The sequence below is a fragment of the Balaenoptera physalus genome (genome assembly GCF_965194825.1).
Source record: "Balaenoptera physalus genome assembly, chromosome: 1".
Taxonomy (NCBI): domain Eukaryota; kingdom Metazoa; phylum Chordata; class Mammalia; order Artiodactyla; family Balaenopteridae; genus Balaenoptera; species Balaenoptera physalus.
Window position 1 is genome coordinate 61,834,736 of NC_138882.1, and position 288,358 is coordinate 62,123,093.

General features: G+C 38.0%; 2 protein-coding genes across 8 annotated transcripts; both read right to left on the bottom strand.

Moving 5' to 3' along the window:
• Nucleotides 1–30,592: 30,592 nt before the first annotated feature.
• On the bottom strand, nt 30,593–103,229 carry PRRX1 (paired related homeobox 1). 2 transcript variants are annotated; one of them, XM_082438925.1, is made up of 5 exons: nt 101,571–103,214; nt 48,127–48,302; nt 43,517–43,698; nt 39,650–39,721; nt 30,593–33,938 (listed from the first exon to the last, which is right to left on the bottom strand). In XM_082438925.1, exons 1-4 carry the CDS (start codon nt 101,809–101,811, stop codon nt 39,667–39,669), a joined length of 654 nt encoding a protein of 217 aa, XP_082295051.1. In that variant the 5' UTR covers nt 101,812–103,214; the 3' UTR covers nt 30,593–33,938; nt 39,650–39,666. The 2 variants fall into 2 exon arrangements, with proteins under 2 accessions (XP_082295051.1, XP_082295050.1); XM_082438924.1 differs by lacking the exon at nt 39,650–39,721 and having other exon boundaries at nt 101,571–103,229.
• Nucleotides 103,230–113,345: 10,116 nt separating this feature from the next.
• GORAB (golgin, RAB6 interacting) lies at nt 113,346–201,435 on the bottom strand. 6 transcript variants are annotated; one of them, XM_082438401.1, is made up of 5 exons: nt 201,082–201,435; nt 191,787–192,138; nt 189,440–189,541; nt 186,928–187,068; nt 113,346–130,278 (listed from the first exon to the last, which is right to left on the bottom strand). In XM_082438401.1, the coding sequence occupies exons 1-5, from the start codon at nt 201,371–201,373 to the stop codon at nt 130,275–130,277; spliced, it is 891 nt and encodes a 296-aa protein (XP_082294527.1). In that variant the 5' UTR covers nt 201,374–201,435; the 3' UTR covers nt 113,346–130,274. The 6 variants fall into 6 exon arrangements, with proteins under 6 accessions (XP_082294527.1, XP_082294526.1, XP_082294523.1 ...); XM_082438400.1 differs by lacking the exon at nt 113,346–130,278 and adding an exon at nt 171,711–171,829; XM_082438397.1 differs by lacking the exon at nt 113,346–130,278 and adding an exon at nt 175,205–180,428.
• Between the last annotated feature and the right edge of the window lie 86,923 nt (nt 201,436–288,358).

Genomic DNA, 288,358 nt, shown 5'->3' on the forward strand with positions numbered 1-288,358 from the left:
ATTTCCACACCCTAAAATCTTGCAGTTATGGATTATAATGTCTAAGTGAATAAGGACAATATCACTGTTCAGGAAACCCAGCATTCTCAGTCTTATACAGGCCAGAGGAAGTCTGAGCGTAGGCTAGTCGGAATATATGCCTGAGATCATCAAACTTATTGTTATATAATATTATTACTGACAGCAGTTCAATATAGTACATTCAAGCATCTCCCTCAACCCCTGTAGGCCAACATGAGTTTAGTCCAGGTATGTTCCTGAACTCAGTACAGTGGGATCAGTACAAGGTTCAATTGCTCTGATGTCTCCAGGAGCCCAACTAACAGGACCTTTGACTGGTTGTAGGGCTTATCCCCTATACCCATATAGGTATAATGCCTGTTATCTCCCTTCCTTAAAATGTTGAAATATCTTCCTGAGCCTACTCTTCTGGAATACTGTCTGCTGTCTATGAATTTCAAAAATGGCCTATAATGTTTTCCCCATTATATTTCTTTTGCTAATGATATAGCATTTAATTAATTTACAATGAAAAGGTAGTTTATATGAGTTCTTTGATATTTAAAATCTATCTTATATTATCAATATGTATAAAGATGAAGCTTGTAAATTGTCTTGTTCAACTCTTCTATAAGCTTTCTAATTTTCAGTCTTTATCATTTACTGAGAGAAGTATGTTAAAATTTCCAATTGGTATTGTGAATTTCTAAATTACTTTTTGTAATTCTGTCAATGTATGAATTATAAATTTTAAGGCTGTGTCATTAAATGTTGTTAAGTGTTATTTTACATTGTTAAGTTTTCATGTTGTTCTCTGACCATGATGTGATGATTCTCCCTATCCCTAATCGTGCTCTTGGCCTCAAAGTCTGTATTATCTGTCATTAATATGTATACACCAGGTTTTTTGGCCTAGTACTCAACTGATTTATATTTTCTTCAAAATTCCATCCTAGTGTTTTGTGCATCGCTTGTCAACAGCGTATTTGCAGTATATTTTTAATCCCACCTGACCATCAGCAATTTATATGGTGTTGGGCTGATATGGGGAAGGAGGTTCATTTTTTCCCTGGGAGGGCAGGGGCTGAGTTAGGTACATAGTGATAGAGACAGCAGGGGCACTTGGGAGAAAGCCCCAGACTTCATTTTTTTGAAGCTTGAAGAAGGACAATTTTGTAATCATTCTTAGGCATCCACGGTGACTGCTGTTTTCCTCACTGACACAAAAATAGTTAACTTCAAGAAAACTCTTTGAAAACTCACCTGGAGACAAGAATGGAAAGTTTGGAGCTCAGGAGGAATAGGGAGTGCTGTCCAGGATGAGACAAGTTGTTCACAGCTAACCGGCATCAAACACTCCATTCCTGACAAAAAGGGGCATTGCACAGACAAGAAGCAGTAGGGAATGGGGATGGAAGCAAAATACTTTGGGAACTTTGTCTTCACTCAAAAGTTAGCTCTGTGCACTGCTACTTTGGGGCTGGGCTATTTTGTGTTACAAAAGAGAAAAAAGAAATTCATCGGAACTCACTCACTGTTCTGTAGAATTTCCAAAGGGGTGGGGAAAAGAGGCTTCTAAACTTTGAGTTTCATTTTTGTACCCAAAGGAGGTGGGGGAAGCCAACTTCAATTTTAAGAGTAGCTAGACAACAGGAGAAACGTCTTGCATATACTTCTGGGAAAAGTAGGGCAGTCACACACATTCTATACACTCCCTCCTTTCCTTTCCATGTTTTTCCTTCTCTCATTGGTTACCACACTTCTCTCATCTTTGAATTCCTTCTGCTATGTTGCCACACAGAGAGTCTGGGCCTCCTAACCTACAAATCATGACTCTCTCCGTTGAATCTGAGCTGTCCCTTGGAAGTATGGAAGAAAAAGGAAATCTACAATGTGATTCAAGTAGTATGTTAATCCTTCATGTGTGTTGCCTTGTTTAATCCCTCCACCAACCAATGGTGTAGGTATCATTTTACAAACAAAGAGAAAAGGCTCATAGGGGATAAATAACTTTCCAAGATTACACTGAAAATAAGTTAGTAGAGACTGGAAACAAGGTCCATGCTTTTCCCATTACATCATGTTATCCCCTAAAATTCCCCTCTGTAGAGTTCCCATCAGTGTTTGCTATTCTGCAACAGGATTCCCATACCACACACACATACTTCTCCACTGCCCCCATCACATACATCAAAACCATGCCCTATGCTTTCAACACCATGCAGGAGTTATAATGGCTAATAATAACTTCAAGGTATGGGTTACTTCATACAGCCCAGATAATGGGAGACTCCTGGAAACCCAAACAGTAAAGGCAGAAATTTAGGTTTACAGTAAAAAACCAAGGAAAATATTTTTGATATAAATCTTTAAGGTGCATTGCCTCTTCCATGCCTAGAAGCTTGATTGGGTGAGATAACTTCTATGTAGGATTTTTTAAAAACTCTTCTTAAAAATGTATTATAGCATCTTTCCTCCCTTCTTGGCTAGAGCAAAGTCTAGGATTACACAAACACACCCACCACAATCTTGCATGTCCCCCTACTGAGGTTGTAAGATATACATGCCCATTATTTTTTCCCACATTTAACAAATTTTGAAATATAATAAGCACAGAAAAGTACAGAGATCAGTATCTTGAACATACTGTGCTTGCCACCCAGCTTTTGTCAAACTTTAATATCTGTCATATTTGCATCTCATATTTTTTTCAACATTTTTATTGGAGTATAATTGCTCTACAATGGTTCATTAGCTTCTGCTGTATAACCAAGTGAATCAGCCAAACGTATACACATCCCCAAATCCCCTCCCTCTTGTGTCTCCCTCTCACCCTCCCTAACCCACCCCTCTACCTGGTCACAAAGCACAGAGCTGGGAAAACACACAGCGTGCCTCAGGCTGTTGCAACGTCACACCGGCCTCTGCTGCCTCAGGCTCACTCCGCATTCGGTACCCCGCCCACCCCCCCGGCCTGTGTGAGCCAGAGCCCCCAAATCAGCTGCTCCTTTAACCCCGTCAAGTCTGAGTGAAGAACAGAAGGCCTCAGGCGACCTACACACAGAGGCAGGGCCAAATACAAAGCTGAACCCCAGGAGCTGTGCGAACAAGGAAGAGAAAGGGAAATTTCTCCCAGCAGCCTCAGGAGCAGCGGATTGAATCTCCACAATAAACTTGATGTACCCTGCATCAGTGGAATACCTGAATAGACAACAAATCATCCCAAAATTGAGGGAGTGGACTTTGAGAGCAATGAAATATATATATATTTTTCTTTTTTCTTTTTTGTGAGTGGGTATCTGTATGCTTCTTTGTGTGATTTTGTCTCTATAGCTTTGTTTTAACCATTTGTCCTAGGGTTCCGTCTGTCCGTTTCTTTTGTTGTTTTTTGCTTGTTTGTTTGTTTTAGTATAGTTTTTAGCACTTGTTATCATTCGTGGATTGGTTTTTTGGTTTGGTTGCTCTGTTCTTTTTTCCTTTTTTTTTTATTACTTTTTAATTTTTTATCTTTTCAATAATTACATTTTACTATTTTATTTTAATAACTTTATTTTATTTTATTTTATTTCTTAGTTTCTTTCTTTTTTTCTCCTTTTCTTCTGAACCATGTGGCGGACAGGGTCTTGGTGCTCTGGCCAGGTGTCAGGCCTGTGTCTCTGGGGTGGGAGAGCTGAGTTCAGGACATTGGTTTACCAGAGACCTCAGGGCTCCACGTAGTGTCAAATGGCAAAAGCACTCCTAGAGATCTCCATCTAAACGCCAAGACCCAGCTCCACTCAATGACCAGCAAGCAACAGTGATGGACACCCTATGCCAAACAACTAGCAAGACAGGAACACAGCCACACCCATTAGCAGAGAGGCTGCCTAAAATCATATTAAGGTCACAGACACCCCAAAACACACCACCAGAAACTGTCCTGCCCACCAGAAAGACAAGATCCAGCCTCATCCACCAGAACACAGGCACCAGTCCCCTCCACCAGGAAGCCTACACAACCCACTGAAGCAGCCTTAGCCACTGGGGGCAGACACAAAAAACAACAGGAACTAAGAACCTGCAGCCTGAGAAAAGGAGACCCCAAACACAGTAAGTTAAGCAAAATGAGAAGACAGAGAAACACACAGCAGATGAAAGAGCAAGGTAAAAACCCACCAGACCAAACAAATGAAGAGGAAATAGGCAGTCTACCTGGAAAGGAATTCAGAGTAATGACAGTAAAGATGATCCAAAATCTTGGAAACAGAATGGAGAAAACACAAGAAACGTTTAACAAGGACCAAGAAGAACTAAAGAGCAACTAAACAATGATAAACAACACAATAAATGAAATTAAAAATACTCTAGAAGGGATCAATAGCACAATAACTGAGGCAGAAGAACGGATAAGTGACCTGGAAGATAAAATAGTGGAAATAACTACTGCAGAGCAGAATAAAGAAAAAAGAATGAAAAGAACTGACGACAGTCTCAGAGACCTCTGGGACAAAATAAAGGGCACCAACATTCGAATTAGAGGGGTCCCAAAAGAAGAATAGAAAAAGAAAGGGACTGAGAAAATATTTGAAGAGATTATACTAGAAAACTTACCTATTATGGAAAAGGAAATAATCAAGTCCAGGAAGCACAGAGATTCCCATACAGGATAAATCCAAGGAGAAACACGCCAAGACACATATTAATCAAACTATCAAAAATTAAATACAGGGCTTCCCGGGTGGCGCAGTGGTTGAGAATCCACCTGCCAATGCAGGGGACACAGGTTCGAACCCTGATCTGGGAAGATACCACATGCCGCGGAGCGGCTGGGCACATAAGCCACAACTACTGAGCCTGCGCATCTGGAGCCTGCGCTCTGCAACAAGAGAGGCCGTGATAGTGAGAGGCCCACACACCGTGATGAAGAGTGGCCCCCACTTGCCGCAACTAGAGAAAGCCCTCACCCAGAAACGAAGACCCAACACAGCCATAAATAAATAAATAAATAAATAAATAAATAAATAAATAAAAATTAAAATGTAGATTTCTTTAAAAAAAATTAAATACAAAGAAAAATATTAAAAGCAGCAAGGGAAAAGCAACAAATAACATACAAGGGAATCCCCATAAAGTTAACAGCTGATCTTTCAGCAGAAACTCTGCAAGCCAGAAGGGAGTGGCAGCACATATTTAAAGTGATGAAAGGGAAAAACCTAAAACCAAGATTACTCTACCCAGCAAGAATCCCATTCAGATTAGACAGAGAAATTACTATCTTTACAGACAAGTGAAAGCTAAGAGAATTCGGCACCACAAAGCCAGGTTTAGAAAAACTGCTAAAGAAACTTCTCTAGGTGGGAAACACGAGAAGAAAAAGACTCACAAAACAAACCCAAAACAATTAAGAAAACGGTAATAGGAACATACATATTGATAATTACCTTAAATGTAAATGGATTAAATGCTCCAACCAAAAGACGTAGACTGGCTGAATGGATACAAAAACAAGGCCCATATATATGTTGTCTACAAGACCCCACTTCAGACCTAGGGACACATACAGACTGAAAGTAAGGGGATAGAAAAATATATTCCGTGCAAATGGAAATCAAAAGAAAGCTGGAGTAGCAATTCTCATATCAGACAAAATAGACTTTAAAATAAAGAATATTACAAGAGACAAACCAGTACACTGCATAATGATCAAGGGATCAATCCCAAAAGAAGATATAACAATTCTAAATATTTATGCACCCAACATAGGAGCACCTCAGTAAATAAGGTAAATGCTAACAGCTATAAAAGGGGAAATTGACAATAACAAAATCATAGTAGGGGACTTTAAAACCCCACTTTCACCAATGGACAGATCATCCAAACAGAACATTAATAAGGAAACACAAAGTTAAATGGCACATTAAAAAAGATGACTTAATTGATATTTATAAGACATTCCATCCAAAAACAACAGAATACACTTTCTTCTCAAGTGCTCATGGAACATTCTCCAGGATAGATCATATCGTGGGTAAAAAACCAAGCCTTGGTAAATTTAAGAAAATTGAAATCGTATCAAGTATATTTTCTGACCACAACGCTAGACTAGATATCAATTGCAGGAAAATAATCTGTAAAAATACAAACACATGGAGGCTAAACAACACATTATTTAACAACCAAGACATCACTGAGGAAATCAAAGAGGAAATCAAAAAATACTTAGAAACAAATGACAATGAAAACACGATGAACCAAAACCTATGGGATGCAGCAAAAGCAGTTCTAAGAGGGAAGTTTATAGCAATACAATCCTACCTCAAGAAACAAGAAACACCTCAAATAAATAACATAATGTTACACCTAAAGCAATTACAGAAAGAAGAACAAAAAAACCCCAAAGTAAGCAGAAGGGAAAAAATCATAAAGATCAGAGCAGAAATAAATGAAAAAGAAATGAAGGAAACAAGAGCAAAGATCAATAAAACTAAAAGCTGGTTCTTTGAGAAGATAAACAAAATTGATAAAACATCAGCCAGACTCATGAAGAAAAAAAGGGAGAAGACTGAAATCAATAGGATTAGAAGTGAAAAAGGAGAAATAACAACTGACCCTGCAGAAATACAAAGGATCAGAGAGACTACTACAAGCAACCATATGCCAATAATATGGAAAACCTGGAAGAAATGGACAAATTCTTAGAAAAGCACAACCTTCCGAGACTGAATCAGGAAGTAATAGAAAATAATAAACAGACCAAAAACAAGCACTGAAATTGAATCTGTGTTTAAAAATCTTCCAACAAACAAAAGCCCAGGACCAGCTGGCTTCACAGGCAAATTGTATCAAACATTAAGAGAAGAGCTAACACCTATCCTTCTCAAACTCCGCCAAAATATAGCAGAGGGAGGAACACTCCCAATCTCATTCTATGAGGACACCATCACCCAATACCAAAACCAGACAAAGATGTCACAAAGAAAGAAGACTAGAGGTCAATATCACTGATGAACATAGATGCAAAAATCCTCAACAAAATACTAGCAAACAGAATCCAACAGCACATTAAAAGGATCATACACCGTGATCAAATGGGATTTATCCCAGGAATGCAAGGATTCTTCAATATATTATTCAATAAATCAATGTGATACCCCATATTAGCAAATTGAAGAATAAAAACCATATGATCATCTAAAAAAGATGCAGAAAAAGCTTTTGACAAAATTCAACACCCATTTATGATAAAAACCCTAGAGAAAGTAGGCATAGAGGGAACTTACCTCAACATAATAAAGGCCATATATTACAAACCCACAGACAACATTGTTCTCAATGGCGAAAAACTGAAACCATTTCCACTAAGATCAGGAGCAAGACAAGGTTGCCTACTCTCACCACTATTATTCAACATAGTTTTGGAAGTTTTAGGCACAGCAATTGGAGAAGAAAAAGAAATAAAAGTAATCCAAATCGGAAAAGAAGAAGTTAAGCTGTCACTGTTTGCAGAGGACATGATATTATCCATAGAGAATCCTAAAGATGCTACCAGAAAACTACTAGACTTAATCAGTGAATTTAGTAAAGCAGCTGGATACAAAATTAACTAACAGAAATCTCTTGCATTCCTATACACTAATGATGAAAAATCTGAAAGAGAAATTCAGGAAACACTCCCATTTACCAATGCAACAAAAAGAATAAAATACCTAGGAATAATACTACCTAAGGAGACAAAACACCTGCATGCAGAAAATTATAAGACACTGATGAAAGAAATTAAAGATGATACAAACAGATGGAGAGATATACCATGTCCTTGTTTTAGAAGAATCAACATTGTGAAAATGACTCTACTACCCAAAGCAATCTACAGATTCAATGCAATCCCTATCAAACTACCAATGGCATTTTCAGAGAAGTAGAACAAAAAATTTCACAATTTGTATAGAAACACAAAAGACCCCGAATAGCCAAAGCAATCTTGAGAAAGAAAAACGGAGCTGGAGGAATCAGAATCCATGACTTCATACAATACTACAAAGCTACAGTAATCAAGACAGTATGGTAGAGGCACAAAAACAGAAATATAGATCAATGGAACAGAATAGAAAACCCAGGGATAAACCCACACACATATGGTCACCTTATTTTTGACAAAGGAAGCAAGAATATACAATGGAGAAAAGACAGCCTCTTCAATAATTGGTACTGGGAAAACTGCACAGCTACATGTAAAAGAATAAAATTAGAACACTCCCTAACACCATAAAAAAAAATAAACTCAAAATGGATTAAAGACCTAAATGTAAGGCCAGACACTATAAAACTCTTAGAGGAAAACATAGGCAGAACACTCTATGACATAAATCACAGCAACATCCTTTTTGACCTACCTCCTAGAGAAAGGGAAATAAAAACAAAGATAAACAAATGGGACCTAATGAAACTTAAAAGCTTTTGCACAGCAAAGGAAGACATAAACAAGACTAAAAGACAGCCCTCAGAATGGGAGAAAATATTTGCTGATGAAACAACTGACAAAGGATTAATCTCCAAAAAATACAAGCAGCTCATGCAGCTCAATATCAAAAACACAAACAACCCAATCCAAAAATGGGCAGAAGACCTAAATAGACATTTCTCCAAAGATATACAGATAGCCAACAAACACATGAAAGAATGCTCAACATCACTGATCATTAGAGAAATGCAAATCAAAACTACAATGAGGTATCACCTCACACCAGTCACAATGGCCATCATCAAAAAATCTACAAACAATAAATGCTGGAGGGGGTGTGGAGAAAAGGGAACACTCTTGCACTGCTAGTGGGAATGTAAATTGATACAGCCACTATGGAGAACAGTATGGAGGTTACTTAAAAACTAAAAATAGAACTACCATACGACCCAGCAATCCCACTACTGGGCATATACCCTGAGAAAACCATAATTCAAAAAGAGTCATGTGCCACAATGTTCATTGCAGCTCTATTTACAATAGCCAGGACATGGAAGCAACCTAAGTGTCCATCGACAGATGAATGGACAAAGAAGATGTGGCACATATATACAATTACACACAAATTACTCAGCCATAAAAAGAAAAGAAATTGAATTATTTGTAGTGAGTTGGATGGACATAGAGTCTGTCATACAGAGTGAAGTCAGAAAGAGAAAAACAAATACTATATGCTAACATATACATAAGGAATCTAAAAAAAAAAAATGCTTACGAAGAACCTAAGGTCAGGACAGGAATAAAGTTGGAGATGTAGAGAATGGACTTGAAGACAGGGTGAGGGGCAAGGGTAAGCTGAGACGAAGTGAGAGAGTCGCCTGGACTTATATATGCTACCAAATGTAAAATATATAGCTAGTGGGAAGCAGCCGCATAGCACAAGGAGATCAGCTCGGTGTTTTGTGACCACCTAGAGAGGCGGGATAGGGAGGGTAGGAGGGAGACACAAGAGGAAGGAGACATGGGGATACATCTTTATGCATAGCTGATTCACTTTGTTATAAAGCAGAAACTAACACACCATTGTAAAGTAATTATACTTCAATAAAGATGTTAAAAAAAAAAAAAGCAGCCAGCTGATCTCCCTGTGCTCTGCAGCTGCTTCCCACCTGTGATCCATTCTATATTTGGTAGTGTATATATGTCCATGCCACTCTCTCACCTCATCCCAGCCCAACCGTCTCCCTCCCCATGTCCTCAAGTCCACTCTCCACCTCTGCGTCTTTATTCCTCTCCTGCCCCTAGGTTCTTCAGGACATTTTTTTTTTTTTTTTTAGATACCATATACATGGGTTAGCACACAATATTTGTTTTTCTTTTTCTCACTTCATTCTGTATGACACACTCTAGGTCCATCCACCTCACTACAAATAACTCAATTTCGTTTCTTTCTATGGCTGAGTAATATTCCATTGTATATATGTGCCACATCTTCTTTATCCATTCATCTGTCGATGGACACTTAGGTTGCTTCCATGTCCTGGCTATTGTAAGTAGTGCTGCAATGAGCATTGTGGTACATGTCTCTTTTTGAATTATGGTTTTCTCAGGGTATATGCCCAGTAGTGGGATTGCTGGGTCATATGGTAGTTCTATTTTTAGTTTTTAAGTAACCTCCATACTGTTCTCCATAGTGGCTGTATCAATTTACATTCCCACCAACAATTCAAGAGGGTTCCCTTTTCTCCACACCCCCTCCAGCATTTATTGTTTGTAGATTTTTTGATGATGGCCATTGTGACTGGTGTGAGGTGATACCTCATTGTCATTTTGATTTGCATTTCTCTAATGATTTGTGAAGTTGAGCATCCTTTCATGTGTTTGTTGACAATCTGTATATCTTCTTTGGAGAAATGTCTATTTAGGTCTTCTGCCCATTTTTTGAATAGGTTGTTTGTTTTTTGATATTGAGCAGCATGAGCTCCTTGTATATTTTGGAGATTAATGATTTGTCCAATGATTCGTTTGCAAATATTTTCTCCCATTCTGAGGGTTGTCTTTTAGTCTTGGTTATAGTTTCCGTGCTGTGCAAAAGCTTTTAAGCTTCATTAGGTCCCATTTGTTTATTTTTGTTTTTATTTCCCTTGCTCTAGTAGGTGGGTCAAAAAAGATGTTGCTGTGATTTATGTCATAGAGTGTTCAGCCAATGTTTTACTCTAAGAGATTTTTTTTAAATATTTTTATTGGAGTATAATCACTTTACAATGGTGTTAGTTTCTGCTTTATAACAAAGTGAATCAGCTCTACATATACGTATATCCCCATATCTCCTCCCTCTTGCGTGTACTTCCCACCCTCCCTATCCCACCCCTGTAGGTGGTCACAAAGCACTGAGCTGATCTCCCTGTGCTATGTGGCTGCTTCCCAATAGCAATCTATTTTACATTTGTTAGCATATATAAGTCCAGGCCACTCTCTCACTTCGTCCCAGCTTACCCTTACCCCTCCCCATATCCTCAAGTCCATTCTCTACATAGGCGTTTTTATTCCTATCCTGCCCCTAGGTTCTTCAGAACTTTTTTTTTTTATAGATTCCATATATATGTGTTAGCATATGGTATTTGTTTTTCTCTTTCTGACTTACTTCACTCTGTATGACAGACTCTAGGTCCATCCACCTCACTACAAATAACTCAATTTCATTCCTTTTTATGGCTGAGTAATATTCCATTGTATATATGTGCCACATCTTTATTCATTCACCTGTCGATGGACACTTAGGTTGCTTCCATGTCCTGGCTATTGTAAATAGAGCTGCAATGAATATTTTGGTACATGACTCTTTTTGAATTATGGTTTTCTCAGGGTATATGCCCAGTAGTGGGATTGCTGGGTCGTATGGTAGTTCTATTTTTAGTTTTTAAGTAACCTCCATACTGTTCTCCATAGTGGCTGTATCAATTTACATTCCCACTAGCAGTGCAAGAGTGTTCCCTTTTCTCCACAGCCCCTCCAGCATTTATTGTTTGTAGATTTTTTGATGATGGCCATTGTGACGGGTGTGAGGTGATACCTCATTTTAGTTTTGATTTGCATTTCTCTAATGATTAGTTATGTGGAGCATTCTTTCATGTGTTTCTTGGGAATCTGTATATCTCCTTTGGAGAAATGTCTATTTTGGTATTCTGCCCATTTTTGGATTGGATTATTTATTATTTTATATTGAGCTCCATGAGTTGTTTGTATATTTTGGAGATTAATCCTTTGTCTTTTGTTTCATTTGCAAATATTTTCTCCCATTCTGAGGGTTGTCTTTTAGTCTTCTTTATGGTTTCCTTTGCTGTGCAAAAGCTTTCAAGTTTCATTAGGTACCACTGGTTTATTTTTGTTTTTATTTCCCTTTCTCTAGGAGGTGGGTCAAACAGGATCTTGCTGTTATTTATGTCATAGAGTGTTCTGCCTATGTTTTCCTCTAAGAGTTTTATAATGTCTGGCCTTACATTTAGGTGTTTCATCCATTTTGCATTTATTTTTGTGTATAGTGTTAGGGAGTGTTCTAATTTCATTCTTTTACATGTAGCTATCCAGTTTTCCCAGCTCCACTTACTGGAGAGGCTGTCTGTCCTCCATTGTATATTCTTGCCTCCTTTTTCAAAAATAAGGTGACCATATGAGCGTGGGTTTATCCCTGTGCTTTCTTCCTTGTTCCATTGATCTATATTTCTGTTTTTGTGCCTGTACCATACTGTCTTGATTACTGTAGCTTTGTAGTATAGTCTGAAGTCAGGGAGCCTGATTCCTACAGCTCCATTTTTCTTTCTCAAGATTGCTTTGGCCTTTCGAGATCTTTTGTGTTTCTATACAAATTGTGAAATTTTTGGTTCTAGTTCTGTGAAAAATGCCATTGGTAGTTTGATAGGGAATGCATTGAATCTGTAGATTGCTTTGGGCAGTAGAGTCATTTTCACAATGTTGATTCTTCTAAAACAAGGACATGGTATATCTCTCCATCTGTTTGTATCATCTTTAATTTCTTTCATCAGTGTCTTATAATTTTCTGCATGCAGGTGTTTTGTCTCCTTAGGTAGGTTTATTCCTTGGTATTTTATTCTTTTTGTTGCAACGATACATATGAGTCTGTCCTGAATTTCTCTTTCAGATTTTTCATCATTAGTGTATAGGAATGCAAGAGATTTCTGTGCATTAATTTTGTATCCTGCTACTTTACCAAATTCATTGTTAAAGACTAGTAGTTTTCTGGTAGCATCTTTAGGATTCTCTATGTATAGTATCATGTCATCTGCAAACAGTGACAGCTTAACTTCTTCTTTTCCGATTTGGATTACTTTTATTTCTTTTTCTTCTCTGATTGCTGTGGCTAAAACTTCCAAAACTATGTTGAATAATAGTGGTGAGAGTGGGCAACATTGTCTTGTTCCTGATCTTAGTGGCAATGGTTTTAGTTTTTCACCATTGAGAATGATGTTGGCTGTTGGTTTGTCATATATGGTCTTTATCATGTTGAGGTAAGTTCCCTCTATGCCTACTTTCTCTAGGGTTTTTATCATAAATGGGTGTTGAATTTTGTCAAAAGCTTTTTCTGCATCTATTGAGATGATCATATGGTTTTTATCCTTCAATTTGTTAATTTGATGTATCACATTGATTGATTTGCATATATTCAAGAATCCTTGTATTCCTGGGATAAACCCCACTTGATCAGGGTGTATGATCCTTTTAATGTCCTGTTGTATCCTGTTTGCTAGTATTTTGTTGAGGATTTTTGCGTCAATGTTCATCGGTGATATTGACCTCTAGTTTTCTTTCTTTGTGACATCTTTGTCTGGTTTTAGTATCAGGGTGCTGGTGTCCTCGTAGAATGAAATTGGGAGTGTTCCTCCCTCTGCTATATTTTGGAAGAGTTTGAGAAGGATAGGTGTTAACTCTTCTCTAAATGTTTGATAGAATTCGCCTGCAAAGGCATCTGGTCCTGGGCTTTCGTATGTTGGAAGACTTTTTTTTTTTTAAACATCTTTATTGAAGTATAATTGCTTCACAATGGTGTGTTAGTTTCTGCTTTATAACAAAGTGAATCAGCTATACATATACATATATCCCCATATCTCCTCCCTCCCAAATCTCCCTCCCTCCCACCCTCCCCATGTTGGAAGACTTTTAATCACAGTTTCCATTTCAGTGCTTGTGATTTTTCTGTTTATATTTTCTATTTCTTCCTGGTTCAGTCTCGGTAGGTTGTGCTTTTCAAAGAATTTGTCCATTTCCTCCAGGTTGTCCATTTTATTGGCATATAGTTGCTTGTAGTAATCTCTCATGATCCTTTGTATTTCTGCAGTGTCAGTTGTTACTTCTCCTTTTACATTTCTAATTCTATTGATTTGAGTCTTCTCCCTTTTTTTCTTGATGAGTCTGGCTAATGGTTTATCAATTTTGTTTATCTTCCCAAAGAACCAGCTTTTAATTTTATTGATCTTTGCTATCGTTTCCTTCATTTCTTTTTCATTGATTTCTGATCTGATCTTAATGATTTCTTCCCTTCTATTAACTTTGGGTTTGTTTTTGTTCTTCCTTCCCTAATTGCTTAGGTGTAAGTTTAGGTGGTTCATTTGAGATTTTTCTTGTTTCCTGAGGTAAGATTTTATTGCTATAAACTTCCGTCTTAAAATGGCTTTTGCTGCATCCCATAGGTTTTGGGTCATCATGTTTTCATTGTCATTTGTTTCTAGGTATTTTTTGATTGCCTCTTTGATTTCTTCAGTAATCTCTTGGTTATTTAGTAGTGTATTGTTTAGTCTCCATGTGTTTGTATTTTTTACAGATTTTTTCCTGTAATTCATATCTAGTCTTATAGCATTGTGGTTAGAAAAGATACTTGATACTATTTCAACTTTCTTAAATTTACCAAGGCTTGATTTGTGACCCAAGATATGATCTATCCTGGAGAATGTTCCATGAACACTTGAGAAGAAAGTGTATTCTGTTATGTTGGATGGAGTATTCTATAAATATCAATTAAGTCCATCTTGTTTAATGTGTCAGTTAAAGCTTATGTTTCCTTATGTATTTTCATTTTAGATGATCTGTCCATTGCTGAAAGAAGAAAGTCCCCTGCTATGATTGTGTTACTGTCGATTTCCCCTTTTATGGTTGTTAACATTTGCCTTATGTATTGAGGTGCTCCTATTTTGGGTGCATATATATTTACAATTTTTATATCTTCTTGGATTGATCACTTGATAATTATGTAGTGTCCTTCTTTGTTTCTTGTAATAGTCTTTGTGTTAAAGTCTATTTTGTCTGATATGAGAATTGCTGCTCCAGCTTTCTTTTGATTTCCTTTTGCATGGAATATCTGTTTTCATCCCCTCACTTTCAGTCTGTATATGTCCCTAGGTCTGAAGTTGGTCTCTTGTAGACAGCATATATACGGTCTTTTTTTTGTACACATTCAGCCAGTCTATGTGTCTTGGTTGGAGCATTTAATCTATTTACATTTAATGTAATTATCGATATGTATGTTCTTATTACCATTTTCTTAATTGTTGGGTTTGTTATTGTAGGTCTTTTCCTTGTCTTGTGTTTCCTGCCTAGAGAAGTACCTTTAGCATTTGTTGTAAACCTGGTTTGGTGGTGCTGAATTCTCTTAGCTTTCACTTGTCTGTAAAAATTGTAATTTCTCTGTCGAATCTGAATGAGATCATTGCTGGGTAGTGTAATCTTGGTTGTAGGTTTTTCCCTTTCATCACTTTATTTTTTTTATTTATTTATTTTTTAAACATCTTTATTGAAGTATAATTGCTTTACAATGGTGTGTTTGTTTCTGCTTTATAACAAAGTGAATCAGTTATACATATACATATATTCCCATATCTCTTCCCTCTTGCATCTCCCTCCCTCACACCCTCCCTATCCCACCTCTCTGGTGGTCAAAAATCACCGAGCTGATCTCCCTATGCTATGCGGCTACTTCCCACTAGCTATCTATTTTACATTTGGTAGTGTATATATGTCCATGACACTCTCTCACCCTGTCACATCTCACCCTTCCCCCTCCCCATATCCTCAAGTCCATTCTCTAGTAGGTCTGTGTCTTTATTCCCATCTTGCCACTAGGTTCTTCATGACCTTTTTTTTTTTTCCTTAGATTCCATATATATGTGTTAGCATACTGTATTTGTTTTTCTCTTTCTGACTTACTTCACTCGTATGACAGACTCTAACTCCATCCACCTCATTACAAATACCTCCATTTCATTTCTTTTTATGGCTGAGTAATATTCCATTGTATATATGTGCCACATCTTCTTTATCCATTCATCCGATGATGGACACTTAGGTTGCTTCCATGTCCTGGCTATTGTAAATAGAGCTGCAATGAACATTTTGGTACATGACACTTTTTGAATTATGGTTTTCTCAGGGTATATGCCCAGTAGTGGGATTGCTGGGTCATATGCTAGTTCTATATTTAGTTTTTTAAGGAACCTCCATACTGTTCTCCATAGTGGCTGTATCAATTTACATTCCCACCAACAGTGCAAGAGTGTTCCGATTTCTCCACACCCTCTCCAGCATTTATTGTTTCTAGATTTTTTGATGATGGCCATTCTGACCGGTGTGAGATGATACCTCATTGTAGTTTTGATTTGCATTTCTCTAATGATTAATGATGTTGAGCATTCTTTCATGTGTCTGTTGGCCATCTGTATATCTTCTTTGGAGAAATGTCTATTTAGGTCTTCTGCCCATTTTTGGATTGTGTTGTTTGTTTTTTTGTTATTGAGCTGCATGAGCTGCTTGTAAATCTTGGAGATTAATCCTTTGTCAGTTGCTTCATTTGCAAATATTTTCTCCCATTCTGAGGGTTGTCTTTTGGTTTTGTTTATGGTTTCCTTTGCTGTGCAAAAGCTTTTAAGTTTCATTAGGTCCCATTTGTTTATCTTTGTTTTTATTTCCCTTTCTCTAGGGGCTGGGTTAAAAAGGATGTTGCTGTGATTTATGTCATAGAGTGTTTTGCCTATGTTTTCCTCTAAGAGTTTGATAGTGTCTGGCCTTACACTTAGGTCTTTAATCCATTTTGAGTTTATTTTTGTGTATGGTGTCAGAGAGTGTTCTAATTTCATACTTTTACATATACCTGTCCAATTTTCCCAGCACCACTTATTGAAGAGGCTGTCCTTTCTCTACTGTATATGCTTTCCTCATTTATCAAAGATAAGGTGACCATATGTGCGTGGGTTTATCTCTGGGCTTTCTATCCTGTTCCATTGATCTATAGTTCTGTTTTTGTGCCAGTACCAAACTGTCTTGTTTACTGTAGCTTTGTAATATAGTCTGAAGTCAGGGAGCCTGATTCCTCCAGCTCCATTTTTTGTTATCAAGATTGCTTTGGCTATTCGGGGTCTTTTGTGTCTCCATACAAATTGTGAAATTTTTTGTTCTAGTTCTGTGAAAAATGCCAGTGGTAGTTTGATAGGGATTGCATTGAATCTGTAGATTGCTTTGGGTAGTACAGTCATTTTCACAATGTTGATTCTTCCAATCCAAAAACATGGTATATCTCTCCTTCTATTTGTATCATCTTTAATTTCTTTCATCTGTGTCCTATAATTTTCTGCATACAGGTCTTTTGTCTCCTTAAGTAGGTTTATTCCTAGATATTTTATTCTTTTTGTTGCAATGGTAAACGGGAGTGTTTTCTTAATTTCACTTTCAGATTTTTCATCCTTAGTGTATAGGAATGCAAGAGATTTCTGTGCATTAATTTTGTATCGTGCTACTTTACCAAATTCATTGATTAGCTCTAGTAGTTTTCTGGTAGCATCTTTAGGATTCTCTATGTATAGTATCATGTCATCTGCAAACAGTGACAGCTTTACTTCTTCTTTTCCGATTTGGATTCCTTTTATTTCTTTGTCTTCTCTGATTGCTGTGGCTAACACTTCCAAAACTATGTTGAATAATAGTGGTGAGAGTGGGCAACCTTGTCTTGTTCCTGATCTTAGTGGAAATGGTTTCAGTTTTTCACCATTGAAGACAATGTTGGCTGTGGGTTTGTCATATATGGCCTTTATTATGTTGAGGAAAGTTCCCTCTATGCCTACTTTCTGCAGGGCTTTTATCATAAATGGGTGTTGAATTTTGTCACAAGCTTTCTCTGCATCTATTGAGATGATCATATGGTTTTTCTCTTTCAATTTTTTAATATGATGTATCATGTTGATTGATTTGCGTATATTGAAGAATCCATGCATTCCTGGAATAAACCCCATTTGATCACAGTGTATGATCCTTTTAATGTGCTGTTGGATTCTGTTTGCTAGTATTTTGTTGAGGATTTTTGCATTTATGTTCATCAGTGATATTGGCCTGTAGTTTTCTTTCTTTGTGACATCTTTGTCTGGTTTTGGTATCAGGGTGATGGTGGCCTCGTAGAATGAGTTGGGGACTGTTCCTCCCTCTGTAATATTTTGGAAGAGTTTGAGAAGGATAGGTGTTAGCTCTTCTCTAAATGTTTGATTGAATTTGCCTGTGAAGCCGTCTGCTCCTGGGCTTTTGTTTGTTGGAAGATTTTTAATCACAGTTTCAATTTCAGTGCTTGTGATTGGTCTGTTCATATTTTCTATTTCTTCCTGGTTCAGTCTCGGCAGGTTGTGCATTTCTAAGAATCTGTCCATTTCTGCCAGGTTGTCCATTTTATTGGCATAGAGTTGCTTGCAGTAATCTCTCATGATCGTTTGTATTTCTGCAGTGTCAGTGGTTACTTCTCCTTTTTCATTTCTAATTCTATTGATATGAGTCTTCTCCCTTTTTCTTTTGATGAGTCTGGCTAATTGTTTATCAATTTTGTTTATCTTCTCGAAAAACCAGCTTTTAGTTTCATTGGTTTTTGCTGTTGTTTCCTTCATTTCTTTTTCATTTATTTCTGATCTGATCTTTATGATTTCTTTCCTTCTGCTAGCTTTGGGGTTTTTTTGCTCTTCTTTCTCTAATTGCTTTAGGTGCAAGTTTAGGTTGTTTATTCGAGATGTTTCCTGTTTCTTGAGGTAGGCTTGTATTGCTATAAACTTCCCTCTTAGCACTGCTTTTGCTGCGTCCCATAGGTTTTGGGTCGTCGTATCTCCATTGTCATTTCTTTCTAGGTATTTTTTGATTTCCCCTTTGATTTCTTCAGTGATCACTTTGTTATTAAGTAGTGTATTGTGTAGCCTCCATGTATTTGTATTTTTTACAGATCTTTTCCTGTAATTAATATGTAGTCTCATAGCATTGTGGTCAGAAAAGATACTTGATACGATTTCAATTTTCTTAAATTTACCAAGGTTTGATTTGTGACCCAAGATATGATCTATCCTGGAGAATGTTCCATGAGCACTTGAGAAAAATATGTATTCTGTTGTTTTTGGGTGGAATGTCCTATAAATATCAATTAAGCCCATGTTGTTTAATGTATCATTTAAAACTTGTGTTTCCTTATTTATTTTCATTTTGGATGATCTGTCCATTGGTGAAAGTGGGGTGTTAAAGTCCCCTACTATGATTGTGTTACTGTCGATTTCCCCTTTTATGGCTGTTAGTATTTGCCTTATGGATTGAGGTGCTCCTATGTTGGGTGCATAAATATTTACAATTGTTATACCTTCCTCTTGGATCGATCCCTTGATCATTATATAGTGTCCTTCTTTGTCTCTTGTAATAATCTTTATTTTAAAGTCTATTTTGTCTGATATGAGAATTGCTACTCCAGCTTTCTTTTGATTTCCATTTGCATGGAATATATTTTTCCATCCCCTCACTTTCAGTCTGTATGTGTCTCTAGGTCTGAAGTGGGTCTCTTGTAGACAGCATATATATGGGTCTTGTTTTTGTATCCATTCAGCCAGTCTGTGTCTTTTGGTGGGAGCATTTAATCCATTTACATTTAAGGTAATTATCGATATGTATGTTCCTATTCCTATTTTCTTAAATATTTTGGGTTTGTTATTGTAGGTGTTTTCCTTCTCTTGTGTTTCTTGTCTAGAGAAGTTCCTTTAGCATTTGTTGTAAAGCTGGTTTGGTGGTGCTGAACTCTCTCAGCTTTTGCTTGTCTGTAAAGGTTTTAATTTCTCCATCAAATCTGAATGAGATCCTTGCTGGGTAGAGTAACTTTGGTTGTAGGTTTTTCTCCTTCATCACTTTAAGTATATCCTGACACTCCCTTCTGGCTTGCAGAGTTTCTGCTGAAAGATCAGCTGTTAACCTTATGGGGATTCCCTTGTGTGTTATTTGTTGTTTTTCCCTTGCTGCTTTTAATATGTTTTCTTTATATTTAATTTTTGATAGTTTGATTAATATGTGTCTTGGCATGTTTCTCCTTGGATTTATCCTGTATGGGACTCTCTGTGCTTCCAGAACTTGATTAACTATTTCCTTTCCCATATTAGGGAAGTTTTCAACTATAATCTCTTCAAATATTTTCTCAGTCCCTTTCTTTTTCTCTTCTTCTTCTGGGACCCCTATAATTCGAATGTTGGTGCATTTAATGTTGTCCCAGAGGTCTCTGAGACTGTCCTCAGTTCTTTTCATTCTTTTTTCTTTATTCTGCTCTGCAGTAGTTATTTCCACTATTTTATCTTCCAGGTCACTTATCCGTTCTTCTGCCTCAGTTATTCTGCTATTGATCCCGTCTAGAGCATTTTTAATTTCATTTATTGTGTTTTTCATCATTTCTTCGTTCCTCTTTAGTTCTTCTACGTCCTTTTTAAATGTTTCTTGCATTTTGTCTATTCTATTTCCAAGATTTTGGATCATCTTTACTATCATTATTCTGAATTATTTTCCAGGTAGACTACTGCCTATTTCCTCTTCATTTGTTAGGTCTGGTGTGTTTTGACCCTGCTCCTTCACCTGCTGTGTGTTTTTTTGTCTTCTCATTTTGCTTATCTTACTGTGTTTGGGGTCTCCTTTTCACAGGCTGCAGGTTCGTAGTTCCTGTTGTTTTTGCTATCTGTCCCCAGTGGCTAAGGTTCATTCAGTGGGTTGTGTAGGCTTCCTGGTGGAGGGGACTAGTGCCTGTGTTCTGGTGGATGAGGTTGGATCTTGTCTTTCTGGTGGGCACGTCCATGCCTGGTGGTGTGTTTTGGGGTGTTTGTGGCCTTATTATCATTTTAGGCAGCCTCTCTGCTAATGGATGGGGCTGTGTTCCTGTCTTGCTAGTTGTTTGGCATAGGGTGTCCAGCATTGTAGCTTGCTGGTCGTTGAATGAAGCTGGGTCTTGATGTTGAGATGGAGATCTCTGAGAGATTTTTGCCATTTGGTATTACGTGGAGATGGGAGATCTCTTGTGGACCAGTGTCCTGAAGTTGGCTCTCCCACCTCAGAGGCACAGCCCTGATGCCTGGGTGGAGCACCAAGAGCCTTTCATCCACACGGCTCAGAATAAAAGGGAGAAAATAATAGAAAGAAAGAAAGAGGATAAAATAAAATAAAATAAAGCTATTATAATAAAAAATAAGAAAAAAATTAAGAATAAATTTATTAAGAAAAATTTTTTTTTAATTTTTAAAAATAGATTTATTAATTTTTTAAAATAAAAAATATGAAAAAACTTATTAAAATTTTTTTAATTTCTAAAAATAGAAAATAAGGAAAAAATTATTAAGAAAACATTTATTAGGAAAAAAAATGTTTTAAGTAAAAGTAAAAAAAAAAACAAAAAAAACAAAACGGACGGACCTAACCCTAGGACTAATGGTGAAAGCAAAGCTGTACAGACAAAATCTCACCCAGAAGCATACACATATACACTCAGAAAAAAAGGAAAAGGGGAAAAATTAATATATCCTGCTCCCAAAGTCCACCTCCTGAATTTGGGATGATTCATTGTCTATTCAGGTATTCAACAGATGCAGGCACATCAAGTTGTTTGTGGAGCTTTAATCCGCTGCTTCTGAGGCTGCTGGGAGAGATTTCCCTTTCTCTTCTTTGTTTGTACAGCTCCCAGGGTTCAGCTTTGGATTTGGACCTGCCTCTGCATGTAGGTCGCCTGAGGGCGTCTGTTCCCCGCCCAGACAGGACGGGGTTAAAGGAGCAGCTGCTTCAGGGGCTCTGGCTCACTCAGACCGGGGGGAGGGAAGGGTACGGATGTGGGGCGAGCCTGCGGCGGCAGAGGCCAGCATGACATTGCAGCAGCCTGAGGTGCGCTGTGCGTTCTCCTGGGGAAATCATCCCCGGATCACGGGAGCCTGGCAGTGGCGGGCTGCACCGGCTCCCAGGAGGTGCGGTGTGGAGAGTGACCTGTGCTCGCACACAGGCTTTTTGGTGGCGGCAGCAGCAGCCTTAGCATCTCGCGCCCGCCTCTGTGGTCCGCGCTGATAACCGCGGCTCACACCCGTCTCTGGAGTTCGTTTAGGCGGCGCTCTGAATCCCCTCTCCTTGCGCACTGCGAAACAAAGAGGCAAGAAAAAGTCTCTTGCCTGTTTGGCAGCTGCAGACTTTTTCTTGGGCTCCCTCCCGGCTAGCTGTGGTGCGCTAACCCCTTCAGGCTGTGTTCACGCCACCAACCCCAGTCCTCTCCCTGCGATCCGACCGAATCCGAGCCTCAGCTCCCAGCCCCGCCCGCCCCGGCGGGGGAGCAGACAAGCCTCTCAGGCTGCTGAGTGCTGCTCGGCGCTGAGCCTCTGTGCGGGAATCTCTCCATTTTTCCCTCTGCGCCCCTGTTGCTGTGGGATCCGCGCTGATAACCGCGGCTCGCACCCGTCTCTGGAGTTCGTTTAGGCGGCGCTCTGAATCCCCTCTCCTTGCGCGCCGCGAAACAAAGAGGCAAGAAAAAGTCTCTTGCCTCTTCGGCAGCTGCAGACTTTCTCCCGGACTCCCTCCCGGCCAGCTGTGGTGCACTAACCCCTTCAGGCTGTGTTCACGCCACCAACCACAGTCCTCTCCCTGCGATCCGACCGAAGCCCGAGCCTCAGCTCCCAGCCCCCGCTTGCCCCGGCGGCTGAGCAGACAAGCCTCTCGGGCTGGTGAGTGTTGCTCGGCGCCGATCCTCCGTGCGGGAATCTCTCCGCTTTGCCCTCCGCACCCCTGTGGCTGCGCTCTCCTCCGTGGCTCTGAAGCTTCCCCCCTCCACCACCCGCAGTCTCTGCCCACAAAGGGGCTTCCTAGTGCGTGGAAATCTTTCCTCCTTCACGGCTCCCTCCCACTGGTGCAGGTCCCTTCGCTATTCTTTTGTCTCTGTTATTTCTTTTTTCTTTTGCCCTACCCAAGTACATGGGGAGTTTCTTGCCTTTTGGGAGGTCTGACGTCTTCTGCCAGCATTCAGTAGGTGTTCTGTAGGAGCAGTTCCACGTGTAGATGTATTTCTACTGTATCTGTGGGAAGGAAGGTGATCTCCGCGTCTTACTCTTCCGCCATCTTGCCCAGACCTCCATCACTTTAAACATGTCCTACCACTCCCTTCTGGCTTGCAGAGTTTCTGCTGAAAGATCAGTTGTTAACCTTATGGGGATTCCCTTGTATGTTATTTGTTGTTTTTCCCTTGCTGCTTTTAATGTTTTTTCTTTTTACTTAATTTTTGATAGTTTGATTAATATGTGTCTTGGTGTGTTTCTCCTCGGATATATCCTGTATGGGACTCTCTGTGCTTCCTGGACTTGAATGACTATATCTTTTCCCATATTAAAGAAGTTTTCAAGTATAATCTTTTCAAATATTTTCTCAGTCCCTTTCTTTTTCTCTTCTTCTGGGACCCCTATAATTTGAATGTTGGTGTGTTTAATGTTGTCCCAGAGTTTTCTGAGGCTGTCCTCAATTCTTTTCATTCTTTTTTCTTTATTCTGCTCTGTGGTAGTTATTTCCATTATTTTATCTTTTAGGTCACTTATCCATTCTTCTGCCTCAGTTATTCTGCTATTGATTCCTTCTAGAGAATTTTTAATTTAGTTTATTGTGTTATTCATCATTGTTTGTTTGCACTTTAGTTCTTCTAGGTCCTTGTTAAACGTTTCTTGTATTTTCTCCATTCTATTTCCAGTATTTGGGATTATCTTTGCTGTGATTACTCTGAATTCTTTTTCAGGTAGACTACCTATTTCCTCTTCATTTGTTTGGTCTGGTGGGTTTTTCCTTGTTCCTTCATCTGCTGTGTATTTCTCTGTCTTCTCATTTTGCTTAACTTACTGTGTTTGGCGTCTCCTTTTCGCAGGCTGCTGGTTCGTAGTTCCTGTCGTTTTTGGTGTTTGCCCCCAGTGGGTAAGTTTGGTTCAGTGGGTTGTGTAGGCTTCCTGTTGGAGGGGACTGGTGCCTGTGTTCTGGTGGATAAGACTGGATCTTGTCTTTGTGGTGGGCAGGACTGCATCTGGTGATGTGGTTTGGGGTGTCTGTGAACTTAGTATGATTTTAGGCAGCCTCTCTGCTAATGGGTGGGTTTGTGTTCCTGTCTTGCTAGTTGTTTGGCATAGGGTGTCCAGCACTGGAGCTCGCTGGTCGTTGAGTGGAGCTGGGTCTTAGCATTGAGACAGAGATCTCTGGGAGAGCTCTCGCCCATTGATATTATGTGGGGCTGGGAGGTCTCTGGTGGATAATGTCCTGAATTCAGCTCTCCCACCTCGGAGGCTCAGGCCTGCCAGCCGGCCAGAGCACCAAGACCCTGTCAGCCACATGGCTGGAGAAGGTGGGCTATGAGTTGGGTGTCAGCCATTGCCCTGTTGTAGCTCTGTCCCAGCTGTCTCCAAATGTCACCCAGATACATTGTGTTATTCTACCATTCCTCAGAACTTGTACATGCCAGTCTAGGATTTGTAGATGTCCTCCTGATACTCTTCATTGAAATACCTTGCATTCATGGTGGTGAGAGATATGCTAATAATGTTGGTTCTCTTCAGTTCAGAGACTGGAACAGTTTGAGCCTTCATGTGGCCAAGTCAGGAACAGCAGGCCAACGGTCCCAAAGTGATAACATGTCAGATTCCAAGAAGACTTTCTGCAGTGCCTGAGCAGTATTCCCAAGCAGCCACTCTCCTCAGCTGCAGCACTCTGACCGGGGAACACAGTGGGACCCTCAAACAAGATTTTCTGTCAGCCCTAGAGTCTGAATGCCCACCCAGGCAAGGAGGTGAGGAGAGCGTCTCCTAGCCCCATCTCACCAGAAGAGCAGGCACCTTCATATTTTTTAAGAAATCAAGTAGTTCTGATTTACTTGAAGCACCCATTGTGCCCCTTCAAATCCTATGCCTTACCTCCTTACTCAGAAATTGCCTTTTCTGAAATAGTATTCTGAAATTGTTTTTCATTTCATCTTTTTATTTATTTATATGTATGTGTATTTTTACCACATGCATCTGTGTTTATAAACAATATGTGATTTTAGTGTGCATTTTTAAACTTTATATAAATAGTGTCATATATCCTTCTGCAACTTTTATTTTTTCTTCTCAAAGTTATGTTTCTGAGAGGTCCCCAAGTAGATATGTGTAGCCATTTCTCATTTATTCATTTTTTATTTCTGAATAATATTCCATTGTATGAATATATCACAGTTTGTTTATTCTCTCTTTGATGGACATTTTATTTGTTTCCAATATTTTATTATTGCAAACCGTGCTATAATGAACATTTCTGTTCAAATCTTTCTGTGCACATGTGTGAGTTTCTCTAGCTGTCCAGGATTGCTAGCCTTATTTTACCTCTGAGTAACTGAGTGACACTAAGCAAATAAATATGTGGCTCTAAGAAATAGTTTTCAGATGTCTTCAATTTGTAGATGACCTGGCTATCTTACTTTCAAGAATGCTGCCTTTTTATAACTAGAATAACATTTTGAGATATTTTCCAGGAACTCCAGAGTGTCCGGCACTAATTTATTGAAAGTGATATTTAGTGTACTCATTTACTACAATATTCAATTAATTAGGTATTATCCAAAGGGCACAAGATGCTATAAAACTATATATTATAATATTCAAATGTCCAGTATGGGAGAATAAGAATGTATGCTCATGGAAAACAGTAAGTCAATGACTTGCAAGGATCTTGAAATGCATGTGATATTGAAGGAAGGAAGAATGGAAAGGGAGGAGAAAAGGGGAGGAGGTATTAGGTTGGGCTGAGTTGCAGTTAACAAATAGACCTTGTCATGTAATGGACTGACAGAATAAAACTTTATTTCCCCACCATATAACACTCCAGAATGTTTCCAGTTCAGCGAGAGTTGCAGCGTTGCTTCCTGAAGTCACTTTTCCAAGTCCCAGGTTGACTGTTGCTTTACCATCCTTAAAATGTGGTTCCCAATGTTGATCAGAGGCTGTCATATCAGGCAGCCAGAGGGAAGAAGAGCAAGGGAAAGCATAGATGGGAGCTATGAGCCAGGACTGAAGTTGTCAAATACCGCTTCTCTCATTCCATTGTCTGAAAATTAGTCACAAGACCACACCTTACTGCAAGGGATGCTGGGGAATGAGACTTACCCATGTGCACAGAAAGAAGAGTAAATGGACTGTGTTGAAATGCTAGCTGTCTCTGCTACAAGAATGAGGAAAGGAATTGGTATGATTTTAACTGAAGTATTTGCAGCAAACATTTGCCAACATTAGTGACAAGAAAGAGTTAATACCAATTGAGATGGAAAGCAATTTATAGTCAAAAATGTTTCTCTCTCTTTCCTTGCTCGGGACAACCTGCTTGTGTTATTTTTATCTGCCTACATTTCATTTCCTTCTCTTTCATCTGGTAACAACAGGTCCCCAATACTCAATCCACATAGTTTTGTCGAGGAATAAATAGCAAAAGAGAATAGAGCTTCGTATTAGTCAGAGCCCCGCCCCCCCAAAAAAAAGCACAGATGGAGGTAATGGCTGACATGCAGGTAGTTTATTTGGAGAATGATCCCAGGGAGCAGGATTGAGGGGCTTAAGGAATAAAAAGGAAAAAAGGGAAACCAACACAAGTATCCATTATCAAGGTGGCCACCACTGCTATGGGGACTGATGTCCAATAATTGTATGCCTGAAAATGAAAGTGGGGAGCATTTATACATTGGTTTAGTTGATGTTCTGTCTACAAGACTTTGGAAATATGCTGGGGACTGAGTGTTTCAGTAGTGACTAGAGGTAGAAGTGAGGACAAGAGGAGTTCACTGGTGCTCAAGTGGTGCCTGAAAAAGGCAGACGCACCTGGTCTGGAGGCTCAGTACACCTCCACCCCCAGGGCACAATGATTGGGTCATGAGTGTGCATAAACCAAGCCAGGACATTAAAGTCCTCTCCCAGGATATTTATAACAAGAGCTGGTTTCTCAGATCTTTCTGCTAAAGCTGAAGTGATGTAAGTCTGCCTCTGCCAGCAGCCACTTTCCTTACTCCATGGAGAAAATTTGCCTGCAGAGATGAGAGACAGAGGGTTCTGGTGATGTCAGGTCTCTTCCAGAAGCTGAGCTTCTCAGAGCTACCCTGATTCCCATGGCTCCTCTTTTCTTCCTCTGGCCTACCTCCCATCCATCTAATAAACACCCTAATTATACTGCCTCAACCTAATTTCGGTTGGGTTTCTGCCACTTGCAACAGAAATGTACCTAACAATATAGAAATGGGTAAGTAAAAGAGGAGTGTCATTTATTATAGGCCCTCACATCTAGAACTCCATGACCTGAGGTATTCTGTGCAACCAGGAGGATCTCAACCCATTGCCAGATCTCCAAGACTCCCGAGGGTCAGACCATAGCAAACTCTGTGAACTGTAACAGAAATTTCCCCTTTTTAAGCAAAGTCAGAAAGTTTGAAACACAGTGGAAAGTACATGGGCTTAAGAGGAGCTAAAGCAATAACTGAAATCTCCCTTCTCAGCCCCTTCTCAAAGCTCTCTGCTGTTCTCTCTCCCCATAGACCTGATGTAAGGTATCAAACCCCAACCCATGTAAATCACAATAAATTGGGATGTTGGTTGATAGGGGGCAGATTAGCTCTGTTCAAAACTCTCCTGTCACCCTGTCCCAAGGAAGATTTGAAAGAAGCCTTCAAGCTGAAGTCCTACAGATGCACAGAACTCTGAGTCCTATTTCTAAGAGAAAAAAAAAAAAGTGGGGTCAGGATGGGTTCAGATTCAAAATTTATGACTCAAAAAGCTTTCTGGCACTGATTTCTAGTTAATGGAGTCTCCAGAAATTAAATCAAAAGGCAGCCAAGCCAGGTCTCTCATCCATGGGGATGCTAGAGCCATACCCAGGCAAGAGTACAAATGAAGGTCCGCATATTTACATCCACACACTTATATTATAAATCAGGCTAACAAACCGCTAAACAATTATGTTCCACTCTCCTCCATTAATGAATCCCTCCATAATGACCAGAAGAACCAGGTTCACATCCAGAATTCTCAGACTGTTTGCTTTGTAATTTCTTTCACAACATGGCAGTGTAGGAAAGGGCCAGGACCTAGCCCTCAGCCTGTGGCCTACCCACTTCCCTTCTCACCTCAGCCCCATCCCACACCAAAAGTAGACATGCGCACACAGGTGGCAACTGCAGCACACATATCCTAGGACAATCTACATACCCCATCCCCCAAAAACAGTGGTCCCAGGAAAAGAGGCCTATGGAAACGCTGAAAGCAGGTTCCAGATCATTCTGACAGGAAATTCCAAATCCCAAGTGCCTGAAGGATGGTCTACAATGAGTGGTGCAGATTCCAGGTGGGCACATCCATCTGGCCCCATAGACTATTTGCACAGTCAGAGGACTGCTAATGAGACCCAAAGCAGGGTGTGTGGACTTTGCCAGGTCTAAGGGTATGGGCCTCATTCCAGTGTCTGGGATCCCAAGGGCTACTCTGGTTCCAGCAGTATTTCTCTGGGTTCAGTGGGCAACCCTAGTGTCCTTTAAGTAAAGCTCTTTGTAATTTGAACTAGTGAGATAAGTTTCTGCCACCGAAAGGATCCTTAATTTTTATTTATTTATTTATTTATTTATTTATTTATTTATTTATTTATGGCTGTGTTGGGTCTTTGTTTCTGTGCGAGGGCTTTCTTTAGTTGCGGCAAGCAGGGCCACTCCTCATCGTGGTGCGCAGGCCTCTCACTATCGCGGCCTGTCTTGTTGCAGAGCACAGGCTCCAGACGCGCAGGCTCAGTAGCTGTGACTCACGGACCCAGCTGCTCTGCGGCATGTGGGATCTTCCCAGACCAGGGCTCGAACCCGTGTCCCCTGCATTGGCAGGCAGATTCTCAACCACTGTGCCACCAGGGAAGCCCCAGGATCCTTATTAATACACTTTCAATGCCAAAAGTCTCAAGCAAGTGGTCTATAGCCACTGCTTCCATTTTTTTAAAGCACTTCTTCTTACCATAACTTGCCAAAATGTACCTTCTTCTTTCAGCACTCTAGTACACTGTACTCTAGAAAATCACTAACCCAATGGCCTTTTCCCCACCTCCAGTTAGCTGGTCTGCTCTACAGCACTTGAGTATATTAAGCATTCCCTTCTTTTTGAAAACTTCTCTTTCCTTAACCCTGGGATAACAAACAAGCTGACCTTTCTCCTATTTCTCAAAAATCTCCTTGTAAATTGCTTTCAGTTAACTCTCTCCCTAATTGGAGATGTTCTTCAAAGTCCTGTCTTTCTCCCTGGGCTAAACTACTTCCAACAGCCACTTATTAAAATATTTATTTGAGTCACAATGACACTTTCTCTTCTCGAAGAACTTATTCACACTTGTAGCTCAAGGTGTCACCTCCTTAAAGATGAATCCCAAACTTCTATCATCCTTGACCTTGGTTCCAAGCCCTACTTCTTCACTTACTGGACACTTATATTTCAGTTTTTTGTTTTGTATTTTTGGCCATGCCACTCGGCATGTGGGATCTTAGTTCCCTGAGTAGGGACCAAACCCATGCCCCCTGCAGTGAAAGTGTAGAGTCTTAACCACTGGACTGCCAGGGAAGTCCCTACATTTCAGTTTTCAAATGGTACTATATAATACATCTAAAACTGCAATTATCTTCTCCTGTAATTGGGTCTTTCCCATTTTTGTTGATTTTTGTCAGTGATTCATCCCCCTAGTCCCCAGGTTTCAAATCAGGGTTGTCTTTGACTCCATTCTCTTTCTCCCATCATAAAGTCCTTGCAAGATATTTCTTATTCATCCTTTGTTTTTTGTTCCCCTTCTCTCTGTTCTGCTTCCAGTTTCTGTTCTGCGCTAGTTTATTCTTTTACCACAACAATCCTGCTAAAGAAGTATTTTTTGCATGGCATTTTTTTTTCCTGCTTTATAACTTTCAATGAATCTCTATGGCCTGAGGAAAAGTCCACACTCCTTTGTCTGACACATAATACCTTGCAAGATGAAGACTCAGCTTCAATCTTCAGTGTTTTCTTCTACTCCGCTTGAAAATAAACTCTCCATCCCATCTAGGCCCATCTTGCCGTGCTCCTGGAACAAATTCCTCATTCCCATATCCCTGCCTTCTTCCTTTCTTCTGCATACCACTCCCCCTACCTGAAAGTCATCACTTTCCCTTCTCCTGCCCAAATCCTTGCTGATGAAACTCAAGTCCCAGTTCCTCCGTGAAACCCTCTCCCATTCCAGTTCACAGTGTTTTCTTGCTTCCTCTTCTGAACTCCCATCTGCTCTATTTCTTTGACACATTAATTTATTGTCTTGAACTACTGCATAAATTTGTTCACACTGTAGTTGCCTTTTAAATCAGATTTTAATTTGTATGAAAAAACTCGATTCCTATTTAGTTTTTCTATCACGCCTCCACCAGTTACCACACACAATGCTATAACAATAGGTGCTTAAGAAATTTTACTTTGTTACTTCTTTTTTCTAAAAGAAAAGGCTGTGCTTTATATAAAATCTGTTTTGTCTAATGATATCTGTTATTGTGGATACTAAAGATGTGGATGAAAAATAGCAAAACTCTCCTAAAAGATCCACTTTACACTTATCCATTATACTAAAAAAGTCCCCTCTTTCTCCCACCATTTGTCTTTGTTTGTGAGAACAATAGATTATTTCCCTTTTTTAGAAAATATTATTACACTCTGATAGAAGTTCTCTTGTTCATAAATCCCTCTTACCTTCACTCTTTTCTGAGTGCAATCTTAGATCTTAGCAGATGTGTTTTTGAAGGTCAAAGAGAAAAGAACCAGCAGACTCAGCAAACATAGTAGTATCCTTCTTTCTTTTTATTGAAAAGGAATCATTTCTATTCTAGCGCAAACAATGTATATTTTACATCATAAAGCAAGATATAATTTACATATTACATTTCTTATGAGATCTTTATACCCTAAATGTCATTCCCTTTTTTATCCGGTCACTTCTTCCTGCTTGATTTAACCTGCCAAGTACCCTACAAATCAGCGCCTTGTTTGGGGGGGGGGGACTGGGGACACAGACAGATAGTTTGTATGTATTCATCTGTTATCTGGGTATAGATGATAAGGAACAGGGATATGCCTTTGAATTTTGTGTCCCTGAGGCCCTCTGTTGACACCTGGTTTAGGAGCCAGAAGGCTACTCCTCCAAATCACATATCAAACTTCTATTTTTTAAATCAATAACGAATGAACAAAATTGAGTGCTTGTACCCTGTGTACATTTCTCCATCAGATGCTTACATAATAGATGTCTGTGGTATTGATTCACTAGCAATAAAAGCTCCTGTGGTGGACAGCACTGGTTACTCTATGATATTTCTGGACAGCACTTGCTCAGGTGTTGGGTAAAATTGCCTAATTTCATCCAGCACTGGGGTTATGGGTTCAGGCTTTTCTCTTCATCACTGGAAATGAATGTCAGGATGCAAGTTTCAAATGACCTTGTTTTACATGATCCTCTATCTCTTTACTCCCTCTTCTAAGATTTCCCCCTTTTTAGCAAAACCTTTTCACGTATGATGTCTCTTCCCTGTACTATATAACCCAAATCCTCTTTTAGCTGTTCTCCCCAAACTCCAAAAGTTCACCAATTACTTGGACTGCACTCATTTCACAAAGAATGTTTTAATCTGTTAGGATACACTGTTCCTTTGAAACTTGATAATCTGCAGCAGCTAGTGGGACAAAAGAATTAGTTGAAGAATACTTTAGGAAGCAAGTAATGTGTGTTGTTCAGCCAGCCTACATAAACCATTCAGTAAGAAATGTTTTAATAGTATGTTAAAAGAAGAGGGAATCAGCTGATGAAAGCAAAACGCATAAGATGGGCTTCCTTCTTAATAAAAGAAGTTCAGAATCAATATAGGAAATACATTTTCAGATTGGTGGCTGTTTGACTGAAAAAATACCACCATTAGCTTAATCTGATACGCCAGGGAAAATAACAAATCTGTACTGAAAGTGCATCTTAAATCCCAAATCCTTGCCTGTCACTCAGAGTTGGCATATTTGGCCAAAATCAGTCTAAACCTTTTCAAATTACTGATTAAAATTATTAGAAATCCAAGTTGGTCAGGATGAAAACATAAGTCAAAGATATGTCTATTCTGTGTGTCTTAAATTATTCTTTGGTCAAATGATGTGGTTTTTTGAGAGGTCTGCAAATATAAACCTATTTCTCATTTCCAAATACAAGGTTATAAGTATTTACAGCAAGGTAGCATTTCCTTGCTAGAAAACAAGGCTTCTGGGTACAGCAGCCTTCTATTAACATGGTATACTTTTATATTCCCTTTCCTCCCATGGCTACAAAGCGCTGGACATAGAGAGAATACAGGAAAGAATGAAGAAGCAAATGATTAGAGCCTCACAACACCCCTGTGAGGTAGGTAAGTATTGTTAAACCCATTTTACATAAAAGGTAAACCAAGGCACAGCATGGTAACATGGTTTGGTCAAGTTTACCTGACAAGTTACAAAAGCACGGGTGGAAACAAAGAGAAAGAAACAAAGAAAAGGTCAGTCCTGGCTCCCAGCCCTAGACACGAAACTTTATTTCAATATATTAGAAGATAAAAATAGCCCACAATTGCCTTTTAAATTTTTAGAATTTAGATAAACCTTTAAGTATTCCACTTAAAGATGTATCTTTCAGATTTCTTTTGAGTGGAAAAAGGACAGATGACTAAACGGCTTTCCCTCTTCTAAGTGTAATTCCCGTGATAGATCAGAATGTATCAGCATTCCACCAGAGTTCAGGTGCCAAACTCAAGGACATTTTCATAGCCTCAAATAGTTTCTAATTTATTTAAAACCCTAATGTGAAAATTAGACCTGTTTTCAAACAGCTGCCCTATCAATTGCTCTGTGGCCGTAATGAGAATTTTGTGTAGAGAAAGAAAGGAAATGAGATCCCTAATAAAAAGTCTTATCACTGTAGAAATAAAGACACTGGTGATGGTGTGAAATTTGCTCTTTGTAGTGTTTGAGAAACTGCAAACTCAAGCTTGCAAGAATATTTTATATATATATAATATATAAATATATACAGTATATATATAAGTGTGCATCTGACTACCCTTAAGGCACCAAAGAGATATAGGCCATGCCATTCACAACTTAGTCTTTGTTTTCCTAGAGAAATGTCTCTCCCTCTCTCAAGTGAAAAATATGTCTTCTATCAAATAGCGTTATGACAGCAAATCATTCAAGAAACAACAAATATCTTTAACTTAGGATGGCTGATTGATTGGATAGGGGTGAAGGGTGGTAGTGATGGTAATATTATCCTCTATAGTTTAGAGCTTAAATCTAGAGCTTAGATCTAGAACTTAGAGCTTAGAATTAGCCAGACATAGCCAATCACACTGGATCAGACAGGCCAGTGACCAGATGTTGTATACAATTGCTTTTTCTTTCCAGTAGCTGATGGTACAAGCTTACCATGACCAACAGAGATGGAGACAATGAGAAAGGGAATTATGTCTGGCACAGATTCTTCAGAAAGACTTTGGTTTTTCAGAAGTTCCTAGAGCTTCTGTACAGAGAACTAGGAAGAAGGATAGTGTAAGACACTGAGGTTCAAACAGGTCAATGAGGAGACTATAGGCAATTATTCTGAATATATATACATATATGGTTTCTTTGGCTGCTGTAGATTCTTTTAAAACCCATACAATCATGGGGGTGGGTGGGCTGAACTTAACTGAAGAAGCTCAGAATATATCAAGCAAAGCATATGAATAGAAGGAAAAACAAAATTAACACACACAGAAACAAGTGGTGGTGGTATCCCAGAGGGAGGAGGAACATTTGTTAACTAATTTTCATTTTGCTCCTCTCCTGCTTTTCTCTGCCATGGTCCCAATAGTTTAGTTCTGTGTTTGTTTGTTTGTTTTTATTTTTTTCCAGCAGATGTAGAAATGACAGAGCAGGATAGGTGTCTTATGGTTTTTGATTTCTTCTTAGGCCTGTTTAATTATTTTTTTCCTCAGTTGACTGTTGGCACCTGGTTCCTCTGTAAACTATATTCCTTGGCCTTCAGTCTCAGGTTGGCAATGCTGTTGGCCATGTTGATGCCCTGTGCAGGGCTATTGTTGGCACATGTGGCAGAATAAGTAGCCATGGCGCTGTAGGGACAAAGGAGAGAGCAGGGAGAATAACAGGCATTAGTTTCATAAAGCTGCAAGTCTGTGCCCCAGATGGGTACAAGTCTCAGGATGGGGGCAGGCAGGGGCAGGTGGGTTGGACTACATGACCTCTGAGGTCCCTTACAGCCCCAGATTCCATTAGTCTAAGGCCCTTGGAAAAGGGTGGCAGTGTTTTGAAGGGCAGGGAAAAGCAGTGGAGCGTGGAACAAGACGAGGGGGAAAGTATTTTCTGTGTTGGATACAGTGAGTAATGATTTATTTCTGGGATGAGAGAAGAAAGCTGCTTATGGTGGATAACAGGTGTTTAATCAGTTGACCAGTTAAAACAGTGTTTAATCTTGTCCTGACTACATCACCAGCTTGTGGGAGTGAGGAGGAAGAGAAGGAGGCATTTGAATAAGGGGCATTTTTCATTCCTCATTCTAGGTAGCTGACATTAATCCTAACATATTTTAGATAATCACTGAATACCATATTAAATAGTGTACTTGGAGAACCAGTTAAATAATCTAAGATGACTTCTCTGCCTTTGTTGATCCACTGGTTGATAGTACCAAGCACTGCCAAATCAAGAGGTTTCCATTCCAATTGGCCTTGATTTTATAACTTACTCAAAAGTACTTGAGCAGCTTACACTGTCTTTTGGGTCAGTCTTATTTTGGAAATGTTTAAATCTCTTAGATAAACTAGCAAATGCTCCAGTTTCAGTATTCCTGACCTCAGAGGTAACTGTTTATGACTGTTCTTATTGCTGAGAAAAACCCAAAGTTGTTTTTCACTGTCAGAGACTGTATTTAAGACCTGGGAATACCACTGGGCAGAAATTTGTAATTGGTGGTTTTCCGTTAATTGTATCCATGAATTTCTTTTAAAGGAAAAGTAAAGGTTTCTTAGACTTGGATGCAAATTATCCATTACTTGATACTAAACAGCTATAAGGGAACTCATTTTAATTAAATGAAAATGTTCCTAGTTGTTTCTAAGATTAGCAAAATACCTTTCAACTGAGGGCTGGAATGAGATAGACTTATAAATGGAATGACATGTGCTCTTCTGGTGCCTGCATTCCTATGCAATTTTGTCAGCCACACAGGAGTTTGTGGTTCTGGGGATCAAGTGACAGACCAGAAAGAAAAAACTAAAGCTACTCTACAAATAGAGAGACTGTATCATTAATACTTATTTGGGACACCACATAGTCAAGATTTACAGTCAAGACTTAGAGTCAAGACTCACAAGAGCCTATTTCAGCTCAGTTACTAGCAATTAACCCAGGAAAATTGGGTTAAAAAGTATAATTAGGTCTTTCCAGAAATATAATCCTTAATTTAAGACCCTTATAACACTGGTATGTGTGTGAGTGTGAGTGTCTATGGTTGTGTCCTATGGCAGGGGGAAGACTCAGACGGGTTCCAAAATAACCCTACACTCTTCTATTTCATTGTTGTGTGTTTCACTCTTACTCATTTCTGGGTACATGATCTTAACTGTCTACACAAAATTAGATTTATCTATAGCACCCTGTACTTTTCCTTTTAGGACTTATTTTAATTCCTCATACTATAAACACCATAGATGAGATACCACATCTGCCTTGTTCACCACTGTGTCCCCAGGTAGAACTAACACCATATCTAGCACATATTTGGCATTCAAGAAAGTATTTAATGAATAGATAAGTAACTGACAAATATCTAGATATTGTATGATTAAACTGATTCCTGCTCAATATCAGTGATCTCTGTCATCCTGCTGTGAGTAATGATTTCTAAAAATATTTTACCAACATGCTTTTATTTTAAGGAACCAGTGCTTCCTGTTAACTTTGCTATCTTAATCGAATGTGCAAAATCAAAAGGGACATGACAAAAGCAAGACTGATGATTGCATATTCTTAATCCACCATAAATAGCTTTTAACAGGAAAAAATGAACAAATATTGATGCAGGTTAGACTTATAGAATAGACTATTACTTCTACTACTGTCTACCAAAAGACAAAGACAGAAAGAGTCCCAATTCATGTAGGTTTCAATTAGGAGTGAGATAAATAATCAGAACAATCTGTTAAAATGGGACAAGTTTTTTTCTTTGTTACAATATACCAAGAAGTCTCATTTATTTTCAAAACCCATATACATATTATCATTTAAGTTCTGTATGAATTACATGCCTACCAGAAATATATGCAAATCCATAAATCCCATACTCAAGAAATTTCTAGGGTATACTGAAATCTAAGATTTCAAAGAAATAAAAGATCTAAGTAGCTAAGAAAAAAGATAATTGGATTTGGGAAATGTACCTAAGTTATAGATTATGACATCAACCAAATCAGCCTTTCTCAGCCAGATTTCTGTGAGAGAATTCAGTCCTAAAGATGGTACATAGTACAATTTTAAATGCATAGGAGAGAAGCTGAGATTTTGAGTTATCTGTATTATTTAAGTACTGAGAATAAAATTAAATGGCTTCTGAAAACAGGAGGCTAAAACTTCATGAGAGAGCAGAAAGAAAAAAAAAAATTCTCTGATGGCCAACTGTAGATTGTCATGGAGTATTGTGCTTTTACGTATTTGGCCCAATTTCTTGGGGGATATGTTTTCCATCCTTTGAGATTCTGGACAAGCAAAGTCCTATTTAATAGAGATTCTCTCTTTTTGTGATGATCAAAGGTGTGGTCACTTTCCTTAGCAGACAAAGGGAATTAGAACCATGGAGAATTAGTTTACTGAAGATGATGTTCCTGTTTTCTAGAAATGTCTACTGTATTTGCGATTTCAATTTTATCTATTATATAACCATTTTGCTGCAGTTACTTCATAATTTGCTAGTATCATCTGGTTTTCTAGTCTGAAGACTTAGTATGGTAACACATATCTTGGAAATACTGAGATTCTCTAACGCAGGCCAGATGTTAATATCCCAGATGAGATGAATGTTGACCCACTTCCCATCTCAAAACCAAATTAATGAAATTAGAGTTATATTTTACACAGGAGATTGGATTTTCACTGAGACATTTTTCCTTAAATAGCAACCTGTGTTTGCAGAGTTGAGAACAGCACCCTTGTCTAATTGTACTGTGGTGCTGTTCTAAGGACACCACTGTGTTAGTGAGACCACGACAATGACTTATATGTAGCTCTCAAGTTAGAGGGATGCGAGAATAAAAAAGCAGTTGATATTAATGAATGAGTTTTGCAATATCCTATACGCTTGATAAGTGATAAGGTTTTCACTCTATAAACGTTTAGGAAAGCTATAAACTTTCAAAAATCGGTCTAACTTATTTCAGCATCGCATAGCCATAAGAAATAGGATAAAAGAACAGAGACCATCTTAATTCACAGCCTCTAAACAAACATTTAGAGTATGCAACTTTATAGGCGGAGACTGAAGTGATATTGTGTGCACACACTAAAGAAAACGAGTATGTTTTCCCTCCAGTAGTTCGACATGAATCTAGTTTCTCAACTTAAACTAAAACTGCCATTTAGGCAAGTAGGGACCAGTCCTTTGACATACCAGTAATAAGCAAGACGTGTTACAGGTCAGAAAAGACAAAATTAATCCAAGAGCAGCTTAGTCATGCTTTAAAAAGGCATTAGAAGTATGATGGAGAGGACCCACTTCCAAAAGTGACAACAGATGCAAGAGAGCCTTGAGTGGCTGTCAGTCTGAAAGATTGTTCATGACCACCTGTTTTCCATGTCGCCAAAACTTCTAAAGCTCTGTGTTAGGAAAAGAACGAGAACCCTGAAATGTTTTCTCACAAGACAGAAACCAATGAGGTTAATAAGCTGTTTTCAACCAAATTAATGGGGCCATTCGCACCATGTAAAATGACCTCTCCTTCCTAAACAGGATTAAGCTTCCTGGGCTAAAAAGATGAGGTTGAAACTAGGTCGTTTATTAAGCACATGATAACACCAAGAGCCTGCTTTCCAACACGTAGAGATCCTGTCCATTGGTCTTACCTTCTGCCTATTCCTCTAACAGGATGCAGACATGACATGAGTACTAAGACTGGGCTTATAGGGTTTGGCCAAAGCAATATTTCTATTTAGTTTTGAAGAATGTAAAGTTCTCTGTGTCTGTGACCAAGAAACGGCATTGCCGTGTACAGGGCATTGAGGAATTAGAGATGAAAAAGAAATACTTGTATCCCATCTGTTGATTCAGCAAATCTGCTCTGGGACTTGCACAGAGCTGACACATTTAAGTAAGCTTGAAATTTTTCTCTCTCCTTATTTGGAGATTCCTAACAGATGGAGCCCAGCCACAGACAGCAGAATGCTAACCACCAGCAGTGTTAGAGTTTTGTTTTCACTGGGGACAAATCATTTTTGATAATTTCAAACTACCTTGAGAGGTTGTCGTGAGGGATAATGTGTTAAAATGACTGCCAAACACCAAGGAAGTATGGAAAATACTATACATGGTATGGTTTTAAAGCCAGGAAACTTATGAACGTCTCCCCCTCTGCTTTCTAATCACCCAGAGTGCAAATCCCACAAATCACGAAACAATTGAGGAGAGCTGGGGGAAAAATACTACCTGACTCAGTTTTCAACTCTAACTTTGTTTTCTATTTGGCCCTTTTGGACAAATGATGACAAGCTATGGAAAATTTCACCCCAAAGACAGATCTGTCAGCCCAAGAAGTCTATGTGTCTTCCTGAGATCCTAAGGCTTCCCAGCTTGGGATTTTTCGAAAGGCTGTAGAGCTTGAGGTTTTCATGACTCTGTCTGTGACGTGTAGAGGTTGGAGATCATCTGTTTGGTTTGTTCTTTTGTCAATGCAAGAACAGCAGAGGTATACTTGCTTCATCTAAGAAAATTCAATATGAGTTTTCCTAGGGAAAATTTACTTTTAAAGAGAGACCGGATAAATTCTTTTGGAAGTGATCTTTTGTGATTTAAATAATCATTTCCAACTTCTGTTTTTAAAACTCAGAAGTTGATTTTTTTAAACGTACATTTAGCTCTTAAAGTGGACACATTTGGGCCATATTTCATTACTAAGCCTTCAGTTTGCACTGCATGTTCAGTGATGTTTCCACCATTCTAAACTTTTCTTTCTAGAAATGTTTTATATATGAAGACTTGCATCTTTCTGTTGTCTCAGTGATTTTTGTTTCTCTTTTTGAAATGCGCATTGCTTAACCGTAGGTTCCAAACGCCCCTGTGCGATATATAATAGGGAGACTATCACTAGCTCAAGCTTAGATACAAAGTTACATAAGAGATTCATGACCCAACTGGCCTGAAGAACAACAAGAGCCAGGACAAGAACATAGTTCTTCTGACCTCTGTCCCATCTCCTCTAAAACCTCACTATTCAAAGTATGTACCAAGTGTCAACAGCATGGGCATCACGTGGGAGCATGTTAGAGGTACATTTCCCAGGTCCTGCCCCAGACTTACTGAATCTCATTCTGCATCGTACCATGATTCCAGGTGATTCATACGCCCAGTAATCTTTGCAGAGCCCTGCTCTAGGCTATCAGACTACCCTTAACTCTATGGATGTCTTTTCTTGCAGCTTTGGTTTCCAATGGTGTTCACCACTTGAGGACCACACTGCTTTCATTTCTAGGACTGTTAAGCCCCACTTTCTTGAATATACTTAATTCCCATTTAAACCCTACCCCCAGCAGCCGCCCTCTTCCCCCTCTGACAAGTTACCTTTTCAGTGTCTTCCGTTAGAATCCGTTATGAAGCCCCTCGTGTAAACAACATCTTGGGAGGGACGAGGATCTATTTTTGAAAGTGTGAAAGGGAGAAATGAGCCAAATGCGTTCAGCAGATGTCAGGCAGCACCGTGACCACGATCAAATGAGGGGAGGAGGAGGAGAAGGTGGGGGGAGGGAAATTGTGGATAAGGATCGCTGGCCTCTCTTTCACTTGTCATTAGTTTTCTTTGAAGCCCAGCCCTCCCTCTGGAAATGGCACTCCAGACCAACACTGCAGAGCCAGGCCATTCTTTATCTATCTTTCATAGGAAGGGATGTCTCTGCAGAAAGGTTTCTTGACTACTTCATCTAAAACAACAGTCAAAAGTCCAGGACTTGGTAAATCACTGCTACCCGAGAGGCAAAGCAGTACAAGATAATGAGTCTTAATAACTCTAGTGCTTGTGTGTGCTTTCATTTGCATAAGGAAACAGTTCTGAGCTAAGCAGTGAGCATGTGTGCCAAAGACAAGCTTCTTTCAACTGTCTAGGGGTAGATAAAGAAGACACCTGCCAGGACAGTAGTGTCCTGTTAAGGAATGCTTTGTTCCTTCTGGTGACTCAGTTGCCTACCTGATATCATCACCTCTAACACCCTCGAGGGAATGAAGGAGGTCAGGACATGCTATAAATAGAGTGAACCATAAGTCTCAGTTTGCCAGGGACAATCCCAGTTTACGCCTGTTGTCCTAGTGTCATCATTAATAGCACTCCCCTTTTACTTCAAAAGTGTCCCAGTTTGGATGATAAATTACACAGCCACCAATCTAGATATAAAAGACACCCGGAAAAAAATATGTTGGCTGTTTCCCATCCCATAATTCTGACCATATGCACGCTATCTGCTTTGAGTCTTGGTTTCCTCCTCTCTTCTTCCACAGTTTGCTGTGGAAGTGAGCAAACTGTCCTCTCCGGCAAAACTGTCTGCTCCACTGTCCCTGGGTTGCATGACCAAGCTGCCTCTCTCATCCCAGGGGTTGCCCGCACACCCCAGAATGTGGACCTCAGTCACAGGCATGCTTCACAGATCTGAGGCAAACCCTGAATCAAACAGGCGTGTTTACGTAGTTTCCTAGTCTTTTACTATTTACTATTTTTAATATCGTGTAAGATTTAATTTGAATGAAAATATGGTTATGTGGCCTAATACTTTGGACAGAAACAGGGATCATGAGCCCTGGCTCTAATTCTGCTTGCTGAAGCCTTAAACTTGGGCAAGTGTTCGGTCTGTTCTTTGGAACCAGATCAAGGACAGAGCTGCCACACAGGAGCATCCAAGGATTAACCAAGAGAAATGCCTTTTAATGAATGTCACATGTGAGATAACTAATTTGACATAATAGCACCAACAGAAATAGCAAGTTAATTTTCCATAACACAAAAGGTCTATCATTTCCTTTGCTTTTCGTCACTTGGTTTTCTTTTATATTTCCTTAACAAGACTTATATTTCCTACCAAGCTTCAAAATGTGAAATCATAACGTATTTTGGTTCTAAACATAGCAGAAAAGTCGCCAAGAAACAAAATAGCTTTGTGCCACTTTTAGAAATTAATCAAAATATAAACACTTCAGTCAACATTGGGTCAAAAAACATTACTATTGATTAAATTACTGCTTAAACCATCATTTTTCTACTTAAATCTGGAGATTAATTTATTCTTCATACAGAATATGAACAATCAGATTCTATGAAATTTTTAATTAATTATTTTTTACAAACTCTGTGTCTAAGAGAGAAATGATATAAAAGTATACCATGAATTGAGTAAGAAGTACTAGGTTATATGATTTTTAAGTGAAAGGAGCAGAATACAAAATAGTATTTATACTAAGTCTATACTATATAAAATACTGAACCCTAATTGCAAAAATAAACACTAATTATCTCAAGATGGTGGAATTATGAGTGTTTTTTTTTAAAGTGTATCTAGTATTTCTACATAATCATTCAAATTAAAATAGAACACTTCCCCAAATAGCACACATAAATTGCATAATAATTTCAGTTAGATGCCCATATACATAGTATGTATAATGAAGGCACAGGATTTGAACTTCTGCTGAGGCCCAGGTAATCTAGCCATTAATTCAGGGAAGATTTCATCCCCACTCATGCAGTGTACTGCCCTCCGCCTCTCACTGGTAAGGACCACGTGACAGCCATCTGGGTTATTACAGCTGGTATGAAAACTTCCTCACTAGGATCCAGGAAGAAAAAGGAGCTGAACTTCCTGGTTGTGACCAAATTCAAACCAGAGACCTTGAAACATCAAGCTCTGATCCACATCCATTTCCCAAGCCATTTAATGAGCCTATGAACTATCAATATTTATCTGAAAAACAAAGCAGTCTTCCACTTATTTAAAATATTAAAGAATATATGATTTCACGATGGTCTTCAAAATATGTTTTTAGTAAATCCTATGGGAGAGGAGTCTAAATTTTAAATACGACACACAGATATGACTAATCTTTTGAAATCAGCAAAGCATACTATGTCTGAGAGCAACAGAAATTTCCAGTTTCCTATGCATAGAGTCTCCATGTACTAAGACCAAAGCAATTCAGGCTAATTTCACAATGGGGAATTTAAAAGAAATTTCCAAATGCATTTATGGTGTTTCTTTCAAGGAACTGATTTGGAACAGAGAGACTATTTAGGTGAGGTTTTTTGCTTTGATTAGAGTGATCAACTTTTGAAAGTATTTGCACTTCACTAATGTTGCATTTCACATCAGTAGCTCAGCATCAACTGGGAAATAATCTTATAATTAGTTTAAAAACCTCTCTTTAAACTTTTAATTAACCTTAGCAATAAAAAGGTAAACAGAAGCATAATAAATGAATTTGTAAATACTTCTTCCTCCACTGCAATCAGCCAGAGAACACATAGCCTTGATCTGGTTTCTAAGAATACTCAGGTTCAGGTTCAAATAAAGACACTTTAGACTGATGACAATGCATTAGGCACATGTTTCTCAGCTTCCCTCTGGCATTAATCTGTATTTTCTGGACAGCATAATAAATGGAGGTTAAAAGCCTTTCCAAGCCATTGAAATAATACTCTGTTATTTGCTTCCTTAATATTTTTCACCTTTTAAATATAAAAATTTAGTGTAAATTATACATTGTTTTTTATATATTTTTTTTTAAAAAACACACAAACTAACCCCTCAAAGAACTTCAGATAAGTAGACAAGAATTAGCAATAGATTAGGAAGGCATCTTGGATCATAAGGCATCCCCACCTACTAACAAAGAACTATGGCCATGAAAGTTATCTGAATGATCTTGGGTTTTTTCCCCTTCTCTCTCTCTCTCTCTCTCTCTCTCTCTCTCCTTCTTTTTTTCCTTCCTTACTTCCTTTCTTTTCATTCCAAATCAGTTTTATTGTGAAGTTTGCCTTTGGTCCTACACTTAGAGCCTTACATGTTAAATTCCTACTTGTGCATAATCAAACCAATCTATCAGATTTGGAAATGGAGTGAAGTTTTGTTCCAGAATGATTACAAGAGGGACTCTGGGCATAGCTTAATGATCTTTTCTTTTAGATTCTTCCCCATCTTTGAAACCTCTGCAAGAGTTCCTGAGTCCAAGAGGAGATTGCTGATGGCCTGCCCCTCTCTCTTCTGCCCCAAACCCTGCTCCTGGGGCAACTAGTAATCTCCTGTGAAAATCTGGGGATGTCAGCAAGTTGAATGTCTCTGAAGAGGTTAACCCAGTAAGAAATGTCAGCCAGCTGCACAAGCAGCTTTAAACGTGACCAACCGCTGAGAAACGTGTGGAAGTGGAGCAAGGGAGAGTGGGCCAGTCATTCACCTGTACGGAGAGGCCGTCCCCCAGGAGAGATAATCAGTGGGTCTCGGAGCAGGACGAGGTACGATGGGCTGCTCCACAGCAGTCACATCTCCTGAGTAGGATTTGAGGAGGGAAGCGTTTTTATTGGCCAGCATGGCTCTCTCATTCCTGCGGAATTTGGCTCTTCGGTTCTGAAACCACACCTGGAAGATTGTCGGGAGGAGAGAAGAGCATGAGGAGGGAGAGAAGAAACAAAGAAGAGGTTCCATGAATCAAGTCCTGGTTGATTTTTACCATGCAATACCTTCCCAAGGAAGATACAGGCTAAGTATGGAATTCTTCCCAGAACAACAGAAAACATGCCATAATCCTTCCCTGGTGGGCCATGTTCCAGGGCTGTTAAGGACAAAGACTATTAGAACAGGACCATGAGGTACTTCCAATAATCAAGCCACCAGAGATGGGATCCATGACTAACCCACATGACAGCAAAATACGGATTATAATCCCTGTTGTAATTGTAATAAAAAAAAAGAAAAATCTCGTTAGACTTCTGCACAGATACAATGGCATTTTAAAAGTTTTTTTCAAAATTCTTCAAAAGGCAAAAACTTCAACTGCTTTCATAATACTTATTGGATATGTAAAGAAAATTCTCCATCTTCCCAAAAGTAGACCCTGCGACAAGGATTTAAGGAGCAAATAGTTTATCTGGGAGGTGCAAGGAATATCAGTAAGAGAGGGAGGAAGTGACAGAAGAAAAGCAACCTCTAACTGTGCTACTGAACCAGCTTCCTCTGTGGGAACCCAGTCCTTAAGGGACTCTAAGGACGAATGCAGGGCACACACCTCCCACCGGAGGGGTGAGAGAATTGTGGATTTGTACACTTGCTCCTGTCAGTCATTGATTATAAATGTTCCAACACTTCTGGCATGGCTCCTGAAGTTCTAGAAAGAAACTTGTGAAACAGAAATGCAGATACTGAAAATTGGAAGTTGGCTGGAGTATATTTAATTGTAGGGTTCCAAGGAAATGGGCAGTACTGATATCATCGACTACAGCTAATAATAAACCTACCACTTATTAAGTGCTATTAGGGCTAGGAACTTATATAAGCATGTTACGTACATTATTTCTAGTTATCATGACAATTCCACAATTAGGTATTATTATTTCTATTTCAGAGTTGAGGAAACCGTTTCAATGAAATTAAGTAATCTGTTGAAGTTCTCACAAGTAATAAATGGCTGAGTTTTTGAGCTTAAGAACATCTGACTCATGATACTACAACTCTTCCAGACTGTTGTGGTATTTTATTCATTCATTTACTCATTCAAGAAGTCTCTGGCGATTGCGTTCTAGACCCTGGCCTAAATACCGGGAATGGAGAGGTGAGACTTATTCTCTGCTCGTAAGCAGCTCACAATCTATTAAAAGAAGATAGACATGTAAATTTGAAAAATTACAAGAATTTTAAGTGCAATTATGGAAAAGCATGACAAGGTGTGGGAGAAAGAAATCCTATGGTGCGGAGTGGGACAATTTCACAGTTCTAGTTGGTAACATTCACATAAAATACCACGTGATTGGTGCCCCATGGAAGACCAGGGTGCAAATCAGTAGAGGCAGAATCTTTTCTGGCTTCACTTCTTTTGTTTCTAATGTGTCCTTCATATTGCTATTAGAGTTATCATTTTAAATGCAAATATAATTGTATTAGGGCTTCGCTTTAGCTTTATATCATCCTCTGACTCTATATCACCCACAGATTAAAATCAAAATGTCTTACCATAGAACAAAGACTGTTCAAGAATTAGCTCATCGTCCACCAAGTCAGCCACATCCTGTATCACTTGAATCTCATGCACTGGCCCTTCATCATTTCCAATCCTACCTGGGCTTAAGACTCCCAAATATATTTGGTTATTCTCCCACCTACGTGTATTCACACTGAATGTTCTCTCTGCCTGCGATATTCTTCCCTTTTGTCCACATGCCAAAGACATGTTTCTTTAAGATTTAACTTTAATATCACCTTCTTTGTGAAATGTTGTAGTGGAAAGAACATAACTTTAAAGTCCAACAGAGTTGGATAAAAACACTGGCTCCATGACTTTAAAGGTTTGTCCTTGGATAGTTATTTAATTTCTCCGATCCTTTGTCTCCCAATCAAATGAAGATAATTATACCTACTCACAGGTTGTTGTGAGACTTGGCTCAGAATGGCTGCTTAATGTTCATGTATTCTCTTTTTCCCCAGGCAGATTTAATCATTCCCTCCTCTGGTCTATCACTAATTCTTGAACATTCCTTTACTGTAGGAATCATCTTACTCTATGATAACAGTATGATATGCACATCTGTCTTCTCTGCCCCCAGTCTGTAACATCTTTAAGGAGAGAGGTCAGTGTATTATTTATGCCCAGCAAACCAAAACCAGTTCCAAGCGAATAACAGATGCTCGATAAATATTTGAGGGAAAAAAGTGAATTTTGCAAAGATGATAAGATATGGCTTCCATCCAAGAGGCCTTCACTGTCTAGTTGGGGAAGTTGGCCCACATACAACTCAATATAATACATGTCATGTTGTGATAAAAGCCATAAATATAAAGAAGGCCAGAGTCAGAGGGAGTGGTTCACACTGGCAAAGGGTAAGACTTCATGGAGGAAGAATAAAGTCACGGAGGGAGAATTCTGTCCTGCTCACGTGGGAAATGTTCACAACTCTAAAAGACATTAGAACGTAGCAGCATGGAAAAGGTGGAAGATAGAATAGTTTCAGCATATAAGAAAGTCATTTGCTCATTGTTGTGATGGGGCCAAAATAGCTCTCAACCCAAAATTGTTCTTTCACATTTTTTTTTTAATTTCCAGCATTGCCCTGTCCAGGTTTCCTTATTTAAAATTCAGATCGCCATGGCAAAAATGGTACTTTCAGGAATTGTGGGTTATTGGCCTAAAATTATTTATTAGGCCACTGCAGGCCAAGCCTGGGGTATAAAACTTATGGGGTTTTGAAGGAGAGGAAGGGATTTAAGAGTAGAAACAGAGAACGCGTTTGGAGAGCTGTGGTGAGCAGCATGGGGGAAGAGGATGTGGGAAGGCAGACCTCCGAGTTCTGCTTTGGGCTGCAGGATGGAGAGAGCAGAACTGAGTTTGTGCCTGTGGACCACTCTCGTCTGAGCCCTGAGAGACCGCCACGCAGTAACATACGCATCCTCACGAATGCCTTCTCCTCACCTACCCTCGGGGGCACCACAGTGCCCAGGCAACTTTCCCCTTTTGTCAATGACATTTTTTTTTTCTCCTGGGGAACACTTCTAGGTGAAGTCCCTGTTTCCCATGGGGAAAACTCTTGAATGCTCTCTTCAGGCTGAAGGGACCTCTAGGACCCTCTCCCTCAACTCAACGAATGTCTCTCGTAGCATAGGGTACTAGATACAGTTCCTACCCTCCACGCCCTTCGAGTCTAGCTCAAGTCCCCATCAAGAGGGTTATTATTTGCAGAAAGAAACGCTTTAAGCCCAGACTGAACACAGATATGCAAACAATAATTCATTCGGGAAGACAAGACAGATTTGGCCCACAACCCCACTTTATCAAAAGAGCAGCCTACCACTGGCAATATGGAAAATAATAAAATCTGGACTCTCAGCAAAGATAGCAAAGCACTGCTTGAAAAAGCATTTAGCCAGAAGACTCTTATTTATTTAAAATTTACTGTAGTGCTTAAAATCATGAACTCTGAATCTGCATATCTGTCTTCAAATCCTAGTTCAGCCATTTCCTAGCTGTGTGACATTGGGGAAACTACTTTAACCTCTGAGTCTCAGTTCCCTCATCTGCAAGATGAATAATGTTATCCACCTCAGTGAATTGTTGTGAGGATTAGACAGGTTAGTTTATGTAACTACAAACACTAGTTGGCATATAAGGGCTCAACTAGTGTTAGTTATTATTATCATCATTATTATTCCTAATCACAGGTTGTATTATTTCTAGATGTCTGGCTTGTAGTTGATGTCTCATGGCATTCATATGAGAAACACATGCTATTCTCTTCCCCCTGTCTTACATGCCCTTACCCTTCTTTACTTCATAGAAACACAAAATCATCTATTTGAATGTGCTCTTAATGCAGTTCCTAAGGGCAAGGTCTTTGGTGTGTTCATTTCCCACTCCCATCCATGTCCATAATTGTGTGTATTTATAATACATTTCCTGAAGATTTGGATATTCCCAAAGTCTGGGGAAGAAAACTGAGATCGAGGACGGAGAGTTCATCTCTCCGGCCACCCTACAGCTCAAGTCGAAAGCTGGGACGTGGAGGAGGGAGGGTGCAGAGTCAAATGCTCCCATAGACAATGTTTATAACATGGATCTGGAAGAGTGAGAAACATTGGGAGGAATGAGACCTCTAGCAAGGCATTTTCTGCCCTACTGAAAGGCATTCACTGCAATTTTTAAAAATACTCTGCTGCCAAAAGAAACACAATTAGAAACTGATTCTGTTCTCATGCTGTCCATTTATAATTCTTTTTAGTATCAGCTCTGGTCTGAAACCTGCAAGTTGTGTTTTTCAACAGTCTTCAGAGATGTGCCTCTAAGGAGGGGAATACTCCGGTTACCTGCACTCTGGCCTCGGTGAGGTTCACCCGGCGGGCGAGGTCTTCTCGCACAAAAGCATCTGGGTAGTGTGTCCGCTCGAAGACACGCTCCAAAGCCTGCAGCTGGCTGCTGTTGAAGGTTGTCCTGTTCCTCCGCTGCTTTCTCTTTTTCTTTTCCTCTGAGTTCAGTTGATCATCTGGAATAGAAGAAATTGATGGTAAGGAGCTAAAAAGTCACGTTGGAGGTCCCGGTTTACACTTCTTTACTGTGTACCTACAGTGAGATTGTTTCCTTGGCTCACATGCTTATCAAAGTGCTATAGCCAAATGCCACTTTCAGTGTGCAAATGCAGGCATTGGTGCTATCAAGTTCATATGCCAAGAACCCGCAGCAGTTCTGATGCTTGGTCGTTGCTTCTAAATCTGGGACCAGACCTGAACTGTCAGAGGGATATTTTTTGTATGCTGAAAAAAAAAATTTTTTTTGAAGCCTGTTTTGTCAAAGAGGGCTAAAGGAAAATTTAACTCCTCTCCATAGTCTCTGGAGATGGGGGAAGGAGAGTAGATTGCTTTGTACCTCATTTGTCTTAGACAGTATTAGAAGGATCTCTGTTTTACCAATCATTTTCCTGGAAACAGCAAGTAACTCCCAACTGTATTTGCTCAAGGCTCCATGCTGTTGCTGAGGCAGGCTTCAGGGGCCTCGGCCTAGATCAGAGCTCGTGCTATAACACCATCAAAAGCTGACACTGACCCTCTAAGAACTCAAGAACAGTCCTGAAACATCTCTGAAACAGTTTCACTCCAGATTTGAGTTCTAAGGCTTTGAGCTCTTGGGAACCTTTGGAGAATCATCTCCCCATGTTTTCACCTGTCAAGATTCCTCCTTGGTTTTCTCTGAATGCCCCCAAAGGCACCCTGGCAAGCTGATCATCCAGGTTGCCCATGGCAGTCAGAGAGTAGTGTGCTCCTGTCCTGCCACCCTCCTTCAGCCCCGACAGGAATGATGGATGTGTGAAGCTGAGCGGAATACCAGTTGTGCTAACACCACCATCAAGCCCTCACCCTGACACCCAAGCCACTGCAGAGCCCGTGTAGCACTCAGAGATTTATAGCTCGAGCTGCTCAGGCCCAAGTCACATGCTCAGCCTGATGAACTGAACTCACACTTCTAATCACTTTCCCCACTCAGCTCAAAGAAAAATATGAGGAGTGAGAGTGAAGATGGAGAGAAAGAAGAGCATGGCCACTCGCTCCACATTCAACAGAAAGTAGCTCTCAGGCATTTTTTCCAACATGTAAAGTCTCCTGATCCTCTCTGACTATAAACACACAAAACACTCAAGAAAATTACTAGCATGAATTCTAATGCCCCAAGGAGAGTGACCCACCCCTGAGCTATAGTAGTATTATTACAAATTGAGGGCATGTTCCAGATTTGGGTGGGGATTCAAAGTGCAGCTTAAATCTAGGAGTTCCTAGCTCAGATCTCTCAGTGCCTAACTGAGGCCTCCAAGACCTTTTCATGAGAGACCCCTTCATGAGGGCTGCTTCATCAGTGATGCCCTTGGAGCTCAGAAGAGAGACTGCTCATTCCTTCCTGATAGTTAAAGTACCTAGATATAGTAAGTGCTTGTTGAATTTGTGTCCAGGGAAAATGTGAAACTTTTCCTGTCTTTAGAAAATTGTTTCTGTAGGAAAAAAAAAAAAAAAAAAAAACAGTATGATCTCAACCACATTCCTCCAGCTAAGAAGCTGCTGACACCCATTCTCTCAGCTTTATGGTTGTGTTCAGAGTTGACCACCTCTCTAGTTTCTTCCACTGTGGTACCTCAACTAGGAGCCCTGCTTTGAAGGCACTTTTGTGACACTCTCAATAAGAAGGTCAGATCAGTGGCATCTTGAGAATGGAGCCAATTTAATTATCATGATTTCTGGGATCTATCAACGCCTGGAATATTCCATCCAACAACCCTGATTTTACCACTATTTAGCTATTAGCAAAATTAGTTTACAATAATGTCAACACTAGAGTTCAAACACCTAGGATCATACATCTTTCAGCTGTTGCCTTGCACTTGTATGTTCCTTCCTATTTGAATATTTGAAGGCATTCCTGTTGCTCCCATTCTCTTTCTAAATCTTTTTACAGTTCTATGTCTTGCACTTCAGGTCTCTCTCAGTCATTCAGGCCTTTTGACAGCACCACACCTGTATTTCATGCTCCTATTAAACAGAAGTCTGCCAAAAATCTTTAGCTTCCATACCAACCCTAGACTGAGACCAATTAGACCCTAGGCTATTTTAATCATATAAAGGAAATCCCTTGTTAAGCCAATCCCATGATTTGTGTTCTTTCCTCAAAGAAAATGCTTTCTCAGGTATAACCACAAGTTATAAATCCTTTATGCTGTTTGGTAAGCCCATTTCTTCTTGTACTGCCAAACTATGATGGAGAACAAGAATTTTTTATGTTTTGTTGTTAGTACTACAACCTGCTGCATAGTCTCTCAGCAGTTCTTTGAAATCTTCCACTCTTCACTCAAATTCCACTGCTTGTCCCCCATAAACCACCAACTCCCCTGACATGGGAGCAAGGGAAATGGAGAATTATAGTTTATGACAGAGAATAAATAGCTATGATGACCTGAAATGATTCCAGCAAAAGTTTCCCAGTGAATGTTCTTGTTGTTTTTAACAAATGAAAACACCAGTCCAGATCATGTTGAAGGTGAGAAAAGACACACAAATAACAGGGGTCCAAGGAGTGTATCTGGCAAATGTCCTTCAGAGCACAAGTATAATAGAAAGAGACAGTGAGAGGGCAACAGAGACAGCTTGAGCGGCAGCCCTTCGGCTCGTCTGTCTTTGCTCACTAATCACCAACTATGAGCTCCCTGTTTCCCCCCAAGAACACAGAACAGGATCAGTACAATCTCATCAGCAGCAGGAGAGAAAATGTGAACATCGTACAGGTTTACAAATGTGGGGTATTTGAAACACCTGGGATAAGAACTGTTATCAGATTCTGAACTCTGGCTGAATACAGGGTAGAGAAAGTAGTGTATTTTTATCATTGCTGGACTATCATCTTTCTGGTAAAAACAGCTACTGTAAAGGTTGATTTTGAAAGATGCTGCCCAAGGATGCTGACAGCCAACTGGCCATCAGGAAATAGCTAATTCTTTGGTATTCTGAAATGGGTAGGGTTCACCAAACTGCAGGATAACCACAGGGTACATGGATACATTTTTATCAAAATCATGTTTCAAATCCAAGGTGTTTACAGATTCTATGGATGATTATGTATGTTATGAATGATTGAGTAAATTGTAAGTATGCAGTTACTGCCATGCTTTCTAATAAAAATAAGAAAAATGATCTTATTAGCAGGTTAATTTTCACTTGGATTCATGAGTCGTAAAATATTGGCACCACATGAAACCAGAGAAATTATCTAATTCAACCCTTTTATTTTACAGATGAGGTAAATGAGGCTTAGAAGAATGAAGTGATTTGCCTCAAATCACAATACAAGCTGTGACTGAGCCAGAGCTAGAAGCCAGGACTTCTTTTTTTTTTAATTTAAGGTATAGTTGATTTACAATGTTGTGTTAGTTTCAGGTGTACAGCGAAGTGATTCAGAGAGATATATATATATATATAAAAGAATATATATTTATTCTTTTTCAGATTCTTTTGCCTTATAGGTTATTACAAAATATTGAGTATAGTTCCCTGTGCTATACAGTAGGTCCTTGTTGGTTACCTATTTTATAGATAGTAGTGTGGAAGCCAGGACTTCTGATTCCACTCTACTTTTAAGTGCCAATGACAACATACACCCTGTGCAGGAGAGGGGCAATGACTCACCAGAGATATAAATAGAAAACCACTACCCCAGGAAAAAATTTTATGGGAAAGATAGGTTTATCCAAACTAGCTGTATAAAGAGGGTCTCAGGAACAGGGTCCACATGTATCACACACTGTTATTCCTGCCAGAAGAGCCATTAAAAAAATGCAACCATTCTCATCTAGGACAGCAACTTTGATCCAGATGTTCTTGGATTTCACTTTTCAAAGTCCTCTGTAAGTCCTTGCTTCATCAATTAAGTGTGTGCAGGGTTACTTTAGCAGAGTAGTAAACCCTCATCTTCCGTCTTCTCCTCACATTCATATTAGTGCTTCCCTTTCTTTCATTTTAGGACACAGTTCAAAACTCTGTCTCCTATGACACATCTTAATCCTACTTTCTCTATAAAACTTTGCTGATAATGCCAATCTATATTGATTTCTCCATATCTAAATTCCTAAACATATTTTAGTACATAATCAAATACTTTTTAAAAATTATGGTTCATTTCTTTTTTATGTAAATGTTTTGTCACCTCGCTGTGCTCAAGTATTCCTATATAAAAGACATAAGATCTTTTGATAGATTAAATGACAATAAAATTTGAAAAAGTTATAATAGTATTGTGGTATAGAAGTAGTCCCAAAAAATTAGAACCTTGGTGATTTACGTAAGGTTTTACGTAAGGGCTGAATAACTTCTGAATTCCAATGATTATTTTTAACAGTGCATAGTAAATAATTAGGTTAACATTATCTTTTGTCCCTGGATAATTTTACCTGTGGAGGAAAAAAATCTTTTTACCATGTTTCTTTTTCAAACAGGTTCACCACCAGATTTAGAGAGATGGGAGAAAGCTGGGTGGGTCTGACTCTTCTGTAAATGAAGGAGCTGGTCCTTCTTTTTTATTCCCTACAAGAAAAGCAGATCTAAGATAAATGAATGATTTCAACAAACAGGAACACGCAGGGGGGAGAGCTGCTAAAGAGAATGGTGTTTCCGATGGAACAGGATGTTAGAATACTTATCAAGCACTTCTTTAGGAAAGAAAGTCGTAAATTCTAGGGAGGAGACCCCTCACGCTTTCAAGTAGAAGTTAAAGAGAACAATAGCTCTGTCCTTGGCTCTAGCTTGAAATTCACTCTGAACTTCACTCGTGGCTGCTGAAGGTTCACTGAAGGGAGGGTGGAGAAGACAGGGAGGGGTGCCATCCTCAAGCCTGAGGAGCCCGCAGCACACCGCGGTCCCCCCACACTAAGGTTTGCACTCACTGTGCAGGCTCCAGTGTACTCCCAAAGGCCCTGACCCTCTCCTGCTCTGTACCTTGTGGGACCCTTGAGATTCCAAAATCAGTCAGCCAAATGTAATTTAAAGGTACAGCAAAAACATATTTTAGGAATAAAATCTGAAGGAAAAAAATGTGTTTCGTATGCCTGAGTCACATCAATTTGAGAAGAAATCTGATGCAAGAAGATAAAACGCCAGCTTCAGTAGCAGAAACCAACCACCACATCAAAGCTTGTCATCTGCCTTTTGGCTGAAAACATGGCAGGCGAGCGGATCTAAAAAGCAGGCTGCTGATCATTTTATGGGCATTGAAGAATGTTTTCAAAGGAACTTATATTGCACAACAACTACTTACTTTAATGGGATTTGTGTGGTTCAGGCCCTGTAACCTTTGGAAAATTGAAGGGAAGTATAATTGTAAAAGCCACTAAAAACTGTTTAGCGTTTATTGCAAGGCTTATGAAAAGCAGTGAGATACAGCTATGGCATTCATTTGAGCTTCTTTGGTTACACTAAGCTCCAATTGTAATTAGGACAGCATCCTTTTAATAAGTGCTCCGATAAATGGCACATAGGTCCTCACCGGGATGAGTGTAGACTGAGTTTAGCACATCCCACTGACCAAAGCCGAGTTCAGCAGCACATCTGCATCTTCTCGGCAGCATACCTCATATCCTCCACTGCTGAATCCCAGAAACTGTCAAGAGTGACCAGCTTTCAGCCAATACAAATGCCCAACTGTACAGCTATTACTCGCCTTAGGGTCATGGCTGCCAGAACCTGAGCTTTGCATCATGGTCTTTGATGAGTATATTTTTTCCTTTACTGTCAACTTGGCATAGACATGGTTTATTTTTGGTCAAGTATGAGTCCTAAACCTTAGAAAATAGCATTAAAACGCCTTAAACATTTGGGGGAATATATGTTCTTTGGAGAATAAAATGCTCTAAAAAGTCTGAAATAACGTTATTTTGAATGGTTTTCACCCAAAAGATGGATCAGTGGCTCTGTGTAAAGCTATAGTGGTTTCAAGCAGATACAGCTCAAAGTTGAGCTCTCTGAATATAACCAACTCTCATTTGAAATAGAAAATACTGGAGAATATGAGGTATCATAATACAGTTTGTACTGCTTTTCACTTCTTCATCTCACATATTTGCTTTCACCTCTGTAGGACCAATACATTTCCATACAGTCAAAAATATCAACACAATCCATATCATCTTATCTACTTTAACTCTCTTAAGACATTTTTCTGAAAGGATTCCTGACCAGAACCTTGAGGATATCCGATACAAAGCAAGCCTTCCGATGCAGCCCTATATTGGAACCCTAGCTTTCTTCTGGGACTATATTGACAATTTTCCCCATGCTATCATTTTTCCATGTGACTCTGGGTCTATTTTAGACTATAACTTCAGAGTACAAAGTTTACATGTGTATTTAATTGAAGCTCTTATCAATGCTCAGTGAATACAAATTAATAATCAGACATAAAATATTCATATATTGGAATTATTATCATAGGAGTTCAGTTACTGCACGAAATACCTTCCCTTCGATAAAGACATAAAATTCCAGCTTCAGATATGTAACCTACTCCCAATTCTCTACGGATGAATCACTTATTTACTCATTTTTCAATTCATTTCTGGATGTCTAAAATAGTGGAAAATGAGAATGTTTTACTCAGAGCCAACTACACTATAATCAGGAGGGAGTGCAGTGGAGTAGAGAGGAAAGTTCACTGGCTTGGCGATCAGAATGACCTGTGTTCTCCTATAGGCCCTGCTACTTTAATAGCTGTGTGGTCTTGAGTAAGACACTTCACTTCTCTGAGCCTCAATTTTCAAAACAGTAAAATGGAAGTAAGACTACCTACTTCCTAGGGTCACTTGAAAATATAATGAACACAGAGCAGGCAGATAGTCTGGCACATAGCAGTTGTTTTGTTAAGTGGTGGATTTTACAGCTACCACTGCTGCTGTAATTTCTTCTTGGAGGTGGATTGTCAAAACCACCGCTGGTCTTCCTTTTTTCTTCTGCTTACTGTTTGTTGGTATCTAACTATTCACTAAGATCTCTATCACAGCATAATTGGGGAGATAGTGAGAAAAACATTCAAATATGTTGATCTGGCTTAGTTAGGTTTGATGGAGAGCATAGTTGAGATCTAGGGAGCATGAAAAATGAGTAAAAACTTTATAAATTAAAAAGAACTGAAACATGACAATAGACCCAAAATTGCACATGGAAATCAGTGCAGTTTGGGTCACTTTTCTACTGCTAGTCAATTCCTGGCTTTCTAACAAGGCAATCAATTTTCCTTTCTCAACTAAAATTTTGAAAAGAAACTTTCAGAAAGCAGGCAGATTCTAAGACTCAAAGACAGTTAAGCAACCTGTTCCTTTAACAAGTAATCTCACTAGAAACAAGTTTTTAAAAAAAATACAGGAAAAAGGAAGAAGACAACCAAGGGCTAAAACCCAGGCTATGAAAATTCAATGATTTCGCAGCCTGTTTGCCTCGGGTTGACTAATTCGGTTGCCACATGTCTAAAAACACAAAAGTTGGGTCATACTACTCAATATTTATTCAGTGACTTTTTTTTTTCTAAATGTCTGAGCATTTTGGTGAATTCCAAAGGGATAAAAGAAACCAAGGAAAGCAAATTCTGGGAAAAGAGTGAGTTCTGATGGAGATTTTAAAAGCTTTCTAAACCTGCAGTATTCCAGGTGTGTGGTCCCCTTGGAAGCGCCGGGTACTTCAGTAGGATTACAAACAAAGCTCTAGAGGAGTTATAAGCTCCAGTCTTCTTTAGGTAGCATTTTCCCTTTGTAGTAAGACTTGTTGTTATTTTGTAAAAGACACAACATCTGTCTTAACATTAGCAGTGGAAATTGGTGTCTTCATGGGAGGCAACCACTATAAGTCATTTTTTTTTAATGATTAATTTTTCAGGTAATAAATTTTAATGTCCTCAAGAAAAATATGGTAAAAAAACACGTTTTTTTAAAAAAACAAACAAACAAACATAGCTGACAGCAGATAGTAATGAAGGAGATGTGCATGATTAATGAGTCAGCTCAGCTCTTGAAAGGACAGCAGTGGTGGAACAAGACTCTTTCACTTGGATAAAAAGACAATTATGAGGCTTGAACACTTAAGAATAGAAGCATGACTTGTATTTCCTTATGCTTTTTCATCTCAAGTTAAAAGGACAGATGCCTATAGCAGAGAAAGCCACAGAGAACAGAGAATTAGCTTTTCATCACAATAAAGATGGAGCCAAGGATAACTGTAACACTGTATAGAGTAAAGGAAGAGGGCTAAAGAGGAGATTAAAGCCCCTCTCAGGTGTTACTCTGGCCTCTGACATCAAACTAATATAAAGACTAAAATATGCCAAAATGGTCAACATAAGAAGCCTGGTATCTTTAAACAATGTTTAAGTGAAAGGAAATTAAAATTCTCTTTCAAGAATTAGGAAAGCCAAAGTGTAAACAGTGGTTTAAAGCTTGACATATTCTGAGAAATGTATCACACTGTAACGTCTCTGGATTTCAACTTTCTTATCTGTAAAATGGGGTTGCTTTATGACATAAACAATACATGTTTTTTAAAAATTATAACAACTAGGCATATACACATTTCCTTCTATTTTGCTTTCAATTCTGTTATGGAGCAATTGTGGAAATTGGCAATTAGGGCGTTAGATTGGCAATCAGGAGGTTCAGATCCTAATTCAGCAGGATTGCTGACCAAATATGTGATGTTTGGCCTTAGTGTTCTTACTGGAAAAATTATAGGTTGGACTAGGCAACTAAGATCTCTTTCAAATCCAGCACTGTGGGTTTTTAGGATTGTTTTTATGTTTTCAGTATCTAGCCCAATAGAAAACTTTTAATAATTGTTTGTTTAAGGCAATGAATGAACCATGTCCTTTGGTTTTTGTTGTTATGTTTTTGGTTTTGCTTTGTTTTTTCTTGTCTTTGTTTTGGAAAACCTTTGGCTAGATGACATATTGGATGAAGACTATTCTGTAATTACTCATGCCTGGAGGAAGCTGAAGTGACTGACCCATTCCTGTATGCCCAGAGTACTCTGCAGATATGTCTCCAAACTGAAATTAATGTGAATCTTTATTTTAAAAGAAATTAGTTCACCTATAATCACAGTCAAGAAAAGAGGAAACCTGAGAGGTTTCTAAGAAACAGTTATTCTAACATTTAAGTTTACTTAACAGAAATGAGAATAACTGTTATTTCTATTATTACTTCTACTAGCTTTGACCACCTAACTGTGGGTTGGGTGACAGTACACTTGCTGAAGACACTGTGTCAACTGCTTTAGACTAATCCCAAAACTGGTGCCACTAACAATGGTCACACTTATTCTTGACCTTCACATCCTGTCTCTATCACCTTATTCATTCATTTGAACAAATATTAAGTGTGCATCTACTACACACGAGGCAAGTAGGTGCTCTGAGAAATAGATAAATATTACATGTAGTCTACCTTCAAGGAACTTTATAGTTGATTTGGGAAATGAAGCCATGAGCACTTGAAAAGTAAAGTAAAAACAGAGAAAAGAGATTCCAGTAGATGTGGTGGCCATCAGAGCCAGTAATGGGCGAGGGAGGAGTACAGAGACACCAAAGCGGGTGGCAAGTAAGAAGACACAGTCAGCATGAGCCTCCCTCTGTCACGTGTGAAGTTTAGCATCCTTTTTTCAGCTGCATTATGACTTGTCATTCCATTCACCCCATTCTGGTTGTTCAGCTGATGATGGTGACAGATCACGCCTTCCTCATTTGTCATTCATACTCTTCTTTGACCTTGTCTGTCTTTGCCTAACCACACACACTAGGCCTTTCCCCTATCCACTGACTCTTTATACTGATGGCACCTTCTCCTCCTCCAAGTCTCAGTTAACCTCCATAGTTAACCTCCTCCTGTCAGCTTTCCATAGGGACCCTCTTTGATCACCAAGGAGAAGTAGCCTTCCTATAACTATTCCCCTTCCAGAATCGGAATGAACCATCTGCTTTGTAACTTATGACTATCTGTAATTATTGCTGTTGATTGGCTCACACACTAGAATATGAGTTTCATGGGGGGGCAGGAACCTTTTCTGACTTGTAACTGTAGTATCCCAGCCTCTAGCATTAGTGCCTGGCATACTTTAGGCTCTTTTCTTTGAATGACTAATGAATACGTTAACTGTGCTTGGTGAAAATGCCTATTCTGTACACCTGGTTGATTCATACTCAGCCACCAAACCTGACAGCCCTTTCAGGGATGAGTTTCTATAAAGTCTTGGCACAGAAACTTTCCTGTTATGAAGGGTTACTGCAATCTCTGCAAGGCACATAAATTCCAGGAGCATGCGTTATCCAGGTCTTTGATGCACTTTCTTTGTACACGACTTCGCATCAGTAATTATCACCCCAGTTAGAAGAGAGCCTTGAGGCAGGCGAATAAGTGTGTAGAACAGAGCCCTATACATCTCAGTAACACTCATTAAATGTTTGACTTTGGTAATGATGACACATTATGGAATTATTGAACATTTTAGTTGTGACCTGATACAGTTATTTCTGTTCCAAAAATATATATTTTTAGCTTTAGGTTGTGTTCTCTTCTAGTTAGTTATTTCTGTGTTTTCCGTTCCTTTTCACTGGTAAAGGAGCTTGGGCAAAAGCATGACTAATTCATTCGCCAACATACAAGAACATTACTGTCTGTCAACCACACCTAAACCTTAATTATATGGTGATTTCCTCTCCAGGGATATGTGACTTTTAACCGGTAAGAAAGCTGATGCACTAAGGTCATATGAGAGAAAAAAGGTTTTGGGCAAAGCACTCAAAAATCCATGTGGAATAATCTTATCCCACTGAATCATGTCCCCTGCTGTTGAACAGCCCTAAAGAACTCCTTGTTAGTAGGTGATTCTGTCTGCCTAGAGTGGAAACCTATGAGTAATCTATGTGTCACTGTGACTCATGTCATGGCCACCACTTCCAACTCCGCATCATCTGAAAGTTGGCAAGAAGACTTTATACTGCTCAACTCATAACAGGAAGAAACCAGGATGGAGGAAAGACCTAATAACAAGTTTTATTGATTAAAAAGAAGATAACTAGAAAAGGAGGATAACCAAGGGTAAGAACAATGGCTTTTTAGTCACCACCTAAATCATTCTCTTCTTTGACACCTGTTCCCAATGTGCATCCATTGCCAATACAGCCATTCTTCCTTCCCCATCCTTGCGTCTTTTTACAGATTTTCCCTACCTTTAGATTTTTTCCCAACCTTTAAGTTATTTTCAAGAAAGGACTTTGATAGCAATATGTTGAACCAAGAGGAAGGACAAACCAGGACAAACTAGTGTTTAATTCCACTACAAAACTCGTGTTTAATTCCACTACAAAACCATTCTTCAACTTTCATTTGCTGGCTTTCTTCTTATTTCTTCTCTATTCCTCTGCAACTTTGATAAAATGGCACAGGGTTTGACGATGTGGTTAGCTTACTGGGAAGGCAGCACCTTTAAAATAAAGCATCTTAGGAATAAACTGGAAGATTTTATGAACTCAGGTGACTCACAAAAAAAAACATAATATGCATCAGGTGTGTAGGTGGGAGAAGAGATTTTAGAAAATAAGATTTTATAAACATAATGTTTGCCATAAATTTGTTGAAGGAAGTGTGCATACAGTAACTGATCTGGGAAAGTGAGACCATCCTAAGCTGCAGTTTTACACTTTTTTATCTAGCCAAAGAGGGAGTTACCTACAAGGAAGTCAACTTCCTTCTTGCTATTCAGTTGTGTTTTGCAGACCCCTGCTGGGCTCCTTCACTTTGTTCTGTTTGGTTGTTTTCAAACTAAGGTTTTCCAGTAGTGGCCATACCTCCCTTGAGAGCATAATTAAACTTCTTTCTTTACTACAGGTCTGTCAGTTTGGAAGTAAAACTCCTTGGCTAGAGGATTATCATGATTTTCTTTCCTGGAGACTTCTAGTTTTAGCACCAGTCTCAGATCTTCCCAAAAGCCAAAAGGGCACTAACTTTGTTTGTCACTAAGCCTAGGTGGTCACCGAATGACATCAGTATAATTAACTTCTTGACTTGAGAGAGTCTAGTTTTATATCAGACTTTATCTCTAATTAGTCATAACCCCAGATCACATTTTCATGATAGTGATTTTATACCTTTCCCCAGCAATCCAATGTTTATGTCTTTTCATAGAATTGTATTATAAAGACAATTTTATATAATTGGTGGGGGCAGGGGTGGGGGAGCTACTCCAGTGGATTAAAAGTCAGACATCCTGGGTTCTTGACCTGTCTGGTACTAAAAATCATGTGTTTTTTTTTCCCAGTCATGTGATCTTAAGCATGTAACTTTGCCAAGCTGGGTTTCCATTTCTATTGTTATCAAATGTGGCATGTTATTAGATTTTTTAATATCTTTTCCTGATTTTAAATTATAAATTCTTCAAATACTTGTCCAATGAATAAATCTGTGCCCTCAAAGAGGTATATAGTAAAGAATAACATATTTACTTACTAATTATCTCCAATTTTGGAATCTATGATTAACTAGATATTATATAACTCCAAGGATACACAGTTTTGTAGTCAAATTTGCAGTGTTCTTGATGTTTTAAATAACATTACTGATGATCTTTGTGGATATCAGGGTTATTTCAGCATTGCATAGATGCTTATTTTCTTTTAGATAAACTTTAAAGAAAATGTTCAGATTTAGCAAGCATTCAAACAGTTGAGAAGAGAGCAAAGATGAAAAACCATTTTATAAAGTTCTGGAATTTTAAAATAATCTGACATTTAGAAGTGGGGGACATATTTTTTATAAAAAGTCTGTGTGCATGTGCATGTGTGTGGGGGTGTGTGTCTGCATGAGTGTGTGTGTGACTCAGCTCAGAGAATCCTGGGTTGAACTGCAACAGTGCTATAAACATGAGAACCAAAAGCAGATCCAACTGCCCACACTGGAAAGGACCAACCATTGGCACGGTGAAAGATTTTACTTGTTTGGGCTTTCCGTGTAGCCCACTAAAACCGTTAAGACCTATCATCATTACCTAGTCTCATGTCAGCTATATCTGGTAACTCACTTTGACATATTAGTTTCTAGGTAGGAGCTCCCCGACAATGGCTCATGTGATATCAGTGCCAGCTGGACTCAGCTGTAAACAAAAAAGAATCTTAAATAGATATTTCAGATGTTTAAAATTTAAATAAACCAAGGCAGAGTGTGTAAGGTTCCAAGTGAGTCGATTGCCAAGTTGTGCTGGTTGGTACAACCAAGCGCTATATCAATGGGGTCTTAAATTGCTGCACAATGCAGACATAGAGGAGGGGAAGTGGCACAAAAGGAGTAGGAGTGCATTAAAGATGAATCACTAAGGATGCTCCTCCATTAAACTGTGAGTATTTATACATTAACACCGTCCCACTAGGACCCAAGTAATATGCGAGCCTTTGGAACCATTTGCAGTATATGTTTCAAAATCCAGACCAAAGCCACTAGGTAGATTTTATGGGTCCCTCTAGAAAAGCAGTTTCTTGTCAGGGCTGGAAAAATAATGTTACAAAGGATCCAGTAACAACAGAATTTAGGCCTGTTAGTTAGATTCTAAGTTGATGCCTCTTCCAAAAGGAGAGCTTTCAGAAAAACAATTTATTTTCCAGGCTGAGAGAAAAACTCTGACATTTAGGATTAAGAAAAGTTTGGTGTATAGTCTATTATACACAGGGTGCAGATCTGTTGGGGCAAATCTATCTACCATTTTACTTGTTTCAACAAAGACTATCATGATGACGAGTTTCTCCAAGATCATCCCTTGTGGGAGCTCAGGACAGGAGACAGGAAGATGTATGTCAGTGGCTTTCCCAAGTCTAGCTTGCTTCTCAAGGTGCCTTTAAGAATATAGTACAGCTAAGAAGGCAAGTTTGCATACAGTCCTATACAATGACTCCAGTGACCAATGGCCAATAAATCAATTACATCTTTGTACCCTGCTTAACCTTTGGATATGACGAATATTTGGAGTGTGTTTTTTGTGGTCTCAAGCCAAAAGTTAACCACAGCCTAGAGATTTTTAAACCTCAGGAATAGAACTAGAAATCTATGTTCCCCACTTTATTCTCAGTGCAGTTGGAGAGGACAGAATTCCATTAGAGAGAGACAATGTAATTGTATTCATAACTTCTGAGGGTTGAGAGGTTGCATTTATATGATGCCTTTCTTCCAAAGATCATAAAACACCTCACATATGCTATTTCATTTATATTCCAAATGTGTTCACAGTATAAGAAAAGAGCACTTAATACAATTTTAAGGAAAAATATATTAATAATTTAATACAGTTTAGCAAAACGAAGTAAAGTAACATTTACTTAACTTAATATACAAGAGAAACCAATGTTCAGTAACATTCATAATTAAAAATGGTTAGTGGGTGAGTTCATTGTTTTTATTTCTAATTAAAAATTTTATTTTACTTTTCCCAACTTCTCAGGATCATATGAGCTTTTCTCTTTTCTTAACTCTAATTGCACTAAGTGCTTGATTCACACAATTTAGCACATTGTTATACACTGTTACATTGTCTTCTTTGTTTTCTATGTATTTTAGTCTCAATAGCTACTCAAAGGGAGAGACTGGTGTGTATTGGAAATGACACTAACTCAAGACAGAGCCTTGAGTGCCCGACCTGTGTCTGCCCCTCACTGTCATTCAACAAACTCACAGCCTTACTATGCTCCAGTTTCTTTACTAACAAATGAAAAAAAATCTTAAAGGATTGTTGTGAGGTTCAGATAAGATTTTTTTTCTAAAAACTACTATGCATACAAATAAGACATTATTATTGTAAACTCTGCGAAGGCAGAGACAATATTTTGTAACTGTCTTACCTGCTTTCCAGGATCTAATGTGATGTTGTGTTAATATGATTTCCCAAGTAAGTACTTAATTAATATTTCTTAATAACGAACAATTACTGAGTACTTACTATTTTCCAAGAATCACTGTTAAGTACTTTACATGGAATATTTTATATTTCATTACCTTAATAGGTCATGTTATTATTATGCTCATGTTGCAAATGAAGAAACCAAGGCTGAGAGGGATTGAGCAGCCTGACCAGGGGCACATAGCTGACACTGGACTCTTAGTAGTTTGGCTACAGAGCCCAAGTTCTGAAACTCTTTACTCTGCTTGCCTTTCATAGAACCAGCATTCTTTCCTGAAAGTATGCAGGGGTTGTAAAATGTCCTTCCTAAAACTATCAAAAAATGAAAGAACTTTTAAGAAGTGCATAGGAATTTGTGAGCGTGTGTTGGATAGAATTTTAACTCAGAATTTGAAATAAATAAATACACCAACTTCTTGATATATATGATTGGGTTGCAATCGTATGATGTGTATAAGAAGTGTTTCTTTCAGAGAAACACTTCTGAGCATTTGATTTGGCAAAATGTTAAACACTGAAGTTACAGCCCACGAGATGTTTCTATTCTTCTCCTGATCAACTGGTGACAAATTCTTCCCAGAATCATGGGAGCATAAATCCGATTGTGCACAAGGCCAGTGGGAACAAGATAATTGCATAGATCTAGTACCCATCCGTTACACTCAGCATCGTCAATCACTGAACTGCCACGACCTCAGCTTTCAGGAATCCCCACGTTGTTTGAAAGACTCTACTATTGCCATTTATGGAAGAACCATATTATACTGCCTTTGTCTTAAGTGCCATCAAACTAAAATTAAACATTTAAGTGTTTATCCTTCAGAGGGTACTCGTGTGATAGAACAACGGAAAACATGAGAAAAAAACATCAAGATGCAATACCATCTGATGTGAACGTAGATAAGCACCTCAAGTTAAGGATCCGGTGAGCCCCACTAAGAAATTAAGTTGGGTAGTTCTCTTTTTAGTTCTTTTGTGATGGAGACTACATTTGTTAGCAGAAATGTGCCTCTGCTTTTCCCTCACACGCACCTCACACACAGGCCAACTCCATAGGGGGCGTCTGACAAATGAGCAATTCTTGAACAAAGCAAGCAAAGCATTTGGTCTGAGTAGAGACGGAACGATCAGTGGCCCACAAATTAAACTGAGTTCATGCCCGCGGTGTATACGAACCTTTAAACCATGGAATTAAAATCAAGTTGCAATGATGAATCAGTTCAGGTTTCCTATCTTGTGTTTTCTTTCTATTCGATATGACATATGTTTATTGAACACCTAGTGGCTGGTGGGTATGAAAGGTCAATGGCCTTCACCCCCACAAGGAGCTCACAGTTTAGTGGGAAAAACAGATCTATAAACAGGTAACTTCAAACAAAATGAGCTACGTAAAATAACGGAGGCATACGCTGCACAGCTGTGGAACACAGGAGGGATCAACTGTATCTTAACAGATGAAAAAAAGAGTCACAGAAAAGGAGAAACAAATTGCACTGAATTTTCAAGGAAAAAAATTACACTTTGACCGGGGGGGGTGGGGTGGGGTGGGGGAATGACTGCTTGTAATGGATGGAGCAAAGTGATAGAAAGCAGTATTACTCATTCCTAATAGAGGATTTTCCCTTCATTTATTCCTCATTCCAGCCCCATGAAGGAGCATGTCATTGTCCTAATTTCAGAGTTTCAGAAAAGTAGACATCTCAAGAACGCAGGGCTGGTAAGTGATATGATCTTGACTTTCCTGTGTTGCTGAAGCTGAGCACTGGGAGCTTTGAGAAGAGGAGAAAGATGGAGCTGTAGGGAAAGCAGGGCCAGATGGTGGAGGGCCTCCTAAAACATGCATTTGGACTTCATCCTTTAGTGCAGGGGAGTCAGTAATGAATTTTTCAGCAGGGGAGTGGGTGACAGGAGCAGTTTTGCCTTTCAGATAGCATCCTGCTAATTGCATAGAGTGTGGTTTTGGCTGGGCATGAGGCAAACATCGACACTTTATATATTCAAAAAGTCAGTACTAATAATGTGGCCCATCCTGCTACTTCTAATGCTCATGATGCTTTAGGCATCTCTGATTCTTTTTTTTTTTTTTTAATTTACTTATTATTTATTTATTATTTATTTTTGGCTGTGTTGGGTCTTCGTTTCTGTGCGAGGGCTTTCTCTAGTTGTGGCAAGCGGGGGCCACTCTTCATCGCGGTGCGCGGGCCTCTCACTATCGCGGCTTCTCTTGTTAGGGAGCACAGGCTCCAGACGCGCAGGCTCAGTAGTTGTGGCTCACGGGCCTAGTTGCTCCGCGGCATGTGGGATCTTCCCAGACCAGGGCTCGAACCCGTGTCCCTTGCATTGGCAGGCAGATTCTCAACCACTGCGCCACCAGGGAAGCCCCAGGCATCTCTGATTCTTAAACTTCCACCATAATATCTCTGTCCATCATCTCTCACTATCTCTCTGGTATGTACCTGTTTTTAACCTCCCTGCTCATCTTTCTTTCAATCTATTAAGTATATGTGTATCTGAGTTACAAAAGATGCAAAGTACAAATTCAGGACATGAAGAAGTGCAATTTTTTACTGTATGGCAGAGCTTTGAAGGACTTTCCAAATGGTCCAAATGTATATCCAAAAAGTCCATGCACCCCTCCACTAGGAGCCTGCAGTAACGCCACCCATCAAAGGCTCTATACTACCTGGTATTGCCTCCACCCTCCAACGTTCCACCTGAGACCTACTGAACTTCCCAGACTCCTGAGGAGTCTCACTTTAAGCAACTTGATTTATTAAAAGAAGAAAGAAAATTTCCAAAAATATAATATCAGATATGACAAAATATTGACCACAGGATATTTTAAAATTGCTAACTCTATTTGTATATTTTAAGTATAATTATATATATATATGAAAACCCCAGAAATGCATGCATTTGTACTTTGAGGCAAACTGGCATTTCTCATCGTATTTTTGTGTTGCTTTGTCCAATTCAAATCCAAGCGAGCCTGTCTCCTTCTGAGCCCACAGGAACCCTTATTTCTCTTCTCTTCGCCATTCTCCAGCCCTTTTTACTATAACTTTTCCTTCAGTCTTGAAATGGGCAGACCCCTCAAGATCCTCATCCCCAACCCCATTGCTCATAATTCAGTTTTCTGTGAATTGAGAAAGTTGCCTTCTTGCCATTTATCTGGAGGAGCTATGTGCACACTGCAGCTCCAGAATGGAACAGAGAAAGAAGTGAGACACATTCAGAAACTCAAAGAATCCCTCTCTTTTCAAGGAACTAAACATTTACCCCTCTGAAAGTGTTTTATACAAGAATAAAAATCAAAAGTAAAAAAAATAAAAATAAACAAGGCTTATTAATGTTTGCTGGAGAAACAGAAAAGCTTTTTCCACGAGAAAAGTCCTTTCTGTACTGAAATTGGCAGCCAGACGGCCTGAGCATTTATCTCCTGCACAGAAAGTGCTCTGTCAGGCAAGCTGTGATTAACAATAAGCTGAAAAACACGCCCCAGACTTCCACTGTATTTTATTTGGCAGAGAGGAATTATTCCTCAGCACAAAGTATTTGCAACTGGCATCAGTTAAACAAGAAATTATAACCTTTAAAAGCCCTATTTATCATTAGCTGCAAAAGTGCAGACTTCACCATCAATTACTCTGACAAAGGATTACAGACCATCAACACTGCACACAGGATAACACCAGCCTTGGCGGCCAGTGGGCCACTCTGAAGGGAGGATTAGAACATTAAACACCAAGAGCCCCTTCCCCAGAGACCCCCCTCGACCCTTCCTCGCCCACCCTCTTCCCCTTTAAAGGCTGACTCTCCCATCTCTTGCACTCTCTCCCTTCACCAGCAAGCTTTCAGCAAAAAGATGCAATGGTTGTGAAAGGCCTTACTTAAGAATCTTTGGCCAAATCAAGTCAGCAGCAACTTTGCTCCAGTTCTGCTCTGAATGAGCTCTGTTGATAAAAATGGAAATGACAAGATTGGTTTCTGAAAACTAAAGAAATAATATGGTCTTATTCCTCTCAGCTGCTTCATTTAGAGGCTAACTGGTCAGAAAAATAGTGAATTTTAATAAGCAAAAGGCCTCTACTGTGATTCTAAAACACCCTCCCAAACCCTGAATGGTGCCTATGTATTCTTGGAAGAAACCTTTTTGCATTTCACTGAGGCATTAAACCATCTTTAAATGATTTCATCCCTTAGGAACAGAAAAACAAAGAGATGCTTTGTTTTCCAGACTTTAAAATAAAAAAAAAATTTAGTCTCAAGTGCATATATGTGGTTCGACATCTTTTTCAAGAAACATGTGTGTGTATCTTTATTTAGATTTAACTTTCCAGAGAAGTATGAGGTCATTGTCAGTATTACTATCACCTTGTTGCCAGTTAACTTAATTTAAATGGTCCTGGAGTTTCTCTCAGAGACTTACAGATTAATATTATTATTCCCTTCAATATTTTGCTTTTATTGACTATATTTGTCTCAGTATACAAACATCAGTATTTTATCAGAATGAAGTAAAATAACAGAATATATGTAAACCACTTATTTTTTGTTTAGTATATAGTGATCAATAAATGATGCTAATGATGTTGTTGGCAATAATGCTGATAAAGATGAGGAGGAGGGGGAATATGCAGTATTAAGATTTGTGTTTATAAAGCCTTTTTAATGTTATGAAAGAACACTTGTGAACATCTATATCCATATATATACGAATGCAAGTTATACACGTGGTATATTCTTAACTGTGTGAAACAACATTCAGCAAAAAAAGACTGGAAGGAGATAAATCAAAATGTTAAGAGTATTTACCTCTGAGTGATGCAATAACAGATATTTGTCTCATATTGCCTTTTCTATACTCTTCTTTAATTTTCTATGATGAGCTTCTCTTACATTTATTATGAGAAAAAAACAGAAAAGGTACAGGCAAGGAAAAAAATCAAAGCTAAAATATTAGGCTTGCAAGGTGATTGTGAATGTATATACTTTTCACAGCCAATATGATAACCCTTCGACTGTTCGCATTTTTACAATAAAGTAACTGAGACTTAAAGAGATTAAGTGATTTGCCCAGTGGAAACCAGGTAGGTACCACAGCCAAAGCTGAGACACAGCTTATTCTACTTCTAGGCCTATGTGCTTTCCCTTTCTCCTTGCTGCCTCCTGCACTGATGTGTGTGTGTGTGTGTGTGTGTGCGTGTGCACACTCAGGCACTCTTGCACATTCACATTCCATATCTTTCCCAGTTAATGTGGGTTTAAGAAGCGGGTCTATTCATATGTGAGGCTCCTAATCTCTCCAGATTAGAGCATGTTCCTTCATATTTGGTCTGCTATGTTCATAAAAACTATCACAGGGCTATCACTTGTGGGTGACCGCCTCCAAAAATCACAGGAGTTTGGATGGCTTTATTTAGCTCTATTAGGTTCAAAGAATGTACCAGGCAGATTCTCAGTCCAAAAATAATTTCCTTTTATTAGTGCTCTAAATTAACTCATGGAGGAGTGAGCCGAGCTAAATTAAAGCTTTCATACAGCGAGGCCCCAGGATTTTTACTGAGTGGTAAACGTTTTCTCTCCCTGTGAGAACTTTACTATTTCCTTCCTCTAAGAGAGGCTGTGCTTAGATGCAAAGAAAGTAGCTCAAAGCAGATCTCAGAGAATTCATTTTATTTGACAAAGACTCTTAGTTTGAGTCCCCGGTGTGGAATATTTAAGATTTTATAGGTTTTCCTAGCTTTTAAAGTAATTTGCATGTAAATAAAGAGATACCAATCTCTAGCACAAATGGCAAAATGTGTTCTTTGCCCTTTTTTAACTGGAAAATTGAATCATAAGAGCCATTGAGTGAGGTATTTTTACTTATAAAGAACTTCAAGTGGCTTAAATCTTAACCACATCCTTTCTGGACTGCCAGCTGTACTTATGTTATCTTTTCATAACCATTGGAATACTATGGCACATTCCTCTCTGAGAACTGCACACTAGGGAAGAGGCAAAGTAAGACAAAAAATATGATATTGAGATCCAAGGTTGCCTCTTTTTCTCTAATACAGACACGTCACCGCTGGCCGTGACTAATAATGCATTTAGCACCCTTCCTGTAGTGGGGGGGATAACACCCACCGAGTTTCCAAGTCGCTCTAGAAAAGCATGCCAGGCTGGTCTTACTGTCATGTGGCCCTGGGACTTTTCACGTGTCACTCTCTCCTTTGCTCCTGCCTAGCTAGCACCTTGCATGAGTGACCCGTGCAGATGTGAGGTGTGGATGCTGTCTCTCTTTTGTGCTGGATTTTGGACACGTACCACTACAGGGAGAGGAAGCTAAAAGCCCAAGCCTTTTATGTTGAAGTCTAGAGGGAAGCACATCTATATTTTATGTCTCCACACTGAACATCTGGAAGGTCCCAGAAAAATCATCCTAAATCACTCTAAGCCTATGTTACATTACATCAACTGGGGTGCCAGATAAGGGCCCAGAGAACAGAGCAAAAAAGGGTACATCCAGGAAAAGAAGTGAAAAGAGAAGACGCAGTTAGGATAGTTGGAGGGAAAGGTGTGATTTCATACCTCTTATAGATTTCTTGTTGACTGGAGGTGTGACTTTCTAACAGGAACTAACAGGAAGTGATTTTTCTTTTTACCTTGAATATATATGCATTTTATTTAAAAAAAATAAAAGATCAAATAAATAAATAAAATAGTTTCAGGACCTTAAATACATCTAGTTTTATGTTTTCTTTTTATTATTTATCAGTAACTATTATTCTTATAATATCTAATGCCAATATGAGGCTATAAGTTCACACATAAAGACTTTAAAAATGATTCCTCACTGAATAGAGCAAAAAAGCACATCCATAATTATTAGCCACTATTAATCAAATCACTGCTTATGTGTTGCAGATTTAATATTTTAAAATAATGAACCAGCACTACTTCAGTTGCTCTCTTTTTTTTAACACAATCCAAATCTAAAAACTTTGCAGCAAAATTTCTTTGATGTTTGACTCTTGCCAGCATACAAATCCAAAAATGTTGGTGGCAATAGTCTCTACTTTCTTTTTTGAGTTTTTATTTTTTAATTGAAGTATTACAATATTATGTAGTATTGAATATAAGTATTACAATATTATGATAGGAAATGATTTGAACTAATAGAAAATATAATTGACTGGGAGTTGATATGTCCAAGTGAAAAGAACTCAAGTACAGCTGGCAGTATAAAGGCTTCTGATCCTAACTCTGAAGAAGAAAATATTCTCCTCTATCTAACTGTGCCTGAGAATCTCATGCATGTACATATTCCCAGCATGAAAGAATGACCTTTCCACCCAAAGACAAATATTCCTTCACTAAGTGTATGTGAACAGACACATGACACTAGCGTCAAATATATTCCAGAAAGGTTTTGCTAAAAGGTTGGAGGGGGGGAGGACAATTGATTGAATATTTAGGTATGTAGTATTTATATAGCATCTTATTTTGGGTGGTTACAACCAGAAGGCAGCTTTGGAAAAGCCACTGGCGGAACATAATGGGCATTAAAGAGGCGCTCCATTTGCAGACACAGTTCTGCCACCAGCGACCTGATCTTGTGTAAATCACCTCAGATTCCTCATTTTGCAAATAAGAGGTTTGGAAGGACACCCTCTCCAGCCCCTTGTAGCTCTAATCGTCCATGGGGGTAGAGTTATTGCATTTAGCCATTCTAATATCAGATATCTTGTAAATCAGGCCCCCAAAGACATCCCAGTGGGTGAACTAGACTCTTCCATTGCAAGTTCTTGCAACTACATGCAGGTTCAGAGAGCCCCGGCCTCTCTCCCAATGCACTGCATTGTTAGTCTCTGCCAGTTCCTAATTTAGTTCATGAAGAGGCTGAATGACAAATTAGAAGAACTGATGCCTTTAGCCACCACTTAGTTTCCCGCATCTATTGTTATTCTAACAACAACAAAAAAATCCTTAGATGTTATCGTACTTAAAATTTTTTATCTATAGAAACACTTCAAGCACAGCTGTTATTCATTAGACTCCAGTGGCTGAAAGCATTTGGTTACTACAGGAAAAGGAAAAAAGAAAATCAGTAACGTTTTATTTACAGTCTGCTTTCATTGTGAAATAGTAGAAGTTCCTGAGTTAATAAAAAGATGTGCTTGGTACTAAAAGCCTAAATATGCTTTCTTAAAAGAGTGGTAAATACTGCGGGCACATTTCCCAGATTTTAAGCACTATTCCAATTCTCTTATTTTCCCCATAAATATGCTCACACTTTTTAGCCCATGTGACTAGCTTTTGAATAAGAAAATGAAGTTATATAGGGAATATGCCTCTTCTAAATGGGCATATGTATAATACATGCACACAAGCATGTACATGTACAAAATTTTCATATAAATTTTATAAAGATAATTTCCACCCTACAAAGAAAACAGCTGTTCTGTGAGATAATGCACTCCTTAGCTGTGAAAACCTTTAAACAAGCCCTGGATTTTGTTTAATCCAGGAATACCAGAGGAGGAATTCCAGATCCCAGAATAGATTTGATTCAATCACTTATAAACGCTCTTTCAACTGTGAGTTCAGAGATTCCGTAAGTTACCATTTTCTCCTTAATACATTTTAGAAATTGACCCAACCTTTTTACTGTGTTTTATTTGTTGGCAGGGGCTATAACAAACACAAGTGAGAAACTAAAACCTTGTGGTGCTGAAATCTGGATACATTTGCACCTGGGATTTTGGACACATTTGCACCTAGAAACCAAAGTATGTGTTAATAAAATCCTTTGTGACAGCAACCTTCTTCCAAAAAACCTGCAAAGTGCTATATAAAACTAAAACTCTATGGTATCTATCTGTGGTGAACAATACTATTCCCTCTTCTCACAGGCAGAAAACATGGAAATTAGGAATCAAATGTTTGAAATAAAATGGAATTATTACTCCCAACCATTTTATTTTGCAGACAAAACCTCACCTGCAATTTATACTATCTAGACTTGTTTCTTTGCTACTATTGATACATCTCACTGTCCTCCAATCAGATCAGATTTCTGATTGTCTCATCTCAAAATTTAGTCCAATTCGAGGTCTGATCTTCTCGTCTTTTTAATTCAATTTCCAAGAAATTCCAAGGAACAAATGGCCCCATCAACCCCATTACCCATCCTCCATCATACCAACTGTACTATCAAACGTCTCATTCCTAAAAGTTCTCCTTTTAAGAGTCTGGCTGAGCAAGTTCTACCTAGCAACACCAATTTTCAAATTATTTACAATGGTAACTGTTGAATTTAGTGGGGGTTAGGGGTAGGGGAAGAGGGGGATCGTAGCCCAGCAAGAAAGTTAACTGTTGTTCTTTCCTGGTCCCCTTCATAAGCAAGGCACTGCTGTCATATCAAATATCCTGTTTCCTGAAAACATGACTCTGAGATTGGTATGTGCGGGAAGTTACATCATAGCAGAATTCAGTCTCGTTGACCCTAAGTGCACCCATATTCCAGCTTTTGCCCTCTGGCCCCACCTCCTTAATCACATTTGCATGCTGTCTCCACTCTTTATAGTAACATTTAGAACTTTTCTACAGCATATTTTATTGTGCAAGTCATTTATCAATGCTATTTCATCTTTTCTCACCCTCATTCCTTTGAGGTAGAGCCCTGTGATTAGTAATAATAACAAAACCATGCTATTTGGCTTTTCTATAGCTTCTGTCTCCTGAGAACTCTACACATATTAACAGCACACACAGTGTTCTCCCAAATGGCTTAGGTCACAGAACGAGCAGGGAAGAATGCTATGACTAGCCTAAGTGGAATAAATTGAAGGTTGGGTTGGAAATGAATCAAGATGCTGGTGTTAATATGCCCAACTATTTAGGAAAAGTTCCAGGATCACTTAATGATGAAAAGCAATAAGGCTGTCAAAATTTGCCTGGAATATATATAGGATTAAGCAAGCTCCTAAAGTTTCCCAAGGTACCTCAAGGTCAAGGGCTTTCTGCAGAAAGTAAGGCTTTTTGATGATATACAAATTCCAAAAGCCCCAAATGCAGAAAAATGTAAGAGAGGTAGGGGTGAGTGTGTGTTGTGTGGTGGTGGGGAATTAATTAGTTAAAGACTTCTTTAACTTATTTCCATGAAAGTTCTCTACTGAACCCATTTAAATCCTCAATACTTGTCACAGACTATCATTTTTTATCTTGAAAAAAAAATGATTCCACAACTAGGACAAATCTAATTCTTAAATAATAAGAGAATACTAGTGACCTGAAATAAAAACAGCTTTGATTTTTCATCAGATACATGTAATGCATAACTTAATAATAATAATAAGGTTATAATGCTCATTATAATGTAGGGTTATAATAATAATGTAAGGTTATCTTTTAACTACATTCTAGAAAGTTGGCTACATTCTAATATATAATTCAACAGTGAATCAAGGAAGAATATTCCAACAGTCTTATTAACCCCATTTATTGGGATTTTTAAGGCTCTTCTCTTGAGTTAAACCCTTCAAATTAAGAATTTAATCAAAAATATTGAAACTATGGAAAACTAACTAGATTTTTAACCCATAAAGATTGTCAGTTATTAGGAAGAACTTCCTGATCCTGGACAATCATTAATATAGATGCATATTCTTTCCCAGAAATATAAATCCTACTCCAATTTTGGACTTCCAAGATAAAAATAACTCCTGTATCAAATAATTTGTTCGTCTCTTGTAACATCACTTTCCATTTAATATTATATTTATTTTGGGTTTATCTAATCTAGAGCCTAGATTCTAGACCCATCCATCAACTCAAGTTTCTTGAGGCACAAAGAACTTTGTGTTCTCAGAGTGCTTAACACAGTACCATGTACATATGTTGGTGCATTAAATATTTCTTGAATTAATGTTGCAATAAGGTAGGTTTAAGTGTTGTAATAAGGCGTTGCTTCCCCCACCCCAACAGAAGGTCGAGTGGTCCCCTGAAACCTGCAGCTAGAACTCTGTCAGCCACCAGAGCACAAGGGTTAAAATATTTCCATTTTACATTAAACCCTTGGGACTGTGCTCCTTTAGTTTATTTATTTTCAATTCTATATTTGTCACTCACACAAGAATAGGGGAGGAAAAAGAGGGAGAGGAAGGAGAAGGGGGAAGGAGGAAGGAGAGGAGGAGAAAAGGAAGGGTGGGGGAGGGAATGCAGAAGAATGGGGGGAGAAAAAGAAGAAAAGGGAGAGAAAAAGAAGGAGAGAGGAAGAAAAGATGGGAACTGGGGAAAACTACATAATTCAATGTACCTGAAATAATAGCAAAAACATGAGAAAGAAAAAAAAAAGGAAAGAAGGAAAGAAGGGAGGGAGGGAAGGAGAGAAGGAAAGAGGGAGGAAGGGAAGAAGAAAGAAGGAAGAAATGAATGTAATTTCTTCTCTAAGTCAGAATTCATTTGAGTGGCAACTGTATAAAAACAAGTTGGTTCTCATTACTTGGGTTAAATTTGACCTGATTAAATCCATTGGCAGTGTCTAAGACATTACTTTATATTTCATGCCTAGGTTGGCTAATAAACATTTTTTAACCCAATCTGAGTTTGCTTGCTGGCACCCAGCCCATCTACTTTATTTCATTTATTCAACAAATGCTTTTTGAGGAACAATTTCCCAGGTCTGTGATTGGCATTGGAAAAATAGTGGCGAACAAAACATGTCTCTCACTTGAAAGGATTACCCGACTCTCTCCACAGCCATCTGAAACCCAAACTAGTGCTATTATCCATCCCCAAATTTTGTCAAGCAAGCATCTTTTTCATCACAGTATCCTCTCTAAATTCTTTTTGTCTGCCCAGACAAAACCATTAGTACCTTCTCCCTGCGATCAAACCTTTTCTAATGGCGTATCTCTGATCAATCCCTGCAGTCCCTGGTTCTGACCCCAATGGCAGTGCTTGCATCAAGCCAACTTACTATTCTCTCTCCAGGCTCTTACATCTTCTGAAATTTCTGTCTCTCTGAATAGTTTCTAAATTTTTTTAATTCAAACTCTTTCAAGAATCACACGTCCAGACCTTTCTGACACAAAATCCAGGTGGCCCATATTTAAACCATCCTGACCCCGTAAAAACTTTTGAATGTTTAAACCCAATTTATATTACAATTACTCTTATCACAAAAATTCTCATATATAGGAGGAGGTGGCGGGTTTTGCCAACAGTGTATTCTCTCACATTTTCAAATCCAAAAACTAGGTTACTAATGTTAACTACCAAGTTTGCTTTTGGGTATGACTATGACTAACTGCTAAGACCCAACCAACTTTTCTTGTACATACCACACATACTTGAACTGTCTGTGGTGGCAAAATGGACTGTTATGTATAAAGGGAATTCTCTTCCCCCAATCCGTTCTAAGTGATTAACATCTATTCATCTTTCATTATTCAGCCCAAAGTTCGTATCTTCCATGTAGTTCTTCCTTAGCCATTTGGCGGACAACTTCATCCTTTGTGACTCTTCTTTATCCTGCCTTGATCCTGACTCCATCCTAGAATCCATGACATGTTGCTGATTTAGGATTCATATGTCTGCCTCTTCTAAACTATGCGGTCCTACGGGGCAGGGCCCAGACCTTATACAACACAATATTTCTAGTGCATATAACAGTGCGTGCAACAGTGTAGGTACTCTGTAAATGTTGAATGAATGTGAATGATGGGAGGAGGGCAGGTCTTGTATATTATGAAAGACTAATCAAAAATGGCTAGCAGGAGCTACAGACCTTCTGGCAGCTCCTGAATTTTCCAAGTGAAATATTGCCTGAAATCTGGTGAGAAAAGTGTTTCATACAGATGATGAATGCCAACCTAGCCTTTCTCAGCCAAAATACAGCCAAATCGTTAAAACACCTTCCCTTTTTTAATTTATCTGTCTTGTGACATAATCCAGCCTCAGGGCCCCAAGCTCCCCACATCTCACCTCATATCGCCACCTGGTGTCCAAAAGCAAGAAAAATATCTAAGAAATGAAAAGGATTGTTTTTAAGCTGATAAATATCAGGACCTTAGAATCATATACTGAACGTTTAAAAAAATCACACGCTTCTTGGCATAGACTTCTGGTCACAAACATAAAGATTAAGTGCACAAAACTCCCTCAAAGCACAGCCTGTTTCCACTCACATCTTCACGCAAGAAAAGAATGCTGTCAATCTTTTCAGTTCCGTGGACTACCTTCCCTCCCACCATAGATTCCGTGTTTTAAAAACTTTACCGGAAAATAAACTATAATTTGCATTAAGTAAACTCAAAATTGTCAGTCTATGGTGTCGTTTAGCTTGTGATAGCCAGGATATCATCATTCATTATGCATTCAATCAGCTCTTTAATGAGTCCCTACTGTATTCTAAGAGCTATACAATGCTCCACAAAGTTACAGTAAATTAATATCAATCCAATCAAGAAATCTTAAAGTTTTTTCTTTGTCGGTAGAGAGTAAACATATATTTTCATTAGGTGTTTTGAAATAACTGAAAATTAGTAAAGTTTTCCTATCACTGCCCCTAAGAAGCTGGGGAATCTGAACTTGGGTACCAGTGGATAAGGAAAAAGTAGATCCTGATGGATTGCGTACAGCTTCAAATCAATAATTCCTGAAAAAAAAAGTCTCAAATGTCTACTTTTTGCTCAGATTATCTTTCATCAGGTTTTAAATATGTAATTGGTTGTTAAGGCATATTGATGATAATTTTATTGTCACAGAACTAAGAACTGAAAATGCATAGCTAAAGAATAATATGAATTTTACTTGAACTAGGGTCGCCATGAAATCATCAAATGAGTTTCAATAACAAAATCAGCAATTATATAGTGAAGATATAGGAGGCAAAAAATACCTAGATCAGAGATTCCTAGTCAACAGTCCTCAGAACAAAGACAAAGCTTTCAAGGTTCCAATATAAAATGGGGAGGAAATAAGTACAAAGCAGTGAGTTACTTCATAAGTTAAATGCACCCATATGTTTTATTCTGAGATTATAGTCATTTTATTATTTTGGTGCTATAGTATCCTTTTCTTTATGAAACAATATAGTCAGAAAAGAGTAGGAAGTTTATATAAATGTCCTTATTTGGCTAAATAAGTAAGAATGCCCAGAATTTTTTGAATAAAATTTTACAACTAAATAAATTTCTAAAGTCTAGATTATGCCGAGCATGAATCTGAAATTAATTTTGAAAGGCTAAAAGTTGGAAACCCTCAAAACACACCTGGCTTTGTGTTATCTTGAAGAGCAAAATTTAAAACTCCAATTGCTTTTTCAAATGGATTGGTTTAAAAAAAAAGGCAATGTCTAAGAAAAGTAGAAAAAAAACCCAAATACCTCCATTTTTGCAAGTATAGCCCAATTCCACAGATATCTCTTTACACTACGTAACATTACATTTTTCTGATCCACGTTGTACTCTGAGTACTAATGTTTCCCTTCAGTGATTTTACACTGCTTCGAGGTCCAAATTCAGCAGGCAGTTCTAGGCTTTATCTCCCAAGATCTCTAGGTTAATAGATTTAATAATAATAATAACAATAATAATTTTTAGAGAGGTACTGCACTGGATTTAGAGGTCACTCAGCAAATAAATAGATATATAGCCTAGATGCTTTGACTTTTAAATCATAGAGTAAGCAACATGTTGCTTCTCAAACAAAATATGCTTGATCCTTAGCTTTAAGCAAAATCTATTTCTTTCCCACCCGTTCTCTTTCCCCCTCCTTCTTTTTCCCTCTCTCTCACCACAAAGCTTTCTGGATTGAGTAGAAGTATTTGGTCACTTGCTCTCTGACCCCAGAGTCTCCTGAGACTATATATTCATTTTAAGAATGAGTCCCTTTAGTTACCTAAAGTGTCCTCGGACTAAATTGTTTCCAGATGTTTACAAATATTTCAAGGAAATATTCACACAGATTTTATGGCTGAGTGATAAAGGACTCCACAGTGTCTGCTCAATTGTAAAATAAGGATCAAGTGCTTATTATAAAATAACTTCCATTCTGCAAGTATTTGCTACATGCCAGGCACAGCGCTAATACATTATCTCACTGGATGCTCACAATAGCCCTATATGGGAGGTTTTGTACTCTTCGTTTTGGAGAAAAGGAAGGTGGGGCTCAGAGAGTAACCACAGAACATGAAGTGAGGGAATGGGCTGCTATACTAAGTCCACATTCTTAGCCGGTGGGCCCTGCCTCTCACTCAGAGCAAAGCTCTTCTCCTGTTGGCTTAGCGCAGGACACAGAGGAAAGAATTCACAGAAGCTGTGGAGCATCCCTGAACATCCAAATAAATTTCCTTTAAGAGGTGAGAGAAGAAGGTTTGTAGACCAAGAGTCCTCCTTGTTTAATATCCATGAGTACTTCCCACAGACTTGTTCACCAAATATAGCAACAGACTGTAAATGTATGACGCCAACAATTTCTCACTATTTAAAAACCAGGGCTTCCCTGGTTGCGCAGTGGTTGAGAATCCGCCTGCCAGTGCAGGGGACACGGGTTCGAGCCCTGGTCCGGGAAGATCCCACATGGCGCGAAGCAGCTAAGCCCGTGAGCCACAACTACTGAGCCCACGTGCCACAACTACTGAAGCCCGTGCACCTAGAGCCCGTGTTCCGCAACAAGAGAAGCCACCACAATGAGAAGCCCGCGCACCGCAATGAAGAGTCGCCCCTCCCCCGCTCGCCGCAACAAGAGAAAAGCCCACGCGCAGCAACGAAGACCCAACGCAGCCAGAAACAATAAATAAATAAGATAAAATAATAAAATAAATAAATTTATAAAAAAATAAAAATAAAAACCAGCTTTCACGTATGGAGTTTGAAATTTGCCTGTTTAGTGTTTATATTGTTCTTCACTCACAATATTCTGACCTGTAAAAAAAAGAATCCTAAGTGGTCAAGGTGACCTTTTTAAAAGAAGCTCTTAATATCATAGAAACTATGCTTTCTGTTTAACTTTGTGTTACTCTGGAAAGAGCCTAGTATTAATTAAAAAACGCTTAAATGACTTGTATTTGGGGTGGAGATGAGGAAGTGTCCAATCAATTATTGATTGTTCTAACTAATGGAGAGAAGCGAGCCATGACCATTTACAAGGTACTCAGTGAATGTTAGTTCCACTCCCCAAAACAAAAGGTAGTCCAGAAGCCTTCTGTATTTACACTTGAAAAATATTATATAGTTTCTTTGTTTTCGTTTACCTAGGAGGTATACATTTCTAACAGGTTTTGCCTAGGTTTAGTTTCCAGATGATTTTGGGTTCTCAACGTGCAGTCTCTGGGATAATGAAATGAAGTACCTCTGGAGTGTGCAAGTTAGAGACAGCGACCATCGACATTAAAAGAATCCACCAAGTGGGAAATCCATATGCAGGCAATTAAGAGGTGACGCTGTTTGCTCTGGAAATGTCTCTCCTGGAATTGAGCGCACAAGCTGCTGCAGCCGCCTGTCTCCTACCGATGTTAAATGTCATCTATTCATGCCACCTCTTCCTCTGTTCTCATCAAATAGCTACCCTCCTAAGGCTAGAATTTGAATGAGTGTCAGAAATTGCTGACCTTGCCAAGTCCCATTTTCCTTAGTCCCACTCCCCAAGGCACCACAGAACTCTCAGACTTTTGACCTTGCTGAAAACCATGGGATTATTTGAGTGAGTTCTCTTCCCCACTTCTCTCCTTCCCCCCTTTCCACGGTCTCCAATAGCTCCTTTTAAAGAAAAGCTGGGTTATAAAATGCAGAGCTGCCCGCTTTTGCCCGGTTAGGTTTTCTGGCCTTCTAAAAGCCAGCATTTTTTCCAAGCTGCCATTCTCCACTCACCAGACCATATTTTTTAAAAAATATCTGGAACACAAACAGCAACTTGTTTTTTGTACCCTTGACTAAAAATCTACCAGCCTTTTTTCTTTTAAATGTAATGTTGTTTCAAATCATTTTTAAGTGAGTTTAATGCTGGTGAAAGGTGCCTAGATTGACAGCCTGGAGGCGGAGGGTCTATACTTTTAACTATAACAGAGTGAAGCAATGACAGCTACTGCCAAGGAAATTCACAGGCCTCACCCTTCTGCTTGCAAGCGTCTTTGTGGTATTGAACAGGTACATGTCCATTTGAAATTTGTTTGCTTAGTGTTTATATTGTTCTTAACTCACAGTGTTCCAACTTGTAAAAAAATTCTGCTACACCCAAGTCCCGTTCAAATGCTGCCTTTTCCAGGAAGCCTTTCCTCATGTAACGCTGCTAGTTTGAAAAACCCACCGTCTGATTCCCTAGCAGTTTGCTACCCTTCTGTTATACTAGAGTTTTATAGTAGTGTTGATCAGACCTCAAACCACATACATCTTTTTTCTTTTAATTTTTATTAGGGTATAGTTCATTTACAATGTTGTGTTAGTTTCTTCTCATATACATCTTTTCTTCCATGTTGTGCCCCCTTCAAGACTCCATTAGAAAAAAACAAAACAAAAAAAGACAAATCAAGCATGCATTATCATTCCATTTTACAGATGGGTAATAGAGGCCAAGAGTGGCACACATAGGCAGGACTGAAATCTAGATGTTCTGATTTCAAATTCCAAATTCTTCTATGCTTCACCTACCAAAACAAATATTTTTTAAACTTCCTAGTCTGGATGAAAGCACTGTAATTCCCAAATCATCTTCCCTCTAACTGTGTCTTGCAGATTGCCTCCATAAATCCTCTGGCTTGGAATCAGCCTTCTGAGAACTGCTGAGTTGTTCCCTAGTCAGCCACTAGTCAGGACTTGAATTACCCTTTGACCAGCCTTCCCAGGTCTGAGCTGACTATGACCGGCCTTGTCAGGCTGCAGGGCTTCCCCACCTCACACTGTCCTCTGTGTCGCCCCTGCATCAGGAGATGTGCAGGGCTGGTTCCAGCCACCACTGGTGTAAAATGATTTATCCTGACCCAATTTCCTCTGCTCCTTTTTTCAGATCATTAATAAAGACATTAGTGGAAGCTCAGAAGAAGTGAGAAGCCTAATAAAACCTCAAATAAGCCCTGTTGCAAAGCCAATATTCCAGCCTCAGGAAAAATATTGTCTAGATTCCCTGTGTTAAGAAATTAATAAACCGTCTCTGAATTCTAGTCTCAAAGTTAGGGGACTGTCAGCTTGTTCCAAGGTTCAGTTTATATGAAGTCCAGTTTTTCTTTCCAACTACTGAACTTTTCTGTGTGGTCTGTTTAATTGATTGCATACTTGTACATTTATGCTGACTATAACATCATTTGCCAAATAACTTGAAAATCATGAGAAGTGTTAGAAGGTTTAGAATGCTGAGGAAAATGAGATAATGAGGCATTTCTTAACTCTCGTGGTACTATAAGCTGCACGATGCTTAAAGTACTGGAGGTTCAAAATATTCTTTAAAAGCAAGAGGAGATGTTGAAAACTTATTTGTGGTTACCAGGGGGTAAGGGGGGGAGAGGATAAATTGGAAGATTAGGATTGACATATACACCTTACTATATATAAAATAGATAACTAATAAGGACCTACTGTATAGCACAGGGAACTCTGCTCAACACTCTGTAATGGCCTATATGGGAAAAGAATCTACAAAAGAGTAGATATACGTATAACTGATTCACTTTGCTGTACATCTGAAACTAACACAACATTGTAAATCCACTATACTCCAATAAAAAATGTTAAAAAATAAAAAATAAATAAAAGCAAGATGTATCTATTCAAAGTTTCTTCTTTCCAACTAGTGGTTTCTTACATGTTTGAAATTCTTCCTCCAGTTTAGAATCACTTCCAGGTCATAGAAAATTCCATCTGTAAAGAACTATAAGGGAAGATCTGATCAAGCCCCTGTGAGACAAAATGTCTGCCCGGAGAAACAGGCATGTAGAACAGAAGACAGGAAGGAGTTGCAGTTGCTGTTGAAAGTTTGAGCTGGGTCCACCTGGTAGCCTGAGGTACCCTTGAGTGATGGGGAAGAGAGGAGGAAAAGGTATGGAGGACGGGTGATCTCAGGATTGGACGTGTTAAAATTACACTGAAGGTGAGCTTTGTGAGGGCCAGTATTAGATTCATCTCGCCAATCAGGTGATTGGCTTTTTTTTGGCAAAAGCCCATGTCATATGCACCTTCAGTATCCTCCAAAGTGCTTGACATGGTGCTGAACACAATAAATACTTGTTAGCTGGATGACCAGTGGTAGGTAAAATGTTCTGATCTGAGCTCATCTGAACTCTGCGTACTATTTCATTGTTTGGAGAAAAGACCTCACTGACTTCTGACCTTTGACTGCATTAATGCACACACACTAAAGGGGAGGAGCTCCAACCTAGGAAATAACAAATAACGTCTCAAGGCATTTCAGTTATCACGTATCTGAATTGCGGTCGTTAGTAATACTACCTTCTGATGTTTTGTTAAATTACAAAGAGGCTGCTTTTGAACTTAAACTTAAAACAGAATCCTTCCTTTCTGGGAAAATTACAGGCAGTACCTGAATTACAGGCTCAAACTTTTCAAATCACAAACTCGAGAAAAAAATTGCCCACATTTCACACTGCACTGCACCCAACCACTCCCTCTTCTTTGTCAACTGATTCCAGGGAGCTCCCTGAGAAAAGGCTTGCAAGTTTGAGAGAAAACCTGGGTAAGGAAATACAGAAAAGATGAGGCTAAGAAAAGTAAGCACCTGGGGTCAGTCCTCCAGGCAAGGCCTCTTTTATCTACTAAGCCAGCTGGCTCCCATCAGCCTCCCAGGCCCCTATAGTAAGCACAGTCCGGGTGCCTGGCACCGATGCTCAGCTTTTCATCCATACAGCTGGTTCAAAACACCATCGCCCCCGACCTGGCCTGTTGCAATAACCTCCTAATTGCTTCTCCTTTCCCCTCTAATATCTATTTTCCATATAGCAGTCATACTGTTCTTTTAAATTCATCAGTCAGATTACAAAACTCCCCAGCTTAAATCTCTCCACTGGCTTCCCACCGCCATCACACGTAGAATATAAGCCCAGCTCCTCACTGTGACCGACAAGGTCACTATCACCTGGCCCCTACCTATGTCTATGATCTCATCTGCCAAACTACTATCACTTGTTATTTTCCAGTCACACTGACCTTCTTTCTGTTCCTTGGACCTATCAAGTTTGTACCTGCCACAGGGCCTTTGCACTTGCTGTTCATTCCCACTGCCTGAGAGGCTCTTTCTCCCATCTCCTCACAGTTAGCTCCTTCTTTTCATTATATCCTTGCTCATATAATCCTGTTCATTTCCTTTATAGGACTTAGCATCATGTGTAATTGAATCATTTATCTAGTTGTTCGTTTATGTACAGGTTTATCACCTTTCTTTCCCAGGAGAATGTAAGGTTTAGGAGAAGAAACAATTTGTCTTTTTCACTGCTTCATCTCCAAAACCTAGGATAGTGACTGGCACACAGCAGGTACTCAAAACATAGCTGTCAAACATGAGAAAATGAGTGAGAGGAACAGAAAAGACAGTGCAATGGGAGTCTGTTCCACAATCATGACAGACTTAAACTTAGGCCTCCAACTTTGTTTCATCAGCAAATCTCAGAAGATGGGGCCTTGGGCTGCCCGGGGTTTATTGAGTGTTGGTCCAGATGATGAAAATTCAGCATATCATTTCCCATTAAACTACTGTTCTGTGTGTTTATCTTTATCACTGGGAACTAAGAAAGAAGAGGGGTGAGAAGGATGATCGAGGCACCAAAACCTAAGTGGCATTCTTAAAGAAACCAGACAAAGAGACCACACCATAAACGACATGAGAGCACCAGGAGAGAAGGGCTGAATGCATACGTTGGTGGTCAGGGGGTAGGTGCTAAAGAAGGCTGCCAGAGATAAAATTCATCCAGTTCTAAATTTTTCCCAGCACTGGTCTTATACCAGTAAAGAGGGGAAGTCATCCCTTTCCTCCTCACTGTTGAGCCCCTGAGACACTTCCTTCCAGGACACAACCCTCTGGATGCCTCCATCATCACTACTGTTCATCTATATCATACTTTTACTAGTCTGTTGGAGGCTTCCTGGGACCCTAATCACCACTTATAACATTGCATCTGGAAAAATGAATTTCCAATTCCAAACAACCAAATCAGACTGACTCTTTCAAACAAAACCCTCTTCTTTGTTATAAAAAAAAGAAATCATTTCCATAGCAGGAAAGAATATAACCAGAAATTTTGGACCTGTCATTTTGTTTCAATATTTTAATCCAGTATTAGACCTGACACAATTTAAAAGATTTGTACCACTCGTGAGATGAGGTAAAGAAGATCCATGTATACCTGATTTAATCGTCAATGGACTTGTAAAAACTATACTGGTATGCTTTCTATTTGAGAGGATTATAGCTCAGAGGGGCTGGGTGGCATGTTCAAGGTCAGAGCCATGATCAAAATCAAGTCCTTATCTTGAGGAAAGCTCTCTGGCTCTCCTAATCTCTTCTCTAGTACTATCTTCAGATCACCCTTTCAGTCAAGTTCACCAAGCCCTGTAATTAACCTCAACTTTGCTGCTTAACTGTCATTGAAGTATCCAGTGACACGAGGGGTTTTCTTCACAAAAATATAATTTTCTAAAGGACTATTTGCGTTTTTTAACTTGTAAGCCCAGTGAACAGTCCTGTACCACAGTTACAGGAGTCCCGTGCTCCACGGACTAAACGTCACAGAAAAGCCATTCAACTCAATCATCTTCTTCCACTTTTCTAGCCACTGGAGGATAAGTGATAGGATAACAGAATACGGGTTACCAGAGGGGTCAAGACAGGTTCTGGTTTTGTCAGGATTAACTTTGAGGCTTTAGGCAAGTTGTTCAGCCCCTTCTGAGTCTCAAAACCCTATTTATAAAATGGGCATGACAATATCTACCACTCAGCATTATTGTGAAAATTTAAACAGTATTAAGTAGTATAAATCACCCAGCACAGTACCTGGTCATGATGAGTGCTCAATAAATCTTAATTTCTTTCCCTTAGCTCCCTTCCTCCATCGAAAGATCCAAAGACATTAGATAAGTGGTATCATCTCTGAGCTGCAGGGCCAAACACAGAGAAATATAGAGACTAATCCAAATTCCCTTTGCTAACTCAAGAACCCTCTTTGTTATATCATGGATACATTTTACATTCTTTTGGGTTAATAGGAATAGAAACACATTTTACAGTTACATTATAGAAGTTAATATCACATAGAGGATTATCTTTCTATGGAAGCATTATGCTTGCTACTTAGAAAACTGTATTTAAACCAGGAAGCCCAGCTGTCTTTGGTAACTGTTCAGCCCAAAGAAAAACTCAATGAGAAGGTGAGTCAGCAGGGCTAACTTTCAGGACAATCACAACCAAGGCCAGCATCTGCAAGACCTGAAATATGGGATGTTATGACACTGGGTGAATTACTTCTTACGTACTTAATTATGCAACAACAAGATTTGCAGGAGCATGACCACATAGTTCTCCTGAGTATACTGCCAGTATGCTCCACAAATGATTAAATATAAAATAAACAACAGCTAACTGTAAATTATGAAGTTGTAATTCCACTAAGGGGGTGCCAATGATGTCATAAACCACTAGAGCAAAGTTTAGGTCACCAAAGGATCCCAGATGAGCTTAGAGGCCTGTAACTCAGCAGTGCTCTCTGCTGCAGATACGACTCCAGGAAAGCCTTTCCCCTTGGTTCTTGCCCCATCTCATCTCTGCAAAGGTCCTCCTTTCTGGTTCTCTTCCTCTGAGCTCTCTAAAATCACACTAACCCTGCCTTTCTAAATGCAGTTGCTTTTTAACTGAATGGTCTGTCATTTAAGAGGCTATCCACATCTCCTCCACACTCTTTGAACAGCAATCTATGAATTAGATATACTTCAGTAGAAAAAAGCAAAGCCTGATATTTAACAGAAAAATCCATTTAGGGCAAAAGCCCTGGAACACACCTTAAAAGGAGATATTTGAGATGTAACTTTAGTATGTGCCAAGCTAATGTATGTGCCCACTAATGGAATAAATTTGTCTCTAAACATGGCAAACTTGGAAAAGTTATGTTGAAATTTCAAAATACAACCTTCCCACAGTCAATGTCTGAAAAAAGGGTAAATTAAAACTTGGCTTTCTCAGACCATGTAGAAGATAAGTACACAAAATTGCATAAATATTAGAAAAACTGTACTTTATCAACCATCAGAAAGGAAGGACTTTGTAAAAAAAAAAATTATACAAAATACTGAACTATAACTTCCTAAATGTGGCATGCTTTCATCTTAAAACTTATTTAAAACTAAAGTGAAATTGCAAATATTAGTATCTGTGTGATAGATTGCTCCTTCTTTAACATTTTTCTTCTAGAAGAAGAGCTGAGATAACAATCACTGAAAATTTATCATAGGATTTTTACAACCCCCAATAATTGCCTCGAACTGTTTTTCTTTGTTTTACGTGAAGCATTTAAAACAGTGCCAGGCACCTAGTGAGTGCTTTATGTGTGCTCTTTTTATCTCCCACTTCGTTCATGCATTCATTTATTTAATAACTGCTTTTTATTAAGCCATCTACGATATGAAAAGCACCGTGATAAGCACTCTGAAGTTATAAAATACCTGCCTCTCTGCCCTTGTCTTCAAAACTTTATACACCTGGTGGAAAAGATAAGATTGACACTTAGGGAGAGTTAAATAACAATGGAACACATAAAACACAGTGGATGTCACAAAGAAACATCATTCAATACCAATTACTATGAGAGAAAGTGGTGTACATCAGTGTTTTCAAACTTTGCGGTATATAAAAATCATCCAGGATATTTAGAATGCACATGACTGGTAGATTCTGATTCACTGGGTGTGGGTGGGGCCTTGGAATCTGCATTTTAAGACTCTTCTTTCTGATGCATGCGGGTGAGTTAGGGATCACACTTTAAGATACACAGGATTAGATTGCAAGTGCATTAGAGAAAGAATCAGATTACCTGTTATTTCTCTTTATCCTTTTTCTCTAAATCATTAGAAATGAACTGCACATGGGAGAGATGTATATAGGAGAAAGAAAGGAAGAATATAAGGACCAAAGGATAATTTTCCTGGATGAGGAAGGACTCCATGTTCCCTAAAGGAAAGCAGTAACCCGGTTATCTACACCCCCAATTAGAGACTACGTAACACTGTAAAGCGCACAAAGCATTTTTAGCAAACACACAAACACTTTTCCATATGTTGGAACTGATATTCCCAACAAAGCTGTGCTCCTAATCTCTGACTAATACCCACTGAGCATGTTTAAGAGATGATCTGCCTCTCATCTATCATGTGCAGAAGGTACATGGTACCCTGCTTCTCTAGACAGCTAGCACATGTCCTGCAATAAACCGTCTTCAAAGTGCCTCACCCACAGTGACCCATTTTCTCCACATGCACAAGCATTAGCCATGCTGTTCTATTACAGAAAAATGCCAGGGAGATTTAATCGTTAATTGCTTGGCAAAAAGAAAAAATAAAGAGTCCTGGATGCTTCAAGATATAGAAATGCAGTCTGTATGTCTTCCAGGTTTATCAGGTTTCAAAGTCATACATATGAAAGCAGGTCATGTATCAAACTGAGAACAGAATGTTTATCTTACTCAACTGGTTAGGAAATCTAAGTTGGCAAAAGAATGGCAACTTTATATATAATCACATTTAACTTAGTATTATTCATGTACAAAAAAATTAAGTAAAACCCACAGAAATCTCACAGGAGTGGTGGTATGACAGTGCTATGTTAGAGATATTGTACTACAGAGAAAATTTAACGTGATTGGTCTCCTGGAAACTTACTGGCTGTGTCAGGTCTGGGATAAGAAGTCTTGACAGCTGGTAGCCTAAGCATATGTCATATATTCTCCATTAAATTCAGTGTCTAAATTGGGGTTGGGTGTTTGTCTTCTTCAGTCACAATAAAGTCTGCAGTGATGGATGAAGCACGTGGAAATATGAAAGGTTGGTCCCATCTCAAAGTTTAAAAAGATGTGCAATACTGTTTCATGCTAAAGAAGGGGAGGGTGGCCTGAAAGAGATGAACATCTGAGCCAGACTCCTGGCTCTGCCAGGAACATATGGTGTGGTCTTAGGAGTGTCACTAAAAATCCTAAGGCATCAGCTCTGAACTGTAGTTCAAAAATGGATGTCTCCCAGGTCACTTGGTAAGTGACATGCTGTAAGACTGTGACTTTTGGAGGATGGGAATATTCCTAATTTCAGTGACATTAAATGACCTCCAGCATGGATTGGGAAACCATATTGAATACATAACTGAGCCTGAACTTGTCAGAGAGGTTGTAGAATTGGAGAACAGGGAAAGGGTCTTTGTTTACATCATCTCATCATTCCAAACAATAAACCTGTGTGATAGATATTAATGTGTCAGTTTTTTAGATGAGAAAATCAAGACCCAGAGACTTGTCTAAAGTCAACAAGTAAGTAAATTGCAGACCCATCATTTAACATGGATTTGTCTAATAACAAAGTAAAATGCTTTGAACCTCCTAGTGCCCCTAAATCTAAATTAAGTATTCTTGCTTTTGAGAATTGGATATAAATGTATTGAAATACATTCTTGTTTTTGATCTTTATTTGATAACTTAATTTAGAAAAGCCTCCATTTGATTCCTTATGGTATACTAATGTACATAAATTTAGCCCTTTATTTCTCAAATATTTTCACAAATGCAATATCTTTTTGGCCTGCTACATTCCCATGAGGAAGATAGGCACAGTTTATAATGAAGTTATATGCCCAGTTTATAACGAAGAATAAGAGCCAGAGGAATTAAAAGAGATTTGTGCAGCATGGCAGTGTGTCATGAAGTGGCATGCTGGGGGTCCCTCTTCCTAACTCAGTGTTGTTTCTCTAGATAATAATGTATCTAAAAGAATCTGGTTGACATCAAAGGTGGTGGGATACAATGAAAAAAATTAAAATGGGATCAGAAGAGATTCCTGATCAAGATTTAAGTCACTCAACAGTAGCTCACTAAAATTCTCCAAGCCACAGTTTTCTTATCTGTAAAATAAAAATAATTATGCTACCCCTACCTGCTTCTTAGAATTGCCTTTATAAAACATAATAGCAGTGGCACATGTTCTTAGAGTTTGTGAAGCAGTTTCATATTTTATCTCACTTTATCATTCCTATTATTAATGTTATTAATCCTTTAAGACAAGTAAGTCATCAATTTATACAAGTAATAAGGGAAAAGAATTAAGCAAACCAGCAGCCTGAGTATATTAATTCAGTTTAAACAATTGTATTTTTAAGGCCTACCCAAGCACAGCTGGAATTTCCTGGCTGTTCAAGGTAGCCCTGAATCTTCAAACACACACACACAAAAAAAAGAAAAATCCAAAACAGTGCAGACAACAGATATTCTCATCACCCTGAGAAAGAAGAATGTTAGGGTAAGGGAAAAAATACATAAATTTAAATAACACTTCATATATTCTGAGTAAAAAATGATCACACGCGGAAAAGTCTCTTCTTCCCTGAGGGAAGCTAGAACAGACTCAATAACAGTCAAACATGCAGTGATATTATTTTCTTCTTCTCTTGTCAAAAGGGATTCAGCCTTTGAAATATATGTAGCGAAACTGTAGATTTCAGTTTCGTGATTAATGAACCAAACTACGTTTTATTTCTTAAATGTGTTAAGGATTCATCCTGTGTTCTCCCCTCGAACTTGAGGATTAGAGCAGCTGAACAGCACATCTGGTTATAGGCAAAGAGCTCTCTGGGTGGTTCTCCTTCTTTCCTCCTTTAAAACTAGGCAATGTGGGAAACTGCAGAAACTTTTATTGGGGAAGAGTGATTTTTAATCCTCAAAAATGATGATTACTCTCCCTGTTCCCCCTTTTTCATGAGAAAGAGAAAGATTAATTATTTAGCTATATCTAATTCATAATTTTAAAATTTTGTTCTGCATGATGTTATATCACTTGTTATAATACTTTCCCTAAAGAAAATATTTGCATTCATCAGGCAAATGTTTCAACATCATTTTGCCTGGGAATGATTTTTACATAGACTCCATAATAACAATTTATATTTTCTCTGCAATTATCACTTTAAATAAGGGCTGGGGGACTGCAGACTTTCATATCTGGATAAATGCATTGTCTTTGATTTTTCTAAGTGCTTCGTCTTCTGTCAGAACACACTACCGTGTCCTGGAATATGTTGCTATCTGACCCGATCATCATTCTACAGGGTACAGAGAAATATATATCATTTTCCTCCTCTTTTTTCTACAAAAGCATGTATGAGTCTTAAAACATTTAATAAAAGAAAATTCAAGATCCAGGGATCTACAATAATAGAAAATTTTCAGTCCCTTAAGATATTTTCTTCTCAACTTGCTTTGTGGCATTTTTCTTACTAAATCATGTAAAAATGATTTTTTTTGAGCAGTAGCTCTCCAACTGTGGTCTTGGAATGTCCTTTAGGTATTAGGCAGGCTTTTCCAATTTCAAAAGGAGACATGTGCTCATGTCTAGGGAAGGTTCCCAGCTAGAACAAGCAGAAAAGAAAAAGAAACTGTTTACTCTGAAGGTCTTTACTGCTGGAAATGTACCCACTGGAACTTGAGAACGCTGAGAAATAACTGTGATGTCACAGCTCTCATCATTCTTGGAGAACTTTTGTTTGTTGTTTGTGTGTTTGTTTAACTTTTCTGATGAAAGCAAGTGGGTTCAACGTGTGTGTGTTTTCTTAATTTGGTGGAAACACAGTCTTTGAAAAATTAAGAAAAATCAGCCATCAAGAATGTTGTACATGGGCTTCCCTGGTGGCGCAGTGGTTAAGAATCCGCCTACCAATGCAGGGGACACAGGTACAAACCCTGGTCTGGGAAGATCCCAAATGCCGTGGAGCAATTAAGCCCGTGTGCCACAACTACTGAGCTTGCGCTCTAGAGCCCGTGAGCCACAACTACTGAGCCCACGCGTCACAACTACTGAAGGCCACGCTCCACAACAAGAGAAGCCACCGCAATGAGAAGCCTGCACACCACAACGAAGAGTAGCCCCCGCTCACCGCAACTAGAGAAAGCCCGCGCGCAGCAAAGAAGACTCAACGCAGCCAAAAATAAAAATAAATAAATTTATAAAAAAAAAAATGTTAATACAAACATTGTGTAAAAAATAAAAAAGAAATACTTTAACATCTAACTGTTACCTGTGTCTACCTCAGGGTGGTGAAATTTAGTTGACTTTCCCACTTAAACTTTTTAATGTAAAATAATACATTTTCTAAAATAAGCATGTATTGCACTTTGGTATTATTCATATTTTAAAAATTACTTGCATTAGAGATTGCATAAACAGAAGAATCGTACAATACCTCCCTAAAATTATCTATTTGATATATTTGCTTACTACACCTGTGGAATAAACCCCGCCCAAAAAAGTCTCTAATCTTAAGAAAATTCTCAAGGTAAATTAACAATTTAAAATATTTAGAAAAGAATTAAGCAATACCTGTAGAGGAACTGATTATTTCTACAGTAAGCATTGAGAAAAGGGATTTGCTTGGTCTAAAAGAAGCAGACAAAGAAGATGTCACAAGGAGGTGATGGAAGCAGAACCTTGAAAGGTAGCATGGGTGGGTTTGCAAAAAAGAGGCATGGAGCAAGTACATTTCAGATCAGAATCAAAGACGCAGAAAAGAGACTAGAGCACATGTACTAGCCTAACTGGCATACTAGTGAAAAGTAGGGGAATGGTTTGAATCAGCATGTGTGTGTGAATGAGCAGGTTGCTGGGGCAGAGATAAAAATATAGATTGTAAAGAGTGATTTAAAAAAAAAACAGGACAAAATTTGGTCTTAAGATAGAAAAGAATGAAAAGTAATTGTGAATTCTAAAGAAGAGGAGAGCCACGATTTTTAAAAAAATATATTTGTAAAAAATGCACTAGCATTCACTCATTCATTCAACCAATATTCTTTGAAGATCTGTTATATCCACTCTGCCATCATGTACACATAGAGGAGGACAAGCATGGATGCAGGCAGACCCAATTAGTTAGGAGGCTGGCTTAGCAGTGCAGGTGAGATATCGTAAAGATTTAAAAAGGACATGAATTCAAGTGATTTTAGAAGGTAAAATTGTTGGGATTTGGAGTTGGATTGGACAGAGGCATAAAGGAAGGAGTCAAGGATGAGTCTGAAGTTTCTGAGTGTTGCACCCACATGTTTTGATACAGGAAAACAGAAAAAGTGATGAGAGGATCAGACTGGGAAAAGGAGCTCATTAGTGCCATGTTTAGGTTGTTTTTGAGGTTGAAGCATTTTGTGCTGTTCAAATGGAAATGTCCAATAGGTAGATGCATATATAGATCTGCAGCTCCAAGGGGGGGCCTTGAAGTTATATCCTGGGAGTCATTAGTATATAGATGGTTACTAAAATGGTGAGCCTAGAGGAGATCTCCAAGGCAAAGGGTTTAGAGTGGGAAGAGGAGGGGAGGGGGCTTAGTACTTATGCTAGGTTAGAAAGGGTATCCACTAAACTTAGGGAGCTCATTCTATCACTTAATAAGCATTTACTGAGCACAGACAACAGTTTGGCACCTGTCCCAGTGGTGTGTGACTGCTGTAATCCAGACCAGTATTTAGGGAAGTAGCACTGGTAGAAAATGGAAAGAAAAGTCACAATGTACATAATTATTTAGTGTCACCTCCCAGTTTGGATTAATGTTGATGTATATCAGTGTCCAGGTATAAAGAGTTAGATTCAATGCCTGTTTCCACTAGAACTTTCAACTTCATATATTTATGAGTTACTTGAAAAAGAAGCAGAATAGTAACCAGTTTCCCAAACCTCAATCCCCAAGAAGTCTCTAACCGGCTATTATAAAATGAATCATCAGAGAGGACAAATACATGAAAATACCTAGTACATTACATATTTTGATCAAAAGCCTTCTCCTTTTCTGAGGATTCTAGAACAGCATTTAAGAGGCTTCTGTGGTCTCTAGCATCAGTTTTCTCCACAGCACACAGATCTTGGACAGCCAGTTGGGGCACAGGAAATGAATGCAAAGAAGAAAAGGATGGTGGACAAGCTCAGAAGGCCAGAACACTGACTCCCTATCACTCAACAGACCCAAGCCAATTCTACCAAGACCTTTGCAGACTACCAGGAATTTGTGTAGATAAATACAACGGCAACTTGAGAAAACATGTTCTCTGTATATATCTGAAGTGCTGGCTAGGCCTTTCACTTTGCCCATAGTCAAGCTGATTGAACTTAGCATTTCCTGGCTCAAATTTTGATTGAGTTGAGCCCCTTGGCCTTTAAGTTGTATATCTCAATCATCTTTGAAGAGATTTGGCCTCCGCATGTATATTCAGAGTACTGGAAGGGTACCCATCTGTTTTTATGCTTATTTATAACTACACCACCTTCCAGCACTGCGAGGTCCCTTAAAATATAATGACATGACTGATGATGAGAAATTAAGTGAATGGGGTGAATGTTCTTACTCTCAGACAAACGTTTGTGGGAAAGCAACTGCCCTTCCAGTTCTGGCCTCATGCTTCTGTTTCTAGTGAACACCCAAGCTCAAGATTATCTTGGAAGGTATGTATAAACTACCATCGATGCTAAGAAGACAAAATATTCATTCTGTCCGTTTGTTGTTCCCAGCATTGCCTTGTCCTGTTGACCCTCCAATGTCAGGGTGAGAAACAGACCAAGAGAGAAGTAGAAGATCCCAAGATGTACAAGGGTGTATCCTCATCTGTCCTGTAAGTCTCTTGAAACTCTTGCCCAAAAAGGGAGGATCAGTGGAGGCCAGGAGTCAGATTCAGGGGTTGGAAATGGTTGTGAGTGCCCAAGTTGCAGGCACACAAAAGATGGCGGGGGCAGCTATTGCTCTCCCTTTGAGGGGAAGAGGCTTACCCTAACCCTAGGGCCTAACTCTAAAGTGGCCAATGCTCTGCCCTATCCAAGGACTTCAGGTACTATGAGGGTTTCTGTGGCAATTTTGCAGCATCTCACTACTACTGCCAGCTCTCCGTCTCTCAGAACTGCCCCTCTTTCTTTAAATACTTGGAGTTCATCTACAGAAATGTCTCACCCACCTCCATAAGGACAAATCTTCTCCTTCCCATTGGAACCCAGGCATCAGCCCTAGCACCCACCTATCCAGGGTCATCTAGTCCCACTCTCCTCCCGTCCCTGCCTGCTAACCCTGGAATACTGACCACCCTCATTTCAAAGTAGAGGAAGGCACAAAGCCTACCAGCTGTTTCCATGTTTCCGTTAAAACGCATGTGTAGCGTATATTTACGCAGTCCCCGCAGTGACTTCACGCTATTGATATTTCCCATCTTTTGCTACTTGTGTAGAGGGGTCTTCCAGCACGTCTCTCTCTCCTGCGGGAGTCCAAGGGTTTTTGAGGGCCGGGGTTAAGTTCCAGCCCCGACCTGGGAGGAATGCGCCCCCTTTCGGCGAGAGAGAGCAAGGAGAGGTGCGTCTGGCAAGGCTCGCGAGTGCGTTCCACCTCGCCGAGAGCTGCGCCCCAGCGCCCCTGGAACTGGGAGGAAAAGGGCGGAGGTGGGGTGGCGGTTTTCGCATCTTCGTCCCGGCCAGCAGAGATGGAGAACATTAAAATCTAAGATACTGTGTCTCTATTTTACAAGTTAAAATTCTTCACTGAATTACTGAATTAATTCTCCCTCGCCCAATCTACTCCCTCCCCCACGTCTCCCGCCCCTCTTCCCCCAAATAGATGAGCGTCGAAGAGAGCCTGCAGTTCTGGCCGGGTGCGACCGCCATTCCTGCACGAGAGTTTCGGTATAGTCTCTCCTCATCCGGCAGTTAAGAGCATTTCCAATCGCTTGCAAATAACTCCTTGAAAGTAGACAAAATAGGAACCAGAGGACCTGTCCTTGTTCTTTCTCATAACTCGGGTCTTGGGGATTCAAATTAATACACATTTTTCAAATGCATTCCTCATTTGGAGCTGAGTCTGGGGAAATCAATAATGGCAAAAATGAGGCCCAAAGTTCTTGGGAATTAGAGCTCCCTCATTACGTGGTGCAGCAGAGCAACGGCTATCCAGTGCCCGAGAACTGCATTCTGGTCCTAACTCAGACCTATATAAATTCCTGTATTTGAGAACTCCGGGAACAGCAGAATCCTTGATTCTAGCTGCACTCAGACTCTTCTGAGAAGTCACTTGTGTTTGTGATTGATTTGTTCTGACGTGTTTTCTTTATTTTCTTTCATAAAATTTCCCCAATCCACCACCATTTGTGCCTTTGTTCCCCTCCCCTCCCCTGAAGTTGCCTGCCCCTGTAATCGGCTTCCCAGATATTTTTTCATCAAGAAAAGTGCTTCCAGGACAAGTGAAATGTAGTGATTTTTTTTTTGTCTTAAACCTAAAATTGATAGGCCATAATTCTCTGTACGACTACTTCCTTGAGGCTGCCTCACTAAATTAGACAAATGACAATGCCAAGAATCTACTAATATTCAGATCACGGTAGAGACTCCTTACTCAAAAACTTACGTTTGTTTGGAAAACAAACCCACTGACCCTGAAACACCGATGACTCCCTCCTCAGACGTCTCAGCAATGTTTCTCCGCATTTACTGATTTAATAACAAACAGCATTTAGAGAAAAGGAGCTCGTGGCAGTTTGCTGATATTATTATTACTTTTTGAGATGGTTGGTTTTTAACTGAGTGCTGTTAGCCTGCTCACCAAACTATTTGATTTTACAAGAATCTAAATTCTTGTGGATAAATAATAACGCTGTTGACATATGCATCTCCTTTGAATTGTTGAAAAGGGAGTTAAAGTGTACCAAAACTATGAGACTGGCACTCGCCCCGCATCAAGTTAAAACCCGGAATTCGACAAAGAGCGTCCAATCGGATTACAATGGCCCGCAATCACAGGTAGTTCTGTAAATGTTTGGACACGAAGTGGCAACAGGGAGTTGGCCCCTTATCCACTCTCAGGGGGACAAAAAAAAAAAAAAAAAAGCCTTATATCCTTTTCTACAAATACACTCCCCCGATTCCTAAAAATTGTACTTCTTATGGCTTTTGCTGACTCCATCTCTCCTAAAGGGTAAAAAATAAATACATATTCTCAGAGCCATTGAAAGTCCGCACCGCCAGGAGCGAGAGGCACGCGGGGTTCGCCGCGCACGCACAGGCGCGCACGGATTTGCAACTTCCTCGTACCCGTGTCCCTGGCGCCCCCGCGAAGGAGAGGGGTTCTCCAGGAGCTGGAGGTCTGCTTTGACTGTCGGCCCTGCTGAAGGAGGGAGCAGGTAAACAGGATATGGGAGAGGAACTGTAAAAGAAACACATCTTTTAAAAGAAAAATCAAATGGGTCTAGGGATCCTCATCGTTGAAAATCTATCGATGTCATTTAAAACCGAAAAAGGTTCCCGGAGGTAGCCGCTGACCGGAGCGGCGTTCAAAATTCGGATCTGAGCTGATCTGAGACAGTGGAGTAGGAAGATCTTGGCTCTGAAATTGCTGGGGGGTTTTCGCAGGGGGCGGGAGGGGGGGTGACATCTTGTTGGTTTGGAGATGATTTATTTACTCGTGTTGTAAAATCTAAAATGACGCCCCTGGGAAGACGAAGGAACTGCAGGGACCCGTGTGACCTACTGCTCCCCGCCAGACGCCCCTACACTCTGACCTGAGCTTGCCCGGGGAAGGTTAAGGTCGCCGAGCAAAAATGCAGGTTTGCGCGACGCCCAAGGTGCGGGAAAGGCGCTCCGGAGACTTGGGCAGGGCCTCCTCAGTGAAGTGAACTGTGGAGCCAGTGACTCACTGTCTTCTAGACCTGGGGGATCTGGAGCCCCAGGGAGTATTGGCAGCCGAGGCCTCGGACTTTAGAGGCTCCCCTCCCCGAAGCTTCAAACTGCAAGCGCCCTTCGCTCCAAAGCGGGAGGGAGTCACTAGACGGTCAATTTCTCCGAAATGGTAAGAGGAGGCCATTCAGCCCCTTGCTTCTGCACGTAAGGTAAACAGAATTCACAACCTCTTTTCTGGACTTGACATTCAACCTTGGGGACTCAGTGACCTCCCTTGATCCTGGATTTCACTGCCTCCTTTAAAGAGAAAACAATTCCAGGCTACGCTTAAAACGGTATATTTCGTTCGCTCCCCTCCCCTGAATCGAGGCCCAAATTCAGAGTGGCGGCACCGGCTCCAGGGCCCCAGGGTGGTGCCGCATAGGAAAATTTCTTGGCGCTGTACGTGTTGCAGATATTGAGACTCCAGTGGAACTGATGTTCCGATATGAATTCCAAGCAGGGAGCGCCCTGGAGAACGGTCCCGCTCTCCTGGGCGTTTCTCTGGCCTACAGGAGTCGGCAGAGATGGGCCCCCGGGAATGTGGCAGGCGCATTGGGCGGGTGATTCCTTCGCGCCGCGTTTACACCTCTCCCTTTGTGACAAATCGATTTCCCCGCGCCGCTGTTCTGCATTTGCATCCCGCCGTGGCCCGCGGTCCAGCTGCGCCCGGTGCACACTTAGAACAGCCTTGTGAATGTGTGCTAGTGTGCACGCGTGTCTAATTGACTTTCCGTCTACCTTTTTATGACTACATGTGTTTCCAACAAAAGGTCTTATTAGGACAATCTGGTTTCACTAATTTAGAGGTTGGGAACGTGGAAGGCAGGCGCTTTTTTTTTTTTTTTTTTAAGAGTTTGCAGAAGTTCAGATTAAGAAATGACAGCGGGATGCACCGTCCTCCTAGAAGTAGGTCTGCCTATTTTTATGACCTGTTTCTCTTTCCTCTCCCTGACTACCCCTGTTCTACCACCACCCCCTTCGCACTCCACACGCCCCCATTAGCCACTGGATTTCTAACCGTGTTAAAGAACCGTTTCTTTAAACACTTAAGATATTTGAACCGAGAAGTTTGAGAAATTTACTAGGCTGGGAGTATCAGTAAAAGGAGAAAGAAATCCTTCAAGAGAGAGGAAAGTGGAGTGAATAAGAAAAAAGGGGGGGGGGAACAGAATTGTGGTGTGGAGTGCAGGAGATCAGCGGGAAGCCTTCACTTTGGACAGTACTTGGCCCCTCTTTGCTAAGACGGGTCCAGTTTGTAATTCAGAAAAATTTGCAGTATTAATGATCTAATATTGCAAGTGTAAGTAGAGTCTGTTTTACTTATTTCAGCTGAACAGAAAATTTAGGAAGGACCTGTTTCTATATAGCTCTAAGAGGAAAAGGTGTCTTTTAAATGTTCCTCATCTCTCCAAAGGAGATTAGGATTTCTCACTCTGGAGTAGACTCCCAGCAGGCTGCTAAAAGCGCCTGACTCTTGGTGCCCTCCTCTGTCCCTCGCGGCTGGCAGCCTAGCTCCAACCCCCTGCCTGGAGGCTCCTCTCTTCTCTGATTCACAGCCTGACCCTCACTGCCCACAGTGGACTGGAGGCCAGCAGGGCTCCACTGGTCCTGACTTCCAGGTAGCTCATGACAGCTTCCTTGGCATCTCCTGGTTGGGGCCCAAGATTAAGGACAAGGGTCCTCCTGGACACTTGCTATCACTCAACTTACCAAACCCTCTTATTCTCATCCCAGAGATGGGGAAGGAGGTTGAGGAAACTTTGCTTCTAAAAGCAACTACTATTTGTTAGAAGGGTAGGCCCTGGTCATCTCCAGAAAGCAAGGCCTGTGGCGTGTGTGTTGGGGGGGGGGCGGGGGGCGGGTTGGGTGTGTGTTTTTTCTCGGCTACTTTCTCAGCCCCAGGTGTCCATCAGCTCATCCCCATCACCTCGCTCTGCATTCTGTGACCTCCTTCTGGAACTGTTTGTCTACCATTCTTCCTCAAACACCCTCTCCCCCAGAATCTGTTTCCTTTCTGGGGTCACTCCCCACTAGGCCTCCTTACTACTAGAAACTCTGTGATGTGCTCAAGTATCAAGCAGGCAGGTTCCCACAGGTGTCATCCCTTTTTCCCTCAGGACAAACGGTCCCCAACTCCTCCTGCTGCCCTTTGCCTGTCGCCAACCGCCCCGCGGTTGTCACGTGCTCAACGCAGCCTCAGCTGCGCCAGGCCTGGGTCTTGAAAGAGCCATCCCTGGGCTGCCTCCCCACCACTGCGGCCTCGCCTCAGCTTGGGGGTGCTTCCCAGCTGGGCGCCTCAGCCCGGTCTTGCTCTGTACCCACTAGGAGGCCTCCATGAACCCGAACTCCCCTCTCTTTGTGTCCACTTAAAGTCAAACGACAGGAACCGTCAGCATCTCTCCAGACCTGCCCCTACGTGGGCCCTGGGCTTGCTGTGGCCACTGACCCTGGGCCTGCTTTACACAGCCCTCCGCTTGCTTTTGGGGCAAAGCAACCCTGGCTGGTCTCCCTTGCCGCACCCTGATTTTCTATACAGCAGTTTCTTCACAATGTTGTTTTCTGTTGTGGCTCCAGCCTTCAGTTCTCCGAATAGTGATAAACGTTGTGATTCATAATTAGCCATGGCAAAACAAAAAACGGCAGAATTTGCAGAATTAGTGAAGCTGGGTAATAGGCATATGGAAATTCATAATCCTATTCTGCCTACTCTTTGTATGTTTAAATATTCCCTAGTAAAGTGTTTTAAAATAATATGATTTCACAGTGCATTTTCTTGAGCTACAAGTGCCTACGCCTTCGGTGGTTGACTCATGCTGCCTGCCTGTGCTGGGCCTGAGCAGCTCCCCAGAAAGCACCAGTAACCTCAACAAGGAGGCCTCTGCGCCTAGCCATTATCAGGGACTTGGGGACACGGGTCTTCACTCCTCAGAGTTGCCCAGTTTTTCCCTAGTGTCAGGCCAGGTCAGACTCCCCATCACCCTCTGCCTCTGCGTGTAGTAGGGTGGATCTGCCCCAGTTTGCTTTTGGCTAATAAACTCTAAGGGGAGCCCAGGCCTGGACCAAGGATGCAGGGCAAGCAGCAGGCGGCCTGCGGTAGAGATGGGCTCTCCCTGCGGCCTGTTTCAGCTTGGCCCTCCCGTCACTTTGCACAGGCCTTGCTTCCAGCTGTTTCTAAGTCCCATTTGCTTTGCTATCTGTTTTCTGAGAGTCTGACCTTGGCACTGTTTTTTGAAAATCACAGAATTCCAGTGGACCCCCTGGTTCCACAGTCTCCAAGTTCCAAGACGAAATAGCAGTCAGCAAATAATGGCATGGAAAGGGATCAGCCTCATTTAAAAACTTCCAGCCAAGTTCTGACTCTAGCAACCTTGTGTAGGAAATATCCAACCCCACGTCACCTGGGATGAGGCAGGTGACAGGTCTGTTATAGACTCCAGGACGTATGGATACACTCCGAGTCACGTTTTTTGAGGTACAGCTAATAACGCGAGGTGAGATTTCCTTGGGGGCGCGATACCAATCAGGTAGGTTGCGGAAGGGAGACTATACATGGACTTTTCTGGAAATTTTGGGGCCAGTAGGGAGAGCTCCTTCAATGCGACACAGCGCTCCGCGCTTCCCCAGCGCATCTCTCCCGTGCGGGCTCATGCGGGGCGGCAGCTCGGGTTTCACCCCTAAAGGACACTACCTTTGCTTCGCCTGAGTCTTCCCGTGTCATTCAGGCCTTTCATTCTACCGGAGGTCTCAAACCTTTATGCAGGTGTCCGCAACAGCCGGGGACAGAGAGTGGCTCCGGGGACAGAGAGCGGATCCGGCTTTCTAGCCGGGCGCTCCGGCGCCGCCTCTCCGGCACACCCGGCCTTCGGAGCCCGCGCGCGGTGCGCAGCCAGAGCAGCGCGGGTCTAGCTCGATTTACGCGGTGCCCTCCGCCACCTCTGTCCCGTCTGCCCTCCAACCCGCTTACGCCGCCCGGGAGAAGCCCTCCGGACTCGACTCAGCATCTTTAACCCAATGCCTTCCGAAACAGGGCGGGCTCCCCGAATTTGCACCGCTCTGGGACCCTTTTCCAGCCCAGCCCCGTCGCCCCGCAAGCGGGAAGATCTGGCAGCCGCACTCGTTCGGGACGGAGAGGCAGCGCAGTCGGCTTCGGCGAGAGTCTGCGGCGGGCAGAGTCCCTGACCCCAACCGCAGGGCCTCCCTCCAGCGTCCGCCCTGGCTCCGTCCTCCGCGGAGCCCTCCTTTTCTCATCCTTTTCCCTCTGTCTGTGACCGGCCATTCCTCCGGCCACTGCCACCAACCTCTCCTGGTTCCTGACTTTCTCCCCCTGGCCCCAGGCGGGCTCCAGCCGGCCAGCCCGGACCCCCGCCCTCGACCCGGGACACACACCCCCGCGGGCATGCGCCCCTCACTCACTGTCCTGTTGCGGGGTGTCGCTGCCACTGGTGAGTCCCGGCGACTCCAGTAGGCTCCGGCCGGCCTCGCCCACGCTCTCGTCCGCCTGCGCCGCCACCATGTCCCCGGCTTCCTCCAGGTCTAGCAGGTGACTGACGGAGAAGTTCTTTTTCGCCTGCAGGGTGTCGAGGTTGCCCGGGCTGTCCAAGCGGCCGCCCAGCGCCGGTTGCCGCTCCAGAACGTGCCCGTAGCTGGAGGTCATGGTCTCCCCCTCCGATCCCACCCACCCCCCTCTTCCCGCTCGAATCAACACCAAACGCTGTGGGCGCGAGGGGGGAGAGGAGAAGAGTGGGGAAGAGAGGGGGGGAGTGGAGAGAGAGAGAGAGAGAGAGAGGGAGAGAGAGAGAGAGAGAGAGAGAGAGAAGGAGGGGAAGAACAAAAAAAAAAGTGGAAAGAGGGCGGGGGACCCCCTTGTGTAGAGCAGAGCGTTCTGCACCAGCAGCCTTCGACAGCCTCGGTTGCTTTCCTGAGGCCAAGTCCGGCGGGGTCCAAAGAGATAATCCACACCAAAAAATAAAATTAAAAGTCACCCTATGTTCAAGTCAGGAGAAAAAAATCCCTTCCAGCTCTCCAAAAGCGTCCACGCGCACACACTAAAAATAATAATAAGGGGGAGAGAGGAAAGGGGAGGCCAGCAGGGCGGGGGAGTTAGGCAAACAGAAGAACAGAGAAGAAGGGGTGGGAGAGAAGAATCAAAGTGGTTTGTTTTTTTTTTTAAGGTTAAAAAAGTTATTCCCAGGCAAGAGTTCAAGCACCAACAGAAGAAGGCTTGTTCCAGCTTTAAAACATCTTCAAGAAAACGTGTTCCCCCTCTCTGCACTCCTGTGGATTCTCAGGAGTGACTAAAGTTTCAGGAGGAGAGGGTGATGTCTTGCAGATGTATTGGAGAGCAGGATTCTCACTTTACTTTTCGTAAGGAAAAAAAAAAAAAAAAAGGGCTCCAAGAGTCCGAAGGAGGGTGGTGGGTTTCCCCGTTCCCTTCTCCCTCTCCCCCTCTTCTTGCTGAGCTCCTTTTTCCTTCTCAGTTGGATCAAGAAGCTCTCTGGCACTTCAAAAGGCACAAACTGGCATGCAGAGGAGGCTTTGTAGGGAATACAAGAAAATTGGAGACCCCTGGGAGGGCAGATCTCGACTTAATAGGAGCCTGTAATTACGTGGCAAAGCCTTTGTGCGGTGCCTGACGTTTTACAGACCCCTTTTCTCCATCACAATCTCCTTCTTCCTCCTTTCCCTCGGACCAAAAAAACAGTCTGATTAAGAAAACCCCCTTTGCCAACTTCTGAGCAAGAAAGAAGGAGAGAGGGAGGGAGCGAGAGAGGGAGAGAGGGAGGAGGGGGGAGAAAAGGGAGGGAAAAGAAAGCGAGAGAGCCCCTTCGGATTTTTTAAGTAAAGGTCTAATTATCATTCCCCTGCAATAGTATCACGGGGAGAAAAGACAAACTGAAACCCATAGTCACTTCAAACGGGCTGATTATTTTGCTTCGGCATTAACTCCTCCAGATTTGTTTAAGATCCTGTTGGAAAATCTCATTTGCATGTTTTGATAACAGCTGCGGGGAAACTTGTTGGAAAAAATCCACAACTATCTCAATCAAATTTTCTTCTCCCTCTGCCTTTTTTTTTTTTTTTTTTACGTTTCCTGCTGTTCTAACAATTTTTGGGTGGTGGGGCTGGAAGAGCGTCTGAGAACAAGGGAGACAGCAAGCATATTAAGGCTACATTTGGCCCTGTAGAGGCAGCCTATTAAATAATGTAGTAAAATGACAGGAGTGATCATAATGGAAGGCTCTCCCACGCTTCCTCCGTGGACTGAAGGCAGGTTGGGGGAGATCTAGAAGGCACTGAATCGATTCGAGTCTTTCCGCGCCGCTAGGAATCCCGGGGCCAGGCAGTAGGAAATTTACATATTTATTTAGCTGGAAGAAAGGACTCTAGGAGTTTGTCATAATTGCTCCCCTTCCCCCCACGCTGGCCAATTTCGTAACCTCTTTGGCGCGGCCAAGGTCGCTTCCCCAGGCTACGACGCTAAGCCGAGAGGGTCGCGCTGCCCAGATGCGGGGGAAGCAGGGGCACTCCTAGAGCCAGCTGCGGGCGGAGGCTCCAGCGGAGGTTCAGGGTACAGTCCGGCTGCCCTGGGGGTGGAGGAGGGAGGAAGGACGGAAAGGGGTGGACGAACCCCCATCTAAGTCTACGGATAATGCTTTGTCGTTCTAATGCTGAGCCCTAGCTCGACAGACGACAGAGAGGTGCTGAGCGATTTTTTCATGACCTGTTGGAATTTGGTACAGCTTTAATAGTCTCATTAGAAATGAGTTACTATATGACTAGTAAGTAAAATATTAAGTGTTTTTTTGTGGCGTTTTATGTTCGTTAAACACACACACACATACACACATATTCCCTCACTCCCTTGATTACTAAACTTTTTTTTTCTTTTTTCTTTTTTCTTTTTTTCCCTTTTTCTCCTGTAGCCCAGAGGCTCGACTGGAGAGAAAGAAGGGTCCGAGTGTGTGTAAATGGTCTCTGGGCTCCAAACGGCCACAGTTAGCCCAGAACTTCCAGCCCTGATCTAGGAAAAGAACATTTGATGCCATCAAAGGGCTGCAGATTGAAACCAGATGTGCTCGCCTCGGTTCTTTCCATGCATTTAATTAAGGAGCCGGGATGGAGGAGACTTTTTCATCATTAGCCCACCCACTCCCTCCCTCCTCTTTCCATCCCTTCGCCCTCCCCCGCGGCCCGCTCGCACCCGGACCGGGAGCCCCAGAGCCCAGCCAGCGCCGCGCGGTGCGCAGAGCCCGTCGCTCCGTCTCCCCAGTGGTCGGGGCTCTAAGCAGTAAACATCTGTCCGCGTCTGGGATGGGGCGAGCTGCGCGGCAGGGCTCGCGGGATGCCGGTGGGAGACGGCCGAGCTCCCAGGTGGGCCCGCCGGAGTGGGAGCGTTGGAGGCGGGTGCCTTGCGCGGAGATTTCCAAAACCGTTGGTTGCGCGCGCCTAAGCCGAGCGCCACATGTGTCAGTGCCACCGGCTGGAATGGACGTGACTTAATCGCATAGAGAGGTTTTCACCCGGCGTCCCGCTGCATGAGCTTAGGTGAAACGGCTGAGGGGCCGGCCGTTTCTCCCTTCTCTCCACGCCCCGCGAGGCACGGCTGGGTTTGTCCCCGCAGCCGAGTCAGCCTCTTCGAATCTTCCCAGAAATGGAGCAGGCCCTAGCCTTTCCCTCCTTCTCCACCCTCATTACACAGTTGTATTTTAATGTTTCTTTTCGTCCTTGATACCAACCGAACTGCCTTTTGTGACAAAGGTCTGGATAAGGGACTAGGGGCTTCTGACACCCCCAGGACTTGCCGCTTCCCCTGAAGACCCATTGATCTCAGTCATATGAGGGGAGATCGCCCTTCGGAGGAAGTTGCCTTGTCCAGAGTGTGCCGTCAGCCTGGTTGGTGACCGAGAGGTAGCGACAGGGGAGACACGGGCAGTTGGAAACAATCAGACGTCTCCACTTGGGCTCCGCTGTGTTTTCCAGGGGGATCGGGCGCTCCCTTTACATCATCCACTTGTCATACTCGTAATAATATCAACCAATTATACCAATACCAACTAAGATGCTAACGGTTTCAACAAAAACACTGGGCACATTTGCTTAGCATTTGTCGACCAAATTACATATACATGCATATATATGTATGTATATAGACACATATATACATCTATAAATTTCTATGCACAATATTTTCCCAAAATGTCTTCCGGAGTGAGAGCTCAAATACCAGCAGACTGTGCGGGGATGGCCCAGCTGCCACAGCGCAGCTCTCGGCACTGCGCTAGAGTCCTGAGGCCCGGGAGTCCCCCTCCAGGAACTGGGGTGGCATTTGAGGACTACGTGGCGGGAGAAGGGCTGACAGAGTGTTCTCCAAGCCCAGAAGAAGTTGGAACCAGGGGGCAGACTCCCGGGGTGTCCAAGGGAAGGGAGATGCCAGCTTGAGGCAGGGTCTGGAGACAGGCGGCAGGGCCCTTCTGGCAGTCCCGGCGTGCTTATTTTGGAATCCTGCGGGAAAGGCTCCCTGGACTCTTCACCGCTCCAGAAGGCCATTCCTTCCCAGGGTATCCGTACGCCTCAGCTGCAGGGACCAAGCCCCCGATTTCTCACCGCAGGGAGCTGGGGCGGCGGGGTGAGTTGGGAGGACGCTCTGGGAGGGTCCCCAAGAAAGCAAATCCTTGAGGCATAGACCCTGCAGAATTGATATTTTCTTCTTGTTTAGACCTTTGTGGAGCTTTTCGCTTTTTATTTTTTTCTATTAACAATTGCTAGTGGATTGGATCTACACCCTTATTATGTTTACACAAAACATTTGTAATTTGTTGCGATTCTGGACTGTAATTAAAAACCAGCCAGATAACCCTACAGGGAGATTCATGAGCAAGGAGCGCATTCACCCGGTACATGGTGAAAGGCGTCGGTTCCTGCTGCCAGCTGGCCAGGCGGGAGAAGGCTGGCGCGGAACCCTCAGAGCCAGCGCAGACGCTGTACCTCGGGCACACAGAGGCGGGCCACGGAGCTCCTTCTCAGAGTGCCAAGGGTCTCCACGCCTGGCCTCTCCCTGCGTCCAGGCGCCAGGCCTTGCTCGCCAGAGGGGTGGAGGGAGGGGGAAATTGGTGGATCAAAGTTCTCTCGGCTCAGGTTGCAGGAACCAGGAGGGCCAAGCACCTCTAGAATTAGAGAATGACCATCTGGCAGAAAGATGTCAGGGGAGGAGAAGCTGTGGCCGGGAGCACATGCTCATCTCCCGGGCAAGCGGCAGGCCTGGCCTGGGAACTTAGAAGTCCTCAGAGAATGCTGTGGCCTGTTTAGTTACCTAATCACTACTTTGTTTTCACCATGTGACTTCCTTTTGGGGAAAGTTAGAAGGAGAGCCTTTCTAACTCAAAATCTCTAAACATGTGTAGATCTTTCTTCGGCTTTTGCTTTGACTTCCATCCATCAATCAATGATTGTTAAAATGTGAAGCCCTGGATCATGTAATTAACCAGAACCCTCTTCTTCATGATCCCTCCAGGATCTGAGAGTGGCTTTCCAACCCTTCCTTCTGCCCTATCCTTTTTAAAAATAACTCCTGTTTCTAGATGCCTCCCCAAGTAAGTGGGAGCAAAGCTTGGACTAGTAAGGAAACTTGCCAAGAGATCAGACCAAAGTAGGAAGGAGGTTTGGTTCCCAGTCATGTGTCCTTGTGTGGTCCTATTCATAGTTAGGTTTGGTATTGATTATTGTCCAGGATTTCCCTGGCACTGGAAGCTGGCAGAACTCTGCCTCATCTGGCTAGCAGAATGCCCTCCCCCCCCCAACCCTAAGCAGTTTCCCCTCTGAGGTGGAAGCCAGGAGTTGTACTCTCTGACATGTTAATAAGCTGACATAATCATGTGTGACAGGTCGTAGGTTCCATGACATGTAAACAGGACAATACCACCCTCATGCAAATAACATGCTATAGGGGTGGAAATGTTTTCCTGCTCATGGTTGACGTTCTAGTATATATTCATTAGCAATAAAAAAGGGGAAAAGTGTAAAATGCAAGATAGATTCTTCAGGGTTCCCATAGTTTAGTGTTTCCGAGAAGATTTTATGCCAGACTTGAAAAAAACTCTCCTTTGCCCTCCCCGTTCTGGTTCTTCTTATCATAAGTGGGATCTCAGGAACATTTCTCCTATGCATGGGTGAATGCTCTCTACCCACGCCCACCTCCATCCAATAGCCCTATTGGATTATTTTGGGATTTTGCAATAATCAAAGGAAGTAGGACTAAAAACACATTTCCAGGTAGCAAGCTGGTAATAGGTTCATTTTGTTGCAGTTTGGGAGGGCCAACATATTCATGTAGGACCTAGTGCAGTTTCACTGGAGCTATCTCCTCCTCAAACCACTGGACACTGACTTTGCACGTGCCACTGAAGACACCGGGGACCTGCACATTGGCAAATGCAATGCGTACTCTCAGACTTTCCTTTGCCAAATGCCTTCGCTCTAATTGACAGTATTGAGCACTCTCTTTTTGAAATTTCTTCTCCTGGTTCTCTATTTCAATGACCACTTCTTCTTGGCCTTCGTAGAGTGTTCCCTTTTCGTCAGCTTACTCCTTAAATATTGATATTATCCAGAGTTCTGTCCCTCATCCTCACTGTCCTTTCCAGTAAACAGGTTGTTACTAAAAGATCTCATATACTTTCATGGGTCAACTACCCCTTGTTCATCAATGAGTCTAATATCTAAATCTTAAGCTTTACCACCTACTCACTGTCACCTTGGGCAAACTGGGCAAGTTACTTACCTCCCTATGCCTCAGTTTACTCACCTTTCCAATGAGATAAACCATGCTCCTACCACATATATTCATGAGAACTAAATGAGAATGCATGCAAGCCATTAACACACTGCTTACCGTATAGTAAACCCTGAAAAAAAAATAGCTATTTTCTTGATGGACATGCACGTCATTAAGGAACCTTAAACTCAGCATGTCCAAAACGGAACTCAATCTAATCTTCCCATGCTCCGCCTTTTTCCCCAGTAGGAAACCTAGGAGTTACCCCAAATTCCTCCCTCTTTGACATGACCTCCAGCTTATCCAGGTAACCACTACATTCTGCCTGTGTTATCTAACTAGCATCAATCCTGTCACTAAGTCAATAAGTGCTTGTCGAATTGCAACTGAAGATTAAGTAACACTGGAGCAAGTGAATAGGCAACATTACGTGGGAGTGTGTAGCTATAATATTATAGTGTGTTCACATTATATTAACATAATAACAATTAGTAGTCAGGATGACTTGCCAAATGCCCTCAGAGGAAATATGAATGTGCAGACGCCATACCTTCTCTGTCCTGAGGAACTCAAGCCTTACTCACCAGGCAGATTCAGATGAACCACAAATGGCTGTTGGGAGGATTAAGAAAGAAAAAAACAAAAACATAAAAATTGCCTTATCATAATCATCATTTAACAAATGTAAATTCCCTTCCTCTGCTCTGTTAATTCCCTTCTTCAGATGGCCCTGGTTACAGGTTCCTTTGGGTTCCATCGAAAAATAGGATGCTAAATTCTTGCTGTTTTCCTATTTTAGAAAAATCCTGGGCAAATGCATGTGACTAAGAAGCATAAAACTGGGAATGGTTCTAGGCAAACAGCAGCACACAGCGCTGCCAGGGAAACCATTGCTGACCCTTCAATACTGTGCTGGAAATGCTCAAGCCTGGTGGATTTTTTTTTTTTTTTTTTTTTTACCACACTCTGATAATTAGAGAACCTGCATGTTCATTGGATTCTTGGCCCTATGTAAGACACCAGAGCTGAGGTCCCAGGCTGGCTTATTGCCTCTGCAAGTTCCTAAACTTTGGGCCCCTAGAGCTCTGTTTCTAAGCCAAGCAAAAGTGGGGTGGAATCTTACAGGATAGATACAAAACGCCTCGGGCCTGGGTAAATTTGGCCAATTTAAAACTTATGAGGCTCTTCAGCTGACTTTAGTGCTTACCCAGTGGGCATGACACTTAGGATTACATTTTTGGACTTGCTGCTCTCATAAATCTGGAGCCAAGCACAACCCATTCTCCACCTGTTTTCCTCTCCTGAGTCCTTCCATAAATCTCTAATTTTCTAAACAGGTCTCTCACTTCTTGTCCCCCAGTTCTCCACTTTTCCTGTAGTACTAGCTCATAGGTCAACAACCAAGCTGGTTGCACCTTCTATTGTCTATTTACACTTGTTTGGTTAGGTATATTATTGTTTGGTTAGATAAAGATTTTTTATCTGTCATGTTAAACACACCCAGACCTGCCTTACTTCAAGTTTTGCTCCACAGTAAATAGTGGTAACAAATTTCAGTGACATTTTTTTCTTTCCTGCCTCAAAAGGATGCTGTGAGATAATGTGTATGTATAGTACCACTTGCAGTGATTATTACCTCCAGTTGTCACATTTTCCTGCCATTCTTTTCTTGCTTTTCATCACTACAGATAAGAAGGAAGTATTTACATAATGGAAGTTAGAAAACTGATTTTTTAAAAGTCTAAAATAATGTAGTGTTTCAACACTTTGCAGATCATGAACCTAATACTTCAACACTTTGTTAAGTCACCATTCACCTCTTTTATACAAATACAGCTTTGCTTTTCATAAACCTGGTGTCCAGCTCTGCATTTAAAACACCAGAACCACTTCTCACCACCATACATGATTTTAAAAAAAGCAAAACTTCCTTTTGCCACTCACCTTTTATCTTTTCCTCTTTTTGTAATTTTTCTTTTGAGCATCTTCTGCTCCTTTAAACCAGAAGTCTGAATTATTTCCTTCAAAATTTGAAGGGTAAGATTTAGTGATCTCTCTAATTTTCATTACTGTTGGGTGTCTTGCTTTCCTTATGAAAATTATGATACAGGATTTCAGATATCCAATTTTATGTTATTTTGGACCAAATGGCATAAAGCAGGAGTCTACCATTAACCTGTAACCATTACCAGACAGTCTATTATGTTCCATGTTGAGTTTAGTATGGTGGAAAGAGTAGAAGCTTTAAAAACCTTGGAAGTATATTTCTTGATTCTGCCTCTTAAAAACTTTGAGCAAGTTATGCAGTCCCTTTGAGTCTCAATATCTGAGTCTCAGCATCTAAGGTACTGCTGGAAAACAAAATGTAGCATAACATAGTAAGGATCTAACAGAGTGCTTGGCAAATAGTAAATACTCAATAAAAATTCAAAATTTCCACTTTTGTTTATTATATAGTAGCTTGTAGCAGAACAACAATGCTCCCTCTAAGAGCAACTAGAAAATCTGAAATATTTATATCCTCCTCACCCCAAATATCAAAGAGCTTCCAAGGCAGTCAGGACTTGAAAATCGTGTTCCAGAGAAGAATGTTTTTGGAAGTAAATCAAACTTTCTCTATTCCTCCTTAATTGTTGGGTGGTCTGCCACTTTCTGCCACATTTTGGACTGGAACAAGAGACTTAAAAAAGAAAAGAAAAGAAAAGGAAAGGAAAAAAAAGTACCTGCTAAGAAACAGATAATCCAACAGAGCTTTATGCATTTGTATGGCCATGGAGAAAGAAAAATTAGAGTTTGGGGAGGCTGAGATTTCATAGAAAAGTGAGGCTGAGGCAAATAAGAACAGTAATACCATTTTTCCCTCAAGGTGTTTGCTAATTAAGCTGCACAAAGCAAAAGGTTCAGTATAACATAATGTGAATAAAAAGCAGATCAGCAATTTTGGCAACCCAAAAGGGCCAGGAAGACCAAAATTGAAGTTTATGACATATCAAGGAGGAGAATCCACGAGAACACTTCAGGCCCTCTGTTAGGAAACATAGAAAGCTACATCCCTAAGAATGCAAGAAACTTAGATGAAGACTGAACCTTACCAAAGACTGACTTCAGTCCTAGATTAAATTGAGCTGATTTGCCTCTCTCTTGCCTTCTAAAATAGGTTGAATCCTCTCTGGAGGAATATAACACCCAGAGTCACTATAATTTTCATACAAAATGTCCAGCATTTGAGTTAAAAAAAAAAACAACCCAGACATATTAAGAAACAAGACCAAGAGAAACAATGTGCAACAGAAATAGGTGTCCCGGATATTGGACGTGGCAGACATGGACTTAAAAATAACAATAATCAATATAATATTCCACTACTGAAACTATAAGAATCAAGTGGAATTTATAGAACTAAAAAATGCAACAGGTGAACTCAAAAATGCAGTAGATGAGTTTAACTGGATACTTGACACAGCTTAAGAGAGAAATAGCTGAAAAACAGATCAGAAGAAAATATCCAGACTGAAGTATGGAGGAGAAAAATAATGAGAAGTAGAGAGAATTCTGGGGAAATGGAGGAGTAGAAAGTACCAAGAAACTGTCTCTCCACCTTGACAACAATTTTGCTGGCAGAATCTGTCTAATATAATTAATTTAAAACTCTGGAGTATATTGAAGGCTTGCAAGTTTCAGGGGAAGGTTTGGACAGTAAATTGAGGTTAATTTCAGTCAATTTTAGCTCTTAGCACAGTAGCAACTACTACTCATACCTTAGCCTCAGCCCCATGGCAGGCAGCTGTGCACACATTGCTGGAGCAGCTACACACAACTTGTGGAAGCCAGGGTAGGCAAAAAGGACCCTACTCTCCAAATATCAGGAATCAGTGCTCTAATTGCTGATCACTGATTCTGATCTCAGAAGTGCAGAAAGGAGGATGGTAATTGTTGTAACATTTCCCCCATTGTTCAAGCTCCTCCCCTCAAGCTAAAGTGATTCTAAGGGAATTAAATGGCCAGTGCCCTTTCTCCCCACTTCATTTTTTCTTTTTTCCCTTTTGGAAGACAGACACTAAAGCCTAAGACATTCAAAAGCAATATACACATACAGGGAAAATTAGAAAGCGACCATGCATGGGAAAGGTGAAGGCTCAGAAAAGACCTGAGGAGATTTTAGGTTTACACCTCAGGCTGATCCTTGGAACAGAGATTGCCCCAAATAAACAAACAAACAAACAAACACATACATACATACAATAATGAAAACCAGCAAACCCTAGGGAAAAGGGAGAATCTGATTTCCAGAGTTTTCACCTTATTAGATTCAAACATCAAGTTTTCAACAAAAAGTCATAAGGCAAACAAAGAAACAAGAAAGTATGGCCTATTCAAAGTAAAAGATAAATAATCAGAAAGTGTTCCTTTAAAATACCTGATGGAAGATTACCTGGGTAAAGAAATTTAAATAACTGTCTTAAATATGCTCAAGAAAGTGATGTATAAACAAAATGAAAATACCAATAAAGAGACAGAAAACATAAAAAGAAACCAAAAAGAAATCCTGGAGCTGAAAAGTATAATAACTGAAATGAAAAGTTCACTAGAAGGATTCAAAGGCATATTTGAGCAGGCAGAAGAAAGAATCAGCAAACTTGAAGATAGGACAATGGAAATTACCAAATGTGAGGAACAGAAAGAAAAAAGATTGAGGAAAACTGAACAGAGCCTAAGTGACACTACCAAGCAGACCATTTATTCAGTGTTGGAGTTCCAGAAAGAGAAGAGAAAGAAAATGGGCAGAGAGGATATTTGAAGAAATAATGGCAAAGAGCTTCCCAAATCTGATGAAAGACATGAATATAAACATCCAAGAAATTCAACAAACTCCAAGTAAGATGAACTCAAAGAGATCCACACTGAGGCACATTATAATCAAACTTTTGAAAGCCAAAGATAAACAGAGAATATTGAAAACAACAAGAAGAGATTCATCACATACAAGGAATACTCAATAAGATGATCAGAAGATTTTCTCATAAGAAACTTTGGGGGCCAGAAGACAATATATTCAAAGCACTCAAAGGAAAAATGAACTATCGACCAAGAATCCTATATCCAGCAAAACTGTCCTTCATAGTGAGGGATACATTAAGACATTCCCAGATAAATAAAAATTGAGAAATATCTTTACCACTGGAACTTCCCTGTGAGAAATGCTCAAAGGAAAAGTGAAATGAAAGGAAATTAGACAATAAATTGAAGCCATGTGAAGAAATAAATATCTTGATAAAATTAAATACATGGTGATTATAAAAGGTAGTATTATAACAATGGTTTGTAACTCCACTCTCTATTCCACATGATTTAAGAGACTAATATATATATATATATATATATATATATATATATATATATATATATATATTTTAATTTTATTTATTTACGGCTGTGTTGGGTCTTCGTTTCTGTGCGAGGGCTTTCTCTAGTTGTGGCAAGTGGGGGCCACTCTTCATCGCGGTGCGCAGGCCTCTCACTATCGCGGCCTCTCTTGTTGCGGAGCACAGGCTCCAGACACGCAGGCTCAGCAATTGTGGCTCACGGGCCTAGTCGCGCCGCGGCATGTGGGATCTTCCCAGACCAGGGCTCAAACCCGTGTCCCCCGCATTGGCAGGCAGATTCTCAACCACTGCGCCACCAGGGAAGCCCTAATATATTTTTAATTATTGTCTAATAGTTAGTATTATTGTAACTTTGGTTTGTAAATCTACATGTTGCCTTATCCATAATTTAAGAGATGAATGCATTTGAAAGAATTATTAGTTTAGGTTTTGGAGCACACAGTATGAAAGATATAGTTTTGTGACATCAGCAACTGGAACAGGTAGTGACAGAGCTGTAAACAGTAGAGTTTTTGTATGTTATCAAATTTAAGCTGGTATAAATTCAAATTAAGGTGTTATAACTTTAGGATATTAAATACAATCCCCATGGTCACCACAGAGAAAATAACTATAGAATATATACAAAAGGAAATGAGAAAGAAATTTAAATGTTTCACTACAAAATATCAACTAAACACAAAAGAAAACAGTAATGCAGGAAATGAGGAACAAAAAAGCTGTAAGGAATATAGAAAACAAATAGCAAAGTGACAGAAGTAAGCCCCTCCTTATCAGCAACTACTTTAAATGTAAATGTACTAAACACTCTAATAAAAAGACAGAGATTAACAGAAAGGATAAAACCACATGATCCAACTATATGCCATCTATAAGAGACTCACTTTCCAAAGACACAAATAGGTTGAAAGTGAAAGGAAGGAAAAAGATATTCCATGCAAATTGTAACCAAAAGACAGCAAGGGTAGCTGTACTAATATCAGAAAAAATAGACTTTAAATCAAAATAAGTTAAAAGAGACAAAGAAGAACACCATATATTAATGAAAGTTTCAGTACACCAAGAATATGTAAATATTATAAACATTTGCATACCTAATTACAGACGTGCAAAATATATGAAGCAAAAACTGATGGAATTGAAGGGAGAAACAGACAGTTCTACAGTAATAGGAGGAGACTTCAATACTCCACTCTCAATAATAGATAGAACAACCAGAGAGAAGATAAGAAAGGAAATAGAGGACTTACCACAATAAACCAACAAGATCTGACAGACGTACAGAACACTCTACTTAACTATAACAGCATATGCATTCTCCTCAAGTGCACCTGGGGCATTTTCCAGGTTAGTTTCAATCAATTTAAAAAGACAAATATTATTTAAATTATATTCTCTCACTACTACAGGATGAAATCAACAGCAGAAGTAAGACTTGAAAATTCACAAATTTGTGGAAATTAAACAACACACTCTTTGAATCACAAACAGTGGATCAAAGACAAAACCACAAGGGAAATTAGAAAATAGAGATGAATGAAAGTGAAAGCACAACATACCAAAAGCCAGACAAAGATACCATGAGAAGAGAAAACTACAGACAAATATATCTTATGAACATGAATAAACAATTCGCAGTAAAATACTAGCAAATCAAATTCAGGCGCATATCAAAAGGATTGTACATGAGGACCAAGTGGGATTTATTCCTGGAATGCAAGGATGGTTCAACATATGAACATGTACCCAAAGAAATATTTTTAAAAAGTATAACAGTACTATTTATGACAGACTCAAAGAGCAAATAACCCAAATACTCAACAATAATATCATGGATAAATAAATTGTTATATTTATAGAATTAAATACTTCATGCAACAATATGGATGGCTCTCACAAATATAATGCTGATGGAAAAATGCCAGACACAAAGAGCACATTTCGTTTGTTCCATACATTTTTTAAAAAGTTGGTTCCCTCCATTTCCATGTCACAAGCTGAAGACATATCATATTATGTTTCTTACAGAAACTATAATTCAAGCAGGGAATTGGAGGCCCATTTCTTGCCACTCATTTACCATTTGTCTTCCACAGAGAATTTCTGTAAGAATAAGTAGCAGCATGAGAAAAAAATGCTTAAAATATCACTTGGTTTAAGAAGCATCAAATATTTTCACAAATTGCCTTCTGATATTTAGCAAAATCTTAACTATGCTTTTATGTGTTCAATTAAATGATATACCAAGTATATAGCACTGAAAACAGATGTCTGAAGTATATAAGGACATTACAATTTTCTCCTAGCTCTACAGGTGTTCATGATGATCTCAACTTTATCACCTCAGAACTGTAATAATAGTAATAATTGCTACTATTTCATGAGTATTTACTATGTGCCAAACACCGTGCAAAGTGTTTTGAACCCATTATCTCATTTAATCTTTACAATAACCCTGGAAGGGAGGTTTTACTATCTCCTTTTACAGATAAGGAAACCAAAATTAAGTAATTTTCTCAAGAGAGTCACCCAGACATGATTAGTATCTGGTTCTCTCTGACAGTCAGGCATGTGCTCCTAACTACCTTGCTAATTGGTGTGTTGTGCTGGTGTGCATCAGTGACATAAAGAAATGCCAGTTCAATGGTCTGAAACTGTAAATGTAAGATTTAGTATAAATTTAGTTCCAAGACTCCCTCTGTTTCCCTACCTTTAGCCTTCAATTTACCCTCTTGAGTCACCCTACACTACAGTGGCAACTGAAAAACTAGAAATATCATGAGGAAGAAGAGAATGTCTTTGACTGTCCCTTTGCCTGTCTCACCAAAGGGTCCATATTCCCAAATAAGATACCACTGAATGTTTGGGGCCCTGTCTTTGCTTTTTTTTTCCTGGGGATGGAGTTAAGAGAGAAGTTGTATTGTAGCATTCAGGCTTACTATTTTTCTTGGTAGAATAATGGAAAAGAAAAAATTATGAAGTGTATGCTTACATATCCTATAAATCAAAGGACACTCGTACTTAGATTATTTTTTCTCTACATTCACACCCACCCCATTTTTGAAAGGTGCCATGTTTTTATTTGCAATGAAAGATTCCTTTGCCATGTCACATCAGGATGCATATTGTCATCAGCATGTTCTTCAGCTGCCAGGAGCCAGATTCCTATTCTTAGACCATAGGGAAGACTTGTTATTATGACTCTGTCCTTGGATTGTGTTGGTGAAATATGTTCTTTCTGGAGATAACAGCTTCAATTGAAAAATGAATCTGTACTTGTACAGGTTGAAGAAGAATTTCAGCTACTGCACCCTGCTGCAGCAAGAAGACTAATAAAAACCTTGAACCCATTACTCATGTATGAGGTAAAGGGAGCTTTATTGAAGATCAAATAAAAAGTATAAATAGTGAGTCAGACAGCACATGAAGTGAAGATTCTAACATTCTTTTTTTGCTTATGTTGCTTTTAATGGCATTTGGGATTAAAGGTCAAATAGAATTCAACACAGTAACCCTTGTAAGCCTTGATTTTCTATATTTGAAGATTCATCTCTTCATCCAGAACTTCACTTCTCAACAAGATGTCTGTCTTCATTGCACTTTTCATGCCTGTTTACCTCAAATCCTAACCAGGAAAATGGGTACCTGTAAAACAATCCCCCAGGGCTTTCTGCACTAGATACTCATTCTTTCACTAATTCACTCACTTAACATGTGCTGAGTGCCTACTAACCCTGAAGATTTAAAAAAACCAAACAACAAAACAGGTCTTCCCACAATACGCTCACTAACTAAGAGGGGAGATAAACAGATATTAAGAAAATGTTTTGTGTGGCAGAGTTGATGATTGAACACTATATTTTTCAACCTGAAAAAAGTAATTTCTTTAATTTCTAAAATTGATCTATTCCCCTAGTCCTTCATCCAGTAGAACCAAAAGAAAAACTTAAATTCAATAAGTAATGGTATCTCAGACTCTTGGGGATTCAATAGTTTCTCAAAGATAATTCGTTATCCTTGAAGATGTTAATACTCAATCTTTCAGCTTGCATTCCATCCCCCTGGCTTTCTTCTAGGTTAGCATCTGAGAATGTTAGGAAGGGGTTTCAAGTCTCAAAGAGGCTGGAAAGAGAGAGTCTAAGATCCACAAATAAGATCTATGGCCCTGTGTTGATTTCTAGGTCCTGTATGACAAAGCTTCTGGTTGGAAATTATTCCTGGCCTCCCTTTCACAGGTATTATTGATGAAGGTGTGCTTTTGTTTCTCATAGCTGGTTAGGCCCCAGTGGTCCACCCTGGCTCATTAAGCTCCAGTTTGACTCTAGCATTGCACAACCCTCTCGGTTTTAGCTCACTGTGTTCAGCTTCCTAGGATTAGGATCCTTTTGGTTAAGTCCTCTCATTCCTTGTCACAGCAATACCATATAAGCCCAATGGCTCAACTTCTTTCCTTACCTCCCCTCCCCTTGCATGCAAATTTCTGGATCTTTTTCATACACTAAAGGAGATGATGGAGTATTTGGAGGGCTAGCTCAAGTCTTATAAGCAAACCAAGCCTTTCCATTGTTTTTTGTTTTTGTGTGTGTGGTTTGTTTGTTCTTTATTTTTGTTTTTGTTTTGGTACAAGACAGCACCCTGTGAGATCATCTCTTTCAAGAGTTGCAAATAGGAAGAAGGGGGAAAATCTCTTGGAGTTGGTGGGAAATGGAGGGGGGGGGTACTTTGTGGGGGAGAATGACTGAGGAACTGAACCTCCTCCCATGTCTTTTAAACTTTTCTTCCCACAACCTTTTAGGCTAGAAGAAGTAGAATTTGCTCACTTTCCTGTATGGAAAGGATGTATGTCTTCTGAATTCTCTCTACCCCTGGGAATTTGATGTTCAGGTCAGCCTGTCCTGCTTCTTGATGTTTTAAAAAGAGTAGAAAAAAATTAGAGATTTATTTTCTCTTTCCACAATGCTTGGCTTCTAAGAATACTGTCATAAAAAATGACTCAAAAATCCCATTTTGGTAGTCAGTAGTTGAATATCCACTACACTTTTTTTTCCATTTCTATTTGCCATTTCCAGCAGATGGATATTTCCAAATAAATAGAAAGTTAATGGAAATAGGGGGGAAAAGGTTTATATTTTAATGTTTATTATATATTATGTGTATTTATTTTCTTATGACATTTAAAATAGATTATATATTTGTAGTTTTATAACATATTATATAGTATTACATAATATTTTAAAATACATTATCCCTATTTTAGATGCATAAGCTACAATGGAAACACCAAGAAGGAACACACAACTGTAGACATGTTAGGGTAAAAGAACGAGAAAGATAGTTAATTAAATTGCTATAATTGGCTTTCTTTTGGAAAACTGAAGCAAGAGATACAATCAAGTTTCTTGTTATTATTACTTTTCAGGATTTTCACTGATAGAACATAGGTTTTCCAAGGACATGTCTAAAATGTAGAGTCTATTCCAATAAGCCATTCAGAGTGAAGGAAAACCAGATGGGGAACTATAATACAATTTATTAATTAAAGAAGAACCTTTAGAGGCTGTAGGACAATGTTGCTTTATCATCCTTAAAATAAATACAAATTAAATAGTATTACTAACATTGAATACTTTGGAATATATTTGGAAGTGCACACAAATACATGCACACATACACAGGCCTAGAGAAGCATATTTCAGGTAGTGCTTGGTGATCCATTCAGTCATTGATACCCTGTACATTTCACCCCATGCCCAGCTGACACTGTTCTCCCTTTTCCCAAGTGGGCAGAAACTCAACTATAGTATGCTGAAAGAAGTTTGACTAATAAAGTTTAACGGTATAACACTGTTGAATGAATAGAGGCAGGTTACAATTCTTAATTCTCTTTGATGCTAGTGATAAAACTTTGAGTACCCAAAATATACTTGCTGAAACTTACAGACACTGAAGGCAGACACAATGTTGCCTGATGTTATATCTTTTGAATTTAGTTGCCTCTGTATCTCAGGCAGGAGTGAACTAACTTGTTAATGAGTGTACAGGATTCTGTTAACAGAAGACATAAATCTTAGACATTCAAAGATTGGCTTCTGTGATTGATTAAACAAAGAAGAGTTGAACTGATTGTGGTTATCACACTCAAGTGCCGATTATTACTGTAGTTTATGACAAAAAGAATGCCACAGAAAAGCAGAAATAAAACAGGTCTTTTATGACAATAAGATAATAAAGTTAGAAATTACCTTTTGAAAAGTATGAAAATAAACTACAACTAATAGAAAATTAAAATTTTAAATTTGTAAAAATATATAACCTAGGCATAATTAAAACTATAACTTCAAAATATTTAAAAAATTATATAGACTTCTGGTAAACAAGGCAGGCTGAGTAGGCAAACTCGATACCAAGGAAAAAGAATACTTGGAGTCAGAAAGGAGGCCCTAAAGAAGTCTCATGAAAAGTAACATCCACTGAGTTTTCCTCTGGTTTTTTGATCTTCCCTTTGCCTTAAATTTCCTGAATTTCACTACTATTTGAGTAAATGTGGGCTTGTTTTATATGCACCTTCTATTTTCCTTCCTTAACTTCACTTCCAGCAATCCTTCTTCCATTGACTGGACCACTGTAGCAATTTCCTAACTGGTTACTTTATGGCCAATACCTGTCTACCCTGCCAAGAAAGTAGATTTCTTAAAATGCAAATATGATCGTATTTGTCTCTTTCAACATTATCCAGTGGTTCTGTATTGCCTACAAGAGCGAGATTAAACACCTTAGTATAGTGATGGCATGCACTTCCTTCCATTAACTAGATTAACCTTACCTCCCACCCTTCTCTTCACATATCAGGACCTATGCCATTTACTTGTCTCTAATGGTCATCACACTTACTTTGCTTAAGATTAGCTTTTGTTCATTCTTCGATGTCACTTTAAAAGTCACCTCTCACAAGAGCACTTCCTAGACTTTAAAGAATATTTCTATTCCTCCTCATGTCCCTTTCTCTATATCTATCTTAGCTCTCACTTTTTTTCTTTATAAACACTTAAAATTTGTGATTATATATTTATTTACATCGTACTTTAAAAATCTGCCTCCATCACTATAAAGTAGTCTTCATTCAGGCATAGACTGAACACATCTCGTTCACTATTCTAAGGAACTTGTTCAACGAATGAGTATATGAATGAACCCTTATTCCAAATGGAGCGAGCTTCAGCAACCTGAATGTATCAAGCCATTTCAACTTCTGCCTTCACATATTCAGTTTCCTCTGTCTAGAGCATTTGTCATTCTCTGAAAAGTCTGGGGAGTATATCGCCATATTTCATGACTCAGCTCAAGCATTATAGAAAGCCTGGTAGAGTTGACCACTCTTATCTTTGGACCCTGCTGAACCATCGTTCACCTTATCATAAAATTGATCACATTCTATTACTTTTATTAGTTCACATATCTATTTCCCTCTACTGGAATGTAAGCTCCCACTGGGATTTGTCCTTATTCATCTCTATTCTCCCAGGGTTTAGCACACTTCCTTTCATTAACTGGATTAACTTTACCTCCTACCCCTCTCTTTACATATCAGGACCTATGCCATTTCCTTGTCTATAATGGTCATCACACCAACTTTGCTTAAGATTAGCTTTTGCTCTTCCTTCAGGTGTCAGTTTCAAAGTCACCTCAGCAATTAATCAGAGCTGGTTGGATGAATGAATGAATGAGTGAGCTTTTCTGAAATGCTTCATAGCACTTGTGATTGATATCTTCATATTATGCCAAATGATTCTTCTTAAAAATTATCACAAGATTATTTACTTTATAGTAGGAAGAAAAAGTAAGAGCTTTCCAAAGGGAACTTTGAAGGACATTCCATCTCTCTATAATCAATGGGATTTTAAAAAATAACATCTTTGACCAATACCACCGATAACTACTACAGGAAATAATAGTCAAAAATAAGGGTTAAATTCACTGACATCACCAACCTCAGCCAAGCACCTTACTGTACTGCAACTTCATGGCCCTTTGAAAAGGTTTAAATTGGGCATGGTCTGGAATTCACAAATTTTTGGTTTGTGAAATGTAAAAAATAAAATATATATTTTAAAAAACTGCACTGATTTAATCTCAGGTCACTACCTCTAAACTGGAGTCACTCTTGGCCTTGATGGGACCAAGCTTGGGAAACTGGTTTTATCTCAGTAGGACTGGTCACTTTCCTCTTTTGATTTGGGATCATCATAGTGCTTTCTACCTCCAGGCCCACAGTAGTGATGTTACTTCCTCAGCTTTAAACTTACACAGTTATGCATGGACCAATTCTGGTGCACAAATGAGCATAAAACAGCCATCACTGCAGGTGCAGAGTTGCTTTTATTATGAATTACTGCCTCCTTACTGGAACCACGAGAGACCTGCTGTGTTTGTCACTTTTTAGTTATTAGGCAATGTCTGCAAGCAGTCAAGATTTCTACTCCATACTTATGCTCTTCTGGAGCAGAAAGCAAGTGCTATAACAGCTGTGTGTGTATTTGTTTTCTTTGGGGCAGATAGAAGACAAAGAAACCACAAAACAGTCTAAATTACAGCTCTTCCTTCACTTATGTAAGGATTACAGGAGCAGGTGCAAAGTGTTTGTTTCTTCTGAGCATATAAGGTTTCTAAGCTTTTGTATTAATAATTTATAAGCAGTCTATCATTACTGTTTTATGTACAGTTTGAGTGCTGTCTTAGCTTCGCTATAGAGCTACTTTAAAAGACGCACCTGATGGGTATTGTGGCCCTGTAACCTGATTCATATCAATATCATTATTCTTATTCTGAGGATCTGTGTCTGAGGATCCACAAAGTGAACAGTCACAGCTACATGGTATGGGCGAGATCTATGATGAACTGAAACCCTCATTCTAAATGCCCCAAATTCCAAGGATCCAAGAGGGTCAAACAGAAAATATTTGATGTTTTAGGGATATTTCTCACTCTATTCCACTCTTGATTGTTCACTAAGTTGAAGAACAAACTGTCTCAGAAAGATCCATATCTTGAAGCACCTAAAGACTAAGACCGGCCTTTTTCCTGATCTTTAGACAATCCAAGCTTGTATCCACCTTAAGGGCCATGTGGAATTGCTTAGTCATAGATTATCATTACATTTCTAATTTTCATAGATATTGCCAAATTGTGAAACACTGAATTTCAAAACAAGTTTCTCACACAGGATTCCATGTAAGGATATGGGTGATGTGGTGAACAATATCTTTAACAACATTGGCTAGTAAATACAACAGTGAATTATGTGTTTTGAAAGAGACTGATAATTATTACTCATATATAGGCATAAAGAAAAATATTCTTGAAGCCCAAGGTGTGGCTATGTTTACTTCTCCTGACAGGGAGCATAAGGAATATTGTTTTGCTGCTGTGTTTTATGCGGTAGGACAGCCTGCATTTGGTTTCTGTGCCTGGAGACAAAGAAAAATGATCAGAAGCAGCATTCCAAGGTAATGTCAGATGAGGACCAGTGTATTAGTTTGCTAGGGCTGCCATAATAAAGTACCACAAATTGGGTGGCTTAAACAACAGAAAGTTGTCATCTCACGGTTCTAGAGGTTAGAAGTCTGAACTCAAGGTGTCATCATGATTGATTCCTTTTAAGGGCTGTGAGGAAGGATCTGTTCCAGGGCTTTCTCTTTGGCTTAGAGATGGCCATCTTCTCCCTGTGTCTCTTCACATCATCTTTCTGTATGTTTCTGTCTCTGCATCCAGATCTCCCTTTTTTATAGGGACACCAGTCATATTGAACACCAGTCATTTTGACTTGATTACCTCTGTTAAGACTCTATCTCCAAATAAGGTCATAGTCTGAGGTACTGGGGGATAGGACTCCAACATATCTTTGGTGGGGAGGGGAAGCAGAGAAACACAATTAACCCATAACAATCAGGATGGTCTGAGGTTGGGTTATCAACAGATGAGCAATCCAAGATACAAAGGCAAGGGAGACTGGAGATTTAAGAGAACCAATTTGTGAGGGAGTTCAAAGAGTCCAGGATGATAGAAAAAACTTAGAATAATTACTAAGCTGAAGTGCCAATGATTGCAGCAAATTTTTATGTGATGCCCATAGCAGCTGTAATGTTTGGGACAAGAGAATTTGAAGGGGCAGGAACACTGGACAGTAAGAGGACTACAGTAGTAATGAGGTGTCACAAGGCTAAGTTGTGACACAATTAATAATTAGGAGCTCATAATACTGCTAAATATTAGCATTTTTGACCCTTCTGAGTTTCTTATTTGTTATAATTTTGTTGTTTTATCTTTTTCCTTTTGAGTTCCTGTAGTTTTATACTGAGTTATTTAGATTGGATTTAATCCAAAGTGGTTTTTACAGCAATAAAGTCTAGTTTGCCTAAGTCTTCTGTGTTCCATATTTATTAATTTTCTGGAAGATGAATCCTATTAAAAGAGAATGGGAGAAACTTTCTGAAATCATTTGAATGTAGGTATGTACCCTCTGTTTTAAAGAAGAGCACAGGGATCTAATAAAAATGTGAATACGTCTACAAATTCAGGTTGGAAAGAAATGTTTTCCCCATTTTAAATTTAAAAAAAATTTTTTTAAGTTAATTTTTATTTTATATTGGAGTATAGTTGATTTACAATGTTGTGTTAGTTTCAGGTGTACAGCAAAGTGATTCAATTTTACATATACATATCTATTCTTTTTCAGATTCTTTTCCCATATAGATTATTATAGAGTATTGAGTAGAGTTCCCTGTGCTATACAGTAGATCCTTATTGATTATCTATTTTATATACAGTAGTATGTATATGTTAATTCCAACCTCCTAATTTATCCCTCCCCCCCATCTTTCTGCTTTGGTAACCATAAGTTTGTCTTCTAAGTCTGTGAGTCTATTTCTTTTTTGTAAATAAGTTCATTTGTATCATTTTTTAGATTCCACATCTAAGTGATATCATATGATACTTGTCTTTGTCTGCTTTACGTCACTTAGTATGATAATCTCTAGATCCATCCATTTTGCTGCAACTGGCATTATTTTATTCTTTTTAATGGCTGAGTAATATTCCATTGTATATATGTACCGCTTCTTCTTTATCCATTCCTTTGTCGATGAACATTTAAGTTGCTTCCATGTCTTGGCTATTGTAAATAGCGCTGCAATGAACATTGGGGTGCACGTATCTTTTTGAATTATGGCTTTCTCCACATATGTGCCCAGGAGTGGGATTGCTGGATTATATGGTAGCTCTATATTTAGTTTTTTTAAGGAAACTCCATACTGTTCTCCATAGTAGCTATGCCAATTTACATTCCTACCAACAATGTAGGAGGGTTCTCTTTTCTCCACACCCTCTCCAGCATTTATTGTTTGTAGACTTTTTGATGATAGCCATTCTGAGTGGTGTGAGGTAATACCTCATTGTAGTTTTGATTTGCATTTCTCTAGTAATTAGTGATGTTGAGTGTCTTTTCATATGCCTCTTGGTCATCTGTATGTCTTCTTTGGAGAAATGTCTATTTAGATCTTCTGCCCATTGTTTCATTGGGTTGTTTGTTTTTTGATATTGAGCTGCATGAGCTGTTTGTATATTTTGGAGATTAATCCCTTGTTGGTCGCATCGTTCACAAATATTTTCCCCCATTCTGTGGGTTGTCTTTTTGTTGTTTATAGTTTCCTTTGCTGTGCAAAAGCTTTTAAGTTTAATTAGGTCCCATTTGTTTATTTTTGTTTTCATTACTCTAGGAGGTGGATCCAAAAAAGTATTGCTGCAATTTATGTCGAAGAGTGTTCTGCCTATGTTTTTCTCTAAGAATTTTATAGTATCTGGTCTTACATTGAGGTCTTTAATCCATTTTGAGTTTATTTTTGTGTATGGTGTTAGAGAATGTTCTAATTTCATTCTTTTACATGTGGCTGTCCATTTTTCCCAGCACCATTTATTGAAGAGACTGTCTTTTCTCCACTGTATATTCTTGCCTCCTTTGTCATAGATTAATTGGCCATACGTGTATGAGTTTATTTCTGGGCTTTCTATCCTGTTTCATTGATCTATAAGTCTGTCTTTGTGCCAGTACCATACTGCTTTGATTACTATAGCTTTATAGTATAATCTGAAGTCAGGGAGCCTTATTCCCCCAGCTCTTTTTTTTTTTTTTTTTCCTCAAAATTGCTTTGGCTATTCAAGGTCTTTTGTATTTCCATACAAATTTTAAGATTTTTTTTTGTTCTACATCTGCAAAAAATGCCATTAGTAATTTGATAGGGATTGCATTGAATCTGTAGATTACCTTGGGTCACTTTGACAATATTGATTCTTCCAGTCCATGAACATGGTATATCCTTCTTTCTGTTTGTGTCATCTTCTATTTCTTTCATCAGCATCTTATAGTTTTTGGAGTACAGGTCTTTTGCCTCCCAGGTTTATTCCTAGGTATTTTATTCTTCCTGATGCAATAGTAAATGGGATTGTTTCCTTAATTTCTCTCTCTGATCTTTCTTGGTTAGTGTATAGAAATGCAACATATTTCTGTGTATTAATTTTGTATCCTGCAACTTTACTGAATTCACTGATGAAGTCTAGTTGTTTTCTGGTACCATCTTTAGGATTTTCTATGTATAGTATTATTTCATCTGCAAACAGTGACAGTTTTACTTCTTCTTTTCCAATTTGGATTCCTTTTATTTCTTTTTCTCCAACTGTAAGTCCACCATAGGAAATTTTAGCCTCTGACATCTACAGCTACAGCAAACAGTAAACACAGCCTAACTCCTAGAATTATAAACATAAAACCTCACAAAAAGGCCTGCTTTCCTCAGTTTCTTTTACCCAGTACACCATTTCTAGCTTTCAATAAAAAGTTATAAGGCATACTAAAAGACAAAAAGTACGGTTTGAAGAGACAGAGCAAGCATCAGAACCAGACTCATGTATGACATGAATGTTGGAATTATTAGGCTGAAACTTTATAACAACTATGATTAATGTGCTAAGAGCCCTAAAGAAAAAGGTGAATGACTGCAAGAACAGATGGGTGATGTAATCAGGGAGGTGGAAATTCTAGGAAAGAATCAAAAGGACATACCAGAAATCAAAAACACTGTAGCAGGAATGAAAGATGCCTCTGATGGGCTCCTCAGTAGACTGGACACAACTGAAGAAAGAATCAGAGAGCTTGAAGAAACATTAATAGAAACTTCTAAACTGAAATGCAAAGAGAAAAAGGAATGAAAAGAATGGAATGATACCGAACAGAATAGTAAAGAACTTTGGGACAGTTACAAAAGGTGTAATATACATACAATGAGACTATCAGAAAGAAAATAAAGAGAAAGGAACAGATGAAATATTTGAAGCAATAATGACTGAGAATTGTCTAAAATTAGTGATAGACACCAAACACAGATCCAGAAAGCTCACAAAATACCAAGCAGGATAAAATTAAAAATCTACACACAGGTACATAATATTGAAATGGCAGACAATCAAAGACAAAGAGAAAAATCTTGAAAGAAACCAGAGTTTAAACACCTTACCTACAGAACAGCAAGGATAGAAATTGCATCAGACTTATTTTCAGAAGCCATGTAAGCAAAAGAGTAGAGTGAAATACTTAATGTGTTGAAAGAAAAATCCACCAAAATAGAATTCTTTATTCAGTGAAATAATCATTCAAAAGTGAAAGACAAATAAAGATTTTCTCAGACAAACAAAAATTCAGGGAATTTTTTGTCAGGACACCTGCACTGCAAGAAATATTAAAGAAATTCTTCAGAAAGAAGGAAAATGATGCAGGTAAGAAACTTGTATCTACATAAAGAAAGGAAGAGTGTTAGAGAAGGAATATATGAAGGTAAAATAGATCAGAAACTATGAGATTCTTCAAAGGATGAGCTTACATACTTAAATCACTAAATATGCAGAATTGGAGTTTTTCTCAGCAGAGAGTCATGAATAATACTGGTGGGGTTTTCCTTTATTCAAAATGTTATGCCCCTATCAATAATATAGGCCATCCCAGGTAATTCATATATCTGTTCAATAAATAATTGTTGGATATGTACTAAATGCCAGACCCTGGTACTAGGAAAAAGGAAAAAAAAAGATAAAATGAACTATTTCTGCCCCAAAGAAGTATACAGTTTACTGAAGAGTGAGAAATACTACTTAAAATTTAATAATACAGTAAGATAACAGCTGTAAGTGGCATATACACAAAGTTAAGTGGTACTTCCAGGGAAGCACCTGACTTTATCAAGATATGTCTGGCAAGGTTCATCAGAGGACACAGCATTAAAGCTGAGACTTAAATGGTAAGAGAAGTTTGAAAAGGATGACACCAGTGTGTGCAATGTTATAAAGAAGCATGTTATGTATAGAGAATGCAAAGTGATTTGGTATTACTAGAATTTAGAGTGAGAAGAGTGGGACGTGAGTATAGAGCAGTGGGCAGGGTCAAATAGTAAAGGTCTTACATGCCTGGCAAAAATGTTGTTTTGTGCTGTGACATATTTTTGTTTTCCTATAAGCAATGCAAGTTCATTGAAGAATACTGAGTTCTAATAAAAAAATACTAAGTAACATATATTGACCGTCACCATATCCCAGGCTCTGTTCTAAATGTTATTATTATTCATTATATTAATTCATTTAAGCCCCACAACAATCCTCTGTAAGGTACAGCATGGTTAAGTTACTTGCCCAAGGTCGTGCAGCTCAGTGGCAGAGCTGGGCAGGAGTATAACATAATAGCACTTGTGTTTAGAATTATCCCTCTGATAGACATGTAGAAGATGAAGAGGATGGAGATAAACTAGGGCAATGGTCATGGAGATGGAGAGGAAGGGCAAATATTCAGAAAGTAGAACTGACAAAATTGGGTATGCTAGAGCAAGGAGAAGAGAAAGATTTAGGATGACTCTGAGGTTCTTGGACTAGAAAAATAAAAGGAGATGACGACTCCATTCTGAAAATAGGGAATATTGGGAGGAAAGCAGTTTTGAAATTACTTCATTCATTCTTCTATTCATTTATTCATCTCTTCAGTTGTATATTATGGTGTGAGAATGGTATAGAACTTTAATTGGAAAGACTTGTGCTAGAATTAGCTTTCCAAAGTTCAGAGGTTGTGCAAAGAACACCTGGATTCATTCATTCATTCTAAAAGTATTGAGAATACTATGGTGAAAAGACGAAATCCTTGATCTCATGGAGCTTACATAGTGGTAGGAGGGTAGAGAGCACGAAATAGATAATAAAGAAGCAGTGGTATTGCTTTGATTCTGGACATGGACAAGATGATTTAGGACAGTGATATATGCCTGAAGAAAACAAATCAGGTTGATAAAGATGTAGCATTTGTTAAGAAATTTAATGCTAGACCAAAGGATCTACCATCATGAGAACATGGTACATGAGTTATACAAATCCAGAAAATCTGCATCAGGAGGAAAAGAGCTGAGATGACCAAGGTTGAGTGCTTGACAAGAGTTTAAGGGAGCAGAGAATATCAAAACCTCTAAGTTTAAATGTCATACAAAAGATCAGATTTGGGGCCAATGAAAGGAAGTGGAGTCAAGCATCAGAAGCAAGTTGTATCTGGAATTGAACAAGAATGGGGTTGATAGGAAAGCAAAGTGAAGTTACTGTAAAATTTCTTTTGGGTCATTAACTGTGTATGGTGAATGGAGCTGTCAAAGAATAGAGATGGGGCATGACATTAAATACAGCAATACATAAATAGTTGTAGAAAGAGGCATAAGTTATTTGCAAGGCATATAATTGTCAAAGAATTAGTATCTATAACATATTAAGAACTCTTACAAATTAATTTAAAAAGTCAAAGAACCCACTGCGAAAATGAGCAAAGGCTATGAATAGGAATACCACAGAAAATGAGATCAATCTCACTATAACCAATGAAATGTAAAATAAAACAACAAAATAAAATGTACAATAAAAATGAAAATCAATGAAGTGAACTGTTCTTAAATAGTATTCTCCCCCAACTTACACACACAAGTAGACCAATTTTAGTGATTATAATGATTAAACTATATATACACACACACACACACACACACACACACACACACACACACATATATACATCAACTTGAATAAATGTTGAAAACAATGTGGAAGGTGAAAACAAGTAGAAAAGAATGTGAAAAACATTATATCATTTGGGTAAAAATTTTAAATGTGCAAAATTATGCTGCATAATGGGTTTTGATATAACCACATATAATGCAGTATGAAAACAACAACAACAACCACAAATACACACCAGTTTCCAATTACTGGTGCAGACAGAGGAGAGGAAATTAAATGCAGGGGTGAGGGTGGAGGGTGGCATTCCGTTGTGAGCTTCAAATGTACCTGCTATGTCTCCTTGTAAAAAAATTAGATCTGGAACAAATATGACAAGAGAGTAAGGTTTGAAAAATGTAGCTGGTGATAATATACCATTTCCTATGTGCTGTTTGAAATATTTAATAATCACTTTAAAATATTTGAAGCATAAACTATATGGCATATTAACATTTAATTTCTCTGTGGAATAATTGGGGAAAGCCACTTGTTCAGATATAGCTGTGGGATATGTGTCTGCCCTTGTCCAGTTTGGGTCATATTCTCATTTAGTAGACTTTTTCTGTATCCAATGAAGTTTTAGTCCTTTACCTTATGATTTAAATGTTTACTTCTATACATCAGAATTTCAATATTAATTACAGAAAATTCTCAATTTCTCCACTTTATTTCAAAGTGCCCATAGTAAGTGCAGTGTTTTAAAAACAACTACAGAAGGATATTTACTTACCTGGTAACAGGCAGTTTCTGAAAAATACTGATTACAACACTCTGTAATTTCTCTCATTTGGGTTTTCAGTCTTACTCTCTTCTATGTTGTAATGGGAGATGGAGTTTTTTTTTTTAACTCTGGTGGAAAAACAACAGTTATCAGTTTGGATAAGTTCTGAAAGAAGGCTCATTCATTGTTCAGAAATTATGAACTTCATGATATTTTATTTCTAAAATTATTTAAACACCTAGTTTCTACTGCAAAGCAGCATCCTAGGATAGAAGTGTTGGTTTGTCCCATCGCCACGTGGACTATACAAGGCTATCCAAGAACATAAGGACGTAGCCTCCTGGAGCATCTCATGAAAGAGATAGCATCCTTAAATGAATTAATATGCTTTTGCAAATGATAGGTTGTTAGCTAAGAGCAGATTTTGTAGCAATTTAAATGCCAAATCAAATGCTCCTGTATTAAAAGGCAGTTCATTCTTTCCCTATCTTACTCCCAACGCTCCTAGCAGTAACAGTAATTTTGGAAATTGCTTCCAACATGATTTTGCTCAATTTATTACTAGTAAAGCTTGATTTCTTCTTCTTAGAGACATCACATCCACATCAAGCACGCATGTTTCTGAATAAGCTCTGGGCTTTGGCTAGGGCAACCTGAGCCTTGTTTTCTGCCAGGCACACTGGAATGCACAACTCACAATGGTTTCCAGATATATCAGTTCCCTTCCTGTCTAGGACACTGCATTGCCACATGACCTTTGCCAAGTCACTTCTTTCTGCTCTCCCGTAACATAAGGTTGTAATTATGATGATCTCCCTCATAGAAATGTGATGAGAAGCTATTCATAACAAAGACTGTAAAAATTGCAAACATGATGAGAGAGGCAGATATTAAACGTATGAAAAAGTTCTAAATTGAATACCAATTTCCTCCCTGGCTCAATGTGTTCTTAAAATTTATTTGTAAGGACAACAGTAGCAAGAGTGCCTCATTAGGCCCTTCTATTAATGTTATCCACTAAGTCTATTTTTTTCTGATCCCAAATATGACCTTGATTTTTAGATAAATGATCTTTGTGTGTGTGAGGTATCTTTTCATTGTTCTCTCATCAGCCACATGGACTTTCTTTTTTCTTTCCCCTCAAAACTGAGATCATTTCTCTAGTTTTAAACTGGCAATGTGATCTTTCTCAGTGCCAGACACATGACGTGTTCTAGTAGCCGTCTGGACTTGGGGCTGGGATCATATTCCTTTCCATCCCCAATATATGTTCCAAACACTTGTGAGTGTGCTGAAGGACAGAGGCTTAAAGAGGTGAGATGAGGCCAGGCTGGCATCCACTCTGTAGGATTCAGGGACGGAGTCATACTTCAAAGTGGTGTGAGGGAGTGATTGACAATGTACCAGGGCTGCTCATGGTAGGTGGAAGGACAACGGGAAAAAAATAAGCTGCCTTAGTACCTTTTTTCAAGTTTCTGTTCATCTTCCATCTGTGGACTCTTTAAGCTGCCTTCATATTTGGATGTGGACATTGAAGTATTGCTGACCAATGCCAGAGTCACAGGAATATCCTGCTGTGCTTTTGATCTTCCCATATGACTAGATTTCCTGAATCATCATGTTACTGCATGTGTGCACATATGTGCACACGTGAATCTTCTGGCACATCTCCCAGAAGAGTTAGTCCTGGGACAAAGGGTCCATTGGTGCTTTCAGAATGTAATATTGATCACTTTGGCTTTCCTTGGCTCAGAGCCAGACACTTTGTCTTTCACTGCACAAGAGGGCTGCCAACTCCACAGGCTTGTCTCAATGTGACAGGGCTAGGCAGTGTTTTCTAAAGAGCATAATAATTTTTTAGAAGCTTTGAAAAAAGTTGTTTAAAAACGGAACTCTGTGTGTTGCCAACTATAGGCGGTGCTTGGAGTTTGGCTCTTGTCTTTCAACCCTTATGTTCTGAGGTACATTCTATATTTAGTTACATTATACTTTCTAATATTCAGTCAAGCAGGAAAGTCAATGAGACAGAATAAATCACTAAGTTTTTCTTTTTTTTTCTCTATGGTTTTGCACAATTTGCTAACTAGGACCGGTCTTAGCCAAATCCATAATTTGTGGTTCAAACTTAATGATAATCAAAGGTCAAATTCACAAAGATAAGGTAAAGAAATCTCTTCCTAACTTTTTCAAAGTGTACCTTTCATGTATAGGATTATGAAAATTATAGAAGCAAATAGTTCAGAAAAGACCTTGATGCCAATTCTTGACCTGTAAAATGATACAAATCATCAGTGATCACTAGAATAGAATAAAAATTTATGAATAGCTTCAGGCAGACTTCCTTCACATTAAGAACATGGCTACAAATTTCAGGCCCATTGCAAGCTTCTAGATTATGCAAGAAAGATACACCAGAATCTTATTTTCTCCTTTTTTCCCAAGTACTATGTCTAGCATTTGACCTAAGCAGGAGATAAAATAGGGAGCATTCTCTCATTTCCAGATTTCCATTCTTTTTTTCAGCCCTGCTGCCTTCCACACACCAAAAATGTGTTGACTGCCTTTTCTCTCCTCTCATAAGAAGGCATATCCGATTAGTCACAAAATACCTGGATGTGAATTTATTTCATGTATAAACCTTTCCTGTATTCCAGAGAAATCGTTTCTTTTTTTTAAAAAAAAAGAGGGCATAAGGAAGAAACACTCATAGTAGACTTTTAGCTATCGTGACTTCTCTGAGAGGGAATGGCTGAGAAGGCTTTCAGTCTTGCCATGATTTTGTTCCAAGAGTAAGACCCTGTCCCTTGCTTCCGTGGTGTGTTATACTTTGTTAGGAGGTGAATCAGCTGTTTTCATTAGCCTCTATTTTATTTGACTCCTGAGAGATGCCACAGAGCAGATCTTTAATCCAGGCCAAAAATGGAATTTAATCTGCATTCCAAACATTCCAGTTGTAATGGAAAGAGCACATGAAGCTTTGGAATCAGGTAGACATGAGTAAGCTTCCTCATTCTGTCACTTACCAGCTGTTGGGGAAGGTATTTAACCTCTTTGAAATTTGTTGCTGATATACAGAGTAAGAAAAATAATAATACTTAGTTAATGGGGTTATTATGAAGTTAAATGAGATAATGGGTGTGGAAGGCCTAGCACAGCATTTGACACAGCTGATTCTTTAATAAATTTCCTTCACTGAGCATCCTTTAATGTCAGTAGTCTCTATCAAACTCCGTGGAGCTTATTTCTTTTTTTTTTTTTTCTTTATTTTTTTCTGGAGCTTATTTCTTAATGACAAGTAATCCATAAACTCAGCTGTGATACTTTTAAAAAATTATTTTCCATGGTTTTGATATCACCAGTGTCAAATTTAAACTTGTGATGACAGCGCAGCTGTGAACTCTTTGGGTGTCATATCTTTGGAAGTAGGGCAATGTGACAGTCCTGGAGAAAATTGCCATATTTGGCATTTTTGGGGTACACTTAGATTCTTAAATTCCCAGATGGAAAGGGCTGATTGAATCTCTTTCATTTACTCTGAATAGCCCACCTCAAATCCTTTCTTTGAAAGTAGATAGATTATAAATAAATGTGTAATATTATTATTTTTTTAATTTATTTATTCATTTTATTTAATTTTTTTTTTGGCTGCATTGTGTCTTTGCTTGCACCCAGGTTTTCTCTAGTTGCTGAGAGCGGGGGCTACTCTTTGTTGCAGTGCGCAGGCTTCTCATTGCGGTGGCTTCTCTTGTTGCAGAGCACAGGCTCTAGGCGCGCGGGCTTCAATAGTTGTGGCACACAGGCTTCAGTAGTTGGGGCTCGCAGGGTCTAGAGCTCAGGCTCAGTAGTTGTGGCGCATGGGCTTAGTTGCTCCGCGGCATGTGGGATCATCCCGGACCAGGGCTCGAACCTGTGTCCCCTGCATTGGTAGATGGATTCTTAACCACTGCACCACCAGGGAAGCCCTGTGTAATATTATTATACACATTATATTTCTATCATGTATAAGTGGATCCAATACTCTTTGAGGTTAATAGTAGTATGTTTTCAAACTGTCAGAGAGAAACAAAGAAATTTTAAATTAGAGAGTAAAATGAGATGAGTTCAATGATAAATCCAGGATGGTCTGTTGACTCAGTAGAATGATGCTTTTTTTTTTTTCCCCCAGAATAATAACAACAGCCTTGAAAGTCTAGACATTAATATTTTGACCCAGGAAATCACCCTCCATGCTCTTGAAGGAACGCAGTGTTTTGCTACAATTGTTCCGCAGTGTGCCTGTTATTGTCTATTAATCCCACACATCTTGATGTCATCCAGGAACACCAAAAGCAGGTTGTAATTAGGAATAGGTCTCAGGTTAATAGAAGCAGCACTATGGTGAATGGACCATCAGAGCCCAATCAAAGATTAAGTAGATTTGCAATTCAAAACTTGGATTTTGGGCCTTTCTCCCTCCAATTTTAAAATCATGTTTGAGTTCTCATCTCAGACAACCATTTCTTCAGCATTAGAGTATTCAGACTCCATGCTTGTATAATACAGAACAATGATTTTCTTGTTTTCCTTTCCTTACAAAGGTCTCATAGAGAAGCATGGCAAATAGAAAAATAATGAAAATCCATTGTTCTGAGTTCATCCTCTGACTGCCTTACTAGACAAAGCTTTGCATTAAGGTGATTGTATGAAATCTTCACATCCACATGGTTGGAACAAAACTTTCTGTCTTCCTCATTCATTAAGCATTGTCCAGCTAACTCTTTGCCACGGAAAAGTTGGACAGTTGAAAATATTCTGGTCTTGTATAAAACTTGTCATTGTACATCCAACTTACCTGAAAAGGAATTTCAGGGAATTTGTTTTCCATGACCCCATGCCTCATCCCTCTTACATTTTCAGTTGTCACATTAGCAGCTTCCGTAACTGCAGTACTGTTTATTTTTACAAAAGCCAGAGCAAGGATCCATTAGTCTCTGATGATGGCACCAAGAGTTGTCTTTCTTCATTCCATAAACATGTATGAAATGTCCTGTGCATACCTTATGCTGCACTTGGAACTTTGGGGAATGCAAAACTAAGTAGAGAATGTGGATCTGCCTCAAGGAGCTTGCCTCAAGAGAAGGCATGACAGTTTCCCTCCATGATGCAGAACTTCAAAGTCAGAGATACCCATCTATTGTCCAGAGTACCATCTACTCCAGAGATCCTAACCTTGGAGCCTATAGGCTAAATTTAACTTACAGACATACTTGTTTTGGCTCACAAAGTATTTACAAAATAAATTTGAACAAGTCATTGATATTTTGAAATGGGAAGATATTACATAAAATTCTGGATTTATGACTGCTTTTGAAAAAAATGGGTAGATATGGCAACACAGGGTTTTCTTTCCTAGTTGGCAATAATTGAGTGGAGTGCCCAGTTTTTCACAGTCCTCATCACTCTGTCACTGTGTTCTCTCAATTTCCATAATTTCTATAGAAAATAGTGGGAAGTTTCTAGGAAGGTGGTAACCTGAATGTATCTTTTTTTTTTTTTTTTTTTCTGGCCATGCCATGCAGCATGAGGGATCTTGCGGCATGCAGGATCTTAGTTCCCAGACCAGAGATTGAACCTGTGTCCCCCTGCAGTGGAAGCATGGAGTCTTAACCACTGGACCACCAGGGAAGTCCCCCTGAATGTATCTTTTTTTCCCTGTTATTTCAACTTTGTCTAGTCTGCTTTCTGAGCCTCCAGACCACTGAAGCTGATTGGTATATACTCATGTTCCAGTGAAACCCAAACTCTATGGGACACCCAGAGGAGAAATGTTGTATAGGGCTTTTTCTATATGGTCTTGGAGAGCCTGGAGATCTCCAAGATGAAGACTGAGAAACCTGGAAAGCACCTGTTTCTAAGACAGTATGGATCCTTGGAAGAAGTTTGGCATTAGTATCAGTGAATGTGCCTGGTCTTCTGACCTTCAAGAGCTAAGGAGAAGCAAAGCAAAAGTTGAACTCTCATTATACCTGGGATTAGAAGAGAGAGAGGATAGCTGGAAGCAGGAAGGTTTTCATACAGTCCTTCAATAAGAGTCAGCCTCTTGTTTGTAAATTCTGCTTCACCTTCCACAATGCAAGAGCCTATAGACAACTTGAGATAATCCAAAAACTAGACAACGAGCTCATAATGAAAAGTGATCAGTTGAGGAGAGCCCAACAATCTACAAAAAGAAGATAGATCATAATGCACAAAACACCCACACAGCTGCTGAAGGAGACAGATGACAATTCATAAAGATTCAAATGCAGTTCTGAAATACTTCCTGTATGTGAAATCATAATTTCTGAGCTAAGCAATTCAGTAAATGAGTTGATGGAATTGTTGGCTACCACCTAGACTCAAATTAGTGGCCTGAGATGTCAAATAAAAGTAATATCTCAAAGCACAACATAATATTTCACAAATATGGAAAACACACACACAGAAACTTGGAGGATAGAACAGGAGCCCCACATATGAATGAAGGAAGTTCTCGAAGAAGAAATCACAAAAGGAGGTGAAGCAATGAAACAGATATTAGATTTCCCTCAAGTTCAAATAAAGGTCTAATTCTTCAATTAAAAGGACTGATGAGAAAAGACATAAACGCGATAGGATTTTTAAAAAGAAAAAAAATAGTAATGTGATTAAAATTTCTCACAAAACTGCAGGAATTTAAAAAGAGACATCACAGGTTCATAAAAGATGAAAAACTTATAAAAGAATATTACATAAAACTTTTAACAACAAATTTGAAGTCAGGAAAAGAAGAATTTCCTAACAAAATTATCAAAGAAGACCCAGGAAAACTGCAATGGATCAATTACCACAGAAGAGATTGTCAAAAGATTAAAGACTTACCATTAAAAACAGTACCAGGAACAGATGGATTCATAACTAACTTTTACCTAACCATTTTAAAAAAGTTTTCCACATTCCTTGATGAAAAGATCTGATATAATAAAAGTGTCAACTTTCCAAAAATTATTGTTTAAATTTAAAATAATCTCGGTTTTAATCCTTGCAGAGACTTGGGGAAAATGGATAAAAAGACTTTAAAGTTTATAAGGGAGCAAACATTTTTGAGAATAGCCAAGCAAATTTTGATAAAGGTGAATAGTGAATAGGGATTTGCCTTACTATCAGAATATATTAGTAAACAGTTAAAATTGCATTAGTATGGTTATAGACATAGGAAGAAACAAATAGATCAATAAAACAAAATAAAGAATCCCAGAAAATACATTATTTGATATATGAAAAGAAGAAAAATACTGAATTATTTAATAAATAGTGCTGGCACAGAAAGCTACCCATCTGAAAAAAATAAAACTGAAATCTATTTTATGAAAAAATTAATTCCATATGGATTAAAACCTTAAATAAGTAAAAAAATAATAAAATATTGCAATAAAATCTAGTACACAACAAGTACAATCAAGGAGCAGAAGAGACTCAGCAGTATAAAAGACTTTTTGATAATACGAAAATTAAACTTTTATTTTTAATTTAAAATTAAAATCTTAATTTAAGCTTTAAATATTTGAATGACAAAATATCATATATCATATGTTTTAATATTAAATATTTTACATTATGCAGAAATATACCCAAAACGTTTATAAAATTTATAAAATTGATTTGGGAAAAATATTTGTAATTCAGAAGATCACCAGACTTTTCATAGTCATAGTAAACATCTATGACTATGAAAAGTTCTTACTACTTGACAAAAATGGGATGTGAATCTCAATAGCAAAGAATACGAAGAGGCAACCAAATGGCTAACTAATATATGAAGATATTCTTACTTTAATTTGCATTTCCCTAATTCTCTTTATTCCCCATTAAATTGACAAAACTAAAATGTATTGAAACATCTATTGTCACATTCATGGAGACATGGGTTCTCTTATATATTGTACATGAAAATGTGAATATTTTCAGCCTTTATGACCACCAATCCGGCAAAATATTAAAATTAACAAAACATGTACACTTCTACCCATTAAATCCCACTCTTTAATATCTATCCCATAGAGGGGAAAAGCCATTAATTTCCAGAAATAAATTTTATTTGATTAGATATATTAAAACACAGTTGAGGGCTTCCCTGGTGGCGCAGTGGTTGAGAATCTGCCTGCCAATGCAGGGGACACGGGTTCGAGCCCTGGTCTGGGAAGATCCCACATGCCACGGAGCAACTGGGCCCGTGAGCCACAATTACTGAGCCTGCGCATCTGGAGCCTGTGCTCCGCAACAAGAGAGGCCGCGATGGTGAGAGGCCCACGCACCGCGATGAGGAGTGGTCCCCACTTGCCGCAACTAGAGAAAGCCCTCGCACAGAAACGAAGACTCAACACAGTCATAAATAAATAAATAAATAAATAAATAAATAAATAAATAAAAGAACATGAATTTCTTAAAAAAAAAAAACACAGTTGATACTGACAAAAAATGAGCTAATAAAGTAAATATACCTCAGTATAGAAATAGTAAATTATGGTACAACCACACCTGGAAATATTATGGAGTCATTAAAATGAATGACCTACAGGTCTAGAAGTTAATTTGGAAAGATTTCCAGTAGATATTTCTAAACAAAAAGAAAGATAACATAGCATAAATATGATTCTATTTTTAGAAAACAATGATAAGGTTTTATATCTATGTATACACATACGATGATAAGATTATATGTATATAACTATATCTATCATATATTATATACACATAATCCTATCATTGCACATCCTTCTATATATAATACGTTTATATATGGAAGTATGTGACCATAAAGAAAATGTGAATGGTACAATACAAAGTTATTAGCATGCTGTGGAAGAGTTATTTAATCATTATGTCACCCTTGTTTCTCCCAATTACCTCCTTATGTTTCCCAACATTTCCTAACTATCTTTGGAGTTAGGTTGGGGCCACATGACAATCTTGACCAATGGACCGAGAGGAAAAATGAGACAGTTCAGAAATGATGTGTTTCATGCATTTCTCTCTTCCCTTGCCTTGGAAAACTTGGAGGCTACATGTTCCAGATGGCATAGCTACAAGTCTGAGGAAGACTGCCAATCTACATTAAACTTTGCATGAGGAAAATTAAACTTATTTTGTTAAGCCTTAGAGATTTTGGCATTTTTCTCTTATGGTAGCTACATTAATTATCTTAATCCAGTGATTAATATTTTGAAATGAGATGTTGCTGAAATTAAAAATCTAAAATATATGCTTCATATTAGTGTGAAGCCGGCAGTGAGAAAATTGACATCAGAGGAAAGAAAGATAGAAATTGATGTTATACAGTGTCCCACCCCCACCCCCAAGAAAAAGAAAATGAAAAGGTAAAATTATCACTCATGGTAACTTGGGCATTAGGCCAGACCTCATGCATAGCAGAAGAGATTAGAAAAGATAACAATTAGTAGTGAATATTGGCTACTGCTAATTGATTTTGTCAGAATCTTATAAGAAAGTGATGAACTCAAAAAAAAAATAGGCCAATTTTCAAGCAGAAGTTAGAAGGATTACAGAGATGAAAAATTTGGGATCATGCAAGGTTGGAAAAACTGGTTGCTTATCAACCTCAAAAAGTGTAAGATAGTAACAAAAAAAAAAAATTAAGGTCCTTGTTGGCATAAGTGATCACATTCAGATTTCTCACTTTTAAGCCTGAAAGCCTTTAGGTGGCTATTATTAAGTTGAGAAAGACAAGCATAGAGATAAGAAAGCAAAGACATAAAGCAGATCTGAAAACTATGCCTCAATAAGATTTATAGTGTGGTTACTGGCACATGAAACTGAGCAAGTGGATGAGGAGCCTACTACATTTTTTAAGTGTTAAGCCAACCAAGATTTTAAGGAACTACATTGCCAAAGAAACCAGTAGCTTAGACCAACTGTGAGATTTTGATCAAGATATGGAGGCTTCTACTTACCATCAAAAAACAATTACCATCCCACATAAGACAACTAAGAAACCAAGAAAATATATTAAATATTGATTTTCAAGACATTAGGCATGAGATAATGACGAAAAATGATCTTTGAGAAATGGGAGACAGAGTAGGTGAGTCCTACAATTATTCCAGATTAAAGCCCAGAAAAAGTTTCCAATCAGGGCACAGATGAAGGAGTACAGGTGGAGCATGGCAGTCTCCCTGAGTTGAAAAGACAGAGATGTGAGCCTGGGTAGTAAAAACGTGGCTAGATTTTGCAGGCAGAGTACTAGAGAGAAGAGAGCTGCACAAAGAGAAAATTCTGGACATCTGTAGAGGGTTCTTCTCAAGTATTCAGCTAAATAATGATCAACACATGCATGTAATGAAATACCCAAGACTGAGTGAAAAGGCACCTGAAAGGATTAGAGGGAAAATCCTGTGAGCAAGAGTGAAAAAATTCATAATGTATAGAGCTTTGATTAGAGTACTCAGAAGGATTTTGTCTCAAGATAAGGAAAAATTAGTCCCTGACTCAACACCACTATGTCTAACAAAGCTTTAAGCAAGATTCAAAGGATTAAACTGCTCCCAAATAATTTAACAATGTCTCAGAATAAAGCTCAAATATATTTATAGGAAAACAAACATATGAAAAACTCCCTAGCCATCAACAAAGTGAAATTCACAATGTCTGGCATGCAATCAAAAATTATCAAGCATGCAACCAATAATGGCTGATAATATGGGAAAAAGATCAATTAATCAAAATCAAATCATAAATGATACAGATGACAGAATTAATAGGCAAGGATATTGAAACAATTATAGGAAAAGAATCTGAAAATATATATGTATATAAATGAGTCACTTTGCTCTACAGCAGAAACTAACACAACATTGTAAATCAACTATACTCCAATAAAATTTAATTTAAAAAAACATTGTAAATCAACTATACTTCAATAAAAAATAAATTAATTTAAAAAACAATTATAAGTACATTCTATATGTTCAAGAAGCTAGAGAAAAGCTTGAATATGTAAATCAGAAACATGGAAGATATAAAAGAGAACCAAGCTGAACTTCTTAAAATGAAAATTACAATGCCAAAGATGAAAAATACACTGGACAGGATTAATGGTAGATTAGATATTGCAGAGGAAAGGATTAGCGAATTAGAAGACATAGCAATAGAAATAATTCAAAATGAATCACAGAGAGGAAAAAAAGTTATTGAAAAAAGGATGAACAGAGCTTCAGTTAGTTGTGGTATAATTTTAAGCAACCTAATATACACGTGATTCTAGTCCCCAAAGAGAGGAGGGGAGGGACAGAAATTTTTTAAAGGAAATAATGCTAGGGCTTCCCTGGTGGCACATTGGTTGAGAATCTGCCTGCCAATGCAGGGTACACGGGTTCGAGCCCTGGTCTGGGAAGATCCCACATGCCGCGGAGCAACTAGGCCCATGAGCCTCAGCTACTGAGCCTGCGTGTCTGGAGCCTGTGCTCCGCAACAAGAGAGGCCGCGATAGTGAGAGGCCCGCGCACCGCGATGAAGAATAGCCCCCGCTTGCCGCAACTAGAGAAAGCCCTCGCACAGAAACGAAGACCCAACACAGCCAAAAATAAATAAATTAATTAATTAATTTAAAAAAAAGAAAAAGAAATAATGCTAAAAATAATGGTCAAAACAATTACAAATTTGATAAAAATTATGAGAGGAGTGATTATATTAATATAAGGTGAATGATACTTTAAGGTAAGAAATATTAGAGATAAAGAAAGACAATTCATAATGTTAAAAGGTGCTAGAACAATTGAAAATCTATATGTGTGTGTATGGTGGAGGGATAACTTCCATCCATATACATATTAAAATCACTCAAATTGATCATAAACCGAAGTGTAATACCTAAAACTATAAAACACTCGATAAAAGCAATGCATGGAATCTTTATGACCTTCAGTTAGGAAAAGATTTATTAGATATAACATCAAAAGCATGATCCAGGAGCTTCCCTGGCGGTCCAGTGGTTAAGACTCCATGCTCCCAATGCAGGGGGCACGGGTTCCATCCCTGGTCAGGAAACTAAGATCCTGCATGCTGTACAGTGCAGCAAAAATTAAAAAAAAAAAAACAATTAAAGAAGACAAAACAAAAGCATGACCCACAAAAGAAAAAATTGAAAAATTGGACCATCAAAATTAAGAATTTCTGCTCTTTGAAAGATACTACTATGAGAAGACAAGCCTCTGGCTGAGTGAAAATGATTAAAAATCACATATCTGATAAAGGATTTATATCCAGAATATAGAAGGAACTCTCCAAATTCAATAAGAAAAGAAACAGCCCAATCAAAAAAGGCCAAGGTATAAATGACACTTCACCAAAGGAGGGATGCTGATGGCAAATAAGTACACAAAAAGAAGTTCAAAGTCATTGGCCATTTTTGAAATATAAGTCCAAACCACAAGAAGATCATGTTACACACCTATCAGAAAGTTTGAAATTAAAAAGACTGACCATACTAAGTGTTGTGGAAGTGGAGAAATTGAAACTCTCATATACTGCTGGTGGAAGTGTAAAATGGTGCAATTACTTTGGATAACAGCTTGGTGGGATTTTGAAACTTAAAAATACAGCAACCATATGACCTAGTTGTTCTACGCTTAGGTTTTTAAGCAAGACAAATAAATTTATATTCCCATAAAAAGACTTGTTCTTGAGTGTCATAGCAGCTGTATTGGTAATATTCGAAAACTAGAAACAACCCAAATATCTATTAACAGGGGAATATGATGAAATACTACTCAGTAATAAAAAGGAATGAGATGTTCATGCCTGCTGTACAGCATGCATGAATATCGAAATAATCATGCTGAGTAAAAGAAAACAGACCAAAAAAAGAAAAGCACGCACTATATATAAAGTCCATGTATATAAAATTTTAGAAAATGAAATGATCTAGAAAGCAGATCAGTTATTGCCTAAGGATGAGGGAGGCAGAAAGGGGAGGTGGAGAAGAATTCTAAGGGGCTTGAGGAAATTTTTATATGTGATGGATATGTTTATTGTCTGAATATGATGATTTCTCAATGTAAACATATGCCAAAACCTATCAAATTATATTTTAAATATGGGCAACTTATATATCAATTATATCACAATAAATCTGTTAAAAAACCAGGCAATTAGGGCCTCAAACTTCTGCAAGCAGAAAGTAGACTGAGAAAGGTATATAGTTCCAAGGACGGTATATTCCCTAAATGACTTTTTCAGGTGTATGGGAAAACAAAGGTTATTGAGAACAGTGGACAGAGAAAATTCAGAGAGCAGAACTGGGGGCTGACCAAGGTGCTGTCCCACACACACATCCCCATGCCAGCTAGGAGGCCTTCATATCGCCTGGCCAGAGGACTTCAGAACTTCTGAGGACCAGTGACCGCTGTGTATCTTCCATTCTTCCCTTTCAAAATGGGGGCTGTTCACTGTTCCAACATTATTTATTAACATCTTGAGCAGCAGGGTTGGGGTATGAAGATGACTTGGGTATTTAGTTCAAAGTTCTCCAGTCTTGATGGAGATACTAATTTACATCCTGGACTCTGAGATGGAGGCAGCACCTGAATAGGACTTTTGTTGTCTCTTTTGAGAAGACATTGACTGTGGAAAGGAAGGAGAAAACGGGCTATTTGTCACAATGACAGTGCCCACTACATACTCCATGAGCTGCCTTGATTTTGCAGCCTGTTTTACAGTTTAGCTGGGGCTTTGTGACTAATTCAGCTAATGGTCTGTCAGTAGAATTTGTGTGTCACCTGCAGGCCAAAATAGTTAAAAACTCTTTTCTTGTATAGTGATCTTGAAGGTCATATGTTCCAGATGATATTACAAATTGGAAGAGGACCACCTTACCTTCATCAGATTTGAAATAAGTGACAAATTTTTATTGTGTTAAGTCACTGGGATTTCAATAGTGAATACCTTTTAGATTATTGGGGTGGGGGTGAGAAGGGGACAGAGGAAAGTGGAGGGAGACGTCAAGAAAAAGAGGAAAATAATTAAGAATATCACTTTAAAATGTATAAATGTAATCAATTTATTAATTTCTATAAATATACATACATTTACATAAATCAAATGTCCTTTGAAAATAATGGGGCTATAGAAATATTATAGAGAAATATCCCAAATATTTCTACACATATAACTGCTTGCCACTGTGCACTATAGTAAATATATTATTGTTTATTATATTGTAGGTAATGTATTGTATACCAATGCTACAGAAACTTTGGACAATTAAGAGAAAAAAATTCCTAAACCAATACTCTTGTTAAAGTAACTTTGAAAGTTTCTATGCATTCTTTTCCAATCTTTATTCATCTGTACATACATTTCACCTAGAGTAATGACAATGTAATGACACTTGTAATTTATTCACTTTATATTATATTACCACTTTTAGTAGTTGTAGTAATATTTCACAGTGTGTATGTCAGCATTTAATTATTTATTTTCCCAATTTTGGATAGCTCTAATGTTTTCAAACTTTTGCTATTGTGAATATCTTCCTGCACATAACTTTTCCCTCATAATTTTTTTTTCTAGGCTAGATTCCAAGAAATGTGTTTACTAGGTCGTTTTGTATCTTAACTTCCTAGACTCTGTCACCCCACCACTTTACTCACCATCTTTTTTAATCAAATACATGAAGGCTGACTACCACTTTGACCTATCTACCCTCTCTGTTTCCCAGCTTCAACTTGAACTCCAAACTATTTAGCATTTTGGCACATCTGGCACCCACTTTCCTTTTTTACATCCTCTATCTGAAAGCATGGAACAAGCTTTTTTTTTTTTTTTAACTATTTAAACTATCCACCATTTAAAGAAAAATGTATCACTTCCTTTAAGAAGACATACTATATGTAATCAACTAAAATATATAGAATTTAAAAGAAATTTATATTCCACTGAGGAAAGGAGAGGTGAGAAATAGATTTATCAAGTGGAGAGTAAGTTAGTTTACTTAGGAAGTTTTCATGAAGAAAATAACCTTGAGTTGTGGCTTAACATATATTCTGGACCTAACATATTGAGAAAAATAAAATAAGCAACCAAGTGTACATTTGTTTGTTTCCCAGATCTTTCCTTTCTATTTACTCTGTTTGGGACTCAGCAAAGTTGATGAAGAGATGTTGGTTACAGAGTGAGTTGGAACCCAAGTCAGTGCAGAGAGTCAGATTGTCCAGAATCACATTCCTGACTGTAACACTCACTAGTTATGGGAAGCTGGGCAATTACCTAATTTCTCTAAGCCCTAGTTTCCTCACCTACAAACTGGGAATAATTATATTTACTCCATATGGTTGTAGTAAGAAGTGTTTACATCTGTAAATTGCCAGGCCTAGTAGATAGGCAAGCAACAGCAGGAACAGTATCAAACTCCTTTCCTGGTGTAATGTGGGCTGCATATAAAAAATAAAAATGGTTGATGAATGTCATTGGTTATCAGATTTATCATTCACTATGAAGAATCTCTGAATGAATTACATTAGATCAATTACATTAGATAAATAAAGCATATCTCACCAGTTCATTCTAGGTATTAACAAAGTCACCAGCTTCCACTAACAGTATCTCTGGGGAAATGCTTGACTTTTGCTTGGTGACTACATGAAAAGTATAAACAGGTGAAAGGGACCACTTCTGGTCTACAGAGTAGTTGAATTCATGGTTATTTTGTATTTCTTTGAACAAAAGGGAAAATAATGACATACATTTTCTAAGAGTTTAAAAAAATCACATGAACAAAGAAAATGATGTCAAGAGTAACCACCACAAATCACTTCTTAATCACAAGATGCCAATTAAATAGTCATTAATGATTCACTTTGGGCCCTTGATTTTACCTTCTTAAAGATTTCTAGCTAGTGTGAAAATGACCAAAGTATTGAAAAACTGCCCAGCAACTGGGGGGCCTGTCACTTCGACATTAGGAATGTCAAGGGCTCAGAGCAGAGTCTGGATCTCATCCAGGTTCAGTGTCACTGCAGTGGGAACCGGACCGGTAGGAAAAGTGTGTTCTTCTCCTGCCTCTGTGGATCTCTACCGTGTTTGGTGGGACAGCTGCCAGGAGCTAACTCTGTGTGTCAGATCTTCATCCTGTTGCCTGCAAGGCAACAGGTAGCACCTTACCTGCAGAACTGAACAGATGGACTTCTCTCGGCAAACTTCCAGACTGCAGCCTCCTACTCTGGCTTAAGGCTGAGAACCGACCCTACCGATTTATTTTCAGATTTCGCGAATGAGAATGAAATTCAAAACACTTTTTAAATTGGATTTGATACACACGAATATGTTCAGTTTTAGTCCCAGGGGAAAACCCAAAGCTTGATAGGTTTTGATGCGCAGTAACACCATTCTCCTTTCGAACGCTGATTTCTCTGGCCTCTCCTATAAGCATTGCATGCCTTATCCCTGCCACAGAAATTCCATCCAGGCAGGATTGTGAATCTTATATATTTTGCCTCCCTTCAGCAGCCCAGGAAAATAAACAGCTAAACTAAACCTCACTGTAAGTTGGTTTCTCCTGAGCCATGTAAATATAACAATACATATTTTTACCTAGATGTAGTAAATACATAAATATACAAAGGCTTCTAACCTCCCTGTGTTGCTTCCAGAAGCTGAGTAAAAGTTTTCCTGGGATCCGTTTTAGGAGTATGTTGTTTTCAGAGATGTCTTATGCTGACCTGTGTTAGTGATGCTTACCTTTCACCTTGTAAGCTATTTCAGTGTTGTGGCATCATTTTAAGGAAAAAGAAACCAAAATTAAAACACCAAAGGGTTTTAATTTTTTTCCCTCTTTTCTCATGTTTCTACTTCTCCACGTCCCACCTACACTAGTATTAAGCTGATTTCCTCCCGAACCCTTGTGAGTGTCTGTCTTCATTCTAAGTTTTCCCCTCCCCTCTGCCGGATGGCTCCTTGGTATTGACAAAGTCTGTGTTCAAGCCTTCTCTGCCCTCCTTGGTTTGCTTGTTTGTATTTTCCCCGCCTGAGGCTGGACTGACTGTAGGGCTTTCCACAGAAGAGGTAGGAGTTTGGATAAGCCAGCAGTTTAAGCAGGTTTTATGACCAGCCAGTGTAATAAAATGCATTCAGGGGTCACCCGAGAAACTTTAATCAGCACCAGGGGTCACTGGATAGCACTTCTAGACGGGGGAGACAGAAATGAGGAACAGAGACTCAAAAGAGAGGACGAAGAGTTGGGGGAGGGGGCTAGGGATCGAAGGGTTCTCAAGTTATCAGAAATAACTTTTTAAAAAAAATCAATGTGTTTTGCAATCAGAAATGGTAAGAAGAGACATAATTGTCCAGCGGAAACTAGGGATCTGCTGCAAATTTAGATGAGAATTTTACCCAAAGACTTAATTTTTTTCCCTTGTGCAGTTTGCATGAAAGTTTGGCCTTATGATTGGTCTCGGGATGGATATCAGATATCTCACCCTGAAGGGAGAAACATTCCCACCAAATCCTTCTCCCCTTAAAGGAAAAAAAAATTTCTGCATCCAATAATCAGAGCCTGGGCAGACAAATTGGCACCACTTTTTTTTGCTCTCCAGCCTCCCTTTTATTTTCTGCTAGAAATAAGACTGCAGACTTGAGTCACAATTCACAAATATTTGGTAGTATTATGTTGCAAGGAACTGGGGCAAAAAAAAAAAAACCCAGAAGAAGGTAATTCTTAAAAGCTTTGCTTTCACTCATGCAAACAAACTTTATGCTTCTCAATAAATCTCCTGTTTTGTAAGTGGCCGTTAAAATAACAGATCATTTGATTAAAATTCTGTTTTCACAACAGTCATTTGGAGTTTTGGGGAACCTCCAAATGTGGTCTTGGCCATGATGTCATTAGCATTTTATTAATGCATTCAAAAGGTTAAAAGCTCTTACTTTTTATAGGGCTTTTAAAAGCAAACATTTGATTGTCTCTTGCATAAACTGACTCTGAACCCATTAAAATGTGACAACTTCAGAACCGACCCGATTTAAGGGTAAAAAATTGATCAAGGATTTGCCACATTTTTAATTGCTTTGAATGAGGTGGAAACTGAACTGAGGCCAATATGTTGGAATGGAAAGAACTAAATCCAGTCCAACACCTTTCGATATAATAATGATATCTTTTAAATTAGGGTTTTTCCCTTTTAGAGTTGAATGATTCTTTATGGCACAAAAATAGTTCATAGTTTGAAAGGCTTATTTTTTCCTCTTTTAGTCCAGTCACAATGCAGTTTGTCATTAGAAATAAGATGGAAATATTTTTTTAAAAATATGTTTCAGGTGGTCTAGCCTAAAAAAAAAAAAAAAAAAAAAAGCTCAGGGCGGCAACTGTAAATCTACCTTTGTTGTTTATTTGGATGAAAAAGCACGTGTGTCTGTGCAGATTTGAAATGATGTTACCAAAAGTTTAGGCTCTTACTTGTAAATTAGGCACTTTTGGAAATTAGGTAATAAACCCACAATAAAATAATAAAACCAGTGGTCCTGAAGCCATTTATTGTTATTTTCCATTTTGTCTCATTCTCATCACATATATTTTTAGGTTGGGATACCCCATTTTATTGAATGACATTTTGCATACAAAAAAGAAAATTCCTGCTCCCCCAACTTCTCCTCCAAATGAAAATGTCCATTCTTATTATTTCCTACTTTTACATCACTGATTGTGAAGAGTTTTCAACTTACCTTTATTGTTTTATTCCTTTATTTTTTAGTGACTGATCACATTTCTCACTCTAGTACATTCTGTTTTTCCAGAGTACATTAGGTCTTTATTTTTTCCTCCTTCACAAATGAACTACTGAAAAACCATCTCCCTGGGCCTTTCTTTTTTAATTGCTTCTGTGTTCTGAGGCATTGGGGGAGCTACATAACAAGCAGAAGTAGATCAGTAGATAAGCTTGCATAACACGCACTTAATTATACAAACAAGTCTTTCTGGAGAAAGTCTTCTGACAATTACCTCCCGAAATCAATATACCTCAGTGACTGTCAATAGTAATAAAACCCGCACAATCATTTCTTAAAGCTTTTATTGTTTGCCTGTAATTAGCATGTTGATGTGATTAAAGCTACATTTGACTTTTGATAAACCCCAGACTCCTATAGATAACATTTCCAGCGGTTCGAAGCTGCTTTCATTAGAAGCGATATTTATCTGATTTGTAACCAATCAATTGGAAATAAAACTTTCCTGTGGCATGCCGTTAAAACGGCCTGCAGCAGCCCTGGTTTCCCGAAGCCCCTCTCCTCGTCTATGTCCTTGAGTGAGATGGATTCCATATGGTTAGGCGCAGGAGAACGGCAGGGATTGAAAAGGTAGGGAATGCGGCTCTAAGCAGAGCCCCTCCAGACGTCCTGCCTTATTTCTACTCGCCGCTATTCGAAGGCACGGGTAACTGCTGTAACCAATTTTCTTGAAAAATACACTTTTGTGTGGCAGCAGAAAAGCCTGCAGAACTGGGGTTTGTTAAGGGCATTTTGCGATGTTTACTCTGCTTCTGTATTTTTAAGTTCATGTTGGATTCTTTTATCAGACACCTTCAATTCTGATCTTAATTTTGTCCTTTTTGCCCTCCCCCCAAATTATTTCTCCCTCTGTTTCTGTAATATTATTCTCATTTTATATCTCCTTTCTTCCTTTCTTTCTGATTTTTTGTCTTTGTTTTCTATAACATTTGACTTGCAACCAGTTTAAATTTCCTTGTTCAAAATTACAAAGCACTACATTTTGAAGTTTTGAAAAATAGACAAATAATGACTTTCAACGGTTTATCTGACCCAGCAAACATGCTGAATACTTTCTAAATGTTCATAAGTGATAGAGGAACACGGAGCTAATAGTATCTATACATTATCACTGCAGTGATGTTACATCCTCCATCTCAGTTTCTGTATAATTTCTCCTCTGCATTATACTACTAATCTATTTATTCTTGTTCTCAATAGGAAGAAGAAAAGAAAGAAAAAGAAAGAAAGAAAGAAAGAAAGAAAGGGAGAAAGGGAGAAAGAAAGTGCACCTTCAGAATCTATATATTTATTTAAAGCATTTCTTCCCTCTTATCCTTCACATTCCCCAAACATTTCATACTTTTAGAAATGTAATAGAGAAAGGAAAATATTTTCTAAAATGGAGCCGGTGTTGACATGCAAACTTTTATGGATTTCCAGTCATGGCTCATTAAAATCTGTCTTTAAATATATGGTAAACATGTGCATAAATGCTATATATGCCATGCTTTTCAAGTTGAGTTTTAAAGTGAATGTACATAAACAAAATATTTTATTGCTATTAAAATGAAAACATGAAATCTATGTCCGTGAAGCCATTTACACCAATCTGGACACGTTCAAAGGTTTTCAATTTTTATTTAATTATACGGCTTCTCAGTGCCCATTTCAAGTGTTTTCTTGAACAATGTAATTTATAACTTTATAAATAATCCTATACAATTCCAACCTTATTTAAGTACATGTATGTCTTTGCACAGATAATTCAAGTGCATTGTCTTGAAAACACTGATTCTTTCTAATCTTAAAATGACCTCAGTTATGATATTTAATATATTGAAAATGAATGCCATTTCATGTACATTATTACCTAGAGGCAGTTGCATTTAAAAATTTAGAAAATAAGAAGAGGAATTTTTCCTGTAAAATGAATAACTAAGAAGATAGCAAGATTGGGTGTGACAAGTATGTCTCTACTGGTGTGGGGTTTATGAACGTGCCTTATAGTTAGGAAAATTTCTGGAGAACGGCAGGCTCAGGGAAAAGATTAATAGTATGTTATGTGCCTTTTGAAAGCAGCTTTTATCAAATAGTTTAAACATTTTCTTTTCCATTTATTTTAGAAAATGTTTTAGAAATCATTAAATATCCATTTTAAATAAGTCAACTGTAAAGTGGTTCTTCACTTTAAATGCATTCCCTTATTTCTCCATCTCCCAATTAAGAGACATTAAGGTAAGTCTGTTGGCAAATATATTATGCTACCAAAACACAAAATATTTATTCTCATCTTGATTTTGAATCCTTTAACGTAAGAATATTAATCATGTGTTCTTTGGATACAATTTTTATTTCTGTTGAAAAAACAGTAAGTATATTTTAGAAACTGAAGCTGGGATTTTTTTTTCTTTTTTTTGCACATAAATTGTCTTATATTTCAGCAACCATATGATCACTAAAATAACAGAGAGGCTCAGAGTATTCTGGATTTGAGCAGTGCCTTTAAAATATACTCTGCCCATAACTGAAACCACAGTGACAATATTTCAAGTGATAGAAAGAAAAATGGTTTGCAGATTTACAAAGAGAAGTCATGTACTTCTGCAGAGTTTTATTCTCATAGGAGTTGTCTGGCATATGGACGAATAAGATTGCGATAACATCACATCAAATAACTAAAGGTGGAGGGAAAATCTCACTTAACTGGATTTTTAAAAATTGGTCTTTGAGTATATGTTTGCACCTGTGCGTGTTATGTGTTTGTCTATAATAAAGACACATAGGTGACCATGACACGATGATTTAGCTGTTTACTTTATGTACCTTCCCTATAATTTACTTCTCTTGAATTACCTATCATATATATAACTTTCAAACTTTTTTTCTGGTAAACATACACTTATCTAGCCATTGACTATAGCTACACAATGACAAATATCAGAATGAAAACTGAAAAATCTGAATTGTTTCCCTTTACAATGCCAAAGAGCTGAGTGTCTGAAAAGCATCAAGGCACTGGTGTAATGGTTTCAGTTTTTACCCAAGGTTTGGCATCATGTAGACATGGTCACAGGCTCGTTCCCTCCCTGACGAGGGTGCTTGTCATCTGTAGATACAGGATATTTCAAAAGTACTCAGTAGAGCAACTGCAGAAGTGATTGAAATGACATTCTCCAGGCTGCATACTTGAAGAGGGTAAGGTTTGAACACTTTTTCTTGCAAGTAGCCAAGCCAAGTCATTCCAATTCACGTCTCTCATTTTATACCTCAGATGATTTTCTCCCACATCAGTCTTTGCACCTGTGTGTGTTGATTCCTTTATTTTTGTTTCCTGAAATTAACATATTTTAAAAAATTCTATACATGATGGAGATTTAAATTTTGTTCCTAAGTCCTATGCACATCATCAACAAATGCCTCTGTGTTTCTATGTCTCTTTGAAAAAACTGCTCCTAGAGAGGGAAAGAATCTTCTTATTTCAAGTTTTACCTGAAGACAGAGTGGGCTTCATGCTTCAGAGTTAGTTCTTTCAAAGAAGCTGAATGTCCGTGAACTTGGGAAGGGTAAGACAGGAACAAATAGGCCAATTTCTATTGTCTCATTAGACTACAGGGCTGATTCAAGTTTAAGTAACTCTCAATTTGTTAAAGGCATTGACTTGTATTTCTTTTTTTTTTTTTTTAATTAATTAATTAATTTTTTATTTTTGGCTGCGTTGGGTCTTTGTTGCTGCGCCCGGGCTTTCTCTAGTTGTGGTGAGCGGGGGCTACTCTTTGTTGCGGTGCGCAGGCTTCTCATTGCGGTGGCTTCTCTTGTTGCAGAGCATGGGCTCTAGGCACGCGGGCTTCTGCAGTCACGGCTTGTGGGCTTCCTAGTTGTGGTTCGCGGGCTCTAGAGCGCAGGCTCAGTAGTTGTGGTGCACAGGCTTAGTTGCTCTGCGGCATGTGGGATCTTCCCAGACCAGGGTTCGAACCCGTGTCCCCTGCATTGGCAGGTGGATTCTTAACCACTGCACCACTAGGGAAGTCCCTTTTTTTTTTTTTTCCTAACATTCCTGAACCAAAGTACACTTATGAGTGTGTTCTGATATTGTGTCCTTTCCAAAGGCTGATCACACATTGCTAGAAACAGTAACACCAGCTAAATCCACTCCAGCTCCCCAGACAAAAATAATGAGAACAAAGATGTGCCCTTACAGTGTGTTTCATTTTATAGTCTGTGTATTCATGATGCTTTTTAAAACTTACTCCATATTCAAACAAAACTTGTTTGCTTAAATTTAGATTTAAAACAACCATCTTCTTTTCAGGTCTCTATGTGGCTGCATGGCTAGTGTGATTCTATTTTTCATTTTTCCACAACTTGAAACATGTTGTGACAAAGCCAGCTAAAAATGAGGTCCAATAAAAAGTAACAGAGTTCTGTAAATACATGAATATTGCAACCTCTACACTCTGGGTCTCAAAAACCTAGTTCTTAAAAGCAAAAGCAACTTGGAGGATTCCTCTGCAGGAAGTCCTCGACACAAAATGGCGCCATTGGGCAAGTCCACTCACAAGAGAAGGTGGCGGGGGAGCTGCAGGCTCTTGCAGAGAAGTGAGTCATGGGCAGTGTGCATGCGTGTCATTTGCATTCGTGCACATGTCTCTGTGCCCCTCACTGAACTGCTCTTTACGTGTAGTATGAAGGCCTGATGGAGGGGGACAGAGTGGGCTCCAGAGACACACACCTCCTGTTTGCTCTGGTCTTAGTAATTATTGCACAGTCACTGCAGAGCTCAGGAGAAAGAACATAAAAAAAGAGGTTTTATAAGGAAACAAAAGAAAAAGAAGAGAGGAAGAAAAGAAGAAAGTACAGGCACTCTCTGCTCCAACGGAAGCTATGCCAAGAAGCAACTAACTAAAAACAGACAGAGCAGAGGGGAGAAATAAGGAAAGAATAAAATGGTTTGGAGTCAGGCTGACAAATGCACGAGAGAAAAATTCACATGGTTTCAGAGCAGTACTTGGCATCTATCTCAGAAATTCATGTGTGTGTATAGTTTTTCATTTTTATTTCTGGAAGAATATTTTGCAATTTCTCTTTACTGAAAAAGATGAGTTATTTTCATTCTTCTAGAATAGTGGAGAGAACACCCTTATCTTTCCCCCAAAAGGCTACCTCCTCTAACTTAACACATTTTTTAAAAATGTTGTGTGTGTGTGTGTGTGTGCTGACTCACTAGATGACGTCCTACTGTCTATAACCAAATAGAGTGCTAAAACCCAAATGTCTGGGCCTACTGTCTTTCAACTAGTATCCTAACACCCCCTTATGAGGAGATAGAGGCTCATTGGCTTGTTTCAAAAGAAGGCAGGGCCCATTTGACTTTGCATTACTTGAATAGTCTAACCAGCCCCAGGGCTGAGGTCTGCAAGTATTTGACTTATTCGATCTAATCCACTGATGGCTTGTGTGGTAATGAATGTCTGAAATGCTTGTCTATGATCAGGAATTTTTAATGCTGTCCTCATGGGCTCTGCTGAGCTTTCCTGCTTGTAAACGGAGGCTTAACACACTCAAATCACCCATGGAACTGTGTTAGCTGGCAACACCCAGAGAGAAAACTTGCCATTGTGATGCTAATTTCCTTCTCACCTTTGACCAGAAGGGGTAATTATATATAATTTGTGGAAACAGTTCCTCTGGAGTGAGAACACCTAAGGGAAACACGGAAGTTTGTTTAAACTAAATTGAATACCTTATAGATAAGAAATACAAATGCAGTTTGAACTGGATTGTTCATCTCTGTCCCAGGATCAAAACTGAGGAATTGTGACTCCTCTGAAAATTACAGCCATACTATGGACATTCTTATTTGGACCTCTCTCTGCAAAGCTACAAAGTCTGAACTTGATGAAGCAAAGAACCTTAGAACAGCTGCCAGGGGCTTCTGTTCTTTTGTTTTCTTCTATGGCAGACATATTCTAAAGGCACTGATAGTGATTAACCATAAATGACTGTCTAAAGGGTGGTGTTTAAACATCTATTTTCTTGCCACTCCACTCCGCCCCGCCCCTTCCCCACCCCCACCCCCCGATATCAACCTTAAACTAGTTTTATCAGGATAGACACACCTGGAAAGTCATTCTGGAGAAGTGCGTGCATGGCTCCCACCTCTAGGGTGGCCACCAGTGTTGCCCTGAGAACACTGGTGTAGCATCCTCTAAGAGAAGTCTCTTGAAATATGTTTCAACTTATGTGTCCCAGTTTCCAGTATTTTTTTCCATCAGAAGTGAGCTCCTCGAAGGGGTGAACGTTTCAGCGGTGCAGTAAGAAGCAGTGCCTAAGCAGACTGTGCTGTGGATAACAGTAATGCCCCATAGGTGCAGCACCAACCCCCTTGCCGGGTAAATGATGGTAGTTGGGGGACATGTATTTTAACCACCGTCAATTTAGGAGCCAGAATATTGGTATTTTAGTACTGATTGAAGTACTGTTTCTATCTGTTTCTACTGTTGATTGACAGTTGCAGATACGTGAAAGTTAAATCTGGCCATTCCCATGTAGTGGAAATAGCACGAGCTTTAAAGTCGGACGCGTCTGAACGCACATATTAACGCACTACATGTTAACCTTGCACCCTTGACTTCCCACATCCTCAGTATCCTCACTCTTTAAAAAGAACACCACCTCAAGGGATTTTTAAGATAAGATGCAGAAAGTGCTTCGTACGTTTAAAAAACAAACGGGAAACGGAAAAAAAACAAAAACAAAACCATCAACACTCAATGAAAGTTAGTTCTTTCTTTTCTCCTAAAAATATAACAAAACTACAATTTTTGAAGTGAACCATTTTTGGTGCAAATCACTCTGAAGTCTAGTTGTCATCCTCTTTAACAGTTGATGACCTTGCTATAACCATGATAGGTTAGAGTAGTTGCAGAAGTTAAAGGAGACACGATACACAATGTCTTAAATGCTTAATATCATGTGTCATCTGTCTTTAGTACCAAATATCCGTAGGCAGTTTTCTTATGCTGTAATAATCATAATCATAATATCTTTTTGAACATTGTGAGAGCTATAGATATATTCTTCCATTTATCTCACATAACAATTTTATGAAGTGGTTATTCCTGTTTTACAAATGGGACAATTAAATCTCATTATTTGCTACCACACAAATAGTGGAGGTGAGATTGTAACCCAGTTCTACTTGGCTCTAAATCCCAAGCTCTTAGCCACTGTGTATACTACCTTATGCTATTCAGCCATATGGTACAGAATTTCACCATAGCATCACTGCAGACAATCATTTAGATTCTGCTCAAATACTCTGATGACATGAAATCTACTTTTCCATCTAGGTAACTCATTCCACTTTTTAATAGTTCTGTTTTTCTATAGTTATTTACTTGGAATCTGATGATCATCACTGTGAGGCTGAGAAGGACATCCAAATAATTGTATGAAAAGAAATGTGTTGTTATACAGGGTGAAAAAGAGAAGAAGCTGGTGAATTCTCTACAGGTCCCCTGGCAATTATCCAGTTTCTAGTAATATTCCCAGGGTCATTAAATGTTATTTTCCATTTGTTGGAACATTTTCATGACCAACATTTTAGAAGTGCACTTGCTACATGTGGGTATTAAAAACTTGAAATGTGGCTAATGTGGCTAGTCCAAACAGAGATGTGAGTGCAAAATACACATCGAATTTCACAAAAAATTTCTCATTAATTGCTTACACATTGATATGATAGTATTTTGGATATTGCTTGAATAAGTACATTATTAAAATTATTTTTACCTGTTTCTCTTTACTTTTGAAACTGTGGCTACTGGAAAATTTCAAATTACATATGCATAGACTTACATTTGTAGCTTGCATTACATTTCCATTGGACAGCAATTGTTCTGCACCCTCAAGAGGAAATGTACCAGATGTTTGAAATGTATCAAATCCATACCTTGCCCCAAACAGTCTCAGAGAACAATAAAGGCAAATGCTTATTTATCTTCCACTCTACGCTGTTTTAAAGCTCTGAGTACAAGGTACTTTGTATGCACAGAGAGATCATTTATCTTTTGGCATGTGTCTAGTGCTAAAGTGAATATCCCTTAATCATCCTTGTTTAAGTTTGACAAGAATTATTTCTTTATTTACACCAGAAATATTGCTCTTTGTGTTGTAGAGAAATGCATGGCCTTAGTTCTTAAAAACCATGGAGTTAGCATTGGAAAAATTTGGGCATCTGTTCTCAGTTTTGCTGGGTGTGGGTAGGTGGGTATGAAGGGAAGGTATGGAGCAGAGAACAGATGGAGAGCTCTCCTAAATAGACACCACGATGAACATAAAGGTCTTTCCAAATCCTGAGTCCTCCACTTGAACACAACAGACTATTATCCAGAGTAACCAACCATGGCTGAAGACCTGAGTTGGCTCCGATAACTGTTCCCTGGGAAATCAAATGGTATTTCCAACCTCCCCACCTAGAAATGGTTTGTTCAAGTCACAAGAGGAGGCTACAGCTGATTTCCATCTTGGAGGAAGGAATTGTTCCTGTCAGCCTGCCTGCCTGGGATTGCAGCTGAGCCATATTTAGCCTCTAAAGCTAGATGTTTTAGTGCCTGGCTCTTTTTAACTGGCATATGTTAAGAGCTTTGAATTAACAGGTGCATAAAAACTGTCAAAACACACTTAAATCTCAAGACAGACCGTCAGTTGTATTAAAAAATATGGTGTTACATAAACATGCACTCTCAACACATCCAGCATATAACAGCTTGGAAAGTCCTTTCTCCCTGCAAGCAACCCAGCAATGTTAATCCATCCCATGAAACAAAAGGCCATGGTCCTTTAACCTCTTGATGGAGGATGGTGTGTGTGTTTGTGCACACGCACGCGTACGTATTGGGGGGATCAGAATCATGCACAAACTTTTCCCTTCTGCAACTGAATCGTCTTTCAGTTTCCAAGATCCCTATTTATAAACTAATCTAATTGAAAGGAAAAAGAACTCCCAGAGCTCTGGAAGGCACCCTTGAAATTGTTCCTTTTAAGGAAAATAAATTTATCATGTAATATGGTGAAATTTAAATTAAAATTATCACAGGGTGGCCGAGAGAGAAGACGCATCACTTAAAGCTGCGTGAATTATGTGTAAAAGACACTAGTTGGTTAAAATAGGTAGAATCAAGTAAGATCTAGTACTTGATCAGAGGATAAGCAGAGGATAATGTTTGCTTCCATGATATTAAGTTCCTTTATTATATTTGTAAAGGCAATAGTTATGTATCACGAACTCTAAAATTGGCATGAAAGAACCTGACATTTCTGAGTTAATTACTTTCTTGCACATAATATGTACCATAGAGCATTTTAATTTAATCAAATTAAAAGTTTAATATGACCTTGGCTCTGTGTTTCATAGTGACATCTTAGATTCAGCACTAGGCCCTCATCTACCAAATAGCTGGGTGACCATAACCAAGTCAGTTACTTTTTCAAAGCCTCATTTATTTTTTTAAATTGTAATATGAAGGTGGATAGAAGTGGGATGGGAGAGAAAGTCTCCTTAACATTCATTTTGGTTCTAAAAAGAGTAAAATCCTATGATTACAACATTCTTCCTGGACTAAGAGTGTCACTTCTAGATACCCCTGTGTAGAATACTAGGGCCACTATACTGAAATGATGAGGCAGGGTATTATTTGTTTATCTTTTTGTTTTTTCTATGTCCTAGCATTTAAATTGTTTATGTTTTTGTTTTTTTCATTTTTTAATATACATTCCAGAAGGCTGTCAAAGATCAGACTTCCCAGAAAATAGAGTCTGGGATGGAGACGTGTGTGCCGAAGTTTATTGGAGAGTATGCTTGAGGACAAGGGCTGTTAAGTGGTCAAGGAAGCAGGACTGGGTAGGGAGAGCCGTTGGGTGTGATACAGACACAACACAGGCCTCAGCCAATCCTATTTGGCGTTCTGGCCCCAGTTCTTCCCAATTGAGGCATGGGGGCCTTTGTACCCCCATAACTCTTAGACTTTGGTTCCAGGCTGCCCCCCCAGGAAGGGGGCACAAACTTTGGCAAGACCACTCTCTTTAGCCTAGGGCAATTCCTGAAGAAAGAATCTCCAGTGAGCCATTAGCAACCAACACTTTCCACAGCTGGGGGAAGGGGTGCCTTGGTCCTGAAGGGGTCATCTGGGCAGTGCACCACTGTGACCATTACAAAGACAAATATAGGATCTGTTCTCATCGTTCTTATTGTAGCTTCTCTCCTACTAGATGTATGATCTTAGACAAGATGCTTAATTTTTGTGCTTCTTAACTCATGCTTTGCTCATTCCTAAATTGTGGATAATAACAGAACCAGATAAAGTGATAATGAAGACAAAAAGAAATAAAATTTTCAAGCATCTAGCAGAATGCCTGACATGTAATGGGCTCTCTTTAAAAGTGAGTTTCACCTTCCTCTCTTATCAAATGATAATCCTTTTTTCATGTCTAAGGATAGTTTCAAAAAATAAGGGAGATCTAACAAATAGCAGACTGTCCTTGAGGTTAGTCCACAGATGAAAATGTTGTCGTGTCGTAAACTGCCTTGTTCCACGAGGAGTGTTGACATTTTGGATCAGGGTTGTGCTTTCTGCCCCTGGAGGGTGTCACTCTTGTCAGAGGAAAACAATCAAATGACGTAATGCCCTTACCCCACCACCGCGTCATCCCATTTCAACACCATCCCTGGTATTAGCATTACTCAGCATTAATTGTTAATACATTAGGGATTGAGATAGGAAGTATCCTTCAGAAAGGCTATTTCTGCCCTACTTATACATTCATTTGAGAGGTTATCACTAAGCAGCCTGCCAAGTTCCTCCGACATCAGTTTATTAAGTTGCATAGGGTTTGGATAGGATAGAACAGAGGTAGACAGAAGCATCTAATTATTTTGCCAAATCCCCTTTAAAATATGAAACCAAGCCAAGAGCAGATAGCATGCACAGTTCCCAACACTGTTTTCCCATTGGGAAGGTGTTAACATTATTGTTATTGTTTTATCCTTATTGACTGGCAAAGACAAGTTCCTTTCTGTAATGAGTATGGAGGAGAAAGGGTTTTTGCCGAAAAGAACTACATTCCAAGAAAGATCAAAGCATGGGTGTTTCATCTGATACACGTTTCCTCTGTTTGGATACTCAGCCCTGCAGCCTGTTTTGAAATTCCTGTGTGCATGTCAAATAGTCAGGGCTTGTTCCTCTTTCTTGCTCACTCTCTCCTTCCCTCCTTCTTTGCCCACAGAGGTTTCCTCCTGGCTTTTCCCCTGCTCACCACCAGCCCGTCTGATGTAGCTACCCCAGCAGACCAAAGAAGGAGATGTGATGTTGTACAATCAAACCCTGTTGGTAAATATTTTCATTTCAGAAAAGCTAAAAAACAATTGTTATTTCAGAGGTTGAAGGGCCAAGTCCAGGAAGGAAATTCCTGAAAAGGGACCTGGTCCTGGCATTGACGATCTCTTTAGCTGGGAGATATTTTTATCTTTGAATATGGAACAGGAAGATCATTTTCTCTAAACATTAGAATGAAACCGAATCTTGACCAGCCTGCCAGCAACTTATAACAGAAAAGAAGAAAATTACTTGAGTCCTAACCATGGAGAAGTTAAAACCATAACAATAAAACAAACTAAAAAGACCCAAACAAACAAAAACCACTTTTCATTCCATTGTGTGAGCTAAACAATCCCATCCCTCAGGGTGTATTGGTTTTTATTTTAGTTTATTTACATTTGGACATCCTTTTTGCTTCTCTTCAAAGGAGGCTGAGGTGTCTTAGGGATGGAGATTAGGTTTTCTAGGTTATTTATATTAGCAGTTTTCATTGTGCCATGTTGATGATTATATAAGACGTCAGGTATTTTTTTTTTTTTTTTAATCTTTAAAGAAAGTTTGGAACAAGTCCCTGAGAAACAGTATTCAATTAAAACTCTATTCATATTAACTCTTCAGTTCTGCTAAAAAGAGATGATCAGGGGCCTCATAATTGATTCATACCTGACACCTTGTCAAATTTTAATGGACAGTGTTTATATAGCACTAACCTCAAAGAAAACCAAGTCTTGTGCTGAATTAGGTAGCCCTGCGGGGTGGGGGGTTGAATGCTCCCAAGACTGTCAGTAAAGAGTGGGATGGAGGTGTGAAGGGAGGGGCTTGGAGGTGATGTGGCACATTCTAAGCATCTCTCAAGATTACCTTGGAGCCTCTCACTTTCTGCACCCTCACCCCCTTACTTGCCTTGCTTTGCTCAGCCTACCAACTCAGCCAGGCCTGGTGACGCCCCTGCTGCCATGAGCAGCCTACTGTTTGCAAATGCCAAGTCCTCCCCCTCAGCGGCCAGTCATTTATCCACATGTTTCTATCTCCTCCCACCGCTTTCGGACTTGGATAAAACAGTATACCACAGGCCTACTACACATACTATACCTACGGTGGCATTTGACATCCTAGCAGCCGCCGAGATGATGTAATCCAGAAAGGTGGGGAGCCCCACCCCATAGGGCAAACTTCAACCAGTGAGAAAGGGAAAGAGGTGGGAGCTGGCCAGATAAACTTCCTCTTCTTCCCCATACCCATGGACTGCCCTGAAGCGTTATAGTCTATCTGCAGAAGTGGCTGCTGGATATACCCGTGCTGCGACCAGCTACAGCTCTTCACCATTGTGGCAAAACACTGGCCAGTGCATTACTGCTTCCTGTTCCTTCCCTTCCTCCCTTCCTTCTTCCTCACTCTTTCTGACTTCCCAAGCAAAGCATCACCAGGGAACTTTTGCCTCAGGATCTGTTTTCCAGGGGGCCTGAGTAAAGACCAGAGGGCAGCATGAAGTCCTCTGAGAAACTAGTTTTTTCAGCAACCCTCATGGACTACTGTCTGAATCTTAGAAAAAGTGTGTAAAAGTAAGAAATCCCTCTGAGGAGTTTGGAACGTTAGATAGCCTCCTTTAAGATCTTGGTAGCAGAGGGTCGCACAAATACACATCTATGAGGGCAAGCGGAGGAGAGGGCTCTCCACTTGCTCAGTGCAGGACAATGTGGGCACAGGGTGGCCCTCAGGGGCCACTGGGTCCCTCAGTGGCAGCAAGTAGCCCAGCCTTAATAGTTGTGATGACAAGCTTTGCGGGGAAATCACTAAAGAGAAATAGACAGAGGAGCAGAGAGTATGGTGGGTGGCACATGGTGGTTTGAGAGACCTTGTTCAGAAGAATTTGAGAGGCTGCTCTTCAAAGTTTTAGAACTATTTGGAAATTTGGGAAAGGGGAGTATTGAGGGAAGGGTTAAAAGTTCTGTAATACAAGTTGGACCAAAGCAAACTTTTATAATGCAGTTGCTGAGCTAGAATGACTAACTGCATTATACATGAGTTAGCCACAGTGTGATTACTATTTGCTGTGTACCCTTGCCATGTTTCTGTAGGGCACAGTGTGACACTTGTGAGGTCCATTTACTAACGGGACGTACCATGACTGGCTCTACATTATTATTTGTTTTCCTGCCTCCTAAGCCAGTAATCAATCCATGAGCTATTCCATTTCCCTTAGAAATGACCATGCATCACCATGACATCAAGCTTTCTTGACTAAGTCTTTTAAATTGTGTACTCAAAGCTAAGTGCTTCTCAGATGATAGCTCTGGGTAAAAGGAGGTAGAGAACTTGACACTTGAAAAGATAATATGTTCTAAGGTTACAGCTCTTTATTATAAGCCCTCTACTTATAATGAAAGGCAGCTTCCAGATACCCTCAAATTATGCTTGAGAAATTATTAGTAATTATTAAGCTTGAGAAAAAATGACTACAGGAAAGAGCAAACAATACAACAGCTAAGTAAGACTGAGGACAGAACCAATGACTTTTTCCCTTAAAACTTTACCTGTGTCACAGTTTCTAAGTCCAGGAAGAACTGAAGGGTCTGCCCAGTTGATTAGCATATGTGTCTGTACCCCAAAGAGACTAGTATAATATAGTTATAGTCATAAACACATTCCCCATAACACAGTTTAAAAAGCTCAAAAGTCCATACCAGCTACACTCATTCAATTTCTATTTTGGGATCTTATGATTTTTTTCCCCCCTAATCCTTTCTTCGAGTAGTTAGAGGAATGATGACTATTTTAATTTTAAGATAAAAATAATGAATAATAAAAATAAAATTTCAGAATTCCCACATGACACAAGATTTAAGGTTCAACATGTATGTTATTGTCAGTAGATCTATTACTACTGCTTTCTTCTAGTTGATATTCAACTGTGACACATATTCGTATACACATTATTATGGATACACAAAAGTAAAAAATGGATATTGTGCGTTGCTGTTCATTTATTGCCCCTTCTCTCACCCACCCCCTCCCCACCTATCAATATACTTTCTTTTATTCAATCCGGAGATCAAATTTTGTTGATTTTCACTGATGCATCTCCAGTATCATAGCACTTGCAATATGGTAGATATTCAAGAATCACACATTCAAAGAATGAAATTTATCAAAGGAGATCACTCTAATGGATTAAATCTCTTGAAACCATCTCTTCTTCTGAGAAATCTAAACAGGGTTTACTCTTAGGCTACACACTAAACTATATGAAGCACATAATTTTGAGACCTAGTATTTATTCATTTTTGTTACTTTACCCTGAAGAGTACATCTGTCAATCAGGCAAAAAAGAGGCCATATGTATAATCATAAGGTGGGAGCAATTATATACCTTTTCATAGAAAAAATATACCAGCTTCTGTGTGTGTAACGGCATTATTCCTCCTCCTCATCAGCATGATTATCCCCATCTTCATCATCCACTGTGGGCTAACAATCACCACAGAGAGATGTAGGGAACAAGGCAAAAGGTGATGCCCAGAAGGAAGCCTCAGGAGACAGTAGGATAGGATGTACTAAAAAAAGCACCAAAGTAGGAATCAGGAGCCTGGGGTCTTTGATAAATTGCATTACCTCTTGATCCCCCATTTCCTCAGCTATAAAATAGAAATCATAATTGCTTTGTCAATCTTAACTGCTTGTCAGGAATATCCAAGGAAATCAGTGCTTGAGAGCTCTGACATTCTATATGGCTATAAAGTGCTATTATTATTCATGTAACAATCTATTTAGGAGATAGCAAGGCATTAGAATCAGATAGACATGAGCTGAAATCCTGAGTCCTTTATACTAGAGCTATATGGTCTTAGATGGGTTACTTCATTTTTCTGAACCTCTTTTCATTTTTATATGCGGCTAATCATACCTGTTAGAGTGGACATAACTATAAATAACTGCCAGGTTGCTAGACACAGCACTTGGGTACCTTGTTCATGTAAGCTTGATTTTGAAATGTGATCATTTTACATGAACAGACATTTGTGGAGGATTTTGTCTCAAGAGTTTGACAAATTGGACCTTGTCATTTATTTAGTAAATAAATGGAAACTTTGTTGCACTATTTAAAATATATAATGCAGGCTAAATTAATTTTCCTGAAGGTGAGGCTGTAATCTGCTTCTTACTGGCGATGTGACCCAGGAGAACCCAAGAAATTTCAACCAATTAACAGTACCTTGGTCACACGATGCTCACAAACAGAATCATTGTTTTCCATCAGATCTCAGCACTCAGTAACTAACTCAAGCAGTAGTTGATATAGAATATTAAAATAGCATCAGTCAACTGGAAAAATGAATTACCTGTGATGAGTCACCAACCATAAAAGTAAGAAGGTTTTACTCATAAAAATGTTTACAAACGGTAGATAACATAATAAGGGGAGATAATTCAAATCAAATTTTAAAAATAGATAGAAGACTGGAAATAGACACACATAAAGCTTTTTCCCAAGACCACTGGATTTAGTGAACAAAAACTCTCAAACCTACTTGACCAGTTTACCATGGTATGAAAAAGGACAAAATGATCCTGGTGTCTTTTCTTTCAGTGTTATTGTTCTATTTCTGATGAGACTTGAAGAAGAAAGTCATTTGCTAATAGAAATAAAGCAGTCATTCAAAGGTGAGACCATTATTGATGAGACAGCAATAAAGAATAAAACAGTCATGAGAAAATATACTAAGGTCAAAACCCAAGGTTTAATAAAAAACAAACATGAAGATTTTCCATGGATAAACAAGAGTCAAATGAAAAGATGGGCAGCTAGAATTTCCTGCACCAGAAGATTATAGGTCAAAGAGTAAGAGAAGGAGAAAGATGAGGCACATGGGTGCAGTTGTAGAGGCCCCCTGGGACAGCACTGTGGAATGCCAGCTGCCAGGTGATAGCTGTTGCCAGCTCTTGGGCATTAGGCTGAAATCTAGAACTTCCATTCCCTGCTGTCTGATGTAAAGCTCTCCTATATCCACCATCAGATTCTGCCTGGTCCTGACCTCCTTGCTAAGACATGTGCAGTCACCTGTGTCCTTGAGTCATCCTGGACTCTTCTATTCTCTTTTGGGGCTGAGTGCAGCATGTTTTTTTTTAAAATCCTCATTTTTTCCCCACTTTTCTGGTTGGAAAAAAATGTGAATAGAAGAGAAGTAAGAATGGGTGGAAAATGGGGAAGGGCATTAGACCTGCTTGTAATCACGGGTGCCTTGTTAGGACTGATTTATGTTTGTCCAACTTAGAAAATGTATTTACCAAAACAGTCTAGTCCTAATTCATAGAGCTATGAAGTTTTTCACCCTCAATCTGACTTAAACTACTAACATGATTTAAACTCTGAAATGCACACATTGCCCAAGGCAAGGATTTAAGGTGAGAGTAAAGTTTGCAGTCTTTTACAAAGTATACTTTCTCACCCCCTGTCACTTCTCTAGTTACCAGATCTTTCCCAACCTGTCTGGACCTTCTGGGGCTTGGGCATAAATCAGGAGAAATGTGGTTGGAAATGGCTTCCTTTTCTTCAAAGCATCAGGTACCCACCTCAATGCTGCATTAGAAATCCATAACAGTGCATGTGGTTTCCGTTATGCCATGGGAAATCCTGTCTTAACTGCTCTAAACTGTCTCTCCAGTGTATGACATCGCAGCCCAAGTTGATTTAAAAAATTCTGAAGTCCTTGGGTTAAAATCAAGAAGGGATCTTCTAGGCTCTCAGATCTAGTTTATTATTCTGAGAGACACAGAGAGCGTGTGCTTGTGATGTATGTATGGTGCCTTGGCATGGTCTCTGAAGAAAAGATCGTGCTATGAGATTTCTGGACTCTAAATACCACTGTCCTTTTGGGACTTTAGAACTCCTCTGAGGCTGTTCCCAGCCTGAGCCAGAATGGTCACGAGAGTCCTGGGAACAAACATAAGACACGCAGCCTTGAGGCAATAGCGATATGTTCACGGCATTTTTTCCTTTCTTTTTTCTTTTTTTCCTCTCTTTCTCTATCTTCCTTCCTCTCTCCCTTCCTCTCTCCTTCTCTCCTTCCCTTCTTTCCTTCCTCCTTCAATACCTTTATTATTGATTGTTTAACTTTTATTTTTGAGTTTTATGGTATATTTTTCAGAGGGCTGGGCAGGTGGAAAAGGTTGGTAAATGATACATATTTGTCAAACGCCTTCTTATAGCTTCCTTGTTTTTTCCAAGATGGTTATTATTTTTACTGTGTTGCTGCTTCCAGCAGTGGGGAGTAGCATTGAAGTCCATAGACAAATGGGTTACCTGCCATGATGAATTGATCTTTATGTGCCATTGAGAGTCATCTAGTCATCAAATAGGGAGACCAAGGACTCAGAAGAAAACACTCATCAAAGCTCCTTGAAACACTCATCAAAGTGAGTATACCAAGAGATATATGCACAAGCCCTGTCCTCCAAAAATTACAGGCTAGTGGGGAAAAAAAAACAAACAAAAAAACAAGAACCAACACTTACTGCACACTGATTATTCATTAATTCATTTAATACACATTAATTGAGAACCTGCTCTGTGCTAGGAACTCTTCTAGGTGCCAAAGATAAAGCAGGGAACCAAAGAGACAAAGCTCTGACTTACTTTGTAGTGTAAGGGACCAGGTACTCTGTATATATGACTTTATTTGATGTTCCTAAGAACTCTGTAAGCTAGATATTATTAGTTCCAGGTTACACATGAGAAAATGAAACTGCAGAGAGGTTAAATTACCAGTTTATTAGGGAAAGGTCCCAGATCTCCAACTAAGTCTATTTGATTCCAAACCCTATACACTTTCTATTATCTCTCATGGCCTTCAGAGGCTAATGAAATCATATGAGATATCACAGGGCAACGCAGACTAGCCTAAGTACCAGAGGAATCCAGATGAGAGAGACCTGGGAAAGCCTGGAGCAGCCCATGAGAGTTTCATGGAGGCATCTAGTCTGAAGGGTAGAAAGACAGAGCTTAGACAAGAGAAAAGAGGGGAAACAGAGCACATTGAAGGTGCATAGGCACATGTGTGCGCCGCCTGGTTAAGGACAAGTAGAAATGGCCTAAATGAAAAGAAAGATTCTCATAGGAAAAAATTTGGAGACAGAGCTAAAGAGACAGAGCCACAGTATATGTCCTCCAGCTCTATTATTGCTAAAAGATTTTTTACCTTTTCAAAGTTATGATTTCCTTGTCAGTGAGATAGAGGATAATCATGGACATGTTTTTAGATGACTTCAACAATGACCAGCTAATAGGAACATCGGTTAATTGCTGGACAAAGGGTTAGCCCATGATTAGATTTCTACCCTGGATATATTTTTTAATACCCACTCAGATTCTTCTTTGGGCGGGCTTGGTGTTCATATAACTGGATACATGAGTATTTAGCCAATAAAACTGGTTGAAGAATGTGAGAAATTTATCTAGTACATGAAGTCATTGTTTCATATTTGTCTGAAGCTCCCAGCGGACTCTGAACACCAGATTTTCGTTCCCCTCTGCTTTCCACATTGCTCTTTCCCATGAGGAGATTCTTTTGATATCAGCATGGGGTATATGGAATTCTTTGGGGGTGAAAGGTGTTCTTTCTATTATAGTAACTTTTTAGTTAACTAGTTCATTTCCATGTAAAAGCTGCTATTGATGCAATAAAATAAGAAGGGGCATATCAGATTTGTTTTTAATTTTCCTCTGGTGGGGCAGAGTTGCTGAGCAAATTTGTTGAGCAGCTGGAATGGCTAAGGTCACACTAACTTTGAAAAAAGAAGGTCCTGACATCAACATATCCAAAGATCTGAATAATTCTGGGCTGCCTCCAATTCTGAAATCCACTTCTTCAGGCTGTTCATTTCTTCCTTTCTTTCTCCCACACTGGTTTCTGACTTTTCCCCTTTTCCTAATGAACCCAATACTATGTGGATGTTTTAATTTTGCCTGCTCTAATGCAAACAGTTCCTATGGTATAACCTTTAGGTCAATTTTATCAAGTATTATTTGCTTGGTCGGTTCAGGAAGAAAAAAATCACATTCTTCTGCCCAGATCTCATGTAATTGCATGAATTCTCTGATTTAGTTGGCTCTGCAAATCTATCCCAAGGTGCATTGACTGCAGAAATGGAAGGGAATTCATTATACATTCCCTGTTGAAATAGTGACCTGCAAATAATGACGGGGAAATCAACCTTGATCGCTGTGCTTTCGCTTTAGTCTAATTTCTTCTGAACTTTAGACTGTAACTTGTTTTTTGGCTGGATAGCCCCAGGACATACTGGAGTCTGACCAAGGGGGTGCTGAGACCTGGATTTTCACACCATGAAGCTGGTAACAGTTTTGACTTCAATGCCTTGAAAAGTGGGTGATTTCAATTGCCCTGTTTCCTTTCAGGGGAAAATGCTTTCTTTGCACCTAAACAATCTTCCGGTGCTTTTGACTGACAAGCATATTGTTATGATTATGACTGGACATCTTGACTCCTGCAGGGATAGCATTTAAAACTGCCTGAGACTGGCACAAATCAAAATATTCATCAACTTAAACTATGTCAGCTAAAATGGAAAAGCCAAAATTGTAGTGTTTTATATCATGTCAGAAGTCCATGAACACAGTGTAAGACTGCTTAACTCTTTCCCTGCCTAAAGAAAATTGTAGCATATAATAGAAGGTATCTGGATACTTTTTCAAAATTATATCTGTCATGTAAATGCCTTATATTTCTCCCCTTATAGTATCCATTGATCTTGGGGGGAGGGCTTATTGGTTCAATTAACTCTTTTTTTTGTTCCCATTCATTGATTCTTTTTTTTTTTTAATTTATTTATTTACTTATTTATTTTTGGCTGTGTTGGGTCTTCGTTGCTGTGTGCGGTCTTTCTCTAGTTGCAGAGAGCGGGGCTACTCTTCACTGCCGTATGTGGGCTTCTCATCACAGTGGCTTCTCTTATTGCGGAGCACGGGCTCCATGTGCGCGGGCTTCAGTAGTTGTGGCACATGGGCTTAGTTGCTCCATAGCATGTGGGATCTTCCTGCACCAGGGCTCGAACCCGTGTCCCCTGCATTGGCAGGCAGATTCTTAACCACTGCGCCACCAGGGAAGTCCCCATTGATTCTTCAATGGATGCTTTTGAATCCTGTACTCTGCAGGGCACTGTGTTTGCCTTTGTGGGGAGAAACTAAGTTCTTGCCCATGGTTGCTTGTCCCATTAGAAGAGAGACATATCCCTAAATAGCTATGAAATGAGTAGTCTGGTAGGTACTACATGATAGGTACAGATAAGCTGCCAAGATAGTTTTGGAAAGGTGAAGTCACTTCCACCCAGAGAACAGTAAACTAGACATCTAAAGCGCTATCTGTCCAACCTCTTTTTTTTCAAGAATTTTCCTTTCTTCTGTTGGGCATGGGCACTTGGCAGTCTTTGTAAAATGGGATTCTGCCCTTCCCTACAAGTACTCTCTCAGCTATTGTTGCTTGATCATTGACCACACTGATCGATCCGTTCCATTAGAATTCATATATTAGAACAAGAAGATTTCAGTCTCAGCACAGTAGCAGGAGGAGTTCAAATGCAGGCCCTATCTACAGAGGGGCCAGAGAAAGCCATGGCGTAAACAGAGCCAACATGAAAACAGAGAAAGCTTGGTTCAGATAGAAATTTAGGTCCTTGGTGGCTTCGTGAAGCATGATTACTTTTCTGTCTGTCTCCAATCCTTCCCACTCCTTCTCTCAGCACCTGCATTTCATTCAGGGAGCGGGTGGGCAAAAATGGGTTGACTTCTATTACTTACATCCCAAAGACCCCTTTCTAATGCAGAAGACTGTAAGAAAGTAGAAAGATGGGTTTGTCATTGAACAAAGAATGAGAAAGAGAATAGGAATCCTAGTGTAGCAGGATAATATTTTTATGTATTAACAAATGTGTTTTTCCCCGTGATTTCCTGTTACCCTTGACCCTCCCCCACCCGGGCAGCCAGACCATGAGTCATTCCTTGCCTCAAGGGAGGGTTGTCACAGCAGAACCAGAGAACAAAAGAGACAAATTCTTGGCTTTCAGAGTTTAAAAAGCTGAGCTTCAGGCTTCAGACAAAAAAGATTTGGAAGAATATTAGATCAACTTGAGCCAATATTTTCTTGCCCACGTAAAATAAAAATTCCCCTGGCTGGGAGACAAGAGGCCATTCTAAAGCAAAGCAAGAGGGTTAGATGCTTGTGACTCCCTGAAAGGGACTCTTGCACTCTATTCTTGCCCCCCCCCCCCCCCCACAGGCTGAACCCTGGCTTAAGCGTGGGTTTTTCAGGTTCTGAGGACAAGGAGACCTATGCCTTATTTCCAGGTTGGAAGCCAAAAGATGGCAAACTTCCCAAAGATCCCCTCTACCCAGCATTGTGCCAGAGACACTGCCCGGCACACCTAGAGCAAAAGGGTATGGGTTGCCTCAGAGAATTTTCCATGGTCCTAGAGTGGCAAAGGAGTTGTGAGCCTAAAATTTTCTTTGGTCCTGAGAGGTACAGAAATGGCCAAGAGGAAGCCAGATGTGGAAGAATCCCACAGTCTGGTCCAAGTGATGTTGAAGATGTAATCCACATGAATTGAATACGAGGGACAAGTGGTACCATATACGACTTAAGAGGATGCCAGCCTGGACAGATAACAACCAAGAACCAGACCCTAAGACAGGCAAGGGCAATTCTGGGGAAGTAGCTCAGCTTCCCTTTGGGTAGCGATCTGAATCTAACCCACAATTCTTTGCTCTCTGCACTGAATAATTCCTCAAATGAAGGCTCTGATCAGGTCGTTTAGGCATCATTTAGATATGGCACACACCTCCTTAGATGGGACAGAGTTTCTGCTAATCACCTTAAGGGAGGCTGACCTCCCTCACGGCCAACTTGTATTTCGTAGCCTCATATAAAAGCAAGAGCTCCTGATTCAATCTACTGCACCATATCAATTATTTATTGCTGTGTAAAAAACCATCCCTAAAACTTAATCCCTTTAAAACAAAAATCATTTTCTTTGCTTCTGATGCTGTGTATAGAACATAAGAACTGCCCCTCTGATCCTAGTCCGAATTGCTGACCCACAGAATGGTGAGAAAATAAAATAGTTGTTTTAAGTCACTATTTTTTTCTCAAAGATTTATTTGTTGAGGCATGTTTATATAGAGTGAAATTCACCCTTTTTAAGTGTATAGTTTTATGTAAGCCATACCTGATTTAGATGATATTTAGATGAGGCTGGCCTTCAGACTTCAGATGCTGGAATAAGTTAAGGGTTTTGTAGCTGTTGGGATGGAATTTGTTATAACAGCATCCCAGTTCTTGCTACATATATGTGTATTAGTCAGCTTGGGTTGCCATAACAAAACACGATAGGCTAGATGGCTCAAACATTAGAAATGTATTTCTCATAGTTCTGGAGGCTGCAATACCAAGATCAAGGTGCCAGCTGATTTGATTTCTGGTGAGCATTCTCTTCCTGGCTTGCAGATGGCCATCTTCTTGCTGTGTCCTCATATGAGGGAGAGGGAGAGAGAGAGAGAGAAAGAGAGAAAGACGAAAAGAGAGAGAGGGAGAGAAAGAGAATATGAGGGCTTTCTGTTGTCTCTTATGAGGACACTAATCCTATGAGATCAGGGGCCTACCCTTAGGACCTCATTTAACCTTAGCTACCTCCTTATAAGCCCTATCTCCAAATAGAGTTACACTGGAGGTTAGAGTTTCAACCTACATATTTTGGGAGGACGTAATTCAATCCACAGTAGAGACATTGGGTCACAGCTCCCTGACATATACAAGAGAATTGAATTCACAAAAGCACCACCAGTTCGAACTAAAAGAGACTAAGACTTTCCAAAATGAAAAGAGACCTCTGGACCCTCAAGTTTCTATGGACAGGAAGCAGGCTGAGAAAGCTACTCATTTGCAAACATGGGTCATTTCTTCTGGAAAAGGGAAGAGATCTCCGAGCGTGCAGGCTAGAATTGTGAACTAGGCTCTCATTACATTCCCTGGCCCCAGAAGAGGGAGACCTGACAGCATATCTCAGGCTAGATTTCAGAATGCCTCCTGTTTGCCTCATGTTCCTCTTCTTTTTAAGAGGGAATGTCTACTGAAGCTATCCTGTTCTGTCTCACCCCTGTACGTTGACATGTGGTCAGGACAGGTAACTTTTCATTTTAGTTCATAGGTCTTTAGATTAAGAGGAGCCACGCTGGAGGAGTTACACCCGAGGAGCCTCATTGTGTGGCTGAACCACACTGACTCCATTCTGTCAGCTCCATCTTAGGCCCGCAGTCCTACCCCCTCCCCTTTCTGCATCACTGAGCTCTAGCCTCCTCACAAGGAATGCACCCAAGCCAGTTAAGTTCCCTATCGACTTTTACTCTTGCCTTCATCTAATATGAAAACTGGAAGAATGCCTTTTGCTGATGCAGATGATTAGTGATCATGAGACCCCCCCAGGGGTGGAGGCAAGGAAAACCTCCTGGTTCCTGTCAGCGCAGACATACTTCTCCCTAGTAGTCAGATTCTGTTTTTAGCTTTGACCTCCTTAAATTCCCCTGTGCCCTGTTTGATGGTACAGAGGGAAGCTGGGAATGTCTCTGGGTCATCATCAGCTTGATCCTGCCTGTATGTACGTTACCATAATAAACTTCACAATTGCACTTTATGGAGTCACCTACTTCAGTTCTAGGTCTCAAACTTTCTTAGTTTGCAGGAATATTGTTCAATATATCAGCCTTGCAATACTCATCCATATCTGGACTTGATCAAAGGATGAGTGCCTGAAACCAGACTAGGAGGGGACTTTTAGGGGAGGCGGTGAGTACATTTTGCATGTGAAATGGCTGTGACATAGTAGCGAGGGGGAGGGTGCAGACTGTGGCTAAATTGTTTGCAAAGACGGCCACAACAGTTCCTCCCTTTTCTGTATGACTGACCCTTTTCAGAGTGCCTTTCTGTTCCTCCCATCAAGATGTAGAGTACATTTTGCCACCACTCGAATCCGGGCTAATTTTGTGGCTTGCTTTGCAGTGGAATGCAGCAGAAGTAAGGTATGTGACTGCTAAGCCTGGGTCTCAAGAAGCTTTGCAGCTTCCACCCTTGCCATCTTAGAACCCCGGGATGTCCATAAATAGAAATTCATGCTACCCTCTTGAGGATGAGACTAAATGGAGAAAAAAGCCCAGGTGACAGGCATCGCCAATTGCCAGAATGTGAGTGGGGCTTTCTTAGATCATCTAGCCCTGGGAAGTTACCAAATTACTGCAACCACATGAGTGTTCCCCAGCAATCACAGCGAACTTCTCTGCACAGCCTAGACCAAAGTATTGACCCACAGAATCATAAGCAAATAAAAGTGGTTGCTGTTTTAAGACACTAAGTTTTGGGATGGCTTACTATGCAGCTACAAATAACTGGTATATGTGGCCTGAATGGCAGACTTGGTTCCTTTTCAGGTTGGAGTAATTTTCCTCAAATGAAGATTATTCCAGCGTGAGCAATAAAGGCTTCAGGGACTCATTTCTCAGCTCATGCAGTAGGCTATGATTTCAGGATTTCCTCAAGTCCTCTCCAGGCAGTAGCACTATTCTCACACCTGCTCTCTGATGCTTGAAATTCCTTTAGCTGGGGGTTAAGACTTCCACTACACAAATTAAAATACATTACTTTAAAATATTCCTTTACATTAAAATGCAGACACCCTTGGGAAAAGTAACCTACTGACTTAAAGTTTCCCCAAGATGTAAGTAACCGTTGTCTTGGTCTGTCTGGGCTGCTATAATACAAACTTGAAGGACATTTGGTCTTGTCCAAAATGTCCATAAGAGACACTTGGTCCATAAGACATTTGGTCCATGCCAAAAGGTCCTTGATATTTGGTCCCATCCAAAACCATTTGGCATGGACCAAATATGCTCATAGAAGTTTTGGACAGGACCAGATGTCTGAAAAATTAACAGAATAGCATAGACTGGGTGACTCATAAATGACAGAAATTTATTTCTCAAGTTCTGGAGGCTGGGAAGTCCAAGATCAAGGTGTTGGCAGATTCTGGGTCTAGTGAGGACCTGCTTCCTGGTTCAGAGATGACTATCTTCTTGCCATGCCCACACATGGTGGAAGGGGTCAGAAAGTTTTCTGGAGTCTCTTATAAGGGCACAAATACCATTCATGAGGGCTCTACCCTCATCACCTAATCACTTCCAAAAGGCCTTGCCTTCTGATACCATCACATTGGGGGTTATGGTTCAACATATGAATTTTGGAGGGACACAAGCTTTCAGTCTATAGCAACTGTATTCAGATCTTTTCTCAAGAACAGATTTTGAGAGTGAGAGCACTGGTCACAAGAGGGCCTAGACTATCTAAGATAAATTGTTTGCATAGCATTTTGTCCAGGGTACAGCCTGAGACAAAATTCACTGGTATAGGGAGACATTAAAGTCCACAAAAAATCTTGTCCTCTGACTTTGGTTCAGATTTTTAACTATCTTCCAAAGTGATAAAGAATCATAGAAACATGGAGAGACATCTGGCAGTAAGATACCTACCTCTGTCTGCTGGGCTTTTCAGGGCATCCGTCAGAGTCTGGAAATTGTTTACCCCACTTTACAGCTACTGGGTATCGCACTTCTCATCCTAGTGAAAGGCTCACCTCCACCATACTGTGGGGTTCAGTTGGTCACTAGCTCTAGAGTTCTCCCCGTCTTCCACCAGCAGCATAGCAGTAGGGAAAGGAAAGCTGACTAGAAAGGTGGAAACGTTTCTGGACCTATGTGACACTGGGGCCATGTCTACTGGTAGTTTCTGAGGGAAATGCATATGAGATAAATGAGCCAAGATAATAAAAATAACTCAGTGGGGTTGCTTCAGTTATTTTTGTTATAAAAGCCAGGTCTAAAAAAAAAAAAAAAAAAAAAAAGCCAGGTCTGAGCAACTGTAATTATAGTTCTACCAGACTGTAGTTCCATATATACGGCTATGAACTTTCAAGTCTGTTTGTGTCTTAATTACTTGGTTTTTGCTTGGCTAAGAAAATTTGAAATGGACAATTCTGGGTTTTAAATTAGGTGAAGGCTCTGGTGTACAGAGCTTCAGGATGCGGGGTACAACTAGTGGTTACATGTAATGTACATATGGCAGTGTAACCCTACAACTGAAATGAGAGCTCGTGAAATGACTCTTCTAACTCCCATTATTCATTTGCTTCTCCTTTTCCCTCTAAGAGCGCGATACTTTACATTGCAAGGTTATTATTTCACTCCTCATATGAACCTTTGGCCTAGTGACTTATCCCTTGAGGCATGCTATAATCACTGAGAAATGTGTTCTCTGTCACGTCTTATTGCTTAATTATGGCTCTATTTTAGATGCCTAGAGTCATTTGGCTTGAAAAGACCTCTCTTACGTGTGATCTTTGAACATGCATCTACACTGTCATCCTTGAGTTCACACCAGTCTGTCCCATTTCCATCTTGTCCTGGCTTGGGCAATAATTATTGTCCCCTGGTTCAGCAACATCTTGAATTGCTGTAATGAGATATTATATTTATGCTCTTCTGCACATAAGATACTATCAACCCTTTGTCGGAAAGGTATGTGCTTAAAGTTCATTTTTCCAATGCTTGATTTTTTTTTTAACTGATAAATCCCAGTGGGCCCCGTTTTAAATCATGTCATGCAAACACTTCCTTTCACTCTTGTTCTGGTGACTACAATTTTGTAGCTCAACATCTGGACACGTTGTCTAGCAGAGTTTTGTTGTTGTTGTTTTTTTAGTTGTGTATGTGTTGCTCCTCAGTGCTAAAGGCAAACTGAGATATGGCAGGTCCTAAATACATTCAGAGATTGCAGAACAACTGTATAGACTCTTTAAAATTAGAACTGTTCTAAAAATTTGGGACTTCTGGAGAATGCATCACTGGTCACTTATTTTGCTTCCCATTAATAATACATGATGTTCTTTTATCAGCATTTGTTTTATGCATGTAAATCTTAGTCCTTCAAGCAGACTACAAGCTTCTTAAGGACAAAAGGCAGACTGTATACCTCTTATATAGCTCTGCATATATGTAGTTACACACAGCTGTTTTTTTGATCAACTGCATGAAGAGATGATGTTGTATTTTCAAGACAACTGTTTGGGATTAGGAGCTTGCAAAAGTAGCCTGACATTAAGGTAAAGGCAGACTGGAGAAGAGTGTCCTGCTTCATCCCTCCAGAGAGTAGTTCAAGTCTGGCCTGGGATAGATCTATGTTGAGAGGGGGTATAATAACCCTGGTACAGAGTGGCCCCAGGTCTTGTCTGGCAGACTGAGTTATATCTATCAAGGACTTTTAAAATGCTGACTTAGCTCTTAGAAATACAAAACCCAAAACATCATTTATAAAGGTCACTGGGAATGGCCTGGGTCAGAATAACTTGAGTTCATTTTGTGCCAATGCCTCAGAGGAGGAAGCTGCTGAATACTTAAAGCTCCTTGAGAATACTATGTTGCCAAATCCAAACAAAGAATGAGAGAGGTTTATAGCTGACTTTTTACTCTATAATTCAAATGCCAATCTAGCAATGAAATATGTTCTAGGAATTCCAATCAGAGATTTTTATCAGCTGACTTGGAAACCAGCTGTGCTCTCAGTGAATACAAAGATTTACCACCTGCAACTGCTATAATTCAGTATAATTATGCAGAGGTGAAAAATTTGAAAAAAATTTTTATTTTAAATGTATTGAGAACCATGCTTTAGGAAATTTTGCTTCTCTGAAACCTATAAAAATGGCTCTAATTTAAAGAAAGTAGTAGGGTCTCAAGTTATAACTCTTAAATTCTGGAATTCATGTTTACCCTTCAAAGTATGCCTTTTTAAGATAATGAGTGAAAATTACTACAATTTGGTAAACTCTATCTTTTAAATAGAACGAGTGAGATAACAATGCAGTTAACTCCTAAATTACATATCACATCATTAAGAGCCTTGATAACATTACGCTCTAACTATCTGAGAAGAGGGAGGAAGAGAAGAGTAGTTAAACACCAGAGAGGAACAGTTCTACCAAGCATCCCAGTAAACTCATGGCAGTAATTTTGAACCAGTAATTTCGTTCATAACATTTCATAAATTGTTCATAAAATAACAATTATTGGGGCTTCCCTGGTGGTTAAGAATCTGCCTGCCAATGCAGGGAACACGGGTTGGAGCTCTGGTCCGGGAAGATACCACATGCCACGGAGCAACTAAGCCTGTGCGCCACAACTACTGAGCCTGCGCTCTAGAGCCCGCATGCTGCAACTACTGAAGCCCGCGCGCCTAGAACCTGTGCCCCTCAACGAGAGAAGCCACCGCAATGAGAAGCATGCCCACCGCAACTAGAAGAAAGCCCGTGTGCAGCAATGAAGACCCAAAGCAGCCAAAAAGAAATAAATAAAATAAACTAAAACATTAAAAAAAAGAAAATAATTATTGTGGATTTCTGAACCCATATATCAAAAGTCTTTCAAGTGTATTTTATGATTTTAAAAGACATCAGGGCTATCCTGGAAAAACCAGTGCATATGGTCCTCATACCAATGAGCCCCCATTCTCACTCATTTGCTCTGTTCCTCTCACACATGGGAGACAGCTGCCTTGTACAAAACGGATGCAATATAACTTTGTCACTTATATCATCACCTGAGCACTTGGATACCACCCTGGGAAAGCCAAGTAAGGTAAGTTTTTCAAAATAATGGTTTCAGTGGACCTTTTATAGACATTTGAAAGCATTTCACATGTACAAACACAAACCCTGAATGAGTTATAAAGCAAAATTTTCAAGTGGAAAAATGCAGTGAACTTCATGGCCTAATATATGTACGAGATCTATCAAGAGTTTAGAACTGCAACTTTACTAGCACTTTAACATGAGCCAGTCGGCCAACATGCCATAAGTGAAATCTCTGGCTCTCAAATTCCTCAACTGTAAAATAAGATGATTAAGTCGAATCATCTCTGAGGTCCTGTCCAATTCATTTATTTCATGGTTCTCATTTCTCCTTGTACCTTATAAGTACTTAAAGTATAGACTGAGAATTAGATTGTACCTACCTGCATTTAGCCAATATTATAGAAGCTGAATTGATGGATTTTCCCTAAAAGAGGCTCATACAAAGGAGGTAAGTGTATCTACCGCATGGAGATAACAGGATACATTATTGCCACATAGTGCTTAAAAATACACACTCAACTGCTTAAAACTTTGAAAGGTGACATTATAAATGCATTAGAATCGTTTATTCCTTAGAAAAATGAGTGTATTGGACAATGAAGCTTTCCGTTTTTATGTATGTAATTCATAAATAAAAAAAACAACTATCTATATAAAAGCCTCTGCTTAGAGAAGTCAGTAATGGAAAGCTATAAATTCAACTCAAATTACATAAGATAAAAATACAAAGTTCATCTGTATTACTAGAAGGTAATACCCTCACACAAACTCATTTAAAAATAGTATGTCCCCAACTTTTCAGAAGTTATTATGGATACAATGTTACATTTGTCCTTATCTTCTTTTATAATAGTTCTTTAAGACTTAAAATGTAGTATTTGTACTTTTGGAATTTCTGATAAATAGATCATAATTTAATGTGATATTCATAGATTTTGTGATGAAACTACAATATTTATTTACACATTCACATATAGCACAATGTAGTGGTCAAGTATTAGTGACAGTAATTAACAAACTATTGAAGTAATAAGAAAACCATCATTTTAACAATTTAAATGCTTTATGACAGGATAATTTATATCCAACATATAAACACGTATCTTAGAGGTAACTTTAATATATCAACTTTTTTAGATAATCCAAAGTAGCAATAAGATTTTTTAATATTATTTTCAGCCTGCAGAAGGGTAAATTTAATCAATGTGCCGATTAAAGAAGAGACAATATATTAATAGTGAAATTATTTATATACGATGGTATGTGTATATCTGTGTGTGTGTGTGTCTGTGTGCGTGCGCTCATGTGTATCAACTAACCAAAACTCAGGTTGTAAACTAACGCCATTTAAAAGGCAAATTGAAAACAAAAGTGATGCTGGTTTAAGTTTTCTGGTTCTTTTCATAAACTACAACTTCGAAGTTGTGTTTTACAACTCTAGTGAGATCCAAATAGACAATTCAACCTACTACTTTTGTTGGTTGTTCCTCATTCTTTCTTTTTCACATGTTAGCTTTTATGTCTCTTTACTGATTACATAAAATAGTACTCTCATTCTCAACATTTCTCCCAGGAGAAGTTAAATGAGTTCAATTAGGTATTGAGTTCATTTTTCACTTACTTTTCAGTATTCACCTGGTCTAAAAACACTATTAACCATGTAGTTTTTCTTCCATCCTTTTAAATCACTTGTTTTCACCCAGTAGTAAGCGTACAATGAAGTAACTGGATCAAAATCAAGGTGAACTATGCCTCCATATAAAAAATTATCATAATCTGAGATTTTCTAGAATGTTCAAACGTTATACTAAAACCAATTGACTTAAAAATTAATACTGCTTTGAAGAGGCATTTATCAGAGGTCATGGCATGATCTACAACAGAAAATTCAGTTTACTGAATGTTAGTTGTAAAGAACAAACACTGGCACCTCACGTGGTCAGAGCAGCTGAAATGTCTTTTACAGTAGTTTCCACTTCTTGCTTTGGCTGGTCTGGATCAAGAAGGGCAATGCTACTGGAGCTTTCACACTGTTCATCTACCTTTGGGGAAGCAGCCTGGTCTTGATGCTTTTTGTTCTCTTTAGCACACCCTAAGGTCATACTCTCCCCAGAAGGCTGAAATGGCCTCTCTAAATGAACCACTTGTTTCCCTACTTCTGCTTCTTGTTCACACAGCAGTCTCTCCACCTCCACCTCGAGCTCCAAAGTCTCCTCATCAGCGTGCACATCTAGTTGCTGCATCAACTCTTCCAACTTCTTGGCCTTGCGGAGCTCGTTTTGCTGTATGATCGTGCAAAGGTGCTCAGTGAGCTGCTCTTTAAGCTCAGTCTTGCGCTGTAGATCTAGCTTTGCTGTGACATACTCTGCTTCAGCCCTGTCAAACCGCTTCCTGCAGGGACAGGTACAAAGACTGGTCCATTAGTTTTCCATTGAAGAAGACAGTCAAAGGAGGGCCTAGAAATAATAATTAAACTCCAGAATCGGGAAATATATATATATATATATAAATAATGAAAATATGGCTATTAATACTTTACGAACACTTATCTACACGTTAGACAAAGTCGGCTATTGCTGCTGAAACTTCCACAACATGCACATTTGGACTCTCCTAACCTAACAACATTCTTCGGCACCCATTTCCTCTTTCCAAGGCTGTGCTTGAATGAAAGCAGGCTGAGAGGTTAATTCAGTGGTGTGCTAGCTCCAGTGGGGGACAGCCCTAATTTGTAGTGTTTATCAATTTCTGTAGTAAAAATACTATTACTATGGCCAATTTCAAGCTATCAATGTGACATCACTGAATACAGAATTGGGAAGAGATACACAAAATCTCTCTCACGAACCAGGGCAAGCCAGCTCCAGCACACAACTGGTTAAATTTATGAGAGATAAAATAATAAGAGATGGAGAAAGTAGAAAATCTCTATCTTTTGATTAATGGAGTAGAAAAGGAAGAAAAATTTTGGTGGAGAAGGACATGGACAGTGGTTCAGAAATGACAGAGCACAGCCAGCCCAATGACACTGGGTGAGAGTAAGAAGTAAACACCAAGTAGAAGAGAAAACTTCAGGATAGGTTTAAGCAGGGTTTCTCAACCTCAGCATTACTGACAACTTGGGCCATGTAATTCTTTGCTGTGGGGAGCTGTCCCGTACATTGCAGGATGTGCAGAGCATCACCGGCTTTCTCTCCTTAGCTGTCAGTAGCACCCACTGGTTGTGAGAACCAAAAATGTCTCCAGACATTACCAAATGTCTCCTAAGGGGCAAAACTGCCCTCAGTTGAGAATCCCCAGGTTAAGTTGTCTTCACCCTCTCCACTCTGTAACAGACTACTGTTAGGCTTTTATTAAGAAAAGTTTATTATTTTTACATATATAGAAACTCCATAGGTAGGTAATGCCAGACTTATTTGAAGTAGGGTACAACCCTTGGAAGTCACCTTGCAATCTTCCTTTTTCTTTTTTTCTTCTTTTTTGCCTTTTCCATACAATGCGTTGCTTTTCTTTTTGCCCAGAAGAGGATGACCCCTACCTACCAACTAATTATTCTATTTAGTTACCACTAACAGTTGTGAAGGCCATGATGCCTTACCTGTTATGACTGCCTTACCTTACTCAACGTAATAAATAATTTCTCATACTAGAGTTATAGCAAAAAAGAAACAGGTATATCTCCTTATGCAAGATTCTCTGTCTTGGAGGGAAATATAGTGAAAAAATAAAAGGCCTTGTTTTTAGAGAACCCAGGGTTCAAAACCTGCCTCTGCCATTTACTATGTGTGTACCTCCTTTGATGAACGCTTTTTCTGGATGTAATGAGCAGATATTCAGTCATACTCACTCAGGTAAAAAATGGGTTTTATTGTAGGATACAAGAGGCAATCTCACAGGCATGTCATCAGAATCAAAGGCTATTGCTCATGCTAATGCTGAGAAACCACAGTTTCTCTCATTTAGGCTTTCCTATCATATTCACAGCCCAATATGGCCACCAGCTGTGCCTTGACATCAAATTCACTCCACTCAATCTCTCAGTGTTCCAATTCCAAAATTCCAGAGGGAGGGCCTGGGTTGGCTTGGCTTGACTCGTATCAGTTTAAACAGAACTCTTAATGCCAGGCCATGCCATGCACCCCAGTTTAGTCTATGGATTAAATGTTCTGAAGTTCCCATCTTTGTTATCAGGTGTGTCCCAGGCTCAGCATCATGAATACAAAACACAGCCAGGTTCCTGTGGAAGAGGCTGGAGAAAAGGCATGCAGTGACTGAAAATTCCAGTATGGTGACCAGGGTGGTTTCTTGAACTAAGTCTTGGTTTATCTGTAGAATGGTGATGATAATAACACCTCATAGGAGTGTTAATTAAGCATCAAATAGAATAAACAGGGCAAGTGTCTAGCCCAGTGCCTGGTAGGCATTCAAGAAACAGAACTTCTTCTTCAGAGCACCAGAATAAAAAAGCACTGTTAGTATACCACTAAACATGTATCTAAAATTAAAATTATGTACAATTTAAGGACTTGGTGTTTATATTTGAAAACTTATTTATATTATGTTCATTTCTCATATTTCATTTTTTACTGTCATCTAGTAAATATAAGAATGAGAACTAGATGTTTTTCAATTACCCCTATGTTAAAAGAATTGTTGTAAAGGAGCTGTGTTGGGTATCTGGATCCCTTATTTCTATACTTTATAACATATCCTGTTTATGAATGTTCTTTCACCAAGCTTAAGAGCTCTGACAACATTCTCTATAGGTATACATATCTTGTCTCTCCCCCCAGCTCAAACCTCCCTTCTCTGCAAGTCTGTGGTCTCCCTCAGCCAAAGTCAGTTAGTAAAGATTTACTGACTGGGCTCATGAATGCTGAATTGAAATTAAAATTTGCAAATAGGTCCCTAGGTTTCCATTGATCTTTCACCCTGGATAAATCACTGAAGATTCTGCATTTTGCTTATTTATTTAAAGTCCTTCTGGCCAGAAACACGCATATATATATATATTTTTTTTACAGAGTGATTTATGTTCAAAATATTGATTAGTTTCACAAACTGCACTATGAGTCTGGGGGTCAGGGGGATAATACCAAATCAGAGTATGAAGACATACTTTGGAACAGAATAATAAGAGCATTATACATAACACAGTAAGACAAATTGAACTGGAAATGTAATTATAGAATTGTTTTATTATTTTAAAGGAATGTTGAATGATTTAATGAATCTTATTTAAAGGATTCTAGAAAACTGTCTCTTGGTTTTGGTTCCCCGAAATTTTTTAAAAACACCATTAACCCTTGGCATGTCATTAGGTTCCACTGAAATACTTAGTTCTTCAGTTTCTTTCCTGAGCAGTTCTAACTATTTGTAAGGATCAACATATCATAATTTTTATCCTTTCTCAGAAGTATTCCAGAGAACAAAGAGAAAATTTACTTATATTTTGAAAAATAGACTTTAATTATATGTTGCAATTACTATATGGGACCACTTTTATAAACCTAAGACACAGTATGGGATTGTTGAAATATATTTTTTCCTATATCTTGAAACATTTTGCCATTTCATCACCCTAGGAATTATTTACTCATTACTCATCAATTATTCACATTTATGCTAAAAAAAATTAAAATAATAAGAAAACAGAGAATGATGGAATGACCTAAAAGGATGATACCATAATGAAATAAATCATCATTGCTTAGTTTCCTTATTGTTTTGCCAAAGTATTACATCACCTTTAAATAAGGTATAAAAGAAGACTGGAAATACCACACTTGTAATCTGCTCTTAGCTTTCACTGTTCAGAGGAGAATTATTACTTTTCATTTTCTACCCAGAATGACAAAGAAAATTGACAGATGAAGACATTTTGCAGTTATTAGACAAATCAAAAGATGCATGTTGTGGAGACCCCCCACAAAAGATACTCATTTCCTAATCCCAAGAACCTATGAACATTTCCTTAAATGGCAAAAGATGTGACTAAGTTAAAGATTTTGAGAGGAGTCTATTCTGGACTATCCAGCAATTTAGGGATTGCTGGGCCCTAAATGCAATCACATGTATCCTTTTAAGAAAAAGGCAGAGGAACTTTTGAGAGAAAACAGGAGGAATCAATGAGACTATGGAGACCCAGAACTGAGTAGTGTGGCCACAAGCCAAGGAATGTCTCCAGCCACCAGAACAAGCTGGAAGAGGCAAGGAATGTATTCTTCCCTAGAGTCTCTGAAGGAATAATAACCCCACAGACACCTTGATTTCAGACTTCTGGTTTCCAAAAGCATAAGAGAATAAATTTTTGTTGTTTTGAGCTACCCAGTTTTTGGTAATTTGTTATGGCAGTCCTAGCAAATCAATACAAATGCAGAGGCAGGCTAGATTCTAGATGGTGAAACTGATCATGTAAGTGAAATCCCAGAGTATGAGTCTTCAGAAAAACACATCCTAGATGAATTTTCTCAAACTCAAGAATCAATGGGTGAAAAATATATTTCTGAGGATAAAAAGGAAATACGTTATTCTCCTAGAATTAATAATTTCAAGAGGAAGAGTTTTATCATACAATATTTTACAAGTACCTGGACCATCCTGTGTGGTTGAAAGGCTATAACGATATTCTTTTAGCTTTTTATAATGTTTGCAGTCAAACATTACTTGATACAAAATTTTCTGACAAAGGTGTTTTCCACAATCCTTTATTCTTACTTCTTTAAATTATTCATAAAATGACTTTAAAAATTTATGTATATATGTTTACACGTGTATGTGTGCATGTGCGTATGGGAGCGTCTATTAAACATCGATGGCAAATGGTGATCACTGTTTTTCCTGGTATACTGAGGGTTAAAGAAATGTTCTACAGGCAGCCACTCTAGTTTTACAAGCTGGTCTGCGCAGCACATGGCAGCACTGTAATCACAGCTGTGAACAGCAGCAGCAGTGACAACTCTCTCCGCTGGGACACTCCAAGTGCCATCTCCTCAGAGGTGGATACCCTGACACTGCTCTACAGAAACCAATTTTAGGATGAATTCTGGCCTATTCGTATACAAGAACACTTTGTGGACAGAGCACCATGCCAGCCACTACAGAACTACAATGTTTTTATTAAAAAAAAAAAATCAAGGAAATCTCCCACAGAACCACAGAAACTGACTGCCCTGGGGATTACCTTCTAGTAGAAATCTAGACCATAATACTATATTACCAATCTATAATTTCTTAATAACCACAGATGTAAATTTAGAAAATACTGTCTTAATCTTATGCATGAACAAGATACAACTCTGGTTCTAGTCTAAATTGTCAGTGGCTTCTCTTTGACTTAACTCAAGAGCTTATGTTTTTAAAAATAACCTCACACATACGATAAAGATATTCACATACATCTATGTCAATACTAGTATCATGATAAACTGTCATCTTTAGCTTAAGAGATGTAAAAATTTACCATATAAAATCTTTTTACTATATAAAAATGTACTAAAATGTCATTAAAAATATTCATATACTATGGGATGTCTTCTCTTTTAACCAGAATCCCACCTTCTTTGTGGTTCTCTGAAGGCTAAAACTATGACATTTCTTATATAATTTTCAATGTACAAAGGCATCCTCTCCAGCCTCCCCTAGGACAGAATTAAAACACGATCAAATGATTTTTCTGTGGAGATATCCAGAATAACCAGAATTATTCATTTAAGGAGCTACAAAGGCATAAAAATGTTCCTCTGGCAAACTTAAGTTACAGAGAATAAAATGTGCTAAAAATCTAGGCTTAGTTTAATCTTAATAAAATCTTGGTCACCTCCTTAATGACCTTATTAATAGAAATGGAACCACCAGTTATCAGCTACTGATGGCATTAATTTACACAGTTAATTAATAAAAGCAACCCATTAGGTCTAATAGCATATGGTCAAACAACAATTACAAAAATCACAAGGACACCACAAACCTCTTTCTTAAACAATAAACAGTGAATTAAAAACCACAATCAAGCATTTCCGCTTTATTAAATTGTTATATAAACATTCTGATGCTGTGGTTTACCCTGGACTAATGCGGCACTCTGATTGATTTCTAGTGTTACAGAGAAAGATGCAAAACTGAGTCATTAACACAGCATTCCCTTGTGAAAAAAGACAAACCAGGATGATTAAAGCAATGTAGAAAGGACTGAAAACCCTGAAATTGGGCTTAATTTTTTGCTTTTATCTGTTTGCAAAGTTCATGTAATTCTTTACATGTGTTAGTTTGTTTTGAGAATATGCAATGATGATTTTTTTCTCTTTAAAAAAATGCCAATCATTGAAACCAAGGAAACACATGATAGCAAACCATTTTATATAGAGTATAATTGAAAAAAAACAAAAAAACTTCAAGCTTTCAAGACAGAGTGGCATTTTCTTTCAAATACTCAAAGGTTTTAAAAAATAAACTAGATCTCCTTTCTTTGATGAAAACTGAAATGAGAAATAGGCTAGTTCCTATACCATCTCACATAATCAAAATTTCTAAAGGAAAGAGCATAGACTTGGTGTTAGAATAATACCTAGAGTTCTGGGGCAAGTCATTTAGACATTTAAAGAGTCTCAAACGTTAAACAGCTGATGGTTTAGCAGGAAAGACTAAAGTGTAAATAAATAATGCAAGAAATGCTCTAACAGGGATATAAACAAGGTTAGTGGGTAGGGCAGAGTTAAGGAAGACTTCAAAAAGGAGATACTTGATTTAGTATAAAACTGGAATAAATACAGTGCCTAACAGGGTCATTATGAGGCTTAATGATGATATATATATAAATGCCCTGGCCTAGCTAGCAATAAACGTTAACTAAATTAAACTCCTTGTTCAGAGTTCCATTTCCCCAACTTACCAAGCATATGAATAGTCAAGGCTGGCCTGATCAATCCGGTTCCTGAGGATTCCAATGTCAGCTGACACCATGTCATCTAAAGCCTGTAACTCCTTCTGGATCCTCTTTAGTTTCATGGTTTCTGCCTGAGTTCTTTTAGATCTATAAAATGAGGAATATGAATGGAAAAATAAAAACGTTTTAAAATCATGTATCCATACACAATATAAGTGAAAAAAGCAAGCTACTGTATATACAATATGATTATAATGTGTAATTTTTAAGAATTAAAAAAAAAAACAGAAAAATTGAGATAAAACAAATTCTAGTAACATTTTGGTGTATCTCTAAAACTGCATTTGCACTTTTCCTCCTTACTAGTCCAAATTATATATTAGTATATACTTTTTTATACACAAGAAAAAAAGTAATTAAAAAAAATACCAATAGAGAGTTCACTCATAGGCCTATATTCATTCCATAAGGATGAGAATAAGCACTAAAAGGATGTATCTGTATAGAGAACTGGATATGCTGGAATACTGAACACAGCTTTCCAATTCCAGCCTTAAACTCTTCTTGCTAAGCCTACCTTCATTTGTCTGATACTTAGTGGATGTCAAGAACAGATGCCTACATTAAACACCATTTCTTTATATGTCTGAGAACATCTACTTGGTTTTATTTTATTTTTTTTAATAATTTTTATTGGGGTATAGTTGATTTACAATGTTGTGTTAGTTTCAGATGTACAGCAAAGTGAATCAGTTATACATATATATATATTCACTCTTTTTTAAATTCTTTTCCCATATAGGCCATTACAGAGTATTGAGTAGAGTTCCCTGTGCTATACCATAAGTCCTTATTAGTTATTTATTTTATATATAGTAGCGTGTATATGTCAATCGGTTTTAATTTTCTTAAGATTCATTTCCCCAAACTTCTTTGATTCCTCTTCTCTAGGAAAACTACAGGTCCTCAAAATTCTTCTTTCTGGGGCTCAAAACCACTCTTTTTGTTCCTTTGCTTAAAAGCAACCTCAGCCTTCTCTCCAACCCCAAGTACATCAGCTACTTAAGAAACAGAATAAACAAATACAAAAGCCAACCTTTAATCACAATTCCACTCATTTCAAAATTTCATACACATTCTCACAGGAGAATAAAACTCCCAATAAAACCACTATACTGCAACTTACATTCTCCTGATTTCTACTCCATTATGCATCTACCCTTATTTTCTGCCCAGAAAAGTTAACCATGTGATCTTTTTACTTCAAGTGATTCACTATCCATTTAGTAATAATCTAATCAGGTTATATTCCCTTAAACTTCTGTCTACAGTAATACTTTCTGTCTTAAATCAAAAGCACGTAGAGAAGAGTAAGTGCTGAGCCTGTAAATCTTTTTGTAAAATCCCGAGTAAACAGCCTCCCCAACCTCTTCCAAACTGAAGACTACTAAAATGCTTTTCAATAATCATTTTTCAATAATCACATTGTTTTTCTTCTTGAAACATAAGTTCAGTAAGTTGAGTATTTCCTATGCTTCATGAAAGATCAAGGTGTACCAGTAAGAGAAAAAAAAAATCATTATTTTCAAATACATATATCCTTTTGGCAGATAAAATCCTGAATTACTCTTATACCCACGTGCCTTTCTCTCCATCCCTATTCCTTCCTCTCCCCCTGACACATACACCAGCTTTAATGAGTAATAGTTTTGCCAGACTTTTCTGGAGATCTAAAAAGAAAATGCCTCTGAACACTTGCTTGCATTTAGTTCTCACTATCCCTCAATCATTGCTTTACTGACTGAGCTTGGTTTCCTAAGGCCACAGCACACTAGAAACTACAAAGAGGGAAGAGTGGGTGAGGGATGGGAAATAGGAATGTTGTTGTTCAAGGCTTGTACAGTGCAGTAAAGGAAAAGGGATCGCTGACAAGCTCACTCTGGAAGGTGAGAGAAAAACTGAATTGTATACAGTATGGGACAATGCTCATAATGGTGACCCACAGTCATGGATAAAAAGTTAAATTATATCATGTATCTTTTATCAGTGGGGGCAGGATACGTTATTTAAGTAAAATGGCCATAGAAAATACAATTAGGATTTGTGGGTGTATAAGTCACTTATGTGGAATAATCTTATTCCTCTACGCGTCAGATGATTAAGGCCTATGTGAAAATTAAAACCTGCATTTGTTGCTAATTTACTTATGTCGATAGCTATTTACTGCTCCCTTATGAATGTGTAGATGGTTAAAACTAAAAACACTGACGATGATCCTTAAGTTTTAATTGCCCCTGTATTCATAAATACATTATAATCTATGCTTAAAAAGCCCTCCTTAATAAATTAAGACTGTAATTTCAGTATCATTTGTAAAGCATAATTTGTTTACTAGGTCTTAAAAGTAATGGCTGTAGAGAAAACGCCATTTATTAGAACAGACATAGGAAAATAAATATAAAACATGACAAAACTAATTACAGGTTACAAACAACCTCTCCTGGTTCAGGTGCCTCACCTTTCTGCAATAGCTTTAGCCAAAAGAGCTTTCTTACGTTTATTTTTCTCTTCCATTAGCCGTTGTTCTTGTTGGAGGACTTCCCAACGAGATTTTTCTTGCCTAGGGAGCAAAAGTATAAAAGTGAGTTTCTGAAACCCCGCTCACATCTTACCAGTCTCAGTTCCTAAGCATAAAATTTAATCAACCAGATTATATATATTTTCTTTCAAAAGTCCCCTTAAAAGGAACCCATCTGTAGCTCATTATTTTGTCCTAATAGGAACAAAGACTATGATTTGAAGTAACGAAGGCTTATATAAATTGGCCCTTTGAAATCCATTATACATATATAATCTAGGAACCCAAACTGGAAGCCAGAGTACTATGGCATTTTTTAGGAGTACAAAGAAACTTGTTTAAGTTAATCATGTGTTATATGCAAAATAGAAAACAAAATAATAAGTTGTTCTGTAACTAATTTCATATCTTTTATAGTTTTCTATAATACACATCTTCACCATGTAATAACCCTTAGCACAATAACCAATGTTTATTTCATACATTCTCTTACAATTTGCTCACTTCTTTCTAGCTCTTAAACATTTTAAACAGAGTGAAACACTATGAACTAAGACTTGAATGCTGGGCTAAAGGAAAACTCCAAAGATCTGCAAACATCAATTGTCTTCCAATCTTTCCAATTCTAAAAGAAATATACTAAAATTTCCTGTAAATTCATGAATTTAATGTCAACTCAAATTAAACAAGGTAATGACAAAGCTATTTGTTCCTATTACTGTCATTTCTCACAGCCATTATATCAAAAAACTCTATTCCCAGACCTAGTAACCACTTGCAAAATTATCCTTTTCTCTCCATTCCTACAGCCTCCACCTTAGTGCTGGCATTGGTCCTCTCTCATTTTTACTATCTGCAGGCACCTCCTCCCCAGATACCTTAGTTCCAGCTCACCCAGCACCCAAATGGTGTGCAACAGTGACATCTGGATTTTCTCTAACCATTATTTTTATCAGGGCATCTCTCCTTCAGGGGTCTTGGTGGTGTATTACAGCATCAAGGAACTCACTAGGCAGACATCTTCTGTTTCCAAGTCCTTCTTCACTTCCTTAATTCTCTACTATTTTCTGGCTTATCTTGTGCCTCTTTCAGAAAAGTGAAATGTCATCTCTGACCTTCTCTAGTATATAGTTTTCCTTTCCCCCTCTTAGAGCCTCAGAATTTCTCCATTTTAACAACAGTTCCTGAGATTACATGTCTTCTATGAATATTTTCTCAAGTACCTAAAAAGAGAATAATTTTCCTGATGACATTCAGTCTAAATTCTCCAGCTCAATTTACACATCCCCCCCAACAACTTGTCTCAGGACTTTGTTGGTAAACTACACTTAAGACATTAAACGTATGCACTTGTTTAATTTGGGTCTCATACTTCATGTGGCTTTCTATCTCTTGTCAAAATGATTTCTTGGCTGTAAACCCCTGGTGGGCAGGAAACACTTAAAACTCAGTACAGAATCTGGATTAGCAGAGACTGGAAAAATAGGTGAGATGAGAAAAAACATAAGACACTTTGAAAAAGAAAGACTCGGAAAATGGAAAACAGAAACAAATAGCATTCTTTCTTCCCTGTGAGTGATAAATCAGGAGGAAATAAAGAGCGGATATTCAAACATAAACTATATAATAAAAAAAAATTCTGATTATAAGAATTCACAAGTCATAGAATGGTAATTTCCACAAAAATGTGGCTAAACCAAATTCTGGAGGTGGTTTCTAATACAAACACATTAAATAAAGAAATCTAATGATGCAGCTGAATTATTTAATTAGTCCTCTCAATTTCCAATACTCTTTCCTTTGACCATCCCTTCATGTCTCTTCAGAAGTACCCTTTTCTGGGCCATTGGAGATGCAATGTGGAAGTTGAAAGAATGGGTTCAATTTGGGGAGGAGTACTATGCATATAAGAACTGGTTCTGGTGAGTGTAAAGGGCATAGACTCTGGATCCAGAGTCTTGTATGTGAACCCCACCTCTGCTACTTATTAGTGGTGTATTCACTTTGGGAATACAGTATCTTTTGAGTCCAAGATATCTCATCTGTAAAGTGAAAATAATGAACATGCATTGTAAGACTGTTGTAAAGACTAAATAACATAAAACATAAGAAGTGCATAACACTGCTACTTATATTTAGGTGGTAGCTATTTTTCAATAGTTTATTCATTACATTTCTAAGTTAGAATATAAAACAAACAAAATGTTAAAACTGTATTTCTTCAAAGCCCAGTGGGAAAAAAAAGGTAAAATGGAAAAAAGTCTCATGGATATATAGACTTACTAACAATTCCACTTTCTTTTTTTCCAATTTGCAATCTGGTTTTGGAGGTAGAACCTCAGCATTTTTGTGACCTTCATGGGAATTCTTAAGTCCTAGTTCCCTTGGTTGACTTTCAATACCCTGTGGTTTTCCATCACCAATAGGAGAGGTGAGTGTAGGGGGAGTGGGGGGAGAAGAACATGGTCTTTGAGTATTAAATCTTTGTTTTGGTGCAGAAAGCAGCTGCTCTGGAGGTAATGAGGTTGATCCATCTTGAAGTCCAAGTTTTTGGCTTTGCTCTTGAAGGGCTTTTTCTCGCTGAAGTTGTTGTCGACTTTTCTTCACAGGGACAAGACGCCGCTGTGGTTCAAATGGATCTATATAAAAAAAGAGAATGGAGAAAAATTCCTTTGTGTGAGCAGCAAATAATTATAATTTCTCTAAGAAAATAAAGCATTAACATTAAACTCTGATAATTTTGCAGGGTTTTTCTCCCCTTCTCTTTCTTAAAATCCCAGGGAAAAACAGCCATCTTCTTGCAGAGTTTTGACAGTTCTCCGATCATACCGTTAATATTTAACAAAAACTACCTTAGTTCTCAATTATCTTTGAGGAAGTCCATTTGTCTGTGAGCTAGGCCTTAGAATACAAAGCAAGGTTTCAACTTGATTTGCTAACTGCCAGAAGAATCTAATATGACCAAAGTAGGTAGACAAATGAATTCTCTGATATGTCTTAAATTTGATTTATGGTTCTGTCTGTTCTTCTGAAATAAAATGGTGGTTGTTTTCAAATGGGCTTCACCTTTCTTAAATTTTAACAGATCTTAGGGTAATTTGATACATAGGTAGACATGATACACAAAGTATAGCTGAATGAAGTCTCTTAATTTTAGGAATGTTAGTTAACCCTAAATTGTTTTCTTTCATCTTCCAAACAGTCCAGGGCTGTGTTCCCCAAAGTGTAGTTAGCCTTTAATCAATGTATGCAAGTTAATTTTAATAGCAGCCTGAGCAAAGCAATAGAGGAAGATAAAACAATTGGGAGAAATTTTTTTAAAAAGCATTACGAACTAAATGATAACACTTCCATTGTACTTTTTGGATTGTCCATACCAGTATTAACCTTGTAGGTCAGACAACTGGAGAATCTTGACTCACATTCATACTATACTTAATAAGATCTGTAAGAGATATTCTTTACAAAATGCCTGAGAAATGAAACTATGATAAGTTCTTATAAATGAACTAAATGGGTTTTTTAAAATCTTGCATATTGACCTTTGAAACAACATAAGCTTAATATTTAAATTTCCGAAAGGAGAGTTAAAAGCTTTGTAGTCAAAGTTCTGGTGTTGTTTTTCTCCACACCTCAGTAACCTTAGGCAAGTCAATTAATTATTCTATACCTCAGTTTCTTCATCTGTCAAACTGGTTGAAAATGTACTTGCTCTACTTAACTCATGGAGTTGGTGTAATTATTAAAGAAAATATTTTCAAAGACATACAATCAAAAGTAAAATGATATTGTTGACTTTAGACAGAAACACAAAGTAGAGTACTATATCTTGCAACGGAAACTTATTCTTGGCTACTGATCTTTATTCACACCATCAGAAAATGTCATTGAGCCTGCTTACCTTTCAGTTACACTTGTTAGCTGAATTATTAATATCCCTCTGAAAGTCAGTAATGCAGCTTCCATTTTATTCTGCATTTTCACAGAACCTACCTATAAGGTTAAAAATGCTAACTTTTAAACTCCCAAACAACAAATCAGGTCACTTAAGAATTAAACATATGACCAAAAAACTCTTGGAACTAATAAGTCATTATAGCAAGGTTACAGAATACAAGATTAATGTACAAAAATCAATTACTTTCCTAGCGGCAATGAACAAGTGGAATTTGATATAAAAAACACAGTAACATTTACATTAGCACTCAAAAAATAAAAAAAAATTACTTAGGTATAAATCTAACAAAATATGTACAAGATATGTGAGGAAAACTACAAAACTCGAATGAAATCAGGGAACTAAATAAATGGAGAGATATCCCATATTCATTGGTAAGAAGACTCAGCATTGTCAAGATGTCAATGTCAGTTCATCCTAACTTGATCTATAGATTCACCGCAATACCAATCAAAATCCCAGCAAGTTATTTTATGGATATTGACAAAATGATTCTCAAGTTTATACAGAGAGGCAAAAGACCCAAAATAACCAACATAATATTGAAGAACAAAGCTGGACTGGCACTACTTGACTTTAATACTGACTATAAAGCTACAGTGGGTATCAGCAGAAGAATAGAATAGAGATCAATGGAATAGAACAGAGAGCCCAGAAATAGGCCCATATTAATACAGTCAACTGATCTTCGGCAAGGGTGCAAAGGCAATACAATGGAATAAAAATATTCTTTTCAACAACTGGTGCTGGAACAACTGGACATCCTCAAGCAAAAACAAATAAATCTAGACACAGACCTTATGCCTCTCACTCAAAATGGATTATAGACCTAATGCAAAACTCCAAACTATAAAATTCCTAGAAGACGACAAAATTTCTAGGAGAAAATCTAGATGATCTCAGGCACAGCAATGACTTTTTTAGATATAACACCAAAAGGCACTATTCATAAAACAGATAACTGATAAACTGAATTTCATTAAAATTAAAAACTTCTGCTCTGTGGAAGACAATGTCAAAGGAATGAGAAGACAAGTCACAAACTGGGAGAAAACATTTGCAACAGACACCTCTGATAAAAAAGGACTGTTATCTAAAGTATACAAAGAACTCTAAAAACTCAATAGTAAGAAAACAACCTGAATAAAAAATGGGCCAAAGACCTTTAACAGGCACCAAAGAAGATATACATACAGCAAATATGCATATGAAAAGATTCCAAATCACATGCCATCAGGGAAATGCAAATTAAAACAAGATACCACTACACAACTATTAGAATGGCCAAAAATCTGTAAAACTGACAACACCAAATGCTGGTGAGGTTGTGGAGCAACCAGAACTCTTTCGTTGTTGGTGGGAATGCAAAATGGTAGTCACTTTGGAAGACAGTTTGGTGGTTTCTCACAAAACTAAACATACTCTTACCATACGATATAGCAATCGTGCTCACTGGTATTTTAAAGGTAATAAAAACTCACATCCACACGAAAACCTGAGCACGGATGTTTATAGAAACTTTACTCATAATTGCCAAAACCTCGAAGCAACCAAGATGTCCTTCAGTAGGTGAATGGATAAACTGTGGTACACACAGACAATGGAATATTATTCAATGCTAAAAATAAAAGAAATAAGCTGTCAAGCCACATAGAGCATGGAGGAACCTTAACTGCACACTACTAAGTGAGAGAAAACAATCTGAAAAGGCTATATACTGTATGATTTCAACTATATGACGTTCTGGAAAAGGCAAAACTATGGAAACAGTAAAAAGATCAGTGACTGCTAAGGATTGAGGAGAGAAGGGATGAATAGGCAGAGAAAAGGGGATGTTTAGGGCAGTGAAAATACTCTGTATACTATAACAGATACATGACATTATGCATTTGTCCAAACCCATAGCATGTACAACACCAAGAGTGAACCCTAATGTAAACTATAGACTTGGGTGATAATGATGGGTCAGTGTAGGTTATAACCAATGTGCCACTCTGGTGGAAGATGTTGATAATGGGGGTGGCTATGTACGTGTGGGGGCAGGGAGTATATGGGAAACCTCTGTATCTTCCTCATAATTTTGCCATGAACCTAAAATTGCTCTTAAAAAAAATTAGGTTTTTAGGAAGAACTGGAAAGAAAAGGAACATACTGTTTTACATACTTATATCGGGGGCTGCAATTATCCAGAAGACTGTGGTAAACTGGGAGCACAAGTACAGTTTAAAGGGGGCAATCCATAGCCACCTCTAGCCATTAAAAATGGCAGCTGTCACTAAAAAATTTAGGTCAGTGTTATCACACATTTTGATTTTTCACCAGAAAAATTCAGATTTTTATGTAAAATATAGGGAATTGCATCAATCAAGAAAATCTAGGTTATGCTGTAGAGGCAAAGAACCCTGGAATCTTTGTGGTTTCAAACAACAAAGGTTTATTTCTCATTAATGCCACGTGCCAACTGAAGGCCAGCAGCAGCTTTCTGCTGATCAGTCTCTTAGGGCTCCAGGCTGACTGCACAGCCATTTAGTGTTGCTAGCTCCCATGGCAGGTGAGAAGAGAGCTCAGGAAGGTCCTGGTTCAGCAATTAATTGCTCTGACCCAGTAGTGACATAACACTTCTGCTCACAATTCAATGCTGAACTAGCACTTGGTCTGATCCAAAAACAAGGGCAATAGGAATATACTGGGAAGAGAAGTGAACTAGAAGTATTTTCACCACTATTAATTTAAAAAGAAATTTAAAGATTAGATAATCCAAAAAAGGAAAATTAAAATGAAAAGACAAACACATATCTGGGTTAAATCAATCCAAGAAGCTGAGTCTGTGAACTTTGTTCTATATCCTTTAAGCTCTACTTTCTCCTACCAAGACAACCATCATTTGAATCATGTGTTGATCATTCCTTTCCTTTGCTTTTTATGTCATACTGCATCTACAAATATTTCTTCAAAATTTTAGTTTGTTTTAACTTTATATAAAGGGTGTCATGGTGGATGTAATCTTTAACTTAATATGATATTGCCAATATTCATCCATATTGTTCATGTTGCTTCAGCCATTCAATTTTAATGCTGTATAATATTCTATTGTATTAATAAACCAGAGTCTATTCATCTTCTTCCTTTGATGGACATTTAGATTGGATCCAGGTTTTTGCTTTGGTGAATATTGCTGTTATGTCTCCTCTTGTATAGGTACAAGAATTTACCTTGGATACCATCTAAGAACTGTTGTGTCATAAAGTATAACTTTAGGAGAAATGTCAAATTGCTTTCCAAAGTGCATTCTCTCTGGCAATGTATAAGATCCTGTGGATGCAGTTTCTCTTCAATATATAATAGTATCAGACTTTGATTTTTGTCAATCAAATGGGTATGAAGTAGTGTCTCACTGTGGTCCTGATTTGCAATTCTGTTTGTTGATGGTGATAAGCATCTCTTCATATTTCCTTTTTATAAGAAATATATATTCATATCTTTTGTTGATTTTTCTTTTGGCTTGTTTGTATTCTTCATATGCCAGCAGCAATTGGAAAACATAATTAAAGAGAAGATATTTCAATACTAGAAATTATCAAGTATCTAGGAACAAATCTAGCAAGAGGGTGTTCAAAACCTCTACAGGAAAAATTCTAAAATTTTATTAGAAGATATTAAAGAAGACCTAAATAAATGAAGACACATACTGGGTTAGTGGTAGTGTTCACAATGTGAAAATGTGAAATCTCCCCAAATTGATCTAAAGACTCAATGCAATGCCAATAAAAATTTCAACTCTCAATTTTCATGGGTTTTCCATGAAATTTGGTAAAATCACAAAATTTTTATATGAAGGGGTAAAAGCTCAAGAATAGCAAGGAAACTTCCAAAGAAAAAGAACAAGGGGACTAGACTACTAGCTATCAGGAATATTGCAAAACTTTAAAACACTGTGGTATCGGTGCAGGAAATGATAAAACGACCAATGGATTAGAATAAAGAACAGAGAAACAAGCTCATACATGTTTGAAGCACTGGTATACAACAGAGGTAGCATAGCAGATCAACAACAAAAGGTGGGATTTCTTCAATAAATGGACCCGGGGGAGAAATGGTTATCTATATGGAAAAGATGAAATCAGATCTATCCCTCATACCATATAAAAACAAACAAAACACTCACCAAATGGATTAAGGACTTAACTGTCAAATCAACACTTTAAAACACATCAGAAACACATTTCTTTATGCAATGTTTGAATCTGCTACAGCTTATAATAAAAACGATTTTTAAAAACTCTTGATTGAAAATAGGGATTAATATCTTTTAGAACTTATAGTAGGGTGCTAATTTCTTAAAACACAGAAAATCTTGACTATAAAAGAAGAACTAACAAATTTGTCCATATTAAAATTACTTTCTTCATTAAAAGATAAAAGTTAAAAGATAAATTACATACTGTGAGAAGATATTCATAATATAACTAGCAAAGAACTAGTATCAAGAAAAAAGAACTCAGGACTTCCCCTGGGACACAGTGGTTAAGAATCTGCCTGCCACTGCAGAGGACATAGGTTCGATCCCTGGTCCAGGAAGATCCCACATGCCATGGAACAACTAAGTGAGTGTGCCACAACTACTGAGCCTGTTCTCCACAACTAGAGAGCCGCATGCCACACTACTGAGCCCACATGCTGCAACTACTGAATCCTGCGTGCCTAGAGCCCATGCTCCACAACAAGAGAAGCCACCACAATGAGAAGCTCATGCACCGCGATGAAGAGTAGGCCCCACCTGCCACAACTAGAGGAAGCCCAAACGCAGCAACGAAGACCCGATGCAGCCAAAAATAAATAAAATTAAAAAAAAAAAGAATAAAGAACTCATATTTTCTTTAACTAGAAATTGACAGCACTATTTATGTACAATTTTTTTCATTATGAAATAAACTATACATTAAATAATATGTATGTCTCTGTTACATATACACATCCAACTTGTATGAATTATAAAAACTCATGACAGTTTAATAAAACATGACTACAGGAGACATAACTGATGCTCAAGGATTGACACATTACCCCTCTTTTGGAACACACAAGATAATTTTACTTCCTGTCCTCCAAGTCATATGACTTACTTTTGCTAAATGAAACATAAGTAGGAGTGACACCTGTCATTTAGTGGTGGAAGCATTTAATTGCCAATGCTCAATTCTCAATCTTCTCCTGCCATGGTGAACTCCTATGACAATACCAAATCATGGTGTGTAGTGACCATGTCAACCCATGGAAGACATGAAACTAGAGTGAAAAAGAGATCTTTATTATTTCAAACAACTGATACTTTAGGGATATGTGTTACTGCAGCTTAATTTGGCTGAACCTGATTTCATAATTATCAGTACTTTTGAAAGTGTATTTCCCCTTATTGTTCATATTCCCTTGCCTTCCTACCACCCTGAATTTTGTGTTTCATTCCTTTGATTTTCTTTATATATTTCCTATATTCCTAAAAGAATATACCTGCTTTGTATGATTTTGAACTTCTATAAATGGTATCAGACTGTATATATTCTTCTGCAATTTGTTCTTTTCATATGTTAAGTTTACGAAATTTATACATGTTAATACATGTGACTATAGTTCATATATTCCCACTAGCTGTATAGTAGCTCAGTGGATGATTATACCACTATTTATTTATCCACTCCCTTGTTAATGAACACTTGGGTTGTTTCCAGCTTTTTAATATTATAAACAATATAAACAAGATTATTAAGAACTTTTTGACTTTCCCAAATGCCCATATGGGTTTCTCTAGAGTAGTGTTGTATTTATTTTTGCTGGCAACCAACCCCATCTTCATAGATCATTTAAATATATTTTTAAGGCTGGAGAACAGCTGGAAGGAGCCTTAAAAATTAAAGATTCAGCTGTTTTAGTTTTATAAATAAGAACTCCAAGACAAAAAGATTTAGAGGCAGAGCTGGGAGATCTTCTATATACCAATCACTGTGTTTGGCTATGAGTATACAAAGATGTTGAGATGTTTTCTTAAGGTGGTCAAAGACTAGTGAGTTGCGTCTATGTTCTAACCTCTCACTGAAATGACAGGTCTTTAAATTAAGGTCCTTCCACCCCCTCTCGATGCCAAATTACAAAGCTATTTAGAAACGTACTTCCACATAATGAATCCAATGTTTAACTTAGACTTCTACATTAAGTCTTCTTTCCCCTGGCAAACTCACCTCTGCTAACACATAATCTCTGTGAAATTTTGCCAAGCTCCACCCAACCACCGGCACAGTAAAGTTCCTGCTAATTATGTAGCAAACTCTTGTACAACATCTACTATCACATTATATTATAGTTTGTCTCTTCATTAGACTATAAGCTCTTTGAAGGCAGGGATGACGCCTTGTTCATATCAGCATCCCTAATGCAGAAGCTGATACCCGTAACTTCTGGTCAGACCAGAGCAGGGGTACTAGTACTCCATACATCTGAACATGGGAATGTCAGTTAATTACAAAGTGTAGTGTAACTTTTATGATATAGTTTTTAAAGGCCTCTGGGCCAGTCAAAATTTCCTCGATCTATATAATCTACACTGGCCTTACGTTACAAATGTACTTCCTTTTCCACTTGTCAGCCCTAGATTATTTTCACAACCATGCTAAAAACGCACAGGCTTACCTGAGAAAACATCCAATTTTCTCACATACTCTAATTAAAGGCATGGCAGAGCTTATTTAATTTTCTCCCAGAATGTGTAAGTTATGGCACCAAGAATGGTGTAAGCTCACAGAAGTGGTGTGCATTACCAGGATCACCATACAGAACTTTACGAAATTTCAACCACAATCAAAGCACAGTTTATATCACCAAGAGTTTCTCACAAAGTATCAGCAAACTTAATTTCTTCATTAAAAGATAACAAAATAGTACAAGTCCATTCAATGATTACGTTAAAAAGCTGGAGAAGGAAGCACAAAATTTTAGCTTACACTAAAGTCAGTAGATATGGATGGATGGATGGACAGAGGCGTAGATAGGTAGCTAGATATTTCACATCTAACTTCTCAAAGACCCTTTTGGTTTGCTGACTCTCAAGAGTTGGAAAGAACTGCAAAAATCACCTGGCAAGTGAAAGCAAGACTCCAGATGTCTTATGAAAAGCACCAACTTTTTGCATTTATTCAGACTCCTGTGCTCCTTTTTCCCAATCATTGCCTGCTTCTATAAATTCATCACAAATCTAATATGGTGTGTGCCCCTTCTCCTTCCTTTACTCAGACCCCAACCCTCCAACCACTGATCTATGCAGCAATCCTCCTAATAGGTCACTTCCTCTCCCAAGTCCCCTTCCTTTCACCGGAAAAAGTCAAATCCCTGAAATAAATGTCTTAAGTCTGTTTTCTAAAAGTAGACCCCAGTCCTCTGTGCCCGCCCCCCTCCCCCAGCCGTGGCTCCAAGTACAGGCACTTCTGGCGCCCTCTCAATCCACTCCTCCCACTTATAGCTCCTTCCCCCAACACAGATAACCCTTTTCCCCGCCCCCTTCCCCTCAAAAACTGCAGCCCCGCCCCTTCCCCTTAACAGACCCAAGAATTAAATCTGTGCAGACCCGTCCCTTTACCTTTAGTCTGCTTTAATCGCCTCAGCTCCTCCTCAGAGAAGCCGGCCCAACCCTGCGCCATCCGCCTCGACTTGCCAGCACGCCTAGAACGCCCAAACCTCAGAGCCCCAATTGCCAACACAGCTACCCAGGCACATCCGGGTTCTTCCCCTGCCGCGGCTGACCAACCAATCAGCGCATCGAGCTCTGGACGCAAGGCCCCCTCTCCCCTGCAGCAGGACCCGGCTCTCTTCGAGGCTCTCTCCGTCAGTGCCGGACAAACTGCATGAAGAAATCGTGGCCTCGCAGACATTCATTTCCCCTGACCTGGCTGCTCTTTCTCCCTGTCTCCTATGCTTGTTGGGTTATCGCTTCAAGAGGTAAAGGGGGAAATAGCGATGGAAATAAAGGTGGAGATAAACAGGCAGTGAGGAAGTGACTACGAGTCGGTGGCGGAAAAGGGAGGACAGAGCTGCCTCTTGGCGCCCTCTGAATTTATAGGGGCGGAGCACTCTACGTGTTGGTGGTGGAGGGTTTCGCTGCGTGGCTTGTAGAGCCTTCTTCCAAAACTGCACTGAAATCATCCCGCAAGTTGACTCAAGAATGTTCAGATTTAGGCTTTTAATTATAAAGAATCATTTCAGAGGACTGGGGTATAATAGTGGAAAGGGAACAGACACGTGTAACAGCGTAGCCAGGTCTCCCCCAGGCTGTAGCGACTCCTAGATTTCTGTGGATTGGGACTTGGTTCTTCGATTTTGAGAAAGATTCTCGCTAATCTGTAACCTTTCTCCTAAGGGATGTCTAAATTCCTCCTCTTAAAAATGATCTGTCCTCTGTTTTTATGTTCAGAGAAGGCAATGTAAAAACGTCGGCGCTGGGGGATGGGAAAACACTTCCTAGGCTTCTCCCGCCTGGAGTCCTGATTTCAATGTTCTGGTACTACCTTGAACACGTTACCACTCTGGGCTTCCATTTTCTCATTTTAAGCAAGATTTTGGAGATTAAAAGATGCAAACGTTGTCAAAGTACATATAGATCAAGATGATTTAAATGAGACCACTTAATTTTTCGTGTTTCTCTTTTCACTGTTTTGCATTTTTAAAACCAGTTATTTTGGCTTACATTTAAAAATCACATGTGTGGCTTTTGGTTTTAGTGTGCCAATACTTTTAAACAAATTGAAATAAAGGAGTAGACTAAAAATAAAATAGTACACTAAGAAAAGAGTTGGAATGAATATTTCAAGCTTAAATAGGTGATTAGAAGGTGAAGGGTGTTTGGAATTTTCTTTGTAACCTTTAAGCTTTTAAACTTAAAAGCGATTTCTTAAATTTAGGTGTGCACAAACTCTTCATTTTAAATGTGGACTCATTTTTCCTAACATTTAAAAAAAATGCTATCCAAAAGGATTGGAGGAGCCAGATTCATCCAGTTTTTGAAGCTAGACTAAATACGTTAAAGTATACAGATAATCTAGCTTCAAAATAGTAGATGAGGATCGGTACATTCTGGTGGTTAATTCAGTTTGCCATTTACAGGCCTCAGCTATCTAGTTCCATCTAATAAAAATGAACCACCTTGTATGCCCCATGTTAAATTTTATACATAAACTTTCTTTAGCTCACTTTGGGTAGATTTCAAGAATTATCAGTAATCTTAATAGAGATGGAAATTAAGGTATTTAAAAAAGTTTTGCATTAACCCTGAATGAGAACCAAGCATGAGCAAGATTATGGTAAAAGACAACATCTGTATAAAGTTATAATTTCCAATTTGCAAGCTTCTAAATCTACTGTTTGTTGTTTCTGTTAGCTCTCCCTCATGGTGACTGGCTTCTTCAAATAATGTATATTTTATTGGGAGTTTATCTTCAAAAAAGTTCTGTGAGAGTCCTTTATATCTTGGATTGAGAGACTACAGATTGGTTTTGCTGGTCCCTAGAAGTTTCATTTGCTTTAAACCAGATTTAAGGTAATTTTTTAAACTTGTAATATAAATTTAGATCTCACCGCCATGTATGATACAGGCCTCAAGTAGAGATAACAGTCTTCCTTACTGCTTTTACAAAGCAGTAGGCTGAGTTTTTTCTAATCCTCTGTTACCATGTGGACCATCCTTTCCACACTCTGAACTTTATTTCGGTGATCTTGTCTTCAAATGTGTTTAGGAATCAAATCCCCAGCACACATTCAGGTAGAGTACCCCTTGGATTTGCTTTCTACATCTCTTTTTGCTTTCTTTTAAGTTCTGTGATGTATTTTTTCTTTTAAATAAAAACATGTTGTGTAGTATACAGCATTTTTGTGTTTGTAGCAAAAGGGGACCATCTGTGACAACTTAGACTATTATATTGGCTCCAGTTGATTCTCCAACAGAGAAGCTAGAGTAATTTTTTAGAAAAGAAAAATCTAATGTCTATAGCCTGCTTAAAACTGTAAAACAGCTTCCCGTTGCCTTTTGAATAAAATCCCAGTTCCTACATGAGCCTGCATGATCTATCTGATCCCTGCCTACCTCTTACATGACCATTGTGCTGTCTTTCCCTTTATTCCACATTCCCTACACTCCAGCCAGGTTGGCTTTCTTTGGAGTTTTAGAACATGCCAGTCTCTCCTGCCATCCCCTACTGCCCTACCCAAGGCGTTCCCAAATCCTGTTCCATTTGGCTGTAATGATCTTTACCTTATCTGGCTGGCTCTGCTTCAGGTTTTGACCTGAATGTCCACTTAGACTTCAGTGACTACCCTATTCTATCCAAATAGCACCCCAGTTTTTTCCCTACATTTCTGTGTTCTTTATTATTTTCATTTAGCACTAATTACAACTCCTAAATTATTTGCATTTATTTTCTATTTCCCTTTACTAGTTAATATCTCCACAAGATCAGGCGATGCATCTTTTATTTACTCAGTGTAAAACAGTGTTTGACACCTACTGAGCACTCACATAAATATTGAAAGAAGAAACCTTTCAAAGTTAAGTATTGAAACATTTCCACATCTTATATATTCTGAGATTCCTTTCCAGTATGAGTTTCTATGAACCCCATTTGTTACTTATTGCTAGTTGCAGCCATGGCCTCATGGTTTAGTAAATAAAAAACATTAAAAATAGGCTGAAAAGGGACTTACCTGGTGGCACAGTGGTTAAGAATCTGCCTGCCAATGCAGGGGACATGGGTTTGATCCCTGATCCGGGAAGATCCCACATGCTGTGGAGCAACTAAGCCCATGCGCCACAACTACTGAGCCTGCGTTCTAGAGCCCGTGAGCCACAACTACTGAAGCCAACGCACCTAGAGCCCATGCTCCACCACCACAATGAGAAGCCTGTGCACTACAACGAAGAGTAGCCTCCGCTCACAACAGCTAGAGAAAGCCTGCACACAGCAACAAAGACCCAACGCAGCCAAAAATAAATAAATAAAATATAAATAAATTTATTTTAAAAATAGGCTGAAAAGGATCAAGATGCCATTTTATTTCTTTATAAGGCCTTTAAAATAGCATTTCAGCAGTATCCCATAATTTTCAATGTATGTCTTGCACATCTATCAGATTTATCCGTAAGTAATAAATAACATGATGCTATTGTAAATAGCAATTTTATTCAATTTTTAATATTTTGTGTCTACTATATAGAAATAAAATCAATTTTTGTTGATCAACCATGATAAACACACTTAATAGTTCTTTTTTTAATTTTTAATTTATTTGTTTCTATTTTTGGCTGTGTTGTGTCTTTGTTTCTGTGTGCGGGCTTTCTCTAGTTGAGGTGAATGGGGGCTACTCTTCCTTGCGGTGCACGAGCTTCTCATTGTCATGGCTTCTCTTGTTACGGTGCATGGGCTCTAGGCACGCGGTCTTCAGTAGTTGTGCATGGGCTTAGTTGCTCTGCAGCATTTGGGATCTTCCGGGACCAGGGCTCGAACCCGTGTTCCCTGCATTGGTAGGCGGATTCTTAACCACTGCGCCATCAGGGAAGCCCAACACACTTAATAGTTGTAGCAGCATTTTTAAAAGTAGATTTCGTTGGATTTTCTACCTGGATGATCATGTTGTCTGCAAACGACAGTTTTACTTCTTTCTTTCTTCTAATCTGAATGCCTTTTTTTCTTTTCTTGCCTTATTGCACTGGCTAGACCCACCAGTATAATGTTGAATAGAAAAATGAGATTGTGTATCTTTTCTTGTTTCTGATCTCAGGGGAAAAGCATAAAGTCTTTCACCATTAAGTGTAGTGCTAGCTTTAGGTTTTTTTGGTAGATGTCCTTTATTAGGTTGATGAGATTCCTTTCTATTCCTAGTTTTCTAAGAGTTTTTATCAGAAATGGATAAAGGATTTTCTTGCATGCGTTTTCTGGGTCTATTGGCATGATAATATGATTTTTCTTTATTAGATTCTTAATATGGTGAATTGCATTGATCAGTTGGCCAATGTTACACCAATCTTGCATCCTGGGATAAACTCTACTTAGACGTAGTATAGTATATTATGCTTTTTGTATATTGGATTTGATTGGCTAAAATTTTGTTAAAATTTTTGCATATGTTCATGAGAGATACTGGTCTAAAGTTTAATTTTGTGTAATGTTTCCCTTGTTTTGGGGTCAGGGTAATACTGGTTTCACCAAATGAGAAATGTTTTCTTCTCTTTGATTTTCTGAAAGACTTGTGTAGCATTGGTATTAATTCTTCCTTATATACTTGGTAGAATTTACCAGTGAAGCCATCTGAATTTTCCTTTGTGAGAAACTTTTTAACTACAAATTGAATTTCTTTGATAGATAAAGGCCTACTTAGATTATTTATTCTTGAGTGATTTTGGTAGTTTTTCTTTCAAGATATTTCTTTGTTTCATCTAAGTTGTTGAAAGTATTGGCATAAAATTGTTCATAATGTTCTTATTGTTCAGGAAAGGGTTAGCTCAGAGGGTTTGTGATGTTCAAACTCTGCACATTCCAAAGAAATAACTGGCCCTTGACTGACTCCTGGGAGAAAACCTCTAAGCATCCTTCATGATAAGGTTGTCTTTATATGCCTAGGGTCTTTGTGCTTGTCAGATAGTTTATGCTAACAGTGTGATTTATGGTGAATGCCTATTTTTGTTTACCTGGATTTCTGGGCCATACTTTATCAGTTTGATCTCTGGAGGGGCTGGAGACTGGATAGCTAAAGTCAGTGATGTTGGTGTTCCATGCCTGCATGACTTGACTCCCAATAAGAACCCTAGACAACAAGGTTTACATGAGCTTCCCTGGTTGGCAATACTTCATATGTGTTGTCACACATCATTGATGGGAGAATTAAGACCTGTCCATACAACTACATTGGGAGAGGACAACTAGAAGTTTATATCTGATTTCTTCTGGGCTCCTCTCTGTGTGTTTTGCCTTTTCTGATTTTAATATGTATCTGTTCACTGTAATAAACTGCAGTTGTAAGTATAACAGTTTTTCTGAGTTCTTTGAGTCTTTCTAGTGCTAATCATCAAAACTTAGGGTGGTATGGGGGCCCCCAACACTTATTATCCTTTTAATATCTGTAGATTTTGCAGTGTTATCAATTCTCTAATTCCTGATATTGGTAATTTGTATCTTGTCTCTTTTTATCTGATCACTCTCCTAAGAGGTTTATCAATTCTATTTTCTCAGACAATCAGCTTTTGGTGTTACTGAATTTCTCTATTGTTTATTAGTTTTCCACTTTGTTGATTTCTGCTCTAATCTTTACAGTTTTATTTCTTCTGCTTACTTCAGGTTTCATTTGCTCTTCTTTTCCTAGTTTCTTAAGGTAGAAATTGAGGTTGTTGATTTAAAACTTTTCTCTTTTCGAAATAGGTGTTTAGTGCAATAAATTTTCTCCTAAGTACTGCTTTGGCAGAATCCCATGAATTTTGATGTGCTGTGTTTTTTCATTCAATTCTAATTTCTCTTTTGATTTTATCTTTGAGTCATTGGTTAAAATTCTGTTGTTTAGTTTTAAATATCAATATTTTGAGATTTCTAGAGTCCTCTCTTACTACTGATTCCTAGTTTACTTTCCTTGTGATCAGGTAAGTAGTATATATAGTTTGAGTCCTTTTATATTTATTGAGATCTGTTTTATGCCCCACAATGTAGACTCTCTTGGAAAATATTCTGTGTGCAAATGAAAGGAACATGTATTCTGTTGTTGTTGGATAGAGTGTTCTATTAGTGCCAATCAGGTCAATTTTGTTTGATTGTGGTTTTTAAGTCCCCCATATTATTACTGGTTTTCTGTCTACTTATTCTATTTATTGAGAGATGAGAAATGAAATCTCCTACTATAACTGTGGATTTGTCCATTTCTTCTTGCTGTTCTCTCAGTATTGCGTTAGTGTCTTGAAGCCCTATTATTAGGTGCATGAACATTTAGGATTGTATGTCTTCTTGATTATTAGACCCACTTATAAAATTTGTCTTCCTTTTGCCTGATAATATTTGTCTTAAATCTATTTAGTCTGATATTAATATGCCACTCTAGTTTTCTTTTGAATAATGTTGGGATGGTATATCTTTTTTTTTTTTCTTTTAACATACTTGTACCTTTCGTTTAGGCAGCATTGGTCTTGCTTTTGTATCCAATATAGCAACCTCTGCCTTTTAATTAGTGTGTTTATACCATTTATATTTAATGTGATTATTATGTTTAGGTCTTAAACCTCTAAGCTAAACCTTAAACCTTAAACCAAAATATTCCAGTCTTCGATTTCTCTTTGTCTTTGTTGTTTGTTCCCCTTCCCCATCTTCTTTTTCATTAAATTTTTTAAATGATTCTATTTCCTTTGGTAACTTATTAGCTATAACTCTATTTTATTATTTCAGTGGTTGCTTTAGAATGATAGTATACAGCTTTAACTTATCACAGTTGACATTCACATAATATTATAACACTTCACATATAAGAAACTTACAAATATATATTCTACTTCTCTTCTGCCCTTTATGTTATTATTTTCATGCATTTAACTTATACATGTTATAAACCTCACAATATATTGTTATTATTTTTGTTTAAACAATTATTTGTTTAAAAGATTTAAATAAAAATGTCTTATATATTTACTCATATAGATACAGATTTCTGTGCTCTTTATTCCTGTGTGCAGATCCATATTTTCATCAGGTATAATTTTCCTTCTGCCTAAAAGGCTTAACATTTCTTCTAGTACTGTTAAGGTGTATTGTTGATGAATTCTTTCAGCTTTTATATATGTAAAAAAGTCTTTATTTTGCCTTTGGTTTTTTTGTTTTTGTTTTTTGTACTTGAATATACAAAAAAGTTTTATTCATATCAGGCAAAATACTGGGAACAATCCCAATGTCTATTGCTTAATAACTGGATAAACAAATTGTGTTTTACTCATGTGATGGAATACTATTCAGTAATAAAAAGGAATAGACTACTATTATTTCTTCAAATATATTTTCTGTCCTCCCTGCTCTCTTCTTTTGGGGCTTCCATTACACATTTGTTAGCCACTTGAAGTTTTCCTGCAGTTCACTGATGCTCTTTTTATTTTTTAACATGGTTTTTTTTTCCCTCTTTTTGCTTCATTTTGTATAGTTTCTATTGTTGTGTCTTCAAATTCACAAATATTTTATCCAATGTCTAACCTTCTACTAATCCCATCAAGTGTATTTTTTCAACACAGACATTGTAGTTTCTTTCTATAGATGTTCTGTTTGGATCTTTTTATATCTTTGGTATATCTCCTTAACTTTCTGAACATATGGAATACAGTAGTGATAAATATTAGTGTCATTGTCTGATGATTTTAACATCTGTGTTAGTTCTGGGTCAGTTTTAATAGATTAATTATTTTCTTCAATATGATTCATATTTTCTGGCTTCTTTGCATGCCTGGTAAACTTTGATTTGATTCAAGATGTGAATTTTATCATGTTGGGTGTTAGCTGTTTTTGTTTTCCTATAAATATTTTTGAGCTTTGTTCTGAGATGCAGTTAAGTTAGTTGGAGATAGTTTTATCCTTTTGAGAATTGTAACTTTTAAAATTTGTTAGACATGACCAGAGAAATGTTTACTCAAGACTAATTATTTCCTACTACTGAGGCAAGAATCTGTTGAGTACTCTACCAAACGCTCTGTGAATTATGAGGTTTTCCAGTCTGACTGGTGGCAATAGCCCCTATTCCTGGTCCTGTGTGGGTGCTGTGTACTGTATTCTCTGGTGCTTTTGGATAGTTCTTTCCCTGGCCTCACACAGTTTCCACACATGCATGTGCTGATCACTATTCTGCTACATATTTGAGGGTACCCTCTGCTGATCTCCATCATTCCTTTCCTGTGCAGCTCTTTCCTTTCTGGTACTCTGTCTTGCAAATCCTGACCCCCTTATTCTCCTGGTACTCTGAACTTCATCTCCTCAACCTAGGGAGTCCAGCAGGCTTTGCCTGGATTCTCCCCTCTCCCCCACCCCATTTGGTGGCCTAGGAACTCTCTCAAGGCATTAAATTGGGGCAATCATAGGGCTTGCTTCGTTTGTTTCCCATGTCTCAGGGATAACTATTCTCCATTGCCTATGTCTTGAAAATCATTGTTTCATATATTCTATTTGCTTGTTTGTTTGTGGTTGTTTTAGGAGGGAACATAAATTCAATCCCTCTTACTCCATTTTGGTCAACAGTGCAAGTCCCAGCACTGTTTTAAGTGCTTTACATATATTAACTAAGCCTTTCAACACTGTGGAATTCTTTCAGCTGATATTCCCGTTGTGTAGATGAGGAAACTGAGGCACCAAGAGACTGTGAGTTGCCCAAACTTGCATAGGTTGTTAGTAATAGAGCTAAGACTCAAACTCAGGCAGTATGACTCCAGAATCTATTATCTTACCTACCTGCCATTCTGATTTTGTAGTATTCCTCAGTTTATAAAGAACTGTGGCATACATCTCATTAAATTCTTATATAGCTGAGTTCTTAATCCCATGTTATTTGCATTTTCAAAAGAGTATGCTTATTCATCCAGAAGAATCTTTAGTGAGTGAAATACCATGTGTCCTGACAAAGAGAAATGAGAAATATTTGTGAAGTGTAGCAGAAGCACTTTTTAGTCATTAACTCTCCCAATTTCACTCAACCTTGGAATTTTCTGACTTGGTTTCCCTTAGCTGGTCTTGATTTTTGCCAACTTCTCTTACTTCATTCTTTAGACTGTTACAGATTGCCCAAAATTTTCCCTTTTTTTAACCTTTGTATTCATGGCATCAGGTACTAGGAAAGATGGTGGTTATTTGTAAGGAAGAGGCTTTTTAAAATGAAGTACTACAAGTAATTTAACAGTATGCATTTTCCTTTGGGAAGCATTCAAAGCTCTTTCCATTAGCTTTTGAATTCTAATTTATTACTTTGTGTTTGAACTGTTGTCTGTCTCCAAGTGTATAACCATTAGGCAGCTAGGAGAGGTATGTGGGAAAGTATTTCTGTTTATGGCTACATTACAAGTAACGTTACAAGTCACTTGAGATGGTGACTCAAAGAATGAATGGATGGATGGGTGAATCAGAATATGCTGGTGGCCAATTGGAGGAGCCAAAGGGAGACCGGAGGGCAAGAATATGCTGCAGACAGCATATTCACTATAAAGTGAATATCTAGCACAGAGACAATTGAGTCTTGACCACATGATGTCCTGGCTTTGGGATGTCTATTCTATTTGCATTTGAATACAGTTGTTTTTTGATTTCAGAATTCCTCACACTTAAAATAAGAAATCATACTGAGTTTCTCTTTCCTTTTCCATATGCTGTCTTCACTGGAATATTTTAAATATGTTTCTCTATGAAGAGGCAATGCCTTTTCATTACACTGGTATTTCAAGCATATTTAAGAAATGAAAATACATTAAAAGCATTAACTAGAACTTCTGGGCAAAATAGGTCTCCTGTTTAGTCTTCAGTTTAATTACTGTGTTATTCTGCCAGCTTTCTCCAGAAATAATTGACTGAATGAAGTAATTTCCTTGGATATTTACAAACACTATGACTTGTAAAGGTCTGTGAAGTCCCATTTGGCTTGGAAGTGGGACTGAGGATGACCTGGCGGTGCACAACTGTTATTTTGGGCTTAGCATATTTTCATAGTCACCAACTCAGGAAGATAATAGGAAGCAAACAGAGGAAGGTCAAATGTTTGGCCTTTATACTCAGTCCTAGTTTTGTAATTTTAGCTATAAGTTTACTTAAAAAATGAGAGAGTGAAGCATTGATTTAGTCTAAGACACAGGTGGTTGGATAGTGATTTCTGCGTGTGTGGTTGTTAGAATATCTTGTTAAATTATGAATAGTCTAGAAGAAATTTACAAAGCTTTGACTATCAATAGTCAAAGCTTAAACATTGGCTTATCCGTCATAGGATACATGAATCACCAAGGTCAGTCTGTTAATGTTATTGATTTACTATTCTGTAATAAGGTGTTTTTGTTTTGTATTAAATAATAAGATTTGATTTTGAAGGCATAATGTCAAACTAGAGAGCAGACAAGAGGAAGATTAGACTGGAAATTATTTTATCTGAGGCAGCCTACAGGAAATTCCAAAAGACAAGATAAGTATAAATGAAGCTTTTAAAGAATTGAAGTGGAATGCCAAATTGCAGTACTGTGGGTTCAAGTTTAAAGATGTCAGTCCCTACTCAAGGAAAAAAAAATGATACAGAAATTTCAGATGGTCTTCAGAAGGAATTTCAACTGTGGTAATATTTACAATGTGATGATTTCAAAGTGGCTATTCGTGGTCTTAAAATATTGAGAATTAGGGAGAGTAGAAGTAATACTATTGGGTAAGGTGTTTTAAAAAACAAAAACAAAAACAAAAACAATAATAGAGGTGATGAATGTCCTAAGAGGAATTCTAAAAAGTGAGATGGTTGAAGCTGATGTTCTTCTGGAGCGTACAGAGGGAATGAATCTACTTTTAGTTCTTATTTGGATCTATATTTTACCTGCACAGAAGGATGAATACCTCTCTCTCAAAGGTGACCTGAGAGTAATCTAAAGTGAATTTTAGTCTGTCATATCATGAGTAATTTAAGTTCAGCTATCTCAATCATACCTTACAAATTTGGTGACAAGCTATTGAGTCATTTTCATCTTATATTGTAACAGCAGGTTTTGTAGGACATGAAGATTATACAGTTTTTTGGGGCCTCCTTAAGAAAAAAATATTACAATATTATAAGTGCACACTTACTTTCAGGGACTTGGAAGCCTCAAGCAAGTGGAAGGCCCTCAGGCTTGAGCTGTAGTAGCCTCAGGTGGTCAATCTGCTTCTAGTAAACAAATTTAATTTATACAGGATAAAAAGATTGATGTAAGTGAAGTGTAACTAGAATATCAGTGTGGTGGAAAGAGGAGTGGATTGGGATTTAAGATTCGTTTTCTAGCTTAGGCCGATTCATACATTTCATTGTTTATTTACTGAGTGCAGCATTGTATTGGGTTGGCCAAAAAGTTTGTTCTGGTTTTTCCGAATGAGGCTACCAAAAACCCGAATGAACTTTTTGGCCAACCCAATAAGTGGCATTATGGAAGTGGCTGTGCGTTCAAAGAACCTGTACTTCAGGAGTAAAGCATTCCATGCTCAATTTGAATTTGGGAAATAGTGTACACGCCACCCCTTTTAGTGAGACACAACGGACTTTAGCATATTAATGGCTCTGAGAGGTGCTACTGTTAGCAAACACATCGTGTACATACACACAAGGTGAAGCTTCGTTTATTCCAGTTTTTAGCTCTTTTCTTTTTTAGTATGTGTAACACATAGTAACATCACCTGGAAGACATTTTGGGAAATACTGCTATGCGGAATTATCTCTTTCAGCCTCCTTAACTGTTACAGGTGTTCTTAGATTTTCCTCTTTGGCCAAGTGGGAACTGTCATTCTTGAAGGACTCAACATTCCCAGCAGTGTATTTTAGGCAGACTTGCACACTTGGACTCAGTCAGCAGCTCTTATTAAATGGTACCACCCATCGAGCAGAGATTGGCAATGGGGTGTGAATAGGTGCTTAACAGGGGTGGAGGGACTGGCCCGTCACAGCCCAGGCTTGTTCTTCATGATTCCCAAGAAGACTTTCCTTTAAGCACCCTTCAGCCTTCTTAAGTGAGCTCTCTGCTTTGGTAGTTTTCCTTCTGTGCTTGTAGAAGTCATTACACTTAAGTGGAAATATCACCCAAGCAGCCTGTGCAGTGGTTCAGGGACCCAAACAAGAGGGAGATTCTGCTCCCTCTTCAGAGCATTTCTGAACGTAGAGGCCTGAAAGGAGGTCTTTTTGCCAAGAATGGTTTGGAATTCAAACTTAATGCCAGAGCCACCACACCTTTTTTAGGGTAATTACCACTTAACCAAACATTTCTGAGTTATAAATTGGTCCTCTCAGTCACTTAATCGTTTTAGTAGCTCTTCTCTGAACTTAGTACAAGTTTTCCACAATTTTAGTAACAAGGTGCTCTGTAGGGAATGCAGAGTCCAGGTGCAGCAACCTTGCCAGGGCATTTGGTGTGGTGGGAGTGAGCAAGAGAAAGATGACAACCACCCAGTATCCCTTAGGCTCTCATAAGTGTATGGCAGCTTTCCACCAAATGGAGTTGAGCTCACAGTAAATGCATAGGTGAGTAGACAAGAAATTGCCCTTTCCTCGATTCAGGGGGAAGAAAAGCCAGTGGCCTGCCAGCAGGTAATGTGTGTGTGAAGTCGAAGGAGTCCTTCACCTGAAATAACATTATAGCCAGACTTTACCGTAAGAAATCTTTCTAAAGCAGAGGCTGAGAAGTTCTTAAAAGGAGTATTTTGAGGAAGGGCAGTGGCCTAACCTGAAAGTTATCATTGTTTTATAGTTTTTCAGAATGTATACCGTATTTGTATAAATAAGATCATTAAAATAATGTTCACTATTTTTTTCTCATTTTTTGATGGATCTGAAAGGAAATCTAATGAAATGTAGAAATCACTTGAAGTTGAGTGATTTCCTTAGGGTCAAGCAAATGAGTAAATGGGAGAGTCAGAATGATACCCCAAATATGTATGTCTTCAAACCCTGTACTTTTCACTTAAGTCTAAACAAACAAGCAAACCAAACAAAAACACTCCTATCCCCATATCCTATTTCTAACACTGGTTCAGAGATAAAGACTTATTGGCAAGTCTTTTGGCCTTTTAATTTAGTTACTATATCTTTTGTGTCCATGTTTTTTAATCTTATGTCTTTAGTTCACTTTTTTTTTTTTTTTGATAACTCTCTTTTCTACCAAAAATGAAATTCCAAAGACATCAGCATCTGGTACTAAAGTAAAAGTAAGTTATTTCAAACTTTGTTGGGGTTCTGGGAGAGACCCTAACAAGGATTGTTAAGGTTTAAATACAAAAGTCAATAATAAATTCCTGAAAAATATAGGGTACTCATTTCCTGATATTTGAGGCATTTAAACAAGTATTTAACACAGTCTGATTCTAGGGCTAATTAAACATACGAATAATGGGCCACCCTAAGAACTACATTAATGAGTTATTCATGCATGAAACTACATATCTTTGTGGCAACTAATGTTTGAACCATATTTAAAATGCAGAAGTATTGCTATAAAACAAAACTAGGCAAGGAGAACCATACCAGAAGGAGTATAATATTTAAAGACAAATATGCATATTATTGTAGCATTTTAAAAAATACTTTTTATAATCATGAGAGCATAAGATTACAACTGAAATGTTATTATTTCCCATAACCTTGGAAGATTGCTTGCCATTAAGACTCTCAATTCACCATTGCTGATGTGAGGTCACATGCTATCAATATTGGAATTGGGCTTTTGTTCCAAGCTCCTTGCTCTACTGTGGATTTCTTTTTTTTTTTAAATAAATTTATTAATTTATTAATTTTTTGGCTGCATTGGGTCTTCGTTGCTGTGCACAGGCTCTAGTTGTGGCAAGCGGGGGCTTGCGGAGCATGCAGCACGCGGGCTCAGTAGTTGTGGCTTGCGGGCTCTAGAGCAAAGGCTCAGTAGTTGTTGCACACGGGCTTAGTTTCTCTGCGGCGTATGGGATCTTCCTAGACCAGGGCTCGAACCCATGTCTCCTACATTGGCAGGTGGACTCTTAACCACTGCACCGCCAGGGAAGTCTCTACTGTGGATTTCTCCCTGATCATTGCAGGATGACTGTTTCATTAAGAAACCTATAATTAAGTGAGGAATTGGAGGGAATAGGATACTAATATTGCACCCAAAATTATTCTTCCCTTCTCTGGTCAGCCCTATCCATCTTTGGCGGCTAAGTTCTAGAGATCTTTGAACACAGCTGGACTCTCAGGTAGTTTGGTCTTTGGAGACTGATATACCTAAAATAACTTTGAATAGTTAAATCTGACCACGTGTGAAATGGCAGTTGCCTTTTAATTTTAATGGGATATTTTAGAGCATTTTTATGGAAAAGCTCTTAAAGTTCTGTTTTTCACTACCTTAATGAAAGGGGAAAATGTGTTGCTGTTGCTGTTACTTTTTATAATAAATTTAAAGCAGTTCCTGCAAGTTGTAACAAGTAGAATCAAATATTTAGTGCTTTTGGCAAAACATCTTTATAAAATTTCCAGAGCAAAATAAAATATTCTGCGTTTAAACTTCTTTGAATAAAACAGACTGAATTTCTAAGAGGACTTACATCATGTATCAGTATTTCCAAGTTAATTGAGTATGTGGAATCATCAAACCACATTACCGCTATTCCATCTAAAAAGATATGTGCTCAAAATTTTAAACCAGAATAGAAAGCTAGATTCACAAGTAAGAATATTATAGATAAAAACACACTTTTTTTTTTTTTGCACTGTATTTCTTTTGTATATTCAAATCAGGATGTCTTCGGATACCTGCTTTTAAAATACACTGTATTGTAAAAGATAACATGGACACTCTAACTCTGGGATTTCACAAAGACTGGTTCTTTTGAGCTAGAGGCTATGATTTGCTGGGAATGTTTAACAAAAGGCTCTCCAGAAAGAAAAGAAAAAAGCCAGCAACCACCTTGATTTCTCGATTCCCATAGTGTAAGTATGAAATGTGGAGTTAAGAAGAGATGCATACAGTCACCTCTTATCAGTTGATGCCAGCCTGCTCCAGCAGACCACTGAAGAGGAATTCTTTTATATTTACTAAAGGTACATTTTGGAAGCCATCAGTTATAAAGGTCTAAGTTTAAAGGGAAAATTTGATTTAACTGGGTAAAATGGACTAGTACCATTTCTTTGGGGATATACCACCTGGGAAAGTTTTGACAGAATTTAGTCACCTTATTAAATGGAGAATTTTGAGCAAGTGCCTAGTTATAAACTTTAAGTAGCTATTGAATAAGTGGTTTGGCAAAATGAATGGAAATAGAAAAAGTCAAAGTGGTCATTTTTTATTTATATTACTTGTTTTTCACAAAGAATCTGAATGAGCTTTGATCTGGATCCCTTGAAACAATCATTTGTATGATAGAATGCTAAAATGTTTCTGGGAAAGATGTCTTTCAGGAAAATATTTTATTAAAATAATTGTAGCTAACATTTATTTTGGCATTCTCTGTTCTAAGAGGTTCTCATGTTTATCTTTTTAAATCTTCACAACAACCTTCTTATTATCCCTCCCATTTTGCAGGTAAGGAAACTGAGGAACAAAGAGTTTAAGTAACTTTTCCAAGTTGCCACACCTAGTAATTGGGATTAATCCAGGAAGTCTGACTCAAGAGTGCATGCTCTTAATGCACTCTTTTGCTTCAAGTATTGTTTTTGTTTGTTTTTTTAAAGATTATGGCAGTTAGCCAATCACTTTGAATATTAAAAAATGTTTCTTTTTGGTCATTGAATTTACATAAGATTCAGTATGTGGATAAGAGATATAGTGAAGCTGTCATTGATATTCAGAAGGGTAGACAGTTTGTAAACCATTTTAAGGTTAAGACATTTCTAGGCCAGATAATCTTTGGATTACATTAATAAGATGGAGATTAAATAGTAATGTGGCTAAGGTGTACACTTGCCTTTAGTTAATGGAAATCATGTATCAAGAAATGATAAATTTGTGCTCTTTATATCCCTGCCTAGGCCCGAAAGAATTTAAGGTGATGCTTATGTATACACACACATATATATTGAATAGGTACGTATGTACACACATTTGCCAATGTATTTTACTTTAAAGGAAATGAGGAAATCCAAGTTAAGGGAAAGTAAGGGCAGAAAAAATAAAATGGAGCCAGGAATGAGGGTAGTTTACCAAAACCATGTTTCAGGATTTCATATACTTTCTAGAGCTACATCACGATTTTGGCTCTGAACCTTTTTAGGGCCAAAGCAGAGGGGAGAAATAATATGCCGTGTCCATATTATGGTAATTTAAAAATAAATACTTTTACTTATGCATTTATAATTATATACTGATACTGACTTTTCTATCAACATCAAGAATTAATCAGAATCTGAATCTCCTCTATCTCCCAGAGCAGACAAATCCTTTACCATAGTTTCTCTTTAACAATGCACTGCATCATCAATTTACATTTGAAGATTTTTTCGAATCCTTTTGGATTGATCTGGGTATATTTGCATCCTCTTCTATCATTGTGTTTCTGATTGCTGATGAATCACTTCTTGGCAATTGAATTAACTTTAGAGTCAATTGTCAATTTCTACTTGAACTTAACTGCAGGCCTCATCTTTTATTTGCTCACAGTTTTTTCTTATATTAGCCTCTTTCTTAAATTCTGTTTTTAGTTATAGTACATTATTTTGTATTTTTTCAGAAAGATTATTGGTGTTCAACTCTTAGACTTTTCATATTATTATTTGCCCTGGCTTTTAAATGATAGTTTACTTTGTATGTAAACTCTAGTTGTCCCTTATTAAAGTATTGTACTGTTATCTTCTAGGTATTTGTTGCAGATGAGAGGTCCGATGCTGTTTTAATTTTCATTTCTATTTAGTTATACTCTTTGTCTCTTTCATAGTTTATTACTTATTGTTGGAGTACATATAGTTTAATAAAATGTCTGGATGTTATTCTTTCCCTGCTATCAGTGTGTTCTTTCACTATGAAAAGACTTTATCTAGGGGAAATTTTGTTGTTGCTGTTCTTTAGTGTTTTTATTATTTATTTGATTTTGTTCCTTCTATTTTTTAAATTTCTCTTTCTTGAACTCCTACTAAATGCATGGCAGAACTTTTAGATATATTCTACATCTCATCTTTTCTCTCATCCTTTTAATCTCTTTGTCTTTTTCAACTGAATTCTGATAGAATCTTTCGGTTTACCCTTCTGGCTCACTGATTTAATCTTGAGTCTCATTCATTCTACAATTCAGCCCATATTTCATTAATCATGATAATTTCTGGAAACTTCTTTTTCATGGCATCCTGTTTTGGTTGATGTAATTTTTTTTGTTAACACCTTTTTAAAAATTTATTTATTTACGCTTTCTCTGATTTTTAGGAGGTGAAACAGATGAATAATTATGTTCAGCTTGCCTTCTTAAACCAGAAGTCTTATCTTCTTTATATTGGTTTAAGTAAGGATTTAGAGTGTTTTAACAGTGGTCCTCAAACTTGCAGAACCTTTTTAAAGAAAAGCCAAAATTTTTGCAGGCTCCTAGTGTCTACTGACTTAGCCTGAGAAACACTGTTGTATATTAAATCTTCATTGGATTTCTTCTTCTGTTTCTTCTTCTGCTTCTTTTTTAAACCAAGGCATTTGTAAATAGAGCAGTGTTTATTTTACAGTTCTTTCCTTTGATTCAGCACACCTCTCCAGAGTTTTTAGTGGTCTGTGTAATTATCATCATATTCTTTGGTGAGACACCTGTCTTATATCAGACATCTATTATTGCGCTTTGTTTGGTTGCTGTTTAAAAATAAATTTAATGAAGTTCCATGTGTGCTTTATTTGTCTGGTTACACTCTTTTGCCTGATATCAAGGTAGTTCCTATGTTGGAACCTTATCAATATGGACCCAGGATGAGTCATGCTTACAGGGACTGCCAACGATAGAATTCTGTATGCTGAGTTTTCCCACATCTAAAAAGTCCCAATGATTTGACATTGACATAAATATTACAGATATTCTGGTTTGCACCAAATTAATTTGTGATTACTAAAAATTGGAGATTAAAGACATGGTCTCTGCTTGTATTTTTAATTTATTAAATAAAGCTTTGCTTCTTAACATTATTTAAACTTCATTTTAGAATTAACTCATAATGGAGATTCTTCTTAATTTCAGTTTTCTAATTATCTCAGAACTTTTCAAATAAAAGAGAAGAAGAATTTTGAGGGAAAGAAGATAGAGAATTGAAAAAAACTGTCCTACTTCCCCCAGTTTTTAGCGTGAAATTCAATCTAAAACTTTTAGTTCCATCTCAGGTTATAGTTAAACAAAAGGGTATCAACAGTTGGCTGAACTTATTCAGCTCTATCTTAAGGTAAGGTAATAAGTACTAACTCACAAAGCTTTGGCAGTATATGGGAGGGGAAAGGGGGAACGGTAAGATCAGAATTTATTGAGGATTGAAAGTCTGGTTTAAATCTGCTCTTTTAATGTGGGGACTAGATTAGGATTGGGTAAGAAGTCCAGGATTGGTAGAAAGTGCAAGGGGAAGGTTTTGAACCAAGGGATTCCAAAGAATTTGAGCATTTGTCTGTTGATGTTTTCTGTTGAAGAGTTGATGGGTCTTTGGGGAAATTCCTGTATTGAACAATCAAACAGTAGGACAGCCCTGGAAGAGTTAAATAAATAAATAAATAAATAAATAAATAAATAAATATTTAAAATGCTAATGAAGACAGTGGAATAGCAAAATCACATGAATCTAGGCAGTAAGTTGTTATTTCCTTTCTCAGTGCCCAGGCTGAGTGTGTGGGTAGTTGGTTTTACTTCTCAAGATTCTCAAGAGTTATCTAGGTTGTGTACTCTTCTATTTGCTCTGCAGTCAAATCTCCTAATTTTCCAACTACTCCTCTCTAAAAAGTGGTAGAATAAAATTTTGCCTGGAAGTAGGAATACTGATGGTCTAACTGGCACATTCTGAAGTCTTTGAATCATGGTGTGATTATCTGAAGCTCAAATCTAGGAGGCCCGAGACCTGAGGGCCAAGTCCTCCACTCCCCAGCGTGGGCAGGAACAAAGCATATGGGCTAGCTGGCTCAAGCATTGTGACTTCATGAGTATCAAGGGAGCCTTAGCCATGGAGAACAAGGGCCTAGAGGTGATGACATTGAAGCAATTTGTTTCCAGAGTGACTGGTGAGATTGTGAGGACAGGATTAGAAACAAAGAATCTTCAAAGGTAGCTTTCAATTATCTTTTGAAACTGGGCATTTTAGAGGCCTCAAACTGGGCCTTAAAACAGCTGTCAAACTGTCTCAATGCAAGGAAGATGAATAAGTCTTTCTTGTGCCATCCATTCTTCTTCCTCCAAATACATATCACTTTCCTGCCTCCATATGAAAGATCCAAATTTTTATTTTACTAAAATTTGCACAAAGGCTTCTGTTAATATACCATTTTCTATTGTATATTTAAAGTACTTCAAAATGGACATGATACCCAAAGTCCCAGAGCATACATCACATTGTTCTGTGCCTATGTATTGAATTGGAAAAAAATTTTAACCAAAAAAAAAAAAAGAGAGGATGAGTAAGAGGCAAAATAAACACTTTAAAATCTTATTTCCATGATGCTCAAAGGATCTCTCTTGCTCTCAGAAACTTCAGAGCAAGATAGGGCCCTTTCTTTTTTGTAGCTTGAAGCAACTTTCCTGTCAACCATCCATCTAACCTCTGTCACTAGAAAGCTATGCGCTGGCAAACTGGCCTCAACAATTCAAGGTTGGAGAACCACAGCCAATGCCCGAGGGTGGGACAGAACCCAGGCGCCAAGCAGTATCCTTGGGCTGCTAATTTGCTGGACACACAGACCCCTGTTCTGTAACCTCCCCCTAGGTTGTGGGTGAGTGGAACCCATTAACATTTAAAAATATTTGCAGAAATCAGAGGGGTGGAAAAGGTATTTCTGGAGGGCCAGTATTCAGTGCACTTTCATGTGTGCCAAAGTTTGCTGCCATGGCTTCGGCTTTGATAGAGAACATCTGGGCAACTGCTGCTGCAGCATAAGATGGGGCGGAGGGCAGGGAACAAAGGGGGCTTGTGAGAGAACGCTCAAGTGGGGGGGAAATGCTCTCAGAGAAGGAGGCCTTACTTAATGCCTATCCCATGCTCCCCTGGGGGAAGGGATTGAGGAGAGGAATGGAAGGTTTTGCCTTCACGTTGCCTCATTAATGAATGCTGAAGACAGAAGCAGCACAGCACCAGCTAGTGGGGCTGCAGAGACCTTTGTTTCCACTGCTAGACAGACATGTGCCTAAGTTTAAAGATGCAGCCAACAGCAATCACCACTGGTAGCAACCTTATGCTACTCCTCTCTTGAAGCCACTTGTTTGGGGCGGGGTGCTGGAGAGGCGGGGAGGCAGGCAGGGAACAGGAGATGGATTGGAGAGGAGGGAGGATTGGTAGAACACTTTCAGTCAAGACAGATTTGTCATTGTTTCCCCCATTGCCAGCCCCATCCATATGGAAACAAGATAAAGTGAGTTGCATATCGTGAATGGGTATATTTCAAACACAAAAATGCTTTTATTAACTGAAGGTTAAGGTCAGACTGTTGAAAATCTGTCATTTATGAGTAGAATTTTGTATTGAATTCTGATTTATGCATGCTTCACCTTACCCAGCATGCACATATATGTAAGAAAAATCCATGTTTAGGTATTTATTAAATCACAGAAAGCTTGACTTGCTGATATATGATAGGAACCACTATAGTTCTTTATAAGAATGAATAAACTACTACCCCCTTTACCAATCAGATACTGGTTAGAGATATAAGCTGGTCTAGGTATTCCAATAAATGTGATGTATATACTTCATTTTCAAAGTCCTCCCTCCCCTCTTCCCTTTGCTCCCCAGGTCATTGGCACCTTCTGACTCAGCTCTGAAGAACTAGTCCCATGTCTTTAATATTACTAAGAGCTCTCTTCCCAGTGGATTCATCTGAGTCCAGACATTAGCATTTGAAAGTGCTACAGGTTTGGTGATGGTAGGGGAGTTTCTGCAATATCAAACTCCATTCATTTAACAAATATTTATCGTGTCTCTTGTGTAACAGGCTCTCAGGTTATGCTATTCAACAAGATAGTCCCTTCATTCTAAAGCTGAGAGCCCCAAATGATAATATATCAAACAGCGTATTCTGGTTTGCTTGAAAATAGGTGGGCAAACTTTACTTCATTTAATTCCGTTTATTGTTCTGATGAGTTTTATTCTATATTGGCTCTTACTACTTCAGATTGTTCACAGTATTTAAAAACTTATATAAGATGGCCTGCTCTGTTGTTCAAAAAATGCTAATAAAATAAGGTTACTCCATGGCTTTGAATTTTAGGTGATCTGGTATCCATGGTTGATCTATTTACATCTGTCTCCATTATCCATCTAGCTATATCTATCTTTAGCCTAAAAATAGGCCAAGTAGTTTCAAAAGTTTGGCTTTGGCAAAAAGTAATTTTAAAACTACTGTTATTCCTAAGTTTGTTTAAAATTTGAGTTTACTTCAATTGCTTGTTAAGAATTATATGTTGCTGCTCATGTTTTCACATTTCTAATTGGTTTTTTTAATATCTTGACTTTTTTTTTTTTTTTTTTACTTTTAATCGTTTCTAAGACTTTCACCTTAGAAAGTCTTCCTTCTCCTCCCTTTCCAAAGCAATAAACCAGGTCCATCTGAATGGCAGATTTATGGCCAGTTACACCAAGAAAAACGGTTTTTAAAATTAAAATCAGTAGAGGTTACTTCAGATCCTATCAAGTATTCTCTCTTGATAATAAATTACCAACACCCTTATCTCAGAAATAATAGACATCTGGTGCTATGTGGAAACAGAATCTACAACTCAAACTACAAAACAATAATCTTGACCAATTTTTAGTGTGATGAAAGCTATGGTTCCCTTTTACAGAAAAAAAAAATGTATATTAACACCAAATTTTGCCTCCATCCTTTCACAACTATGTATCTGTTAGTAAGAAACTGTACCCCAGGTAACTAACTCCATTTCCTTTTGAGGTTAACTTACATTTTTATGCAAGTACTGCCTCTTGGACAAAAAACATTTCATATTTATCTGAGTATCAGTGTTTTGGGGTGTATTAGATATTCAAATATTAAGTGGAACTTACATTCTTAAACTTAGGACTATCCAGTGAGTCCTTTGAAACTGATCCTCCATTTAAAAGTAGTCCTAACGGTATAGGTCCATGTCATAATTTCTTCCTTAATATGTATCCAATCACCAATGGCATCTTATATTCGATGTCTATTTCATTTTTTCATCAACTAGAAAATTGATTCATGTGAACGTGTCTTGGCTTGCAAGACAGTGAAATCACAAAAATATCCAGTGGTCAGTCTTACAAATGCAATGGATGATTCAAATTACCCACAATTAGATAGTTTTCAAAGAAGTCTTCTGAGTTTGATATCAGGGACCAACTGCCAATGAAGCATCTCAGGAGTTAAATCCACCTCATGCCATTGTTACCTAGTCCCAAGATGTCCATTAGGATAAACCATCTGCATACAGCAAAAGAATTTGGATTTGCCCATCTGGGCATGAGGGGAAGATTGACTCAGCTGCTACATATGATCTGAAAGCTGTCTGTTTTCCATGACTGATTTTATTACCTTATTTGAGTCTGTCTCTGGATGAGCTCAACTGTCTTGTCCAGCACTTTGCATAGCGGCCCTGCTCTGCCGTTTCAGCCAGTCCCAGCCTTGCCACATATACAGTGAGGCTTTATCAATGGTAGTAAACAGTGTTTCTAAGTATCCTTCATGCAAGGAGATGTAACTTGTTTACTGAGCTGCGTAGGCATTTCTTTTATACAACTCTAGAGGCAGCCTCTACTGTTTTCTGAGATTCTCAGCTCTTAAAATCCGTTTGGCCTTGAGCCCATCCTTATTCTAACTGCAGTATCAACCAAGCCCTAGCAAGACTCAAAGTGTCACAACCCCCTTAACCATCCCCCACAGCCCAGCACTGATGCAACTCGATTGTCTCTAGCATGTTCATTCCCTTTATAATGTAAATATTGCAGCGATTCTATCAATGTAAGCTTAAGTGTCAGCTGATAATTTTGACATATAAATATGTACTTACAACCATGAACTGTCATTAATAACACAAACTTTCCTGAAACTTTCAGAAATTCAGCAGCAGATGAGATATCAGGACTTGCCATATCTATGGTTCTTTAGCACTGTGCAAATCATCTTGAATTGGTCATTATTGCCCAAAGAGAGCAATTTTGTTTTCTTTTTTGTGAAATATTATTTCAACTCAAAAATCTAATCTTAATGAGAAGCCACATTGAATAAAATGGGGTTGACACACTGAGCAGAAATCTCAATGAGGCAAAGCAATAAAAATCCAATGGAAGGTACTGAAGTCATATACTTCATATCAGAAGGCAAGCAGACTCTTAGTATAAGCAAAAAATACTTGGCTCTTATAGAAAATTTGTGTGTATCAGTGCAAGTCTCATTTAAGTGAAAGGTCATTTTTAGAAGAGTAACCTGTATTAAATGCATATAAAACTGGCATTTATAAGAGTAATATTTATTTTTTCATTTTTCTTTTTAAGTGAGTGTAGGATTAGCAGTGTGTAAAGATCCTTATTCAGGAATCTTGTTCATTTGACTATTCCTAAGAGAACTGATAAGAGCAAAGGTCTGACACAGTCACTGCAATAAAATCTTTGGTGGAACCACTCGAGCTAGTATTCCAATGTTTATAATCTGATTTTGGAGGGCTCCTTTTACCACAGAAGAGATTAAAGCCTTCAATTCCTCTCCTTCCTGTAGCATGCCTCATGGGGGAAGTATGTTGTCCCTAGTGATGTTTAAATAGTTCTCCAGCTGGTGGGTTTCTAAAGGTGTTTCTCAACTTTTTATAACCTCTGCCCCTCTTTGATAAAGAAAAATTTCATGTTTCTCTGGAAATTATATTATGGCCCGCCTGAAAAAGGGGAAAGACCAAGATGAGTGAGGAGTGGAGGAGGAATGATTGCTTCATTTGTTTTCTGTTTTCTGAGTTTCTTCACCAGCCAAGAAGTTTATATTAAGCTTTTGTTTCTTTTTCTGTACCTTTTGAAAAATCTCACTGATTTACATGTTTTTAGATATGAAAAAATATAATACTGAACATGTTTTATTCAAACTATGTATCTTTCACTCTTTGATTCTATTACCCCCTCTAGACATGGAAGACAAGAGCAACTTGCTCTGACAAATGGAAATAACACTGTTTTTCTCAAATGTTAAAAATAAACTAAATTTTTGGAGCACAGGATATGTTTTTAGCCTCTTTGGGGATAAAAATATGTATTTGGCTTGTGTAAACCTCAAAATTAAATCTAGTTTTTAAACTATGGAGCAAATGGTTTGGGGACAAGATGGGCAACAATGACTTTAGAGGACAATGAAAACACTACTGTATAATTTTCCACTTATCCAGCCAAGTGAAGGCATTCTTAAGGGGTATCTTGAAACTGTTAGTGATCATCAGCAACTAATACTCTGAAGACCATAGTGCTTTCAACCCTTTTTGTCTTCTTTAGTTGGTACACTTTTCTACTGCCTGATGATACTACATCTAGATATCCTTTACTCTTACCGTTCTTCAAATTATCTCTAATTATTAGTGAAATCTACTTTTCATTCTAGTTGTGCATTTGTTTTATATGGTTACTAATAAACAAGCATCTCACTTAGAAAATCAGAAGATTTAAATGGGGTTTCTGGATTTGTCATGCCCTCTCACTTGCAATGGTAGGACACTACTCCTGTTTAGTCCACATAACCTTTTGGTTACATCTTTTCCCCTGGAGTAGCCATTTTTTAAAATCTCTTGTGGTGTGCCAGGCACTGTGTTAAGCATTCACACTCAGGTGCCCACCTGACCCCATAGCAGCCCATGGAGACAGTCAGCATTATCTCCACTTTCCAGATGAAGAGACTGAGGTTCCAAGAGATTAAGCAGCTGTTGCAAGGTCAGTCAGCTAGTAAGTGGTGGAGCTAGAATTCAAACCCAGATCTGTCTGACTCCAAAGCCTATGGTCTGCAGTGTGACCCCATATAGCTTTTAGAAGTAATACTTGACCCTTCTTACAGCATTCTGTGGGACCCTCACTGAACTCCTTCTGGAGCCAATCAGTTTACTTGATAAATCTTGTCTGGATTTTTGATAAAGAAAGTCCACCCCCTTGGACAGTACCACCTCATACAACCTTGGTATATGGAAGTCACATGTTGATGCTCCCTTTCTTCTGATTTCCTCATCACCCTGATCCAGAGACTATTTCTAAGTAAGTCCTGGTTGTTTTAGTTTTTATAGGCCAAACTATATGGATGTCTTCTTTTATCCTATAGAGTCATTTTTTTTTCCTTGTTGAACTTCTCCTGTAAGTGAAATAGGAATACGTTTTTCCTAAACTTAAAAATTCAGGAAGTTTTGAATGGACATTAAAATATTGCTGTCTGTTGTGAGTTAGCAAAGTCCACCCAAGAGTACATTTTTTTTTTTTTTTTAAATGGTTATCTTTGGGAGGAGGCTTCGAGTAGCTTTATTTATTTATTTATTTATTTATGACTGTGTTGGGTCTTCGTTTCTGTGCGAGGGCTTTCTCTAGTTGTGGCAAGTGGGGACCACTCTTCATTGCGGTGCGCGGGCCTCTCACCATCGCGGCCTCTCCTGTTGTGGAGCACAGGCTCCAGACGCGCAGGCTCAGTAATTGTGGCTCACGGGCCCAGTTGCTCCGCGGCATGTGGGATCTTCCCAGACCAGGGCTCGAACCCGTGTCCCCTGCATTGGCAGGCAGACTCTCAACCACTGCGCCACCAGGGAAGCCCAAGAGTACATTTTGACAAACCAAAATGTGTGGGAATTTTCCACGGCACCGCTGTCACAAGATACGAGGAGGATGACCATGTCTCTGGGAGCACTTTTCCATCTCTGCAAATTGAAAGTGCTAGTTGACAAAAATTTAAGAACCCAAGAGGGTCTTGATGGCAATGAAAGCTCTATATGTTAAAATACACCGTCTGGAATTTCTTCGGTGAGGGAAACCAGATTTGAGGATCAACTTCATTTCTCTTAGGTATCTTATCTCCTTAGCAACAATACTGTTTCACCTGGTAGAATTTGGTCCTAGAACTTTCTGATGATGACGATAACTAACGTTGCTATTCTCTAGAGCTGAGATGTAAAATCAAGTGTGGCAATTTGGACCATTTTTTTCCCTGACAGTGCTGACAAAAAGCTAGTTTAATTTCACAAAATAAACCCACTGAAATTCAGCCACTTCTGAAATGAGAGAGAGGGTGTCATTTTTATGTGCTGTATGAATGTCCTCTGGAGAAGATGCAAAAGAATAAATGTTGACATAAGGCATTTGACATCTTAGTTAACAGTCAAGATATTTAAGAAAATATAGGGACAAATAGAAACAATAAATTTTTAACGATAATAAAAATTTAAACAAATAAATTTAAACAAATTTTTATGAATTCAAATATCTGGTATATGTCCTTCTGCTTCAAAATGGGTAACAAGTGAAATAGTGTCAGGTTGTATCAGTGGAGTAATTCTATTTTTAGAAAGTTCAAATGTTAAGCTTAAACTGAATTATAACTTGACTGAAATATTTCATGAATGAGTTGGTTCATAAATGCTGATAATATTTTTAGTAAGTGCCAATTGCCTTGAATTCAGAAACCAACTATCTGAGTGGTCCTGTACATATTTTTAAATTAAATTTATTTAGTTTGCTAATATAGGAAAGATTATTTTCAGTGGGGTTTTCCTAATGAAATAGAGTAATAAGGAAAATAAGTTGCATAGCAATTAGAAATTATTTGTTGAATTCTGAAGTTTGGAAATATAATCTTTTTTTTTTTTTTTTTGTCAACGAGTTCTGTATCCTTAAGCTCTTATTAGATCTCAGAGTATTTTGCAGAGGGGTATTGCTTTTTCCCAAGGAGTATATTTATTATTTCAAAAACATAATATAGCTTTCTTGGAAGTAGCCCTACTTGATGGCTTCCCTGTTATACACAATCTCAGGTTATTTTGAGTTTATTAAAATGAAAGTTCACTTCATTGTTATTCATGTAATGTCTGTGCTAGACCCTGAGAAAGATACAAAGTTAATTCTCATCCCTTACTTCCAAAGAGATACCATCTGGTAGGAATCCTTTTTTTTTTTTTTTTTTTTTTAATAGATCTTTATTGGAGTATAATTGCTTCACGATACTGTGTTAGTTTCTGTTGTACACCAGAGTGAATCAGCCATATGCACGCATATGTCCCCAGATCCCCTCCCTCTTGAGCCTCCTTCCCATCCTCCCTATCCCACCCCTCTAGGTCATCGCAAAGCACCGAGCTGATCTCCCTGTGCTATGCTGCTGCTTCCCACTAGCTAACTATTTTACAATTGGTAGTGTATATACGTCGATGCAACTCTCACTTCGCCCCAGCTTCCCCCTCCCACCCGGTGTCCTCAAGTCCATTCTCTATGTCTACATCTTTATTCCTGCCCTGCAACTAAGTTCATCAGTACCATTTTTTTTATAAGATTCCACATATATGTGTTAGAATATGGTATTTGTTTTTCTCTTTCTGACTTACTTCACTCGGTATGACAGACTCTAGGTCCATCCACCTCACTACAAATGACTCAATTTCGTCTCTTTTTTATGACTGAGTAATATTCCATTGTGTATATGTGCCACATCTTTATCCATTCATCTCTCGATGGACATTTAGGTTTGGTTCCACATACTGACTATTGTAAATAGTGCTGCAATGAACATTGTGGTACATGTCTCTTTTTGAATTATTTTTGAATAGTACTATTTGCCTTTTACAATGAATGTTACATGCCAAATCTTCGTTTTATTCTAATAATTGTATGAAACAGGGTAGATGAAAAAGCTGGGCATAGAGACCTTGCAGAATCTTTTAAATATACAATAGCTAGTTGGTAGGAGAACAAGTACTAGATCCAGAGTCTTCTGATCCCGAAATCAGAGAACATCAGAAGCCTGAAAGATAAGCTCTAGTCCTGGTTGACCAGTTACTAGCTGTGTAGCCCTGGGTCAATCACTACCTCTGGGCCCTCAGTTTTCCCAGTTGTATAATAATGGAGTTGAAGTAGTTGGTCTCTAATGGTCCTTCTAGTTCTAAAGTTCCAAGATTATTTTCCCTGAAAGAGGTAATATGACAAAGTGGAAGAAAGACTACGCTGTTTAGAGGCATAATTTCCTCAACTTTCTCTTCCTAGGTTGATATTCCTTTGCTACTTTCTGTGAATCCAGATAGAACTGAGTTTTTCTAAAGATGTGTCTTTTCTCCTTTCTTCCTATTCACTTCATTATAGGTCAGTGCTTTTGGCATCTTCTTTAACAGCTCACTGCTGTGGTTCCCATTTCTAGGACCTCTTTTTCAGAAGTCTGTTTGGCTCCTTTGAACATATTAAAGCTCTTTGCACTGGAAAACTCTGAATTCTCAGCAGCAGCAAGCAGCATTTGCTCTCTAAGGACTCATTGTAAGGAGTTAATGTCACTTCCACATCATCTTCCATGACCTCATTAAGACTGTCCAGTTGTACAAACCATGCAGTGTTGGGAATTTGAGGCATATCAAGTTCAAGACTAAGGAAATCAGGTCCACTCTCAAATTAGACTTCTTTCCACACACTGTTCATATCACTTCCCACCATCACTTTTCAATATTTTTCTTAACCTCTTAGTAGAACTGGGCCAAAATCCCTGCACACGCCACCCTCAGCCTCAGTATTGTTGATGAGCTATGAAATCGGTGTTACATTCAGTCCATCTTGGATACACAATTACTTCTTGCTTCATTGGATGCTGTATGGATATGTATTGGGTAGAAGAAACTTAAAATTTGCTGCCAAAGACTCAAAGTTTATTGAGTGGCCAGGGGCATTGTTCAGGAATAGTAATGCTTTCTTTGAAAGATCATTATTCTCACAATACCTATTAACAGCTAAGCAATAATCACAAATCAACCACTTACTGAATGTCTCAAATAACCCCTGTTGGTCTATTTGAATACCGTAATACCAGCAAGTTTGATTTGCAGTTAGCCGATTAGTATTGGATAGTTTTCTGTGTGATGAACAAGCTGGAGTTTTAATTTTAAATTCCCTGTTGAGTCTCCTCTAAGCAAGAGAGTGAGGTGGTCTATGCGGCTGCCTTAAAGCCAGAGAGTCTTTTTTTTTTTTAAGCGCAATAAACATAGAGGAAGGTATCTGTTTCCATGGTAGACTGATTCCATCCACATTAAAAGCAAATTGCAGAGAGCATTCACCAATTTCTATTATGAAATTGAGAAGTTCAGGGAATTTCCCTACTGCTGCCTGGTCTGTATTTATTCTCTATGCTAAATTTTGGTGTTAGACAATTGTTTGTAACATTCAAGTCAGTTAAATTAACCATGTCTGGCATTTAAAATTCCTTTGGTTGTACTCTTATTATCACATAAACTGAGTGCCTTGTTTATTAATGCTCAGAGGCAGTGAGTGTAGTAGAAGGGGCACTGAGACAATCTGTCCAAGCATGACAATGGGGTGTATGTGATGGTGATGGTGGTGGTGGGTGGCGTGTGTATGTGTGTGTGTGTACGCATGTACACACATAGGTAGAGAGATTTAAGGGGGTGCTTATGTATCAAGCAAACAAGATCTTATAAGAATCCCACTGAAAATATCACATATTGACTTGGATGTGTTCCCAGCCTGGCTGGAACGTATTATATATCCCAATGAGAAAGTCTTCTGGCTGCACTGAGTTCTTGGACTCCTTCTTCTGGGAGACTATTTCTGATGAGTCAGGTTGATTCCACTTGATAGTCACCTTCATGAACCAGGTCAGAAACCATTGCTTTAGTGAAGCATTCCCTGACATTTCCAAATTCCAGGCCAAACTAACAGCTTTCTCTGTGCTTAGTGCATTTTATATACTTGCAATAAACATGATAGTGGGTGTTTACAAATCTGTCTCTCCAGCTATATTGTGACTTATTTTAGGGTAGCAGTTTTGTTTTATACTTTTTAATACAAACAGTGTAGCAAGTGAGGAAGAATCTGAACGTCCAAGCCAGACTTGGTTTCAAATCAATTTCACTACTACACCTAGTCTCGAATAAAGTACTCAAAGCTTAGCCTGAGTTATTTTATATGGAAAATAAGTATGGTGATGTCTAATTCCATAAGGCTTTTTGAGAAGTGCAAAAAGGCCCTTATATTTCATTTCTTTGTATCTTACCTAAAGCCTAGTGCCTACCAGAAACATAAGGATCATTCAATATTCTCATGTCCTTTGACCTAGAATATCCTAGTAACCTAAAGTCCATCCTTCTTCTTCCAAAGGAAGTGGGCTCCTTCTCAATAATGGCAGCCTGACAAAGACATGGGATACCTTGGTGATGGCCAGGCTTTATCATTGAGGATATTTATGGAGACCATGTTTAGGGAGTCAACTATTCAGGAAACTATAAAAAAAGATGTCATCTCTATGTAGAAGGTTAATTCAGATGACCTCCTTCATTCAAGAGACAGTTTTTCAGTACTTACTATATGCCTGCCAGCTGGGCCGGATACTATGAAGATTACAATCTAGAGGATGGCAAAGATTTTTAAATTAAATAAATAAAAAATTACAACTAAATAAAGTAACTGTAATGAAGGCAAGAAATAAAAGCTGAGATCCTGAGTTTCTTTCCAAATGTAAACTACATGATTTAATGTTTAAATTTCCAGAAAAGTAGAAAATTGATCCACAAATTGCAGATGGAAATTTCAAGGTCCTTTGTAAATTTTTTCAACCCTACTTATTAAATCTTGTGTTCTCTTTCTTCCTGATTGGCCCATTTAGTCAGGTTCTTCTCCTGGTAGCCCAGTCAGCATTCCTGTGTCCATGGAGATGGAGTTTTCTTTACCTAGAAGCTTTTCCATCCCACTACTTAAAATACTGTTAATAATCCTGCCCAGTTTCCAGTATTATAAAATAAGCTGGTGAGACTAAATAATCTTTAAGATTTCTTAGCTCTAAAATATTTTGATTCCCTTAACCCTACTAGTGAAGGAGGAGGGCAGAATGTGCTCCCTATATTTTTACTTCTAAATTTTATTTTCTGTGGTTGGTTACCATGATGAACTGTTTTTAGCTATACCTGGTATCAGAGCTCCAAACAGAAGAAGCTGGAATGTAAGGCATGCATTACATGAAAAGTAAAATGTTTTGAAAGGGCTTTGAAGTGTTGAATAGGAATATTGTATTAAGAACATTCCACCAAATGGAAGGAGCCTGGAAACTGGACAAACTGTGGATGTGCAGATGGTTATTACTAACCATCAGTCAAGTAGAGAACACAGCCTATGCGTACGGATCAATATGTCACGTGTCTTTATACATTGGGATGTACCAAGAATTTGTCAGCAGTTTTTATCTTGTATGTATTGCCTCCAAGGAGAAGAGTCAAATTGCCCATGTTATGCAGCCTAGAAGTTTTAGTTTTGTCTGCACCAATATGAATGAATCCATTTAAGATGTCTCATAGGAGAAAGGATGCTTCCATAAATGCAAATTGACATAAAATGGTGGGTTTGTTTGTTTGTAGATGAGTTGGGGGGCAGGGGAGCACAGAAGGAAAGATCCTCTATCTTTATAGTTCTTTTAAAAATCTTCTTTATCCTAATAGACAATCCACAAACTATAATAATCCAACATGCTCCATATCACCCAACAACATTTTACAATTAGAATGTGGGCAAATCACTCTGCCTCAGTTAACACTGATGTTAAAGAACAGCAGAGAGGCCTTAGGTAGGTATGACCACTAGTCAGTCAGCCATTTGAAGTATTACAGAGAGGTGTTATTTCTCAGAGATAAGGAACAAAGAGGTCTTAATATCCGGCTCAGTCAGGGCAGGAAATTGCCTACTTCCTGAGCCAGAGTGGTAGAGGCTGTGGATGGGAGCCAGATATTGGAGGGAGGAGGCATGTAAGCACTGGAGACCTCAGGATTTTATCGTCGGGCGCATGGACTTTGTATCAGAATGTCAAGAACTCATTTTGTCTTTAGCCCAGAAAGATGCTTGGCAAAGAATTAATTACACTAAAGCATTCTTATAAATGTCATGGCTGGACATTAATTTTCACAGAAGGTTATTCATTCTCAGATGTTTATGCTTTTCATTCCTGAACCTCCCCAGACTGTGGTATGTGACAACATTTTAATTTTAAAGACTATCAATTATCCTGCTAATTCTAAATTCTACTATAAAGGTGTAAAGTACCAGGTTGACCTTGCATCCCTTGCCCTAATTACACACATGTGTTTTTATAGACCTTCTATCCAACCTCAACACCAACTAACTACTTTACAAAGCACTTAACCTCTCTAGCTTTTTTTGTCCTCATTTGTAAATCAAGAGTGTTGAACTAGATGATCTCACATTTGTTTGGGTTCTAAAGAAAAGTGGCAGAAATTCCATGGGTATAAGTCTGTGTGGTGGAAAAAGGAAATTTGGGGGATCCTGGGTACTTGAGTCCAAACCTCTGCATGTCCAATTATTAGATGTGTGACACTGGAAACATTCTCTAATCTCCTCAATCTAGTTTCAGCATTTGTAACTGGAATAATACCTGAGTTATATCGTTGTTATACAATTAAGTGACATGGGGCATTAAAGTGTCTGGCAGACACGTATTTAGTAGCTGTTTCTTTTCCCTTCCTTCCCTTCTTTCAGCATTATGTAGACAATAGATTTTACTAACTTTTATTAGAAAAAAATCCAGGTTCAGATGGTAATGTTGAAAGAAAAGAAGATAAAGACTAATTTACAGGAGGATCTAAAGATGGATTGAATTTTGACAAGCAAAAATAAGGATGTAGGACATTCTACCCAGGGAAGAATGTAATCAAATGTATGATGGCTTTAATTAAAAGGTGTATGTGGAGAATAAGTCTCCTGATGCTATTGAAATGTAGACTCTATTGGCCAGGGTTAAGATATATATTTTATGTTTCTATCTCTTGACCTATAAATTAATTTTTTCTCAATTGTTTGTATATTGCACACAATATTCTCTGTTTTTTTCTTTTAAAAACATACTTTGGAGATCATCCTATCTGTACATAAAGCTCCTTCTTTTTCTTTATTTACTATTTATAATATACCATTATGTGTATATACTACAATTTATATAAACAGTACTCTAGTGGTGCATATTTAGGTGGTTACCATATTTTGCTTTTATAAACAAGGTTGCAGTGAATAATCTTGTATACATGTCACTTTACCACATGTGTAAGTAAATCTGTAGGATAGAGTCCTAAATGTAATTTTGATAAGTCTGGTCAAATGCCCTGCAAACATGTTTTATTGATTTCAATGTACATAGTCTATGTATGAGACTGTTTCCCCGAACTCTAGTCGATACAGAGTTAATCATAGTTTCTGATTTTGGCCAAAATCTTATAGATTAAAAAAAATGCTATTTTAATGTACTTTGAAGTAGCATTTCTTGAACGTCTTTTTATGTATTTAAGATTTGTCTGTATCTCCTTTCTGTGATCTATCTGTTCATAGTCTCTAATCATTAGGCTGCTGGATTATTGGGATTTTCCCTATTGATTAGTGGAAATTCTTTATATATTAGAGAAATTAGCTTTTTGTTTCTTATGCAGACATTTTCTCTAAATTTTGTGTTTGATTTTGATTATTGTGATTCTTACCACACAAACTGTTTAAAAAATTTTTTATATAGTGAAGTTTATCAGTTTTTTATGGCTTTTGGATTTTGTTTATACTTAGAAAAACTTTTCTCACTTGAGAGAATTTTTTTTTCATGGTTTCATCTATTTTATTGTTTCATTTCTTACACTTAAATCTTTGATCAATTTCAAATTTATTGTGGGGAGAGAGATGAATCCAAGTTTATTTTTTTAAGGTGGCTACCCAGCTTTCCCATCACAGACTATTAAATAATCCATATTTTCAATGCCATTTGAAATGTTTCCTGTATTTTACTATATAACTATATGCATTTGGATCGATTTCTGGATTTTCTTGTCTGTTTCATAGGTTTCTTTGTCTATTTATGTGCAAGTAGCAAATTTTAAATTTATATTAGTTTTATAATATGTATCAAAACCTGGTAAAAATGGTTTCTTTCTCTTGCTTTAGTTTTTCAGAAAATGTATGACTATTTTTACTTGCTTATTTTTCTGGATGAATTTTAGAGTCAATGAGGTGTCCCACACCTACCCTCTAAAACAAATACATCAAATTTATAAATTAATTTAGGTGACATTGACTTTTAAAGTATTTTTTGATATTCCTTTCCAAGCACATTCTATACTTTTCCTTATGTTCAAGTGTGTATGTGTGCAGGTGTGTGTATGTCTATGTATGTGTGTGTATGTCTATGTATGTGTGTGTATATTTTGTGATTCTCAAGAGAAGATTAAATTTTTCTTCATATTGATCTGATTTCTCATTAAGTGTAGTCCTAGATTTTGTTGTTGTTATTGCTTTTGTAAATCTTTTTCTCCTGTAGATCATCCAACTGGGTATTGTTTATAGTATAAGGACTGTGATTGTTCATTAATCTTTTACCAAACCACCTTATAAAGTTCTCTTATTGATATAATACTTCGTAAAATTGATTTCTTTGTTTTCTCCAGGTATACAATCATATCATCTGCATGATGGTAATTTTGCCTCCTTTTTTATAAACCCTAGTTTATTTTTCTTTTTGAATTGTGTTGGCTAATACCTCCAAGATAATGTTAAATGAAGGTAATAGTAATAAACATTTATGTTTCATCCTTGACTTTTGTAGAAATTTTTTCTCTGGAACAATTTAAATATCATTGGAATGATCAATTTTTTGAAGATTTGGCAGAAGTAGCCCATTAAGTCAGATGATGATTGAGATGTACACTTCTTTGCATTATAAAGTATGATTATCATTCCCTTCTTATTAAGAGTTTTAAAAATCAAGAACATGTAAATAGACAACAAAGGGAAGAAAATAGATCATGCAGTGTAATGTTTTTTAATAGAGGCAATAAAAGCAGAAAGCATGACAAAAATGACAGAATTAAGACCCAACAAGCCTGGCCTCCATAAATGTAAGTGGGTAACTCACCTATTAAAAAAAATCATTTTTGATCATAATAAAAAATTCAACTCTATGTTTTATATAAAAATTATGCCTTGGAAGAGTTGAAATGAAAAAACCCTCAGATCTCTTTTAAACGGATAAAAAAGATGCTTAACCTGACCCATACAAGAGAAACCTACAAATCACTATATTAAGCTACACCTTTTCACCTACCAGATTGGCAAAAATCATAAAGTTTAACGTCATAGTGTGTTGGTGAGGATGAGTGAAACAGGCACTCTTATACATAATTAGTAAGTGTGTACATTGTTAAACCTCTCTGGAGGCCAATATGGTGATAGCTATCAAAATTATAAATTCATATAGCCTTTGTTTTCACATGTTTACTCGTAGAAATTTACCCTATGAGCACACTGAAGTGTGTGTCTTTATAAGGATATTTGTTTCAGTATTGTTTATAATAGCAAGAGTTTTGAAACAGCCTAAATGTTTAATGATATGGGTCTGATTAAATAAGTTATGCATGATTACATTATGGAATAATATGAATTCCTTAAAAAGAATAAGGTATAGATAAAGCATTATCTCTGAAATATGTTTTTAAGTTTAAAAAGCAAGGACAGCACATTGTATTGGGTTGGCCAAAAGGTTTGTTCAGTTTTTTCTGTAAGATGGCTCCAGTAGCACTTAGTTGTCTTTAACTTCATTTGAAACAATTTTGTTAGATTGTATTGCGACAGCTGTCATATCAGCGTGCATTTTTTAAAAAACTTATCAAAATTGGTGAATTTTTGTGTAGCCATTTTTAATATTGAAGATGGAAGAAAAAGCACAAAATTTTTGGCGTATTATGCTTTATTATTTCAAGAAAGGTAAAAATGCAACTGAAATGCAAAAAAAGGATTGTGCAGTGTATGGAGAAGGTGCTGTGACTGATGGAACGAGTCAAAAGTGGTTTGTGAAGTTTCATGCTGGAGATTTCTCACTGGGCAATGCTCCATGGTCGGGTAGACCAGTTGAAGTTGATAGCGATCAAACTGAGACTTTACTTGAGAACAATCAACGTTATACCACGTGGGAGATGGCCGACATACTCAAAATATCCAAATCAAGTGTTGAAAATCATTTGCACCAGCTTGGTTACTTTAATTGCTTTGATGTTTGGGTTTCACATAAGTTAAGCGAAAAAACCCTTCTTGACCATATTTCTGCAAGAGATTCTCTACTTAAACGTAATGAAAATGTTCTGTTTTTAAAACAAATTGTGACGGGCGATGAAAAGTGGATACTGTACAATAATGTGGAATGGAAGAGATCGTGGGGCAAGTGAAATGAACCACCACCAACCACACCAAAGTCTGGTCTTCATCCATAGAAGGTGATGTTGTGTATATGGTGGGATTGGAAGTGAGTTCTCCATTATGAGCTCCTTCCAGGAAACCAAACGATTAATTCCAACAAGTACTGCTCCCAGTTAGACCAACTGAAAGCAGCACTCGACAAAAAGTGTCCGGAATTAGTCAACAGAAAACGCATAATCTTCCATCAGGATAACACAAGACTACATGTTTCTTTGACAACCAGGCAAAAACTGTTACAGCTTGTCTGGGAAGTTCTGATTCATCTTCTGTATTCACCACACACTGCACCTTCGGATTTCCATTTATTTAGGTCTTTACAAAATTCTCTTAATGAAAAAAATTTAAATTCCCTGGAAGACTGTAAAAGGCACCTGGAACAGTTCTTTGCTCAAAAAGATTAAGAATTTTGGGAAGACTGAATTATGAAGTTGCCTGGAAAATGGCAGAAGGTAGTGGAACAAAACGGTGAATACGTTGTTCAATAAAGTTCTTGGTGAAAATGAAAAATGTGTCTTTTATTTTTATTTAAAAACTGAAGGAACATTTTGGCCAACCCAATAATTTAGTGTTAAAAGTATATGAAAATATTATGTATGTCTACACGTACACATACACACACAGAGACTCGTACATGTACATATATCTATATATATATATACCTGTCTGTAGATACATAGATTATTTCTATAAGGACAAAGAAGAACTGTTCAGAGTGATTGCTTTTGTGGAGGAGAACTGGATGTCTGGGTAGAGAAGCAGAAGTAGGATGGAATGCAAGGAGCAACTGTAAGCATATAAATCAGTAAAACATATTGATCATTCTAAATGAACATTTTCTGTTATAATAATTATTGGCTTTTTAAAGTAGATCTAAATATAGATAACACTAACTTCTTACTCTGTTTTTTTGTTTTCTTTTTGTTTTTTGGCTGCACTGCATGGCATGTAGTATCTTAGTTCCCCAACCAGGGATCAAACCTGTGCCCCCTGCATTGGAAGCACAGAGTCTTAACCACTGGACCACCAGGGAAGTCCCTAACTTCTTACTCTGGTAAGAGGATTTTGGAAGAAATTAAAGAATACTAATCTCATTGTCTTCAGGGGAACAAATACAAATACTAATTCTTCATCCCTTTTTTAAAAGCAAAATATAAGTATTTTGGATAAAATTTAAAGGGTAATGGCTAAAATAATAAAATATATAGTAAAAGTAAAGGAAACATAAATATGATGTAGCTCATGGAAGTTAGGAGAGGAGGAAAAAAACTCATGATAAATAGATAGAACAATGGCATAAAAAGTTCACCATATCTATAATATATAACTACAAAAAATGAATTCAATTCATCTAAGTCTTTTAATAATATACTATTTACAAAATAAAACCAAATGACATGTCTGAAAATAAAAGTGATAAAGGTACACCAGGAAAAAATTAACGGATTAACAGAGAACACAACTTTAACTGTACTTGTCTCAGACCAAAGAAAACTTAAGGTGGCACCTATTCCATATTTTCCAGACTTCTTTAAAAAAAATCATTCAATCTATTATCTCCAAGTTTATCCAAAGGCTCCTTAAACACCTTTTTACTTTTTAACCAGAAATGTATACTTGGAGAAGAATTTTATGTCTTTTTGATCTTTTATTAAAAAAACCTTCAAAATGTTGATATACAAGCCAATTTTCTCAAGTTAGTAGGGCATCCTATATACATTTAGTTCTTTATTTTGTGTAAACTTAAGCCACTTACCAGTTTTCTTCCCTTTTTTGGATTAAAGAGAATCCTTGTTATTTTTTAAGAGCCCCTGTTCATATGCAAGCCTCCCCTCCTGCATCTTTCCCAGGCAGCCGCTCCTCTTTCCTGGTGCCTCTTACCGCTTTGTTTTTACTGGAAAATGTTCACCCAGAATAAGAGGTGCAATGGGATGGAGGTTTTTCCTTTCAAGGTTAAGACAGTGTTTTCTGCTTAATTTATGTTCTGTTTTTTTGGTGATTTCCAGAATTAAATTGCCCTATAGCTTAAGGAAATAGTTTTCAGTGACACCTAGCTTCTTCCTCTGGCTGATGACAACTTAAATCTCTGGAACACCAAGCAGTTAGGAAGTCCTGACTTATTTAGATAACTTCAAGTCAATTCCAATTTTGAGTGCCTATACTGTATAGAACTAGGCATTTGCAGCAACATGGATGGACCTAGAGATTCACTTACTAAGGGAAGTAAGCCAGACAGAGAAAGACAAATATCATATGATATAGCTTATATGTGGAATCTAAACAAAAAAACAGATACAAATGAAATTATATACAAAACAGTAAAAGACTAACAGACATAGAAAACCAATGTATGGTTACCAAAGGGGAAATGGGGGGAGCAATAAATTAGGAGTTTGGGATTAACTGATACACACTACTATATATAAAATAGATAAACAACAAGGACCTACTGTACAGCACAGGGAACTATGTTCAACATTTTGTAATAACCTATAAGGGAAAAGAATCTGAGAAAATATACATATGTATAACTGAATCATTTTGTTATACACCCGAAACTAACACAACATTGTAAATCAACTGTACGCCAATTAAAAAAAAAAAGTAAAAAAAAAAAAAAAAAAAAATAGGGGAAACTGAAATGCAAATAGTCAGTTGTGGGGTTGTTGCTTTTTTCCTTCATTTAAAAAACCTGCAGCAAAGTGGGAATATGGGGCTTTCACATTGTCTTCTCTTAGCTGACTAAATGAAGGAATGGTCAGATGCTACATAGGATTACGGCTGTTTGTGCTTACATTTAAGGAAGATAGTGTCTGGGCTGGAGGAGGACTTAGGAAAGGTAGAGGGTGTAAGCCAGGGTAGCTTTAGGTAACGAAATATGAACACAAAATTCCATTTAGAAAATACATTTATGCATGGATGAAGGGTAAGCTGTTCATGATATTTTGAATAAGTACTGAGGATATCATTATTACTGACCGATAAGGAACAAAGATTAAGCCATTTTCCTAGGTGAATTGGGTGAGACATCTTTTAAAGATGTCATCACATCTGAGCTTCCCCAAAAGCTGCGCCTCAAGATATGGGCGTGTTCTGAGATACTGAGGTACTGATTCCCTCAGCCCTTGAGGATGCCAAGAGAGACATGGACTGCTCGGTACTGGTCCCCTCTACCATAGAAGATTTTTGGAGGGCACTGGATAATGAAATCCTCTTGGTTTGTTTGGGACTTTCCTTGTTTTAGCACTGAACGTTTTGTATCTTGGGAAATCCCTCAGTCTCAGGCAAACAGGGACGGTCACCCTACCTCAGAGCAGTCTGTGCGCACCGGAGGGTCTGCAGCAGATCCTGTGGTCCCTGTGGGCATTCAGCTCTGTTGTGATGGACCGAGCTGAGCATGACCAGGAAGGTACTCTTGCACCTTATCATAAGTGTTACTAAGCAGTGGTATCAAAGGCACTTGCCCATTTAACCTAAGTTGTTAAATTATTGGTGTAGAGTTGTTTCTAATATTTCTCATCCTTTTAATGCTTGTAATGATTTCTCCCATTTTATCTTGATATTGGTCACTTGTTCTCTCTCTTGTACCCCTACCCTCTCCTCCTACCCTTTTCCCTCCCCTCCCAACCTTCTTGCTCTGCTCCTCCTCTCTCTCCCCTTTTGTTTTTTAAATTAAACTTGCTAGGGATTATTCAGGGTTCTGTGTTCTCAAGATGAATTGACCCATTTAATATTTTGAAATATCCCTCTTTATCTCTCTTAATTCTTCTCACCTTAAAGTCTACTTTGATATCAATATAGTCATACCAACTCTCTTTTGATTAATGCTTGCTTGGTGTATCTTTTTTTGTTCTTTTATTTTTAAACATTGTGTATTTTTATATTTCTGGTGTATTTCTTATAAGCAGCCATAATTGCTTTCTTTTAAAAATCCAGTCTAAAAATCTTGTTAACCAAAATCTTTCATTCATTTATATATAATGCAATTACTGATATAGCTGGGTTTAAGTCTAGCATACTTACTATTTGTTTTCTATTTTTCCTTTCTCTTTCTGTTTATTAGAATTCCTCTCCTGCCTTTCTTTGTAATAGTCAAAATTTTTTAATATTCTACTTTATCTCCTGTGTTAGTCTTTTGTTATACTTTTTAATGTCCTTGTTTCAGTGGTTACCCTAAAAGTTACAAGACACATTCTAACTTATAGTCTATCTTAAATTAAATACATATACTGCTTTTTCAACAATTCAAGAAATTTAGAACAATATAACTCCATTATTCTCTACCTCACTCTTGCCATTTTCGCTTTTGTCATATGCTTCTACATGTTGTAAGCCCCACAGACATTACACTATTGTTATTTTAAACAGTCAATATTCTTTTATATTTATCAACATATTTACCCTTTTCAGAACTGTCCGTTACTTCTTGTACTTCTACCTGTTATTATTTTCTTATAGCTTAAAATACATTCTTTAGTATTTCTTATAGTAAATGTCTCTTGGTTGTGAATTCTCTCAGCATTTGTGTGTGTGTATGTGTATGTTTTCTTTCAGCACATCAGTGGCCTTATCTTCTATTAGTTATTTATCCATCAAACCTGAATTGAATATGTCTTATTCAATCAAAGTTGCTTTCCTCAATAAACCTTTATAAGTAAACTTACAAAGCTTTTCTACTGAACAACTGATGAATCCTGCCTGGCTACTTTTAGATTGTTATAGCCATTCTTTAGTTTTCCTGCTTCCCTAGTGCTTTACTTCACAGATGGACAGAGATGGCAAATACATGAAATGAATGAAACAAGTACTGGGGAAAACATAAGTGCTATCCAAGCAAATTCAAGTTATCAGGATCTTATCACTGTTAGAGATCTGTCCCTTTAAGACATCAATACCATCGTCAATCTTACTTTTTTAGTTCACATTTTTTTCTTCTAATGAGATGATAAACATTTATCAGTGTTCATGTCTTATCTCTTTTATTCTATATGATTCATTTTGTGGTGTGGCGGTTTTCAAGTCTAAATTGGAAAGGAGCTTCTTCTGGCATTCTAGTTATAGTTACAAATACCAAATTCAAAACATAAGAGATTAATGGAGTCACGTCATATGCACATTTAACTCATATAATTCAACCATACATGCTGCACAAAATTAAAATAAAGAACACTTTGAATAGGGTGGAATGTTTCACCCACAATTTCCCTCAATGAGCACAAGAGCCCAGCAGAGCATGAATGGGAAGATGTGAATCTGATCTTTCTTTAGATGCTCTTGTGGTGTGAGCATCTTACTTCCCTGACCTCAAAGCCCGACCCCCAACAGAACACAATGCCATCATAAAAACACATAGTTAACTAGATGTTCTTTAAAACCCTAATATAAACCCTCCAATTACCCAGCAGCATTTGCATGTTCTATCACTTGACTATAACAAATAATTTTCTCCTAGAATTATGATTTACTTGGAGGCCATCTGCAACAACATGAAATGTATCCCTCAGACTTTATTAAATGCTTCCAATAGATACCACCTCTTCTCTCATAGATTGTCATGAGATAGGATCAAAGTCTAGCCAAGAAGATAGGCACAAAAAACAATGGGAAATATATAATGCTTCATGAAAAGTGCTTCATGAATAGACACTTGTACAAATGCATTATGGAGACTTAGAGCTAAGTGGGAAATAACAGGTCAGCAAATGAACCAAAGCAAAGCATTAAAACCAATAAGAATAGCATGGAAAAAGACTCCAAAGTGCAAAAGTACGCAACAGTTGTTTATTTTTTTTGAATGTTAATTGATGTAACTTGATTATTTTATTTATTTATTTTTAAAATAAATTTATTTATTTTTGGCTGCGTTGGGTCTTTGTTGCTGCGTGCAGACTTTCTCTAGTTGTGGCGAGCAGGGGCTACTCTTATTGCGCTGCACAGGCTTCTCATTACCGTGGCTTCTCTTGTTGCAGAGTACCAGCTCTAGGCACGCAGGCTTCAGTAGTTGTGGCTCGTGGGCTCTAGAGCGCAGGCTCAGTAGTTGTGGCACATGGGGTTAGTTGCTCTGCGGCAAGTGGGATCTTCCCAGACCAGGGCTCAAACCCGTGTCCCCTGCACTGGCAGGCAGATTCTTAACCACTGCACCACCAAGGAAGCCCTACACAACAGATCTTTAAAAAGCAAGATATTTGTGGTAGTTTAAAACCCAGGTATATGTTGAAGACAAAGGCATTTGGAAAGGAAATCTATATTATGAAGTGAATTAAGATGCTCTTCTAAGAAATTTGGATTTAATTCTTTTGTTACAAAAAGCCATCATCTTATTTGGTTCTTAAATGTCCTTGTGAGAAAACTGTGACCCAGGTAATTCTGGACTTCTGCACACACCCCGGAGGTGGGACTTAAGCTCAGATGTCCCAATTCAAATTCATTGCTCTCTCAACTCCACCAGACTGCCTTTCACTGCAGATTCCAAGCTACTTCTCATACCTACAGTTAGTTCAGTCTTGTTTTTCCCTCACTACCAATCTGGTCATGATCTGCCCTTTCCATCTTTTGGGATAGCCCAACCCTGACAATAACTCTGGACTTTTACTTTATTTGGAGTTTCAAGATGGTGGCAAATCTAAAGAGTTGTCAAAAGCAGACAGTTAGAATGTAAAATTACTTGGCTGTGAAATTTCTGTGGAAAATTCAAAACACCCTGCACTTAACACAATGCCAGAGCTGATTAGTGCAGTTTATTGCTAAGCCCCAAGGGACACCTGCAGGCTTTTACCTTCAGTCTAGAACCCCTGGCCCGAGGAAAGGTGTAATGCCATGTTAGTTCCGCACTCTTTCTATTAGAGTTTACTCAAAGCTGCCGACACCAGATGTGTTACAAACGAACGTTAATTCTCCTCCAGCATCTGGATCGCATGTACTATGAGGGGCAAGATTTATGCCCTGCTGAAGCATTCCCCGGTTTTTAGCACAGAAGTGATTGAACTCCAGATGTTAACAAGATGCAGAGACCTTTTAGGATGATTAAAAACATGATTTCTTGTTTTGCTCATGACAAAAACCATTGGATTAACTTATTAGAAGTGGAGCTGCCGTCCTGCTCATTGGAAGCCGTGTCTACTTTAGCTATTGGAGCTTGTCGTCGAAGATTTTATGAAGAAAGAATGACTCACCAACTCCTAAAATCATCAACTTCAAGGGCCTTCTCAAAATCAGAGGTTACAAAGGTAGATATTGTCTAAGCACTTAGATAAAGATTTAGGTGAGAATGAAAATCAACACAAGTGTTTGCATGAATTAACTAAATCAGGATCTTCTCCCTTTCAATAATTGTATTATCAAAAAACATGGAACCACAACCTTAGAGCCTTACAGCTAGAATGATTCCTCAAAGATCATCTGATCTGCTTTTCCCTTCCTCAGTCCTTCTCTTCCTCCACCTTACAGGGAGGAAGAGAATGGTCTCCTTGTAGTGTCAGATGACTGAGAACCAAAAGGATCCAGTGTTTTGATACAGGTCTCAAAACCAGTAAACAATGAACTTGCTGAATTCACATCATCTATTTTCAAAGTATAGTACTTTCTCAATGGTAAAATGCACTTGCTCATAATTTACTTTTTCCATGGTTGAAATGCATCTCATATTTAGTGTGAACATTTAGTAAGTTTGTTTATTTTTGTGCCCACAGTTGTTATTAAATTAATGGTGCATATGACAGTCAATGGCATCTTAGAACTTAGAAAATATGGTAACTACTGATTACAGTAGACAGAAACCTTGAACTAATAAGCAATCGTCTGGATTTTTTACTACTACCATAATCTAAGAATCTGTAAAATGTGTTATTACGCTGGTGAGAAAATGCCTTCCTGTGGAGATACTCTTTTTATGGTGTTCTCATCTTACCTAGTCAAAATAAAGGAGGAACTAAATTGATTTTAATATAAAACTTTGAAATAGAACATATGATCATGTTGAATAGTCTTCATTAATCATGAGTTTGGTCTATTTCCAGTACACCTTTCGAGAGTTTGTGGACTTACTATCTAAATGGTTTATGAATTTTAAGACCTTAAGTCATCATTTACCTCCAATGTCTTTGTTTATTCTGTTCTAATGTCTTCCATGATAAAATTCATTTTCTTCATAAATCACTTATGTGACCCTGAAGACATATAATGTGTGTAAGTTAAAAATAGTGTACTCCTAATCATGAGTGGTGATTCATTTTTTTTTTTTTTTTTTTTTGGCTGTGTTGGGTCTTTGTTGCTGCATACAGGCTTTTCTCTAGTTGCGGTGAGCGGGGGCTACTCTTTGTTGCGGTGGGTGTGCAGGCTTCTCAATGCGGTGGCTTCTCTAGTTGTGGAGTGCAGGCTCTAGGCGCGCAGGTTTCAGTAGTTGTGGCACGTGAGCTCAGTAGTTGTGGCTCGTGGGCTCTAGAGCACAGGCTCAGTAGTTGTGGTGCACAGGCTTAGTTGCTCCGCGGCATGTGGGATCTTCCCGGATCAGGGCTCGAACCCGTGTCCCCTGCATTGGCAGTAGGATTCTTAACCACTGAGCCACCAGGGAAGCCCAGTGATTCATTCTTTACAACATTATCTATGGCCAAGAAAGGAAGACTCTGGAAGCACCTTTTCTTAAATTTGTTTACAAGTGTTTTACTGTTTGACTCTGAATTTCTCTTGTCAAATTTACTGTAGAACTCAACCCATTCCACGTTTCCCAACAAAATCACTCATATATTGTAGATTTAACTAAAGATTTTGTAGCAGAATGGGAGGTGGGTGTTGAGCTTTCCTCATAAACTTATAGCAAACAATTTAAATACAACTCTCAGCTAACTATTTAAACAATCACAGTAGACATTTTAATTATTCCCCAAGGGTTGTTTGCTTTGTTTTGGTTTAGTTTCCTCTTCCCGCAATACCCAGCCTTGCATTAATTTTTCTTTACTCCAGGATTTTCTGTCAGCAATTTAAAGCTCCTCATCCCTATTCATTCAAGCTTTCGTTCAACAAATAACTAAGGGCTTACTGGGAAGCAGTCACTCACCTACTGTGAGACAGATACATCCCAGGTAATAGGGATAGGACAATGCACAACAACAAAAATATCCCTGCTCTGATGGAGCTTATTTTCTTCCAGGGGACGGGAATGGTGCGTGTGTCAGATGTCAGATCAGGACAAGTGCCATGAAGAAAAAATATGTATCAGACTAAGGGGACAGAAGGAGTGACTGCAGTGTGTGTGCACGCAAGCACGGGAGTCATTGAATTACAAGGGGAAGCTAGGGAAGACCTCTCTGAGAAGAAGACATTGAGAGAGACCTGAGGAATGAGAACAAATCATGAGGAGTCACCTCCACTGTTCCAGTGGAGGAACAGTTCACCTCCACTCCAGCTGCTACCACCAAAGTTCATAGATGACTCCTTATAGGACTCAACAAAGCAAATGATCTACCAGCAACAGAACCAACCTTCCACGGGCATTTTGCCACTATGTTTTGTTAACGGTGCCTTATGGTCTTTGCCTTAATTCCTAAGAGGCTGATTAATCAAAATGTGTCTTCCAAACAAATCACTAACCTGAAATAAGAATCACAGGCCAGGTTGTCAAAGTGTCTAAGCTTTTAAGTGGAATTCTTATAAATCAAATCCAGAAAAATAAGAGCCACATAAAAATATTGTCTTCCTTTATCCTTTAACCTAACCCAATATTTCTTTTCTAGAAATCTTTCCCAAAGAAATGACACAAATGTGGATGAAGCTTTATGTGCAGAGATGATCACTGGACTATTATTTATAAAACTGAAAACTTGACAATCTAAACTATAAGATAATTTTTATTAAAATAATAAAGTAGGGCTCATTAAGCTGTTTAATGTCTACAAATAATTATTGATGATATGGTAAATTGACTATAAGTGGTAGAGGTAGAGAAAATGGTATCAAATAGTGCACAGGATATTACCTCAACTATAAACAAGAAGTTTGGAAAAATTAGAAGTAACTCTAACAAAACTGTGATATTAGTTTTGCATACTCTAGATTTCACATAATGGAATATACAACAGTTTAATGGAAAATACATATAAGTGCACGTACTCTTGTTTCTGGCTTTCTTCAGTCCGTGAAATGTTATTGAAACTTCATGTTGTTGAATGCGGCAGTAGTTCATTCCTCTTCTATTTTTTTAATTTTTGTTGGCTGAGTAGTATTCATAATTTTTTTCTCCATTAACCTGTTGATAGACCTTTAGGTTGTTTCCAGTTTGGGGTCATTAAAAATAAAGCTGTTATGAACATTTGTATATAAGACATTTTGTGGACATATGTTTTCAGCTTTTATTGTAAATACCTAGAAATGAAATCACTGGTCAAATAGTAAATGTACTTTAATACAAATTGTCAAACTGCATTCTAAAGAGGTGTACTATTTTACACTTCTACCATCAATGTTTGAGAGTTTCTGTTGCTTTTCATCCATAAAACCAGTGAATAGTGACAGTTTTTTTTTTACACCATTGTAAATGCATGTATAGTAATGCTTCATTGGGGGTTTGATCTGTGTTCCCTGATTACTGATTATGTGTAACATATTTTCTGCTACTTGTTGGTCATATATATTTTTTCTTTTGCAAAAGTTCTATTCAAATTTTTTAACCATTTTTGAAAAATTGAGGTTTTTTTTATACTGTATAAGGCATATATACATATATATATGCTACAAGCCAGATATATGTATTATGTATTATCTGATATTGAATTATCATAATGTATTATAGACATTTTCCCCCCAGTCTATGGCTTGCATTTTAATTTCCTAAGGATGTCATTTAAAGACCAGAGTTTGGTTTTTTAAAAAGTTTTTAATTAAGTTAATTTAAATTTTTTTCATTATGGTTAGTGAAAATCTTTGTCTTTTTAATCAGCCTAGCTAGATGTTTATAAATTTTATGGATACTTTTAAAGAAGTAGCTCTTAGATTTTTAATTTTTCTCTATTGATATTCTTTTCTCTATTTCACTGATTTTTGCTCTTGTCTTTATAATTTTCTTCTTTACACTTCTTTTATGTTTAATAGTCATCTTTTTCTAGCTCCCTTTTTTTTTGAATTTTTGAATTTTATTTTATTTACTTTTTATACAGCAGGTTCTAGCTCCTTAAATGAAAGCTTAGATCATTGATGGAAGACATTCTTTTTTTTTTTTCTTTCTAATATAAGCACTAAACCTATAAATTTAACTCCAGGCACTGCTTTAGCTGCATCCCAGCTAAATGATATGCTGTTTTCATTTTCATACAGTTGAATATTATCTTATTTACCTTGCAATTTTCTTCTTTAATTCACTGCTTGAGAGGTATGTTGTTAAATTTCCAAATACATGGGAATTTTTTATATATCTTGTGTTATTAATTTCTTATTTAATTTTGTTGAAGTTAGAGGGTATATTCTGTATGACTTCAATTCTTTTTAGTTTATCTAAACGTGTTTTATAGTCCAGCATATGGTTTCTCTAGGTATATGTTCCATTTGTACTTGAAAGGAAAGTCTATCCTGTCATTGTTTGTGTATGTCAAATAAGTTTCAAGTTGTTTGGTAGTGTTGTTCAAACCTTCCTGACTGATTTTCTATCAACTTGTTTTATTACTAGAACAGAAGTGTTTTTGCACCCAACTATAATCATGGACTTTTCTATTTCTCATTTCATTTTTATGTTTCTGTTTTATGTATTTCTGAAGCCCTGTTTTTCTTTTAACATCTTTATTGGAGTATAATTGCTCTACAATGGTGTGTTAGTTTCTGCTGTATAACAAACTGAAGCAGCTATACGTATACATATATCCCCATATCCCCTCCCTCTTGCATCTCCCTCCCACCCTCCCTATCCCACCCCTCTAGGTGGTCACAAAGCACTGAGCTGATCTCCCTGTGCTATGTGGTTATTTCGCACTAGCTATCTATTTTACATTTAATAGTGTATATATGTCCATGCCACTCTCTCACTTCGTCCCAGCTTACCCTTCCCCCTCCCAGTGTCCTCAAGTCCGTTCTCTACGTCTGTGTCTTTATTCCTGTCCTCTGCCTAGGTTCTTCAGAACCTTTTTTTGTTTGTTTTTTTAGATTCCATATATATGTGTTAACACATGGTATTTGTTTTACTCTTTCTGACTCACTTCACTCTGTATGACAGACTCTAGGTCCATCCACCTCACTACAAATAACTCAGTTTCATTTCTTTTTATGGCTGAGTAATATTCCATCGTATATATGTGCCACATCTTCTTTATCCATTCATCTGTCGATGGACACTTACGTTGCTTCCATGTCCTGGCTTTGTAAATAATGTGAAGCCCTGTTATTAACTCTATACATATGAAGATCTCTAGAAGTTCAATTTGGTTCTTCTTTACTGTTTCCACTTCTCTTGTTCTTATGTTCCTCTTTTACTTTAAATTCATGATCATATTTGTAATAGCTGTTTTAATATTCTTTATCTGCTAATTTACCATCTCTATCATTTCTGCATCTGTTTCTATTGATTCATTTTTCTTTTGGTTATGGGTCGAATTTCCAAGGTTTTTTGTTTATCTAGTCCTTTTTGATTGTGACTATTACACTGATGAGTTTGGGTATTTTGTTTTCTACCTTTTTTTTAGGGACCAGCAGGGAGTTCCTTTGGTCCACCCAACCTTTGGTAGTGCTGTATTAAAACCTTTGTTTTAACCCCATCAATATCTGTTTTGTTCATCCCACAGTTTAATAGCTGTCTAACGATTTCCACCCTGCTGGATGAATCCTGTGACTCTCCTGTTTCTTCTTTGATTTGTCCCTATCAGTATTTGCTTTATTCATCTTACTCCTTAATAAGGTTTTAAAAATTTCCACCCTAAGACTAGCCTTTTGATTCTGTCCTCTTCCTTTCCCCTTTCTCCTATTAACCTAATATTATTAGGATATGTGAGACCCATGAGGGGAAGCTGAAATAGCAAATTCAACAAGGCTTCCTGAATGTTTTCTTTCTTTAAAGAGTGTTGAATTTTGTTTGGAGTGCTGGTTAGATTAATTGAGATTCCACTTAGTTCTTTCAGGCTTTTTTTAAAAAAAGCTTTCTTAGTGGAAGTCTGAGTTGTCTCTTCTCTAGAGCTAATTTTGTCCTACAACTAAGGTGTAAACTTCTTGAGTCTCTACTCTATGCTATGGGTGTTCAAAAAAGTCCCTCCATTTTGGATGACTAGAATACAAATGTGGTCTCAAAAGTGTTTTCAGGGACAAAGCCGGGGGTTTATAGAGCTCACTTCATTTTCTTTACTTCCTATAGAAAGTTCAGTGTCTGAAAACAGTTGTCTTTTTTTTTTTTTATTTTGTCCAGTTTTCTAGATTTTTTTATGACAGGAAGGCAAGTCAGGTACCAGTTATTCTGTCATGGTCAGAAAAGTAATTTTGATCTTTATATTGTTAAAAAAATCGGTTTATAGTTTCTAAATTTTCTACAATGAGCAAGTATTACTCAGAAAATATATGTAATATTATTGCATGAGTTTTCTATTGTTTCTATAACAAGTTACCACAAACATAGTGGCTTTAAAAACACAAAATTTTTACCTTGCAGTTCTGTAGGTCAGAAGTTCAGTAAGAGTCTCACTGGGCAGTATAAAGGTGTTGACAGGGCTGCATTCCTTTTAGAGGCTCTAGGGGAGAATCTGCTTCTTTGCCCTTTCCAGCTTTTAGATGTTGCCTGCATTCCTTGGCTCATGGCCACTTTCTCCATCTCAAAGTTAGAAGCATGACATCTTCAAATCAATCTCTTTCTGACTCTGATTCTCCTGCCTTACTTTATCACTGAAATAATTTCTTCTGATTACATTGGAACCACCTGGATAATCCAGGATAATCTCCCAACCTCAAGATTCTTAACTTTATCACCTCTGCAAAGTCCCTTTTGCAATGTAAGGTGACATATTCATAGGTTGCAAGGATTAGAATGTAAATATCTATGGGAGACCATCATTCTGCCTTCCGCAGTTATTAAGGTATTTGTCACCAATTATTAGGATAATAAATCATCATTCTTAGAATGTACTATAACAAAAGTTATTCTGTTTACATATTCCACATACACTCTGAAAGACATGAGGGCACCTGGGTTTTGGTAACATTTAAGCAGATTTTGCTATTGATTTTCCTGAGGCCGTGTGAAGTTGAAATACTGCTTATGTCATAATGGATGATGCTTTGTCTACAGGGTAGATAACATATTTACAGATAATTGGGATTTGCCAAATATGGTCCTAAATTCTTTGGTTCCCAGTCTCTGATTTTCCTCTAGCCTACCCCTGATTTCTTGTGACATCTCTGAGCATACCTGCCAGACGAATTTTTACAGCTATTACCACTCCCTAAGCACTGTACTGAAAATTTTATTCTCAGAAGTTACCAAAACATTCTCCTTTTGATATCCTAGGTCTATAAATGGTACCATAGTTTTCTAGACTTAGGCTTAAAACCACACTCACACTTGCCTAATTTTTATCCTGATCTTTACTTTTTCCACCTAATCTAATGTCAGACTTTGTAGGTTTTTTTTTTTAAGAAATCTGTCAGACGAGCTCTCACATACTTCGTTTCATTTTAATTCCCACAACCATCACTGTATTTCAGGTTCTTGTTATTATAGTTGAATTTTCACAAATACCTTCTAAAGAGTCTTCTTACTTACAATCTTCATCCAAACCACTTTTGCTAGATGAGTCTTCCAAAAGATTCATTTCTACACAAAAATTTTTAGATTTTATTTTAGTGTTCATAAAATAAATTTCTAATTCTTCAGTATAACATAAACCCCTCCACACTTTCATTTTAACAATTTAAATCCTTCATGTTGTATCTCAAATTCAACTTCCTTTTATTTTGTTTTCCTTGACATTCCAGATTTTAGCAGTCTCTCATCATCATGAATGCATTTCTACAACAATCTTCTATCTTTCAGTAATTTTCAAAATATGTCTTGATTTATCTTTATATAATTACATCCTTTTATGTTTTACCCTTTAACTGAAACTTTCAAGTATAGAATTCATGTTTTATAAATCTTTGAACACTTTGTAATACCTAATACCTAGTGGTTAATAAACATTTATTTGTGGGTAAAGGAGAGTGAGATTTAGGGCTACATTTATCCCAGGGTTTTTTTTGTTGTTGTTGTTGTTTGTTTGTTTGCTTTGAGTGGATACGGTTTTTATTTTTTAATTTTTTAAATTAATTTAATTTTTTTTGGCCATGCCCCAAGGCATGCAAGATCTCCCCAATCAAGGATCTTCCCTGCAGTGGAAGCATGGAGTCCTAACCACTGGATCACCAGGGAGTTCCCTGGATAAAGTTTTGAAAACATTTTAAAAAATGCACTTTTATTGTGTCCTTAAAACAATTCTGTAGGGTTAGGTTAGATATCTCTGTTTGAACAACTATGTGATTTCCATAAAGCAGTTCAATTACTGATAGACAGAGTCAGGTCACCTTATTCCTACTTCTATGTTCTTTCTGTTCCATTCTCTGGCTTCTCAGAATTTGACTCAATATTTCTTATTTTATTAAAAAAATTTTTAGGTCTCCGTGCAACCACCTTAGTAACAACATAGACTATGTTAATAATTTTTCTCTGAAACTGACCTCACTCTTGGTTCTCTGTTGGCAGAATAATCTTCCTATAGCTCATGAATCAAATGTACTTTGTTTTTACAGCAGAACTGAAAAGATTTTTTTGCTTCCTTTACTACACTGCCTTGTATTCTTGATTCCTCTGTTTTAGTTCACTCTTTTATTCAAATCGGAAATACAAAGTATACTTGGATTGTTTTAAAACTGTCCTAAATATCTCTAGGGTTGACACCACTGTTGAACCTCATGGAAACGCTAGTTTGTTTGGCTGAACCTGGGACTGGGATCTGGGGAATTATGATAATTATGGCTCATCTTATGATCCCAGGCCAAGTATTTATTTTTCTTTGCTTTCATTGCTCCATCAGCAAAAGGTAAAATTTATTCTGTGTAACCAGAAAGTCGATTGCAAAGAATAGTAAAAGTTGCATGCAGTTTGTGAGCTTAAGGCTATATATAAAAGCTAAATATAGCCATCACAACTGCTGCAGGGGATTAGAGCTTTCAGATCCTTCTCCCTTGAGGCCCAGCAATGAGTATATTTCCCAGCTCCATTTTTAAGACCAAATGACATAACACATTTTTAAATGATAAATCTGAGGTAATTTAAACTCTCAAGAATATTAACAATGATGATGATGAAAATGATAGATAGCCTTTGTTGAGCCTTAAGAGTGTACCAGATTCTGGATCAAACTTTACAAAACTCCTGAGAAGTATGTATTACTATCTCTTTTTTGAAGAAAAACAAAAATAACTGAGGCTTAGTCCAGATAAGTGGCTTGTTTGAATTCACAGGATTAGTGAGATGCAAAACTCTCACCTCTCTGACATCAAACTTGAGTTCATAACCAGCATACCATATCACTTTCACTGACCAAGGCACTGGGCTCACAGCAGATAGCTGTGAAGTGGGAACTCTTGTTCTTTGTGACAATTTGACTCATATTCTTAGCATAACAAGTATTGTTATGCTAAGAATATTTTAACAGAAAATAAATTAGAAAATAACTACAATTTTCTGCTTACTTACAATTTGGTTTAAGTATATGGTCCTATGCTGTCTTTGTTGGTTTTCTTTCCTTCCTTCCTTCCTTCCTTCCTCCCTCCCTCCCTCTCTCCCTCCTTCCTTCTTTTCTTTCTAAAAGTTAATGGCTTTGAACTTCAATTCTAATACAAAAAGGATTTGTTAAATTGCCATCTATTTCCAACACCTATTCACCAAGTCTTCATTAAATTGTAGCAATATTTTGGAGACATTTAGAGCAAACTTTTTATTATTATTATTATTGGTGTAATTGCTTTACACTGTTGTGTTAGTTTCTGCTGTACAGTGAAGTGAATCAGCTTTATGTATACCTATATCCTCTCCCTCTTGGACCTCCCTCCTGCCCCCCATCCCACCCGTCTAGATCGTCACAGAGCACTGAGCTGAGCTTCCTGTGCATTATAGCATGTTCTCACTAGCTATTTTACGCATGGTAGTGTATATATGTCAATCCTAATCTCCCAGTTAGTCCCACCCTCCCCTTCCTCTGCTTTGTCCACATGTCCGTTCTCTACATCTACATCTCTATTCTTGCCCTCCATATGTGGAATCTAGAGCAAACTTTTGACTTTTGTGACATGTCATCTAATTTGAGATAGTAACAGTAATACCTTCTATTTATTGGGCAGTTTATTACTAATATCAGAACCTCTCTTTAGGCAATTGTTCCTCAATTTCATTGGTATCAATGTAGCATTCAAGGTGTTTTGGCAACATAATAGAGCAACTTTCTTCATCCCTTGGTTGTTATGTCTAACAGAAATGGCACAGCTGCATATAGGATAGACCATCATCCAGAAGTACACTCATTACATATTCATCGATCTCCTCTCTTGTTGAGGTATCAAGGCTTTTGGACCTTATTAGATTCCACCAATCCATTCATTCATTCCACAACAAAACACTGGGCACAAGAGTGAACAAAACAGGTAATATTCTTAATTTCATGGAGCAGATACAATGCATATATTATAGTCATGTTCAACAATCTTTACATACTCCTTAGGCTGGGTATAGTTTGTCTATGGGCACAGGACTCTGGAGATTTGATGAAAAAACTCAGCTTAAATTTTTAGATTAATTATCATACAAATATTTTTAGGTTGTTACTCTTTGGGCCTTATTAGTCTAGATGTATTTCTCCTTGGATAATCTTGGTTCACCTGCATTTTTCCTTTTGCCTTTTGTTTTCTTCAATAACCTCAGCCCCTGACCCCTTCACCAATTACTCCCCCTCCCCACACTCCACCATTCTTTAATATTTTTAAGAGCCCTGTCAGGCTTCATTTTATAGATGAGGAAATTAAACTGAAGGAAGTTAAATAACTTCCTCAAGGCCACACAGCTAGTCAGTGGTAGATCTGGGATTTTGATTCATATATATCTCACTCCAAAAATTGTATAACCAACCACAATTTTTATTCCTGTACTCTTTAAAAAATTTCTTCCATGCTTTTACTATTAAGTACTTAATCACATGGGATTATGACTTCTCTGAGATAGTCTGTGACTCCTGGCACAATCTAAACTCTGGTCTGTAACTGTGTGAATGATAAAAGCATATATTATTTTTGGTACAATTTTCAGCTTACAATGGTTCTGATCCATTGCAAATTGTAATGTTTCTAATACCATTCATTTTCAAGAGGAAAATCATCTATTTTCTTTGGGAAATTCTTCGGTCTTCTGTTCAATCCTTCCTGATCTCTACCAATCCCCCAAATCACCCAGCAGAAACCTTGTTCTATGGATAACCCTGACATTTTTGAATGACTGTATGTAATTATCACTCACTGAAGTGTCTGAGGAATTCCTTTTTTGTGTGTGAGCTATCGCGAACTTCCAGCATCTCAGGTTCCTTTATATAAATCTCCTCACCCAAAAGAGATGAACGAAAGTACTACCTTTTCTGATAGCTGTTCTGAACTTACACATTTTTCTAATATGACTGAGCTGAGGATAGTGGGATTAAAAAGGGGCCCTATGTAAGCAGAATGAGTTCTTTTTGGAGAGGTACATGGGGTCAAATCACACAAGGACACTCCATGGTTAGGAGCATCGTTAGAACCTGTTTTACCTTAGCAAAGTTACTCAACTTTTCTGGGTCTGAGTTTCCTAATTTATAAAATTGGGCATATTATACTAGACAGTGACTCTACATCAACATGGTGAAGGAGATTCTTAAGAACACAGATTCCCAGTCTCCACTTAGAGATTCTGGTTTAGAAGGTCTGAGATTGGGTTGGGAATCTCTGTATTTTAACTACTTGCCCAGGTGCTTCTATTTTGCAGACTGTCTCTGAAAAGAGATTGTGTGAGAACTACATCATATTCCATGCTTCAATACTTCAGTGGATTTTTGGTGTGACCCCATTAAACCTATTTTTTTCCACTTAGGATCCCTGTCACAAGTAGGAGAGAGCTATCATCCCAGCTGTAAGCCTCTCATTCAGGGTTCTTGCCACAGCCAGCAGTGTCCTTGGAGTCTAGTTCAAAGCTGGAGAAAGTGAACCATGGAGCTGGGAGCCATTGGTGGAGGGGCTGGCCTGAAGGAAGTGAAGTGTTTCAGCCAGAATGTACTGACGCACAACCAGGAAACCACAGACTGGTGAAAACCTTTCCAAGCCTGAGCCCTGTGATCAAAAGAGGTACAGGAAGTAGCTCTGCCAAGAGTCCTTTCTGCTGCTGGCTGGAACCCTGAGCTTTTGAGGCTCTCTGAGTAAACTCCCTGAGCAGATGCTGTCACCTACAGAGCCATTACTAAAGCATTTTCTTGCTTTGCTCTGAGGTGGCCCCACTGGTGGGTGGGAGTGAGTCGCTCTCTCTCTTTTTCTCTTTCTTGCTTCTTCCTTTTGGCAGAGTTTGTCATCTGATTGCTCACTTTGATTTTTTCAGAAGCCATAGATTACTGGATTCTTACGCTTTGCTAACTGGCCATTGTTTGATGCTCAGGGCATGTATACAAAAACCAAATCCTCAAACTCTTAGCGATACCTAGATCACCTGATCAGCAAATATCAATACGGAAATGAACTTCCTTTATTTATCACATCATAACCATTATCCCTTCTCCCAGGCTAGTCTTGCTTTGTTCCTTACAAAAATAGGTTCAAACAGAAATTACAAGGACCTCGTGGCGCAACGGTAGCGCGTCTGACTCCAGAAATTACATTCAGATCCCTGTCACATAGATCATGTCTGGATACAAGGTCAAAATAATTGTGTCCCTGTGAATTTTCTCTTTCCTTGGCCAGAGTAACTGCCAGTTGTCATGCAATAAATCACATCATCATATAGCAGATCCAGTTAATAGCTGAGACTAGCAGGATAACTGAACCATGTCCTGAGAGCTAAGTGATGGAGGAATTAGACATGGAGCACTTCAAATTGATGACTTGGTAACGGGGTATTTTTCCTGGAAAGAACAGAACAATTCTGAACTATTGATTTTGTCAAGGGTACAAGCTCCCATGTAGAGGAAAATAAAGCAAGTGTGATGAACTTTTCATTTGGCCTTCTGCCTGGATTTCTTGCTTTTTGCCTTGTATTTCATGCCTCTATTTTTATTCTTTAAACCCTGACTAGATGGCCCAGCTATATTGGCCATGTGGCATAAAATCCATACTTTTAATCTGCTTGTTTCCAAAATCTCAGCAAGAATGAGGTGGCCAATAGCTTTTATGAGATGATGCTCTGAGTCTTAGCTTAGGTTTCAATAAGTTTAGGAGACATGAAAAGTTCGGTGGGGAGAGGCCCTACACCCTCTGTAAAGATTTCAGAGGTCAAGATTCAGGAGACTATACACACAAACTGAGCAACAACAATCAAGTGTTTTCTGAATTATTCCTCGCCTGGGACTATTATGTAAAGTAGAGACTTTGCAAACACATTGTGCTGCAGTGCATTTTGAGACATGCCTTTTTTGGAAAGTGCTAACTTTGTACACTGCTGACACTAAATATTTAAAAATAAAACTTTTTCTCTCTCTCTCTCTCCTCTACTTTTGGCTCAGTTTATCCTACCAAAACACACTTCAAAAGACATCTTTATAGAAAGAATGTTTCAAAAATATAATATTTCCATCTGTTATTTTAATAATCCATGCTCTGGGACTCTCTTTATGAACCATTTTCTTTTCTTTCCTCCCATTTAGATGTATAAATATTTGATTCAAAAGCCCTGAGGAATAGTCAGCCAATCAGGTTGCTGAATTGTGAACATTCCTAACCCTATAATTTTGTCTGTAGCAGGCATCTCCTGCTGTGGAACTAACTGCTAAGGGATATAGCAATGTAATCCTCAGACTGTTCCATCTCAAGGTTGCTCTGAAGTGGAGAGAAGGAAACAGTTTTAATTTTGATAAAATAAACTTTATTTTGTAACTTTATTATTTGTTTTTCTTTCTCCTTTCAACACTTCATAATAGACGTGTCTGGTAATTTGAAGTCAGCCTCCCTCGCTGAGGTGCCCTAGGCCACCCCATATTCTTGTAGCTTTTTAAAGAGGTAGTCACACAGTGTTTGGTCCTGTCATTCCAAAGTTCAGAACCCTATTTTCTTCTATGTCTTGTGAACCAAACCAAGCCGTATACTAACTCTTATTAAACATACTCAAATGGTGCTTTCCCAACGGATGACAACAGAAGATGTGTAAGCACTGTCATGCCATCCAGATATGTTGGAAATCTTAAACCATGTGCAAAACTTTAGTACCTTTCTGCTTGTTAGACTTCACTTACCAGACCTCTACTTCAGTAATTATTGAAGCATTTAACGTTACAACATGAATTTAATGGGAACACCCTCTTTGATATAAACTCAAACATGTTGCTAGGAATAAAAGATCTTTATGGATAAAATTTAATATATTTTGAATCAAGCTCAAAGAGATCTTTTGTTGTGTGTGAAGAATAAAATAAAAATTCCCTTTATAAAATTTTATGGCTAGATGGGTAGGGAAAAATATTTTCCAGGATCAAAATATTTTCTCATTTCTTCTTGAATTAACAAAAGTACAAAGTTATAGATATGCACATAAAATTAAGCTTAAGTATTAGAATGTAAATAGCCAAACCTTTCTGGAGACAATAGGGCAAAAATGTAGCAGAACTTTAAAAACGTTTATAACTTTGATCAAGAAATTATGCCTTTAGAAGCCTACTCAGGAAATAATCAAGAAACTATGACACAAAAGTATATATCCAATGATGTTTATCACTGCATTATTTAAAACAATGAACAATGTAAAGAGTTTAAATTTAAACAAAAAAGCCCTTTAGCAGTCTGAAAAGGAAATCTCATATATTTAGTGTCACTTTTAAAAGATTGTTCTTAAATATTAGTCCTAAGTATTAATTTGAATATTGTCATCCTTTAGTGTTAATGAGCTAAACACTATATTAATAAGTGCTCACTTCAATTTAGATATGATAAACTTTAAGATGATAATTTCTAGAGCAGTGGTTAACTTTCACTTCTAGTGATGACAGAATAACTTGTATCTGACCAACACTCCAACAGTAACAACTTGAAAAGCTGGATAAATTCAAAAAAATTTTTGATGACACTGGAAAACTATAAGACAGCTAGAAATAGAGAGTTCAAGATCTTAAAAATAATAGAAAAACAAAGAGATGAGCCTAACATTTGGTGCTGCTTTTCCCATCAAGGATTTCCCAGTTTAAAAGCAGCCAAGAAATTAATATACTGAGGGAAACTTTTAGCAGTTTTATGGGATTGAAGGGACAAAAATTAGATATTGCAGTCTGTGAAGGTGTTGTATCTGGTAAATAATCAGGCTTTCATGTGGGACCCCTCAAGGACTACAAACTGAGAGTACAAATGAACAGAATTAGCCCTAACAGAGACTGGAACAAGCTCTAAAATCAATTTATTTCCAGATTAAAATAAAGTGATCTGTGCAGGCCAATGGTCCACCAAAAGCAAAGTAAGTGCTCTGTGCAGGGAGATAACATCATCAAAATCTCCAACTATCTTTAAAATATTCCATACTCAATGCTGGCATTGAATAAAATATCAGACATTCCAGTAAGTGAGATCAAATGATCAAAAGTAGAGAGAAAAAACACTCAGGGAAAAGAAAAATTAAAAAGACCTATAAGGAAAAACATTTATTAGAGTTATGAGACATGAGCTTTTAAATAAATATGACTAATATTTTCAAGAAAATATAAGACAAGGTGAAAAGTTTCAGTAGAGAACCAGAATCTATACAAATAATTGAATTGGAATTCTAAAATTAAAATGTACAATAACTGAATTTTTAAAACAATAGATGGTTTTAAGAGCAGATTAGATATAGCCAAGACAGAATTAGTGAATTCTAAGGTAATCAGTTTAAAAAAATCTGGAATAAAATATAGAAAGACAAAAAAAAGTTCAGAGGATAAGAGACATATAGAAATGGAAAGAATGATAAATGTTTAATTGCAATCCTAGAAGAAGAAAGAGATAGGGAATGGGGTAGAAGCGATATTTGAAGACATAATGGCTGACAATTTTCCAAAACTGCTGGAAAACATCAAGGCATAGATTTGAGGAATGCTATGAATGCCCAATAAGAAAATATGAAGAAAATGACACCAAGGAAATCCATCATAAATGTACTGAAAACCAAAGAGAAGGAGAAAAATCTTAAAAACAGCTAGATAAAAAATATTTTGATTTCAAAGAAGAAACAATGAGAATAATAACTGACTTTTCAATCAAAATAATGGAAACCAGTAAATAATGGAAATCATACTCAAATAGCTGAAAGAAAAGAATTTCTTACCCCAAATTCTGTACCTGGTAAAATTATCTTTCAAAATTAAGGTAAATAAAGAAATTTCCAAGCAATCAAATACTAAGATTCTTCATCAGAAGAACATCACTAAAGGTGATTGTAATGGGAGTTCTTCATGCAAAAGAAAAATGATTTTAGATGGAAGCATGGGAATACAGGAAGAACTAAAGAGAAGTTAAAGCGAAATACAGAGAAATGAAAAGGGTAGATATTTAAATAAATAAATAAATAAATAATACTAACAATGGTGATGATGGTGATGATATCTTGTGGGGTTAAGAGATACATATAAATCAAAACACATGACTTGAGAAGCACAAAAGTATGGATAGGAGTAAAGGAGTTAATGTCCTAAGGTAATTGCATGTGTAGAAAATGTTGAAAGTATCAATTTACATAAGCCTTTTATAAGTCAAGGGTGCACGTCATAATATCTAGAGTAACCACTAAAAATAGTGGAAACATTTACAACCAAAAACAACAAAAAAAGAAACCAAATAGTAAAATGGTAGGTTTAAATTCAAGTGTATTAGTAATTACATTAAATATAAATGGACTAAATACTCCATCTTGAAGACTAAATCATCAGACTTGTATTAAACACACACACACACAACTGTATGCTGTTTATAAGAGACACACTTTAAGTACATAAAAGATTGAAAGTAAAAAGGTCCAAAGATATATATCATGTAAGTTGCTTTACATGTGTCTTTGACTTCTTTCTCTACTTAAAGAAACCAGAAGTGAAAATCATAGACAAGACTTTGTGTGATTTGTGAGTGTGGTTAATATCAATACAAGAGAGAAAATTTGAAATTTCAGTCAGTGCATTCAAAATAAAGGTCTTGGCCTTCTATCAAAAGATTGTAAAATGAATGAAATTTAATGCTTTGACCTAAAATGTATATATTAGTTTGTTAGGGCTGTCATAACGAACATAGATTGTGGAGGTGACAGATATGTGATTTCTGCACATATCTGTTTGTATGAATTAACATGAGTAAAAAGGCTTTTGTTTAGGAGGCAGAGAAAGGAGTTATGTGAAAGAGTAAAAGTAAGGATGGGCAAGAATGGCCAAGAGAATGGCATTATGTCTGACTTTTCATCTGGCCTCATGAACTGATTTTTAGCCTTTTTGTAGAGAGATATTATAGACCAAAGCTTCAGGGTCTCTTTTCCAGAAAGATTTGAAGGAACTCTGGGCACAAGTACAACTGCTATTGGGACCAGTAACAAAATGCAACCCAGAATAGGAAAGAAGAACTATTTCTGTCCCTTGCCTTACACTGTAGGTCTAGTACTCTGAGGCTTAAAATGTCCATCAGCTTAGATTGCTTTGCCTAGTAGGGCAGGGCACTGGCAAGACAGGCAACTGCAGAATCCCTTGATACCGAGGCTGTCAGAGAGATGTAAGAGCCCACTTGTTCCTTGCACTTGTAAAAGCCTCCCTTGGAGGCTTGCAGAGATAACTTGGAGAAATTGTGGGGCTTAAAGTACCCTGGAGCTGAAAGACACAGGTTCTTGAAAATTTGAGTTTTTAAATGTTGGTTACTTTATTTCTACCTAGGATCATTGGGTTAAAATAAGACATTTGTTTCTGTGAGGTTCTTAGTTGTCCCCTTGACAATTTGTTTTCCCCATTGTATGATGGGAAAATATAACCTCATAATTTGGGATATTGACTTAAGAATTATGTTGGAAAACTTTTTGCATGTGTATGGAAAGGGTTTGTAGTGGATGCTGTGCTGTGTGCTCCAGCCTTCACCTCTTCATCTCCACTTTTAGGTGAGGAAGACTCATTTCCATAGCTGACGAGAGTGCTGCTAGCTGAAAGCCTTTATATGTCTGCTCTCCCTTGGAATCCCCTCACCAATGATCACACTCTCTTTCCAGGGCTGCCTTTGTCCAATGACTGGAGATTATAAAGGCCCTGCCCTGACCCCAAGTTGGACAACTCTGAAGGAACATTCCCGTTTCAAAGTTGCTACTGAGTTCAGATGAGTCCTTTATTGTGACAACATTGCAGACTAACATCTCTATCTTCTGTTATGCTCCCTGTCACAAGTTCTTCTGTTCTTTTGTCACAAGTGTTAATTCCAAGAGTGTTTCCTAATGAATATCCTGCACACAAATCTCTGTCTTAGTCACCACTTCTTAGGAAATTTGTAACAGTCTTGTTCACTAACTTCCACCTTTCTTTATAGTTTTCTAGGATATGAAAAGGGACTTAACTTTATTGAGAGAGGCCACTGTGATTCATTGCCATAAACCAACCTTCCAGATACCTGAGTGGCAAAATTTCCCACAGTTTTCCAGGGGGCATTACAAGATGTTCAGGAACACTCATGGTTTTGTATTTGTCTAAATTTATGTTAGCTACATGTGTTTAGATGAAGGAAAACTATTCAACTTAGATTTAAAAATGGGGACTATTGTTGAATGTAAGATTAACTCAAAGAATTCAAGGAAAAAAATAACTAAATTTAGGATTGTAGAATGGGGGGGGGCGGTATTCTGGGAACATCACTGATCTTGAGAGAAGATAGAGGGTCTCTTTTATTTAGAACTTTGGTTTGATGATTTTGCCTCTAAGCAAAACATGGTTGGGTATCATCCTATTCCCCTCTCTTTTTTCTGTCCAAGAAATTTGACTGTGGCAAAGTTGGAGAATTTCTATCAAAATGTGCTCAAAATCAATAATTCTTCAGGGAAATCTAAATTAAAACCTCAATATGAGCCTACTACACAGCTACCAGAATAGATTGGTAAAGATGTTAAGCAAATGGAACTCTCACACAGTGCTGGTGGGAGTGTAAATTGGTATAACAAAGTTAGAAAACAGTTTGTTACTATATACTAAAGATGAACATATGTATATCCGATGACCTAACAATTCTACCCTTAGGTATATACCAATAGAAGTACATACATTTGATGATCAAAAGACATGTATGAAAATGTTTATAGTAAAATTATTCAAGTGAAAACTGAAAATAAGCCAAATGTCCATCAATAAAAGAATGGATGAATAAATTGTGTTCTATGTATATACTGAAGTACTAAATAGCAATGACAATAATCAAACTGAGTTACATGCATCAACATGGGTGAATCTCACTAACATTATGCTGAGTGAAAGAAGCAAGACACAAAAGAGTATATATTGGACAGGGATGTAAATTTCAAAAACAGGCCAAAAATACATATGATATTAGAAGTCAGATCTTTGTTACCTGGGGTGTGTGTATAGTAACTGGAAAGAAGCACAAGGGGGCTTCTAGGGGTTATGATGACTTCTTTTTCTTGATCTGGCTCCCTATTACATGAGAACGTTTACTTTGAGAATATTCATTAAATAGTACAATGATGATTCATGTATACATCAACAAAGGGAGGGGAAAAATACTCCAGAGGGAGTTTTATTCACATTATGGGAAAAATAATTTTTTTTTTCAGTGAAGAAATGAGAAAGGAGTACAGAAATAGCTCATTTGAGTTTTGCTTCCTTAAAAGGGATTTTTAATAATTTGGAGTATACTCCACGGAATTTTGGGATTCAAAAAAAAAATCAAAACCTAAAGATTATAACCCTTTTTAATCTTTCTAAAATTAGTATTCAATCATGACCTCTGATTTCTGAAGCTGTTAGGCATGAATATTTTTCTTAAATGAGATATTCCTTTCATTAATCTTAACTGATGAAGAAAACTGTGCCCATTTACATGTGGCCCATTGTAGACTGTGATTTAGAGCACCAGAGAGTCCCAAGGATGGGTCATTGTTTGATAAATGGGGTAGTTATTTAACACTGCATCTGTCTCATCATGCACAGATCCAAAGGGAAAAGACGCAGGTGGTGGGTAGACATGATACTTTCTTACAAACTAATGAAGTTGAAAACTCTGATTAGAAACTTTGGGAAGCTCTGGGTTACTGTAAGAATGTAGAGGGTCAGGGAAATAAGCCTGTGGAAGGAGATCGCAAAGAGGAGAAGGCTGAAGGCTAAAGTAATCTGTTCCTAGGAGACACATTCAGATATGAATGAGTCCATAACAGACCATTTTTCTACTTTTTTGCTTTGAATGTATATAAAAGCTAGCAAGCTGTCTCAGCTGAGTGGGTTTTCTGGTTTTGGTTTTGGGGTTTTTTGGGGTTTTGTTTTGTTTTGCACTTTAAAAAAGGGCATGGACTCTATTTAAGCACAGATACGTTTCCTAGCAAGGAAGGAAGGGGTTTAAAATCACAACTTCCTGGGGCAACTGGTTCCTATGCACTTCTGACAGGAAGGCAGGAAGTGGAGTGGGGACTGGGTCACAGTATTTAGGCACAAGAACCTCACCAATGAGGAGGAGCTAGGCAGGAAGAAGAGAGAGGAAGAGAGGCCTTGAAGGAGGAAAAGAAAAAAGAAACGGAAGCGTCCTTGAGAAGATGGAGGAGGAAGGGGATGTGGAGGAGAAAAAGGAGGACTTGGGGGAGGAGGAGGGAGGTGGCTTCAGATCATGGACAAGGTTGACTATGCCAGACATCCTCGGCCTGGGTTGGATCAGCTGGGCCTTCTCCAGAGGAAGAAGTTGCAGTGGGAGAAAAGGTCAGTGGGAGGACCCCAGGGTCTGGCACACTTGTAGAAGTGGTGGCCCAGGTTGGGCCCAGGCTTATCGCATGGTTAAAGATGGAATGATTTAGCTTGAGCTAGAGTTTCTATCTGAGAAGCCAAGAAACAGAGTAACAGACAATGGAGGGCGTATACACTATAGCTAGGGTACTTCTCCAAAGCAGAGTATAAGCCTCCAATGGAATGCAAACAGAATTTCTTAATTGTCTCTTCAGTGACATTTGCATATGCTTAGAAACTAGCATGGTCAAATGCTTATTTTTCAGATACAAATTACAAGGATGCCTCATAAGTGTTTTAATATTCTCAACAATGGTCTTCAATCAGTTTGGCATGGTTTTTATCTTTGCAAAAACAAATTTTACAAACAGTTGAACTATCTTAATATTTTGAAGCAATTTGTACTTTCTCTAGAATTTTTGCCATCTTTTAATGTGATGGTGGCAAAAAAATAATTCCTTCAGGGAGTGAGAACAAAGAAAAATGAGACTGCTTTGGATTTACTTTTATACTCTCTCCAGCAGGCATGAAATCAGTGTGATAATTCAAAGGGATTTTCAGAAAGAAGAAATGGTGGGGACAAAGACTCTGAAAAGAAAGCATGTAGATCTGTGTGCGTGGAATGGAGGCTTGAGGAGGAAGAAGACATTCACTCCCATACCATTAACCATTTGATCCTGTTTGTCTCTTTACTGACCATCCTTTCCAATGTCAATTTCTTGATGGATTTTGATCCTGAGGGTGAGAAAAGGGAGCCAATCACCCCATCTGGAGCTCTGGTCCCTAAAAGCATTTTGTACTCTCCTACTCTCTATGGCATCCGTGGGCTTCCTTTCTGATCATTCATCAAAGTAAGGGACCATCTGCTCTGTGCTCTGTCTGCTCCATGGATGAAATCAAGGCATGTGTTATATCATTCCAGCTTCCCCTTCTTTACATCTGTTCTGCCCCTTTGAACAGCCCATGGGGCATAACTGATGTCTCACCTTACTGCAAGGTGCATGACCCCTTTGCTTTCAGTCCTCTTTTACTTTGAAAAATACCTGCACCTCCTGCTGTTCAGGTGTTATTGTAGAAATTCTTACCATACACCAAATCACTAGTTATTTAGATTTCTTTGGCAGTAACCCAGTTTACCAATGAAAGGTATCAAAACCTTTCATTAAAGGAAATTCAACATTTCAACCAATTCTTCTATTACAGGAAGAATAACAACTTTCAATTTATATATCCCAATGCCTTTGAAGTACATTATTGACATTTGCTAACTCTACATCCTTGGGTTCCTCACCTCACCTCACAGGAGAGGGTTTGAAGCTAGAACAACCTTGAAACTACAGAGTCTAAAATGAATTAAAACAGGCCTGGGAATGAAGTGACAGGACTAAAAAGAATATTGCAAAGGCCTTCCAAAAAATTGTGTGTGTGTGTGTGTGTGTGTGCGTCTGTCTGTCTGAATATGTAATTTACAAATGTGCTTTTTTTTTTTTTTTTTTTTTTTTTACAAAACCAGTGAACCAGAGAAGAACCTGTAGATGACTAGGAGAAATAACTTTAAAAAGATTTTTTTAATTGAAGTATAGTTAATTTACAATTGTGTGTTAGTTTCAAGTGTACAGTAAAGTGAATCCATTATACACACATATACATATATTCTTTTTCAGATTCTTTTCCATTGTAAGTTATTACAAGACATGGAATATAGTCCTTGTGCTATACAGTAGGTCCTTGTTGTTTACCTATTTCATATATAGTAGCGTGTATATATTAATCCCAAACTCCTAACTTATCTCTCCCCCACCCCGCTATCCCCTTTGGTAACCATAAATTTGTTTCCTATGTCTGTAAGTCTATTTCTGTTCCGTAAATAAGTTCATTTGTACCCTTTTTTTTTATTTCACATGTAAGCGATATCATATATTTGTCTTTCTCTGTCTGACTTACTTAGTATGATAAGTCTTTGCTTTAAAGATTTTATTCTTCTCCTCTAAATATGTGTTGGTTATTTTATGTTCTTTGAATTTCATGTGAATTTTACAACTAACTTTCCAATTTCTTTAAAAAAGAAGTCTTCTGAATCTGTTGAATCTACAGACCAATTTGGGGCAAACTGACATCTTAACTATGTTGAATATCTCTATCCCCAAACACAATATATCTCTTTGTTTATTTGGGTCTTCCTTCATTTCTCTCAGCAATGTTTTGCAGTTTTTAGCTTACAGATTTTGTAAGTCTTTTGTCAGTTTTGTCCCTAAGAAGTTTATATTTTCTTATGCTACTATGAATTATATATTAAAATTTTTTTTTATTTCTAGTACATAGAAATAAATTTGATTTTTGTTTATTGATCTTGTATCCTGTAATCTTGCTAACTCACTGATTGGTTCTAGTAGCTTTTTCATAGATTCCATTGGATTGTCTACATAGAGAACATGTCTGTGACTACAATTTCATTTCTTCCTTTCCAATCTGGATGCCTTTCATTTATTTTTCTTACCATATTTTACTGGCTAGAGCTTCCAACTTAATGATTAATAGGAGTGGTAGAGTAGGCATTTTTGTCTTATTCTTGTACTTAGGGGGAAAACATTTAGTCTTTTACCATTAAAGATGACATTAGGTCTTTCAGAGATGACCTTCATCAATTTGAAAAATTTCCCTTCTATTACTAGCTTACTGAGAGTGTTGACCAGGAATGGATGTTGATTTTGTCAAGTGCTTTTCATACATTTATTGAGATTACCATATAGTTTTTCTCTTTATAGTTTAATATGGTGAATTACATTAATTTATTTTGTATGTTAAACCAACCTTGCATTCATGGAAGAAACTCCATTTGTCAATGTTATGTTATCATTTTTTGTGTAGTTTCATTTGTTTGCATAAAATATTGTTTAGAATTTTTGTATCTTTGTTCATAAATGATATTCGTCTATCACTATCTTTGCTCTTATGTCTTTTTCTGGTTTGGTATTTGAGTAGTACTGGAACAAAATGATAATTTGGAAAGTATTCTCTTCTCTTCAGTTTTTTGAAAGTGTTTGTGTAAAATTGTATTATTTCTTCCTTTAATATTTGGTGGAGTTCACCAAATTAACAACTTAAATGAAATGGACCAATTCCTTGAAAGACACAAACTGCCCAAGCTCACTCAAAAAGAAATAGATAATGTGAATAGCCCTAAATCTAATAAAGACATTGCATTTGTAGTTAAATTTTTCCCATAAAGATTATGATTGGACTTGGTGGATAGTTTTCTTCCTATTTCTTGTGCTTGGAATTAATTAAGCTTTTTGGATCTTTCAGTTTATAGTTTTCATCAAAGTTTTTTAAAGTGGCCATTATTCCTTCAGGTACTTTTTCTGCCTCTCCCCACATCTCTTTCAGATACACCTATGTTAGGCTGATTAAAGTTGTCCCATAGCTCACTGATGGCATTTTTTTTTTTAAACATCTTTATTGAAGTATAATTGCTTTACAATGGTGTGTTAGCTTCTGCTTTATAACAAAGTGAATCAGTTATACACATACAATATGTTCCCATATCTCTCCCCTCTTGCATCTCCCTCCCTCCCACCCTCCCCATCCCACCCCTCTAGGTGGTCAGAAAGCACCGAGCTGATCTCCCTGTGCTATGTGGCTGCTTCCCACTAGCTATCTATTTTACATTTGGTACTGTATATATGTCCATGACACTCTCTTACCCTGTCACATCTCACCCCACCCCCTCCCCATATCCTCAAGTCCATTCTCTAGTAGGTCTGTGTCTTTATTCCCGTCTTGCCACTAGGTTCTTCATGGCTTTTTTTTTTTTTTTCCTTAGATTCCGTATATATGTGTTAGCATACTGTATTTGTTTTTCTCTTTCTGACTTACTTCACTCTGTATGACAGACTCTAACTCCATCCACCTCATTACAAATACCTCCATTTCATTTCTTTTTATGGCTGAGTAATATTCCATTGTATATATGTGCTAAGTGTAATGCCAGACACTATCAAACTCTTAGAGGAAAACATAGGCAGAACACTCTATGACATACATCACAGCAAGATTCTTTTTGACCCAGCTCCCAGAGAAATGGAAATAAGAACACAAATAAACAAATGGGACCTAATGAAACTTAAAAGCTTTTGCACAGCAAAGGAAACCATAAACAAGACCAAAAGACAACCCTCAGAATGGGAGAAAATATTTGCAAATGAAGCAACTGACAAAGGATTAATCTCCAAGATTTACAAGCAGCTCATGCAGCTCAATCACTGATGCCATTTTATGTATTAATTCTTTTTTTCTCTCTGTGCATTATCTTGGACAGCTTCTATTGTTTTATTTTCTTTCTTTTTTTTTTAACATCTTTATTGGAGTATAATTTCTTTACAATGTTGTGTTAGTTTCTGCTGTATAACAAAGTGAATCAGCTATATGTATACATATATCCCCATATCTCCTGCCTCTTGCATCTCCCTCCCGCCATTGCTTTATTTTCAAGTCCACTTATTTTTCCTTCTGTAAGATCCTATCTGCTCTTAATCCATCCAGTGTATTTTTCATCTCAGACTTTTTGTTTTTATCACTAGAAGTTTGATTTGTTTTTTTAAAATTTCTTTTATGCTTCTACATAACTTTTGAACATATGGAATACAGTTAAAATAACCATTTTTATATCCTTGTCTGCTAATTCAAACATCTGTGTCAGTTCTGTGTCAATTTCAATAGATTGCCTTCTCGCCTCATTATGGATTGTATTTTCCTGTTTCTTTGCATGCCTGGTAATTTTTGACTGGGGGTCAGATATTTTAAATTTTATACTTTGGGGTCCTGGATATTTTTGTGTTCCTATAAATTTTCTTGAGCTTTCTTCTGAGATGTGGTTACTTAGAAACAGTTTGATCTTTTGGGGTACCTCCTTTAAGATCTGTTAGATGGGACCAGAGTATTTGATCTAGGACTAATTATTCCCCACTAGGCATATCTTAGGAGCTGGATTTCTATTTGAAAGGCAATTACTAAGTGATCTTACTGTTCTATTTGGTCTTTAGGTAAGCAATTCCTGCAGGAAAAGTTTTCCAATGTTTGCTATGGCCAAATGCTTTTCATGTAGATATGAAAGTCTTGCCATATATATATATATATATATATATATATATATATAAAATCTTTGAAGTTCTCTGTCTCACCACATGACAAAAGTTATTAACAAAGCTCTAGAGACTAGCTTGGTTATTTTGAACAGCAGCAAATTTTAACCACGTTCTTTCACTTGGGGCTGTAGCTTTCTTTACAGCCCCATAGAGAGGACCTTGACACTTTAGGCTGAGAACACCTGCTCTTTAGTTTGACCACTTCCCTCAGCTTGGGTTGGTTCACAATGTCTTCCTCCTGGCCTCTGCTACCAACCGAAGGATTTGCCTGGTACCCAGTATGGAGGGACAGGCTAAAAGTGACACAGGCCAGCCATGGGGAACTGAATTAGAGAGGACTGGAACATGATTAGGATGCTAAAGTCAAAAAAGTTCTATCTACTTACAAAAATATAACTTGTATACCAAAATGATCATTAGTGTTCTTGCCATCTAAACAGTTTTGTTTCAGCTTATCAGGGAATAAGAAAATTCATGAGGGACAAAGAAAAATGGTTGTTGTCCCAAAGTGGATTATGGAAAATTCCCCATGAGGAGGTAGTGGAAAAAAGACAGGAGATCTTCCATTTGTGGGTGGTCTAGCCAGTTTTATCAATTACCAAATCATGATTCTTATACTCTCAACTATGAAGAATAATTGTTATTCCCTATCCAAAGTGCTTTTCTTTTAAAATTATCCTCGGCCAAATTACTGCATTTCTAAAACCAACAGGTATTTATAGTACTTTGGCAAGAATGTCATATATATTTATCTTTATTTTAAATTTAATTTTTATAAATCCTTTTTAAAAAAAATACTGGTTACAAACATGGCTGTTAGATCCTTGTTGCCACTGTAACAACTTATCACAAAAAGAAGTTTATTATCTTACATTTCTGAAGGTCAGAAGTTTGTAATCAACTATATTGAACTAAAGTCAAAGCGCCAGCAAGACTGATTCTTTCTGGAGGTGCTATGGAAGAATCTGTCTCCTTGCCTTCTCCACCTTCCAGAGGCCATCTATATCCTGAACTCATAGCTGCCTTCTCATGTCTTCAGAACCAGCAGCATAGTATCTTCAAATCTTTCTCTCTACTTTTTTATCTTCCGTCATTACATTGCCTTCTATCTCCCTGATCTCGTGCTTCTCTCTGGTAAGGATCCCTTGATTACATTAGGCACACTTGGATAATCTAGGATAATCTCTCCATCTTGAGATACTTAATTTAACCACACCTGCACAGTTCCTTTTGCAACATAAAGTAACATTTACATATTCCAGGGATTAGGACATGACATCTTGAGGAGCCATTATTCAGCCTATCTGGTATTTGGAGAAACGGCAGGGGTACTCAGGAGTATACTGGCTTCATATGTATCTCTACGTATTATACTAGCTTTTTCCCACACAGCCTCATTCTTTGAACTCTTCCTAAATGTCTCACAAAATCAATTCCAATCCTTCCCAAAAGCAGAGCTTGTTGTACTACTTGCTGCATGCCCCAGTTTATATACTTTTTACTTCATTTGCACGTGGCTTTGCTGCTTATTAAAAATGCTCACATTTTCTCTATGGATTCTCACTCATTTACTTATTTTTTTAAAGTGTTGAACATCTTTTATGGTCTGTATATTGTATTATGTATAGTTATGCAAAAATATATACATGACTTTGGCCTTCCCACCCTTCTCCTTGTGGTCCTTCTTTATATTTTAGTTGTAGAAGATCTTTTCTGCTAGTTTTCAAGTTTTTCTCATCACTAGTGTCTTTATAAATAGTTGTAATTTTGTTGTGTTCATGGGAGGAGGTGATCTCAGGATCTTCCTATTCTGCCAACTTGGCCACTTCCGCTGCTATTTATTTCTTGAAGAAACTTGGTGTTTTGTCCTGTGAATTTTCCATATTCTGGATTTTATTCAAAAACTTTATGAAGTATAAATAAAGTTATCAAAACTTCAGAAGAAAAAGTCAATCAGAACAGATTAAGGAAATAGCTAACTTAAGAACACATTGTCCCCTAAGTTTTCGTTACTAAGAACCTCCTTTTGTAGCAGATGGTTTATCTATTTCAACAGTCATTGAAACTGGTGCTGACTTACAAGACCTAAATGGTTAACATTGTTTGCAGTTCCAAAAGTCAGGAATGTATCCAGACAAAAATGTAGAGCGTAAAAATAATATACGTATACACTGTAGATGGATATGTATATGCACATGTATATCCACATATATTTGTATGTAATATGTACAGATCTAGATGTGTTTATAAACGTTTAAATATATGATTTAAAAGCTTATTTTCATTTTTCTTATGAAGTTTACTCAGTCAGTAAATGAAAGCTTTGACTGAGCCTACATTTCTGCTAGTAAACAAAATAGAAACTTAAGCAAACCCATACATTCCAAACATCTTTTTCTGCAAAAGAGATTTCTTTTAACCCTAAAATATATATTCATACTTTGCTTGCCTTACAAAAATGTTTGGATACAGCCCTAATTTCCCTGATTTATGATAAGTAAATATTTTGTCCTATCCTAGCCATGCTATGTTTATATTAAGAATAAATAATGTACATTTTTGGCAATTAATGCATACATTTAAGTTATTCAGATCCATAGAAATAAGACAAATCATTTCTGTACTAAGATAATAGCTTCCCAACACATATCCTTGTTTCCATTTCCACCACTGCCCTCAACTCATTCTCCACATGGCAGACAATATAATCTTTTTTTGTTTATTTTTGGTTAACAGTGTAAGCATTTTTAAACTTAGAAATAAAGACATAAATTTTAGAAAGAAAGGACGGCTAAAATGGTTGAAAGAAGTTCTTTGGAGTGGAAATCAGTTCGGGGATGATTTCTTTCTTCTTGTTATATCATTTCTGCAATACTGTTCGGCATTTTGTACATATGGAAAGGTTTTATTTGATAAAATAATTTTTTTCCCGAAGCACACAGTTGTAAATGGTTCACCCCTGAGGAGGATGCCCACTACCATTCTGCCACCTCTGTCCTGTGGCTCTGGGGTTATTTTTCCCAAGAACTATTTCTTCAGCTTTTCCTCCAGCCTCTAAAGTTTTGCCAAAAAAATTCCTTTTTAGTTGGGGTCAATTTCAGTTGCTTACAACCCACATACTCTGACTGATACATCTGCTCAAATGCGCATCTGATCTCTTATTTACATCTCCCCAGGGGATCCCCATTGCCTACAGAGCTGAAGAAGGACCTTGGCTGCCCATACAAGGGCCTCCATAACCAGGAGCCTCTCTCGCCCTCACATTTTTGTCACCAGTCTTATTTCTAGGTTCGCTAGTCTGCTGAAAGTTAGCTGGAAACCATATGGATTTGCTGGACCCCTTCTCTTTTCCTGGAGCACATCTCCCTCTTTATTTCATGTGGCCAATTGTTATTTATTTTCAATACTTGGATTCAGCATCATCTCCAAGAAAACATCACTGAATACTTCATTGTGCTCCTGTAGAACCCTATAAACACCTTTCCTTATTATCTACTTTCAACGATTGAAATTATTCAATACCTCTTTAGGTATCTGTCTTCTCCATCAGTCTATAAACTCAAGAGCACAATCTTGTTCATTTTTATACCTTAATGCCTTGCACATCACCTCACATTCCAAACAATAAATGGTTTGTAAACCGAAATGGATATTTCTGAATCATAAAAAGGGTTAAATTAAATACCACATAATTGAATTAAATATTCAAAATTTTATAGGTTATGTTTGTTTTTAAAACTTCTATCCAAAAATTTGCTTTTAAAGTTTGAGAATCATAAATGTTAATGCTTAAAAATTGCGACAACTATCCTAGATATGATGGTTGCTCTCTAATGACTCTGTAAAGTTCTATTGAGCTTCTTTTGGGGAAATCATCAAGCTCTCCATGGTTGTACTGCCGGGACCAGATGGCAACATCGATATAATCTTTCTAAAGATATCCATCAGATCATACTTAAAGCTTTTCAGTATCTTCTCATTGCACTTAGACTAAAACATAAATGTCCAGGGCATTTGTCCCTGCCTATATTAGTTTCCTAGGGCAGATATAGCAAAGTGCCACAAACTGGGTGCCTTAAACAGCAGAAACTCATTGCCTCACAGTTCTGGAGACTAGAAATCTGAAATTAAGATGTCAGCAGTGTTGGTTCCTTCTGACATGTGCTAGGGACAATCTGTTCTATGCATTTCTCCTAACTTCTGGTGGGTTGCTGGCAATCTTTGGTGCTCCTTGCCTTGTAGATGCATTATCCCAACCCCTGCATTCATTGTCACATGGTATTCTCCTTGTGCATGTCTATTTCCATATACAAATTTCCTCTTTTCCTGTCTTACAAAGGACACAGTCATATTGGTTGAGAGCCCATCCTAGTGACTTCATGTTAACATGTAAAAACCCTATGTCCAAATAAGATCCACAAACAGGTACTGGAAGTTAGGACTTCAACATCTTCTTAGGGGACACAGTTCAATTCACAACAATGTCTACTTTTCTGATATCATCTCTTGCCACTCCCCTTCTTGCTCTAGCCCTACGGCCTTCATTCTGTTCCTAGAACAGGTCAGTGGCATCATCTCCTCTTAGAGATTTTGGACTTCCTCTTCCTCATGCTGAGAAAAACTTTCACCTGTCCACCATAAACTTCTCATTGAGCTCTCAGATCAAAGTCAGAGATTCTGGCCCTGAACATCCTATCTGAGATCTGTTTCTCCACCACCCTGCTATTACCCTATTTATTTCTGCATAACCTTCACCACTATCTGAAAACATCTTGTTCTTTTATGTATTTGCCCCACCTATTTAAAATAGTGACTCCAAAAGCACAGAGATCCTGCCTACCTTCTTAAAGATGTATCTCCGGCACCTAAAACAGTACCCGTTACTACTAGGGACTCAATAAAAATTGTTATATTATAATGAATTAAATGTACTCAGAAGTAAGGTATAAAGAATAAAAAGCACTGTCTTGCTCCTTCTGTTTCCAGTTTGGTTACCTGAGCACTATGACAATAATAGAACCTCATTTATAAAAGAAAATTCAAGAGAAAATGTCAGAGTAGAGAAGGGAGAATCAGAATCAGTAGATCAAGCACATTGCACAGTGTTTTCATACAGGCTCTGGCTATCCTTGCTTAACATTTAGATATTTATTGATCCTCGCATATTAAAACTCTCACTGGGTTGAGCAAGTCCTACTGGGGCTGCATTGGTCCTGGGCTCCAGGCTTCACTCTTGCCTTGACTAGAATGAGATCTTATCACTCTTTAGACTGGGTGGTTGGTAGTCAGAGCATTATCTCTAGCCAGGCCCAGTACATTCCTTTTTCCTATAGAAACTTCTTTTTTTAAAAAAACTGTGCTAACATGAAAGGCCTCCCAACAACCCAGACCAACCTTTGTCTTAATGGAGTCTGAAGTTCGCTCTTCTGTTTATGATGTGTAACTATTGAAGTGGGAGATATAAAGTTTGCAGCTAGTATGTAATCAAAACCATTTGTGTATTCCCAAAGAGAAGGAGGAGGCAAGAAGGGGGTGGGGAGGCAGGGAAGAAAAAGAAAAGGAAAAATCCCAGGATTGGAAGTTTAGAGCCTGTGCAGTGAGCAGGAAGTTGAAACTCATCAGGCTGTCACATAACAACAGAAGAAAAATGCTTTATGTATTCAATCATTATTAAGTGTTCTGCATGTCTATTTCCCACGTTATTTGCCACTATATATTGATTTTCAAATGCTGGCATTTTAAGAGCAGGAGAAATTTTTCTTTTAAGATAAAAATTATTTCATTTTTGAAGGCCATAAAAACAAATTCCATGAGGTGAAAGAAGGGAAAAAATGTGATATCCTCACCTTCAAGCATTCTTTCCTGAAACCAAAAAGCCTCTATTGCCTTTAACTTTGCAAGGCACTTTCTAGATGAAGCGGCACTCCAGGCTGAGACACTTAGTGTGCCAGTTTCACAAAAATATTTCAAGAACAAAGTGTCCAATGTCCAATGATGGTGTAGCAGTGGGTAGGACTTCAAAGCAAGAAAAGGTGATTGCCCAGTGAGCCACAAGTACATGGCTTTCCTAGAGAAAGCAGGGCTTGCTAAGCCAAAATGGGAGAAGAAAAACTGGGGGAAGTAAAAGTCTTTGTGGACATTTTTCTCTTTTAGCTTTTAGAAAATTGTTTGAACATAGAAACCTCAATTAGAATTGAATCATTAAATTTATGAATCCTAACATTGTCACATGTTAGGTCTAGAAAATGTTGAAGAAAGCAGAGACCCACCTTTCTATCTTATGGATGAAAGAATTGGAGCACAGAAAAAAGGTGTGACTTCCCAAGTTTCTAGGTCTGTTTGAAAATAAACACTAAACATAGATATTCTTTTGTTGTTGTTGTTGTTATTGTGCTTTGCAGATACTGCATTTTTTACAAATGGAAGGTTTGTGGCAACCCCATACTTAGCGAGTCTATTGGTGCCATTTTTCCAACAGCGATTGCTCACTTCATGTCTCTGTGTCCATTTTCACATTTTGGTAATTCTTGCAATATTTCAAACTTTTTCATTATTGTTATATTTGTCATGGTGATCTGTGATCGGTGATCTTTGATGTTACTATTATGTTTTTTGTTTTGCATATTTTTTTAATTTTAATTTTATTGGAGTATAGTTGATTTACAATAAATGTAGATATTCTGATTGTGATATAGTCATTTTTTCGTCTTTGGTGACCTAACAAGTGCCCCTCTGCTGTCCTTTGAAACCTTACAAAGGGTTGTCTTACTACTTCCGGAGGAAGAAGCTCACGTATCACCCCTTAGTCCATTTACTTCATCTCTATAAAAGGCCATCTTGAGAACATGTTTTATACACTCCAGGTTCATATAAATGGAAAACTTGATCCCATGTGAACAGAAATGTTTATGGTAGATTCTTAAAGGGCAACAGAGTTTTGATGCAGCTTTACCACTGGAAAAGTTCCAAAATTCCCTTTAATGGTGCCCATTTCTCCTAGAATTAAGGCTTTGCTTACCTCACCCTTACTCACTGCCCTCCCCCCCCCCCCATCTTGGTCTAAATCCACTTATCCTCTTTAGCTCTCTTTAGATATTTCTGTCTTGGCTCCATATTTAACACTTTTTGACTCCAGATCAAAATTGCTCTTCAAGAAGCCTAAATAATCTGACACTTTCATTGTCACCTCTTTACTGCCCTTGGTCTTTATTGACATGTTTGTTTATCTAGTCCTTGGGCACAGTACTCTGCTAAGTTCCCCTGAGCGTCATGTCTTCTTTCTATTAATACATCCTAAATTCTTGACCCATTTTTCCTTTCCTTACTTTCTATATTTATTACATTTCAAATATATGGATATGAAATTATATATGTCAATCAACTAGTTCATTTCTATAACTCTTGAATATACTCATTGTGTGCAGTTTTAAAAAATAATGATAATATTAACATATGTGTACACTCTGAAGCTCAAGGAATAGAATATTGTTAATATTGTTGAAGCCCTTTTAGGCTCCTCCTGATTGCACATGCGTTCCTATCTCTTCAAAATGTTTTTGTTATTCCATTTTTTAATGATTTTACCATTTATGCATACATCCCTAAGAGAGGCTTAGTTTTGCTTTTGTTGAGGGTTACAAATATAGCATCAGATGTATATAGCCTCTGTGACTTGCTTTTCTTTCTTACTATTTTTTAAATTAATGTTTATCAATACATGGTGCTTAATTAATTTTCATTGATGCAAGAAATTCTATTATGTAACTATACCACAATTTACTAATTCCTTCTACTTTTGCTTGACAGATATATGGGTTATTTTCAGTTATTTGCTATTATAAAAATAGCTGTTATGGATATATATATGCATATATCCTGGTTTATTTATTAAATAGTTTTAGTAGGTTGTAAAATTAAGAGGAAAATTCCTAGGTCATAGGCTACAAGTACTTTCAACATAGCTAGATAATACTGAGTTATTTCCTAAAATGGTTGTACCAACTTATATTTCTATTTACTCCACATTCTCAACAACATTTGGATTGGCCAAGTTTTTTTGTGTGAGGCGAACGTAATAACCACTACACTATAGAAACAGGGCCTTTTTTGTTTGTTTTGTTAACTTGTGTGTACGTGTGTGTGTGTGTGTGTGTGTGTGTGTGAAATTATATCTCATTTATGGTGTTATGAAATATGCATTTCCCTAGTTACTAACGGAATTGAGCATTTTTTAAAACAAATTTTTGGCTTTTTTTGATCCTCTCTATTTAAATCTTTTGTTTTTTTCTTTTAATAACTAATCACTGCCCATTTAATGGTACATTTCTTTCTGATATTGACCTAATTCTTTAGCAAAGAACTTCATATATGAGTACACCATTTGCTGCTTCATGTTACAGGGCTGAAGGGACAGAGTGGTGGGGTGGGGGAATTCCACTCCATTCCCTTCTTGACTTTACCAGAAGTTGGCTATTGGCCAACTGGGTATAAAGTGGCTCTGGATTTCAGAGAGTGGTGTGTGGTACTAGGAGTATCCATAACCTCAGAGGAAGAGTCTGAAGTGGACACAGTTACATCTCTGATAGCCCTAATCACATTTACCACACACCTGTTATCAGGATTTTCCTACTTGTTTCCTTAAACTATATACTGGTAAATTTCCAAATATGCTATTCTTTACCTGTGTGAGAGACATAACCTTTCTGGGATATTGGTGGCGAAAGGCAAGGAGAGTTGCTGAGGATAGAATGTACCCTTGGACAATGGAAATAAAATGACTGTGAAATAAAATGAAAGAATAGAAAGGGGAGAAAATGTTGGCAATTATTTACCCCCTATATGATAGTTAAAATTTTTCTTTTTAAAGCATCTTAATAAACCAAACCTCATTTGATCTTCTAACAACCCTAATCTTAGTAAAGTTGGCAGGGCAGGTATTCCGGTGAATATAGAATGAGAAGCACGTGCTTGGGAGTTGTTTCCTTGGGAAAGAAAGTCATCAGATTGACTGAAGACAGGCTTTATAATGAAAAAACTGATAATAGATTTTTTTTAACTTTTTGTTGAATTCCTGTGATGCATAGAGTGTCTTGAATAGATTTTGAGATGAACTTAAGAAGCAAGTTGTTTCCATTGGCATGGCCTTCCTGAGAGTCACTGTTATTCTTTACATTTGATTTCCTTTTCAAGACCCAAGATATAATACACATATTTAATTTATCTCATCACTCTTGTGGGGCACCTTCCAACATATGCTATTGAATTGGTTAAGTGAAAGCATATCTCTATTTTGTAATCCATGAAAGCTGGTATTAAAGACAAAATAAATACACTTCAAGAAAGATAACATTTTTCACAACAGATGTGAGAGCAAAGAAACTGCTGACATGTTTATTAGCAATGGATAAACTGAACGTTTCAGTTTGGCCCAGCACTCAGAAAATGCAGATGTGTATGCAGATGCAAACCTCTAGAGTCTGCAAAAGAAAATTTGTATTGGCCATTCGACAAGGTTTCTGGCACTTCTTGCTTGACAAGAAGTACCCTTGAGAGCGACCCATCTCATGATATTTTGGCAGTTTTGTTCCCTCTGCTCTGGTAAGAGCCAAGAAGTACAGAAGGGCACAGTATTTTGAGAAAAAGGAAAAAAGTAGAAATGAGTTTGCTAAACTATTTTTGACCATCAAGTTAGAATTAAAAAAGTGGGTCTGGCTTGGAATATAGGATGCCTGGGTCATCTTTCTTCACCCTAGGTTATTTTTACTAGTTGTGAATAAACTGATCATTCTTTAGCCTTTGTAAACATTTATTTAAATGCATAAAGCCTCAGTTTAATTTCTTGATTGTCTTTTCCCTAGTGAGAAAGTACTAGACTAAAGTCTGAGGAAATCTCAGCATTTAGTGACATTTTTTACATATGCTCTAATTCCAATCAGAAAGTCAGACTCAACAAAGGAATCCATGCTTTTAATAATATTTATTTAGAATAAAAAATACTTTAGGCAGTGTCCAAAAACTAAGAATTTGACAGTGTGTCTACTCTGGGGTATATAATCACTGAGTCAATTAAATTTTTGATTAAAGTATATTCCTGCCTATTTCATCAGTAATTTAAAAAAATAATAATAACCATATTAATAGCTACCTTTGTTTTATTCAACCACATATGTCAAGTCCTGTGTTGGTTGCTTTACATAATAGTAATAATAGCTAACATTTACATGATAATAGTAACAATAGTTAATAGCACAGTGTGACACACTTGAATTCTTTTTTTACTTGAATTATTTCATGTAATTCTTTCAAGAACTTGAAGTCATCTCACTATTACATATATTTTACAGATGACAAAACTAAGGCTTAAGTTTTAAATTCAAAGTGACTCTCAGTAAGATATTCTTAAAAGGAAATTTAGCTAAGGGAACACTGTTTTGAGAATTTTTTATTGTTTCCATAGTGTTGAGATTGTTTTTATAAACTTGTTTAGACCACAAGAGGCCTTGAAAATTACAATGGCATTTAATCCATAAATCTAACAAATCATATATAGATCTTCCTTGACTTATGATGGGGTTACCTCCCAATAAACCCATTGTTAGTTGAAAATATTGTAAGTTGAAAATGCATTTAATACACCTAACTTACCGAACATCACAGGTTAGCCTAGCCTACCTTAAATGTGCTCAGAACACTTACATTAGCCTATAGCTGAGCAAAATCATCTAACACAAAGTCTATTTTATAATAAAGTGTTGAATATCTCATGTAATTTAGTGAATACTGTACTGAAAGTGAAAAACAGAATAATTGTCTGGTACAGAATGGTTGTAAGAGTATCAGTGGTTTACCCTCATGACTGTGCAGTTGACTAGGAGCTGTGTCTGCTTCTGCCCAGCATCATGAGAGAGGGTCATACCACATATCGCTAACCTGGGAAAATATAAAAAGTCACAATTTGAAGTAAGGTTTCTACTGAATGTGTATCCCTTTTGCACTATCATAAAGTAGAAAAATCACAAGTTGAACCATCATAAGTCAGGGACCATCTCTACTGATTTGTTGATGACTGGTCATTGCTATTCTCTCCTCGGTGCCAGGAAAATGTGAATCTGTGGTGAGCTGCTCAAATAACTGAGCTCATTGGAGGCAGCAGTTCAGAAACCAAGAACCTAGGGCAGAACCTGCAGTCAAAACAGAAATCAGGACAAAAAAATTTGACATACAAATGAACCTATTAACAAGACAGAAATAGAGTCACAGATGTAGAAAACAAACTTATGGTTACCAAGGGGGAAAGATGGGGGTGAGGGAGGGATAAATTGGGAGATTGGGATGGACATCTACACACCAGTATATAAAATAGATAACTAATAAGAACCCACTGTATAGCACAGGGAACTCTACTCAATGTTCTGTAATGGCCTATATGGGAATAGAATCTAAAAAAGAGTGGATAGATGTACATGTTTAACTGATTCACTTTGCTGTACACCTGAAACTAGCACAGCATTGTAAATCAACTATATTCCAATAATAATTAATTTAAAATAATAAAACAATGAATTTACATCATCAAGATGAGTGAAAGTATAATTCAAAATTTGGGAATGCTGTCCTTATGGGTTCCTTCCAGCCTGTATTCTAACTCTCTTGATTTCATACTCTACAAACTTGATCTGAAAATATCTGTGCTAAAAAGTGATCAACATGGTTTAAATTTGAGGCATCATGTTGAATTAATGTCTGCATGTACGTGTTTCTGGTACAAGAAAAATGCATAAATGTATTTTCAAGAATGTTTAGAAACAGAACATTTTGAATATTTGTTTCTACAAGCCAAATGTAATATTTTAACAATTTTCATTAAAAATAAATATAGTGATTGTGAAAATATGCATAGGTTTTGTTAAACTTACTCATCTTCATATTTTATGAGAGCCACCCAAGAAAACTTTGGTTTTAATTTGCTCGTAATCACACCCTATTTAGGTCCCCAATCATATTACATGGCTTGGTCATTTACCGCATTCACATGCTTCAAAATGGTCATGACTGTTGCTAACATTCAAATCCATTCTTTAAAAGTACAGATTTGCAGCACTGAGTAGATACCAAAGAATGTTTTAGAGGCCGTTATGGCAACACAAAAGGCGTAGTCACAAAAAATGTTTGGACTGAGAAACAGCAGCGTCATTGGAATAAATATGTTGTTTCCAAAGGCAACTGCTTTCTTAAAATGTAAAGTGAGAAGTATTTCCTTTGAACATGCCAAACCTTATACATATAAAGCAGTTGTTCTCAAACTTCAATGTGCATCACATAATTTAAGAATCTTATTAAAATAAATTTGCAGATACCCCGGGGTCCAAGACCCAAATAATCCAGTGGATCTGTCGTAGGGCTCAGGCATCTGCGTTTTAACAAGCTCTCCCAAGGGCCTCTCATGCACACGATCAACAGGCCATTTTCTACAACACACTTATCTGGACAGATTACTGTATAGCCACATGCTATACACCCAGGAATGTGACTTGACTATGCCATGTTTTCTTTTCTTAAACTATCTCAACATAGCTTAATACCATGTTTGGGCTCTCATGGTTATTCTCAGTTTCAACTCATGTAGGATAGTTAAACTTTTCACTATGACCTTAAGCTAGTAACTTTTACTGGATTACAAATGAAATCCCCCAGATTCAGAATTGTAATCTCTCCATAGTGTCCAGGACTATAGGCTGATAACTTTGTCTGTGTCTGAATACTTGTTTTAGAAACTCTTGGAAAAGAAGCATGGTTTCATGGGGACACCAAAGTTTATAGGACAAGGTCCCAGCTTAGAGGTCACTTCTATTCTAGAGAGGGAGAAAAGTGTGTATGTAAGTACCTAAAATTTGATGCCCCAGAAGAGTCAAATGAATAGTTGAGTATCATTTCTTAAATCATGTTTGACACACATGGTTCATGTCCACTTGAGATGTTAGCAGGTGTTACAAGTAAAAAGGATTTCATGCCAAAAACACCCAAGATATGCTGAACTAAGCTTTCTTTATTATAGGACTTATCTGAAGATTTAACATGCTAATATGTATTATCACTGTGTATGAGGGGTTTTAGTATAGAGTTTTCTGGACTTACTTGGTGCTGGAGATTTTCACAGCTGACTAATAGAGTGTAGCTGGACACTGGTGTAATATGTATCACAGTTTGGGAAATTATAGTTCAGACAAATACACAGGCATTTGAAGGAAGGTGAGATCATTCCCAGAGAGGGTGATCAGGGAAGGTCCCATATAGATGTTGGCATTTGAGCTATGCCCAGTGATTATTAGCGATCCTTTCTCAGCAAGGACAAAATATTCATAAAAAGGGGTTGACAATAGAGTTATGTTATAAGTAGTTATCAGCCTTGATAAAGGACTCTATCATCAGAGAAAAAGCTTTGAATCTGACAACTTGGAGAACATTAACCTTTGAGACAGCAGTGGCTGAAGAAATAGAGGGGCGAAAGCCAAATTTCACAGGATTGAGAACGAAGAGTTAGCGAGAAAGTAGATTCTTAATTCAGTATTTGTAACTTGGTGTGGGTGAAAAAGTAAAGTGAGGGAAGCCATTTGTTTTAAAATAGAGAGGACTGAATATTTTATCTTATCTTAATGATTAAATTTTTTAGAAGCATATTTAAAGATTCTTTTTAAGTTGCAGCGTTCTGACTCACGATAATGATGAGGTCGTTCATTCATGCAATCCCTACTTATTAGATACTTACTGTGTTCCAGCTCTGTAGGTTGTGTAAAAATAAAGGCTCTAACCACAGATATAGAAAAATGAAAGCCATGCTTGTCTCCTCCTTTGCCTGAATTTCATTAGCTTATCAGATCCAGCCCAATAAATCAAGTAAGACTAACAGAAAAGGAATTTCTGACCCCAATTCATTTTTATTATTAATAGGTAAAATTTACTCTTAAGAGAAGCCATTGACATATTTCTTTATTTATTAGACTAAAAATCAACAAAATCTTTGTGGGTCCTAATTGCTCACTTCTGCACTCATCTGCTACCTACAGATGGTTACCTACTGTTGTGTCTAATGCACCACTCCCCACACCTCACATGATTGTTAGTTGGAGGAAGTACTACAAGATTAAAATACAAGAGGGGGCCAAGGAGACAAGACACTTTGAAGAAAAAGGATGTGGGAGGAACTTGCTTTACCATATACCCAGAATTATTATAAAGACAGTAATTAAGACAATGTGGTTTTGCACAGGGACAAACAAATAAACCAGTGAAACAGATTAAAGAGGCCCAGAAACAGGCCCACTAGGAGACTGGCACCTGATAGACAACAAAGGTGGCATGAGAGATTAGTGGGGAAAAGAAGTTTTCAAGAAATGATACAAGGACAATTAGATATCCAGGTGGGAAATAAATGAAAGTGGGGTCTTATATTAGGCCACACATAAAAATAAATTCCAGGTAGGGTTAAAGCTGAAATCTGAAAGTAAAAACTATGAAGATTTTATGAACATAAACAAGAGTAACTTCAAGTAAACAAAAATAACCTCAGGACAGGAAAGGATTTCTTTGAATAACCACAAACTAAAAGATTGATAAGTTTGACTATGTTAAATTAAATACTTTTGTTCATCAGAAAATCATAGAGAGGACTTCCCTGGTGGCGCAGTGGTTAAGAATCCGCCTGCCAAAGCAGGGGACACGGGTTCGAGCCCTGGTCCTGGAAGATTCCACATGCTGCGGAGCAACTAAGCCCGTGTACCACAACAACTGAGCCTGTGCTCTAGAGCTCGCGAGCTGCAACTACTGAGCCTGCACGCCTAGAGCCTGTGCTCTGCAACAAGAGAAGCCACTGCAGTGAAAAGCCCACGCACTGCAACAAAGAGTAGCCCTCGTTTGCTGCAAGTAGAGAAAGCCCACGCAGCAATGAAGACCCAATGCGGCCAAATAAATAAATAAATTTATTTTAAAACAAGAAAATCATAGAGAGACTAAGACAACGTGTAGTGTGCTTTTAACACATACTTTCAACATGTATAATTGGCAAAGAGAGTGTATTCAGAATGTATGAGATTTTTACATATCAATAAGAAAAAGGAAATGGAATAGAAAAAATGGACAAAAAGCTTAAATACGTAGTTCATAAAAGAAGTCTAAATGGCCAATATGCCTTTGAAAAGAGATATAATCTTATTAGTAATGAGTGAAATGCAAAACCAAACTACAAGGAGAAACATACTCCACCAGATTTGAAAACAGAAATCTGACAAAACCGAGTGTTGATGAGTATATGAAGCAGTGGAAACTCATATGCTGCTGATGGGAGAGAAAAAACATATAACATCTTTAGAAAACAGATTGGCACTATGTATGAAATTTTAAGATGTATATACCTCATGACCCAGAGTAGTGATTCTCAAATCTTTTGCTCTCAGGACACCTTTATACTCTTAAAAATTATTAAGAACTTTGTTTAATGTGAGTTAAATCTGTAGGTATTTACTGTGTTTGAAATCAAAACTAAGAAAAAAATTAAAATATGTATTAATTCATTAGAAAACAATGTTGTTAAAATAATATTTAAAATAAACATTAACATATTTTTAATCAAAATAACTATAATTTCCAAACCCCCAAAAAACTTAGGGAGAAGAATGGCATGGTTTTACATTTAGCAAATCTCTTTAATGTCTGGGTGACTAGAAGACAGCTGGATTCTCATATTTGCTTCTGCTTTTGACTTGGTGCAGTATCACATGTCATGTAGCCTCTGGAAAATTCCACTCTACACTCATGAGAGACTGAGAGTGGAAAAGAAAAATAATATCTCAGTATTATCATGAAAATTGTTTTGCCCTCATGGACCCCCTGGGATTGTCCTGGGAACCCCGGCAGTCTCTGGATCACCCTTTGAGAACTGTTGCCAAAGAGGAAACTCATGCGCCAGGACGCGAGATGGAAATGTTCATAGCAGCATGTCCAGAATGCTCATCAAAACAACCCAAGTGTCCATTTAGAGTAGGATGAATTAAAAAAAAAAAAAAAAAACACTGTTATTTTCACACGATGCACTGCTATCCAACAGTGGAAAAGAGCTAAGTACAGCTATGTGTGTCAACATGGGTGAGTATCACAAATATAAGTTCAGCAAATGAAGCAAGTCATAAAAGAATACATACAGAGTGACTCCATTCATAGAAAATTCAAAACAGGTAAAATGAACCATAATATTTAAGAATGTATACATTAGTGGTAAAACTGTAAGGAAATGTTAAGCAATTAAAGTCACAAAAATCATTACAATGGTTACCTAGGGGCGGGGGTGTTATGAGGAGGCAAGAGCATACAGAATGTGTTTGAAAAAAAAGAAAAAGAATGTATTTGAGTGCTAGTAATGTCCTATTTCTTGACCTGGGTAGTGGTTACATAGGTGTTTGCTTTACAATTATTTGTTAATTATCCTAAAATGTACATATAAAGTTTATGTACTTTGTTTTACTCATAAATATGCTATACTTAAAAAAATTAAAACAAAAATATAAGAGGGAAGTCAGGGAATTTCTCTGGATATCATACGTACGCACACATACATGGTTTTTTCAGTTACCTATTACTGTGTAACACACCACTTACCCAAACTTAGTAGCTTACAATAATAACAGTATTTTTTTGTTCTTATGATCCTGTGGGTTGACCAGCTTGGCTGGACAAGGGCTGAACTTTTTAAGATTGTCTCTCCAGTCACATGTGGGGCTCTTCAGAGGGATGACTGTTACATCTAGGGCTCACTAGCTACCTTTCTCTCTACGGGGGTCTCTCTGGCAGAGTAGACCACTTTACATTGTGGCTCAGGGCTCCAACAGCAAATATTACAAGATGACAAGCCCCAGTGTGAAAGTGCTTATTAAGCCTCAGCATCATGCTTGATTATATCTCAATGAGCCCAGAGTCAATGCGGGTATGGCCTACACAAGGGCACGAAAACCATAGCGGGGAGGTATGCTTCATGGGGAGATTATATATATATATATATATGATACATACATATAAAAATATATACATATAAAGCTATATATATAAGCCCATAAAAAATTTAATCGGTTTTTAAAAATATATATACCTATATTACATATATATATACCTATATTACATATATAGGTATATATATATTTCATATATATATATTCATATATATATATAAAAAGTCTCAGTTGTCTAAGGACGGCCCCACTTGAAGGTAAGAAGATGGTTCACATTATTAGTATGTCCCACGCAAGTTTATGATTCTGATACTTGTTATGTAAATCACAAGTTT

Excerpts from the sequence above, each read along its gene's own strand:
- PRRX1 (XM_082438924.1), bottom strand. The coding sequence starts at position 101,811 with ATGACCTCCAGCTACGGGCACGTTCTGGAGCGGCAACCGGCGCTGGGC. Across the intron at positions 48,303-101,570 it reads CGACACCCCGCAACAGGACA|ATGATCAACTGAACTCAGAG; the intron begins GTGAGTGAGGGG and ends CTTCTATTCCAG. Across the intron at positions 43,699-48,126 it reads TCACCGAGGCCAGAGTGCAG|GTGTGGTTTCAGAACCGAAG; the intron begins GTAACCGGAGTA and ends ACAATCTTCCAG.
- GORAB (XM_082438397.1), bottom strand. The coding sequence starts at position 201,373 with ATGTCTGCGAGGCCACGATTTCTTCATGCAGTTTGTCCGGCACTGACG. Across the intron at positions 189,542-191,786 it reads GAAAAAAAGAAAGTGGAATT|GCAAGAAAAATCTCGTTGGG; the intron begins GTTAGTAAGTCT and ends TTTGCTCCCTAG. Across the intron at positions 180,429-186,927 it reads CTTGACTATTCATATGCTTG|GAAGCGGTTTGACAGGGCTG; the intron begins GTAAGTTGGGGA and ends CTGTCCCTGCAG.